Source organism: Mesoplodon mirus (genome assembly GCF_964341445.2).
Source record: "Mesoplodon mirus genome assembly, chromosome: 3".
Classification (NCBI taxonomy): Eukaryota; Metazoa; Chordata; class Mammalia; order Artiodactyla; family Ziphiidae; genus Mesoplodon; species Mesoplodon mirus.
Window position 1 is genome coordinate 88,632,669 of NC_138978.1, and position 288,358 is coordinate 88,921,026.

Below are 288,358 nucleotides of genomic sequence, written 5' to 3' on the forward strand. Positions count from 1 at the left end.
TTTAACCCATCACTAACTGTGTTAGGTACTGAAAAGAAAAAACTGTTGACAATATCTGAATGAATATCTAGGAGCTAGTTAAAAGTAATTTTTTTCTATTAAGCAGAGGTTCAAAGTTGGCTCACCAAAAACAATTGTTTTAAGAAATTAAGTTTTTCAAATGTTTTACTTTTGTTGGAGAAATACCACTTTTGAATTTTTAAATATTTACATTGCTGTTGTTATGTGTTTATAAAAATTGCACATGTAATTTTAGAATCAATTTATATAAGTAAATAAATTACATTGAAAGTTACTCAAAATGAAGTTATAATAGCAGCATCCAGTATTAATAATATTGTACATACTTAGTGAAGGATTAGAATTTCCTATACAGAATTAGTGGAATGTAAGGAAATTTTTCCTGTACAGAATTTGAGACAAAAACAAGATTTTGTGAGAATTTGGGTCCCCTTTGAAAATACGTAAAACTTGCTTAGATATCCCTGAAGTTAAACTCCTTGAGGAGACATGGAAGTTTAAGGAAATGAAGCTTTTTGGAGAGACTTTTGGGAGGGAAAGCCTATTGGTTCATTTAAGATGGAGGCACAGTTTTGGTTCCTGTTACCCCTATATTGCCAAATCTCTTCTAGAACCCAAGAGCATATCTGTAACAGTTCCATTGCTTTTTTTTCCCCCTTTGGTGTTACAGTTTTGCATAACCATACATCTTAGACTTTCTGTGCTTTTCTTACCTCTGGATATACATTTTCCAATGAAGAATTATGCCATTAGAAACCCATTCTTTTTTTTTTTTAACATCTTTATTGGAGTGTAATTGCTTTACAATGGTGTGTTAGTTTGTGTTTTATAACAGAGTGAATCGGCTGTATGTATACATATATATCCCCATATCTCCTCCCTCTTGCATCTCCCTTCCACCCTCCCTATCGCACCCTTCTAGGTGGACACAAAGCAGCGAGCTGATCTCCCTGTGCTGTGCAGCTGCTTCGCACTAGCTATCTGTTTTACATTGGGTAGTGTATATATGTCCATCCTCTCACTTCGTCCCAGCTTCTCCTTCCCCCTCCCCGTGTCAAGTCCATTCTCTACGTCTGCGTCTTTATTCATGTCCTGCCCCTAGGTTCTTCAGAACCTTTTTTTTTTTTAGATTCCATATACATATGTTAGCATACATTATTTGTTTTTCTGTCTCTGACTGACTTCACTCTGTATGACAGTCTCTAAGTCCATCCACCTCACTACAAATAACTCAGTTTCATTTCTTTTTATGGCTGATTAATATTCCATTGTATATATGTGCCACATCTTCTTTATCCATTCGTCTGTTGATGGACACTTAGGTTGCTTCCATGTCCTGGCTGTTGTGAATAGAGCTGCAATGAACATTGTGGTACATGACTCTTTTTGAATTATGGTTTTCTCAGGGTATATGCCCAGTAGTGGGATTGCTGGGCATATGGTGGTTCTATTTTTAGTTAGAAACCCATTCTTGATACCTCTTTATAAACCACAGTTTGCTCTTTAAGCAACTTTTAAACCATTAAAGACCAGAAACATTTAAAATGCAACTTTATTGAAGATTTTTCGAGTTATGAAGTACTTCACGTTTTTAAAAACACTATTCTTAGCATGCTAACCTTTTCCTAATTACTGAGAGATTGTGAACGTTCATTTATTGTATGTTGCTGTAATATGGTGCTACTCTCAGGGATCCAGATGTGGGTAAGGGAATCTAGTCCGTACTTTTTTGGGGGGGGGATTTATTTATTTATTTATTTATTTATTTATTTATTTATGTGGGTAAGGGAATCTAGTCCTTACTTTTTTGAACTTTATTTATTTATTTATTTATTTATTTATTTATTTATTTATGGCTGTGTTTGGGTCTTTGTTGCTGCACGTGGGCTTTCTCTAGTTGAGGCAAGCAGGGGCTACTCTTCGTTACAGTGCGCGGGCTTCTCATTGCAGTAGCTTCTCTTGTTGCGGAACATGGGCTCTAGGTGCGCAGGCTTCAGTAGTTGTAGCAAATGGGCACAGTAGTTGTGGCTTGTGGGCTCTAGAGCTCAGGCTCAGTAGTTGTGGTGCACGGGCTTACTTGCTCTGCAGCATGTGGGATCTTCCCGGACCAGGGCTCAAACCCGTGTCCCCTACATTGGCAGGCGGATTCCTTACCACTGTGCCACCAGGGAAGCCCTAGCCCTTACTCTTAATGATGTAGCCTAGGTGGTGCTTTTATATTTGGCTACTTTTCATATATCTTTTGTGTCAGTCCCCATGTTAATAATCCATATGTACTCACAGTGTGTTGAGCAGCTTTCTCCCTTTCCGTTCTCTGCCATGTAGCTTCTAAACGTTTTTAATTTACAGTAGACTGGGAAGAATATAAGCAAAGTTTTCTGGAACAAATAGATAACCACTTAAGTAAAAATTTAAACCTTTTCTTACCCACAGTTCTCATCTTTAGATTCTTGAGTAATGGCTCGAGTGATTTTCTTTCTTTTTTTTTTTTTCCGGTACGCGGGCCTCTCACTGTTGTGGCCTCTCCCGTGGCGGAGCACAGGCTCCGGACGCGCAGGCTCAGCGGCCATGGCTCACGGGCCTAGCCGCTCCGCAGCATGTGGGATCTTCCCGGACCGGGGCACGAATACGCGTCTCCTGCATCGGCAGGGGGACTCTCAACCACTGCGCCACCAGGGAAGCCCTCAAGAGTGATTTTCTAATGAGAACCTGCTGTATAGCACAGGGAGCTCTATTTCACTTCACTGTACAGTAGAAACTAACACAACATTGTAACACAACTATACCCCAATAAAAAATAATTAATTAATTAAAAGTGATTTCCTTTGAGAAAAAGTAAATGGCTTTTTTTATATTCATTACTCAAAACGAGGGTTTTTTTGTTTTTTTACTATTTAACATTTTATTGATTGAAACATTTATGATCATAAGTTGCATCAGGTTTTCTATTATCAAACACAATTAAGATAGTTTTTCAACTGTCATTGAATAATTGAACATAGAAAATAAAAATCTTTCATTTGCAGGTACTTAGAGTTGGAAAAATTCTTCATCATTCTGTATTCCATCTTGTGTGACATACAAGGCTTTGTTCATCTAGGAATTTAAAGCCCTGATTGAGAAGACTCTAATTGGTTGTAGAATCCATGGCAAAATAGGGTTGCAATAAAAGCCATATATTCCTATGTAGCTGAGGCAGAGCCAGCAACTACCATAATAAGGAAATTTCAAATTTTCCACTATTTTCTAGCTTTTTATTGCGGAAAGTGCATTTATTGGAGTAAGTTTGGCCATTGGTTGTAAGATTGGATCCATTTCTCTGGTGCAAAAATGTAATTGATCTGTGTATACATTACAGTATGGCATTTTGCACGTGTCTCCTGAAGATGCAAAAGCAGTTTCAGAATGAAGAGGAAATGCCAAGGCAATGATGAAAATAACTTTGATCTATGATGAGAAGAGAGGCATTTTATCAAGTCTTTTTTTTTTTTTTTTTTTTTTTTCTTTTTGCGGTATGCGGGCCTCTCACTGCTGTGGCCTCCCCTGTTGCGGAGCACAGGCTCCGGACGCGCAGGCCCAGCGGCCATGGCCCACGGGCCCAGCCGCTCCGCGGCATATGGGATCCTCCCAGACCGGGGCACGAACCCGTATCCCCTGCATCGGCAGGCGGACTCCCAACCACCGCGCCACCAGGGAGGCCCTATCAAGTCTTTTTAAGACTAAGGCAGTGTCATTGTTCTTGAGATGAAGTCTTCACCTGGCACCTTAATCCTATTCCATATCCTTGTTTTGGTCATCTGACTCTTCACAGTAGTTCCTTGGAGATAGCTGAGAGGCTGTATCCTGGACTTCAGTCCTCAGTAGGTCCACCGAATAAAACGTAATTCTCAACTTTTAGATTGTGCACTTTTTTTTCAATCAGCATCCTTGTTCTGAGTAATGAACAAGTTTTTGTTTTTCATGCTTCCTATTTTAGGAGATTTTTTGAAATCTTGACTCCTGGATAAGTGAGGTAAGACTGTAATATAGGCTAGAGTAGGTTGATTATTTTGTGGCTCTTTGTCTTAAGATAGTAAAAACTGCATACCCCCCCCAAAAAATCAATGGACTTGTTATTGATATGCTCTTGGGTTCTGGAGGAGATTCGGTGATAAAGGGCTGCAGGAATCAAAACTGTTCCTCCATAACATTAGATGAGCCAATAGGCTTTTCCTTTCCGACAAGGTGTTAAGAGTTGGCTCATGCCATCTGTGCATTATGGTAAAGAGAAAATAACGTTTTTTGTCTAGTTTGGACTTGTCATATAAGAACAGTATTATTTTAGAGAATAGCAAATTGATATGGTGTTATTACATACACATATTTAATAGTCACAAAAGTAGTCTAAAGGAATAGAGAGGAGATAGTATTTCAGTCAGAGCAATAATTCCATACTAATTCTCATGACTTTATAGGTTAAATGAACACAAGAATTGAATAGTAGTAATTTAACTTTTTACTACTTTAAATGCTGAAATTGTGTGATCGCAATTAAACTTTAAAATGTCAAGCTTCAGAGGATCGTAATTTCTAAGAAAATAGTTGTTTTACTAAATTTATGTAATTGTATGTCAGCTAAATTTGGTTTGTTTTATTTTCTTGGCTAAATAAGTCAGGAAAATGTGTAAAATTAAGTTACCTATGCTGTTTATTGCCTTTATGTGGAAGGTATAATTTAAAATGTCTCAGTAGGGTCAAACTCTTGATTTTTTTGAAATAATTTTTTTAAATTTGAAAATATTTAAAAAATAAGTTTGTACTTAAAAAGTAGTACTTAATGTAAGACTCAGTGTTTTAAAATATAATTTACATTTACTTGGGGGCCCTTTCTAGAGAAACTATGTGTGTTGTTAGCCTTGTTATAATAAAATTTTATCTGCTAATTGAAAATGCCAGTCATAGATAAGCAGATTAACAAAGTATGCAATTATATATATATATATATATATATTTTTTTTTTTTTTTTTTTTTTTTTTTTTGCGGTACGCGGGCCTCTCACTGTTGTGGCCTCTCCCGTTGCGGAGCACAGGTTCCAGACGCGCAGGCTCAGCGGCCATGGCTCACGGGCCCAGCGGCTCCGCGGCATGTGGCATCTTCCCAGACCGGGGCACAAACCCGTGTCCCCTGCATCGGCAGGCGGACTCTCAACCACTGCGCCACCAGGGAAGCCCCTGCAATTATATTTTGAATTTGATGGCTTTGTTATTGTTTTAGGATTATTGAAATCAGTTTTGTGTTACTTAAGCACACTGACTTAGAAAAGCAAAAGTTAGATAACTTAGAAACATGATATAAGGGTAGTGTTGGCTTAAATTTTTTTGTTAGAGAATAAACAAAATATTGACCCATACCTAATATTGTTACACTGAAATTTTGAACCTTCACCATTAAGAACATTAAGATTTATATTGTAATGAAAATAACCTCATAAAACAAAACTTCATCTATTCATCATGATTATTATATTGAGAATTGGCATGAATTTTTAATATAGTATATGTAGGTATAACTTTGGTTTTACATCTTTTAAAATTGTATACTTTTAGCATAAGACATTTCATATTGAGAGGTTGCTGTAAACTCAGTTTAAGGTAAGCCACTGCTTATCTACCATATCATAAGTTTAGGTAAAATACGGTTTTAGTTAAATAAAATTCAAAACCTGTTTATTTCTTAAGAACTTCATTATTGCGCTTATGTTTGAAGATAAAAAATTTATTTTTCTGGACGTTTAAAAAACTATATATATTGGTTTCCTAGAGCTGCCATAAAAAATTACCACAATCTTGGGCTTCCCTGGTGGCGCAGTGGTTGGGAGTCCGCCTGCCGGTGCAGGGGACGCGGGTTCGTGCCCCGGTCCGGGAAGATCCCACATGCCTTGGAGCTGCTGGGCCCATGAGCCATGGCCGCTGAGCCTTCGCGTCCGGAGCCTGTGCTCCACAATGGGAGAGGCCGCAACGGTGAGAGGCCCGCGTACCGCAAAAAAAAAAAAAAAATTACCACAAACTTGGCATAAAACAAAAGCAATTTATCTCTCATGGTTCTAGAGGTTAGAAGTCTGAACTCAAGGTGGTGACAAGGTTGGTTCTTTCTGGAACCTCTGATGGAGAATCTATTCTATGCCTCTCTCTTAGCTTCTGGTAGGCAGCAGTCCTTGACATTCCTTGGCTGTACACATATCATTCCAATTAATGCCTTCAATTTATACAACCTTAGTCTGTATCAAATCTCCCTCTCCTTTCTTTTATAAAGACACCAATAATTGGATTAAGGCCCCACACCAAATCCAAGATGCTCTTATCTCAAGATCCTTAACTTATATACATCTACAAAGAAAGCCCTGTTTCCAAATAAGTTCACATTCACAAGTACTTGAAGTTCAGACTTCTGTCTAATGGGGGACTCGATTCAACCTACTTCAGTAGTATTGCAGGATTTTTTTTATATGCCTCAGTTCCTGAAAATGATTTTTCAAACCATTTTGCATTATTGTTTATTTAAATGCAGCAATTATATTTTGAATACCTGTGAGTTGCTTGTAAGAGAAAAATGAAATATTAGGAGTCCTGCTCTGAATTCTTAAATTATGGAGGATGCAAACATAAAATAGAACTAAATTTGAGTTGAAATATATTAGGTAGTATGGAATATTGGTACAGAGTTCCATAGGAAGAGTAAATCTAAGAGAGGCATTAGGGAAGGACTTACTGAAGGGAATCTCATTTGAATTTGGCTCTGAAGGATGATAGGATTTTTTAAAAATTTATTTTGTTCAAGTATAGTTGGTTTACAGTGTTGTGTTAATTTCTGCTGTAAAGTGATTCAGTTATACATATATATTCTTTTTCATATTCTTTTCCATTAGGGTTTATTACAGGATACTGAATATAGTTCCCTGTGCTGTGCAGTTGGACCTTGTTGTTTATCCATTCTATCTATATATAGTAACTTGCATCTGCTAATCCCAGACTCCCAATCCATCCCTCCTCCAAGGATGATAGGATTTTGATGGGCAAAATAGGGTAGAATAAGAAACAGCATAAATAAATTCAAGGAGATGGAATTTTGGTGGTGGTGGGGTGGGAGTTCAATGAGCATACTTCAGAGAATGGTACAGTCTTGGGGAGTTTAGGATATAAACATGAGAATTCAGCAGCGTTTGGAAACAGCATATGACTACAGGTATCCAAATATGTGCTATATTGCTGGAGAAATGAGATTAATTTGGTGTAATATTTCTTAGGTTGTACCTTGAAAGATGGGTTAAATAGAGGCTAAGGGAAAGAAAAGCTAAGTTCAAAATGAGGGAACAGGGTAAGAATAGGCCTGGAGTTGAGAATGAACATCTCACTCAATATTTGAGGGCCTACTGTTTTCTAAGATACTACCAGGAGGAAAATGTGAGGTAGATACAATTATCTCTTCCTCTTTGCTGGGAAGCTTAGAATGTATATGTTTACCTATTTAAAGTGTCAAGAGTGGCAAGAGCATTTAAGGGAAGGGAGAGAGTACTTTTGCCTGGGGCCTGGCTGTGGAGGACGTTTGGGAAAAGGAATTATTAGGGAAGACTTCATAAAGGAATTTAAAATGGACCATGAATGATCAGGATTTGTAGAGAAGGGAACACACTAGGGCATTCCACAGTACAGGAATGGTAAGCAAAGGCATTAAGCCCCCACACAGAAAAAGACAGTAGAATTTGGGTAGTGTGTGACATAGTTGAGGCTGGAAATGATCTGGATTCTGATGGGACTGCTATGCTAAGGTGTGTTTTACAGTTAATTTGGCACTGGGATGTAGGATGAATTAGAGGGAAATGTGAGGTACAAAGCCAGCTAGGGCTAATCTAAATATAGGTAAATCTTTCTGTTGTTGTTTTTTTAACTGTGTCTTTAAAAAAAACAACAATGTATTTATTTGGTTATGCCGGGTCTTAGTTGCGACAGGCGGGCTCCTTAGTTTTGGCTGGCGGGTTCCTTCGTTGGGGCAGGCTGACTTCTTAGTTGTGGCATGCAGACTCTGAGCTGCAGCATGCATGTGGGGTCTAGTTCCCTGATCAGGGGTCAACCCAGGCCCCCTACATTGGGAGTGCAGAGTCTTAACCACAGTGCCCCCAAGGAAGTCCCTAAATCTACGTAAATCTGAGGTAGTAGAAGCAGTGGGGATGTTGGGAATACTTATGAGAGAGGTTAGAGAGATTAGTTGACAGTACTTGACTGAGCAGGTCATGGGTCTTTACGTTTTGAGGACCTGGGAGGCTAGTTATGTCATTAAATAGAGCAGCCCTGTTCAGAGAGCAGTAAGGAAGATAGGCTTGATTGGAAGAAAAGATTGATGCTTGGAAGTAGTGGAATAAGTAAAGAAGCGGAGTAGGATGGGATTATGGAACAAGACTATTTTTTAACAGTTGTTGCTTCTGCCAGGCATTTCCCAGAAGCTTCTGCTCTTTATTATTAAACATTTGCTCATCACCATTCTTCAAGCAAAGACCTAGAACATTCAAATTTCTTCATTATGGTACTGTGGCAGGTGTGCTGAACATTTTCAATAAAAATGTATCTTACCTGCTATCATAGAATAAAAATAATAATTAGAGCAGATTTAAGGTGTTAGTTGAACAAAGGAAGTATTTGGTATTTTGAAACAATACCTACATAATGGGAAACCATTGTGTTGTTTTATTTAAAAGCTTATTCTGAAGCAAAAGCACTTGGAAATGTTTTCAAGGGAATACTTTCTGGGGCTTTCCAGGTGGATACTCTATACTGGGGATTCAAAAGTCCATGCTTCTGAATGGTGTTGCACAAAAAACAGGTTGTAATAAAAATCAAAGAAATACTGAAAAAAAAACTAATGTTAATGTAGTTTGAGTTTTAAAAAGAATGAGGTAAAGTCTCTGTTCTGGGAAGGAAACAGAGTCAGTAATATTGATACTTAAAATATTTATAAGGTATTCAGAGTAGTGAGTAAAAATGTCAGATGGTTTTCTTGGCTAACTCTGCAAAGCAGCCTTAAAATATTTGAGGTAGTTACAGAAAGTGACCTCTTTAAGAAATTATATTTGTGTTTTGGTATTGAGAAATATAAATTTAGGTGTAGAAAATGACAAGCATTTGCTATAGTCTAGTAGTAGTAATAATTGAAAACTAGTTAAATATAACAATCAACAGGCAGTTCATTCCCTTCATAAGGAAGCTGCACTATTCTCCAATTATGGATTTTCTTGTAATAGAAATTACATCTGGGGTTTAAAGTACTCCTTTTCTTCATCTAAATCTGACTTGGAGGAAATAATGCTAATTTGTTTATCATGTATTGCTTTTCTGCTTACTTTCACGTGTATTAGCTGGCAACAAAAAGAATTAGTGAAGTGGTTCTAAGAAAATGAAGATGTGGTTTAGAAGAAAGGGGCAATGACTGGGAGGCAAGGAGGTAGTAGATGAGAAAAACAGAGGAGGAAATCTTTATCAACTCTCTTATTTTTTTCCCCAAGTGAAAAAGGTTTACTGTTTTCAACTATGTTACAAAAATATTTCAGTGAAAATTCAGATAACACAAAACTTACAGTTCTGAAACTCCTCGAAGTTCTACAATCCAGAGATAATGGTATATAAGCCTTAGCCTTCAAGACTTTTTATCTGTTTCTGTTTTTACTTAAAGAGGATTGTTCATGTTGTTTTGAAACTTCACTTTTTACTTAATAAAGAGTGTGCCTCATCTTTGCATCAGCAAATGCTGTGTTCTAGGCATTGTGCTGGGTGCAGTGGATAGAATAGACATGTTCTCTGCCTTTAGACATTAGAGTCTTGTATAGGGTTTTTATACGTTAATTCTGATACGGTGTGAAGAGTGATTTGAAAGGGAAGTGTAGAGGGTGCATATAAGAGGGATGCAACATAAATTTGAGGAATCTGGCAAAACTTGAAGCAATGAATGACAGCTGACTTGGAAAAATGAGTAGCTGATAATTCCTGAATACTAACTAGTCTTCCTCCCAAGGTAAACCATCAACTCTTTAAAGGCGTATTCTTTGCTTTTCTATTCTCCAAAATACTGGATATAGTAATGCTCAAATTTTTCATATTCTAAAGTATTAAACCTTGCCTTAGGTCTATTGTGATGAATGTAACTTGTCTTAGAGGCTATGGAGATATAAAAGTATTGCATCCTGATCTTCCCTTGGGTGCCAGAAAGTAAATATATTATCAAAGGAGAGTATGAGCCAAATGCATAATGTTTTCTAGCGTTTTCCCTGTTCCTCATTCTAAATAAAATGACCTTTTTCATTCTTTATTCCTTTTCTATTTGTCCAAGGGATAGTGAAGTAGTAACTGCCAGCACATTTGTTTTTAACTTTATGTCCCTTTGGCATTTAAGAGTTTACAGTGGTTTATATTATACTTAATAAGTTGCTTCTCAGCTGCATGTCCTGTATATGCCTCAATTCTAAGATCTTTTACAGCAAAAAGATGTTACCTTTATAGGTGAAGGAATCAATCATCCACTGTTTAAGATTTTCCTTATACCTACATGTCATGATTGTCCAGTGAAAAGTTAGCATTTGAAAAAGTCAAGGATAGCATCTCTGTTGAGATTCACATGATGATTTTGCAATATTTGAGAAGTAGGTGTAGGCTTCACATGGCAGTATTCTAATAACCACTTCATTGTAGTATAACCTCTGGATGATATTTTGGAAAATGGAATTGCTCTAAAAAGGAAAAAGGTTGACTTTTGACTCCTCTTTCGTATTTCATGTCAAAACGATCAGGCTCAATTCCTTAAGAGCCTTGAAGAATACAGTGTTTCACATTTCTACTGATAACTAAATTCTTAAGAATTGAACCAATACCTAAAATGACAATTCTTTTTTTCAATGAGAATATTTTGTTTTTATTTAACATGAAGTTAAATTATTTTACTTATTCCTGGGCTCATTTAGAAATATGTATTTTACAACACAGTAATGTCTGTTCCAGGTATAAAATTCACCTGCCCCGTTTTTGTTTTAGCTTTTTATTTTGAAATAATTATAGATTCACAAGAAATTGCAAAAAAAAAAAATGTTTAGGAAGTTCCTGTGTACTCTTCAGTTTCCCCCAATGGCGACATCTTGCATATAGTACAATATTAAATCCAGAAAATTGATGTCAGCACAAACCACAGAGTTTATTCAGATTTCACCAATTTTACAAGCACTCATTTGTATGTGTATATAGTTCTGTGAATCTTGTAACACATAGATTTGTGTAACCATCATGAGAGTGAATTGTTCCATCCCGAGGCTGCCTTTTTTAGCCACATTCCCTTTCTTTCCTCCATTCCTAACACCTGGCAACCACTAATCCGTTTTCCATCTCTATAATTTTGTTATTTCAAGAATGTTACATAAAAGAAATGGTATAGTGTGTGACCTTTTACGATTTTTTTCCCCCCACTAACCATAATTCCTTTGAGGTCTATCCAAATGGTTGCATGTATCAATTGTTTATTCTTTTTATTGCTGCTCAGTATTCCATAGTATGGATGTACCATGTTTAACCATTCACTCTTTAAAGCACATTTGGGTTATTTCCAGGTTTGGGCTATTGTAAATGAAGCTGCTTTGTATAATAATGTGTACAGGTTTTTATTTGAGCATGTTTTTATTTCTCAGGGATGTGTCCAAGAGTATAAATGCTGGGTTGCATGGTAAGTGTATGTGTAGTTTTATAAGAAACTGCCAAAATATTTTCCAGAGTGACTCTACCATTTTATATCCCACTAGCAATGTAAAAGTGTGATCCAAGTTCTCTTGCATCCTTGCCAGCATTAGGTGTTGTAACTACTTTTTTTTATTTTAGCCTTTCTGGTAGGTGTGTACTGATATCTTACGGTTTTAACTTGAATTATCCTAATGGCTAATGATGTTAAACTTATTTTCATGTGCTTATTTGCCATCCACAAATTTTCTTCAGTGAAATGTCTGTTCATGTCATTTGCTCATTTTCTAATTGAATTTTTTTAACTGTTGGGCTTTGAGAATTCTTTATATATTCTAGTCCTTTTTTGGATATGTGATTTGCATGTTTTCTCCCCATCAGTAGTTTAATTTTTCATCCCTTAATAGGGTTTTTCATGGAGCAAAAGTTTTACTTTTGAGGAGGTCCAATTTATCAGTTTTTCCTTTTATGGGTCCTGTATTTGGTGTCAAGTGTGGAACTTCTTTGTCTAGCCCTAAGCGCTGAAGATTTTCTCATATTTTTTTCAAAAAGCTTTATCATTTTAACATTTAAGTTCATGTTTTTAACCTGTGTTTGTCTCAGTTGCTCCAGCACCATTTGTTTAAAAGGCTGTCTTTTCCCTATTGAATTGCTTTTGCACCATTGTGAAAAATCAGTTGGACTTGTTTTGGTGTATTCTAGAATGTCCTGTTGATCTATGTGTCTGTCCCTCCACCAGTACCACACCATGTTGATTACTATAGCTATAAGGTAAGCCTTAATATAGGTAGACTTTATTCTTTTTCAAAATTGCCTTATTCTTTTGCCTTTCCATTCCATATAAATTTTAGAATAAGCTTGTCCTTGTCTACAAAATACCTTGCTGGATTTTGATAAGAATTAATGTTAAATTTATAGAACAATTTAGGGAAGAATTCATCTTTTTACTATGTTGAGCCTTCCAACCTTTGAACATGGTATGTTTCTCCATTTATTTAGGTCTTTCTTCTACCAGCCATTTGATAATTTTTATCATACTGATGCTGTACATGTTCTGTTAGATTTATACCTAAGTATGTCATTTTCTTTGGAGTAAACGGTATTGTGTTTTAAATTTTGTTTGCAATTTGTTTTTTAACACCAAGCAAGAATCCAACAAAATAGAACTCTACCATGTGTCTTTTGAAACCCTGGCCTTTTCTTTCAGCTTTCTCCTAATCCTTTAAGGATTAGACAGTATTACTTAGTGCTTTTAAAATTGAAATAGGAGTATAAAGTTTAGTTTTGTTAGTCTATCCTTCCATTTTACACCAGATGTAGAAGTAATCCCTTTTATGTCTGATCATTATTGCCACTTGAAAACTTCCAAGACTGGGGAGTAGTTGCTTTCTTTATATATAAGGGAGTTCATTTCACTGTTGGATAACTGATTCTCAATGTTCATTTTACTGTTGACTCATGGTCATTGAAGACCTCTAATTTTTTTCCCTGCCCTGCATTTCCTCACCTTTTCTTCTAGATGCAGGGATCTGGCATCCATGATATGCTCGTTCTCAGATGGTATCATCTTAGGTGTGGATTCTTTATTGTGTCATTCCCCTAGATACACATTAACTGTATATCCATTGTCTAATGACACAAGCCTTCCAGAAGCCCAGACACATGAAAGTGATGGGCGTGCAGAACCAGAAAGGTGCCTAAGGAATTCTACCAGCTTTGGGGGGAAGAGTGGCTTGTCTAAATGGTATGAAGGAAATCACCAATAATATACCAACCTTCACCAAGCACTAGACTCTCTTAATGCTCTTTTAACTGAGTTTTTTTTTTTCTTTTTTTCTTTTTTTTTTTTTTTTGCTGTATGCGGGCCTCTCACTGCTGCGGCCTCTCCCGTTGCGGAGCACAGGCTCCGGACGCGCAGGCCCAGCGGCCATGGCTCACGGGCCCAGCCGCTCCGCGGCACATGGGATCCTCCCAGACCGGGGCACGAACCCGTATCCCCTGCATCGGCAGGCGGACTCTCAACCACTGCGCCACCAGGGAGGCCCTTAACTGAGTTTTAAGATGTTACTTAAAATACCTATACAAATGAAGAAATAGGTTCAAAGGAGTTTTGATTTCCCAAGTTCACCCAGTTAGCAAATGGTCCAAGAATAATGTGGACACCAGAATCCCAAATTGCGTGGGTGAAAAATTAAGATTCTGGAGCCAAATTCCAGTCGTAAACAATCAATTTCTTCAGTGGGGTAGAAGACTGGAACAAGCTTATTTAGCTTATTTAGCATCCCAGACTTTCAGAACTGATGATCTTTGCCCCTGTATTTTGAGCACCTTTTAGTTACAATGCATTTTTGGGCAACAGAAGAATAAGTACATATATAAACAGAAGTCTAATGCAGGGTAGAATGATATACAATACAAAGTGCAGAGACGTATGGGTTTCAAATGGAAGGGAGAGCACACTTGGTTAAGATGAAATCAATGAAGGCTTTAAGGATTAGACAGCATTTACAATGACTGGTAGATAAATAAGACATTCTTTGATTGTAATTTTTATTATATATACTCAGCACAGTATTCAATGCTTATTTAATATGGCTGTGTCTGTTCATAATTATAAAGCAATTTGAGCAACACTGATTGTGCATTATTACACTTCAACTGAAAAACCATTACAAGCTGAATAAATATCTTTGAAAATTTCAGAGAAAGAATTTTCTTTGGGGAGGCACAGAATTATACGTACTCAATTTTTGTCAATTTTAGGACATAATAATGCTTAAGAAGGATAAACATACATAGCATAAAATTACATTTCAGTTTATCATTTATTTCAGTGCTATTTCAACCACTTATCCTCTATGTCTTGACATTCACATGAAAGAATAGCAATCAATGATCCAAATGCAAATCATAGTGAAGCTCTAGGCCTTAGTTAAATATTGTAGTATTTTAAAAGTTTATATGATTAAAAACTGAAGACAAAATAAGTTGTTAAGTGATAAATAGCTTACTCAGTTTTAGCATAATTTTAATGTCAAAACAATACTGACATTAAAAAAACCATATGAGGGGCTTCCCTGGTGGCGCAGTGGTTGAGAGTCCGCCTGCCGATGCAGGGGACACGGGTTCGTGCCCCGATCCCGGAAGATCCCACATGCCGCGGAGCGGCTGGGCCCGCGAGCCATGGCCGCGGAGCCTGTGTGTCCGGAGCCTGTGCTCCGCAACGGGAGAGGCCACAGCAGTGAGAGGCCCGCGTACAGCAAAAAAAAAAAAAAAAACCATATGAGGCAGATAAACAATATGCCTTTAGAAATATTAAAGAATTTACTACAAATGTGCTTACAGATTTTACTTTTTGGTTAATACAGGTAACATGCTTCTTAAATAATCTCTTCACTTTATCTATAAAAATAAAATTGTCCTCAATATTCTTAAATTCTTTGTTTTCCAAATAAGGCCATTATTCTATAGTAAGTTACTGAATCAATGGTTTAAAATCAGTGATACAAATCATATGTAGAAGGTGATGTAACAAATTTATTGTTAGGTAAAGAATCAGTACAGTACAGTAACCAGCTATACATAAGAGGTAGAATTCTTAATCACAGTTTAATAGAAAAGATGCAGTAGTTTATATCTGTACTGTTTTATTAGCTATAGTACTAAGTTTGCTTCTTATTATGAGTGTATCAGAAAGGGAAAAGGGAGGGCTCTTCATAGGCAAAAATCTTATTGGCCCTTGTTTTGCATGTGTTATAGAGGCTACTCCTGGACACTTAGGAGCATTTTCTTGACCAATTAAGGTAATCATACCTTATCTCATTTTTAAAAAGCTTCAGAGTTGGGAAATCTAAACTTCTTTTCTGAAGAAGAGAGGGAAATATATAAGAAGGAGGGAAATATCTCTCTTTTTGTACCACTCTTGAGTGTAAATTATAGATGAAAGCATTCTCTCTGGATATCATTGCTTATTAAGAATTCCAGCAGTATTAACCCACAGAGGTTGTTCTATACTCAAGTTTATAAGTTGATTGTTTCTAACTTGTGTATGTCATAAACAATATTACAAATGGGTATAACCTAAAAATTCTATTTAATTCATTAAATTATTAGTACTTGAGTAAGACAGGATGGCAGAGACTATAGGGTTATTCACATATTGAGTGTTTAAACTTCTGTGGGTTTCCAATCCTTAATTGAATGTCAAATAAAGTGATCAGAAAGGTCACTTTATGAAAGTTGTAATAAAAACTGTAATATTTATACCCACTAGGGCTTATGTTTTGTAAAATGTACCTGAATACTTATAAATGATTATTCAAAACAGAATAAAACAATTGTAAAAAAATAAAACCCAGTTTCTTCCAGTTAACTGGAAATTAATCTCATAATTTATATTAGGATTGAGTCATTATGAGCCAATCAGATTGTAAATACTTTATTTATAGTTTAAGTGAACTTTATTTTGATAGGATATTCTCTAAATTCTTTTATATTGAGTTTATTCTTTTCTTACTGATTTTGAGAACACAAAAGTGATATTTACTTACATTAGGTCCAGATCCTTTTAGCAATATTTCCTTCACAACTGCTGGTATTAATGTATTATCCAAGTCAGTAAACATGTTAAAACTAACATAACACTGTTGATAATATAAAAATAAAATGATTTTCCCTCACATTTAATTTTAAAATCTATATTTTGGTTAAGGATTAGACAGAATGTATTCTTATAGAGACTGGGAGCAATCTTTATTCTTCAAAGAGAAAATCTGTCCTAATTTTACTAAGTATGACTTAGCATTTTTAAGAATTATTCAAAATGTCAGCTTTTGGGAATGTGAGCTAGGTATATAAAACTATTTGCTATTAAAATGAAATATATTTGGTTATAAAAATCCCACATATCTGTTTTTCACAGCTATGCTTCTATTTACATTTAGGAGATACATATGTAAAAAGAGAAAAGTTGAGTCTTTGTCTTCTAAAGATATCCATGATTAGGTAATTCTCAGATGATTTATAACTTAATATATTGAAAAACTTCTACAGTTAATTTGTAATTGCCACATTTACAAAGAAACTTCTGGGTAACAATCTTTTAAAAACATAGTTCAGTGTTACATTTAGGCCCAAAGTTCATTTATTTAAATCACCTAGGAAACTGCCGTTATTAATATTGGCTTCATTCATTTATACCTGCAAAATACTTGTTATACACTTAAGTACAACTGGAACAATAAGATTACTTGCACAGATGAAAGTGAAGACTTTCCTTTCATGTTAAAATTAATATTTATTTCACACTTATGGTAATGCCTGAAAACATTTTGCAAACAACTATTAATGGTCTTGACTGTAACAGTTTATTGCATTTTTCTGTCCCTTTTTTTTTGAATGTTAAGTACTCTACTTTGGAGTTTTAAGTTCTACTTTTCCTCTTATCTTCAAATAGACTCTTCAGCATATATACTTGAATGGCTGACACTACCACCATTACCACTAAATTAACCATAGACCAGAAATTTACTCTATCAAAGTTGCTTTCTTGTATGTTTCGATCACGAGCTTCAAATGCTCTAAGCAGAGTTTGGATATGACCACTTTTGCTTAGTCTGGACTTGATACTGTTGATGGACTCCTGGAGGTAAAAAAAATAATTTTATTGTAAAAATGCTCAGTAATTTTAAGTTAATTTAAAAATGTGCTTCACAGTACTCTTACTAGTTTAATATCCAAACACAATTTTAATTAAGGGGTGGGTACTACTTAGATTACCTAAAGATCTTGATTATATAAAGTTTATGTAATAGTTCTCATGATGTTTTTAAATTATTGTTTATAATTATTTTAAAAATGAACAAAGCTACTGTGAATTGAAAATAAATAATGTGAAAATACATTTGAGTGCTATAGTGCCAGTAATTTTATATACATTATGTTCTTAGCCCTAACAACCATAAAAAATATAATGTTTTTAATACAAAAATGTTCCAAGATCACATTCATAAAACAAGCTTATCAAGATGCATTCTAAGTTGCACATCTTTTGAAAAAACTATTTTTATAGTAGGGTCCTGGTGAGAAGTGATTTAAAAACTATAAAAGGTTTACAGGAATATAAAGTAAAGTTGAGATTCGAAATTCAAAAAGCACTGATGGCAAAAATAAGAAAATACTAGAAACAGATTTTCCTGGATAGTCACCTTGCTTAAAATCCTCATTTAAATGCAAAAAAACATACTCAAAATTGAAGACTCCTCTGCTAAAGCTATAAAACTACAAAATATTTATCATATGGGCACATTTGTAAAGCAATGGTATATTTTCCAGAAAAATATGGGATTCAGATCCCCAGATAAAAAGACCATCCATAGTTCTTTTCAATATCATGACGATGATAGTCAAGTATAAAGTTATTTATTCAAGTTTGCTGTTGTGATAAAAATTTTGGGGGGGAGTAAATGAAAAATCTCCTGAAAGACATTTTATTATTTTTCAAAAAAGACCAAGTATTTTAAGTCATATTTAAATCTGAACTTTCTGGTCATTTTGTTTAATTGTGAATGAAGTCAATCTCTTGAGAATGCAGTGAAGTACTAACAAAATTTACAACTACTTCTGTTTTGCTCTTGTTGGCAATATAAATTTAAAATGGGAGAATATATTAATATGATTGAGATTTAAAAAATGAGTGGGAAGAAGACTGGACTAGTCGTGAAACTATGGATACATCATTTCCATTTTAAGCCAGTTCCTTATATATAAAATGGAATGAAAGGGGAAAGGGAGTTTAGAGCTGGACTAATGATAACTAAGTCTTCTTCTAGTTCTAAATTTCAACTTAGTATACATATGAAATGAGATCAAAAATTTTCATGGTAAAAATTCATGCCAATTAAGCTTAATACTTTGTTTGTATTCACAGTGACACCAATAGAGAAGGTAAGAAAACTAACATTTATTGTGTGTGCTTTAAAGCATTTATATACATGCCGTATCACATTTCACCCTCACAACAACTCGAGGTATTATCCCCGAGGATAATAGGAAACCAAGGCTCAGAGAGCTCAGTCACTAAGGAATTACACATATGATATGATCATTTAATTTTCTGACTTCTTAAGCTAACTGATCTACAGTATGTCTCTTATAATTTGATAGTTGCTTTCCTAAGAAACCTCAAAGTGATCAAAATATCATATTATAAAAAAAAAGTTCAGGTTCTAAGAGTTTTAGAGGTTATATAGTTTCAAACATGGAATAATCACATTATTTCTCCTGTAGAAAGTTCTATAACACAGGTATATATGCTATTTATAAATATCACTGAGAATTCTATCATTTTATTACATCTAGCTGTGGCCGAAGGGTAATGATCTTTCTCCCCATCACTGGCAGTACTATTATTAGCAAGTAGGTTCTTATACATGCACATTTCATTATGCATGTTTATGATAAATAGCGCATAAAGCAATTCAAGCCAAGAAGCCATAATCTAAAAGCTTTTACTCCTAAGTGTGGTGCTAGTTTCTGATAACTGCCAGGTTTGGCTAAGTAATGTTAACAGTGTTCCCAAAATTAAATAATATCAAATTTCATGTTATAAAAACTATGGTGTAGGGAAAAATGCCTGTATATCTTAAGTGTTTACAAGTTACTCAGTTTTATTATATGTGCAGATCATTATATGTGCAGATCATTATTACAGTCTTCTTTTTGTGAACATTCTAAGGGAGTTCTGCAGTTAAGAGTCTGTGTCCAAATTCTAGTTCTCTCTCTCTGGTTCCGTGACAGAGACAGTACAGAATATCCCTAATCCATAATTTTCCTCATTGGAAAGATGGAGATAATAATCCTCATAGAATTCAGTAAGGATTAGGTGAGATAATGCAGATAAAATGCCTAGCTCAGTGCTTATCACATACTAAGGTCTCTAGGTGTTAGTAATTTTTATTATTAAACCATACTGACCAGAATGTCTTCCAGTTTCATATCCAACATATCTGTGCCAGTAATATATTTCTTCCAGTCCTCTTGTTCTTGCTCCTGTTCTCCCATATTATCCAGGATTAATTCAAAGAAAATCACCTTCTCAGAAATGGTGCTGAATGTATTATCAAAGCAGAACATGTAGTCACCGCCTTCAGTCTCTATCCTGTATGAAAAAGAGGACATGTCTTCAGTTATCTGTACTTCCATCTGGGATCAAAGGAAAAACTGTAAAAGAGAAGGAATAACATGTTTTATAATAATTGGACAGGTTACTGATGGAAAGACTTCCTTAGCATTGAAAGACAATTTAAAATTTATTGGGAAACCAGCAATCTGGAAATACATATTCAAGTACTTGCAACTTAGATGTGCTTGGCATTTACTCAGTAAATTGGGCAAATGAGCTTGACCTAACTTTTGGAAGAAAACAGGATTAAAAACCTAGATACATGATACCTCACAATGAACCTTAATATTTATACATTATTAATCTATAATGAGTTCAATTCATATGGAAATATCACTACAAACCTCCCCTTTGAGATTAATCTGTAAAGTGAGTTTTTCTTTGTTTTCAAAAGCAGTGATGGACTGTCCTAAATGCTTTCTTCTAGGCCCCTTTGGATTAAGTAAATCTTTGTAATAGTTTACAAAAAATGGGAATGAGTTCAGTGTCCAAGAACCAGAGCTTTACTCGCAGTGGCATTACCTTTACTGAATAAATGCCACTCATAACAACTTATGATCTTGTCTTCACATTCAAGATAATTGACCTGGGCTGAGTTAATTTAGCAAAATAGCTTTCTAATAATATTTTTGTGGAGAGAAACTTTAACAAACAAAATATTGCACAGGCTGATGAAATTTACTACTGCTGGCCACAAAAAACAAAGTTCAACCTGTGTTTTAGTTTTTGTTTTAACTATTCACGAAGGTTGGTCTAAATGACTTTGAACTTTCCTTATCTCCAATATGCTAGATCACTTAAATTTTGGGGCAGCTTATATTATTTCCTACAACCTTCTGAACAACATGTGAGTCTCATCTTTTAAGCCAATCTCCATCCTTTTTTCCCCCTTATTTCTGACTTAACTGTTTTGTTTAAGCATAAGAGATAACTACTCAGCAATGTGATTTGATTTTAGCATATATACGATAAATAAAAATAGCCAATACTTGTATACCTCTTCATAATTTACATACTGCTTTGACACATTTTATCTCTTTTAATCCTTATCATATTTGATAGTAGGCATAATCGACCTTTTCAAGGCGAGTAAAAGGTTCACATAGATTAAGATCCTTCCCATGATCACATAGCCTGTTATAGGCATACATGAAGCTTGGATATCTGACTCTCAAGATAATTGATCTTTCTACAGTACTGCTCAGAACTTATCTGTATTCTTTGCAGTCTCCTCAACCATGACAAACGTTGTCTTTTGAGGATTCATTTAACTTTTGAAAGGAGCCTGAAGCAAACACTGGTATGGATACAGGGGGAACAATATTAAAAGCAACAAAACAAAATAAAATGTTGTGACCATTATGTAATATGACTTAGATGTGGGGCATTTCCTGAGGAAAAATTTCCAGTGTATTCTGATGAATGGCATCACTGATACAGTAAGCGTATAACCACCAAATATGACTATTCACTTAGACTATGCATTCTCGATGAGGGGATACTGCCCCCTAGGGGTGAAAACTGGTTCAAGATGGGCAAAAAAAAAAAGCTATAATAGTATCGTAGCCCTCCAAAGCTCAATCCTATGACAAAATCTTATTCCTTAGTATTTAATTTTCTCTCATGGGGTTGTCTTGGGCATATCACAAGCAGCATGAGCTCATGGAAGACACACACAATGTGTCCAGGAACACTGCTACAAAATGCTAGCAAATAGCTGTGATTGGAGGACGTTTGGTTGATTGCTTGATCTAGAAGTCATAGGGCAAAGTGGTGGCCTACACATGCCTAATGATGCCACTGGCTCCCTTGTGGATGTGTATGTTTGATCATCAATTTTTGAGGTGCCTTGCATTATTTTCTATAGCCTTGTGTGATCTTCATCTTCAAAGCCAATCATGTTTTTCTTCCCCCTATTTGTGACTGACTGTTTTTGTTTAAGCATAAGAGATAACTACTCAGCGATGTGATTGGATTTTAGCATATATACTATAAATAAAAATAGTCAACATTTGTATATTCCTTCATAATTTACGCACTGCTTTCATACACTTTATCTCTTTTAATCTTTGCATTTTGGGGGAAGATTTGAATAAAACTAGTTTATATTTTATTATTTAATTTTACAAAGGTTATTCAACCCATCATCAATTATGCCAAACACTGGGGAAAAAAGTCAATAATATCTGAATGACTATTGAGTAGCTAAAGTTATTTTCCCACATCAAGCAAAAGTTAAGGTCACTAAAAGTACTTTTTAAGTTAATGTAATTTTTTTAATCATTCTACTTTTCTTGAAAAATATTTGGAATGATTTTTAAAATTTTAATTACATTGCTATTATGTATATAAATTGCTAATTTGCATGTGTAATGGATACAATATATGATAAATTATATTAAAAGTTATTCAGAAAATATAAAGTTAATGTTAATAACTTTTTAATCTAACTTTTAATTTTGTTTAGTCTTAATTTTATTTAACCCAACTTTATTTAGTCATTCTTAACCCTGAATTGGATAAAAAGGGTAAGCTTTGTACCTATTCTTTTTATATATAAAGCACAGATATACATAGAGTTAAAAAAAAAGGGGGCATGTAGTATATCTTCAGTATTAAAATTTCATGGGGGATGATGAGGAAAAAAATGTCTAAAAAGGTTGTATGGGGACGGGTAAAAATGAAAAAAATTTGAGAAGCACTGACTCAGATGTATGAGCTTCAACATGTGTATACAAAAAAAAGATGTTTATTACTTTATAGTCATTCCTATATTAATTTCTTTCTAAATTTGTGTTGACTACCTTTAGTAAAAAGGAATATTATTACTACAAATGATATAAAATATTATCTAAATAAAAGCATATAGAGTAAATTTTCCTTTCAAGTAGAAAAAGAATTAGCATAAGTTGTCCAAAATTTGTAAGTTATGGTGTGAGTTAAGGTAATATTAATTCAGTGGTCTAGAAAAATGCTTTTATACATGACAGTACTGGACAAATAGGTATTAAGCAGTTTAAGGCTCTGGAGACATTTTTACTAACCTTGACTTCTGGAAGGATAGCATTTGTTTTAAAGATTTAATTTAAGAAAAAAACTGTTTCGGTGGTATAACTGAGATTTTAGTTGCCTTTAAAAAGTTAATATAGCTAAAGATAACTTTTTGTTTAAATCTAATTTTTAGAAAGTAGATTTGTAAATCTGGTGTAGTGATTAAGAGTGAATTGGACTGACTGGTCTTAAATCCTGGCTTTGCTGTTCATTAGCTGTGTAACCTTCAGCAACTTACTTAACTGCTCTATGCCTCAATTTCTTCATTGGTAAGATGATAATAATATCATGTACCTCATAGGACTGTGGGGAAGGAAGAATAAAAAAAAATTAATACATGTAAAGTGCGTATTTGAACCGTGACCTGGCACATCAAAAGAACTCGATAAATGTCAACTCTTATAAACTCTTTCTTTTCTCCCAATGGTTTAATGAGAGGTAATTCTATGCAAGAAAGCAATAAGATAACCTTTTTCCCCTAACAGTTAATTTTAATTTATCTCTAAATGAAAGCAGAAAATTGGAGAGAAATTAAAATTGACAGAAATTCTATACATTTCCTATATTCTGAAATTTAAAGGTGAACTACATTTTTAGTTCTTGTTCATACACCTATCAAAGAGAAAGCATAGTTAATTCTGGTATATCAATCTTAACTGACTTTTTAAATTACCACTTCTGATTTTATTTATCAATAGCTTATGCAAATTTTTTTAGAGCTCTGTATAGGTAAAACACCGTTTTCAAAAGCACTTAAAAAATTATGGTTGAGGGGCTTCCCTGATGGCGCAGTGGTTGGGAGTCCGCCTGCCGATGCAAGGGACACGGGTTCGCGCCCCGGTCCGGGAAGATCCCACATGCCACGGAGTGGCTGGGCCCGTGAGCCATGGCCGCTGAGCCTGCGCGTCCGGAGCCTGTGCTCTGCAACGGGAGAGGCCACAACAGTGAGAGGCCCGCGTACCGCAAAAAAAAAAAAAAAAAAAAATTATGGTTGAAACATTTTCCCCACCTTGTTCACTCATACATGTATTCAGTATTTACTGAGTATCAATTACGTGGCAGGTACTTTGGTTAACAAAGGCCAATGATTATAAATAGCTAGTACTTACATAGTGCTATGTGCCAGAGATGTTCTAAGCATTGTATGGTAGAAAGCAAGAATTTGGGTTCATCCTGCCTCCTCTTCTTAATAAATGTGTATCCCTGCAGACTTACTTAATTTCCCTGAGCCTCCTTGTCTATAAAATGGGAACTGGGGAATCAAAGAATCTATCTCTCACAGTGGGTTGGAATGATTAATTTAGAAGCATATAAAATGCAAAGTCTAGTTTATGGCAAATATTAGACACTCTATATTTGATCTTATTCCTATATACTCACAGTTTAAACACGATAATACTGAGTAAACAAAGTGCTGCAGTAAAATAATAGAATGAAATAAGGAAACACCAGTGAGATATGAAAAAAGAAATGAGATATAAGAGATAAAATATATGGGCTTTTATCAAACTCTAAACTCAGAGTTATAAAAAGTATTTTATTTCTATATGGTTTCTTAGTCATTCTTAATTTCTATATGGTTTCCTATGGTCAGATCTTTTACTTTCAGATCTTCTAATTATCTAAAAAGAATGAGGTTCGAGTAAAATAAAAATTTACACAAACACACACAAAGATGTATTACTGTACTGTTGTTTTAAGAAAACAATGGGCAAAAATGATATAGCCAGTAGTTCAAGAAACTTTAAGATATATACCTGGAACAGTAACTTATAGTTAAAATAGAAAAAGCCTGTGCTAGCCAGAAAGGCAGGTTTAAAATGCCACAACAGATTGAATGCAGTACCTATGGTATACTCATCTCATTAAGCAAAGCAAAAAAAAAAAAAAAAAAACCAAAAACTTAGTCAAGATCAAAAGAAAATGCCTAAACAAAAAGATAAGATTAATGGATGACATTTTAGTTTAAGATAGATCACTAACAAGGACTGTTTAAAATGTTCATATGGGGGCTTCTTCCCTGGTGGCGCAGTGGTTGAGAGTCCGTCTGCCGATGCAGGGGACGCGGGTTCGTGCCCCGGTCCGGGAAGATCCCACATGCCGCGGAGCGGCTGGGCCCGTGAGCCGTGGCCACTGGGCCTGCGTGTCCGGAGCCTGTGCTCCGCAACGGGAGAGGCCACAGCAGTGAGAGGCCCGCGTACCGCAAAAAAAAAAAAAAGATCAAAAGAAAATGCCTAAACAAAAAGATAAGATTAATGGATGACATTTTAGTTTAAGATAGATCACTAACAAGGACTGTTTAAAATGTTCATATGGGGGCTTCCCTGGTGGCGCAGTAGTTGAGAGTCCGCCTGCCGATGCAGGGGACACGGGTTCGTGCCCCGGTCCGGGAAGATCCCACATGCCGCGGAGCGGCTGGGCCCGTGAGCCGTGGCCACTGGGCCTGCGTGTCCGGAGCCTGTGCTCCGCAATGGGAGAGGCCACAGCAGTGAGAGGCCCGCGTACCGCAAAAAAAAAAAAAAAAAAGATCAAAAGAAAATGCCTAAACAAAAAGATAAGATTAATGGATGACATTTTAGTTTAAGATAGATCACTAACAAGGACTGTTTAAAATGTTCATATGGGGGCTTCCCTGGTGGCGCAGTAGTTGAGAGTCCGCCTGCTGATGCAGGGGACACGGGTTCGTGCCCCGGTCTGGGAGGATCCCACATGCCGCGGAGGGGCTGGGCCCGTGAGCCATGGCCGCTGGGCCTGTGCGTCTGGAGCCTGTGCTCCACAAAGGGAGAGGCCACAACAGTGAGAGGCCCGTGTACCACATTAAAAAAAAAAAAAAGTTCATATGGAATCATTTAATGCTAACATTTAGTATCAAATGTGCTAATTTTCCTGTGCCCACTGGTATTCAGATCATGGAACCCAACTAAGAGATTACTTACGTGTGAACTCCATCTGATTTTCTTTGTTCAAAAACTAGGGTTCTTCCCTTTGGAGAGGCAAGATGGAAATCAATATCTAATCCTGCTCCATCTAAAACCTGTAGGAAGGCAGAGAAGAGAAGAGCACATTTTATAAATTCTAAAAATAAAAAGCTATATTAAGTAGATCATATGATGAAAAGATTTCATTTCTAAACCTAGAGGGGTAAGAAAGTCAACAGACTCAAGTTAGGGCTAAAAAGGAGCAAGAAAGACCATTTGGTTCAATTCCATTCATTTTTGGAACTTGTCCCTTTCTTGCCAATTCCTGTTGCCATCACTTAAATTTAGGTCTTATGGGTATTACTGAAATAATCTTCTTAAAACAGATGACCTATAGAGTATAAACACAGAAGGTAGTTCAATTGGTAGACCCTTTTCCTTGGGCAATTTAGGGCTTGCCATGTAACTCTTCTGAGTTTGTTTCCTCCTCAATAAAATAATAACTAGCTACTTCTTAGCCTGGAACTCAAAGCCTCTATGATCTGATTCCAACTGACTTTTTCAAGCAATACCTATTATTTCCCAACATGAACTATATATTCCAAGCAGGCCATTTACTTATTGGCCAAAGAATAAGTACAGGAAACAGGAAGGTACCTGTTCCTTTACAATCTCAAAATGTCCCGATGATGATGATGATGATGATAACGATGACGGCAGCTAACAATTACAGTTTATGCCACACATTGTTTTAAGTGCTTTATGTGGATTTATTCCTCACAACAACTCTAAAAGGAAGGTTCTATTATTTTCATTTTAGCCTCAAAAAACAAAACAACCCCCCCCCAAAAAAATCCCACAAAAAACTGAGGCACAGAGAAGGTTGCCTAAGGTGATATGGTAAATAAGTGGCATGGTCAAAATTTGAACTCAGCAATCTGCCTTCAAAGGCTACTCTTTTTCTTATATAACTCTGTTTTATTTTTCTTGGTGGCTTTAATGGAATGATAGATTACCTATTCTTGTGCTGTACTTACTGATCAACAGAACTGGTTTCAAATGGCTACCTAAATATACATAATTCTTTTTTTTTTTTTTTTTTGCGGTACACGGGCCTCTCACTGTTGTGGCCTCTCCTGTTGCGGAGCAACAGGATCCGGACACGCAGGCTCAGCGGCCATGGCTCACAGGCCCAGCCGCTCCGTGGCATGTGGGATCTTCCTGGACCGGGGCACGAACCCGTGTCCCCTGCATCGGCAGGCGGACTCTCAACCACTGCACCACCAGGGGAGCCCCATAGTTCTTTTTCTTCTTTAAATCCCAATGAAATGAAGAAAACATAACGATATAAATAATCTATAACAACACTGGAAATCTAGGAAAGCTGTTAACAGATTTGAAGAGTAAGGAATTTCTGGAAGATATTCCACTGAGCAAAGAATACATCTAGCTACCAATATCTATCAATCTCAAAATTCTCAGAACAGACTAGAGAGACACCAAATATTTGTTGAAACTGATGCCCTCATTTTCATGTTATTGGTTTTTCTCAGAGGATCAAATTCTGAAAAAATAATGTAAACAGACTTAAATATATGTTTTCTCAGATAAATGTAATATACATCCTCAGAGAAATTCAAGAATGTAAAAATCTACAGAAAATGAAGATGCTGATATGAAAAAATTCTTAGAAAAACCAAAAATGTGATTGCCCAAATAAAGCCTTAGCGAATGTAATGACAGCAGAATGGGCATGGATGGAGACTAAAAATCAGAGAACTAAAAGGAGCCAAGGAATTCTCACAACAAGGTGAAAAAGTATAGATGAAAAGTATGAGGGAAATGGTAAGAACTTTATGAAGGACAGAGCTAAAGGTTTCAAATACCCACCTAATAAAGCATTTCAAAAAGAACCAAGAGAAATGGAGAGGAAGTTATCAAATAAGAGAATAAAAAGTTCTGCTCCAAAAGATAAAAATCTTTAGACTGCAAGAGTCTAATAGATGTGAAGCAGGATAAATGAAAAAAGATCCAAAAATCCTAATGACTTTTCCAAAGGATTTAAAAAGAACAACCTAGAAACTTCCAAAGAGTAGTAGTAGAGAACTACAAAATAACAAGGACTGGGATGGCATCAGCATTCTTGCATATAGACTAGATGTAAAAAAACACAAGGTAGCCATGTCTTCAATTTTTCCAAGTAAAAAAATTATATTTACTGAAGAGAAAGCAAAAGGTAAAGCCATTTTCAGATATCCAAGGACTCAAAGCGTTCTGAAAGAATTACTCAAGGTTCTCCTCTAAAAACCAAAAACCATATCATTAAATCAAAAAGTAAGTAATATAACAATACTAAGCAAAAACTTGAGGAAAAAGATATTATTGGTAGTGACTGTCAGGCTTAATGAAATCATTAAAAATGGTATTTAAAAATACAGAAGCTAATTTTAAAATATACAAAATATCTATCTAAAATATAAAATAAAACAATACCATAAATCTAAAACTAAACTTCCCAGTGACTTCAATGGATCATGATGGACGAGTCCCACTTTCACCTTTCTGTCATAGTCTTCCAGTCTCTCAAAGGTGTTCTTCAGTCTTCTTCCTCAAAGCCTTGGATTGCCACATGCTGTTCTTTTTATCCATCACCTTGCTCCACCCCCTTATCCCTAGTAAGCCTGATTCTTCTACAGATCTGAACTCCACCTCTTCTGGGATGTCTTCTCTCAATTCCCACTGTGAAATCAAGTCCTTCTGTTAAACACTCTCATAGCTTATGCACTTAGCTTCACTTCATAGCACTTATTAGAGTTCTAATATCACACTTATTTGTGTAATAATTTGATTAATGTCTATCCCCTTAACTAGACTGCATGAGTGCACGGACTATATTTTTACTTACCATTGTATCTGTAGTATCTAGCATAAAGCTTACACAAAGTAAGCACTCAATAATGATTTAAAAATTTAAATGAATGATCTATTCATAAGATATATATTGACACTTCAAAATTTCAATAACTTAATATATTGTGGGGCTGGTCAATTATCCTAAAAGTGTCCTCTTAAACCCGAAAAGTGTGAAACGGTTAAAATTTTTTGATATGTCACAGTAAGCCAAGGGCAATGTCTAGAAAGTCTGTTCCCTGACATTTTAAAAACTAAGACAAAACCCAGTAGCTTGTAGTTATTGGAAAATTAATTGCAGAGTTGGAAAATGCAGACAAAGGGTTGAAGATGATTTCTACCCTTTAAACCCTTCTAACATTGTCTAGGACTACAGACATTTAATGATTTTACTTCTTTCCTCAATCAAAACAAATTGTTTAGACAGAATGCTTTAGGGGAATAGTCCCTTTGAGTGATTAAAGATGCAAAGTATAAAGCTAAGCCATACCACCTGTATAACTCTAGAAGTGTGAATGTAAAAAAACTAACATATATTGAACATTTACTATGTGTCAGGGATGGTACATGAACACTTATTAACTAATTGTTTCAAATCAACTCTTACTATTATTATCTCTATTTTAAAAGTATGGGGTTAAGTAACTTGTTCAAGATCACACAGGTAGTAAGTGCCAGAGTCAGGATTTCAGCCCAGGCATTTTTTTCCTACAGTTGGAGCTCTCAATCATAAGAGGTCAGTAGTTTAAAATAGATTTCTTCCCTAATACCTCAGTAAATACTGATGAATTTTGAACAATAAAAATTGTTTTCTTATCTAGACTATTTCTCTAACCCCATTTGGTTTCCTTACCTCTAATTTTGCCCTCTTTAAATCCATCTTGCACACTGTAAAACATTTTTCACGGTTACCACACTGCTTAATCTTCAATGGCCCTTATACAGACAAAGGTCAAAGCTACTCAGCATGGCACACAAGCTAAGATTCATGATCCACGATCCAGCCACCTGACCTCTCCAACCTCTTTTTCTTCTACTCCCACCCTGGACTTTATAGTCTTAAAGGTCCACCGAAAACTCAGCACTTCTAGCGTCCACTACATATTGCCCACTGCTAGAACAGTAACACTATGCATTTTCAGAACTGTCTATTCATTCTGATCCTTTTCCTGAAATGCCCCTTCTTCCTGGTATTCCTGTTTCACCTAAGCATCTTTCTAGATTCCAATTTATTTTCTCCAGGAATTCTTTTCTGATACCCCGGAGAAGAAGCCCTCCTCCAACAGCATCAAACCATACTTTATTGAAATTAGTTGTTTATGAGCCAGTAACCTTTAAATATTAAGATCCTTGAAAAGGGTTCTTTCTGTTGTTTGTCCCTTCCCCCGTGTCCTCGTCTCCACTTCTCCATTACTGGCACATGGTAACTTCAGTAAATGAACTTTTGAACTGGACTGGAAATCAAGAAATGCTGAGCTCCTGCCTCAGTGTTGCTCATTAACTGTGTGACTTTAGATACTTTACTCTCTATGCTTACCTTATGCATCTATAAATAATCTAATTCTAAAGTTCCTTCAGAGGAAAATTCTAAATAACTTTATTTTGCTCTATATGTGACAGTACCTGTTATTGAAAAAGATTCTCTACATCAACTATAAAAAATTAACATCTGATTAAAAATTAGATAACTTGTAAAAAAATTGAGAGATGAACCACACTAAGGCATCTTTTTTTTTTTTTTTTTTTCAGTGCTACTTAGAAACATCAAAATTTGCTGTATTGGAGCTTACAAAACTTCTTCTAAGAAATTACCCTCTACCAGAATGACCGCATAAATTAAGGCAATTCCCTATAATATTACGCAGGTACTAAAAAGAAAACAATGATATGGGAGAAATGCTTAGAACGCTGAACGAAAGATTACAAAGTTTTAATATACAGTTAGATCTTACTTGGTTTTTAAATAACGGGTATATAACTGAGAAGGAAATGTACCATTAAACACATCAATAGCCCCTTTCAAAATATTCCGAAATAGGATTTAGTGATAATCACATGGTCACAGTTCAAAAATCCTTAACTGAAGCAATGACAGTATAGATTTACAATACCGGAATTGAGTGAGGGTGGTGGGGCTGATTAACGCCAAGTGTCATCATCTCGTCCAATGATTAAGGAGAACGTGTATTAGGCCTGTATTGTGAAATTCCCAGTATTGAAGCGTGTACTGGCTAGAAAAGACACAGGTGAATTATGAAACAAAGAGAAAAACCACCGACATCACCAGAGCTGGCCTCTTTCCGACCGGAGGAAAGGGGAGGGGTGGGGGTAGTCAATTCCAGGTCCCGCCTAACTTCTCGGTCCCCAACGCCGGGGAGAGCCTTGCCTCGCGTGCCGGCGCGGAGCTGGCCGCTTTCGGGCAGCCCTCGCCTCTTCAGCACCCCGGTCGTCCACAAGAAGTTTCTAAGCCGGTGAGAGGCGACGACGTGCAGCTAGGCTAAAGGAAGGAGGCTGGCTCAACCTCTGCACTTACTTGGTACTCGATCTCCAGCGAGGCCTTCAGGGGCATGGGCTGGTAGAAACACTCCTTCTGGCCGGCCGGAAGAGTGAACGTGAAGTCGCTGTCTAAGGAGGGCGTGAAGCCGGCCGCCCCAGGCAGCAGCAGAGAGGCCAAGAAGACCAACAGGAAGGGCAGCCAGATCTTGTCGCCCATCCCTGCCTGGGCGATCTCGGGCTGGAAAAGGCGTGGGAAGCGTGGGTTATAGGCGCCTACGCTCCACTTTTCCTCCCTGGACTCCTCGTGGTTGGCAGGGAAACCTGGAGCCTGAAGAAACTCCAGGTGAAGGCCGGGGCGGAGGGGCGTTTCTCAGAGGGGAAAACGCCGGCCTACAAACGGTAGGGACTGAGGGCGGAGCCAGCAGTCCTTTTCCACACCCTCCCGGGTCTTGGCTCCCTCAGGCCCCGCGTGAGCGCGGCCGCTCGACACCCAGACGGCCGCAGCTTCCCATGGCATCCCTCACACCAATGGGCGTCTTGGCGGTAATTGTGGGAAATGTAGTTCAGGGTGGGCAGGCTCGGGCGCGCTCGCAGACCACAATCCCCAAAAGGCCCCGCGCGTCCGGCGTCGCTTCACGTAGAGTCTTCGCGGGGGGGCGGGGCGTCCCCAACGGATCCCGCGGCGGTTCGAACTCGGAGCAGGTGGGGTTCGCTAGTTTCCCGCGTGGTGTGTCTGGGTTTCCACGCTTGAGGTCCGGGAGAGGGTCCGAAGTTTCCGAACGCAGCGGAGAGCGCGGCGTGCGCCGTCGTCGGTGGGTCTCTCTCACAACTATGACTTGGGTGGTGAGCGACTGCCCCTGGAGGGTGGAAACCCGCCTACCTGAAGGAGTTTTGTTCCTTTCCCTGTCGGTACGCTCGGATGCGTTTCGTCTGGTCCTCGCCCTCGCTGCGCACGCTGCTCTGCAGGGTTGTATTTTAGTTGACGAAAAATCGGAAAGGAAGCTGTCATGTTTTCCTCCACTTCTTCCAGATGAACGAAGGGCCAATTCTGTCAAATTGAGCGTTCTTGGTACAAGACAATACTATGTAAAGCCATGACCTCCTTCCAAAATGAGGAATACTTTTCGACTATAGCCCATCTTTTTACATACAGGGAGTATAATGAACACTTGTTTTTCGGTGTGATGGGTGTGCGTGTGTATACCTACAAAAGCATTGTTACTAGGGCCAAAAGAAGGCAGGGCCTGTCGGTAGCATGATGTGCTTTTCCACGTATGTACAGTCAATGAAACTAGACTTCATAACTACTGTCAGTTGAAGGGAGGAGGAATCTTTATTTATTTAATTTATTTATTTTTTAAAAAAATGGCCGCACCGCATGGCAGGCGGGTATCGCTGACAGGTATCCATCCTGCGCCCTCTGCAGTGGAAGCGCAGTCTTAATCGCTGGACTGCCGGGGAAGTCCCAGGAATCTTTTTTAAAGATAATAAATGGCCTACTAGGAAAATGAAAATATGTTTGCATAGCAAACGTTTTCATTGATACTTCAGAAGGGTTAGAGAATTCTTACATGAAAATATACAGAAGATGTTGGACATAAACCTGATTTAGTCGAAACGATGTCGAATGGCATTTTAGAATTTGCCTAAATTTTCCTAACCCTTTTTTCTTTCACCATCCTGTAGGGAACTAGAGATGTTGAAAAGAAAGCAGAATGGAGACCTGAACCATTGACTTGTGTTTGGGAGAGTCTTCTCATTTAAGCAGAAGCAAATTTGTGGAAACAAAAGAGGAAAGAGGATAGAAACATTTTCTCTACTAAGATTCCATAGCATCTCATTTAATTTCCTGCCAGTTTCTTCCAATAAGGTGAGAGTTTTCTTTTTAATCTTCCTCCCTACATCTGAGAAATTTTGAGTGTGGAATGAATTTGTCATATTATTTTAGCTAGATGAGGGGAAGGAAGGGCAGTTTAGTAATCATCATTTATTCACTGAAAATATTGAGTTTCACTAAGTGCTTTATAGTCCTGAATATAATACACAGAACTCCTAACCTTTTGGAGCTTGAAATGTGGTCAGAATTCTAGAAGGGTGATGAAAGAGATGCTACAATGACAAAGGTAAATAGGATCTGAAAGAGGAATGTAATTTTAAGATTATGCAAGAAGATATATAGGAGTAGTAGAGATTATAAAGCCTTCATCTTAATTGTATTATTATATTAATTCATGATAATTATGTATATTAACAGTAAAATGCGGTATTTTATCATGATTTTTTATGTGCAAAGCTACTTAGTAGAGAATTTCACAACCCTTGAGATACCCATCAGTTGAAGAAACAAAAGCTTTTCTTCATATATTTCTGTGAGTTAACCTGCTTAATGTCATTTTGATCTCTGTGGTTGTGATGTGAATGTGAGTGTGTGGTTTCAAATTTTATAACCATGGCGAATGGGAGAAGGGGATAAGCTTTCTGTGGTAATAAATTACCTTTAAGAAAATATGAGGCCTTCCCTGGTGGTGCAGTGGTTAAGAATCCACCTGCCAATGCAGGGGACACGGGTTCGAGCCCTGGTCCGGGAAGATCCCACATGCCACGGAGCAGCTAAGCCCGTGTGCCACAGCTACTGAGCCTGTGCTCCACAACTACTGAGCCCGTGAGCCACAACTACTGAGCCCATGTGCCACAACTACTAAAGCCCGCACGCCTAGAGCCCATGCTCTGCAACAAGAGAAGCCACTGCAATGAGAAGCCCGTGCACCACAATGAAGAGTAGCCCCCGCTTGCCGCAACTAGAGAAAGCCCATGCAGCAAGAAAGACCCAACGCAGGCAAAAAAAAAAAAAAAAGAAAAAAAAGAAAATATGCATGACTGTAATGATACCAGTTTTGTCAGATGTTCACAGCTGTAACATGATTATGTAAGTTTGAACACTTCATATTGAAAATCTGTAATAATTAAGAAAACTACAGTGTGACATAATTAAAAGATCTTTGGATCCCGATGACCTAGGTTCAAATATTGGTTCCACCATTTACAGTTTGTGTGACCTTGTGCAAGTTATTTGTCTCATTCTTAGTTTCTTCATCTTTAACATGGAATAAAAACACTTAGTTTACGCAACTGTTAGAAGATTAAAGATGCTTAGAAAAGGGGAACTTTAATAACTAGTCCCTGGCTATAATGAAAAATTGATTCACTGAAATTCTGTTGAACTTTCCATTATAGCTTAACATGCTGAGAAATTCATTGTTGCTAGGTGTTTTGTTTCATTTTGCTTTGTTTTAAATTAACCATGAAAGATTTCACAACATTTGAAATAGAAAAATAATGAGTTAAATTTTATTAGTGTGAGAGTAGTTTGACTGACACCACAGATTCTTTCAGGCAAGGTATAAGAAATTCATTTCTTTTTTTAGGAAATGGAGTCTCGTTCCTCAGACTACTATAATAAAGACAATGAAGAAGAAAGTTTGCTGGCAAATGTTGCTTCCTTAAGACATGAGCTGAAGATAACAGAATGGAGTTTGCATAGTTTAGGGGAAGAGTTATCTAGGTGAGTGAGTAAAATTACGTGTACAATTCTGAGTAGCACTTTAACTTATGAATGTAAAATGTGTGAATATCATTATTATATGATGTGTTTCTGATGTGTCCAGAGTAGAGAATAATGTTCTATAATTAAAAAAATAATAATTTGAGTATAACTTTCAGTTTAGGAAAAAGAACTATTAGAGAAGCATTTATGTATTAAGACCTTTAATATATTAGGACTCAGCCCCTGGTGGCACAGTGGTTAAGACTTCGCCTGCCAATGCAGGAGACACGGGTTCAGGCCCTGGTCCAGGAAGATCCCACATGCCGTGGAGTAACTAAGCCCATGTGCCACAAATGTTGAGCCTGCGCTCTAGAGCCAACGAGCCACAACTACTGAGCCTGCGTGCCACAACTACTGAAGCCCGCCCGCCTAGAGCCTGTGCTCCGCAACAAGAGAAGCCACCGCAATGAGAAGCCCGCGCACTGCAACAAAGAGTAGCCCCCGCTCACCACAACTAGAGAAAGCCCGTGCGCAGCAACGAAGACCCAACACAGCCCAAAATATAAATAAATAAATAAATAAATAAAATTTAAATAATATATTAGGACTCAGAGTATAAAATATATGTGTATGGGCTTCCCTGGTGGCGCAGTGGTTGAGAGTCCGCCTGCCGATGCAGGGGATGCGGGTTCGTGCCCCGATCCGGGAAGATCCCACATGCCGCGGAGCGGCTAGGCCCGTGAGCCATGGCCGCTGAGCCTGCGCATCCGGAACCTGTGCTCCGCCACGGGAGAGGCCACAACAGTGAGAGGCCCACGTACTGCAAAAAAATAAAAATAAAAATAAAATAAAATAAATGTGTAGGCTTAATTAATCTTTTATTATTATGACTGTTTTTTGAATCTTAAGTAATCCTAGCATAGAGGCTCCAGGAACATAGATTGCTAGTTTAAAACTAATTATGGTTTATTTAAAAATTTAGTTGAAATGCCTTAAGTTCATTTCTGGAATCTGATTTTCAGCAACATTTCAGGTGCTATTCTTTCTGTTTTCTTATTTAATGTATAGAAATTTAGAGTGAATACTTAAAGTACCTAAGAACTAAAATATATTTTTTCTTTTTTTTCTAGTGTTAGTCCACGTGAAAATTCTGATTATGCCTCTAATCTCTCAAGGTCTGAAAGGCTCGTTCTGGAAGATCTTTCTCAGCCTAGCCAGCTTGGACTTTTGAATTACTCACCTTATAAAAAAGTTTGTAAAATGCCCAATAGTGGTACTGATTTTCAAAAAAAGCCAAGAGATAAGGTTATTATTTTTAGACCTGCCTACTTAAAAGTAGTTTTAGTTTTAGAATTGTCTACTTAAAATACTTTTTCTTTGAGTTTTTTCTTCAAATACCTTATTCATGTTTTCCATAGTTTTTAGTACTTCAGACTCTTTAATTTTAAAATGGTTCTTGTTCTGTCCTAACCAGAGAGCAGTTATTTTGGTGTATTACTCTATTTTAAAACTTCTATATTTGTTACCTTTTTGCAATTAAATATCTTGTTTTCTCAAGTAAATTGTAACCCCCTTGATTTTAGTACTGTACCATGTATGTAATAGATAATCATGGCTTATTAAGTGGTTAAAGTGTACTTACTGTTTAGCCTGGATCAGGTGCTCCATTCATTATCTCTAAATTTTGTGGATGATTTTAGACATCTTTCCTGGTCTTGAACTCACTCTCTCTTCCTCTTTTTTATTTGGCCGTATTATCTATCTCCCTATGTATACTCCTCTTCCTTACTCAACCCTTTTATCTCTTTTTCCACCCTCTTCCTCCTATTTTTTATTACCCCATTGGCAGCATGCATATATACATATGGTTGCATATGTACATCATACTCTTTCTTGATAAAAATTTCCTCTTCCCACTTCAGAAAGCCAGCAGTTGAGAGATTTTCTTTTTGTAAGAAAGCTGCTTGATGAAGCTATCTGAGCCTACATTTTAGAAAATGAATTCAAATTCCATGTCTACAAAGATTATGTAATTTTGGGAAATTTGATCTCTACCCTAATTCAAATTGCTGATTGTTTTTATTATATATATGCCATCATTGAAATCATTGTGTTTTACCCTAAGCAGAATCACAAGTTACATGACAAACCAGAGGGGGAAAAATATTGGTAATGCCTATTAAAGATAAAGGACTAATCTCTTTGATATGTAAAAAGCTCCTAGAAATAAGGAAAAATTATCAACCCAATGGAAATATGGGCAAAAGACATGAATGGAAAAGGAAATTAAAACAAATAAAAAGATGTTCAATCTCAGTCATAATAAGAGAAATTCACTACCAGATTATTAAACATCCAGATATTTGACACTATTTTGTTGGTGATATTAGGGGAAAATAGGCATTCTCATACATTGCTGGTAGAAATGCAAAGCGATACAACCTCAGTGGAGAGGCATTTGGTAATATTTACCAAAACCACAAATGCGTTTACACTTAACTTGGAAATCCCATTTCTGGAAAAGTACCTGCATAAGTACAAAACAATTGTTTGTCATAACAGAAGACTAGAAGTATCTCATTTGTTTAGTTGGTTGAATAAGCATGCAATAGAAACTGCAGCTAAGGGGGTTAAAAAAAAAAAAGAATAGGAGTTTCTCACTGAATTGATTGTGGAGAGATTGCCAGGATATGTTGTTCAAGTGAAAAATGCAAGGTGCAGAAGAACATACATACTCCTCTGGTTTTGTATTAGGAGCTATTGGGGGCGGGGTGGGTAATTTGTATTGCTTGTATATGCGTATGGAAACACTAGAAGACTAGGTTTAAGATCCTAACTTAATTAATGACTCTCCTATATAAGGAGTTTCCTATTTTTTGCTGATTGATGTTATACAAAAATTTATAAACAAGAAACTTGTAAAAATGGTTACCTATCTACTAAAGATGGGAATGATACTTCTGTATGTACTTTTTAAAAATCTATAATGGGCTTCCCTGGTGGCGCAGTGGTTGAGAGTCCTCCTGCCGATGCAGGGGACGAGGGTTTTTGCCCCGGTCCGGGAGGATCCCACGTGCCGCGAAGCGGCTGGGCCCGTGAGCCATGGCCGCTGAGCCTGCGCGTCCGGAGCCTGTGCTCCGCAACGGGAGAGGCCACAACAGTGAGAGGCCCGCGTACGGAAAAAAATAAAAATAAAAAAATAAAAAAAAAATATATATATAATTCTGACTCTGAATTGCATAGATATATTATTCAAAAAAATAAAATTAAATCATGTTGTGAAAACCTCAACTCCCATGAAAATTAAAATAACTTATTGTAAAATATATATTCAAAAGAGTATAATAGAAATATACAAATGGTTAAATAATAATTTATCCATTTTGTTGTTTGTGGGCATTTCATTTCTTATCATTTTTATGTCTTTAATCTTCAGGTGCAAAAGTGTAAAAGTTTCTATCAGATTTATACCCAGGAGTAATATTGTTGAGTCTCAGCATGTTCAGCTTTACTGGATAATACCAAGAACTTTTCCAAAGTGTACCACTGTTTTCCAGGCTGAACTTATTTATGTACATGTTCACCAGCAGTGGAGGAGAGAGTGCTGATTGTCTCATATCCTCACCAACACTGACTGAGTATCTTAACCCATTTTTCTGAGCTACTTAGTCATTTTATTGATAATTGTTCATTTCCATTAATTACATGTAATGCTTAATGAAACAATTCAAAATAAATTGTTCTTTTTCATTTTTCAGATGTCTTTTTCATCTTCTACCCCTGTGGATCAGGAAATCAAAAGTCTTCGAGAGAAACTTAATAAACTTACGCAACAGAATGCTTGTTTGGTCTCACAGAATCATTCTTTAATGACTAAAATAGAATCTGTCCACTTTGAATTGACACAGTCAAGAGCAAAAGTATGTTTCTTGAAGTGGTGACTATGTCAACAGAAAATAATTGTAATCATTTTAAGATTAATAATTGGAAAAATATTCCTTGTATTGCCTTAATGTGTTATGTATAATAATTTTTATTATGATATAGTATCAACATGTTATAGAATCAAATTTATGTGAATTTAATATCTGAAAATTATTTAGGGGGACTTGTAGCCTATGCATTTAGATAATTCAGAACTTCTTAAAATCTTAAGATTATCAATTCGTGTGGTTTTACTTCATGTACAAAGGAAATATATAGCTTATCTTCCTTTTTAAAATAATACATTCTCATTGCTGAAAACTTCAAAAATAGAAAAAAGAAGAGGGAGAAAGATAACTCAGTTTCCACCATCTAGAAACTGCTTTTATTGGTTTATTACATAGTTAAATATTACATGTTTGCATAGTTTTTTTTTCCTGGAATTGTTTTATACTTCTTACATAGTTTAAGCAGTTTTGGATGCATTTACGTAGCTTTACCAACAATCATTTTTAATATGACTTCTTTTTTAAAATATTTTATTTATTTATTTATTTATTTTCCTTATTTTTTTTGGCTGCATCAGGTCTTAGTTGTGGCACACAGGACCTTTGTTGAGGCATGCAGGATCTTTTTGTTACGGTACACAGTCTGCTTGGGTTTCTGTTTAGTTGTGGCGCTCGGGCTTCTCTCTGGTTATGGCATGCAGGGCTCCAGGGTGCGTGGGCTCTGTAGTTTGTGGTACGTGGGCTCTCTTGTTGAAGCGCACGAGCTCAATAGTTGTGGCGCACGGGCTTAGTTGCCCTGCGGCATGTGGGATCTTAGTTCCCCAGCCAGGAATCGAACCCGTGTCCCCTGCATTGGAAGGCGGATTCTTTACCACTGGACCACCAGGGAAGTCCCCAACAATCATTTTTTATGGTAGTATTATGTTTCCTTATGTGAGTATACCATAATTTAATTAATAACTCCCCTGTTTAAGTGGTTTCCTATATTTTTCTGTATGATTGGTATACAAAAAATTAGAAGAAACCAAAATGTCCAATAACAGAGACATGGTAAAGTAAATTATGATATATCCATATAATGGATTGCTACCAAGCTTTTTTTTTTTTAAGGAAAATGCAAAGTTGTTTGACTTTTATAGAACTTTGTAAGGTTTAAATGATATATGTAGAGGCACTTAGAATGGTATCTGCACAGTCAACTCTCAAAAACTTACCTAAAATATTTAGTGGTAGAAAAACATTACAGAGCAAAACACATACACATACATGCACACACAATAATCTGTTTTGTTTTTTATAAAACGAGCACGTGTCTATGTGTGTGTATGTATATAGATATACATATGACATATATCAATATAAGGACAGTAGGACTGCTCCACAATATTGTTGATAACTTTGGAAACGATTGGAGGGTCATAGTGAAACTTTCACTATTTACTTTTTAGATGTATTGTTTTAAGTAGTAGAGTTATGGGAGGTCTTTATTTTGTACTTTTTGAACAAAACAAAGTACTGTTGAGCCTAAGGAGAAAAAATGCTGCAGTGAACATAAAACTTTTTTGGTGTTTGGGATTATTTCTAGGTTAGATTTCCAGAATGGTCAAATCACAGGGAAGTAATTTTTTCAGGCATTTATTGCACTCTGTCTACATTCAGTATTATTTTTTTAAACATATCTGTATTAAATATCTTTGAGGGAAAATTATTTTGTTTTTCTTGATTTCTTATGAAGTTTACCTTTTCAGTGTGTTTGTCATTTAGATTTCTTTTGATGTGTCTGTTTACCTTTTCTGTTTATTAATTGTATTTTAATTTTTTAATCAACTATAGGTTCTTTTTAAAGTCATAGAGGCTTAATTATTTAAAGTCTAAGAGATATTAAAAGAGTTTTGCTAATAATTACTGAACTATTAGCATTTTGTTCCTTTCTTTGAGCATGTAAATACACCAGTGTTTATTCTAGGCAGTAAGACAGATATTTGTGTTTTACTTCCCATCTCAGCATTTTCTAAATTGCCTGATAAAATATTTTTTAGGGAGGCTGCCTTTTCCAGGGCAGGTCTCAGCTTTGATTTTGCATATGTGCCACTGTTGGAAACCTTTTGTTGAAATTCCCCATTGTACCGATCAACATATTCATAATTTACCTTTTAGCAGTGTCTGTACAGTAGTTACACTTCTGGAGACTGGCATCTTGTTCTCTCTGAGCTTATTGCCCTTCAGACCTGCTGCCCAGCTACTCTCCTGGGACTTCTCTTTGATGTTCTTCTAGGTTGGGTCTATTGTTTCCTTGATCCCATGTCATTTTTCTTGGTTTACTCTTTCTTTAGTTGGAGCATGTTTCTAGTACCTTCCTTGTCTGTCTGAAATGTCTTAAGTTCTCCCCCACACTTGATTGAATTCTAGGTTGAAAATTATTTTACCTCAGAATGTTTAGGACATTGCTTTCTTGTCTTCTATCCTCCAGTTTGTCTCTGAAGCGTCTGATGCCATTGTGAATTACTTTTCCTAGTGGAAAATATAATATATTTTTTCATTTGTTTTTCCACTTATGTTTTTAGGAATAGACGTCTGTTATTTATTGTGGTGGGTACATGAAGACCCTTTTAGGCTGAAATCTTATGTCCTTTGGTCCCTGAATTTTTTCTTATGTAATCTTTGATAATTTTCTTCACTCTGTTTTCTTTCTTCTATCTTTCCTAACCTGGATTGGTACTCTAAATCTTTCAAGTTTTTTCCTGGTATTTTCCATCTCTTTGTCTTCCTGTGATACTTTTTCTGTGATTTCCTTAACATTGTCATCCTATTGAATCTTTTATTTTTAGCTTTCATAATTTTTCATTTTCTGGAGCTTTTTCATGTTCTCTGATTGTTTTGTATTTAATAACATCCTGATGCAGTATCTTCTCATAGCTCTCTGAAGATTTAATGATTCTGTGTGTTTGTGTGTGTGTATATGTTTGCCTGGCTACTGCCAGTTGCTTTTTTCTTTTGTTTTGACCTCTGACTTTTGTGATAGAAGCTTTCAGATATTGGTGTCTTGGCTATTTGTATTTAAGAGAAAGCACTTAAATGCTCTTTGGAAGCTCTCTGTGCAAAGGTGAAGTTTGTTGTCCATTGGGCTTCATTTGTTGGTGATGGTTGAGAAGATGGCTCTTTTGTAGGGAGATATCTCCCTTCCCCCATCCAACATCCATATGTGAGGTCTTTTTCTTTGGAGGTCTTGAGTTTCTCCAGCAAAGAATCCTTTGATTTCTTACCTGTGAGGTGGCCCCAAATGAGGTGGGGTAGGAAGCTAGAAGCTGACTGTTCCTTATTAATCTCTGTTTTTAACTCTTCCTCATCCCTGCTCATCATTCCATGTAATGTCTCAAGAGTCTCAAACCTTTCCTGTTCAATTCTCCAGATAATGATAATAACTTTCTATCTCTTCTTGGTAGGCCATCATGTGACTCTTGGTGTTCTGAGAGTAGGAAAAGGAGGGACTTATCAACAGAGTTAGAACTATATCCCAAGTTACCTATCTTCGACCTCATCCCTGCCCTGTACTATTATCTCATGCTTCCTTTTTTTGGGGGGATAATTAGTTCTCTTACTGGTATTCTTTTCCAGACACCATTTAGGTTGTGGATTTCTACAGTCCTACACTCTTCATATTCCAAGTTGTGGGATTACTACGCTTTTCTGTATTTTCTAGGTTTTCTCTAGTAAGTATGTATTCTAAAATTAGCTTTTAAATAATAACAAGGTTCAGTAAGTATTTTTATGTGATTTAAAATGATTTGGTCTTTGAAATTTCATTTTCTAATGTATGTGAAATTTATCTTTTTAGATAAATTTATCTTTAAATTAGTCTGTAGAGGTTCTCTTTTTTCCCCCAAATAACTAACCAGTTATCTTGGGATGTTAAGTTGAGGGTAATGGCAGGAGCTTACATGCTGAGACTGGCTTGTGATGATGACATGCCCATATAAATTGATAGATAAGATGAGCTTCATAAACAATGAACAATGACTGGGGAGTTCTACTGAACCTCTGTCAGATGGTAAAAGCAACTAAGGACAAAGTCGATTAATTTATTTTGTGAAGAAAGTACTCTAAAGGTTTTTTGTTTTAGGTTTCTATGCTTGAATCTGCTCAACAACAGGCAGCCATTGTACCAATCTTAGAAGAACAGATTATAAATTTGGAAGCAGAAGTTTCAGCCCAAGATAAAGTTTTGAGGTAAAACTTACAGCTTTAAAATATTTATTTTCTACTTTTACTTTTTGACGTATCTTGTTAAAATTTGTCTCCCACCCCAATAAATCCATATTGGTGTATAGACTGTCTTAGTTAGAACTTGTTGATTCTGTTTTCAGTCCATCATAACTCCTCTTGGCTGCAGGATACATGCAGTATATAGGGGCTAAAAAAGACTAAATCTAAGCTGAGATGTTTATTTATGTGTTTCCATTAATATGAACTTGTTCGCTTGTTGCCCTACATAGTAATATGTACTCAGTACTTGTACTTCGATGGGAGTTCAAGAAATAGAATACAAGGAATCAGACACTTTATAATTTATCTTCCTCTTCTGCTATGAGTAAAATGAGAAATATATGCATACTAAATAGCATATTGTTCCATTTTAGTGATTCTCAAAAGAGTAGTTCTGGGACCAGCAGTATGAGCATCATCTGGGAACTTGTAAGAAATGCAGATCTCAGTTCCTGTCTCAGACTTATGGAGTCACAAACTCTGGGAGGTGGGACCCAGCAATCTGTGTTTTAACAAGTCCTGCAGATGATTCTGATGCACACTAAAGTCATCTCTCATGACCATCAGAATTTCGTAATTTTCTTTGTAATACATACATTAGGTATTTTATATTTTTGGTTGTTGTGAATTTGTTCTTGTTCTGTTCATTGATAGTATATAGGAAGGCTACTGCTTTTTGTATAATACTATAATTATTTTGTAATTGGACTATTTGTCATACCTTTAATTAATTCTAATTTTTATTTTGATTCTCCTGGGATTTTCCAGGTAGCTAATGATATTATCAGCAAAAAAAAGAATTTTGTCTTTCTTTTCCAAAATTTATACTTACTACTTTTTCATTTTTAGCTTTTTGCAACTGTCAGAAAAATCACTGGATATAGTGGTGATAACAGTCATACTTATCTAGTCTCTGAAATATATCTAATACTTCTAGTATCTAATCATTAAATAGGATACAATCTTTTATTTCAGATATATTTATCATCTGATAGAAGTATCCTTTTATTCCTTATGAAAACTAATAGTTCACAAGTGATGAATATGCCTTTTCTCTTTCTGTTGTTAAATATTTGTTTCTCTTAACTCAGTGATTTAAACTAATAGAATTCCTGATGTTGAACTATTTCTTGCTTACCTGAAATAATCTCTTAAACAGCCTTTAAAAGTATCTTTATTTTATAGAGAGGCAGAAGATAAATTAGAGCAGAGTCAGAAAATGGTGACTGAAAAGGAACAGCGTTTGCAGAAGTCCCAAGAGGAATATATAAAGCTGAAGGTAGACTTACTTGAACAAAGTAAACAAGGAAAAAGGTATGTGTTTTTAAAGCAAATAATTGTTTTTGTAGGGGAGAAACAAAGAATATAGTACCTGTTTAAAATTCTACTTAGTGTGTGAAGTGAAAAAGTTCAGAAATTTGGCAGTAGAAAATTTAATATTCTTTTTTGTCCGTTAACTTTTTTAAATTTTTGATTAAAAATTTCACGTGTGGGGCTTCCCTCGTGGCGCAGTGGTTGAGAGTCCGCCTGCCGATGCAGGGGACACGGGTTCGTGCCCCGGTCCGGGAAGATCCCACATGACGCGGAGCGGTTGGGCCCATGAGCCATGGCCGCTGAGCCTGCGGGTCCAGAGCCTGTGCTCCGCAACGGGAGAGGCCACAACAGTGAGAGGCCTGTGTACCGCAAAAAAAAAAAAAAAAAAAAAAATTTCACGTGTGGACTTTATGGTATTGGCATTTTGAATTGGGATTAATTCCTTAAAGCCCGATAATGATTATCAATGAAATGATACTTATTTCTGAAATTAAATAAAATTCATGAGAAAGTGTGGTTGGGTCTCCCTTTAGGAATACATAAGTAATGCAAAAATATCTATTTTGTATAAACCATGTCTTAAGATAAAGTTTTCTAGTTAGCTTTGACCATATAACCGTTAACTTTGAATGTTAACTTTTAAACTAATAAAGATGAAAAAGTTTTTAGTTTAATGAGATTTTACAATATAATAATGTAATTATAGCAGCTTTTACACAGGGTAAAATCATAATTTGCATTTTTATCTTCTCTGGCAACAAAAATACATTTTAAAAATTTATTCTATGATATAAATAATGTTATGAAGAAAGTGTGTTTTGAAAAGTTGTCATACATAGATAAATATTTGTTTGTGTGTGCATTTAAACGTCTAAAAACTGCTCAAAACCCATCTATGTCATTTTTTCATTAAAATGAGTTTGGAAGAACATTTTCTCAGCAGTATTTGGTTAGTATAGTTTAGGTTACAGTATATATTTGGTAGGCAATATTACTTAGTGGAAATGTTTAGGTTTTGGAGTCAAACAGCCAGTTTTTACCTCTAAGTGACTTCGTTACCTTGGGGAAACTATTTAACCTTCTTGAACCTCAGTTTGTTCATCTATTAAGTCAAGATGATATTGTCTTGATGTGAGGAACAAATGAAAAAAGAAATGCAAGGTGCTTTGTAAATAATCAACACTAACAAATGTAGCTATTGTAAAGGTAAACTGTGTGATTAAATATTCTGAAATTCAGACTTTACTTACTCAGATGAGCTTTTTATACATGATAATTTAAAATAACAAGATAATAATACATGAAGACAAGCCTTACAATGTAGCTAAAAAAAAGTACAGAGAAAGAGTGACTAGTTCTCTCTGTAGAACTTATACAAGAGATGATTTTTAGGGTAGGGTATTGACTACGCTGTCATAAGGTGAATAAGTAGGGATGGACACGTTCTGGACAGCGTGTGCAAAGTCATAGAAGTATAAAAGAACATCATTTCTGAAGAACACTAGGAGTTTTGTATACTTATAAATGGACAGGTGTGGTAGGATTTGAGGAAAAAGACAGGCTTGGTCCAGACTAAATGGCTTTGTGTTTTATGCCAAAAGATTTGTGTTTTAACCTGGAGAGGATAAATAGGCAATTGAGATTTTTAGGTAGAGATGTGACATGAAGACTCCTGGAGCTTTTTGAAGAACTAGAATGAAGATAGGCATTCTGAAAATGAAAGATCAAAACCTTTGCAAAGACTTTTCTTTGGGTGATGATTAATCATAATGGATTAAAAAGCCAGTATAAAGGCGGAGGTTGTTGAGCTTTATGCTGTTTTTAAGAGACATACTTAAAACATAAGGAGACAGGATAAACAACAAAGTCCTAACGTGTAGGACAGGGAACTATATTCAATATTCTGTAATAAACCATAATGGTAAAGAATATGAAAAAATATATATATGTATAACTGAGTCACTTTGCTGTACAGCAGAAATTAAACACAATATTGTAAAAAAAAAAAACAAAAAAAAACACATAAGGACACAGAAAAGATGAACTCAAAGGGATGAAAAGAAATGTTTCAGGCAAATAGTCACCAAAACAAAGTAGGTATAGCTATATTAATATCACACAGAATAGTTCTAAGTGCAACAAGCATTACTAGAGTTAAAAAGAACTCATATATATAATGTTTAGGTAACACTTAAGCAGGAAGCTATAAAGATTCTAAACTTCTATTTATCTAATAATTTAGTCCCAAAATACTTAAAGAAAACAAAATTTCAATGAACAAATCTGTAATCATACAGGGAACACTTTTATACATTTACTAGAATTGTGAGATTAAGCAACAAAAAAGTAAGAAACTGAAGAGTTGAGTGATTAATAATCTTGATCTAATGGCTGTATGTATGGAAGCCTGTAGCCAACAATTTGAGAATTCACATCCTTTCAGGCACTTGTAGAACATTTATAATTTGTTACCTCACTCTGCCAGAAAGCATGAATTTTAAGAAAGATAAAAATATTTGTGTCATACATATCACCTTCTCAGACCACAGTATAATTAAGTTATATATAACAACCCCGCCCCCCCACCCCCAAATCATATATGTTTGAAAATTTAAAATCAACCTTCTTGCTACTCTTGGACCGTTGAAGAAATTATGAAAATTAGAAGACTTAGAACTGAGTGATATAAAAAATATTGCAGCTTGTGGGCTGCAGCCAAAGATATTCTCAGAAGAAAATTTTTAGTCTCCTGTGCATGTATTAAAATTAGTATGTGAGGGACTTCCCTGGTGACACAGTGGTTAAGAATCCGCCTGCCAATGCAGGGGACCTGGGTTCAAGCCCTGGTCCGGGAAAATCCCACATACCACGGAGCAGCTAAGCCTGTGTGCCACAACTACTGAGCCTGCACTCTAGAGCCCACAAGCCACAACTACCGAGCCCACGTGCCACAACTACTGAAGCCCGCACACCTAGAGCCTGTACTCTGCAGCAAGAGAAGCCACCACAATGAGAAGCCCACTTGCCGCAACTAGAGAAAACCTGCACACAGCAGCAGAGACCCAACGCAGCCAAAGATAAATAAATAAAAATAAATTTATTTTTAAAAATAATAAAATTAGTATGTGAATGAGCTAAAACATTCAATTTATGTAGTCAGGAAAAGGACATAAAAGAAAGAGCTTGATCAAAAGAAAAATAGGGGCTTCCCTGGTGGCGCAGTGGTTGAGAGTCCGCCTGCTGATGCAAGGGATGCGGATTCATGCCCCGGTCTGGGAAGATCCCTCATGCCGCAGAGCGGCTAGGCCCGTGAGCCATGGCCGCCGAGCCTGTGCATCCAGAGCCTGTGCTCCGCAACGGGAGAGGCCACAACAGTGAGAGGCCCGCGTACTGCAAAAAAAAAAAGAAAAGAAAAAAAGAAAAATAGAATTAATTAAATAATAAAGATAAGGGTGAAATAGAAGACAGAGAAACAATAGAGAATCCCCAAAACCTAAATCTGGTTCTTTTCACAGTGACCAAGGTAATGGGCATCAGACAAGATTAATCTAAGAGAAAAGGCATAAAAACCAATATTGGAATTGAAAAGGAACTCCTAAGTTACAGATTTAGCTATGATTTAAGAAATAAGACCAAGTACTATGAACCATTTTAGGATAATACATTTGAAAACTTAGACTAAATAAATGATTTCCCAACAAAGTTAAGTTTAACAAAACTAACTTAAGCATAAATTGAAAACCTTGGGGATTTCCCTGGTGGTCCAGTGGCTAAGACTCTGCGCTCCCTGGTAGTCCAGTGGCTAAGACTCTGCACTCCCAATGCAGGGGGCCCGGGTTTGATCCCTGGTCAGGGAACTAGATACCACATGCCGCAACTAAGAGTTCTCATGCCCCAACTAAAGATCCCACATGCCACAACTAAAGACCCCCGCGTGCTGCAACTAAAGATTCCACATGTGGCAATAAAGATCCCACGTGCCACAACTAAGACCCGGTGCCGCCAAATAAATAGTTAAATAAATGAATGTTTTAAATAAATAAATTGAAAACCTTAATAGTTGTTTAGCCGTTAAAGGTATTGAATCAATCATTAGAAATTTCCCCACAAAAAAATTAAATAATCAAAATGATGATGACGAAAGGAACAGTTCCATTATGGCACATGGTGGCTAAAATGAAAAAGACTCACAGTATCAAGTTTTGAATTTGTAGAGCAACTGGAATTCAAATATATTTATAGTAGGAGTATAAATTGGTAGAACCACTTTGGAAAACTATTTGTCAGTATCTACTAAATCTAAACATTAAGTCACCCTATGATCCAGCATCCACTCCAACAGAAATGAAGACCTGTATCTATCAAAAGACATGTGCAAGGATGCTCAAAGTAGCTTTATTAATAATTGCTAAGTGTTCATCAACAACAGAATTAATAAATATATTCATTCATATTCTGAAATATATGCATCAGTGAAAAAGAGCAACTATAGTTCTTTAACAACAGGGACAGATACTACAGATGTTAAGCAAAGGAAGCCAGATGCAAAAGAATACTGTGTATTTCCTTAAGAAATCAAGAATAAGCAAAATTAATATATGGTGTTAAAAGTCCAAATAGTGTTTACCTTTTTAGGTGAAGAGTATTGACTGGGAGGGTGCACAAGGGAGCCTTTTGGGTGCTAGAAATGTTCTATATTTGATCTGGATAGTAGTTATGTGGGTACATACATATGTACAAATTCATTCGCTTAAGATGTGAGCACTTCACTCAATAAAAAATCAAAATAACTATAAGTTAAATCTGAAAAAATCTACAGAAGATAGGTACAGTCTTAATGGAGGTTTAAAAATGTACTCAGGATTTGTTGTAATCAGGTATGGCAAGATAGACATGGAAGTGGCTGTCATAGATGAAGAAGTTTTTATACTCACAGATTACTAGAAATAGGAGACATGACATGTCATGTAGAGGGGAAGTATCAGCGTTGTTCAGAAGGCAGAGGGAGTTGGGAAGAAAATATGAACAAGAGGTTTTACTGTGGTTTCTGTAGGAAGAAACGGTTGAGGTAGGGTATTCAGCCTTCGGATTGGCTAGTATGAATATTCTCAGTGGACAGAAGTGTAAGACTGTCCTGAGTGGTCTAGTACCTGGTCCTGGGGTGATTAGGACAGGAGAATATTAGCCCGGTGTGTAAGAGCCAGATAGAGGAATGGGGAGTGGGCTCTGGATTGCTTAGTTTGTGTATGAAAGGTGCACTCCCATGTGCAAAGTTTATTAATCTCTGAGAATTGGCTAGCCCTGGGCGGGCCAGTCTTCCTAGGGTCAGTAATGCCCCAGATGTCAAAATATCAGACTAAAAAGACATACTTAATACAATGGAGAAAATAATAAAGCTTCTTTGAAAGCCTTAAGAGAAGATGTAACTAATGAGGTGTATACCATTTTTCTGGAAGGGAACCTAACGTAAAGGTGTCAGTTTTTCCCAAAATAGTTTATACATTCAGTACAATTCCAATCAATATCCCAACAAAATTTTTGGTAGAACTTAATGAACTGACCCTAAAAATCATGTGGAAGAACCAATGTCCAAGAACAAACAAGGTACTTTTGAAGCTGTAGACCAAGGTAGAGAACATGTCTATAGATAACAAGACTTCTAAAGTTATACTAATTAAGTCAATGTGATATTGGTATAGGAATAAACAAAAAGATCAGTGGTACAGAACTGAGACTCTTAAGCAAACATGCATACAGTGGAATCTTCATGATGTAACAGGTGGCATTACAAATCAGGGCAAAGGATGGAAGAATCAATAATTAAGGTGCTGGACAAACTGACATCATGTGTTTCATATGTGATATAGTGAGAAGGGTACAACACCATTTATGTGGTATGCCTCTTGAGAATGAATAGCCTGAAACTAATCATGAGGAAACATCAGACAAGCTCAGGTTGGTCTTCTGTAAAACAACTGTTTATTCTTCAAAAATGTCACTGTCATGAAAGACTGAGAAAAGCTGAGAAGATGTTCCAGATTAAGGAAACTAAAGAGACATGATAACTAAAAGCAGTAAGTGACCCTGGATCAGAAGAAGGAAAATTCCATAAAGAAATTATTGGAATAATCAATAAAATTTATATATGAATTGTATATTAGACAGTAATATTGTATCAATTTTAGATTTCTTAAATTTGATAGTTACTTGTGGTTATATTACTAACTTGTGGTTATATTACTAGTTACTCTAGGATATGTAGTTCAGTGCAAAAAAATCTCTCAAGTGAGAGACATAAAGCAATGGTGGCAAAATATCAAAAAGTGGTGAATCCACATTAAGGGTATACTGACTTAATTTTAAAAACAAAAACTTCAGGAGGACTTCCCTGGGGGTCCAGTGGGTAAGACTCTGCTCTCCCAGTGCAGGGGGCCCAGATTCGATCCCTGGTCGGGGAACTAGATCCTGCATGCATGCTGCAACTAAGGAGTTGCCATGCCACAACTAAGAGTGCATGCTGCAACTAAGAAGTCTGCATGCCGCAACTAAAAGGTCCCACATGCAGCAACGAAGATCCCACATGCTGCAACTAAGACCCGGCGCAGCCTAAATAAATAAATAAATATTAAAAAAAAAAAAAACTTCAAAAAGTGATTCTGGGAGAATTGATTATTGATTAAAAAATTAAATTAGATTCCTGCCTCATACTATACCTGAATTAAAAAAAAATTCCAGATGGATTAAAGACCCAATTGTGAAAAGTAAAACTTTTAGAGAAAATATATGAGAATAGTTTCTGTGTTGTCTCATGGTAGGGAAGAATGCTTTATATGAGAATAGTTTATGTGTTGTCTCATGGTAGGGAAGAATGTTTTAAAATGAGAGCAAAAAAGCATGAATATTACAGGAAAAGATTGCTAAATTTTAAGTCCATTAAAATAAAAACCTTCTGTTTATAAAACTCATCAATTAAGAAGTGAAAAAGACAAGACTAATGGTTGGGGAAATATTTGCAAGTAATATAATTCACAAAGATTAATATCCAGAATTTGTAAAGAACTCTCACAAATCAATAAGAAAAGGCAGGGTTGGGGGGAGATATCCAGTAATAAAAGACAAAGAATCTGTAGAGGTAAAGGACAGGAAACTCAAATATCCAATGAGACATGAAAGTTGCTTAACCTCACTGTCATCAAAAATGTAAATTAAAACTACAGTAAGGTTGTAAATCTACAAACATGTCACACTGTTAGATTGGCAAAAGTTTTAAATTTGATGATATTGTAGTAACTCACTGAGCATTTATTATGTGTAAACACTTTTCTAAGTGCTTTAGGTATATAACTTATCTACTCCTCACACAATCATAAGAGTTTGGTAATATCCTCATTTTATAGATGAAGAAACTGAATTAGAGAGAAGTTAAGGTCACCCATTTAGAAAGTGGTAGAGGTAGAATTTGAACCCAAACACTGTGGCTCTAGGGCCCAATGAATTGAATACCATGACAGAAGTAGTAGTGCAAAGTGGTTAGTTAGAAAGATTATGGAAACAGGTTGCATTCCCAGTAACCCATGAGATCTTGGGCAAGTTACTTAACCTCTCAGTTCCTTGTTTGTGGCACTTACTTTATCATGGGTCGTTGGGAGGCTTAGATAGGTTACTATTTTATTATTATTCTATACTACTTCTCTAAGTGTGGGTGAAGGTGTGGTATAATAAACTCATACACATTTCTGGTTGGGAGAGTAAATTGGTGCAGCTGCTGTACTACTTTTTTTTTTTTAAGGATTTAATAAATTGAAGGTGTACCATAGTACCTTCAACTTTGAAATACCTTTTGGAAAATATCTAGCAATTCAGTTCCTAATTATTTATCTTAAAGAAACTCTCACACATATTGCCAAGGAACTATGCACCAAGGTGTTCATTGCAACATTGTGTTAGCTGGAAGCAACTTCAATGTCTATCAACTAAAAAAATGGATGAATAAATTATACTATTTTTATACAGTAGAACAGTATATATTAGATTTTTAAAAGTGAACTATAGTCACATGGGTGAACATAGATATGTCTTGAATGATAATGAACAAAAGTAGTCTGTAGAAGGATGTATACATTGTGGTGCCCTTCATATAAAGTATATAGAAAAAGATTACGATATTTCATTGAATGTAAGATTCCACAGATTTTAAGGTGTACCGTTATTTTAGTAATCACTAAGAAAAAATATCATGAAACTATGGTATACCATCAATCGTAAAATACATAATAATTTTAGAGATGTTAAAAATGTGAAAAACAGTGTGCCTCTTACAATAGATGAACTATGATGTATTGTTTGTGGATTTTTTGGTCAACATGTGAATGTACAAAATGTATGATGATAATAAAACAAAGTCACACTAGGGTTACCTCTGTGGAAGAAGTCAGGGGAATGGGATTTGGAGGTGAACAGGGACCTCAACTCTGTAATGTCTATAATGTTTTGTTTGCTTAAAATAAAAAGGCTACACAAAACAAAAATAGCAAAGAGTTAAGATTCACAAAAGTTGGGTTGGGAGTACATGTATATATTTATCGGTTCTTTGCTGTGTGGCTGAAAATATTATGACCTTTTTATAAATATTGGTGGTGGGACTTCCCTGGTGGCGGGGTGGTTAAGATCCGCCTGCCAATGCAGGGGACACGGGTTTGAGCCCTGGTCCGGGAAGATCCCACATGCTGTGGAGCAACTAAGCCCATGAGCCACAACTACTGAGCCTGCACTCTAGAGCCTGTAAGCCACAACTACTGAGCCCACGTGCCACAACTACTGTGCGCCTAGAGCCCGTGCTCTGCAACAAGACAAGCCACTGCAATGAGAAGCCCGTGCACCGCAACGAGGAGTAGCCCCCGCTCGCTGCATCTAGAGAAAGCCTGTGCACAGCAACAAAGACCCAACGTAGCCAAAAAATATAAATAAATAAATAAATAAAGCTATTAAATCTGGTCAAAAGTATGGACCATTTAAGTGAAAAATACAGGTATCCTTTGCTCTCTGAATTCTAGCTATGCCAACTAAGGAATGGAGTATATTCTCGTAGATTTTCAAATAAATCCCTTATTGTTTAAACTCTTTTTTATTTGAAACTTGGAACCAGACAGACATCTCTGATATCCACAGTTGCTGTCCAAATTTAAGAACCCCATATATTCAGGAAGTAAGAGATACTTTCACTTGAATTTGTAAGCCAATAGAGAAGAGACTGAAAATACAGAAGAGTCCTGAAAGGGAAGAACTAAGATCCAGAGTATAGATAAAGGAACTTACCTTGGATAAGAGAAGTGTCACTAACTTCAAAATAATGTGATGAAAATAAGTTTAAATATACAAAAAATTTTAGATGTGGATTTGAAATTGACCAAGTTCCAGCCTAGTAGTCTCAATTCACTGTGAGAGGTATGAAGAAAGGTCAGGATGAACCAAGAGGTGAGACAGAATGATTGGGATTAGACAGTGCTTGGTAGTGGTTGGATTTTTTTGTTCAGATTTTATATCTTTTTTGAAAATTTACTTGGCCTTTTCAAGGATCACAGGATTTACTGAGTTCTTTTTTTTTTTTTTTTTTTTTTTTTTGCGGTACGCGGGCCTCTCACTGTTGTGGCCCCTCCCGTTGTGGAGCACAGGCTCCGGATGCGCAGGCTCAGTGGCCATGGCTCACGGGCCTAACCGCTCCACGGCATGTGGGATCTTCCCGGACCGGGGCACGAACCCGTGTCCCCTGCATCGGCAGGCGGACTCTCAACCACTGCGCCACCAGGGAAGCCCTACTGAGTATTTTTAATATATTAGACAGTAGATTGATTCTGTAATACCTGATCTTTGAAAATTTATCATATAGCCTCAGGCAACTTCCCTAATCTGTCTTTACCAGACAGAGAAAAAATTGCCAACACATAAGAATGTCTGTATGTTTCAAAGTTTATAAGTATTTCATGTTCTCTTTTATTTTTCATATAGATATCATAGTGAGGAAATTATTGTAGTCTAGTCTTCATTTTTCATTTTGCCATTTTAAGCCTTATACTCTTTTTTTTTTTTTTTCTTTTTGCGGTATGCGGGCCTCTCACTGTTGTGGCCTCTCCCGTTGCGGAGCACAGGCTCCGGATGCGCAGGCCCAGCGGCCATGGCTCACGGGCCCAGCCGCTCCGCGGCATATGGGATCCTCCCAGACCGGGGCACGAACCCGTATCCCCTGCATCGGCAGGCGGACTCTCAACCACTGCGCCACCAGGGAGGCCCAAGCCTTATACTCTTTTTTAACACCAAAAAATCTGCTTCTCTCTAGTTATTCCTTATAATTAAATATAGGTTATTTTGGAACTTAAATACACAAGTACAGAGCATTCTTTACTTTTATTAATTATCTCGTTAAATTTTAGAGCTGAACGACAAAGGAATGAAGCACTATATCATGCTGAAGAGCTAAGTAAAGCTTTCCAACATTATAAAGAAAAGGTGGCTGAAAAACTGGAAAAGGTAAGAGGCAGTTGTGCAAACTCAGTGTGTTATATTACCCTCCACATTCTGAAAATATAGACATAAATAGAATATCTTTATTTATGGTTAAAGTGGGGAGTAATTTTATGATCTCATTCATAATAAAATCATTGAAATAAAGAATTTATCATTATTAGTTAAGTATAATATTTACCATCTTCTTATAATGAGCGGAAACTTTCTTATCTAGAGAAGGAAAAGAGTGGAGACAAGGAACAAAATGTAGAGAAAGATGGGGTGAGTGAGCAGTTTGGAGCTATAGAAGTAAAAGCAGGAAATTTGTTCCCATCACCTCAGTGAAAATGAAGGCAGAGTAGATTATGTAGCCTTTAATTGGTCTCCTTAGACATAACACCCTGAGAGAGGCTCACTTCTGCCTCTCAGAGGGAAGGTTCCTTGAATAGGTTCTACATAGTAATATAATGGCTTAATTACATTCATTGAATATCTTCAAGTAATACCACATGATAATAAACCTGTTTGGAGGGAGGCCACATGTTGGACATTAAGATAAATTCTTTATATCCTTAATTAATATTTACAAATTCTGTTTGAAGAAAGGTAGAAGGATAGAAGAAATATTAAAAATAAGAAAAATTTAAGATCCCATTAGATACTGACATCTTAAGTGTGAATTAATAAGATCACTGTTTTGAAAGCCTTGGAAAAGGTCCCTGTGGGAAAGAAATATTGTAGAAGGGATTTTTAATAAGGTAATCTGGAGTGGGAGGTAGAATACTTAGTAGGGGGAATATCCTCCTAGAGAGGGAGGACTTTATAGAGGAAAGAGAGGAATATGTAAGAGATGATTTTTTCATACTTCTTAGGATTATCAATTTCAAATTGCTCAGCAGAGCCCTATATTTAGATAGATATAACAAAGGAAGTGGGGCAGATCTGTCCAGTCCTCCATTCCCACTGCTCAGACCTGGATGCTTGACTTTTATCTGTTTTAAATTTGGGGCTGTGATTTCCTCGGGAGTATTCTGTGGCTAAAATTTCAAAAATTACTCCTCTGGAACATTTACACTAAAGTTAGTCTTTAGTAACTTGATGCAGCATCTCTACATGAGTTGCTTGCCTTGTCTACATAAGAGCAGAACAATTCTGCCTTCAGGTAATCATGCTGTTGTTCCTTTCTTGTAGGCTCTTAACCATTTCTGGACAGGTGGTAGCATTCCCCCCTCCCTGTTCTTTGTTGCTGGAAGTTCACTTTGCTCCTTTCACTACAAGGCTGGGGACTTAAACTTGTGGAGTACTTACTCCACTCTCCTGCTTATTTCCAAAATCACTACATTTTAATTTGAAATACCTAAAACTTATGACCACATTAGTGCATCCACTTAAAACAAATTATTGTTTTAGGTTCAAGCTGAAGAAGCAATATTAGAGAAAAATCTAATTAACTGTGAAAAAGAAAAAAAAAGGCTACAGGAAAAGTGTGGTCTATATAAAAGTGAACTTGAAATTCTGAAAGAGAAATTAAGGTACAGTATCCTATTGTAAAAAAAGGATTTTTGTGTGGAAATAGAGAAAAAACTGAAACATTTAAAAATAGAATATTTTGAATTCTGTAATTATGGCCTTAAATAATGTAGAAAGGTAGGGATCCATGACTGAAGTTGTTTTCTACTTGTAAATTTAGGATTTTAAATGAATAAAACATGTGTTGATGTTAATATACTTGTAAATATAGAGTAATATGATCAGCATATTTGCTTTGAATATATTTAGAAAAATTAACACAGATGTAGTGTCCTTGTAGTGTGACCACATTAGCTAGTAAAATATGTATTCTTCAAATCATGAAGCATTACCTAGTCTAACCTCATTTCAGAGATGTTAAAAATGTGAAAAAGGGAACTGATGAAATACAATAACAGTTCTAAACAGTAGATTGTTCTAATGTTTGACGTGTTTTTATAGGTATATACATATATATTTAAAAGCGCTGCATAGTAATCTGTTAATGGTTAATTAGATTTTATCTTTTAGAGTTGTGGCTAATAAATAGTTTGTGATTTTTTTCCTTATACTATCTAAAACTTTCTTGATGCTGCAAAATATTGTGTCAGGATTTTGGAGCTAACTCTCCTGTCATACACTTTTTAAAAGGGAGCAGAAATACCTCCAAGATAGTGAGATTATTCTGCTCAACTACTTACTGTGAGACACTGGGCAAGTTTCATAACCTTTCCTTGCCTTGTTTTCCTCCATCCGTAAGCAGGGAGTAACACTAGTGGTAGCCACATAAAGTTGTGAGTGCCTAGCATGCAGAAGGTAGGCACTCAGTAAATGTGAGCAAGTATTATTATTTCAGAATTAAGCTTTAAAATATTTAAAAAGTGAGATTAACTAAATATGATTATTGAAAGTAAGTGTATGTTTTATTTTCATTTTTATGCTTTTTTCTTCATAGGCAGTTAAAAGAAGAAAAAAATAATGGAAAAGAAACATTAAGGATCATGGCAGTGAAAAATTCAGAAGTCATAGCACAACTAACTGAATCTAGACAAAGTATTCTTAAGCTAGAGAGTGAGTTAGAGGATAAAGACGAAATACTTAGAGAAAAATTTTCTCTGATGAATGAAAACCGAGAATTAAAAGTTCGTATTGCAGCACAGGATGAGAGACTGGATTTGTGTCAGCAAGAAATAGAAAGTTCAAGGGTGGAACTGAGAAGTTTGGAAAAAATTATGTCCCAGTTGCCAGTAAGTATGTGTGACAAGGAAAATTTTACTCAAGTGCTTTATAAGAGATCATAATTTTGTTGTTGCTTTATTACCTTCTATTTTATTCCTCACGTCTGCTTTCAGTCATCAGTTCTTTTCTATCTAATCCTTTTTTCTGAACTTACCTTTCTACTGTTCCATCCTTTCTCAGTCTCTCAGATGCCATGTATAAGAATGGCACAGAATTTTTTAAAACAGCAGTTTTAAAGGAACATTTATATACCACAGCGTTCACCCATTTTAAGTGTACTGTTCAATGATTTTTAGTAAATTTACAAGTTCTGGAACAATCACCACAATACAGTTTTCAAACACTTCTATCCCCCAAAGGTCCCTTGTGCCCATTTATAATCAGTCCCTGTACCCGTCCCCACTCCTAGGGAATCACTAATCTACTTTCTGCCTATGGAGATTTGTCTTTTCTGGACATTTCATATAAATGAATTGTACAATATGTGGTCTTACGTTTTCTTAATGTTTTTGAGGATCTTTCATTGTGATATATATCAGTATTTCATTTATTTCTATTGCTTAATATTATTCCTTTGTGTGGATATGCCACATTTTATTTATTCATTCACCAATAGATGGACATTTGGGTTGTTTCCACTTTTTTTTTTTTTTTTTTTTGCCGTATGTGGGCCTCTCACTGTTGGGGCCTCTCACTGTTGTGGCCTCTCCCGTTGCGGAGCACAGGCTCCGGACGCACATGCTCAGCGACCATGGCGCAGGCTCAGCGGCCATGGCTCATGGGCCCAGCCGCTCCGCGTCATGTGGGATCTTCCCGGATCGGGGCACAAACCCATGTCCCCTGCATCCGCAGGCGGACTCTCAACCACTGCGCCACCAGAACGATTATAAATGATGCTGTTATGAACATTTGCTTACAAGTCTCTGTCCACACATTTCTCTTGAGTAGATACCTAGAAATAGAATTGCTGAGTCATGTGGTAAATTTATGCCAAACTTTGGCAAAGTGGCTGTACCATTTTACATTCTCACCAGCAAAATATGAGGATTTCTGTTTCTCTACATCTTAGCCAACAATTGTTATTGTCTGTCTTTTTGATTGTATCCATCTTAATGAGTATTAACTGGTATCACATTGTGGTTTTAATTTCCATTTCCCTGTTGACCGTGTTGAGCAACTTTTCATATACTATTAGAATGGTACAGAATATTAAATTGTTTTTATGGTAGCATCTGGCCACCTTTTCTCTATGAGTTATATATATGACCATATTTATAAGTGAGATTAGGAAGAAAGTAAGTATACTTGTGTCAGAAATTTGTTATTCATAGGTGCAAAGTAAAGGTGAAATCAGGAGAAAGGTATAAGATAAATGTGTCATGATTGGTTTCACATAGGGATGGATGGTAGACTTCTACCAATTTTAAACTGTCATGGAATTATGAAGCTGAAAGGGACCCTAGTAATCATCTAATTCAGTATTATCATTTTATTGAATTGGTGAAGAAGTGTACCCAAGGAAGTAAATAATTTGTCCAGCTAGCTAGTGGCACAGTTAAAACCATAACATACCATTCTTGGTTCCCATCCCCCTGCAATATCTACTTTCCTGGGATGCTGATTATTTGCTTAGATTTTTTTTTTTTTTTTTTTTTTTTTGGCCACGTGGCATGTGGGATCTTTGTTCCCAGGCCAGGGATCAAACCCGTGCCCCCTGCAGTGGAAATGTGGAGTCTTAACCACTGGACCACCAGGGAAGTCCCTGTTTGCTTAGATTTTTAATGTACTGTTTGCTTTTGAAATTTGATAGTAATCAAATGCAGGTAGCATTCATTTAAAATTGATACTTCCTTTGACTCAGTATCAAGAATTACTTGATACGTGATTCTGAAAGTGGTGTGATAATATATGCTTGATCCCATATAACATGATTTGGAAATGTGAATTTGTCTATTTCTAAAAAGTGTGATTTTGTTATAGTTTGAAGGTAGTAGTCATTAAGTGCTTACCTTGCCCCTTTTCACAACTAATTTTTAAAATTATTATTCAGAACATACAGAATACATAAAGAGACCAATATAGCACATTTGCTAAATCTGGGAAATATATTGTGATATCTACTTCAGACGTTTTTAGAATAAAAATTTATAGGGAAATAAAGCCTCATTATGTACTTCATTAGATCCCCATTCTCTCCCTCTCTCCTCAGAGGTAGCCACGATTTTGAAATTCATATGTACCTTCTTGCCCATATTTTAAATATTGCCACATACAGATGTATCCGTAAAAATATATAGTTCAGTGCATTTTTGAAAGTACGATATGTTCCTCTGTTGTTTTTCACTCAGTGTCATGTGATGTCTCCATAATGATTTATATAATGCAGATTTATTTTAACTATTGTAGTTTTCCCATTATGTTAATATTTCATAATGAATTCATGCATTCTGTTGATGGCTGTTAGATTGTTTCTATTAAATTCACACAATTTTTCAAACTTACATAAAAAATAATTGTATCGGACTTCCCTGGTGGCACAGTGGTTAAGAATCTGCCTGCCAGTGCAGGGGACACAGGTTTGATCCCTGGCCCGGGAAGATCCCACATGCCGTGGAGCAACTAAGCCTGTGCACCACAACTACTGAGCCTGGGCTCTAGAGCCTGCGAGCCACAACTGCTGAGCCCGCACACCACAACTACTGAAGCCCATGTGCCTAGAGCCCATGCTCCGCAACAAGAGAAGCCACCACAAATGAGGAGCCCGCTCACCTCAACAAAGAGTATCCCCTGCTCAATACAGCTAGAGAAAGCCCTTGCGCAGCAATGAAGACCCAGCACAGCCATAAATAAATAAATAAATAAATAAATAAATAAATTGTATCATAGATATTGTAAGTTTATATATGTTTGTTTTTAAACTTGCAGTTAAAAAGAGAAATGTTTGGTTTTAAATCATCTCTGTCTAAGCACCAGATGAGTATTTTGTCAAACAAGGAAGACAGTTACATTGGCTGCTGTGAGACAAATAAAATGGTGATTTCGGAATTGAGGTACGGTTTTCAGATGTTGAAGTTTTAGCACATACGATGTGTTTTAAAAATTGGTAATTAAGATCTTTAGTTGAGAAGCTGAGAAATATACAGAAAAGTCTAAAGAGTATTATAACAAATATCTGTATTTCCACAATTAAGAGCTGTTTCTTCTTAACATTTTTTGATATTTTTTTCAAATCTGTTTCTTTAAATAAAAAATAAAACATTACAGGGTAGATAATGCCCTTTGATCCTTAACACTAGTCCCATTCTCCTCCTAAGTATCTACCATCATGAGATGGATATCTATCCTTCAATTCATTTGTGTTTGTTTATACTCACACATATAAATATACTGTTTTTATATGTTTTGTAATTTTGCTTTTTCACTCAGCATCATTTTTAAAACTCATCGTGTCAAGGTAGGTAGGTAGAATGGTTGATCAATGGATGGATTAGTGTGGTTAGTTTAGTTTTAATAGCTGTATAAGAGTCTCTCCTACAACTACATCACAATTTATCTGTTCCTTTATCGACAGTTGCCTTATTTCTAGTTTTCCTCTATTACAAATAGTGCTGCAAAGTCCATACTTACACGTTTCCTGTACAATATGCGAGAATTTCTCTAGCAGATATTTCTAAAAGTAAAATTGCTGGGTCATAGGGTGTATACTATCAAGTTTCTAAAGTAGCTGAACCAGTTTACAATGTAATCAGTTGTATATAAGACTTTCTGTATCTTGGCCAATAGTTGACTAATATCAGAGTTTAAAACTTTTTAAATTAAAATTATTTTAATTTGAAAGGGGAAAATGGTTTGTGGTATTTTTATAGAATCTTTCTAATAATTTTTGGTTTATTTTCTTTTGTGCCAGGATTAAGCTTGCAATGAAAGAGGCAGAAATTCAAAAGCTTCAGGCAAACCTGACCGCTAATCAATTATCTCACAATCTTATTGCTTCTAATGACAACCAAGAAAGTGGCAAATTAAATAGTTTAGAAACAGAACCTGTAAAACTAGGAGGTAATCAAGTAGGTAAGTATATCATATTCAATTCTTATTATAAATATAATCAGAGTTCTTTATGATAGTTTTTTAAAGAAACAGATTATCAACTGGTTACTATTATCAAACATACTTGATAATCTGTTATTACTACTTATGTGTTCATAAGACAGTAAAAATTATTTCAAAATTCTTGAACTTTGCATCATTCTTTAAAAATATATTTTTGAAGTAAAATTTACTTAAGATGCATCCATTTAAAATAAAAGCTCAATGCTTTTTGTCAGATTTTTTTAAAAATAAATTTATTTATTTATTTTTGGCTGCCTTGGGTCTTCGTTACTGCGCACGGGCTTTCTCTAGCTGCGGTGAGTGGGGACTACTCTTCGTTGTGGTGCATGGTCTTCTCATTGTGGTGGCTTATCTTGTTGTGGAGCATGGGCTCTAGGCTCACGGGCTTCAGTAGTTGTGGCATGCAGCCTCAGTAGTTTTGGCTCACGGGCTCTAGAGTGCAGGCTCAGTAGTTGTGGCACATGGGCTTAGTTGCTCCGCGGCATGTGGGATCTTCCCGGACCAGGGCTCGAACCCGTGTCCCCTGCATTGAAAGGCGGATTCTTAACCACTGCACCACCAGGGAAGTCCAGATGTTTGGTTTTTTCATATGGTTATACCCTTGTTACCATCACCACAATCAAGACATACAGTAGTCCCTGCCTATCCTCCCAGGATACATTCCAAGACCCCTGGTGGATGCCTGAAGCTGCAGATAGTACGAAACCCTATGTACTACTATGTTTTTTCCTATACATACATGCCTGTGATGAAGTTTAATTTGTAACTTAGGCACAGTAAGAGATTAACAACAATAATAATAAAGTAGAACAATTATAACAGTATACTATAATAAAAGTTATGTGAGTGTGGCCTCTCTCTCCCTCAAAGTATCTTATTGTACAAATTTAATACCTTTTCCATCTTCACACATTGTGGCTATAACTTTTGCAGTTTGACGTGTGATAGCAAAACTAGCACAAATTTCTTTTTTCTTTACAATTTCATGGATTAAGGGTCTTACTGTAGATTTTAGCAACCTCAGCATACAACTTTTTTTCTTATTAAGTCTAGTACTTTCACCTTTTCACTTAAAGGGAGCATGTTACGGCTTCTTTTATATTTGAATTGCTAGCATCACTACCCTTGCACTTTGGGACCATTATTAAGTAAAATAAGGATTACTTGAACACATGCACTGCGATACTGCAACAGTTGATTTGATAACCTAGTTGGCCACTAAGTGACCAACGGGTGGGATACATGGACAAAGGGACTATTATTGACATCCTAGGCAGGACGGAGCTGGACGGCAAGGGAGAGTGTGAGACTTCATCACACTACTCAGAACGGCACACAGTTTATAACTTATGAATTGTTTATTTCTGGAATTTTCCATTTATTATTTTCGAGCCTCAGTTGACAGCAGGTAACTGAAACCATGGAATGCAAAAACTAGGATAAGGGAGGACTACTGTATAACATTTCCCTCAGGATCCATATACTCCTTCCCAGTTATTTTGGGTTTAATTTTCTCTTCTTTTTAAATTTTTCTTAAAGTGAAAGCTTAGATTATTGACTTTAAACCTTTCTTCTTTTCAGATGTAAGTATTTAAAGGTATAAAATTCCCTTTAGGCAATGCTTTAGCTGCATCCCATTAATTTTAAATGTTATGCTTTCATTTTATTCAGTTCAAAATATAATATCTCTTGTGTGTGTTTATTTCCAAATATTTAGTCATTTTCCAGATATCTCTGTGTTATTAGTGGTGGACATTAGGTTGGTTTCATTAAACAAATGAATTCATGAATGTACCTGATTTCAATTTTTTAAATATTTTGAGACTCAGTTTATTGGCCAGCATATGGTCTATCTTGGTGAATATTCCAGATTCACTTGAAAAAATTCTGTATTCTGTAATTATTGGGTGAAAATTTTTTTTGCACTTCTTTTGAGATATAGTTGACATACAGCATTATGTAAGTTTGTGTATAGTGTAATGAGTTGACTTACATACGTTATGATTTCCACAGTAAATTTGGTTAACATTGTCATCTCATTTACATACCAAAAAAAAGGAAAAAAGTTTTAAGATCTACTCTCTTAAATTTCAAATATACTATACAACAGTGTAACTTATTATCATCATGTCATACATTATGGATCCACTTTTACTTTTAATATACTTAGTTCTTAGCCAATAATTAACATGAAGAAACCACCGTGTAGAAGAAAACTTGCAGTATTTGTAATAATAGCAAATCACTTGAATACCTTATATATAATTATCTAGGTTATTAGGTAGTCTTTTTAAGACTCTTTAGGTTTTGTTTATTTGCTTGTTTGTTGCTTTTAAAAATTTGAATATTGCCCTTTCTTTCTTCCTTTCTTTTTCTTTCTTTCTTTATCATTAAAGTATAATTGACCTACAACACTGTTAGTTCCAGGTGCACAACATAAAGATTCTACATTACAAAATCACCACAATAAGTCTAGTTACCATCTGTCACCATACAATGTTATTACAATATTATTGACTGTATTCCCCATACTGTACCTTTCATCCCCATGACTCATTTATTTTGTAACTGAGAGTTTGTGCCTCTTTATCTCTCTCACCTATTTTATTTATCTCCTCCTCCTTCCCCTTCCCCAACTGCAACCACCAGTTTGTTCTCTGTATCTATGAGTCTGTTTCTGTTTTGTTATGTTTCTTCATTTGTTTTGTTTTTTTAGATTCCATATATAAATGAAATCATACAGTATTTGTCTTTGTCTAGCTTATTTCACTTAGCATAGTACCATCTAGATCAATCAATGTTGTTGCAAATGGCAGGATTTTGTTCTGTTTCATGGCTGACTAATATTCTATTATATAAATACATTTTACATATTCATCTTCTTTATCCATTTATCAATTGATGGGCACTTTGGTTGCTACCATATTTTGGCTATTGTAAATAATGCTGCAGTGAACATGGGAGTGCAGATATCTTTTCTAATTAGTATTTTGTTTTCTTCAGAAAAATACCCAGAAGTGGACGCTGGGTCATATGGTAGTTCTGTTTTTAATTTTTGAGAAACCCTCATACTGTTTTCCACAGTAGCTGTACCAGTTTACATTCCTGCTAGCAGGGCACCAGGGTTCCGTTTTCTCCACATTCTTGTCAACCCTTGTTATTTCCTGTCTTTTTGATAATAGCCTTTCTAACATCTATGAGGTGATATCTCATTGTTGTTTTGATTAGATTTCCATGACTAGTGTTGTTAAGCACCTTTTCATGTACCTTGTTGGCCATTGGTGTCTTGTCTGGCAACATGTCTATTCAGATCCTTTTCCCTTTTTTTTTTTTTTTTTTTGCTGTTGAGTTATATGAATTTTAAAATATATTTTGATTATTAACCTCTTATCAGATACATGATTTACAAATATTTTCTCCCATTCCATAGGTTGACTTTTCATTTTATTGGTGGTTTCTTTTGCTGTACAGGAGATTTTTAGTTTGATATAGTCCCACACATTTGGTTTTGCTTTTGGTATAAAATCCAAAAAAAAATCATTGCTGAGACTGATGTCTAATAGCTTACAGTCTGTTTTTGGTTTTTTTTCCCCCTAGGAGTTTTATGGCTTTAGGTGTTATGTTCATGTCTTTAATCCATTTTAAGTTAACTTTTGTGTATGGTGTAAGATAATGGTCCAGTTTCATTTTTTTGGTATATTGCTGTCCAGTTTTCCTGACACCATTTATTGATGGGACTATCCTTTCCCCATGGAATACTCTTCACTCCTTTGTTGTAAATTAATTGACCATATATACATATATTTATTTATAGTCTTTCTATTTTGTTCCATTGATCTATGTGTCTGTTTTTATGCCAGTACCATACTTTTTCTGATTACTATAACTTTGTAATATAGTTTGAAACCAGGAAGTGTAATGCCTCCAGTTTTGTTCTTCTTTCTCTTTTGTGGTTCCATATAAATATTTAGGATTGTTTGTTAATTTCTGTGAAAAACGCCATTGGAATTTTGATAGGGGTTGAATTGAATCAGTAGGTCACTTTGGGTAGGATGGACAGTTTTACAATGTTAATTCTTCTAATCCATGAGAATGAGATGTCTTTCCATTTATTTTTGTCTTCAGTTTCTTTCGTCAACGTCTTGTAGTTTTCAGTATACAGATCTTTTACCTACTTGGTTATATTTATTCCTAAGTATTTTATTCTTTTTGACTCAATTGTAAATGGGGTTGTTCTCTAAATTTCTGTTTTTTTTATTTGTTAATTATTTATCAAGAGAAACTATTCCTTAGCCCAGATATTCATAGTTCATAGTTTCATAGTTCAGGAACACAGGTAAGTGACAAACTTCCATGGAACTCAACCCAAAGAAATTCTTTATATCCCAAAATCACTTTGCACTCTGAAAGTTATCAACCTTCCTCATCTCTTCAAAATGTTTTATGGAATCATAATTTCTGTAGAAATCTGCATATGCCTTCTTTCTTGGTTCAGCTACAGCAAACTTACAGAAAGTTGCAACTCCTAGGGAGACAAATGAGAGCTCCAACAATATGAAAGCACAGGCACTTGGCCAGAAGGCCACACATCTGAGGTTTTGTCAAAGAACTGGAAGGCAGGGTAGTTTTTCTTGATAGCTCAACAACGACGTCCTTCCAGACTGATAGAGTAAATTTCTTTCTGATAGTTTATAGTTTACTCAGAATTAAGATTTTTTCCACTTGAAGTGAAATGTAGAAACTTTACAAGATTATAGGTCTCTTTACCATCCATCTTTTATATTGTAATTGTCCAGTGTATTACACCAGCATACATTGAAAACCTCAGTAGACAATGCTATTTTTTTCTTTTAACTGTCATAACTGTCTGATAACTGTCTGATAGTTAATCACTGCAGCTTTTTGTTGATCAGTGTTTGCCTGGTAAAACTTTTTCCATCCTTTTAAACCTGTATCTTTATATATAGGTGAGTTTCTAATAGAAAGCATATAATTGATTCTTGCTTTAATAACCAGTGATTTTTACTCTTTTATTGGAATGTTTAGGTTACTTACATTTAATGTAATTATCGATCTTTTGGGGTTTAAATCTACCATCTTGGTATTTGTTTGCTTTCTATTCTATTGGCCTTTGTTCATCTTTCTTGCCTTCTTTTGAATGAATTATAGTATTCCATTTTTTTAATGTTCTCAATTGAATAATTAATTATACCTCTCTTTTTTTTAGTGGTTGCCCTAATGGTTAACATATGCATCTTTAACTTACCATGCTCTATCTTCAAGGACAATGGGTTGCCAGTAGCAGAAATGACAGCAGAGGGCCTCCCTGGTGGCGCAGTGGTTGAGAGTCCGCCTGCCGATGCAGGGGATACGGGTTCGTGCCCTGGTCCGGGAGGATCCCATATGCCGCGGAGCGGCTGGGCCCGTGAGCCATGGCCGCTGAGCCTGTGCATCCGGAGCCTGTGCTCCGCAACGGGAGAGGCCACAACAGTGAGAGGCCCGCATACCGCAAAAAAAAAAAAAAAAAAAAAAAAAAAGAAATGACAGCAGAGAAAATTAGATACCTAAGTAATTAGAGGGACTACAGAAGAGAATGATGGGATCAGCAGAGGGAATTCTAGTTATTAGAGGTGGTGATAGTATATATCATATATTCTCTAACGTCACAGAAGAACAGAGACAATGATAGATTACTTAGAAATTGAATTGTTAGGGATATGGAGAATTGATGGGAAATGGCTACTTATGCAGTCCTTGAAGGGATAGTACATCTGTACTTGTTTCCACATCTGTGTATTCTCAGGCAGTCATCTACATTATGCATCTACTTTATTTATTTATTTTTTAAAATTAATTTATTTATGGCTGTGTTGGATCTTCGTTGCTGTGCGTGAGCTTTCTCTAGTTGTGTTGAGCGGGTCTACTCTTCGTTGTGGTGCGCGGGCTTCTCATTGCAGTGGCTTCTCTTGTTGCAGAGCACGGGCTCTAGGCGCGTGGGCTTCAGTAGTTGCAGCATGTGGGCTCAGTAGTTGTGGCTCGTGGGCTCTAGAGCACAGGCTCAGTAGTTGTGGCGCATGGGCTTAGTTGCTCCACGGCATATGGGATCTTCCCGGACCAGGGATTGAACCTCTGTCCCCTGCATTAGCAGCTGGATTCTTATCCACTGTGCCACCAGGGAAGTCCCTATGCATCTACTTTAAAGCACTCCTGAAAGCTTGTTTACCTTTGAGTGGGCATAGGTGTGTACATTTATAATGGAGAAAAGATATATTCAAACAACTACCTCTGATAACCTTCAGTGTTTTTAAAAAGCATTACTGAGTTCTCATCAGCTTGTTTGGAATAAGAGGGATTCTCTGTTTTTGACTTTTGAACCTATATCTGTATACAGTAGCAAATATTATTAATGATCTCAAGTTATCCAAATAAATTTATGATAAACTTTGGTTTAAGGAGACAGGACAATGTTTGTGTGTTCTGGGTTTTTTTTTTCAAACAATGATTTATGTCCAAATAATGGGATTTTTAAAGATGGAGACGGGCTCTTTGTGGAAAAAAGAAAAGTGAGTGAGTCAGAAGACCTTATTCCTACTTTGTTATGTATTTAATAATAGGAAGTACCTTGCTTACCATGTTCCTTCATTATATTTTCCTTAATGTATGTTTTATTCTCCATCCACTTTAGTATTCTTTAGATCAGAAACTAAACTTATGATTAAATCTTTCAACATTGAAATGGGTTTTTATTCTTTAAGTTTTATACAGAACAATTTTCCTTTTATGTTTATTAACAGAAAGTATAAAAGATCAAAATCAACATACTGTGAACAAGCAATATGAAAGAGAAAGGCAAAGACTTGCTTCTGGAATAGAAGAATTACGTGATAAGTTGATGCAGATAGAAGCTGAGAATTCTGATTTGAAGGTTAACATGGCCCACAGAACTAGTCAGTTTCAACTGATTCAAGAGGAGCTGCTAGAGAAAGCTTCAAACGCTAGCAAACTTGAAAGTGAAGTAAGCTTGAATTAGCTATTTATATGTACTGGATTTTGAGAGAAGAAAAAAGTGTTGTAAGGTTTTTGTAAAACTTGTATGTTAAAGTCCAGATTTATACACTAAAAAAAAAATTAATGGTACCTCATGAGTTATAACTTCTTTTAAAATTATATTTGGAAACTTCTGGGTTTTAACATATGTTAAAAGTAGGAAAATACTGTAGTGGCTAAATTTGGTGAAACACTGTACTGCATTCTATTATTTCTTCCAAGTATAAGTTAATATGGCTAATACATATTTACAAGTAAAAAATTTGGATTATGTAATTGGAAAAAAAGGGGTAGTAATAGAGGATTTCAAATTTTAGCAAACAGTAGAACCACCTGGAAAGCCTGTTAAACATGCACGTTTTGGGTCCTATTCCAGTGATTCTGATTTAGTACGTATGGAGTAATGCAAAGGAATCTGCATTTTTAAACAATTACATGTGAATCTGATGCAGATATCTTATGGATTACATTCTGAAAAGGGGATAAAGTATGTTTTATGAATATCTGATCGTCATTTCCACTGAGGACAGAACAGGATGCCTTATTAGGTAATTGTGGACCAGGTCCACGTGTGTATATGCTCTACTCACCCTTCAAACCAGAGGCTGCAGCTATCTGAGGGTACTTTTCTATTTTTATTTTTTTTATTTTTTATTTTTTTTATTTATTTATTTTTGCTGTGTTGGGTCTTCGTTTCTGTGCGAGGGCTTTCTCTAGTTGTGGCAAGTGGGGGCCACTCTTCATCACGATGTGCAGGCCTGTCACTATCGCGGCCTCTCTTGTGGAGCACAGACTCCAGATGCGGAGGCTCAGTAGCTGTGGCGCACGGGCCCAGCCGCTCCGAGGCATGTGGGATCTTCCCAAACCAGGGCTCGAACCCGTGTCCCCTGCACTGGCAGGCAGATTCTCAACCACTGCGCCACCAGGGAAGCCCCTGAGGGTACTTTTTTAAATGTCTGATTTTTCATCTTAAAGTCTGTAACCAAGACTAGGGAAAAGACCTGTGGGATAGGAACTTAAGTAATGGAAAGGAGATTTAGTCAGTCTATAACTATAGCCATCAGCTTACTTAGAAAATTGCCAAGTACTGAGATGAATAGCTTTTTTAAAATTAAAATATTAGCACAGTCTCGTTGAAAATACAAAAAGGGACAAAGAAGAAAATAAAACATTGATAGTTCTACCACAAGAAATTACTACTGTTAACATTTTATTGTACTAATTTCAGTCTTTAATAGCTACTTTTATGAAATGGGTTCGGGGCAATCCTATTTGATCATAGGGATCTGAAATAAATACTTACGTATTACACAGATGGAATAAGCTATGTCATGTTTCTGGTCTTCCCTTCACTGTTCTTCTTCTGAATTGTCACTTATTTTTAAAAAATAATTTTTTATTTATTTCAATGTGTTTTCAGATGACAAAGAAATGTTCTCAAGTTTTAACTCTAGAGAAACAGCTAGAAGAAAAAATAGTTGCTTATTCCTCTATTGCTGCAAAAAATGCGGAACTAGAACAGGAACTTATGGTAAAAATTACCTTTTTTTTTGCTACAGATTTACTGTGGCTTTAAGGAACTTAATTTGTAACAGCATGTTTGTTTTAGTATTGTTATTCTAAAATGTACCATATAGGAAATTATAAATTCTACCAAACTCTTCAGATTATTCAATTTTTATTTCTATATTTTTAAGTTCTATATTTTTAAGTTAATATGGCAAGTTGTTATCTAAAGTTCTTCATTTTTATTTTAGTAGAATTGAAGGAAATGGTAGTAGTTCTTTGATATGCTTTGCAGCATTTTTAAACAATCTTATCATTTTGATACAATTTTAAAAAACCCTTTCTCTTTTTTATAAATATTTAAATATTTTTGAAGTTGACATATTAACTACTATGATTCTTTGAAGCCTAGAGTATGATAAATTTTATACTTTACTAATGTACTTTTATGTAAAACTCGTTCTTAATTATGTTCTTTTAAAGTGTTTCTGTATTTCTAGGAAAAGAATGAAAAGGTTAGAAGTCTAGAAACCAATATCAATACAGAGCATGAGAAAATTTGTTTAGCTTTTGAAAAGGCAAAGAAAATTCATCTTGACCAGCATAAAGAAATGGAAAAGCAGATTGAAAGAGTAAGATATTAATTATGTTTTTATAAGTAAATGTAATATATATTTAGAATATGAATGCTGAAAAGAACCTTAAACATTACTAGCTCAGCTTTCTTTATTTTAATAGATGAGGAAACAAAGACATAGAAAAGTTAGTGGCAAATACTATAATTAGAATTGTATTACTTCTGGATCATTTTACAATGCTCTCTCCTTTAGTACTATTGCCATTTCAGTTTTGATCATTATTTTTTGACATTATCAAGCTAAGAGTGATTCTGTAGACTCTTTTCCACTAGAGATATCATTTGCTTGAAGATTGGTTAAGAGGAGACGCTGTCTTGATCTTGGGTTAAAAGTGAAGAGTAAAAAAAAACAAAAAACAAAAGTGAAGGAGAAACTGTGAGACCAGAAGCAGAAGATCAAATAAAAAATAGTTTGGATGGGTTTAATAGCAGAATGTAGCTAACACACAAATATAAGCTTCAAATATAGAGCAATAGAAATTATTCAGTCTGAGTAATAGAGAGAAAAAAAGATTTGGAAAAAAAGTGAACAGAGTCTCAGAGACCTGTTGAACAATATCAGAAGGTCTAGCATTTATGTCATCAGAGTACCAGAGAAGAGGAAAATGAGACTGGTACAAAAAATATTTGAAGGAATTATGACTGAAAACTTTGCAAATTTGTGAAGGAAACAAATTTACATATTCAACAAGCTTAAAGAGGATAAAATCTTGAAAGCAGCCAGAGATAAATAACACATTGTATATAGAGGAACAAAGATTAAAATTTACTGCAGATTTCTCATCAGAAAATCAAAAACTGTAAAGGTTAGAAGACCAAAGAACTGTTTTTTTTTTTAAGTGCTGAAAGAGAAAAACTGTCAACCTAGAATTTTATGTCCAGCAGTAATATTCTTTAGGATATATAAAGACATTCTTAGATTAAGGGCAATTTAGAGAACTTGTCATGAGCAGACTTGTTCTAAAATAAATGATAAAGAAAGTTCTTCAGGCAAAAGAGAAATAAGAGGGAAAATTTAAGCCTCAGGGATGAAGAGCAACAAAAACAGTAAATATTTGGTTACATACCATGGACTATATTTATTCTTTTAAGATTTTTGTAATATTTATGACCATTGAAAGAAAGAATAGAATTGTCTAGTGAGGTTTTCATTGTATGTTGATGTAATACCTTGGATGATTACAATATAAAATAAGAATGGTATAATCTTGTAAAGGTTGTACATTTCACTTCAGGTGGAAAAATTTAATTCTGAGTAAACTATGAAAATTTAAAAACACTTGGTCCCCTTTATCCACGGATTATATGTTCCAAGATCCCAACTGGATTCCTGAAACTGTGGATAGTTCCAAATCCAATAAATACTGTGTTTTTTTCTATACATACATACATACCTATGATGAAGTTTAATTTATAAGTTAGGCACAGTAAGAGAATATCCAAATGGCCAGCATCACTACTCTTGTACTCTGGGGCCATTATTTAGTAAATTAAGAGTTACTTGTACACAAGCACTGCTGTACCATGACAGTCAATCTGATAACTGAGATGGCTGCTAAGTGACTAATGGCAGGTAGCATATACAGTGTGGATATGCTGGGCAAAGGGATGATTCACATCCTGGGCAGAAAAGAGTTTTCCTCAAGGTTTAATCATGCTACTCAGAATGGCATGATATTTAAAACTTATGAATTGTTTATTTGTGGAGTTTAATATTTTCATATTACAGTTGAGTGTGGGTAACTGAAACTGTGGAAAGCGAAACTACAGATAAGGGGGGACTACTGTATGTATATTATAATTCCTAGAACAACCACTAAAAAAACTATACAGATACAGTAATATGCTAACAAATAAAATATTATAGAATTCTGAAAATATTCATATATTTAAAAGAAGGCTGGAAAGGGGAAACAGAAATGAAAAATAGAGGAGACAAAGAGAAAACTAATAAAGGGGTGTGTGCTTAAATTCAGGCATCTCAGATATTAATTTAGATATAACTGTTCTAAACACACCAAATACAAATTGAAATTGTGAGATTGAATTTAAAAAAACAAGACGCAGATATACTCTCTTTAAGAAGTCCATGTTAAATATAAAGATGTAGATAGGTCAAGTATAAAAGCATGGAAAAAGATGTACCAGGCAAACAATAACCAAAAGAAAGCTGGAGTGGCAATATAAATATCAAACAAAGTAGACTTTAGAACAAAGAAAATTACTGGGGATAAAATAGAAAATTATGTAGTGATAAAAGGCTCAATTCACCAAGAAGACATAACAGTCCTAAATGTGATATGTACCTAACAAAGTAATTTCAAAATATTTGAAGCAAAAGTGAAGAGGTCTGAAAGGAGAAAGAAATTAATACAAAATTATAGTTGGAGATGTCAACACTACTCTTTTCTATAATTGATAGAATAAGTAGATTAAAAAATCAGCAAGGATATAGAACTCACCTGAACAACACTGTCAACGAACTTTTTTTTTTTCTCTTCTTTTAAAATTTTTGGCCGTGCTACGCGGCATGTGGGATCTTAGTTCCCCAACCAGGGATGGAACCCATGCCCCCTGCAGTGGAATTGCAGAGTCTTGACTACTGGACCAACAACAGAATATACATTCTTCTTCAGTACACCTGAAATATTCACCAAGATATACCATACCCTAGGTCATAAAATCAGCTTTATCAAATTTCAAAGAATTAAAACCATGTATACAGTTGTTCCTTGGTATCCATGGATGATTGGTTCCAGGACCCACTGTAGAAGATCTGCAGATGGTCAAGTCCCATAGTGGGCCCTCTATATCTGCAGTTCCACATCAGTGGATTTAACCAACCACGTATCGTTTAGTACTGTATGTATTTATTGAAAAAATCCTGCATATAAATGTACCTGCACCATTCAAACCCATGTTGTTCAAGGGTCAACTGTAGTATGTTTTCTGACCATAATGGAATTAAACTAGAAACCGTTAACGGAAAGATATCTGGAAATTCCCCAAATATTTGGAAGTTAAACAACACACTTTTTTTAAAATATCTTTATTGGAGTATAATTGCTTTACAATGTTGTGTAAACAACACACTTTTAAATAATCCATGGATCAATGAGTAAGTCTCAAGGGAAATTTAAAATATTTTAAACAATGAAAATGAAAACACAATATATCTGAATTTGTGGAATGCAGCTAGAGCAGTTCATAGAGCTTTATAGCATTAAATGCATACACTAGAAGAAAATGAAGAAAAATCAGTAATCTAAACTTCCACATTAAGAAACTAGGAAAAGAAGAGCAAAATTAACCCATAAGAAACAGAAAGATGGAGATAATAAAAAGCATAATTGAAAGAAATTGGAATTTGAAAAGAGAATATTAGTAGAGAAAATCAGTGAAATCTAAAGCTGGTTCTTTGAAAAGATCAGTAAAATTTATAAACCTCTAGCCAGTTTGATGAAGTAAAAAAAAAAGAGAGAGAGAGAGAGAGAAAACACAGATAACCTGTATCAAGAGTGAGTAAGGGTGTATCATTAGAGACCTCACAGATATTAAAGGTTAATAAAGGAAAGGAGAGGTTTATCCTGAGAATGGAAGGCTGGTTCAACATTCAGAAAAAAAAAAATCATTGTAATCTACCATATTAGCATACCAAAAACCAGGAAAACCTACATGATCATATCAATAGATGCAGAAAAATCTTTTGATAAAATTCAACATTTTCTCATGATAAAAACTCTTAGCCAACTAGAAGTAGAAGGGAACTTCATGAACCTGTTGAAGGGCATCTTCCAAAAAAATCCTATGGATAATATATCTTAATGGTGAAACACTTAATTCTTCCCTGTAAGATTGGGAACAGAGCAAGAATATCTGCTGTCATCACTCCTATTTAACATCATACTAAAAAGCCCATTTCAATCAGGAGGAAACAAAGCTATCCCTGTTTCCTGTCTGTGTAGGAAATCCCAAAGAATCTACAAAAATACCTTAAAACTAATGAGCAAGCAAGGTCACAGGATGCAAGGTTAACATCCAGATCAGTTGTATTTCTATATATAGTTGACTCTTGAACAACACTGGTTTGAACTGTGTGGGTCCACTTATCCTCGCATTTTTTTCAGTTTGTGTAATACTACACAGTCTGCGGTTGGTTGAATTGGTGGATACAGAACTGCAAATATGGAGGGCAGACTGCAAAGTTATTCACAGATTTTTTGACTTCAAGGAGGGGTTGGTGTCACTAACCCTCACGTTGTTCAAGGGTCAACTGTACTAGCAATGAACAATTAGAAGCTAAAATTTTAAAAATACTGCTATTTACAAAGCTCCAAAGAGATGACATAGATGTAAATAAGACAAAATATGTGGAATATCTGTATGCCAAAAACTACAAAATGTTAAAGAAAGACCTAAATAAATGGAAAGAAATACCATTTCTGTGGATTGGAAGTCTCAATATGTTTAGGATGTCAGTTCACCTTAAACAGATCTCTCGATTTAATGCATTTCCAATCAAAATCCCAGTAAAAAATTTTTTGTACACATAGATAGCTGATTTTGAATTTTGTAATGGAAAGGCAAAGAAACTAGATTAGCCAAAACAAGTTTGAAAAAGAACAAAGTTAGTGGATTTATGCTACCATATCTTAAGACTTACTATAAACCTATAGTAATCAAGACAGTGAGGTATTAACAAAATAATAGACACATGGATGAAAATAACAAAATATAGGGTCTAGAAATAGACCTGGCAAATATGGTCAATTGATTTTTAACAAAGGTATAAAACCAATTCAGAATGGAGAAAGAATAGTTTTTGAATGAGTAGTGCTGGAACAGTTGGACATCCATATGCAAAAAGATGGAGCTGCAGTATATACCTATATAAAAATTAATTCAAAGTGAATCATATATTTAAATATAAAATAAAAAGATATTAAAACTCAGAAGAAAACATGGGAGAAAATCTTCATGACCTTAGGTTAGGCAAGAGTTCTTAGATATAAAACCAAAACAATATAAGGGAAAAATTGATAAATTGGAATTCATCAAAATTAAAAATGTATGCTCTGTGAAAGACATTAAGATAATGAAAAGACAAGCTATAAACTGGGAGAAAATATTTGTAAATCACATATCCAGCAAAGAACTTTTACCCAGCATATATAAAGAATTCTCAAAATTCATCAATAAGAAAGTAACCCAATTTTTTTAATGGACAAAGACTTGAATAGATACCTCATCAGAAAAGATATACAGATGGCAAATAAGCATATGAAAATATGTTGAACTTGATTCATTATTAGGAAAATGCAAATTAAATGTACAGTGAAATACTACTGCATTCTTGTTAGAATACTGAGCGAGAGAGGTAGAAAGGAAGGGAGGAAGGAAGATCTGACAATAGCAAATGCTACCCAGGATGTGAAACAACTGGTTTTCTCATATATTGCTAGGGATAATGCAAAGTAGTAAAACTACTAAAACAACTTAGCATCTTCTTATACACTTAACATATGACCCAGCAGTCTTAGATATTTATTCTAGACAAATGAAAACTTATCTTTACACTAAAACCTACTACAAATGTTTATAGTAGGTTTATTCATAATTGCCCAAAACTGGAAACTACCCAGTGTCTTTCAATGAGTAAATGGGTAAACTATGGTACCTCAATACAATGGAATACTACTCAGTAATAGCAAGGAATAATCTATTGATTCAGGCGAAAACATGGGTGACTCTAGAGGCTTTATGCTAATGGAAAGAAGCCAATTGCAAAATGTTGTATACAATTCTATTTCTTTGACATTCTCAATAAAGTCAAAAGCTATAGGATGAAGATCATTTTATTGGTTGCCAGGTATTGGGGAGGGTGGAGAGTTGACTATAAAACAGGTGTCCCCAACCCCCAGGCCATGGAATGGTACCTGTTAGGAACTGGGCCGCACAGCAGGAGGTGAGCGGCGGGATAGCGAGCAAAGCTTCATCTGTATTTACAGCCACTCCCCATTGCTTGCATTACCGCCTGAGCTCCACCTCCTGTCAGCGTTATGGTGAGTTGTATAATTATTGCATTATATATTACAATGTAATAATAATAGAAATAAAGTGCACAATAAATGTAATGCTCTTGAATCATCGCGAAACCATCCCTCCCACCCCCATCCGTGGAAAAAGTGTCTTCCACGAAACTGGTCCCTGGTGCCAAAAAGGTTGGGGACTGCTGCTGTAAAGGATTAACATGAGGGATCTTGAGAGTGAAGGAATCATTCTGTATCCTGATTGTGATGGGAGTTTTATGAATCTATGCATGTATTCATACACCCAAAAAATGAATGTAAATGAAGTTTTAAAAAGTCTCCCACCCTAGAATCATTGTTACAATCTTAGTTTATGTCTTTCAGACCAGTTTCTCTGCATCTTTGCATACTTACATGTTTATAGTACACATATACACAAACACGTAAACAATTTTTAATAGCTTCATTTTACAGAATGATTGCTATTTGACTTCTCTGTTTTTTAGGATTATAATTAATTTTCAGTAAACTTTATTGTAAGCTATTTTTTTCTTATTTTAGAATATTATTTTATAATAGAGTCTCAAAAGTGGAACTACTGACTCAGAAGATAAAAAATATTTTTCAGATGAGTTTATCCCTGATAAATCCTTCAAAGTTTAATTTGAAAATGGCAGAAAATCTAGGAAGATATTATATTTGATATCTCAAATACTGAACTGCTGCAGAGAATTGGCACGATAGGTCTGTCCAAGGGCCTCCCTGATAATTGATGGGTCAGCTTCTATGAAAATCTATGGTTATAATATCATTTAGTCTTGTTTATTCATGAAATTAATTTTAATATATTCATGTTTTAAGAAAAAATTCTAAAGTTATTTAATATTTTTCAAACTTTTTATTGTGGTTAGTATTATCAGTATTAGTGTTATTGATGTTATAATTTATGTTATCTTAACCATTTTTAAGTGTACAGTGGTATTAAATACATTAACATTGTTGTGCAACCATCAAACCATTTATCCTCATAATTCTTCTCATCTTGTAGAACTGAATCTCTATACTCATTAGAGTACACAATAACTCCCTATTCTCCTCTCCCCCCAACTCTTGGCAATCACTATTCTACTTTCTGTCTCTATGATTTTGCCTTCTCTAAGTACCTCATGTAAGTGAAATCATATAGTATTTGTCTTTTTATGACTGGTTTGTTTCACTTAGCATAATGTCCTCAAGGTTCATCCATGTTGCAGCATATTTCAGAATCTCCTTCCTTTGTAAGGCTGAATAATATTCCATTGTATGTATATAGCACATTTTGCTTATCTGTTCATCTGTTGATGGCCACTTAGTTTGTTTCCACATTTTAGCTGTTGTGAATGATGCTGCTATGATCATGCGGGTGTACAAATACCTCTTTGAGACCCTGTTTTAAATTATTTTGAGTATACATGCACAAGTGGAATTGCTGATAATATGGTAATTCTGTTTTTAATTTTTTGAGGACCAACCATACTGATTTCTACAGCAGCTATACCATTTTACATTCCCACCAACAGCTCTCAAGTGTTCCAATTTCTCCACATCCTTGTAAACACTTGTTTTCTGGTTTTTAACAGTAGCCATCCTAATGAGTGTGAGGTGGTATCTCGTTGTAGTTTTGATTTGCATTTCCCTAATGATCAGTGATGCTGAGAATCTTTTCATGTGCTTGTTGTCTAGTTATATATCTTCTTTGGAGAAATGTCTATTTATTTCCTTTACCCATTTTTTAATAGGGTTGTTTTTATGTAGTTATTGAGTCTTAGGACTTTTCCATATATTCTGGATATTGATCCCTTATGAAGGTATGTGATTTGCAAATATTCTCTCCCATTCTGTGGGTTTCCTTTTTACTCTGTTGAGAGTGTCTTTGCATGCACAGAATATTAGAATTTTCATAAAGTCCAGTTAGTCTATTTTTTCTTTTGTTGCCTATACCTTTGGTGTCATATTTAAGAAATTATTACCAAATCCAACGTCATGAAGCTTTGGTTCTATGTTGTGAAGCTTTTGTTCTATGTTTCCTTCTAAGAGTTTTATTTTTTTAGGTCTTACATTTAGGTCTTTGATCCATTTTGAGTTAATTTTTTATATATGGTGCTAGCTGTAGGTCCAACTTCATTCTTTTGCATGTGGATATCCAGTTTTCTCAGCACCATTTGTTGAAAGGACTGTCCTTTCCCCCCACTGAATGATCTTGGCACCCTTGTCAAAATCATTTGACCATATATGTGAGGATTTATTTCTGGGCTCTTGATTCTATTCCATTGGTCTATATGTCTGTCTTAAGCGAAATCACAGTTTTTATTATTGTAGCTTTGTAATAGATTTGAAATCAGGAAGTGAGGGTCCTCCAGTTTTGTTCATTTTCAAGATTGTTTTGGCTGTTCAGGGTCCCTTGAGATTTCATATGAATTTTAGGGTGGGTTTTTTTGTTTCAGCAAAAAATGTCATTGGGATTTTGCTAGGGATTGTATTGCATTGGGTAATATTGACATTTTAACAATATTAAGTCTTCTAATCCATGAACGTGGAATATGTTTCTATTTATTTACGTTTTCTTCAATTCTTTTCATCAGTGTTTTGTAATTTTAATTGTACAAGTCTTTCACCTCCTTGTTTAATTCCTAAGTATTTTATTCTTTTTGACACTATTGTAAATGAAATTGTTTTTGTAATTTTCTTTTCAGATTGTTCATTGTTCACATATAGGAATGCAACTGACTTCTGTGTGTTGAATTTCATTCTCTACTTTTCTGATTTCATTTATCAGTTCTAATAGTTTTATTGTGTGAAATCTTTAAGGTGTTCTATGTATAAGATCATATCATCTACCAATAGATAATTTTACTTCTTCCTTTCCAACTTGGATGTCTTTTATTTCTTTTTCTTGCCTAATTGCTCTGGCTGGAATTTCCAGTATTATGTTGAATAGAAGTGGTGAGAGGTGCATCCTTTTCTGGTTCTGAGCATAGAGGAAAAGCTTTCAGTCTTTCACCATTGAGTATGTTAGCTATAGGTTTTTCATATAAGGCTTTTATTATGTGAAGGTAGTTTCCTTATGTTCCTAATTTGTTGAGAGTGTTTATCATGATAGGGTGTTGAATTATGTCATGTTTTTTCTGCATCAATTGAGATGCTCATGTGGTTTTTTTTTCTTTCATTCTGTTGATACTGCACATAACACTGATCAATTTTCATTGCATTCCAGAAATAAATTCCCCTTGGTCACTGTGTTTAATTCTTTTACTATGCTGCTGAATTTGGATTGTTAGTATTTTGTTGAGGATTTTTGCATCAGTGCTCGTAACAGATATTTGTCTGTAGTTTTCTTTTCTTGTAATGTCTGGGTTTCGTATCAGGTTAATGCTGGTCTTACAGTATTAGGGAGTATTCTCTGTTTAATTTTTTGGAAACATTTGAGTAGGATTGGTATTAGTTCTTTTTTATGTGTTTGGTAGAATTCATCAATAAAGCAAGCAGGTTCAAGGCTTTTCTTAGTTGGGAGATTTTTGATTTCCCATTCAATCTCCTTACTATTTATAGGTCTGTTCAGATTATCTATTTCTTCATGATAGAGTCTTTGTAGGTTTTGTGTTTCTAGGAATTTGTTCATTTCATCTAGATTATCCAACTTGTTGGTATACAATTATTCATTGTACTTTCTTATGATCTTTTTTTATTTCTGTAGAATTGGTAGTAATATTCCTACTTGTATTTCTGATTTTGGTAATATTCAGTCCTCTTTTTTTGACCACCTAGCTAAAGATTTGTCAATTTTGTTTATTTTTTTGAAGAACCAATTATTCATTTCATTGATATTCTTCACTGTTTTTCTGTTCTCTATTTTGTTGATCTTTACTGTAACCTTTATTATTCCTTCCTTCTGCTAGCTTTGGGTTTATTCTGTTCTTCTTTTTCTTGTTTCGTATGTTTTAAATTTAGGTTATTGACTTGAGATCTTCCTTGTTTTTTAATGTAAGCACTTATAGCTATAAATTACCCCCTAAACATTGTTTTTGCTGAGTCCTGTAAGTTTTCGTAAGTTGTGTTTTTGTTTTCATTCGTTTCTAAGTAGTTTCTAATTTCCCTTGTGAATTCTTCTTTGATTCATTGGTTATTTTTAAATGTATTGTTTAATAAATATCACAATTTTGTGAATTTTCCAGTTTTCCTTTTGTTGTTGATTTCTAACTTCATCTCATTGTGGTTGGAGAATGTACTTTATATGATATCTGTCTTGTAAAATTTATTGAGACTTAACTTTGTAGCCTAACATATTGTCTGTCCTGGAAAATATCCAATGTGCACTTGAGAAGAATGTATATTCTATTGTTTTGGGGTTGAGTGAGCTGTGTGTGTCTATTAAATATGATTTGTTTATTGTGTTGAGTCCTCTCCTTACTTATATTCTCTTTGGTTGTACTACATATTATTGAGAATAGGCTATTGAAGTCTCCAAGTACTATTGTAGAACTGTCTATTTTTCACTTCAATGCTGTGTGTTTTTGCTTCATATATTTTGAAAGTCTGTCTTTGGGTGTATAAGTGTTTGTAATTGTTATATCTTATTGCCATATTGTAATAACCTTATATTAATACATATTATCTGTCTTTGTCTCATAATCTTTTTAAATTTGAAGTACGATTTGCCTGATATTACTATAACTATCCCTGCTCCCTTTTGGTTACTATTTGCGTGGACTATCTTCCCATCCTTTCATCTTTTATCATTAGTATCTTTGGATCTAAAATGAGTCTCATCATAAATGGGTGTTGAATTTTGTCAAAAACTTTTTCTGCATCTATTGAGATGATCATATCGTTTTTATTCTTCAATTTGTTAATATAGTGTATCACATTGATTGATTTGCGTATATTGAAGAATCTTTGCATCCCTGGGATAAATCCCACTTGATCATGGTATATGATCCTTTTAATGTGTTGTTGGATTCTGTTTGCTAGTATTTTGTTGAGGATTTTTGCATCTAAATTCATCAGTGATATTGGTCTTTAATTTGCTTTTTTTGTAGTATCTTTGTCTCTGGTTTTGGTATCAGGGTGATGGTGACCTCATAGAATGAGTTTGGGAGTGTTTCTTCCTCTGAAATTTTTGGAAGAGTTTGAGAAGGATGGGTGTTAGCTCTTCTCTAAATGTTTGATAGAATTCACCTGTGAAGCCATCTGGTCCTGGACTTTTATTTGTTGGAAGATTTTTAATCACAGTTTCAATTTCATTACTTGTGATTTGTCTGTTCTTATTTTCTATTTCTTCCTGGTTCAGTCTTGGAAGGTTATACCTTTCTAAGAATTGGTCCATTTCTTCCAGGTTGTCCATTTTATTGGCATACAGTTGCTTGTAGTAGTCTCTTGGGATGCTTTGTATTTCTCCGCTGTCTGTTGTAACTTCTCCTTTTTTATTTCTAATTTTCTTGATTTGAGTTCTGTCCCTCTTTTTCTTGATGAGTCTGGCTAATGGTTTATCAATTTTGTTTACCTCCTCAAAGAACCAGCTTTTAGTTTTATTGATCTTTGCTATTGTATTCTTTGTTTCTATTCCATTTATTTCTCTTCTGATCTTCATGATTTCTTTCCTTCTGCTAACTTTGGGTTTGTTTGTTCTTCTTTCTCTAGTTCCTTTAGGTGTAAGGTTAGATTGTTTATTTGAGATTTTTCTTGTTTCCTGAGGTAGGCTTGTATAGCTATAAACTTCCCTCTTAGAACTGCTTTTGCTGCATCCCATAGGTTTTGGATCGTCATTTTTTTTTAAATTTATTTATTTAGTTTTGGCTGCATTGGGTGTTCATTGCTTTGCATGGGCTTTCTCTAGTTGTGGCGAGCAGGGGCTACTCTTTGTTGCAGTGCATGGGCTTCTCATTGCGGTGGTTTCTCTTGTTGCGGAGCACGGGCTCTAGGCACACGGGCTTCAGTAGTTGTGGCGATGGGCTTAGTTGCTCCGCAGCACATGGGATCTTCCCAGACCAGGGCTCGAACCCGTGTCCCGTGCATTGGCAGGTGGATTCTTAACCACTGTGCCACCAGGGAAGTTCCGGATCGTTGTGTTTTCATTGTCATTTGTCTCTACGTATTTTTTTATTTCCTCTTGAATTTCTTCAGTGATCTCTTGGTTATTTAGTAATGTAGTGTTTAGCCTCCATGTGTTTGTGTTTTTTACGTTTTTTTCCCTGTAATTCATTTCTAATCTCATAGCGTTGTGGTCAGAAAAGATGCTTGATATGATTTCAGTTTTCATAAATTTACTGAGGCTTGATTTGTGACCCAAGATGTGATCTATCCTGGAGAATGTTCTGTGCGCACTTGAGAAGAAAGTGTAATCTGTTTTTGGATGGAATGTCCTATAATAACAATTAAATCTATCTGGTCTATTGTGTCATTTAAAGCTTCTGTTTCCTTATTTTCATTTTGGATGATCTGTCCATTGGTGTAAGTTAGGTGTTAAAGTCCCCCACTATTATTGTGTTACTGTCAATTTCATCTTTTATAGCTGTTAGCAGTTGCCTTATGTATTGAGGTGCTCCTATGTTTGGTGCATATATATTTATAATTGCTATATCTTCTTCTTGGATTGATCCCTTGATCGTTATGTAGTGTCATTCCTTGTCTCTTGTAACATTCTTTATTTTAAAGTCTATTTTATCTCCCGAAAGTGGACATAGAGGGAACCTACCTCAACATAATAAAGGCCATATATGACAAACCCACAGCAAACATCATTCTCAATGGTGAAAAACTGAAAGCATTTCCTGTAAGATCAGGAACAAGACAAGGATGTCCACTCTCACCACTGTTATTCAACATAGTTTTGGAAGTCCTAGCCACAGCAATCAGAGAAGAAAAAGAAATAAAAGGTATACAAATTGGAAAAAGAAGAAGTAAAAGTGTCACTGTTTGCAGATGACATGATACTATACATAGAGAATCCTAAAGATGACACCAGAAAACTACTAGAGCTAATCAATGAATTTGGTAAAGTTGCAGGATACAAAATTAATGCACAGAAATCTCTTGCATTCCTATACACTAACACATGAAAAATCTGAAAGAGAAATTAAGGGAACACTCCCATTTACCACTGCAACAAAAAGAATAAAATACCTAGGAATAAACCTACCTAGGGAGACAAAAGACCTGTATGCAGAAAACTATAAGACACTGATGAAAGAAAGATGATACCAACAGATGGAGAGATTTACCATGTTCTTGGATTGGAAGAATCAATATTGTGAAAATGACTATACTACCCAAAGCAATCTACAGGTTCAGTTGAATCCCTATCAAATTACCAATGGCATCTTTTACAGATCTAGAACAAAAAATCTTAAAATTTGTATGGAGACACAAAAGACCCCGAATAGCCAAAGCAGTCTTGAGGGAAAAGAACGGAGCTGGAGGAATCAGACTCCCTGACTTCAGACTATACTACAAAGCTACAGTAATCAAGGCAATATGGTACTGGCACAAAAACAGAAACAGAGATCAGTGGAACAAGATAGAAATCCCAGAGATAAACCCACGCACCTGTGGTCAACTAATCTATGACAAAGGAGGCAAGCATACACAATGGAGAAAAGACAGTCTCTTCAATAAGTGCTGCTGGGAAATCTGGACAGCTACATGTAAAAGAATGAAATTAGAACACTCTCTAACACCATACACAAAAATAAACTCAAAATAGATTCGAGACCTAAATTTAAGACTGGACACTATAAAACTCTTAGAGGAAAACATAGGAAGAACACTCTTTGACATAAATCACAGCAAGATCCTTTTTGATCCACCTCCTAGAGTAATGGAAATAAAAACAAAAATAAACAAATGGGACCTAATGAAACTTAAAAGCTTTTTCACAGCAAAGGAAACCATAATCAAGATGAAAAGACAACCCTCAGAATGAGAGAAAATATTTGCAAATGAATCAACAGACAATGGATTAATCTCCAAAATATATAAATAGCTCATGCAGCTCAATATTAAAGAAACCAACAACCCAATCCAAAAATGCACAGAAGACCTAAATAGACATTTCTCCAAAGAAGGCATACAGATGGCCAAGAAGAACATGAAAAGCTGCTCAACATCACTAATTATTAGAGAAATGCAAATCAAAACTACAATGACGTATTACCTCACACCAGTTAGAATGGGCATCATCAGAAAATCTGCACACAACAAATGCTGGAGAGGGTGTGGAGAAAAGGGAACCCTCTTGCACTGATGGTGGCAATGTAAATTGATACAGCCACTATGGAGAACAGTATGGAGGGTCCTTAAAAAACTAAAAATAGAATTACCATGCGACCCCGCAATCCCACTACTGGGCATATACCCAGAGAAAACCATAATTCAAAAAGACACATGCACCCCAATGTTCATTGCAGCACTATTTACAATAGCCAGGTCATGGAAGCAACCTAAGTGCCCATGGACAGATGAATGGATAAAGAAGTTGTGGTACATATATACAATGGAATATTACTCGGCCATAAAAAGGAACGAAATTGGGTCATTTGTTGATACGTGGATGGATCTAGGGACTGTCATACAGAGTGAAGTAAGTCAGAAAGAGAAAAACAAATATCGTATATTAGCATATGTATGTGGAACCTAGAAAAATGGTACAGATGAACTGGTTTTCAGGACAGAAGTTGAGACACAAATGTAGAGAACAAACATATGGACACCAAGGGGGGAAAACCGCAGGGTGGTGGTGAGGGTGGTGTGATGAATTAGGCGATTGGGATTGACATGTATACACTGATGTGTATAAAATTGATGACTAATAAGAACCTGCTGTATAAAGAAATAAAGAAAATTCAAAAAAAATAAAATGAGTCTCTTGTAGACAACATATAGGTGGATGTGTGCTTTTCTCCATTCTACCAATCTATGTCTCTTGGAGAGTTTAATCCATTTACATTTAAAGTAATTACTGATAAGGAGGGACTTCTGTCATCTTGCTTTTTGTTTTCTATATGGCTTCTAGCTTTTTTATCCCTCTTTTCCTACATTACTGTCTTCTTTTGAATTCAGTTGATTTTTTATACTGAATTTTTAAAATTCCTTTCTCATTTCCATTTGTCTATATTTTATGGCTATTTTCTTTTGGTTACCATGGGGATTACATTTAACATCCTAAAGTTATAACACTCTAATTTGAATTTATAGCACTCTAATTTCAATAACATACAAAAACTCTGTTCCTTTATAGCTTTATCTCCACACCTTTTGTCACAAACTTACGTCTTTGTACACAAACTTGTAATTCCTTCAAAAGGATTAGTCTCTTTTGTAGAAAACAAGATTTGGAGTCACAAACTAAAGTTACAGTAATACTAACTTTTGCACTAATAACTTTTTTTCCTTTATATGTATTAGTCTCTTAAATCATTTAGAAAACAAAAAGTGGAGTTACAATCCATTGTTAATGATAATGCTAGGTTTTACAATTGCCCATGTATTTATCTTTGTGAAGATTTTTATTTCTCCATATGGCTTCAGGTTACTATCTAGTGTTCTTTCATTTCACCTTACAGAATTCCCTTGAGTATTTCTAGCGGGGCATGTCTAATGGTCACAGCCTCCCTCAACTTTTACCTCAGAATGTCTTAATTCCTCCCTCACTTTTGAAGAACAGTTTTGCCAGATAGAGGATTCTTCATAGACAGTTTTTTTTTTCTTGTGAATATCAGCCCACTGTCTCCTGACCCTCAAAGTTTCTGTTGAGAAATCTGCATGTAATCTTATTGAGGATCCCTTATATGTGATGATTTGCTTATCTCTTGCTGCTTCAAGATTCTCTCTTTGTCATTGTCTTTTTCTTTTTTTTTTTGTCTGTGCCATGTGGCATGTGGGATCTTAGTTCCCCGACCGGGGGCCAGGGATCGAACCCATGCCCCCTGTGTTGGGAGCTCGGAGTCTTAACCACTAGACCACCAGGGAAGTTCTTGTCATTGTCTTTTGAAAGTTTGATTATAATGTGTCTTATTGTGCGTCTTTTCGAGTTCAACTTCCTTGGATTTTGTTGAGATTCTTGGATGTTTATATCATGTATTTCATCGAATTTGGGCCATTTTCAGTCATTATTTGTTCAAATATTCTCTCTCTCTTTCTCTCTCCCTTCCTTCTGGGACTTGCATTATGTGCATACTGGTGTGCTTGATGGTGTCCAACAGGTCCCTTATGTTCTGTTCACTTTCTTCAATCTTTTTTCTTTCTGTTCCTCTAATTTCTGATGTGTAATTTATTTTCATTTGAGTGTTTTCATTTCACAGTTCTTTGGTTTTAGTATTTTCTTGTTAACCTGTTGCTGCTATTATCACATATGTATAATTTTTATACACTTGTGTATATAATATGCACAAATATACATATAAACATATCAGTTTACTCATGTTTTGTCTTCACAAAAGTTTTTTGGACATTTGATAACACCAGTCAATTAGTGGTGAAGTTGTAAGGAGTGAGACTTACACATTTCTAGTGAAAGTATAAATGTTGATGCACTTCGAAGAGAAATACCTAATGAAGTTAGAAATGTGCATATCCTACAACCAGGAAGTCCACTTCTAGATGGTATGTTCTAAAGAAACTCTAATACATGTGTATAAAGAGACATGTACAAAGGATGTTATTGTAACATCATAATAGTGAAAAAGCAGTATCTGTTTCTGAGTAGAAGAGTGAACAAACTAGTTTGTTGTTACAATGGAATACTGTATTATCATAAAAATATGAACTAGATCCACATATGGATACATGGATAAATATTTAAAACAATATTAAGTGAAAAAAATAAGTTGCTGAAACTTGCAGAAGTGTTGATATTGTCTATGTGAATTTTCAAAACAAAATTATGTTACATATTGTTCATGGATCTACATATATAGTTAAAAGCACAAAAAACATGTTTGAGAATGAAACACACCAGAGAATGATATAGAACAATTTCAACATAGTATTGGTGAGGGAGGGAACGGATAAGACATGGACTTGTGATTTCATTTCTTCTCTAAAAGGAGAGAAACTGAAGGAAATTTGGCAAAATGCAATAAGCTATGTAATTTCAGTAGTAATTTAAATTGTGAGTGTTATGTTTTTTCTGTGTACAGTTGACCCTTGAACACTTTGGGAGTTAGGGGTGCCACCCCTGTGCAGTTGAAAATCCACATATAACTTTACAGTCAACCCTTCCTTTCCATAGTTCCCATCTGTGGATTCAGCCAACCGCTGATGGTGTAGTGCTGTAGTACATATTTATTGAAAAGAATCCATGTATAAGTGGACTCAGTTTAAAACTGTCTTGTTCAAGTGTTGACTGTATTTAAAATGTTTCAAATTTTTAAAAATTAATATGAAAATTAATAAATCCTGTTTCTATGTTTAGCTTGAATCTCAACTAGAGAAAAAAGAACAACAATTTAAAGAACAAGAAAAGACTATATCCATGTTGCAGCAAGATATAATATGTAAACAACGTCACCTTGAATCACTAGACAGACTTTTGACGGAAAGCAAAGGGGTAAAATCATCTTTATAAAAGTGCTGTTTAAAAGCTGACCAATATTTTAAGTTTATGTTTCTTTAACATACCTTTAATTCTAGTCAAATCAGTTGTTTAACAACCTGTTGCTAATGCTAAAATATTTATACACGTATGTATATTTTCACTACCAATCTGTATGTTTTTAGGAAATGGAAAAGGAAAATATGAAGAAAGATGAAGCTTTGAAAACATTACAGAACCAAGTATCTGAAGAAACAATCAAGGCTAGTATGCTAATACTTTAAAATTTTTTCTTTTTCTTTTTATTTATTTTTTTCTTAATGGAGACATTCCTGTGGCTTTTTAGTTTTCTCTATAAATTGTAAAACAAACGTTTACATAAAAATAAAGTGGTAAAAATTTTACCTGAGTCAATGAACTTAGTTTCTTTAAGTAGTATATTTTTCATTGTGAATTGTGATCTTAATTATTTGATCGTTGATAATCTAGTCTGTAGGTCATCTAACTTCTTTTCTTTTTATAATACCTTTAGAAAGATTTGTTTTTTAACAAAAAATGTATTTTAAACTGTAGCTACTTACTAATATTACCAGTAAAAAATTAACAAAGGAAGTGAAGAGAGATGAAACTACAAACAATACAGTTTTTGCTTCTTTTTTCTGCTATATGATTAAATAGGGAATAAATCCAGAATTTCTGGGTAAAATACAGGTTTGTGGCTGGGATAACCTTATGGTTAAAAGCATGGGCTTTGAAGCTAAACTGACTTGGGTTTTAGTTCTGGCTTCAGTGGGCTTGTTAACTGACTGTAACCTTGACTAGGTTATTTAAACTCTGAACGTTAATTTCTTCATCAGTAAAATAGGGATCACAATGCCCTAGAAGAGGGTAGGTTTGAGGATTAAGTGAAATGAGGTACATAAAATACTTAGCACATACTAAGTTACTCAGAGTTTGCTAAGTAATTACTATATATTCAATGTTTTCTCCTTTGCATTTTTAGTGCTAAAAATAGTTTCAAATATGCTGTGACCTTCATTCTGTCATATATGGATTAAATATAAAGGATATTTTAAAAATCCAACGTTATTTACTTTTTGCCTAGTATTCTGTTTTTCATCCATTTTGTGACCTTGTATACCCTTATAAACCCAATTATATGTTTATCCATAACTTTCCTGTAGTATTCTCCAAAACTTTTAACATTTAATGCCATGTCAGTTCATTTCCTCATGTAAAAATAACCTCTAAGATCATTAATATTTAAAAAATCATTATTGTACAAAGGTTGTAGGCATGATATAATTTCATTTAAAAAAATCCATCTTGCCACTTAACTCCTGTTTTTCATTAAATTACCTAACACATCTAGCCAGTCATCTGGTAAGTTATTTTCATTTGTTAATAATCAGATATGAGACAGGAAGGAAATCAGCTAAAGAATGAATTATTATGTTAGGTTTTATTCCTTTGGTACCTTTAGTAGATTTGCTTTCATTGAAGCTATACTAAATGATTCTTTTCTTTCTTTCTTTTTTTCTTTTTTTTTCTTTTTCTTTGAGATGTACTGTGTGGTCTGTGGGATCTTAGTTTCCTGCCAGGGATGGAACCTGGGCCCTCAGCAGCGAAAGCACCAAGTCCTAACCACTGGACTGCCAGGGAATTCCCTAAATGATTCTAACATATCAAATAGAAGTTTGAAATGTATTCCTCTTTTCTTGATTATGTCATTACCACCTTCTTTCTTGACTTTTGGCCATGTCCCTCTGCATGCCTTAGTTTGTTTTTGCATAAAAAAATATGAAATTTTCTATCTGCAGGAGAGTTATAAGGATCAGTTTAAAGTTATATCACTTAATAGAAGTATGATAATGATAGCTGGAAGACTGATGGGAAGTTTATGAACTGGTAACAAAAAAACCAATAAATTAAAGCAATTATGTTAGCTGCTATTAAATAGAAAATTGAGAAGGTACTTATTAGCAACTTCATTTGTTTATTTTATTTGTTTTGCTTTGCTTTTATTTTCCACTCTAGATTTTTGTGTGTGTTTTATTTCCCCAAAGAAAGTTAAAGTTTTAAGTAGAAAAAAATAAAAAAGACTAGCTTAGGTGCTTCTGTTGAAAGTAGGTAGCATAGAGCCCCTATGTGGTTGCCTCCAGAATATGCCCCCGAGGAGGTTCTTTGGTTTAGCAGAGCAGTGTCTTTGTTTTGATTCTATTCATTCACGTACATATATATACATGTATATTTATGAGTGGTTTGTATACAGTGAATGATGTTTATTTGTATGAGATTTAGAGTCTCAAGCTCTTTGTTCAAATGAGAAATCCAACAGAGTAGTAGATGTTTTGGTTTTTATTATTTATTAGTTTTAATTAATTTATTTTTAATTAAATTTTATTTTGAAAAGTTTCAAACCTACAAAATGAAAGACTAGTACAGAGGACATCTGTGTACCTTTCATTTAGATTTACTGTCTTTTAAACTCTAACCATACTCGCTTCATCTCTCTCTGCACACACATGCACATGCCTTCTTGCACATGCACCCACACAGTCCCACCCCCACTCACACATTTCCTTTTTGCTAGTCCACCTGTGAGAAGGTTGCAGATGTTATGATACTTTACACCCTTAATACTTAAACTTGGGTCTCCTATATATAGAAACTTTCTCCTACCTGATTACACCATCTCTATACACCATAGAAAGTCCACACTAATTCAGTAACACCATTCAACACACTGTCCATACTGAAAATTTCCCAATTATTTAAAAATGTTCTTAATAATCTTGCTACTCAAAGCATGGTCTAGCAGCATCACTATCACCTGGGAACTTTTTTGACTTGCAGAATATCTGACCTACTGAACAGAGCTGGGACTAAAGTGAAGCAAGGGAGGTGCCTCTGGCATACAATTTAAGGAGACATTTATTCTCCGGGTTGTACAAGTGAAGGGTAGGCATTTGCATGATCCTGAGAGTGAGTACCTCCTTAAACTTTGAGCCCTAGAACCTCCTTTGTCTCACCCTAGACCTGGCTCTGGTACTGAATTAGGGTGTCCAGGTGATTTATGTGAACATTAAATTGTGAGAAACACTACTTTAGCTTGTTCCTTTTCTTTCCCCAATTTAGAATGCAGTCATAATTCATGTTTTGCTTTTGGCTTTTTAGATTCCCCTAAACTCACTGTCTCCTATTCTTCACAACACTGAATCTTTGGAAAAGTCTAGGTCAACCGTAATAGTACACACACCACAATTGTGGATTATACTGTGGGTTATACTGTGTCCTTCCCACTGCTTCACATCAGGAGGCACATAATGTCACACCACCCCATTATTGGCTTTGCCAATCTTGACACCTATTATTTAAGGTGGTTACTGCCAGATCTCACTATTTTAAGGGCATAATTTTTCCTTTATAATTAATAAGCAATACATAGGGTGATTCTTTGAGGCCATGTTCAACGTCTTGTCCCTCAACAAACTAATGACCCGTGGTTTTAACATCTAGTGGTGAATCTTGCCTGATTGAATTTTTACGTTGTTAATTTTTATCACATGTGATGTTCTGATGGTCATAGATTTTTTTGTGTGTGTGTGGAAGATAATACAAGTACCAATGCTTATTCTCATGCTTAATAGAGAAAACTTGTAAATATTTATACATCTCATAAAAGACTTTAAAAATTATTATTAGGGCAACAGTTTATTAACAAAGATAATTAATCAAAATTATAAGCTTTTTAACTGTTAATGGTTATATTCACAGGCTATAGGGACAGGCTTTGAAAACTGTGTCTTTCAGTTGTGTCTCTTTTTAGAAATAAGAGTTGCAAAGATAATTTCAGGAAGTAGAATAGTATCTGCAAGAGGGAACATTTTTCTTTTTCTCCTTATCTTGTTGAAATTTCTTTCACACTTTCATGACTACTTACTAGAATGCTATTAGCGTTGAGGAAAGAAAAAAAATACTCCCGAGAAGCTCAGAAATACAATAAGGAAAAGAAAGGAACAAGACAAGAATGAATCTTATTAACAGATGGGCTATGGAGCATGTGTGCAAATTCTGAAAAATTTTACTGAATTTGAGTTGCTCTTTGCTCATTCACTCTTTTCTTTGGGTGGAGGGGAGCTAGATTTTTTTTTTTTTACATCTTTATTGGAGTATAATTGCTTTACAGTGGTGTGTTAGTTTCTGCTTTATAACAAAGTGAATCAGTTATACATATACACATGTTCCCATATTTCTTCCCTCTTGTGTCTCCCTCCCTCCCACCCTCCCTATCCTACCCATCTAGGTGGTCACAAACCACCGAGCTGATCTCCCTGTGCTATGCAGCTTCTTCCCACTAGCTATCTATTTTACATTTGATAGTGTATATATGTCCATGCCACTCTCTCACTTTGTCACAGCTTACCCTTACCCCTCCCCATATCCTCAAGTCCATTCTCTAGTAGGTCTGTGTCTTTTTTTTTTCTTTTTTTTTTTTTTTTTTTTTTTTGCTGTACGCGGGCCTCTCACTGCTGTGGCCTCCCCCGTTGCGGAGCACAGGCTCCGGACACACAGGCTCCGCGGCCATGGCTCGCGGGCCTAGCCGCTCCGCGGCATGTGGGATCTTCCGGGATCAGGGCACGAACCCGTGTCCCCTGCATCGGCAGGCGGACTCTCAACCACTGCGCCACCAGGGAAGCCCAGGTCTGTGTCTTTATTCCTGTCTTACCCCTAGGTTCTTCATGACATTTATTTTTCTTAAATTCCATATATATGTGTTAGCATACAGTATTTGTCTTTCTCTTTCTGACTTACTTCACTCTGTATGACAGACACTAGGTCCAACCACCTCATTACAAATAGCTCAATTTCGTTTCTTTTTATGGCTGAGTAATATTCCATTGTATATATGTGCCACATCTTCTTTATCCATTCATCTGATGATGGACACTTAGGTTGTTTCCATCTCCGGGCTATTGTAAATAGAGCTGCAATGAACATTTTGGTACATGACTCTTTTTGAATTATGGTTTTCTCAGGGTATATGCCCAGTAGTGGGATTGCTGGGTCATATGGTAGTTCTATTTGTAGTTTTTTAAGGAACCTCCATACTATTCTCCATAGCAGCTGTACCAATTCACATTCCCACCAGCAGTGCAAGAGTGTTCCCTTTTCTCCACACCCTCTCCAGCATTTATTGTTTCTAGATTTTTTGATGATGGCCATTCTGACTGGTGTGAGATGATATCTCATTGTAGTTTTGATTTGCATTTTTCTAATGAGTAATGATGTTGAGCATTCTTCCATGTGTTTGTTGGCAGCCTGTATATCTTCTTTGGAGAAATGTCTATTTAGGTCTTCTGCCCATTTTTGGATTGGGTTGTTTGTTTTTTTTGTTATTGAGCTACATGAGCTGCTTATAAATTTTGGAGATTAATCCTTTGTCAGTTGCTTCATTTGCAAATATTTTCTCCCATTGTGAATGTTGTCTTTTTGTCTTGTTTATGGTTTCCTTTGCTGTGCAAAAGATTTGAAGTTTCATTAGGTCCCATTTGTTTATTTTTATTTTTATTTCCATTTCTCTAGGAGCTGGGTCAAAAAGGATCTTGCTGTGATTTATGTCATAGAGTGTTCTGCCTATGTTTTCCTCTAAGAGTTTGATAGTTTCTGGCCTTACATTTAGGTCTTTAATCCATTTTGAGCCTATTTTTGTGTATGGTGTTAGGGAGTGATCTAATCTCATACTTTTACATGTACCTGTCCAGTTTTCCCAGCAGCACTTATTGAAGAGGCTGTCCTTTCTCCACTGTACATTCCTGCCTCCTTTATCAAAGATAAGGTGACCATATGTGCATGGGTTTATCTCTGGGCTTTCTATCCTGTTCCATTGATCTATATTTCTTCTTTTGTGCCAGTACCATAGTGTCTTGATTACTGTAACTTTGTAGTGTAGTCTGAAGTCTGGGAGCCTGATTCCTCCAGCTCCATTTTTCATTCTCAAGATTGCTTTGGCTATTCGGGGTCTTTTGTGTTTCCATACAAATTGTGAAATTTTTTGTTCTAGTTCTGTGAAAAATGCCAGTGGTAGTTTGATAGGGATTGCATTGAATCTGTAGATTGCTTTGGGTAGTAGAGTCATTTTCACAATGTTGATTCTTCCAATCCAAGAACATGGTATATCTCTCCATCTATTTGTATCATCTTTAATTTCTTTCATCAGTGTCTTATAATTTTCTGCATACAGGTCTTTTGTCTCCTTAGGTAGGTTTATTCCTAGATATTTTATTCTTTTTATTGCAGTGGTAAATGGGAGTGTTTTCTTGATTTCACTTTCAGATTTTTCATCATTAGTGTATAGGAATGCCAGAGATTTCTGTGCCTTAATTTTGTATCCTGCTACTTAACCAAATTCATTGATTAGCTCTAGTAGTTTTCTGGTAGCATCTTTAGGATTCTCTATGTATAGTATCATGTCATCTGCAAACAGTGACAAATTTACTTCTTCTTTTCCGCTTTGCATTCCTTTTATTTCCTTTTCTTCTCTGATTGCTGTGGCTAAAACTTCCAAAACTATGTTGAATAAGAGTGGTGAAAAAAAAAAAAAGGGCTTCCCTGGTGGCGCAGTGGTTGAGAGTCCCCCTGCTGATGCAGGGGACACGGGTTCATGCCCCGGTCTGGGAGGACCCCACATGCAGCAGAGCGGCTGGGCCTGTGAGCCATGGCCACTGAGCCTGCACGTCTGGAGCCTGTGCTCCGCAACGGGAGAGGCCACAACAGTGAGAGGCCCACGCACCACAAAAAAAAAAAAAAAAAAAAAAGTGGTGAGAGTGGGCAACCTTGTCTTTTTCCTGATCTTAGTGGAAATGCTTTCAGTTTTTCACCGTTGAGGATGACGTTGGCTGTGGGTTTGTCATATATGGCCTTCTGACACTGCAGAAATACAAAAGATCATGAGAGATTACTACAAGCAACTCTATGCCAATAAAATGGACAACCTGGAAGAAATGGACAAATTCTTAGAAATGCACAACCTGCCAAGACTGAATCAGGAAGAAATAGAAAATGTGAACATACCAATCACAAGCATTGAAATTGAAACTGTGATTAAAAATCTTCCAACAAACAAAAGCCCAGGACCCGATGGCTTAAGAGGTGAATTCTATCAAACATTTAGAGAAGAGCTAACACCTATCCTTCTCAAACTCTTCCAAAATATAGCAGAGGGAGGAACACTCCCAAACTCATTCTACGAGGCCGCCATCACCCTGATACCAAAACCAGACGAGGATGTCAGAAAGAAAGAAAACTACAGGCCAGTATCACTGATGAACATAGATGCAAAAATCCTCAACAAAATACTAGCGAACAGAATCCAACAGCACATTAAAAGGATCATACACCATGATCAAGTGGGGTTTATTCCAGGAATGCAAGGATTCTTCAATATATGCAAATCAATCAACATGATACACCATATTAACAAATTGAAGGAGGAAAACCATATGATCATCTCAATAGATGCAGAGAAAGCTTTCGACAAAATTCAATACCCATTTATGATAAAAACCCTGCAGAAAGTAGGCATAGAGGGAACTTTGCTCATTTGCTCTTTTATGTTGAGGTAGCGTGAAACACTTGCAGCTTTATGAACACTTGAACCAAGTTACATTGCTGCCTTTCTGAAAATGTTTTCACTGATTCAGAGCAAAAGCAGCCTTCTCCATCTTACCTAAGTTTGTTTTTCATTAGCCGACAAAAACATTTCATTTTTTTAGTGACTTCAGCATATTCAGAATATTCACACTATAGCATTTTTAGCACAATACACCAGTTTGTACTCACTTTATTATTTTTGTTGATCAGGGGAACTTAAGGCATAGGTTTAAATACTGCTTACCTTTTTAGGTAAATGTTTCAGGGTGTCTGGCCTGCAGGTCCTTGACAGTTGGCCCCAGTCTATCTTGCTAATCCCATCCTTCCAGTACCCATCTCTTACAAATTCATCGTTTTGGTACCCTAAGCTCCTCCCAACTTCTTACCATTCCTTTTCACAGTGCCTTGTCTCTGAACTCCCCTCTTCCTAGAATGCCCTTCTTCACTTGTTCATGTCCATTTATTCTTCAGGACTCCAGGTGCTGGTTTCCTCTTTGGTTTCCTAGTTTGCAGTAATAATTAGTTTTCTAAATAAATCTCTTCTTTAATAGCATTTTATATCCTAAGTTGGACTGTGTATTTACTGGTTGAAACAGTGAGGTAACATTAGGAGATAACGCTGTAAAATATTGAGCATATAATAAGCACTCATTGGTATTCGTTGATTTTCCTTTTTTGCTTTTTTTCTGCTTAGGTCAGACAACTAGATTCAGCATTGGAAATTTGTAAGGAAGAACTTGCTTTGCATTTGAACCAATTGGAAGGAAATAAAGAAAAGTTTGAAAAACAGCTAAAGAAGAAATCTGAAGAAGTAAATTAACATTTCCTTTAAATATAGCATATTTTTCAAGTGATTTCTTTTTGAGATATTCTTTATTTTCAAGATACTTTAAAAGTACATTTTTATATAGCTGATATAAAAAAATTTTTCCAGTAAAGCGTAAACTCCAATTTTATATTCTTTTTTAAAAAAGTAAATTTATTTATTTATTTATTTATTTATTTATTTATTTATGGCTGTGTTGGGTCTTCGTTGCTGCTTATGGACTTTCTCTAGTTGAGGAGAGTGGGGGCTACTCTTCATTGCAGTGCACGGGCTTCTCTTTGCAGTGGCTTCTCTTGTTGCAGAGCATGGGCTCTAGGCGCACAGGCTTCAGCAGTTGTGGCATGCGGGCTCAGTAGTTGTGGTGCGCGGGCTCCAGAGTGCAGGCTCAGTAGTTGTGGCCCACGGGCTTAGCTGCTCCGCGGCATGTGGGATCTTCCCAGACCAGGGATCGAACCCGTGTCCCCTGCAGTCACAGGCAGATTCCCAACCATTGTGCCACTAGGGAAGTCCCCAATTTTATATTCTTTAAGAAAGAAACATTATATGGCATATAAAACACAAAATATGACACCTTAAAATTCTGATTCTATTACCTAGTTTTAGGGAATCAGGAGATTATTGTTGATCACAGAGTAATTCTAATATAAAATGATTAACACTTAGAATATTGTTTTAGATTTAGAGGTATAAAATTCTTCAAATTTTTTCCATTTTGTTTTTTCTTCCTCTATTTGTCTGAAGGATTGAGAATTAGGTTTATAAATTCACCTTTCTTTATTGAGAAGAATTTCTCAGATACTAGATAGAAGACTTTTCTTGCATTATCTTATTCATCTCTGTATACTAATTGTCAACCACTTTGCTTTCAACATAATAGGTAGTCACTAAATATTTGCTCAAAGGAATAATCTTAATGAAGAATTCCTTTATTTCTTTGTTAGAATTTATAATATATATATATATATGTTTAAACCTTAACTTCATGTTTAGAAATATTCAACAAATTGGACTTCCCTGGTGGCAGTGTGGTTAAGAATCTGCCTGCCAATGCAGGGGACACTGGTTTGAGCCCTGGTCCAGGAAGATCCCACATGCCACAGAGCATCTAAGCCCGTGCACCACAACTACTGAGCCTGCGCTCTACAGCCCGTGAACCACAACTGCTGAGCCCTTGTTCCACAACTACTGAAGCCCACACACCTAGAGCCTGTGCTCTGCAACAAGAGAAGCCACCGCAATGAGAAGCTTGTGTACCGCAACAAAGAGTAGCCCTCACTCACCAGAACTAGAGAAAGCCTGCACGCAGCAACAAAGACCCAATACAGCCAAAAATAAAATAAAGAAAGAAAAGAAAAGAAAAAAACACCTTTCTTAAAAAAAAAAAAAGTCAACAAATCTTCATCAAAGATGCATCACAGGGCTTCCCTGGTGGCGCAGTGGTTGAGAGTCCGCCTGCCGATGCAGGGGACATGGGTTCATGCCCCAGTCTGGGAAGATCCCACATGCCGCGGAGCAGCTAGGCCCGTGAGCCATGGCCATTGAGCCTGCACGTCCAGAGCCTGTGCTCCGCAACGGGAGAGGCCACAACAGTGAGAGGCTGCGTACCGCAAAAAAAAAAAAAAAAAAAAAGATGCATCACATAATTATATAACTTCAGAGGTTAAAATAAAAACTTTGTATTTTATATGGTCCTATCTTCTTCCTTCTACTTCCCTTCATGAAGGTTTTTATAGCATCTTTCACAGGTGGGCATATATTTCTGTATTCCAATATATGGAAATTAAACCACCTAAACTATAGATACTTATGAGAATAGGAGTGTGATTTTTTTTTCCAGCGGGATCTTCTTTAAACCATTATTTAGGCATTTATTTAATTTTATTTACTTATTTTTTGGCCACACCCTGCAGCATGCGGGATCTTAATTCCCTGACCAGGGATCAAACCGATGCCGCCTGCAGTGAGAGCTCAGAGTCTTAACCACTGGACTGCCAGGAAAGTCCCTATTTAGGCATTTAAATTCTATAGCCCTCACTGCACTCCAGCATAAATGGACTTGGCAGATATGGAATGTGGAGACAGGCAGTGTTTGTAATCAGAGAGTTTGTTGAGTTTTAGAATTTGTATTCTTAGAAATAGCATCAGAGACTTGGGTGGATAAGAGGCATTTACCCAAAATGAACTTAGAACTTTTTTCAGAATAGCAGGAAGTATAAACCTAGGCTGGAACTGAATTAGAAATCAGAAATGGTAGTCAGGTTTGTACAATCATACTAGAGAAAAAGTAAGTAAGTAAATTAGAAAGATTTGCAGCCCTTTTATTGCTGATGAATTATTAGCTCAACTGCATGTGCATTGGCTTACTTAGTTAAAAGATCATCTTTCACTTCTTGTGTGTTGATAAGAAATGTGGAGAAAAATCCAATTACTCTTTACCTTTTTTTTTTAGGTACCAATCCATACATTTATTTAGTTTTGGCTTATTTGTCTTTAGAGCAAATTATAATATCTTACAGAGAAAACTCTTTCTAATGCTGGTTAATAGAATCAATATCTTATAACAGCAGAGTTATGAGATTTTCATCATAAGCTATGATTTGATTCATAGTGCATCCATTCTGTTAGTAATAGGTGATGTTATAAAGATATTTTACCAAATCAGTAGGTAGTCCCGAATCACATACTAGCTGAATAATTAAATGGCCCCAGAGCATATAGATAGAAAGCCAGCTGAAAAAACTACATGTTGATAATCCACCACACAAAGCTAATAAATATGCCTCTGAGTTTTTGCCTCAGGCAAATATTCTTTTCCATATGTTGAAATAAATACATTTATGATAAAAAATAATAGTGACTTTGGGGTCCTGAATTATTTTGAAAATATTTTAATTTGTATTAAAATGCTTTAAAAAGTGATAATGTATATGTTCATGAAGAATTACATTGTCAACATGATAGAAGAAAATAAACACAAAATAGATGTGAATAAGCCAAAACATTTTCTGCGTAAAGCATTTATTCAGTAAGATCCGTCATTTTATTGATAAATGCCTTTATTCAAATTGATGGACTTAAATTTTGCAAAGTTGGCATTGTGTCAGTAACTTTTCTGGGTTATATTTTATTTTTTAGTAATAATCATGAGAGTGTTTTTGAATTCTTTAGGAAAAGTTTATTCTCTGAATATGATAATAACAGTAGAGAATATAATGTCAAAACTGTTTGTCTTATATTTACTTTTAAAGTTAAGTGGAAGTTAAAGGGTAGTAGAGTGAAATGCCAGTATAAATTTGATAGATGTAGGTTAATTTTTGTGAATTAATATTTGTGATACAACTAATATGTTAGATACTCAGTATTTTTAATGGAAATTATTTTGCTAGTGGCTAGATTACTAAAATAAATATTTTAATTGTTCTTATGTGGTATGACTTTCTTAGTGTTTTGGTTAGGCCTTATCTTTTTTCTAATATTTTGTCTTATTTTAATACTTTGTCCATTTTTTTAATTTGATTAAGAAAGTAAGTATAAAACAGCATGTTCCAGTAAACAAAGAATAGTATATAAACTTATAGGCAAGTCAGTTCTATATAAAATAAACTACAGCAGAGGTGTGATCTGTAGGAAAAACAAAACAGGTGTCACTAATACCTATTTACACTAAATAAATTATTTTCATACAGACGACATTAAGTAAAATAGATTAGGATTAAAAAGAATTATAATAATATTAGAAATTGGATAGTTGCCTGTTATATGTAAGGTTCTCTAAGTTTACAGTATCATCATATAATGAAGAAGTTTGAAGTTTAAGAGCTTCTTATCACAAGCAAAGGCTTTTTGGCCCCTAAGCCTTTCATGATGCTGCTGAATATTCCACTGCTGTATAATTAGAAAAAACCAAGTCAGGATTCTTCTTCACTGTTTCTTAGGAGTTTAAAATTACTTTCTTCTCAATTGATATTTATTAGAAAGATTGTTTGCTTTAAAGGGATGGGTTTATTTTCCTTCATTTTAAAAAGTTATTACATAAGCAACAATAAGAAATCTTTTGAAGAAGATTTACCTATAATCCATTCCCTAATACTAATATTCTCTAATACTTTTCACTTTTCTATTTGCCTGAGTGTTTTTCATATTAATGAAATGTGGGATTTTTTTTCACTTTATTTTGTAAAATTTATTTGCCACTGTCCTTTAAATTATTATTATTATTATTATTTTTTTTTTTGGCCATGCCATGTGGCTTGTGGGATCTCAGTTCCCCAACCAGGGATTGAACCTGGGCCACTAGGCCACCAGTGAACTCCCTAAACTGTGATTTTAAATGGTTGCATCTTTTTTTTTTTTTTTTTTTTTGTGGTACGTGGGCCTCTGACTGTTGTGGCCTCTCCCGTTGTGGAGCACAGGCTCCGGACGTGCAGGCTCAGTGGCCATGGCTCACGGGCCCAGCCGCTCCGTGGCATGTGGGATCCTCCCGAACCAGGGCACGAACCCGCGTCCCCCGCATTGGCAGGCGGACCCTCAATCACTGTGCCACCAGGGAAGCCCTAAATGGTTGCATCTTTTAAAATCAGATTTATATATCATCATTTAGTAAACCTTCCCCTTACTTTAAGAACAGGTAACAAATATTATGAAATATATATTAAATTATGCCATATTATTTATAGAATTTTAAAATGATTTCTTTTGGCACTCTTTAGGATTTGGATTTCTTGGACAAAGGGCATTTTTTCCCCTTCTTAATAGATTCTCCCAGATAACTCTAAAGGTTTCATTTAAAGCAATTTGGGGGATCAGCATATTCAAGTCCTAAATATTTGGAGTGAATAAGTGCAATTTCTTAGTTGGTATTGTTTTCCTTTATGTGTTTTGGAGCGTGAATATTTAAGAGTGCTTGCTGGGGTATTATTTTACAAACAATGGCAATGATAGCAACAATAATGTACTAAATAACACCTAACATTTATACAGTGTTTTCATGGTTATGGTTTATTATCAATACGAGAAAAAGGTACATCAAATGGAGTGTGAAGAAATCCATGGCTTCCTATGTTTTCTCCCTTGTTCTGGGAGAAGTCACACAGAATAAGCTCCTTTCTGTAGAAGTGAAATGCGGCAACATTTATGCAGTACTTCTGCCCAGGGAAGCCTGCTTATGACTCAAAGTTCAAGGTTTTTTATTGGGTGCTGGTCACATAAGAACAGCCATAAGTATCAGAATTCCAGACTCCTAGAAGGAAAGCATGATTTGGTGCCCTAGCCAGGGAAAACAGTCTCATTACTTAAGGAATGTTTCAAAAGCCACATTCCCAGACATCAGCCAAGAACCAACCCTATTTTTTTTTTTTTTTTTTTTTTTTTTTGCTGTACGCGGGCCTCTCACTGCTGTGGCCTCTCCCGTTGCGGAGCACAGGCTCCGGACACACAGGCTCCGCGGCCATGGCTCGCGGGCCCAGCCGCTCCGCGGCATGTGGGATCCTCCGGGATCGGGGCACGAACCCGTGTCCCCTGCATCGGCAGGCGGACTCCCAACCACTGCGCCACCAGGGAAGCCCAGAACCAACCCTATTAACAGGCCCTTCTAACATACCTCCCCATCAGAAAAATGAGCCCTGCCCTTCCACATAATAAATTATAGCTGTGAATACAATTGTCCCATATGACAACTGAGGGTAATTATCTAATAAGGTAGACAACATTGACATTTTATTGCTTTTTATTTGAAATATGTCATTATAATGAGAATTGTGTATATTTGTTAGGTATATTGTTTACAGAAAGAGCTGAAGATTAAAAATCACAGTCTTCAAGAGACTACTGAGCAAAATGTTATTCTGCAGCATACTCTTCAACAACAGCAGCAAATGTTACAACAAGAGACAATTAGAAATGGAGAGCTAGAAGACATTCAAACTAAACTTGAAAAACAGGTATATATTATTGGTCAAAGTGGTTTTATGAAATAGAAAGTTTTTTAAATTGATAATAGATTTTTTTGCTAGTTATATAAATTGCTGTTTAACCTCAAAGATACCATATTATAAGAAATATTCTAAATTAACATTGTAAAATGTATAAAGTTTTATTCCAATGTAATGTGATCGTGTAATACTGTGGGCACATTTTTGTCACTCCATCCAACTTAGTTATAATTTAGTCTGCTTTATTCACTTTTTCCTTTTTGGACCTGAATATAACACCTATCTGAATCATTATAGCTTGCATTTTCTTCATTTTGGATCAGGAGATGTGTGATAATCCCTAAAGAAATGGCAAGCAATGCACTAAAAGAAAAATTCCAAAGGAAACTACTGATTTTAAAAAATAAGTTATTACTCCAAAAAAGAATCCTAGGAAATTTTATTCTAGAATCGACTCTTTTTTCTTTCATTCATTACCAAATTCATCTGAATTATTCTGACAGATATTTCACATTTTTTGTTTTGTTTTCCTCTCATCACACTTTACAGAAAAGTATAAATTAGAAAATGATAGTTCCCAGTAACCTCACCACACCTCACTTTTTGTCATTTGTATGACTTTTTAATCTGTGTATTCTAACTTCATCCTCAGCCTCTCCAGTGGAACTAAAGAATCTCTTCTCTGCACATTCAAATATATCAGGCAGGTATTCTGTATTTTCTTTTTGAGAGACATCTGTCCTGTGGCTCTCCATCCCTTTTGTTCAAGTCTAGACCTACTGTTTGCTATGCCTGTTGTACGGCTTCATCCTGAGGCATTTCTTCATTTCATCTGTTATTTGATTCCCACTTTCTAAATCCCTTGTCACTGACTCCAGTTTTTGTAAGATTGATTATAATTCTTGTTCTTTCTGAAATTGTTTTCATTTCTATAATGGTCTTACGGTTTTCTTCTGAGTTTTTTTTTCCTTAAGTCTATCAATTCCTTTGTATTTTTCATTTGGTTATTTTATTTCTTCATGATCTTTGTTTTAAGAGATTTTTATGTCTTCTCTAATTTCTTTGAGGATCTAAAGAAGTTCTTATCTAAAAATTCCTTCAGTATTTGGAATAAATTTTCCAGCATATATTTTTTCTACTTTTTATTCATGTTCCACTATGCACAGGTTCCGTGTTGGATTTATTCAGATTGTTATCTTTAGATTCTTTCTGCTTATGAGTGTGCCATTTAATCAAACACAGAATGGGTAGATTTTCCATGGTTCCCTTCCCTTTTTACCTGGGTACTATTTTAATTTTATATTTGGAACTTAAGTTGGGGGTGTGGATATTAATGACTTATAATCTGTACTTAGTTCTTCAATGAGAGGTTTTAGAACAGTAGGGAGGATATCAAAGTCATTAGCCAGATATTAACTTTGAGATCACAGTCATGTAAATGTTCATTGAAAATAAGAAGTGGGACTTCGCTGGTGGCACAGTGGTTAAGAATCCACCTGCCAATGCAGGGGACATGGCTTCGATCCCTGTTATGGGAAGATCCCACATTCCACAGAGCAACTAAGTCCGTGCGCCACAACTACCGATCCTGTGCTCTAGAGCCCGCAAGCCACAACTGCTGATGCCTATGTGCCCTAGAGCCTGCGCACCGCAACTATGGATGCCACGTGCCGCAACTACTGAAGCCCGCGTGCTCTAGGGCCCACTGCTGCAACTACTGAGCCCACGTGCTGCAACTACTGAAACCCACACACCTAAAGCCCGTGCTCCACAACAAGAGAAGCCACTGTAATGAGAAGCCCGCGCACTGCAACGAAGAGTAGCCCCCGCTCGCTGCCATTAGAGAAAGGCTGCGTGCAGCAATGAAGACCCAACACAGCCAAAAAAAAAATTGAAAAAAAAAAAATGAAGTGGCTGAGGTTAACTAGGGAGAGAACATAGAATGAGGGGTGAGATGACTGACTTTGACAGAGCTCTGAAGGATACAGTACCTGGAAGCCAAAGTAAGTATTTCATGACTTAAGGGATTATAATTGGTGTCATGGGCTGCTGCAATCAGTGTCAAGTAAATTGAGGGTTGAGAAATGCCCATTGGAATTAGCTGCATGGAAGCCATTGGTGACACAGTGTAGTTTCTGTACAGTGCCTAGATTGCTATGGGTTGAGGAATGAATGAGAAAATGAGAAAAATGATACAACAAGCATAGAAAAAGATCTGAGAAGTTGGGCTATAAAGAGGAGGAAAGAAATGGTGGTAGTTGGAAGGAGGTAGAGGTGTGGAGGAAAGTTTTTTATGATAGGAAGGTCTTGAACATGTTTAAATGCTAATATAAAGAAACCAGAAGAAAGAGACTGAAGATACAGCAGAGAGTAGAGGTAGTAGTATGAGGTTCCTTAAAAAGTGGATAGGAGTTGAATCCAGAATGCTTATGAAGCAGTTTGACTTATATAGGAGGAAGAATACCTCCTGCAATGTAGTAAAACAGAAAGAGGAATGAATAGGAGCAAATGCAAGTTGTAAAGTTTGAGGGCAGATGGGAATTCTAGGAATTGGTATGAGCCAATTTGTGAAGAAGGAGAGAAACATAGTTTGACAAGAGAAGAAAGAACATTTCAGATGAGGATGATGAAAAGAGGAACATTTACCATTATTCTGTACAATTCTTTTAAGTCCTATTTTAGTGTTATGATGTGGTCACTTCTATAAATATGTATGTGAATGAAATATCTTTCTTATTAAAAATTGTTTTGCTTTCATATTTTCAAAAGGTTTCTTGGTCTATGCTTTAATTTTTATAATAACATCTTGAAACTGATAGGCTAGGCTACAAATTTATATAAATATTTTTCTTCTGAAAAATGTTGAACTGTGTTTGAATTTTAAATACTTAACTGAAAATTGCTTTACAAGGTATCAAAACTTGAACAAGAGCTTCAGAAACAAAGGGAAAGTTCAGCTGAAAAGTTGAGAAAAATGGAGGAAAAATGTGAAGCAGCCACATATGAAGCAGATTTAAAAAGGCAAAAAGTTATTGAACTTACTGGTACTGCCAGGTAAAATGAATATGTTAGTTTATATTTGTCTTCCTGCTTTAACATCAGTCATATTTGAGTTTCACTATCAGATAATGTTCAGTGAAGTGTTTGCTTGAGGAATTAATTTCTTTACGGTGTGTGTTCCTATAGCATTGTTTGCACCTCCCTCATATCCCTCATGCCTTTTAGTATCATAAGTTAATATCCTTGGCTCTCCTACTATATTGTAGTTCCTTAAGGCCAAGATAATATATGGTTTAATCTAAGGATCCTCCCACAACAATCAGCATAGTTCCTTGTACCTCATAGGCACTCAGCAGCTGTTTTATTAAATTGAATTGTGAAAGTGGCAGGCAAAGATGTACTCATATAGAGGAACTTTTCATGGATTCTAATTGTTTATGGGAGGGAGTAAATTAATAGAAGAAAACAGTGGTCTCAACATTGACTGAACATTAAAATCACCCAAGGAGCTTTAAAAAGTACTGATGCGGGCTTCCCTGGTGGCGCAGTGGTTGAGAGTCCGCCTGCTGATGCAGGGGACGCGGGCTCGTGCACCAGTCCTGGAAGATCCCACATGCCGCGGAGTGGCTGGGTCCGTGCGCCATGGCCGCTGAGCCTGCGCATCCGGAGCCTGTGCTCCGCAACGGGAGAGGCCACAGCAGTGAGAAGCCCGCGTACCACAAAAAAAAAAAAAAAAAAAAAAAAAAAAAAGTACTGATGCCTAGGTCCTACCTCTAAAGATCCTGATTTAATGTGGCTGGGCTGTGCTAAGAAATCAATAGTTAATTGGTCAAGAAAGGGAACTATTAGCTGAAAGTTATACCTAGCTTCCCCAGACCTCTTATACTTTGTCGACAAGAGTTGACATAATTAATAATAAACTCTTAATTAGCCCACCATTCTACCAACAGGAATTAGAGTTAACTTATGCATTTGAACTTAAACCACAACATCCTCAGACTCCCTCTCCCTCTCTGACAGGAATAAATGTAGGGCCTTTGTGCTTTGAGCAAGCAACTTGCTTCCCCAGATATCCTCAACTCTCTCATTGGGGTCAAGAAGATATCCTATGTTTAAGACTAAGACCACAGTTCTTCAGACCTTCTTTCTGCCATTGGTAGTTGTCTATCCAGTAGCACAGCCTCACCACCAGTGTGTACCTTAATTCCACAAAGACTAATCAACATTGTAACTTTATCTTTGCTTGTGCCAGATGCCACAGAAGCATCAGATTTCCAGGCGTTAGATTTACCCTCATCTCTCTTACTAAGTCCCAAAAACCTCCTCATGTATTTTCTTCCCTTTTCCCACCGCATCTGAACTTGTGAAAGATTTTCACTTTATCCTCTGGAATTCACAGTCCATCCTGAGAGACATTCCCTATATTCTCTATCTCTTCTTTTCTCTTGCTGTAACAGAAATGTGACTGTCCCCTGAGGACATTGCTTCTTCCCCTGCAGCTCTCTAAAGTAAAAACTTTTCCCCATAGTTCTTGTACCACAGGGTTGAGATGTGGAATAGTATGACATACACCATGAACCTCATGTCATCAGATCATATCATCCCTCGTTGTTGCTGACACCTACAGGCCACCTGACTTACATAGCTCTCTCCAACACTACTCCTGTCCTTATTCTTGGGGATTTCAATATACATCTATCTAGCTGATCCTCAGCCACTCACTCACATGATTTATCCTAGATCTTATCATTTCTGATATCTCCATTTTTTCAACATAATCTGAATACTATGCATCTACCTCTATATTATTACCTCATTCCCTTTAATACCCCCAATTCAACAATTCTTTGATGTAACTAGGACCTCTGATCTATCAGTTCTACCACTGTCTCATTCCCTAATGCCCTTTCTCCTCTCTTTACCTAGCTTAAATTCTAATTAATCATTAAAATCACTGATTTACATAAACCCACAACTCCTTTACCTCTCTCTTACTTTGTGGTACACAGAACTAAAAATCCAACTCAGACTAATTCATGCTTGCATCTTTACAGAGGCTGGAGAAAAATATAACCACACTGACCAGTCTTACTTTATACCCATAACTTCAAAACCTTAGGCATTTTCTTAATGCTGTCTGTCTGGCAATCACAGTGTTACTTACTCTTGTAGAGGACTCTTTTACACTTTTGCCTTTTCTTTCAAAACTCTAACAACCCCTCCCCAATCCTTGCTCTCACTGTTGATCTTGCTTTTGTTTCACTAGGAAAATTGAAATAACTGCTTCTTTCTTTTCTTACTTCCACCCTTTGACTTCTAGACAAAAACTCTTCTTAATTATAGCTAATAGGCACATTCAGTGGGTAAAATAAGTTCTAATTACTAGTAGGAAGCTTATGAACTAGATGAATAAACTTCATAAGAAAGATATCCTAGTTCCAAGATCTTCTCTTCATGAAGCAGGGTTTTTCTCTGTTCCAACTATTGCTTCTTTCACTTCTGAAACTATAATTTATAAAGCTGTTTTTCTCTCACAAAAGGGTTTAGAGTTGAAATATATCTGTTATATATCTCTTTGGATCTGTTTTAAAATTAAAATATCTCAGGGACTTCCCTGGTGGTCCAGTGGTTAAGACCTCGCCTTCCAATGCAGGGAGTGCGGGTTCATCCCTTGTCACGGAGCTAAGATCCCACATGCCTCGTGGCCAAAAAGCCAAAACATAAAACAGAAGCAATATTGTAACAAATTCAATAAAGACTGTAAAAATGGTCCACATCAAAAAAAATCTTAAAAAAAAATTAAAATATCTCCAAATAGAAAGAAAACAAATTCATTGAGCACCTTTTGTGTGCCAAGTAGTGTACTAGGTAAACACATCACATAGTTGTGTTTAGTGGCATGAAATTGGTACAGAATTACAATCTATTAGTTGGAGCATTTCTAACAATATAATAGGTGATTTAAGATTCTGACTAGACTTTTTTTTATACTGCAGGTTTTTATTAGTTATCCATTTTATACATATTAGTGTATATATGTCAATCCCAATCTCCCAATTCATCCCACGAGGACTAGACATTGTGCTGATATTTGTCTTTATATAACTTGCAGACTTTGTTCAGTCAGAGATAAGTTAGTTGATTTTTAAGTTTCCAAATTATTATTTATTTTATTTTTTTTGTTTTTAACTAGGCAAGTAAAACTTGAGATGGATCACTACAAAGAAGAACTGTATAAAATGGAAAAAGAAATAAAGCACCTAAAACAAGATGGAGAAAATAAAGCAATGCATCTCTCTCAGTTCGACATGATATTAGAACAGACAAAGACAGAACTAGATAAGAAAACAAATGCTGGTAAGCAACAGGTTAGCTCAGCTTAGCTGCCTGCATTTGTATATTTGAAGAAATGGAATAAAGTGAGAATTTGAGATGACGGGGAAGGGACAGTCAGTGGTATTTTGCCTGTTATAGATGAATAAAATTGGATATTCTTAATTATAATTGCTTACAAATTTCTGAATAACAAATAGTTTATATATATAATTCTAAAATTATTCTCTGCTTTTAACAGTGAAGGAGTTAGAAAAGTTACAGCACCACACTGCAACTGAACTAACAGAAGCCTTGCAGAAACGGGAAGTACTAGAGACTGAACTACAAAATTCTCATGGAGAATTAAAGAGTACTTTAAGACAGCTCCAGGAATTGAGAGATGTTCTACAGAAGGCTCAGTTATCATTAGAGGAAAAATACACTACTATAAAGGATCTCACAGCTGAACTTAGGTGAGTTAAATACTAAAAAATGATATCACAGTTACAGGTATTTCACTTTATTACCCTTAGTCCTTGGGTCATACCATAGAGTTTGTTGTTGAATTCTAGATGTCCAAACTTCTCAACTGCCTTTAGTTCACTCTGTCTCATCCTAGGCAGTTCATCCCATGCTCCATCTCACTAATATAGCTGTTGCTGTTGGCTAATACTTCCATCCTGTTCTTTGGACCATTTTTTTTTTTTTTTTTTTTTTTTTTTTTTTCCGTACGCGGGCCTCTCACTGTTGTGGCCTCTCCCGTTGCGGAGCACAGGCTCCGGATGCGCAGGCTCAGCGGCCATGGCTCACGGGCCCAGCCGCTCCGCGGCATATGGGATCCTCCCAGACCGGGGCACGAACCCGTATCCCCTGCATCGGCAGGCGGACTCTCAACCACTGCGCCACCAGGGAGGCCCTGGACCATTTTACATTGGCCCTCTCCTGTATCCCATAGTGGTAAAAAATGATTGGACCAGCATACAGCAGTGATTAATAGAAAAATAATATTAACAATAACAATGTTGTTCTTTGTGTTAAGCCCTAATTTTGTGCCAGGACTATGGCAGGGACTTCATATATGATCTCAGTCATTTCTTTGCAACAAACCTGTAAGTTGCTTATTATCACCTTTTTACGCTTGAGAAAACTGAGGCTTGAGAAAATTAAGTAAAATGCCCAAAGTCAGATAGTAGGGTCCAGAGATGGGAGTGAAGCACAAGTCTGTCCAACTGTAAAATCTGGGTTCTTAGATTAGCAGCAATAGCATAAAATGCTGTTCCAGTACACATCTGTGATGAGTAGGGGTGGAGAGCCAGACTGGAGCCAAAGTGTGGGAAATGGATTCTGAAAAGGAAAACAGACCAGGATGTGAAATGTGTAATGAAAGAACAGGATAGAGAGTAGCAAGGTGACCCAGAATCTTAGATATTGTAACCTGTGGTTCAGAGCAGGACCCCTTCTCTTTTCTACCCACAAACTCATTCTTGGTAAATTTCACATAGCTTTAAACACTATGTGTCAGAGACTTCCAAACCCATATCTCTAGAAAGACCTCTTCTCCAAACTCCAGACTTATATCTAATGACCTACTTGTTATCTATCTCCACTGACGTATTTTAAAGAGGCATCTTAAACGTGGCTAAAACAATTCATTTTTTTTACTCATAACCCTGCCCTTCCTCCATCTCATTATTATGCAGTTGCTTAAACCAAAAATCTATAAGATTATTTTTATCTCTTTCCCTCCCTTTTTTCATCCAGTCTATTAGCAAGTCATGTCAACTTTATTTCTAAAACATATTCTGAAATCTATTGATTTCTTATTTTTTCTACTACCACCTTAGCACAAGCCATCATCATCTCTCACCTGGTCTGTTGCTGTGGCTTCCCACCTGGTCTACCAGCTTAAATCCTTGACCTTCCCCACAATTCATTCTCCACAGAATTGATTTAAGTTTATGATTCAAAACATAAATCAGATCATATTGCTTCCCTACTTAATCTTCTAATGGCTTCCCAAAAGATTCAGAATAATAACCAAGCTCCTTGGGAAATGTAAATCAAAACCACAATGAGATACCACTTCAATCCCACTAAGATGGCCATAATAAAAACAAACACAGGCTTCCCTGGTGGTGCAGTGGTTGAGAGTCTGCCTGCCGATGCAGGGGACACGGGTTCGTGCCCCGGTCTGGGAGGACCCCACATGCCACGGAGCGGCTGGGCCCGTGAGCCATGGCCGCTGAGCCTGCGCGTCTGGAGCCTGTGCTCCCCAATGAGAGAGGCCACAACAGTGAGAGGCACGCGTACTGAAAAAAAAAAAAAAAAAATCCAAGCAGAAAATAACAAATGGTAAACTAAAATGGTTACAGCCTCTGTGGAAAACAGTGTGGCAGTTCCTCAATAACTTAAACATACATTAACCATATAACTCAGTAATTCCACTCCTAGGTAAGTACCCAAAAGAATTGAAAACAGGTGTTCAAACAAAACTTTTGCACAAATGTTCATAGTATGGCTATTCCCAATAGCCAATAAGTGGAAACGACCCAGCTGGACACTGATAGTTGTGAATGGATAAACACAGTGTGGTGTATCCATACAAGGAATAATAATAAGCCATGAAAAGGAATAGAGTACTGAAACATGCTACAACGTGGATGAACCTTGAAAATAATATGCTAAATGAAAGAACCCACATATATGTTGCATAATTCCATTTATATGAAATATCCAGAATTAGCAAATCCATAGAGATAGAAAGCAGATTAATTGTTGCCAGGGACTGGGAGAAGGGAGAATGGAAAAAAACTGCTAATGGATATGGGGTTTCCATTCAGAATGATGAAAAAGTACTGGAAATAGTGGTAATGGTTACACAACATTGTGAATGTACTTAGTGTAACTGCATTGTACACTTTAAAGTGGTTAAAATGGTAAATCTTATGTTATATGTATTTTACCACAATCGAAAAAAAAAAATACAAGCTCCTTTTCCTGTAATACAAAGCCCAAGGTTCCTGCCTACTTCTCTGGCCTCATTTCATATTGTTCTGCTTGCTCCTGGCTTTTTTATTGTACTTAAAGTTTACCAAGTTTTTTCCCACTTTAGGACTTTTGCCATAGCTGTTTCTTTGGCCTGAAATAATGGTTGTATGGCCAGCTTCTTCATACCGTTCACATTACCTCAAACGGCCCTTCCCTGACCACCTATTCTAACATAACCTCCCAGTCACGATCTCATCACTGTATTTAATGTTCTAACATAGCACTTTATATTATATTTTTCATGTTGAGTTGTTTATTATTTATAGTCCATCTCTTAACCTAGTAGAATGTAAGCTTTATGTGATGAACAACATCTATCCTGTTGACTATTAATTCCACAGTACATAGAACCTTGATATATAAGAAACATCCAATAAATATTTGCTAAATGATTAAGGGAATGAATGGATAAAAGAAGTAAAACAAAACTTAAAATTCTAGCTAGTAGCTGAATTTTGGAAGTGCAGATATTCATATAGACAGCAATTAGAGTTATCTTTAGAATTCATTTCATATTACTTTTAGAATATAGTTTAGCCTTGTATGAACTCTTCAGGCTTTTAGGAGAACAGTAAACAGCTCATTAAAGAAGTTCAGAATCTGCTTTTTAAAGTCAGTACCTTTATTATATTGTTTCATATTTAAGATTGGAAAATCATATGAAGATTCAAGACCAACAACATTTTCATCCTTTGTGATATCAGAACTTAGAGTTCGAAATTAAAATTCTCTGATCAGAGGCTTCAGAGTGATATAAATATTAAAATTGTGTCATTTTAAGCATTTTTATAATATAAAATTATTCAAAAGTTAGTGTTTTAAGAGGGCTAGAATTTATAAAAAATACATTTAAAATATTTCTATATTAGACTTCAATACTTCACTAAATGTAAGGTGTCATTTTGAGTAAAATTCCCGTAAGAAATACAGTGGTCGTTTACTGAGCTTTGGATATCAGGGACATCAATCATGAGATAAATGCCTCATTCAATTATAGTGAACTCACAGCTATTATATATAAAAGACTTTCAAACACTCCTTTGATCTATAGATGAAAAAATATAGATATATTTTTTAAATTCTTATACTGATTCGGTCTTATTCCCTGGTAGTGCTTTTAACATTTAGCTTAAATTGTCTCCAATAGTAGAATCTGAGAAAGCCAGAGATAAACCCACGCACATATGGTCACCTTATCTTTGATAAAGGAGGCAAGAATATACAGTGGAGAAAAGACAGCCTCTTCAGTAAGTGGTGCTGGGAAAACTGGACAGATACATGTAAAAGTATGAAATTAGAACACTCTCTAACACCATACACAAAAATAAACTCAAAATGGATTAAAGACCTAAATGGTAAGGCCAGACGCTATCAAACTCTTAGAAGAAAACATAGGCAGAACACTCTATGACATAAATCACAGCAAGATCCTTTTTGACCCACCTCCTAAAGAAATGGATATAAAAACAAAAATAAACAGATGGGACCTAATGAAACTTAAAAGCTTTTGCACAGCAAAGGAAACCATAAACAAGACAAAAAGACAATGTTCAGAATGGGAGAAAATATTTGCAAATGAAGCAACTGACAAAGGATTAATCTCCAAAATTTACAATCAGCTCATGCAGCTCAATATCAAAAAAAAAACAACCCAATCCAAAAATGGGCAGAAGACCTAAATAGACATTTCTCCAAAGAAGACACACAGATTGCCAGCAAACACATGAAAGAATGCTCAACATCATTAATCATTAGAGAAATGCAAATCAAAATTACAGTGAGATATCATCTCACACGGGTCAGAATGGCCATCGTCAAAAAATCTGTAAACAATAAATGCTGGAGTAGGTGTGGAGAAAAGGGAACCCTCTTGCACTGTTGGTGGGAATGTAGATTGATACAGCCACTATGGAGAACAGTATGGAGGTTCCCTAGAAAACTAAAAATAGAACTACCATACGACCCAGCAATCCCACTACTGGGCATATACCCTGAGAAAACCATAATTCAAAAAGAGTCATGTACCAAAATGTTCATTGCAGCTCTATTTACAATAGCCAGGACATGGAAGCAACCTAAGTGTCCATCAACACATGAATGGATAAAGAAGATGTGGCACATATATACAATGGAATATTACTCAGCCATAAAAAGAAACAAAATTGAGTTATTTGTATTGAGGTGGACGGACCTAGAGTCTGTCATACAGAGTGAAATAAGTGATAAAGAGAAAAACAAATGCCATACGCTAACACATATATATGGAATCTAAGGGGAAAAAAAAGGTCATGAAGAACCTAGGGGCAAGACGGGAATAAAGACAGACCTACTGGAAAATGGACTTGAGGATATGGGGAGGGGGAAGGGTAAGCTGTGACAAAGTGAGAGAGTGGCATGGACATATATACGCTACCAAATGTAAAATAGATAGCTAGTGGGAAGCAGCCGCATAGCACAGAGAGATCAGCTCGGTGGTTTGTGACCACCTAGAGGGGTGGGATAGGGAGGGTGGGAGGGAGGGAGACGCAAGAGGGAAGAGATATGGGAACATATGTATATGTATAACTGATTCACTTTGTTATAAAGCAGAAACTAACACACCATTGTAAAGCAATTATACTCCAATAAAGATGTTAAAAAAAATTCCCATAAGAAATACAGTGGTCGTTTACTGAGCTTTGGATATCAGGGACAGCAATCATGAGATAAATGCCTCGTTCAGTTATAGTGAACTCACAGCTATTATATATAAAAGACTTTCAAACACTCCTTTGATCTATAGATGAAAAAATATAGATATATTTTTAAAATTCTTATACTGATTCAATCTTATTCCTTGGTCGTGCTTTTAACATTTAGCTTAAATTGTCTCCAGTGGTAGAATCTGAGTTAACTTTTGCCTTTTTAGAATACTCTGTTAAAGTAGTTGCATTGATATCAGTCATTTTCTTTATACATTATTCCTTTAATGTGAGCTCTCAATCTGAAATAGTTGAATATATCCTATCACTTTTAACTTACAGGAAAGGTAACCCACTTGATTTAATTTTTTTGAAACTATAATATTCCTATTTATTTGCTTATATTTTTTTAACTTTGATAAATTGCAGGGAATGCAAGATGGAGATTGAAGACAAAAAGCAAGAACTCCTTGAAATGGATCAGGCACTTAAGGAGAGAAATTGGGAGCTGAAGCAAAGAGCAGCTCAAGTTGGTTTTCTTAACTATATATATATATATTTTTTTTTAAACTATATTTTAATGAAATTTTCTGTTAAAATACAATCACACAAGGTTTCAGAGGTCCCCTCTTTTTGGCAAAATAAACATTTTTATAGCTTTTTTAAAAATTCATTTATTTATTTTGGTGTGTTAGGTCTTTGTTGCTATGAGTGGGCTTTCTCTACTCTTCATTGCTGTGTGTGCGCTTCTTATTGAGGTGGCTTCTCTTGTTGCGGAACACGGGCTCTAGGCGTGCAGGCTTCAGTCGTGGTGCATGGGCTCAGTAGTTGTGGCTCGCGGGCTCTAGAGTGCAGGCTCAGTAGTTGTGGCTCGTGGGCTTAGTCGCTGCGCAGCATGTGGGATCTTCCCAGACCAGGGCTCGAACCCATGTCCCCTGCATTGGCAGGCAGATTCTTAACCACTGTGCCACCAGGGAAGTCCCTTTATAACTATTTCTTTTTTCTGTGCACATAAATATTTTTTAAATTAGAAATATGTCGTCTCTCTTTATCTTGCTATTTTTATAGCAGGTGGATTTTGGGGAATGAAGTTTAGCTTAGTATCTGAACCTTTTGATCTCTTATAATACTGTATATCAGAAGAAAATGGGATTAAAGGAGTTACTTGCTCAGCTAGTATTTATTGGAGGAACAAAAATATTCAGAAGGCATTATTTAGCAGCATCTTTTTTAAAAGACTTTATTATTTAGAGCAGTTTTAGGTTCACAGCCAAATTGAGCAGCAGGTAGAGAGATTTCCTGTAAACCCCCCACCCCCACAGATGCACAGCCTTCCCCATTATCAACATTCCCTGCCAGAATGGTACATTTGTTAAAGCTGATGAACCTATTGATACATTGACACTTCATAATCACCCAAAGTCCATAGTTTACATTACAGTTTACTTTTGTGTTATATGTTCTAGGAGTTTGGACAGCTATCCATCATTATGGTATCATTGAGAATATTTTCACTGCCCTAAAAATCCTCTGTGCCCCACCTATTCATCCCTCTCCCTCTTATCCCAACCCTGGCAACCACTGATCTTTTTTCTGTCTCTCTAGTTTTGCCTTTTCCAGAATGTCATACAGTTGGAATCATATTGTATTGTATGTAACCTTTTCAGATTGACTTCTTTCACTTAGTAATATGCATTTAAGTTTCCTCCGTGTCTTTTCAAAGCTTATTTCTTTTTAGCATGGAATAGTATTCCATTGCCTGGATATATTATGGTTTATTTATCCATTCACCTATTGAAGGACATCTTGTATTGCCTTTGCTCCTTTGTCAAAGATCAGTCGACTATATTTACATGGGTTTGTTTCTGGTCTCTTCTGTTCTATTGATTTATTCACCTATTATTTCATCAGTACCACACTGTCTTGATTACTGTACCTTTTTAGTAAGTCTTGAAGTTGGGTAATGTCAGTTTTCCAACTTTGTTCTCTTTCAAAATTGTGTTGGCCCTTCTGGGTTTTTTGCCTCTCCCTATAAACTTTAGAACCAGTTTGTTGATATCCACAAAATAACTTGCTGGGATTTTGATTGGCATTGCCTTGAATCTATACATCAAGTTGGGAAGAACTGACATCTTGACAATATTAAGTCTTCCTATCCATGAACATGAACTCTCTCTCCATTTATATAATTCTTTGATTTCTTTCATTGGAGTTTTATAGTTTTCCATATATAGATCTTGAATATGTTTTGTTAGATTTATAACTATTTCATTTTGGAGAATGCTAATATAAATGATAATTTTGTTTTTAACTTCAAATTTCTCTTGTTCATTGCTGGTACATGGGAAAGCAATTGATTTTTGTGTATTAATCTTGTATCCTGCAACCCTGCTATAATCACTTATTAGTTCCAGGAATTTTTTTGTCAAATCCTTTGGATTTTCTACCTAAATCATCATGTCATCTGCAAACAAAGACAGTTTTATGTCTTCCTTCCCAACCTGTATACCTTTTATTTCCTTTTCTTGTCTTACTTCATTAGCTAGGACATCCTGTACAATGTTGAAAAGAAGTGGTACGATGGAATATCTTTGCCTTGTATCTGATCTTAATGGGAAAACTTTGAGTTGCTCACTGTTAAGTGTGATGTTAGCTGTTGGTTTTTTTTAGATATTCTTTATCAAGTTGAGGCAGTTACTCTCTATTCCTAGTTTACCAAGAGTTTTTATCATGAATAGATGTTGGATTTTGTCAAATGTTTTTTCTGCATCTATTAATATGATCATGTGATTTTCTTCTTTAGCCTATTGATGTGATCAGTTACATTAATTAATTTTCAAATGTTGAAAAAGCCTTTCATACCTAGAAAAAATCCCGCTTGTTGTGGTGTATAGTTCTTTTTATACATCGTTGGGTATGATTCAATAATATTTTATTGAGAATTTTTATATCTATGTCCATGAAAGATACTGGTCTGTAGTTTTCTTTCTTTATAATGTCTCTGTCTGGTTTTGGTATCAGGGTAATGCTGGCCTCAGAGAATGAGTTAGTATTTCTTCAGCTTCTATCTACTAAGTGAGAGTATAGTGAATTAGTATAATTTCTTCCTTAAATGTTTGGTAGAATTCAGCAATGAATCCATCTGAGTCTGGTGTTTTCTGTTTTGGAAAGTTATTAATCATTGATTGAATTTCTTTAATAGATATAGGCTTATTCAAATTGTCTCTTTCTTCTTGTGTGAGTTTTGGCAGATTGTGCCTTTCGAGTAACTCATCTATTTCATCTAGTTTTATTAAATTCATGGGCAGAGAGTTGTTTGTAATATTTGTCTATTATCCTTTTAATGTCCTTGAGATTTGTAGTAATATCTCCTCTTTCGTTTCTCATATTAGCAATTTATATCCTCTCTCTTTTTTTTTCTTTTTTTAAGTTAGTCTGGCTGGAGACTTATTTATATTATTGATCTTTTCAAAGAACCAGCTTTTGGCTTTGTTGATTTTCTCTGTTGATTTCCCAATTTTAACTTCATTGATTTCTGCTCTTTTATTATTTTTTTCTTCTGCTTAGTTTGGATTTAATTTGCTCTTCCTTTTCTAGTTACCCAAGGTAGAAGCTTAGATGATTGATTTTAGGCCTTTCTTCTTTTCTAATATATGCATTCAATGCTTTAGATGTTCCTCCAAGCAGTGCTTTTGCTGCATCCCACAATTTTCATGTTGCATTGTTATTTAGCAGCTTTTTTTTTTTCTTAAATTTTATTGATTTTTTTGGGCTGCATTGGGTCTTTATTGCTGTGCGCGGGCTTTCTCTAGTTGTGGCGAGCAGGAGCTACTCTTGGTTGCAGTGTGCGGGCTTCTCATTGCGGTTGCTTCTCTTTGTTGTGGAGCATGGGCTCTAGGTGCGCGGGCTTCAGTAGTTGCAGCACGTGGATTCAGTAGTTTTGGCACGCGGGCTCTAGAGTGCAGGCTCAGTAGTTGTGGTGCACAGGCTTAGTTGCTCCGCGGCATGTGGGATCTTCCCGGACCTGGGATAGAACCCATGTCCCCTGTATTGGCAGGCAAATTCTTAACCACTGCACCACCAGGGAAGCCCTAGAAGCTTTCATCAAGCATAAAATGAAGTTTGAATCATTTTATTTGTCACTTATGTGAACATAATCATATATCGGGCTCTAGATCCAGTATTATTAAGCAATGATTATTTGTCTCATTCTTTTTTTTTTTTTTTTTTGTGCTACGTGGGCCTCTCACTGTCGTGGCCTCTCCTGTTGCGGAGCACAGGCTCCGGACACGCAGGCTCAGCAGCCATGGCCCACGGGCCCAGCTGCTCCGTGGCATGTGGGATCCTCCCAGACCGGGGCATGAACCCATGTCCCCTGCATCAGCAGGTGGACTCTCAACCACTGCGCCACCAGGGAAGCCCCTGTCTCATTCTTTTTAATAATTTATTTGAGATGCATTTATTCTTTAGTTATACCCACTATAAACAATTCTAAATCACATTCCAAGCACACAGTTTTCCATGTTAGAATAAAATTGAGTGACAGCTTAATGTTGATTTTGTACTTAGGTTACACATTTGGATATGACTGTTCATGAGTACAGGGGAGAAATGGAACAGAAAATAATTAAATTAGAGGGTACTCTGGAGAAATCAGAATTGGAACTTAAAGAAAGCAACAAACAGGTAAATTATTAAAAATTATGTGTTTTAAATTGTTAAAAAAATAACTCCTTAACTGTAAGTATCTGTTATTCACATAATACAGCTTTTTAATAGAATACAAACAATAAAAATACTGCATTATTTTACTTTATTATTTATTTATTTATTGTTTTTCACTGCGCTGTGTAGCTTGTGGGATCTTAGTTCCCCAACCAGGGATTGAACCTAGACCCTTGGCAGTGAGAGCACGGAGTCCTAACCACAGGACTGCCAGGGAATTCCCAATACTGCATAATTTTAATTATCTTGTACATCCTACGTTATATTCACTTTCTTCTCAATTTTTTTCCCCAGCTTTATTGAGGTATAATTGACAAAAAATGGTATATATTTAAGATGTACAACATGATGTTTAATGTACATATACATTATGAAATAATTACAGTAATCAAACTAATTAACATATCTACAACCTCATATAGTTACTTTTTTTTTTATGAGAACACTTATCAAGTATACAACATAGTATTACTAATTACAGTCATTCACTGTGCCATACATTGTATCTCCAGAATTTATTCATCCTGCCTAACGGAAACTTTGTACCCTTCTACCAACATTTCTCCTTTTCTCTGACTCCCCAGCTTCTGGTGCTTACCCTTTTAATGTTATTTGAATGTATTTTTTTTGTATGTCAATGTGTTCACATATTTATTATAATGTGTGCATATCTAAATATGTATAAAATATCTCTGGAAGGATTTGCAAGTAATTCTGTTAACTGTGGTTGCCTCTAAGGAAGGAACATAGTAAAGAAGGGGAGTTTGTTTTCACTAATTGTATTTTTTACCTCATGCAGATAATTACCTGTAAAATTATTTTGAAGGCCATGTAATGTGTGTTGTTTTAACGTACCTTTATTTTCCTTTCTTATACAAACGTGATTGAGACTTTCATCTCTTTTAGTATTATTTTAGGTATACATATAAGCATTTTATTAGGCACAAGAATTCTGATGCTTATGTCAAAGTTATGGTTGTCTTAAGAAAAACACATTTTTGGCTCTTTGTTCTAATAAACTCACTCTCTTCTAAAATTAAGAAAAAAGAAAAACACTTTAAAATTTTTGCCATTTTAGATATACATGTTTAAAACCTGACTTACTTGGATTGCAGTTATGACTGAAGAATTATTTTTCTTTAGTTACATTAACATTGCTCTGTTTAAAATTCAGATAGAAGGTTTGAATGAAAAATTGCAAAATGCCAAAGAACAGCTTCGAGAAAAAGAGTTTATAACACTACAAAATGAACAGGAGATAAGTCAACTGAAAAAAGAAACTGAACGGACACAAGAAAAGATGAGAGAAATGGAAAGTGTAAGCAAATTATTTTCCTCCTAAGGAACAAGATTGATATAAATCTTTATGTTTTAAACTGATTGGTTTTAGTATGTGATTGGTATTTAGTATGCACAGAAACTGTGACATAAGTATTTTTAGGCTAATTATTTGTGCCAGATACCTATTATTTTCCTTACCTTATTAATTACTTTATTCTCATGTTCTAATTATAGGTGAGGTTATCATCTTATTTGTCTTTATATTCCTTATAGGCATTCGCATGATATCTCTCACATAGTAAATCCATGATATATGCTCACTTGGTCAATAAATGTATGTATGTTTTAATTGAGAACCTACTATGTGATAGAACTGAAGATCAGCTATTAATAGGATGCACTCCTTTGTTCTTGAGGGACTCTATCCAGAGAATAAATTAACAGATAGTTGTATTTTATTGAGGCCAAGTAGATTGAGTTGCCAGATAAAGTTTGATGACTTCATATCATCAGTTTGCATGTGTGTTGACTACTGAACTCATTCCACCCACTTGCCTTTTTTAAAAAGTGAATTTGCTTCTAAGAGCTCTCATGGATGTAACTTTTATTTGTTTTTAAATACTATACTCAACTTTAAAACTTAATATATAGCTCTTTATTGTGTTTGTCTCTTCCAGTTGAATATAAACTCCACAAGGGTAGCCACTTTGTCTCCTCTGTTCACTCCTTTATCCTCAACACCTAGAATAGTACGTATCACATAGTAAGCATGAATAAATATTTGTTGGATTATATATCAATACATAAATTAAGCAGGGTCTCTGAGACCAAGTTTGGGCCCCAGTGAGAAAAAAAAAAAGGTTACTGGCTCAATCATTTCATGTTCCCTAACAAGGGCTGGCTAAAAATATTTACATGAGATTTATACTGATATACAACACAGTTGGACCTTAGACCCCCATTCTAGACATTAGGGTCCTAGTGATTTGTACTGCTTTCTTTCCTTCTTATCAACCCTAAAGTCAAGGGTCATTATCTACCATCTAATCTACCTCACTGAGCCAGTTTAGAACTAATTTACTTCTTACTGATTTTTTTTTTCTCTAAGAAATAATACTTTACTGGGGATTTAACTGAGGAATGTAAAAGTTTTTCAGAGGGAGTAGTAGTCCCAATAACAAATTTCATTTTTGCAGAGAATAAGATCATCCTTAACCAAGCTGTGTGGGTTAATGGTAGGTTTTGATTATTCATGCCAGTATATTCTCCATCTTTGACATGGATAATCAAATATTAATGTCTTTCTTCTCTTTATATTATTATATATTCTGTGATGTTGCATCATAATGTTAAAGGATTATGCAGCTTGCATATTAAAGTCATGTAAAATATACCAGTGAGTCCCAGATTTATTACAGTACTTTTGTCATTTTTTTATCATTAAAAAAGAAGAAAACATTTTCTGAATGTCAGTTTCACAGTGGATAATATTCATATGTTAAATTATATAGGGCTTCCCTGGTGGCGCAGTGGTTGAGAGTCCGCCTGCCGATGCAGGGGACACGGGTTCGTGCCCCGGTCTGGGAATATCCCACATGCTGCGGAGCGGCTGGGCCCGTGAGCCATGGCCGCTGAGCCTGCGTGTCCGGAGCCTGTGCTCCACAACGGGAGAGGCCACAACAGTGAGAGGCCCGCATACCGCAAAAAAAATAAATAAATAAATAAATTATATAGAGGTTTAGTTGAGAGGGGGTAAGTCATTTATTAAAAGAGAAATCAGAGTAAGAATAGGTTATCTGTATCATTTTATTTTGAAACCTACAAATATCTTGTGCATTTCAGGTTATGAAAGAGCAGGAACAGTACATTGCAACTCAGTACAAGGAGGCCATAGATTTGGAGCAAGAATTGAGGCTAACTCGGGAGCAGAGGCAGAACTCTCATACAGAATTGGTGGAGGCTCGTCGTCAACAAGTCCAAGCACAGAGAGAAGTAGAAAAGCTGTCAAGTGAACTGGAGGAAATAAAGCAACTCTCTAAAGAGAAAGTAATCCCTATTCTAATTTTACCTTACTGAAAATACTGAAAGTTCTAGCATTTACTTTTTCGACTATAGAATATAGTTCTTACAAAAGTTAATTGTGTTCCACAACAATATGAATGTATTTAATGCCACCAAATTTTACACTTAAAAATGGTTAAGGTGGTAAATTTTATGTTATGTGTATTTTACCCAAATTTTTAAAAAAACTGTTATATTTAGCACAGCATTGTGGTGTAACTTGGACGTCTCTCAGAACTGAGTATTAGTCAAACTAATTAGTTTTCAATAAAATGAGTTATAAAGCACTTTCAGACTTTCAAGTGAATTTGAGCTATCACTCAAACAAAAAAATAAATCTAATCTTTTTTTTTTAAGATTTATTTATTATTTATTTATTTTATTTAATTTATTTTTGGTTGCATTGTGTCTTAGTTGCAGCACGCAGGATCTTCACTGAGGCATGTGGGATCTTTCATTGCGGCACACAGGCTCTTCGTTGCGGCGCATGGGCTTCTCTCTAGTTGTGTGCAGGCTCCAGGGCACGTGGGCTCTGTAGTTGTGGTGCTTGGGCTCCAGGGCGCCTGGGTTCTGTAGCTTGTGGCACGCGGGCTCTAGTTGAGGCACGCGAGCTCAGTAATTGTGGCACACTGGCTTAGTTGCCCCGCGGCATGTGGGCTCTTAGTTCCCTGACCAGGAATCGAACCCGCGTCCCCTGCACTGTAAGGCAGATTCTTTACCACTGGACCACCAGGGAAGTCTCTAATAAGTCTTTTTTAGTAAAAACTTTTTACATTTGTAGCCATTCATATATGAAAACTGACTATGTAAATTTATAACTGTTAGAAACCTGCAGTCCAGAACCCTTGGGGAGGAAAAGGGCTTTTAAATAGCAAGAGCACTAATATAGATTGTATTTCCCTAGTATTAGATAGAAAGTTAACAACTTGGCTTAAAAATATTTAGATTGATATATGTGAGTTAATTACTTAGACTTCGAGAAAAATGTATTTATTGGTATTCTAGAAAAGTTCTTGTGATTTTTCTGCTTTCTATTATGGTTACTAATTCAGTATGGGAATTGAGTAAAAATGTTTTTACATTTAGCCTTGGTTAACCTAATGACATTTTTATTCACATTTCTGGGTGGTTAGACTAATAAAAAATATACAGGGAAGTTTTACTAGAATGTCGGGCACATGGGAGTCTACTAGGAAAAGGGAGGCTATCGACTTTTATCTCATTTCTGTCCTTATCAATAGTATCTAAATGTAGTATAATTGATTTTATCTGATAAACTAAGCTCATTTAATCAGATAAGTAAGTGAAAGTGCGGAATTATTAAAAATGACATTTTAGGCCTTCCCTGGTGGCGCAGTGGTTAAGAATCCGCCTGCCAATGCAGGGGACGTGGGTTCGAGCCCTGGTCCTGGAAGATCCCACATGCTGCGGAGCAACTAAGCACGTGCGTCACAACTACTGAGCCTGCTCTCTAGAGCCTGCAAGCCACAACTACTGAAGCCCATGTGCCACAACTACTGAAGCCCATGCACCTAGAGCCAGTGCTCCGCAACAAGAAAAGCCACCACAATGAGAAACATGTGCACCGCAACCAAGAGTAGCCCGCACTTGACACAGCTAAAGACAGCCCGTGTGCAAAAACGAAGACCCAATGCAGCCCCAACGCAGCCAAAGATAAATAAATAAATAAATAAATAAATAATTTTTAAATGACACTTTAGGGCTTCCCTGGTGGCACAGTGGTTAAGAATCCGCCTGCCAATGCAGGGAACATGGGTTCGAGCCCTGGTCCAGGAAGATCCCACATGCTGCAGAGCAACTAGGCCCGTGCACCACAACTACTGAGCCCCCGTGCCTCAACTCCTGAAGCCTGCGTGACTAGAGCCCGTGCTCTACAACAAGAGAAGCCACCACAGTGAGAAGCCCACGCACCACAACGAAGAGTAGCCCCCGCTCTCTGCAACTAGAGAAAGCCTGCGCAGCAACGAAGACCCAATCCAGCCAAAAATAATAAACAAAATACATTTATTAAAAAAAATGACACTTTAAGTATTATATTTTAACCCAAAAATCTAAGTTTACATTCATGCGTTAATCTTTTAATGTGGGACCAAATCTTGGTTTTTGGTGTATGGTAGGATCACTTGATTAAAATTCCACCTAGTCTTTCCTGCATAAACCATACTCATATTCCATCATCTATAGTTTCCAATTTTGGTTTCTTAAAATGGAAAAAGAATTGAAAGACATTTGTGAATCAATCAGAGGATAGCATCTCTTATATTTTTTATGGGATTTCACACAATATTTTACAACTATCCTGACTGGTTCTAATTGGGTAGCAAATGTTTGTGACTCACTCATTGAATTTTCTCAAAGCATATAACTTAGTTTATAAAAACATTCCTTTTGCATGCATATTTCATCAATGTTCATAATGTATAATAAAATTACATAATTGTAGTCACAAACACAACTAGCATAAATAGGTCTGGATAAATACACAACTGACTGTAGATAAGCAAACAGCACATCTGGTGAGCAAAAATGCATACCCATACCTAAGAGCAGACTATTATCTGCCAAAGTTCAGTGTTCTGTGGTTATTAGTTTATTTTACAAAACGCATTGGTTAGTGAACTTCTATTATATTATGATAACAAACAATATACTGATACTTTCCCATTAGTACTCTCTTAAACATCTAGATTAAAATCTAGATTAATACATTTTTTAAAGTGTACATTTAATATGGTAACTGTGTATGAGTATATAGTATTATAAAAGATTAAGATACTTCTATAAATGTGCTGAGTTGTTTAGCTATAATAACCAAATAAACAAGTAATTTAACCTTTACTTAATATGTCATTTTAAGGAAGCTCATGGAAAACATTTAGCTGAAGAACTGGGGACTTCTCAAGTACGTGAAGCTCAGTTAGAAGCAAGAATGCAAGCAGAAATCAAGAAATTGTCAGCAGAAGTAGAATCTGTCAAAGAAGCTTATCATCTAGAGGTAAATAAAAATTTAATTTGTTCTATTACCCCCTGCTAAAGTGTGTTGCTCTATCTGAACAAAGTATAAGTCTAGCTCTTAAATGTTCATTATAGAGTAATACATGTAGTCTTCCATTTCTGGTATCCTAAACATATAACTTTCGCTTCATATCCAGTGAACTAATATTCTGTGGGGTTAAGAGCTTGAATTCTTTAGCCAGGCATCCTGGTTCTAAATCTCAGCTCATTACTTGACACTTATGTAACCTTGGGCAACTAACTTAACATCTTTAACTAAAATGGATATAATAATGCTATCTATTTCATAAAACTGTGTTGAGGATTAAATGAATTAGTGTAGTTAAAGTTCTTACACCAGAGCCTGGCACATCATTATCATTGTATCATTGCTTATAAAATAGTACTTGCCAAAACTAACTGGAGGTATTTAATAACCAATATAAGCCGTTTCATGTGATGTAGATCTGTTAATGTGTTGTAATTTTCAACATTTGCTCTGATAGTAAGTTAGAGAGGCAGTACAATACTTTTTATCTATCCATGTGTCCTGAGCCTTTTTAGAAATGGGCAGTGTCACCCATTAGAATAGCATTTCTTGTCTTTTTAAAAACTATATTTGAAGATATCCAGAATTTATGTTTAAGATCTGAATAAATTACTTATGAAGTTCTAATAAAGCATTTTTCCATATGGCAATGATTGCAAATACATTTATATTAAACTCATTTCTAGGGAGTTTGGTAACATCTTTGTGAGGGATAAGTTGGGTTTGTGGTCACCATGTCTTGTTTAAATGCATTTAGAGTCAAATCTCTTTGAAAACATTGTCTGCCAAACAAAACACATTTGCTGAATCCAGTCCTCAGGCCAAGAGATTACAACCTTTGGTCTTTAGAGACAAATGTGAATGCTGATGAGTTCAGCATAATTATTTGATATTAGCTGGTCAACTTAGTGACCATCAGTAATAATTGGTCCATCTCAAGTATTTGCCAGGAACTACTCAGTATGCTGTTATTATGTGGTCTGAATTTCTACTTTTATTTTAATCATCCAACTTTTTACTTTTAGTTTTATAAGCATCCTGAAATTATTTATAAGCAGATAGTACATAAAATGAATTGTAAAAATTGGTTCTAGTATTGCTATTTAATATCTGGTATTAATATTTTATATGCATCATATAAAAACACCTAATATGGACACTCACACAGGGGCTGCAACTGGTGTCTTGGAGGCCTGTTGGGAATGAAGGCACCCAGCACAATGCTTTTCCAGTCAGGCCCCAGACATGCTGGTCCTTTTAAGCCTCGTGGTGAAACAGCTGTTTAACCCATTCAAACAGAAAAATGAAAGCTCTACATAGGAACACGATGTGAATGGAAGAGACCTTTCATTATGCAAACAGTATGGCACTCTAAACAGACACTAAAAACAGCTCTCATCTTAAGAACCCAGCACTTGTGTCACAGTAAAAGTTAGATGCTGGTGGAACAGCTTTTGATAAATGAAGCCTTCCAGCCAGACAGTGATACCTGTGGACCCATCTTGCATTCGTGATCAGATTGGATACCTCCCATCCTGAGGCTCCCCAAGACTTCTGAAAAGTTTTTCAGTGATCCTTACAGAAAGACACCCTCTCCAAAGAAATGCAGTATTTATATACAGTACATTGGATCTCTAGGAAACACCAGAGTTATCAGTGAAGAATATATTAAATGACTCAAGGGCTACTGTGAAGCATTTTTCTGTAGCTTGACAGTAAAGCTCCTAGAACCAGTTCCTGTCTCTGCAAGGTGTTTTTTTAGAGTCAGTGATAATATACAAAACCTACAAATCATGCAGGGCACACCCTGAAGTTCTAAAAAATTAGAAACCTAAAGATGCCTTCTGTGTTGTGGGAATAACATTGATTGAGCTTTACCCAAGAGATTCCCTGGAATTTTGCCTTTGGACAGGCCTCTTTAACAGATGGTATGGGGATATTCAGCCTTGTCAGGTATGGCGGGTTTTTTTATAGTTTATCTTATGAAGGCAAGGTAAAGAAGCTGCAGAGAACACCTTCAAACGACTATTCAATTTTTGATAACTATTACATTCCTGAAATGACTAGTGTTTTGCCACTTTGATCCTATAAGACTTTAACCCATGAGATTGGACATATATTTGGACTTTAACACTGCCAGTGGCTTGAACATCTAATACAAAGTTCCAAAGATTTGGAAAAAGCTGACCAGTGCCCCCTAAACCTTTACCCTATCTGTTTACACAAGTTACAGCATGCTATTGGTTGTAGCACTGTGGAAGGGTACAAAGCGCTGGTGAGGTGGATTGAAGATGAATCTGCTGACACACCTCCCTCCAAAACATAGTCATGAGAATAATGTGAACTTGCCAAAACCTGTAGAAGCCTTTAAGGAATGGAAAGAGTGGATAATAAAATGCCTTGCTATTTTCCAAAAATAAGGACCTTCAAATAGGAGTAATTAAAATAAATACTTACAGGTTAAAATATATATATATAGGTTTTTTTGTTGTTTTTCTTAACAAAGATATTTTTAAAGTGTGTATGTTGGTTGAATATAAAAATGAGAGAATATGTCATTAAAGTAATAGGAAAGGGGATCAATAATTTTTAACTGTAATTTTTAAAATACAGGTTTCAGAGTTGTCAGAAAAGTCATTTAATTGCAAAACTCCTGATTTTTTTTCAATGAAAATGAGATTTTTTTGAACTTTATTATGGAAAATTTTAAACATACTCAAAAGTAGAATGATATAAATCTTCCTATATATTGTTCAACTTCAGTAATTATCAACTCCCGGCCAATTTGATTTAATCTATAAGTATGTTGACCATCTCTTTTATCTAAAAGGAAATACTTTTGAGAATGAAAAAGGGTGCTATTAGTAACTACACCAGGATACCAGGCATAACTGTAGGCAAACTGGGAAGTATGGCCACCATATCTTTAACCTCACTCACTTCCCTTTCTTCCCTCCCCCACACTCCCCCATATATCACATATTGTTTTGAAGCAAATCCCAAACATGATTGTTTCATCAGTAAACATTTCTAAAAGATAAGGGCTATTTTAATAAATTTATTTATTTATTTTTATTTTTGGCTGCGTTGTGTCTTCATTGCGGTGCGCGGGCTTCTCATTGCGGTGGCTTCTCTTGTTGCAGAGCACAGGCTCTAGGCACGGGGGCTTCAGTAGTTGTGGCTCGCGGGCTCTAGAGCGCAGGCTCAGTAGTTGTGGCGCACGGGCTTAGTTGCTCTGAGGCATGTGGGATCTTCCTGGACCAGGGCTCGAACCCGTGTCCCTGCATTGGCAGGTGGATTCTTAACCACTGCGCCATTAGGGAAGTCGGATGAGGGCTATTTTAAAAAAGCATAACCACAATGCTATTATCACACCTAAAAATTGACTTTAATTCCTTAATATCATCAAACATCCAGTCATTGTTCAGATTTCCTCAGTTATCACAAAAATGTCTTTATAGCTGATTTGTTCAAATCAGGATCCAAAAGAAGTCCATGCTATTTAGTTAACTGTTCTTAAGTAAATTTAAAACTATGGGTTCCTTCTCCCCTTTTTCCCTCTAGTATGTTATTTGTTGAGAAATCATGTTTGTAACTACAAACAGAACTTACTTTCATTTAAGTGGAAATGGAAAGTATTAGAATGTTGTTGAAACCAACTTCACCCTGTTTTCTTTCTTCCTTTCCTTTTCAATTTTGGGGCTATGTAGATGATTTCACATCAGGAGAAGCATGCAAAGTGGAAGATTACTGCTGATTCTCAAAAGACTTCTGTTCAGCAACTAAATGAACAGTTAGAGAAAGCAAAACTAGAATTAGAAGAAGCTCAGGACACTGTAAGCAATTTGCATCAGCAAGTCCAAGACAGGAATGAAGTAATTGAAGCTACAAATGAAGCATTACTTATTAAAGTAAGTAAACATATAAAAGTACATAAAGCAGAACTATAATGAAGTAAATTTATGACTTATTTTCCCATCCTTGTAGTTTGTAGAGGACTAAATAACCAAAAATTGACCTGTTTGAATAAAATGCACTTTATTTAGAAGACACTGAATTTGGACATTATTAATTTGATATGTATCATATTACCACAGGAGAAATAGTTTACGTTCAACCATGAACTTTAAAAAAAATTTTTTGTGTGTGTGTGAGAACGTTCAAGTTCTACTCTTTAAGCAAATTTCAATTATACAACTAGTGTTACCAACCATAGTCATCATGTTATACATTAGATCCCTCAGACTTTAGTCATCTTATGCTTGAAAGGTTGTACCCTTTTAGCAACCTCTCCTATTTCCCCCACCACCCAGCCTCTGGCAACCACTTTCCTGCTCACTGTGTCTATGAGTTTGACTTTTTTAAGATTACACACATAAGTGATATCATGTAGTATTTGTCTTTCTCTGTTTTATTTCACTTAGCATAATGCCCTCAAGGTCCATTCATGTTGTTCCAAAGGGCACATTGTATATTCCATTGTATGTATATTTACCACATCTTTTTTTTTTTTAACATCTTTGTTAGAGTATAATTGCTTTACAATGGTGTGTTAGTTTCTGCTTTATAACAAAGTGAATCAGTTATACATATACATATGTCCCCATATCTCTTTCCTCTTGTTTCTCCCTCCCTCCCACCCTCCCTATCCCACCTCTCTAGGTGTCACAAAGCACCGAGCTGATCTCCCTGTGCAATGTGGCTGCTTCCCACTAGCTATCTATTTTACGTTTGGTAGTACCACATCTTCTTTATCCATTCATCCTTTGATGGGCACTTAGGTTTTTTCCTTATCTGAGCTATTGTGAATAATGCTGCAATGAACATAGGAGTACAGATATCTCTGATAACCTGTTTTCATTCCCTTTGAATATATACCCAGAAGTGGTATTGCTGGATCAAATGATAGTTCTATTTTTAATTTTTGGAGGAACCTCCATGCTGTTTTCCTTAATGGCTGTACCAGTTTACATGCCCACCAACAGTGCACAAGGGCTCCCTTTCTTCCACACCCTTGCCAACACTCATCTCTTGTCTTTTTGATGATAGCCATTCTAACAGTATAAGGTGATATCTCATTTGATTTTGATTTGCACTTCCCAGATGATTAGTGATATTGAGTACCTTTTCATGTACCTATTGGCTCTTTGTATATCTTTTTTGAAAAAAATGTATATTCAGTTCCTCTGCCCAGTTTTTAATTAGATTGTTTCTTTGCTTTTGAGTTGTATGAGTTCTTTATGTATTTTGGATATTAACTCCTTATCAGTAAATGATTTGCAAATATTTTTTCCCATTCTGTGGGTTGCCTTTTCATTTTATTGGTTTCCATTGCTGTGCAGAAGCTTTTTAGTTTATATAGTCCCTCTTTTTTATTTTTGCTTTTGTTGCCTTTGCTTTTAGTGTCAAATCCAAAAAATCATCACCACGCCTGATATCAAGGTGCTTACCCCATGTTTTTTCTTATAAGAGTTTTATGGTTTCAGGTCATAAATTTAAGTTTTTAATACAGTTTGAGTTGATTTTTATGTATAGTGTAGGATCGGGGTCCAGTTTCATTCTTTTGCATCTGGCTCTCCAGTTTTGCCAGCACCATTCATTGAAGATACTATTCTTTCCATTGTATTGTATATTCTTAGCTCCTTTGTCATAAATTAATTGGCTATACATGCATGGGTTTATTTCTGGGCCATCTATTCTGTTCCATTGATCTGTGTGTCCATTTCTATGCTAATATGTACTACACTATAGCTTTGTAACATGGTTTGCAATCAGGAATTGTGATGCTTCCAGCTTTGTTCTTCTTCAAGATTGCTTTGGCTATTTGGGGTCTTTTGTGGTTCCATACAAATTTTAGGATACCTTGTTCTATTTCTGTGAAAAATGCCATTGGAATTTTGATGGGGGTTGAATTGAATCTGTAGATCACTTAGGATAGTAAGGACATTTTCACAATATTAATTATTCCAGTTCATGAGCACAGACTATCTTTCCATTTATTTGTATCTTCTTCAGTTTCTTTCATCAGTGTCTTACAGTTTTCAGTGTACAGGTCTTTCACCTCCTTGGATAAATGTTTTTCTAGGCATTTTATTCTTTTCTATGAAATTATAAATGGGATTATTTTACTAATTTCTCTTTCTGATAATTCATTATTAATATATAGAAGTACAACAGATTTTTATATACTTATTTTGTATCCTGCTGTTTACTGAATTCATTTACTAGTTCTAACAGTTTTTTGATGGCGTCTTTAGGGTTTTCTATATATAATATCATGTCATTTACAAACAGTTACAGTTTTACTTCTTCCTTTCCAATTTGGATTCCTTTTATTCCTTTTTTCCCCCCCTAATTTCTCTGGCTAGGACTCCCAATTCTGTACTGAATAGAAGTGGTGAGAGTGGGCATCCTTGTCTTGTTCCTGATCTTAAAGGAAATGCTTTCAGTTTTTCACTGTTGAGTAATATGTTAACTGTGGGTTTGTCATATATGACCTTTATTATGTTGGGGTACATTCCCCCTATAAGCACGTGTTGTGCACTTTCATCATGAATGGATATTGAACTTTGTCAGGTGCTTTTTCTGCATCTTTTGAGATGATCATATGACTTTTATCCTTCATTTTGTTAATGTGGTATCTCATTGATTTGCAGATGTTGAACCATCCTTATCCCTGGACCTAATCCCACTTGATCATGGTATATGATTCTTTTAATGCATTGTTGAATTCAGTTTGCTAATATTTTTTAAAAATATTTATTTATTTTAAAGTACTTTTTTTTATTAAGTGATATTGGAGTATAGTTGCTTTACAATGTTGTGTTAGTTTCTGCTGTACAGCAAAGTGAATCAGTTATACATATACATACATCCACTCTTTTTTAGATTCCCTTCCCATCTAGGTCACCACAGAGCACTGAGTAGAGGTCCCTGTGCTAGACAGTTGTTATCTATTTTATTTATAGTGCTGTATATATGTCAGTCCCAATCTTCCAGTTCATCCCATCTGCCCAGCTTCCCCCCTTGGTAACCATAAGTTTGTTTTCTATATCTGTGACTCTATTTCTGCTTTTCAAATAAGTTCATCTGTACCATTTTTCTAGATTCCACATGTAAGTGATATTATATGATATTTGTCTTTCTCTTTCTGACTTACTTCACTCCGTATGACAGTCTCTAGGTCCATCCATGTCGCTGCAGATGGCATTATTTCGTTCCTTTTTGTAGCTGAGTAATATTCCATTGTATATACGTACCACATCTTCTTTATGCATTCCTCTGTTGATGGACATTTAGGTTGCTTCCATGTCCTGGCTGATGTAAATAGTGCTGCAATGAACATCAGGGTGGGTGCATCCTTTCAAATTATGGTTTCCTCCAGATATATGCCCAGGAGTGGGATTGCTGAATTGTATGGTAGCTCTATTTTTAGTTTTTTAAGGAACCTCCATCGTGGCTGTACCAATTTATATTCCCACCAACAGTGTAGGAGGGTTCCCTTTTCTCCACACTGTCTCCAGCATTTATTGTTTGTAGATTTTTTGATGATGGCCATTCATTTTGCTAATATTTTTTGAAGATTTTCATGTCTATGTTCATCAGTGATATTGGCCTGTAATTTTCTTTTCTTGTGGCATCCTTGTCTGGTTTTGGTATCAGGGTAATGCTGGCCTGGTAAAATGAGTTTGGAAATGTTCCCTCCTCTTTTCTTTAGACTAGTTTGAGGAGGATTGGTATTAATTCTTAAATGTTTGTTAGAATTCACCAATAAAGCCATTTGGTTCTAGACTTTTGTTGCTGGGAGATTTTTTTTTTATTATTATTATTACTGATTCAATCTCCTTACTAGTAATTGGTCTATTGAGATCTCATTTTATATTTTCTTCATGATTCAGTCTTGAGTTGTATGTTTCTAGGATTTTACCTATTTTTTTCTTTGCTGACCAATTATTTAGTGTATAATTGTTCATAGTAGTCCCTTTTGATCCTTAGTATTTTTTGGTGTCAAGTTGTAATGTTTCCTCTTTCATTTCTGATTTTATTTATTTAAGTTCTCTTTTTTTCTTGTTAAGCCTTGCTAAAGGTTTGTCTATTGTGTTTATCTTTTTAAAAACTCAGCTCTTAGTTTCATTGATATTTTCTATGTCTTTTTAGTCTCTGTTTATTTCCACTCTGATATTTATTTCCTTCCTTCTACTAACTTTGGGCTTAGTTTGGTCTTCCTTTTTTATTTCCTAAGGTAGAAATTTAGGTTGTTTTATTTGATATCTTTCTTGTTTCTTAATGTAGGCGTTTATTGCTATAAACTTCCCTCTTATATCTGCTTTTGCTGTGTCCCATAAGTTTTGATGTATTATATTTCCATTTTAATTTGTCTTAAGATAATTTTGATTTCTCTGTTGATTTATTCTTTGACACATTGGTTGTTATGTAGCATGTTGTTTAATCTCCAAGTAATTGTGAATTTTCCAGTTTTCTTCTTATAATCGATTTCTACTTTTATACCATTGTAGTTGGAAGATGCTTGATATGATTTTAATCTTCTTAAATTTATTAAGACTTGTTTTGTGACCTAACATATGATCTGTCCTGGAGAATGTTCCATATGCACATGAGAAGAATATGTATACTCCTGTCATGTGTTGGATGGAATGTTCTGTAAATGTTAAGTCCATTTGGTCTAACTTGTAGTTCAGGTCCAATGTTTTCTTATTGGTTTTCTGTCTGGATGATCTATCCATTGATGAAACTGGGATATTGAAGTCCCCTACATTAATATGTTGCTGTCTGTTAACACTTGCTTTATATATTTAGGTGCTCCTGTGTTTTTTAGGTGCAAAATATTTACAAATGTTATATTCTTTTGTTGGATTGACCCCTTTATCATTATATAATGACCCTCTTTGTCTCTTGTTACACTTTTGGCCTAAAGTCTGTTTTTTTAAAAAAATAAGTGTAGTTATCTCAACTTTCTTTTGGTTTCCATTTACATGGAATATATTTTTACATCCCTTCACTTTCAGTCTATGTGTGTCCTTAAAACTGAAGTGAGTCTTTCTAGGCAGTATACAGTTAGGTCTTATTTTTTAATTAAACCACTCTGTCATTTGATTAGAGAATTTAGTCCATCTATATTTAATTATTGATAGGTATGGACCTACTATTGCCATTTTGTTCATTGTTCTCTGGCTGTTTTTAATTCCTTCATTCCTTTCTTCTTCTGTTGCTCTCTGCCTTTATAATTTGATGATTTTCTATAGTGGAATGTTTAGTTTCCTTTATCTTTTGTGTATCTATGATAAGTTTTGCTTTGTAGTTTTCTTGAGGCTTACATAAAGCATCGTACATGTATAACAGTTTATTTTAAGTTGGTAAGAACTTAACTTTGAATGTATACTAAAGCTTTACATTTTTACTCTGTCCCCCCTTTATTTTGTTTTTGATGTCAAAATTTACTTCTTTTTATCAGTGTACCTATTAACAAATCATTGTAGTTTTAGTTACTTTTAATACTTTTGTCTTTTAAATTTCATACTATAGTTATAAGTAATTTACTTACCACCATTACAACATTAGAGTATTATGAATTTAACTGTATATTTACCTTTATCAGTGAGATTTAAATTTTCATGTTTTCCTGTTAATAATTAGTGTCCTTTTATTTCAGCTTGAAGAAGTCTCTGTAACATTTCTTGTAAGGTTAGTCAGTGGAGATGAGCTCTTTCAGCTTTTGCTTCTCTGGAAAATGCTTTATCTCTCTTTCATTTCTGAAGGACAACTGCCAGGAAGAGTATTCTTTTTTTTTTTTTTTAACTCAAAGAGTATTTTATTTTATTTATTTATTTATTTTGGCTGCGTTGGGCCTTTGTTGCTGCACGTGGGCTTTCTCCATCTGCAGTGAGCAGGGGCTTCTCATTGCAGTGGCTTCTCTTGTTGCGGATGGGCTCTAGGTGCACGGACTTCAGTAGTTGCAGCACACAGGCTCAGTAGTTGCGGCACGTGGGCTCTAGAGCACTGGCTCAGTGGTTGTGGTGCACAGGCTTAGTTGCTCCATGGCATGTGGGATCTTCCCGGACCAGGGATCAAACCTGTGTCCCCTGCATTGACAGGGCGGATTCTTAACCACTGCACCACCAGGGAAGTCCCAGGAAGAGTGTTCTTGGTTGGCAGTTTTTTTCTTTCAGCACTTTGAATATATCATTGCCACTACCTTCTGGCATGCAGTTTCTGCTGATAGTCTTACAGGGTTCCCTTGTACTGTTCCTTCTGTACTGAGTTCTAAGGGGATAGCCATGGTATATCCTTGGAAGCCTGTTAAGAACTGCTTCTTTGTTTGCTGTAATCTTGTGTGTCAGACTCAAGCTCTGTTGGCTTTCACAGCTAAGTGTTTTGAGGGCCCATCACTCAGGTGGAAGTCTTAAAAGTTGAAGCACTAGATGTGGGATCCAAACCCTTTGCTTCTAAGGAAGAAACTGGAAGTCAGGTGTTCCCTCCCATTATATGGCCCTGTGCTTGACGTGGGGTTTATGGCAAAAGTGAGTCTCAGCTTTCCTACTAGTTTTGGCGTGGGCATATTCTTATCCACCCAATGTGTAGATGTTTCTCAGCTTGTTTCTTCTGAAGGGAATTGTTCCTTATGTAGCTGTAGATTTGGTGTTTTGTGTGTGGGAGGAGATATGAGAGGAGCCTGTATCGCCATCTTGGCCTGGAACTTGTGCAAACACCAACTTAATCATAATGTTTACTTTAGAGAGTTTTATACTTGGTGTACTTTAGGAGGAGGAGCATTAGTGGGAAGCTGCTGCATAGCACAGGGAGATCAGCTCGATGCTTTGTGACGACCTAGAGGGGTGGGATAGGGAGGGTGGGAGGGAGGTTCAAGAAGGAGGGGATATATGTATGCATATAGCTGATTCACTTTGTTGTACAGCAGAAATGAACACAACATTGTAAAGCAATTATACTCCAATAAAGATATATATAAAAAAGAAAAAGTAGGAGCATTTTTCGAAATCAGGCAAGTTCCTCTAAAAATCATAAAGTAGAAAGTGCAAGATTATGTTAAAAAAGTTTTTTTACTGGTTTTTGAGTACATATGTCATTTTTCAAATAACCTTTTGCTACTTATTCACCCCTATTGATCATGACAGTTTACTCTGGAATTTGAATTAATCTCAGTATTGATGCATAGAGATAAAAAAATTTAATATTAGTTCAAACTGCCAATAAGTATGATTAACACTGTCAGCTAAGACCTTAAAAAAAGACCAACCTCACTGATAGTTTCGAAGGAATAAATGATTTTACAGCAGAATGGAAGTTATTGAAAACCAAAAAAACTCAGTCAATTAATACCTTAGAAATATTTGTAATTATTAACCTGAGCACTTAAATTCCTCTTATAAAATACTTTATATTCACAGTACTAGAGGAAAGCTGAATAGACAGAATCTAAAATTATGTTTCAGTTGAACACTCTATGCTTTTACTGAAATAGTAATATAGTTAGTGTTCTGGGGATTTACAACATTTACCCAAAATAATAAAACTTCATTGCAAAAAATTGACTCTAAGAATTTTTTAAATTCTACGTTGTATATCCCTTGTCACAGTAATTATGTCTGCTCACTTGTTAGATATTACCAATGAGATAAATACAATTGTATTGCACTTATCAATTATTCAGAAGCTTTTAATTTCAAATACTTAGGAAGTTGTGAAAATATTGTCAAAATAGCAGCAATTCTTAAATGAACCATACATACAGAGATCTTAGAACATGTACTATGATTAGCCAGTGTACCAGACAGAGGTAGAATTTCTTTGTTTTCTGACAGTAGAAAGTAAGTCAACCACAGCTGGCTCCAAAGTCTAGATTGGAGAGAAGTTAAGGAGGATAAGAGAGAAAGAAAGAAGAAGCTAATAGAAGAGCAGAAGCTGGCATAAATGTAACAATTAGAAGTAACTATAAATAATGGAAAGCAATTCATTGACAGCAGCAGTAAATGACAGAGAACAGAAACAGAAGTGAGGGAGAAGAGAAGAACACTGTTTGAGGCAACAGATCTTTCCAGTTCACTTCTTTTAGTACCCTAACAAGTACCCTTGTATTTGAGGAAGTAAGAGCAAAGCTAAGTTCATTTTCTGAAAGCCCTGAAGACATCACTGTATTGTTGCACACTACAATAATGATCACAACAGTGAACTTCTCTGAGTCTTAAGAAAAAGTTGAATTATGTTTAATATATTCAATATACTACATTTCTTTGTAAGTTAGGTGTTGAACTAAGTTAAATGGAATCCTGCTTATCTGAGATACCACATTTCTCAGTTTGGCTAGATAACACACAGAAGTTTTAAAAAAACTTGAACTGCACATGACCTTATATGTGTCAACTTTATAATTACTTCATTAATTGTGATTATAAAAATGTGACTTACTAAAAAAAATTGGCACTTCTGCCACTCATAAATCAAGTTTATCTAGATAAAGTACTGTAAAGACATCAAAGTACTGAAATATGAATGTTAAACTTTCATTTTGCAATGCACACTGTGGTTATGACAGTTTTAGTTATAAGCACAGTATTTTTAGAAAGAATAGAAACTATCCGTTTAAAAGTGACTGGTTTAGAAATATGCATCTTATGGATACCTGTAAGAACAGGAGAATGTATTTGAACAGGAAACTACTACGTATGTTTAACTTTTGAAATTAAAATGTCTTCCCCTTTTTTTTTTTTTTTTGGCTTTATCGCTTTTCAGTGTATGCAATCTATTCTTAGGATCCCAAAGTTGGGTCAGAGGACCCAAATGAAGGACATGGAAAAACAGAAATGAAAAGTTTATTTAATAAGGATTAATTTATTAAATATTATTAATCATTTAAAGGTTTTTCTTTGAAAATTTTCTAGTAAAGATTTCTTGTGATGATGACATATAAAGCAGAGTAGCTAATAGACATTTATTTCCTATTAGAAAAATCTGCAGGACATTGTTTTTTGTATGTATGTAAGATTAACAAATGATTGTATACCTTTTTATACTTTTGCAGAAAATTTTTTAGATGTAAGATTTCAGTCTTGAATAGAAATTTATATTGTCATCAATACTAAGAAAGAAAAAGTTCTATAAGGAAGATGTAATTTTCAATGGAATTCCCTAGTATAGTTTAAACATATTTCTAGTGAATATAGATAATCTTCCCAAAATGAAGGGTTTTAACAGAGCTTGGAAAACTCAAGAGTTGTTATAAAAAGAATTTCTGTACTAAGATGAAGTTTAACTTAGATGACTTCTAAGAGTCTGATTTTCTAAGTAATTCATTCATTTAAGAAATATGTAATCAGCACCTACTATGTACCAATTTTTCTACAGGAATCAGAATTAACCAGATTGCAAGCCAAAATTTCTGGACATGAAAGGGCAGAACACATCAAGTTTCTACCAGCCCCGTTTACATCTCCAGTAGAAATTGCGCCTGATATTCAAGATTCAAAATTTGCTAAGCATTCTCACACAGCTTTCTTCAAGTGTAGAAAACTACGTCACTCTATTAGTGCCAGTGACCTTAGTTTCAGAACTCGTAGTGATGAAGAACTTTCTGAAGAATTACTGCAGGACTTTAAAAAAATGCAATTGGAACAACCTTCAACATTAGAAGAAAGCCAGAAGGATCTGACTTATACCCTGTCAGACTCATTTAAACCTCTCCCACATGACCTAGAAGATGATAGTTCTGAGAATAATGACTTCAGTACTCTTAGTGGAATGCTAAGATATATAAACAAAGAAGTGAGACTATTAAAAAAGTCTTCTATGCAAACAGGTGCTGGTTCAACTCAGGTATGTATTTCATACATTAGAAGTTATAATAATTTGTCTCCAATTAGTATCATTTTATTTTCTGTAGGAAACCCATACGTTTAAATGAAGCACTCATGCCATTAGGTGATGTACACAAATATTGAAAGTATGAAAAACTTCATTGTGAGTTTAGAATGCTTTTACCCCAGATAAGTAGAGTTGAAAATTTATCTTTGAAAATTAACTTTTGTTAAAGTAGCCTATATATTTGATTAAATATAATCTCTATATTTGACTGAAGACTAATTCTACCTCATATTGGGAAAGTATTTTGAACTCCAGAGTATTAGAGAATGTTTTTTGGAGTTCCGAAATTAGTTGTGTTCCTAGACTTCCTGGAAACCATTCTAGTAAAGATTATTAAGGTAGCCTTTGTTTTGGTCATAGATTTCCATAGTGGCTCAGAATATCTCATTCACATGATTTTTCTGCTCCCATTATTCCTGAGCATATCATACTGAAGAGGCAACTTTGTACCTGCTACACATACCTTACAGACACTCGACATTGTTTATAAGCAGTTAATCTATAGTTTGCACAGAGAAATAAAGAATCTCTTCCAGGTAATTTCAGCTTTTTTCAAATGCCCATTTGCCTCATTTCAAACATATCAAAATAGGTTTGGTGGCCTAAAAAGTTCAAAAAGTGTTTTTAGAATGGATCCAAGACAAAGACTGTTGGAGCTTCTATTCATTTTTCCACATCCTTACATTAAAAATAGCTTAATCTGGGGAGTTCCCTGGTAGCCTAGTGGTTAGGATTCCGGGCTTTCACTGCCATGGCTCAGGTTCAGTCCCTGGTCGGGGAACTGAGATTCCACAAGTCACATGGCACAGCCAAAAAAAAAAAAAAAGCTTAATTTATTATTTATAAGCAGAAGGCTAGAAATATAATGGTATTGGTAAAAACAAAATTTACACATTATGAAATTTCAAGTGTATAGCAAACAAGTAAGATGGTAAAATAAACAAGGCAAACTTCTATAAAGCCTGATAAAATTAGTTTTCATCTAGCCTTTAGAACCACAGTTGTGTTTACTGTATATCATTTATTTAGCCATTTAATTCATTTAGGATTCATTGAGCATCTACTATATACCAGGCACTGGGATTATAGAAATAAACAAAACAAAAATGATCAAGACCCTGTCCAAACAGAGCTTACATTTTAGTGGGGAGATCATCAATAAACAAGTAAATAAACATATGCTCTAATGCCAGGTGGAAATAAGTGTCATGAAGAAAAGCTGGTAAGGGGATATGATGTGACTCAGGTATACTGTTTTAGATCTGGTGATCAGGGAAGGTCTCTTGAGAAGATGACGTTTGATCAGAGTCCTATAGGAAGTAAGGAATTAAACTACTTTAGTATCTGAAGGAAGAGCACTGGAGGAACGGGAACAGGTGCTATGTCCTGAGGTGGTAGCATGCCTGATATGTTCAAAAAACTGCTAGGAGGTGTATGGATGATTTGGTGTAAATAAGAGGGAGGAGATGAGATAAGAGATAATGCCAAGGGTGGGGTAGTGGAGGTGGGGGTGCCATAGTGATCTCATAGCTCCTTTTGAAGTGTGGAAGACATTGGAGGGTTATGCTTAAGAAAGTGACATGATCTGATTTATGTTTTTAAAGGATCACTCTGATTGCTTGATGAAGAATGGATGATAAAGGGACAAGAACAGAGACCATATAGGAGGCTACTTGTAAAAATCCAGGCAGGATATGATTGTGGATAGGCAGGAGGATAGATGTGAAGGTGTTGAGAATGGTTCAATTTCTGGATATATTTTGAAGGTAGAGCCAACAGTGTTTGATATAGGTTTTGAGTGACATAGAAGTCATGAAAGACTCCAAAGAGTTTAGCCAGAGTAACTGAGCATTTACTGGGATGAGGAATACTAGGAGATGAGCAGATTTGGAGGTATGGAGAGAATCAAGGGTTTGATTTTAGACGTAATAAATTTGAGAGTTCTATTAGATGTCCAGGTGAAGATGACAAATTGTTGCATTTATGAGACAAATTATAAATTTAGATATCATCTGCATATAGATGGTAGTTATAGCCATAATGATGGATTAAATCAAGGAAATTAGTGGAGGTTAAAAAAAGAAAAAAGTCCAAAAACTAAGCCTAATTTAGTAAGGCTAAATTACTTTTAGCATGTGAGTATTGATAATTTAAAGCTAACTGAGAAGTAAACAGTGAGATAGGAGAAAAATAGGAGAGTATAATAATATTCCATAAGCCAAGTAAAAATGTGCTTCAAGAAGGAGGGCGAGATCAACTGTGTCAAATGTTGCTAAATAAAGTGAGGATTGATAATTGATATCATCTTTGGTAATGTGGAAGCTGTTAATGACATTTTTAAGGATGGCTTCAGAGTAATAGTGAGGACAAAAGCCTGATTAGAGTGGAATCAGCAAAGAATGGGAGGAGAAGAAATGCAGACACCAAGAATAAACAACTCTTGATATACAGTAGAGCAGAGAAATGAGGGGAATATGATGTCAAGGGAGAGTTTTTTAGGATAAGAGATAAAACAGCATTTTGTATGTTGGTAGGAATGATCCAGTAGACAAGGAAACTGATAATGCAAGACAGTGGAAGGAGTAAAATCCTTAAGGTAGGCTGAAGGAGACAGGATCCAGAAGAGAAGTAGAATTGGCCTTGAATAAAAGAAGGGGCAGTTTATCCACTGTACTGGGAAGGAAGGCAGAATATAAGGGTACAGAAATACATGGAGTGGAAGAAACACATGGTGGGAGGGGAGGAATTCCATTATTAATTGCCTTTGTTTTCTTAGTGAAATAAGAAGCAGGGTTATCAGCTAAGGCAGGGTAAGGTATTAGAGATTTAAGAAGAGGGGAGGTGTTTGAAACAGTTATCTTGTAGAGTGGGAAAATATAAATGGACTAGGGAAGTCTAGTAGGATTGCCAAGGAGATAGTTTTGTTGTGTAGAACTGCCATGCAAACCATAAGACATTTGGTGTCTTTTGTCCCTGTCTATTCTGTGCCAGCGACAGGATGTCCCTTTTTCCCCATCATAGTGACAACCAACAAGTACTCTTACAGATTTCCAGAATGTTCCCTAGGGGAGAGTACTGCTCCCTTTAAGAACCTCTGCTATATTCCAATGGCCCTTACAGTCATGGATATACAAGAGTCTTATTTTTGGTAAAATAGAATTTATATAGGATAAATTTGTGATAGATTTACTATTTTAAATGCTTTACATAGATTAACTCATTTAATCTTTATTAACAACCTTGTGATAGGTACTATTATTATCCTAATAATACCAAATCTTCTATTTTAGTGGCTACTATTATTATTCTCACTATATAGATGAGGAAGCTGAGTCTCTGTTCTTAACCACTATTGATAATACTATTTACATAATTGTACTTATATTTTCTTCAGTACTGTCTAATTATATAGTTTGGTCTTGCAACTACTTAGTCAATTAGAGATTAAGGTTGTGGGACTTAAAATTACTGCACAACTGATAGAATATTTCTCACTCTAAGGTCATTGGGAAAGATAGATGGATTTGAATATTTCAAATCAATTTACCTATTCTATTATCATGGAAACTCAGTGCATAATACTTTAGTCAGTTCTTAAGAAAATCTAGCCGAAGTTAACTTCTGTACACCTATAGTTTTATTTATTGCTAGTGTTTAAAAAAAAAAAAAGGTGGAGCACAAAGTGGAGTCACTTGCCCCTAGGACAGCAAACCAAGACCTAATTGCAGCCTCTCCTAGGAGTGGAATTTTAAGTCAATCATTGGAATTTTCTCATCAGCATTAGCGGGGTAATCTGCCTGATAAGACCCCTGCCACCCTTCCCCCAAAGAAAGGTGACCTTGACTGAAACAATCCTTTCTTTTCTTTTGCTAATAACTATCTTATCCTGCCCAGATTCTGCCTATTAAAGCCTTCCATATTGTACAGCTCCTTTTGTTGCAGGAAGGGGAACCCCTTCCAGGGCCTGAGAGTGGACTCTTGTCTAACACTCAGAAATGAATTGTCCGAGGAGACACATGTGCTGACAAAGCAAGAGACTATTGGGAAGGGGCACCTGGGTGGAGAGCAGGAGGGTAAGGGAACCCAGGAGGACTGCTCTGCCACTGGCTTTCAGTCTCAGGTTTTAAGGTGATGGGATTAGTTTCCAGGTTGTCTCTGGCCAATCATTTTGACTCAGGGTCCTTCCTGGTGGCGCACACATCACTCAGCCAAGATGGATTCCTGTGAGGAGAATTCTGGGAGGGTGGTAGGACATATGGACTGGTGTCTCTCTCCTTTTGACCTTCCCTGAATTACTCCGGTTGGTGGTAACTTGTTAATTCTGCATTCCTTCCCAGGACCTCCTGTTTAAGGTAATTCATGCAAGTGGTTACTATGGTGCCTGGCTAGGGCAGCGGTTTCAGTCAGTGTTTCCCCTAACACTCTGAGCACCTCTCTGTTTACTAAATGAAATGCTATCTGATTCATGCACTATTCATAAAGCCAATTCGATCTTCAAGTATACTTGGTTATATTTTGTTTTTTAACACTAGTGATACTCTGCTGAGTTTTAAATGCATTAACCACTGTTAATGCCAAAAACTTGGCCTCTGTGCACTGATGCCGAACTGAATTTCAGAGACAGAGTTTTGGGTGAAGTAGAAAGGATAGCTTTATTGCTTTGCCAGGCAAAGGGGGATACAGCAGGCTCGTAGCCTCAAAACCCAGGGAGGGGCTTCCCTGGTGGCACAGTGGTTGGGAGTCCGCCGGCCGATGCAGGGGACACGGGTTCGTGCCCCAGTCCGGGAGGATCCCACATACCGTGGAGCGGCTGGGCCCGTGAGCTGTGGCTGCTGGGCCTGCGTGTCCGGAGCCTGTGCTCCGCAGCAGGAGAGGCCACAGCAGTGAGAGGCCCGCATACCGCAGAAAGAAAAAAAAAAAACAAAAAAACAGGGAGTTTGGTGAGGAATTTTATAGCAATAGTTCAAGGGCAGGGTTGCTGATAAGGATCAGGGTATGTGCAGGGCCTGTATTCCTTTAATCTACTCTCAGGTGGTTTCCTGATGAGCTTCTGTGGTTCTCGAGGTTATCAAACTGTGACTTTCTCTCTGGAATGAAGAATGCTTCAAGTAGTTAACATCTTCCATTTGTTGGGAGTTTTAGTTCTGCAGAAGAGCTCAAAGATATTGTTATGTGTATCCCTTGAGGCAGAACCAGGACCCTGCCCCAAGGCTGCGCTATTGTTTTTGGACTGTTCCTCCCTTGTCTGTCTCTGTCCCCTCCCTTCCCTGATTAGCAACAGTTTGAACCTGCCCTTTGGAATTCAGGGAAGGTCATGGAGGCTGAAGCCTATTTTCTACAAACAGTAAACAGGGAACACAGAAAGGCTTCTGTGCCCAGGAGCCCCACAGGGTCCTGCTCGGTTTCACTGTCAATACTCATCATGACTTGAAGCTCACTTGGGACTCATAACTCATGAGCCTCTGTGTTGGCTTAATTTTGTCTTGGACAGAAAGGACTGGCTCTTTTGGTTGCTGAGAACTATATTCGGTGTCCTTTGGAACCTGTGCTAGGACTGATGCTTGATAAATGCTCATCTGTGGGGTTTTTTTCAATTCTCTAATGGTCATTACTTACTGATTATACCTAATCTTGAGGAAAAGGTGTCTGAAGATGTCTTCTCAATGCTTTTTTCTGTAGGACCTCCATTTTTTTTCTTTTCTAATTTCACTGTTTTTTTCTAATGGAAAGTAAGAAGATTCAGAGCTAGGACAGCTACTATTGAAAGAAACTTTGACTTGCTATGGTTTTACTCTTTAACTACCTTCATGGTCATTTACATGTGCATTGCTAATAACTGTGTACCACTTTGTAAAATTTGACATGAAGTATTTTAAATTGGGGTGTAGAACCTTGATGTACAGGCTAGTTCTGGTTCTCAGCTTGTTTCACCCATCACTAAAGTAGACATTGGATTGGTCTCCGATTTAAAAGCAGACTTTTTAAGCTCTTTTAAAAAGCCAAGGAATGTTGTTTAAATGAAACGTTATAAAGAAACACAAATATGTCAATCAGATGCAAAGATAGTTTATCTGATTGAGGGTGAGTTGTGTCTGAGCTTTACCCAATTACTTGCTCACCTCTTTCATGGCTGCTCATGCAAAAACTACAGAGCAGCCTTGGATTAACTTATAAGGAAAATAAGTACAAGCTTAGAGCACCAAGGGAAGGGGAGCACCACAGAGTTTTTTGCCCTAGCTATCATGCCCTTAACGCTTTCACTGCCACACTTGACTATAGTAGACTTTTTTGTTATTGTCTTTATCCACCATATTCCAATTTAATCTACACTGTTAAAAAAATCTTTCTTTGGTATGGTGAATGACTAAAGTTTTAAAGTTTGGTTTGAAGGTGTTGTCAGATATTTACATTTGTTTCCAATTCATGGTGTGAGTTTCACTTCTGTAGAGAGTAAAAACCAGCCGGCTGGGTCCTGATAGCATTTAACTCATCAGTTAATATGTGTAAAGGTGTAAACTAAAGCTCTTTATTTTAAGCAATAGAAGGGCTGGGGGCATCACTATTGGACTGTGCTTAGGACATACATTAGCCCTGCTCCAAAGAGTGCAATCTCAAAGTCCACTGGTGCAGCAGAAAGAACATAGAAATTGGTATGTGAGAAATGTTAAATAAGTGTTAGCTTCCTTTCTTGGAACAAGAAGATCAGCCCCAATACTGATTTTCTTAATGGTTAACTATATTGGCAATTCCATTCACAATAAAGCCTCTACCACAGTAGTATTTTGCTTTCAGACTCCGACAAAAGCTTCAAAACTCACAAAAAGTTACACATGCACACAATTTTGAACACAATTTCAAGGAGTTCACAGACTTCAAGTTAAGAGCTCCTGTTTTAGATTAGAGCAGTAGAAGTGTTGTGAATTAATTAGCTAATTCACAGTTTATTAGGAAGTTGAAAGGAGTATTATTTATCCCTCTTATTTTCAAAAAGAAAGTAGTTTACAAAATATGGTCCTGTATACCGTGCAACGAGATGAAAAATGAGAATTAATAAAATCAGTGATTGGGTAACAATTTAAAGTGGAAAAAAAAACAAGATGAAGTAGGAGTACAGGTAAATACCTAGAGACATGATAATATTTTCAAATTCCTGGCCCAAGCAAAGACCAAGATATGACAAGAATATTTGACCTATAGTATTAGAATCTCCTGAGACTTTTCGCTCTATTTTTCTACTTCTGTATGTTGTGCTCCTTCTTTGTGCAACATTTCTCTCTTGTCTTTTTCCTTTCCTGCTGTTTTTTTCTCCTCTCTTTTTTGTTGACTTTTTTCATGTAGCCCTTCATCTATCTTTCTTACTGTGCCTTCAGTTGAACCATAAAGTGACACCAATGTCTAAATATCTTATTTTTATTGTCACCTGTTTTTGTTTTTAAAATCAATTTAATTTAATTTTGCTCTCCCTCCTAATCCCCCTATCAGATTTATTTCTTTTTCTATCGATGTGGTCCATTACTGACATTCTGATTCATGTTTTTCAACTGACCAAATATTTTCCACTCTTGCTTTAAATTATGCCCCTCATTATTATAGTGGACTTTTAATGCTAAATCAATATTTCAAATAATAATCTATTAATTTGCATTATTCCAGGGAGAAAATTTGTAATTAAAAGAAGACGTTGATGTCATGAAAAATGGAATTTTGGGTACTGTGCTCTGTTTACTTATTATATACAGTTCATACGTCATAGAAACTGTTATTTTATTGCTTTTGAATAAATTTTATATTTTGAATAAATTTTAAGGTTTTTAAAGAAAGTTCTTGCTCTAAAGCTTACTTATACTTTTTGTGAAAATTAATTCACTTTATTTATTGTTTTGGTTTAAACTTGCTACTTTCCTTTTCTTTATTTTTTATGTAGAAATCATTGTTAAAATGCATAATAAGCACATTCAGACTACCATATTATTTGCTTATTTTTCTAGTGATACTTTATTTTTAAAACAAGTAATATGAATTTAGAGCTCATTCTGCCACAGGTTCATAATTGTACTAATAATGGCTAGCTTTTGTTGAATGTTTACCATTTATCAAGCACTATTTTAGGCATTTTATATTTGTTAACTCATTTAATCCACATGACAGTATTGTACATGCCTTAATTTTTTGCAGTACGCAGGCCTCTCACTGTTGTGGCCTCTCCTGTTGCAGAGCACAGGCCCCGGACGTGCAGGCTCAGTGGCCATGGCTCACGGGCCCAGCTGCTCCGCGGCATGTGGGATCCTCCTGGACTGGGGCACGAACCCGTGTCCCCTGCATCGGCAGGCGGACTCTCAACCACTGCGCCACCAGGGAAGCCCGTACATGCCTTAATTTTAAAATGCTTTATTGCTAGTGCAGCTCCAGACCACTGCAATAAAGCGAATACACAGTAAACAAATCAAGCATAATCAAAGTTATGTTTATATAACTATGTATGTTAGTCTGTATAGCATTATGTCTAAGAAAAATCAATGTACATGCCTTAATTTTTAAAATGCTTTATTGGTAACAAATACTAAGCGTTATCTGAGCCTTCAGCATTCATAATCTTTCTTCTGGTGGAGGATCTTTCCTTTGTCTTGGTGGTGGCTGAGGCTGGGGTGTCTGTGGCAATTTCTTAACATAAGACAACAGTGAAGATTGCCACACAAATGGACCCTTCCTTTAACAAACAATTCCCTGTAGCATGCAGTGCTGTTTGACAGCATTTTACCCACAGTAGGACTTCTTTCAGAATTGGAGTCAATCCTCTCAAATCCTGCTTTATCACCTAAGTTGATATAATATTCTAAATCCTTTGTTGTCACTTCAACAGTCTTTACAGCATCTTCACGAGGAGTAGACTCCATCCCTAGGAACTACTCTCTTTGCTCATCCATAAAAAGTAACCCCTCATTCATTCAAGTATTATCATGAGATTGTGACAATTCAGTCAAAACTTCAGGCTCCACTTCTGATTCTAGTTCTCTTGCTGCTTCCTCCACTAAAGTCTTAAACCCCTCCAAGTCATCCAGGAGGTTTGGGATTAACTTCTTCCAAATTCCTATGAGTGTTAATATTTTGACCTCCCATGACTCACAGATGTTCTTAATGGTATTTAGCATGGTGAATCCTTTCCAGTAGGTTTTCAGTTTACTTTGCACAGATCAATCAGAGGAATCACTCACTGTGGCAGCTATAGCCTTACAAAATTTATTTCTCAAATAATAACACTTGAAAGTGTAAATTGCTCCTTGATCCAAGGGCTGCAGAATGGACATTGTGTTAAGCAGGCATGAAGACAACAAAATCTCATTGTACATCTCCATCCAAGCTCTTGGTGACCAGGTGTGTTGTAAATGAGCAGTAATATTTTGAAAGGAATCTTTTTTTCTGAGCAGTAGGTCTCAACAGTGGGATTCAAATATTCAGTAAACCATGTTGTAGACAGATGTACTGTCATCCAGGATTTATTGTTGCATTTACAGAGTGCAGGCAGAGTAGATTTAGCATAATTCTTAAGTGCCGTAGGATTTTCAGAATGGTAAATGAGCATTGGCTTCAACTTCAAGTCACCAGCTATGTTAGCCCCTGACAAGAAAGTCAACCTGTCTTTGAAGCTTTGAAACCAGGTATTGACTTCTCCTCTCTAGCTGTGAAAGTCCTGATGGCATCTTCTTCCAATAGAAGGCTGTTTAGTCTACGCTGAAAGTCTATTGTTTAGTGTAGCCACCTTCATTAATTATCTTAGCTAGATTTTCTGGATAACTTGCAGCTTCTACATCAGCGCTCACTGCTTCACCTTGTACTTTGATGTTGGGAGATGGTGTCTTTCCTTAAACCTCATGAACCAGCCTCTGCTAGCTTCATACTTTTCTTCTGCAGCTTCCTCACCTCTCAGCCTCCATCAAATTGAAGAGAATTAGGGCCTTGATTATGCTTTGGCTTAAGGGAATGTTGTGACTGTTTTGATCTTCTATTCAAATCACTAAAACCTTTTTCACATCAACAATAAGCAACATAAAGTACCTAGGAAAAAATTTAATGTAAGACATGAAGACCTGTATATTAAAAAGTTCAAAACACTGCCAAGACAAAGATTTAAAGAGATAGGGCTTCTCTGGTGGTGCAGTGGTTGGGAGTCCTCCTGCTGATGCAGGGGATGTGGGTTCGTGCCCCAGTCCGGGAGGATCCCGCGTACCGCGGGGCGGCTGGGCCCATGAGCCATGGCCGCTGGGCCTGTGCGTCTGAAGCCTGTACTCCACAGCGGGAGAGGCCACAGCAGTGAGAGGCCCGCGTATTGCAAAAAAAATAATTTAAAAAAAATAGATAGAGAATATATACCACATTCATGATGTTCAATATTGCTAAGATGTCAGTTCTGTCTCAAATTGATATATAGATTCAATGCAGACCCAAACAAAATTCCAACAGATTTTTTTAAAGACTTCGACAGGCTGATTCTAACAGTTAATTGGAAATGTCAAGGACCTAGAGTAGACAAATAATCTTGAAAAAGAACAAAATTGGAGGACTTACACTATACTACCTGATTTCAAGAATTATTATAAAGTTACCATTCAATAGAACTAAAAAGTTCATAAATATATCAGTGGAACATAACAGATTATGTATTTATATATTTATATGATTTAATGTATATTTATATATATATATATACAATATGTAAAGGTATATATTTAACTGATTTTCAGCAAGGCACCAAAGTAATTCAATGTTGAAAGGAAAGCCCTCAACAAATAATGATGGAACTGTTGGAGAAACTTAAGGGGGAAAAAAATAATGTCATTTCTACCTCATATTATATTTTAAAATTAAGTCAGGGTGGATTATAAACCTAAATGTAAAAGCTAAAACTTTAAAGATTCTAGAAGAAACATAGGAGAATAACTTCATGACTTTGGAGTATGTAGAGATTTCTTAGGACCCCAAAAGCACTAGTTATAAAAGTACATAAGTGACTTGATCAAAATGAAAAGCTTCTCTTAAATCTCTCAACATTAAGAAAATGAAAACGCATACTACAGAGAGAGAGCTATAAATATATGAGACAGAAAACTTGCATTCAAAATTTGTAAAAAAACTCACTATAAATTAAAATTCGTAATCCCAATTTAAAAATTGGTAAGGGGACTTCCCTGGCTGTCCAGTGGTTAAGACTCCATGCTCCCAATGCAGGGGGCCTGGGTTCAATCCCTGGTTGGGGAACTAAGATTCCACATGCTGCACAGCATGGCCAAAAAAACAAAAAAAAAAAAAGGCAAAAGACTTAAACAGATACTTCACAGAATAATATATGTGAGTGGTCATGTGCACATTTAAAAGTGTTCAACATCTGTAGTCATTAAGAAAATAAAGATAAAACCACAATAGGCTACCCATGAGAATAGCTAATATTAACAAATAAACAAACAAACAAAAAGAATAGCTAATATTAAAATAACTGGTAACACCAAATGATGTGGAACATCTGGAATCACTTTGGAAAATTCTTTGGTAGTTCCTTTTAATTTCTACATACAGCTATTATATGATCCAGCAATACCACTCCTAGGTATTTAGCCAAAAGAAATGAAAATATACGTCCACCAAAAGACTTGTACATTAATGTTCATAGTACCATTTCTCATTTATAGCCAAAAACTAGAAAAACTCAAATGTCCATGAGTATAAGAATGAATAGGCAACTTGATACATTCATACAGTTAAGTACTATAAAAAAGAATAAACTGTTATACAGAATAAATGGATACATATCAAAAATATACTGAATGAAAAAAGCTATACATAAAACTAAATACTGGGCTTCCCTGGTGGCACAGTGGTTGAGGGTCCGCCTGCCGATGCAGGGGACGTGGGTTCGTGTCCCAGTCCGGGAAGATCCCGCATGGCGTGGAGTGGCTGGGCCCGTGAGCCATGGCCGCTGGGCCTGTGCGTCCGGAGCCTGTGCTCCGCAACGGGAGAGGCCACAGCAGTGAGAGGCCCGCGTACCGCAAAAAACAACAACAACAAAAAAAACTAAATACTATATGACTCCATTTATATGAATTTTAAGAACAAACAAAACTGATATATAATAGAAATCAAAACAGTGCTTGTCTCTCAAGGGTGGGGAATTGAATAGAAAAGGGACAGGAGAGACCTCCCTGGTGGCACAGTGGTTAAGAATCTGCCTGCCAATGTAGGGGACCCTGGTTCGATCCCTGGTCTGGGAAGATCCCACATGCCGCGGAGCAACTAAGCCTGTGTGCCACAACTAACGAGCCTGCGCTCTAGAGCCCATGAGACACAACTACTGAGGCCGTATGCCACAACTACTGAAGCCCACACACCTAGAGCCCGTGCTCCGCAGCAAAGGAAACCACTGCAATGAGAAGCCTGTGCATCGCAACAAAGAGTAGCCCCCGCTTGCCGCAACTAGAGAAAGCCCACGTGCAGCAACGAAGACCCAAAGCAGCCAAACAAACAAAATAAATAAATAAATAAATAAAATTTAAATGCCAATCTTTAAAAAAAAAGTGCTTTAAAAAAAGAAGAAGAGGGACAGGAGGAAACTTTCTGAGATAATAGAAATGTTCTATCTTGATTAGGTTGTTTGCTACATAGGTATATATGTTTGACAAAACTCATTGACTTATGTGCTTACAAGAGCTGAATTTCACTGTTCATAAATTCTATATTAATAATAAAAATTTAGATATTTAGAAAGAAGATATGGGCTTTGAGATAATATGGATCTGGATTTGATCCTTGTTTCTTTACTTTTATAAGCACATGACGTGGAGCTAGTTATTGAATAACTGAACTTTAGTCTCCTTAAATGTAAAATAGAAGCAGTAGATACCTCAGCAGTTTATGGTGAAGATAAAATTAGATAATGCACATGAAATACTAGTATACTACCTGAATAGAGTAAATACTCAATAGATAATAACTGCTATCATTGAGGCAGTGTAATGATGAGGTCAAGAATGTGGGCTTTAGACCAGATTATTTCTGAACCAGTTCAGAGCCTGGCTTTGCCACCAATTTACTGTGTCACTTTGGACAAGTTATTTAATCTCTCTGTGCCTTTGTTTCCTTAATTATAAAGTAGAATAACGGCACATACCTTAAATGGTTGTTATGAGTATTAAACAAGTCAAATACACTTAGAGCACTTAGAATACTACCTGGCACATAGTAAGTGAACAGTGAATGCTAACTGTTACCTGCTGTTATTATTCATTTTCTTATTCAACCTAGATATTATGATGGTCTGTCTCTTCAAATCACTCCCTTGCCATTATCCTGAAATTGTTAGCTCTTTGGTTACATGGAAAAGCTTTACTGAATTTATTATCTGTCCTTTTTTTCCCTATATTTAAGTTGTTATATATTGAGAAAAGCATACAACCATGCTGTGGTGAAGACTACTAATTTTTCACCAAAATCAGTTCTTTTCCTTTTTCTATAATTACAGAGTTTTAGCTGGGCCAGTGGCCAGACACTGTATTTCCCATCCTCTCCAGTGACTAAGTTCTCATCAGAAGACTACAAGCAGAAATGTGTAAAACTTCAGGTGTGGGCATTAAAATATTACATATGTGCTCCTCCAAGGTCTTTTCCTTTCTCTAGAGCTGGAATTGCCTGCAACCCAACTTCAATCATATAGATGAGGAAAACACCATAGTAGATGGCAGAAAAACAATATAGAAAGAACCTGCATGCCTATGTGACCTGGAGCACTTTCCTTGGACTATTACATGAGAGAGAAATGAAATTCTGTCTTTTTAAGCAACTGAATTTTGAGGATCTCTTTGTAAAGTAGCTTAACCTTACCCTAATTTTACACCATTGCCTAAAAAGTCTTTGTATTAATCTTTATCTCCACTTGGATCAAATCTTAACTACTTCTCTTAAGTCTGTCATGACACCCACACACAGATACATATTTAGCAGGTGACTTTACCTCCTGCTTCAAAAATGAATGGCAGCCATCAGAAGAGAATTCCTACAATTTCCTGCTCCTACATTTACAAACTTAATCTGCAATCTTTGTTATCTGAGTGAAGTCTAGGTTTCCCTTTAGGCAATCCGTTTCCCTGTATTTTGGATCCCTTTCTGTATCCTCAGGGACTTTCCTTCATCAGTTATCTCGTCTCATCTCTACTGTCTTTTCCTGTGCACTAGCTTTTTCTCATCAACATTAAACATATCCAAGTCTTGCCTAACCTAAAAAAGAAAAATCTTTTCCTCAATCCCACATCCTCAGTCTAGCTACCCATCTTGTCATGCACTTACATGGCCCAGATTCTTGAAAGAGTTCATTAAACTAGCTGCTTCCGTTTCATTTCCCCTCCCTTCTCATGTGCCTGCAAGAAATCTAGCTTTTTGGGGCATTTCCCAGGCATATCCCAGAAGCCCCCCCATGAATGCTTTATGTCCATTTTTTTAAATACATCTTTATTGGAGTATAATTGCTTTACAATGTTGTGTTCGTTTCTGCTGTACAATAAAATGAATCAGCTATATTCGTACATACATCCCCATATCCCCTCCCTCTTGAGCCTCCCTCCCACCCTCCCTATCCCACCCCTCTAGGTCATCACAAAGCACTGAGCCGATCTCCCTGTGCTATGCAGCAGCTTCCCACTAGCTAGCTATTTTACATTTGGTACTGTATGTATGTCAGTGCTACTCTGTCACTACGTCCCGGCCTCCCCTTCCCCACCATGTCCTCAAGTCCATTCTCACCATCTGCATCTTTATTCCTGCCCTACCACTAGGTTCATCGGTACCATTTTTCTAGATTCCATATATATGCATTAGCATATGGTATTTGTTTTTCTCTTTCTGACTTACTTCACTCTGTATGACAGACTCTAGGTCCATCCACCTCACTACAAATAACTCAATTTCGTTCCTTTTTATGGCTGAGTAATATTCCATTGTATATATGTGCCACATCTTCTTTATCCATTCATCTGTTGATGGACATTTAGGTTGTTTCCATGCCCTGGCTATTGTAAATAGTGCTGCAATGAACATTGTGGTACATATATCTTTTTGAATTAATGGTTTTCTCAGGCTGTATGCCCAGTAGTGGGATTGTTGGGTCATATGGTAGTTCTATTTTTAGTGTTTTAGGGAATCTCCATAGTGGCTCTATCAATTTACATTCCCAGCAACAGTGCAGGAGGGTTCCCTTTTCTCCACACCCTCTCCAGGTGTTTCTAGAATTTCTCCACACCCTCTCCAGGTGTTTCTAGAATTTACTGTTTCTAGATTTTTTGATGATGGCCATTCTGACTGGTGTGAGGTGATACCTCATTGTGGTTTTGATTTGCATTTCTCTGATGATTAGTGATGTTGAGCATCTTTTCATGTGTTTGTTGGCCATCTGTATGTCTTTTTTGGAGAAATGTCTATTTATGTCCTTTAAATTCACCCTGGTTGTCAGTTGTCACCTTAGCCAGAGAGGCAAAACTAACAGTATAGATACCCTAACTGGCCATTCTAAACCTTTGATTTACTTTAAAACTATTTAAGAGATGCATGCATAATAGATGAGACCATATTTTGTTTTCAGTAGATGTCCAATTAATTCCACTTTGTTCTAATTTCATGGTTACCGTGTAACCTTGTAATTATACCTTTGCTTCCCACACAACTTTTTATTAGTAAAATGAGGATATAATAATGTGCCAGTATGACTGTCTAGTAAATTTCACTTATAAATTAGTATTTGTTTTAAATATCAGTCATTCATGAATGATTGCCATGAATCAGATTTTCTGAGTGACTAGATTCTGTTATCTATAAAGCTGAGGATCAAGCCATAGGCCACAGTAGCTTCATGAGGGAATACCATGACATGGCTCTCTTTTGAAGAGTCAGTTTGCTGTCTGAAGATAAAACCCTACAGCTTGCTATACACATATAGTTTAAAAAAAAAAAAGTATACACTAATAGGCAGAGTGAACACAGTGCATTCTTACTCAGGACAAATAAAACAACTTTTTGTTGGCAGAGAAGAGGGGTATTGTTCTTAAATCTGTGCCCCTCTCAAGGGAAGATTTTTTAAGACCTAGGAGGCGCCAAACTCGTTTTGTACTTAATGGATTGACAAAACAACTATAGAATAAAAGCAAGTTATAATTTAAATGTGAAGGAGTACTAGAAAATTTTAGAATTAATACATTGTAAATTAGGTCAAACTTTTGTTAGAGATAGGATCACTATTTCAAATGCTACTGTCAGTGGCTCTGTTTATTTAACCAAGTAATGAAAACCAACGTGACCTCATAAGCTCAAGTCTAAAAGAAACTAAGTCCAGCTTGAAAGAAAACAAATTTCAGCTATAAGGAAGATATTTAATCAAAATGAAAAAGTATAGATACAGTAATGAAAATATTAAATTTTCATTTTATTACTCTGTGTCATATAAAATACACCATTTCCTCTATCAAAGCTTGACGTTTACTTAGCAGATTAGTAAAAGTTTCTTAAACAAAATGGTGATGAGCTTACTGAAAGAATTGTGTAATTCAATAAATATCTGGTTTTGTTCTCTGTACCTACTGAGATATTGTAGGGATGTGGAGAACTAGGAAGATGAGAGAAGTTGGGTATAAGGCATTTTGACAGCCTAAGATTCTGGAGACCTATTTTTGTTACTCGTGATTAAAATTCTAAGGAAATTTTTGAGCTTTTTTTTAAGAGAACAGTCTGTACTAAGGAGTTTCACTGAGGCTTGGTGGAATAAGACTCATCTGTGAAATACACCAATGGGTGATTATTGAATCCCTCGTTCAGGAATAGATGTACAAAAATAAATGTAGCTTAAGAAGTTATGCTAAATGAAACCTGGGAGAAGAATCATGATGACACTCAACTGAGTGAGGATTAAAGAACAGATAAACAAGTGATTTAACTGTAGGAGATACTATGGGCCATACCAACTATTTGTGGACAAGTCTTTCTTAATACTGGTCAGGAAATTGGTACAAAGGCATGGTACAATAGTGATGGATGATTTCAACTCTCCAGTCAGCTACTATACATTCTATTCTGTTAAAAATAGAGCAGTTGATTAAAAAGGGGCCTGAGTACCAGGATAATGATGTAAGTAATGTAGAGAGCTGCTACTTTGGATTTTATTCTGATTGACAATTAATGGCTTTGAAAAATGACAGAAATGAGCATGTCAGCTTGGAATTAGTAAAATCTGGGCCTGCTGGGCATAGTCAGAAATGTACCTTCAGGGAATTCCCTGGTGGTCCAGTGGTTAGGTTGTGGGCTTTCACTGCCATGGGCCCAGGTTTGATCCCTGGTTGGGGAACTAAGATCCCACAAGCCATGCAGCACAGCCACACAAAAAAAAAAAGAAAAAAGAAATGCCTTCAATTTTAGGAAAAAATATTTCAAAGATTAGGAGAAAAACCTGGCAATCTAAATGTCCATCAACAGATGAATGAATAAAGAAGATGAGGTATATACAGAATGGACTACTATTCAGCCATAAAAAAACAAAACAAAGAATGAAATAATGCCATTTGCAGCAACATGGATGGACCTAGAGATTATCATACTAAGTGAAGTAAGTCAGAAAGAGAAAGACAAATACCATATGTTATCACTTATATGTGTAATCTAAAATATGACGTAAGTGAACTTATTTAGGAAACAGGAATAGACTCAAAGACTTAGAAAACAAACTTATAGTTACCATAGTGGGGTGGGGGGAGGATAAATTAGGAGTTTGGGATTAGCAGATACAAACTGCTATATATAAAGTAGATAAACAACAAGGTCCTACTGTATAGCACAGGGAACTATATTCAATATCCTGTAATAAACCATAATGGAAAAGAATATATATATATATATATATATAATCACTGAATCACTTTGCTGCACACCAGAAATGAATAGAACATTGTAAATCAACTATATTTCAATTTTTAAAAAATTACTAGGGCCAGCAGTACATACAAGCCATCTGGAGTCTATGTTAATGCTCCTGAATTTTGTCAAAATAATCTTCAGGGACCTCAATTGTCTTGACAGTCCATAAAACCATTTTGCATGTCATGATACCATATATATAGTATATTGATGCCATACTAGTCAGACTTGGCAAGCAGGAAATGACAAATACTCTTGATGCTCTAGTAAGATACATACTTGCCAGAGAATGGAAGAAAAGTCCTGTAAAGATTCAGACACTGCCACATCATTGACATCTTCAAGATTCCAGTGGTCTGGGGATTAATGAAACAACCCTGCTAAGTAAAGGGCAAGTTATTATTCCTTACTCCATACGACTGAGAAAGAGACACAACACTTGATGGGTCTATTTGGATTTTGGAAACAGTATATACTGCTCCAAACCATTTACTGGGGAATTTAGAAGGTTGTCAGATTTAAGTGAGGATGATTATGCTGTAGGTCCAGGCTGCAATGCAAATTGCCCTGCTGCTCAGATCATATGATTTGGCAGATCCCTTGCTGGTAGAGGATCCATGGTAGATAAAAACAGTAAGAGGAATCTCTCACAAGCCCTAATGAGAGAGCTGTAGCACAAACACCCTGGGGTTCTGAAGCAAAGTCATACTTTCTGCAGCAGAGAACTACATGCTTTTTGAAAAGCATCTCCTGCCATGCTATTGAGCACATGTACACGAGACATCAAGTGACTATGTGACAAGAGCTGTCCATTATTAGCTAATTTAGCAGTAATCTATTATAAAATGAAAACAATAGGTCAGAGACCAAGCTTGGGGAGATTTAAAAGGAACAAGTAAGCTACATAAAAAAGGGATCTAGACCCCCATGTCACCATCTCTTTTACAGTAACATGTCTCCTTTAGTTTACACCTACATGACTTTATTGGGGGGATGGTCTGTAGGATGGATGATGGAGGAGGAAAAAGCTTAGACTTGGTTTAAAGAGGAATTGACTCCATACAGGCCATGTGGGTCCTTGGCGGCATAGGAAGGAAGCCGAGGGGAGAACAGGAAAGACAGACATGAGGGGCCCTCGGCGAGGATTGGGAGAGGAGCGGAGGGTGATTGCCCCACCCACTCAGGCACCAGGAGCCTCCTGAGCTCCCAGGTGAGGTCCCCTGCCCTCTGAGACCAGGGGTGGGAGGCACGCCTGGGCCCCTTCTGTTCCTTGAGCCTAAGCCCCACAGCCTACAGCCCTCAGGGCCTTTTCCAGCCCTGTGGGTCCTAAGCATAGGCCCCACCCACTGCCTAAACCTAGCCCTTAGGCCCCGCCCTCCACAGCCAAGGTCTTTCCGCCCCCCCCTTTTTTTTGTTTTTCTTTTCCCTCCTCTTTTTTACTATTGTGGTATTCATGTACCTTCCAGTTGTTGATTCATCTATAGTTTTATTTTTATATTCTTTCTAACATATCTGTTAGTTACCTAGTCTAATTTTATTTTTTACTTTGTTATTTTTCTCTCCTTTTTTTTTTTTTTTTTTTGCCACCTCACGTGGCTTGCGAGATCTTCATTCATGAGCCCGGGGTCAGGGTGAAGCTCCTGCAGTGGGAGCTCTGAGTCCCAACCACTGGACTAACAGAGAACCTCAGACCCCAGGGAATATTCATCGGAGTGAGGTCTCACAGAGTTCCTCATCTCAACACCAAGACACAGCTTTACCCAAGAGCCTACCAACTCCAGTGTTGGAAACCTTAGGCCAAACAACCAGTAAGAAAGGAACACAATCCCACTCATTAAAAAAAAAAAAAATGAGATGGCAAAAAAATACATCACAGATGAAGGAGCAAGGTAAAAACCTACAAGACTAAATAAATGAAGAGGAAATAGGCAATCTACCTGAAAAAGAATTCAGAGTAATGATAAGATGATCCAGAATCTCAGAAATAGAATGGAGACCTGGATTGAGAAAATACAAGAAATGTTTAACAAAGATCTAGAAGAACTACAGAATGAACAAACAGAGATGAAGGACACAATAACTGAAGTGAAAAATACACTAGAAGGAATCAATAACAGAATAACTGAGGCAGAAGAATGAATAAGTTAGCTGGAAGACAAAATGGTGGAAATAACCTCTGAGGAACAGAATAAAGAAAAAAGAATGAAAAGAATTGAAGACAACCTCAGAGACCTCTGGGACAACACTAAACGCATCAACGTTCGAATTATAGGGGTCCCAGAAGAAGAAGACAAAAAGAAACGGTCTGAGAAAATACTTGAAGAGATTATAGTCAAAAACTTCCCTAACATGGGAAAGGAAATAGTCACCCAAGTCCAGGAAGCACAGAGAGTCCCATACAGGATAAACCATAGGAAAAACACACTAAGACACATCTTAATCAAACTAACAAAAATTAAATTCAAAGAAAAAATAATAAAAGCAGCAAGGGAAAAACAAAAAATAACATACAAAGGAATCCCCATAAGGTTATCAGCTGATTTTTCAGTGTAAACACTGCAGGCCAGAAGGGAGTGAGAGGATATACTTAAAGTGATGAAAGAGAAAAACCTACAACCAAGATACTCTACCCAGCAAGGATCTCATTCAGATTCAATGGAGAAGTCAAAAACTTTTCAGACAAGCAAAAGCTGAGAGAATTCAGCACCATCAAGCCAGCTTTACAACAAATGCTAAAGAAACTTCTTTAGATGGGAAACACAAGAGGAGAAAAAGACCCACAAAAACAAACCCAAAAGAAATAAGAAAATGTTAATAGGAACATACTTATCGATAATAACCTTGAATGTAAATGGATTAAATGCCCCAACCAAAAGACACAGACTGGCTGAATGGATACAAAAACAAGACCTGTGTATATGCTGTCTACAAGAGACCCACTTCAGACCCAGGGACACATACAGACTGAAAGTGAGGAGATGGAAAAAGATATTCCATGCAAATGGAAATGAAAAGAAAGCTGGAGTAGCAATACTTGTATCAAATAGAATAGACTTTAAAATAAAGACTGTTACAAGAGATAAGGAGGGACACTACATAATGATCAAAGGATCAACCCAAGAAGAAGATATAACAATTACCAATGTTTATGCGCCCAGCATAGGAGCACCTCAGTACATAAGGCAAATGCTAACAACCATGAAAGGAGAAATTGACAGTAACACAATAATAGTAGGGGACTTTAACACCCCACTTACACCAATGGAGATCATTATTATTATTATTATTATTATTATTATTATTAACATAATAAAGGCCATCATCCTAACAGAAAATAAATAAGGAAACACAAGCTTTAAATGACACAATAGGCCAGGTAGATTTAATTGATATTTATAGAACATTCCACACAAAACTGGCAGAATTCACTTTCTTCTCAAGTGCACACAGAACATTCTGCAGGATAGATAATATCTTGGGTCACAAATCAAGCCTCAGAAAATTTAAGAAATTTGAAATCATATCAAGCATCTTTTCTGACCACAGTGCTATGAGATTGGAACTCAATTACAGGAAAAAAACAGTAAAAAACACAAACACATGGAGGGTAAACAGTGCACTACTAAATAACAGATCACTGAAGAAATCAAAGAAGAAATTTAAAAAACATAGAAACAAAGGACAAAGAAAACACGATGACCCAAAACCTATGGGACACAGCAAAAGCAGTTCTAAGAGGGAAGTTTATAGCAATTCAATCTCACCTCAAGAAACAAGAAAAGGGGCTTCCCTGGTGGCGCAGTGGTTGAGAATCTGCCTGCTAATGCAGGGGACATGGGTTTGAGCCCTGGTCTGGGAAGATCCCACATGCCACGGATCAACTAGGCCCGTGAGCCACAACTACTGAGCCTGCGCGTCTGGAGCCTGTGCTCCGCCACAAGAGAGGCCCGTGCACCGTGATGAAGAGTGGCCCCCGCTTGCCACAACTAGAGAAAGCCCTCACACAGAAACAAAGACCCAACACAGCCAAAAAAAAAAAAAAAAGAAACAAGAAAAATCTCAAGTAAACAATCTAACCCTACCTTTAAAACAACTAGAGAAGAACAAATAAAACCCAAAACCAGTAAAAGGAAAGAAATCATAAAAATCAGAGCAGAAATAAATGAAATATAAATGAAGAAAACAATAGCAAAGATCAGTAAACCTAAAAGCTGGTTCTTTGAGAAGATAAACAAGATTGATTAACCCTTAGCCAGACTCATCAAGAAAAAAAGGGGTAGGATGCAAATCAATAAAATTAGACATGAAAAAGGAGAAATCACAACTGACTGCAGAAATACAAAGGATTATAAGAGATTGCTGCAAACAACTGTATGCCAATAAAATGGACAACCATGAAGAAATGGAAACATTCTTGGAAAAGTACAAATTTCCAAGACTGAACCAGGAAGAATTAGAAAATATAAAGAGACCTATCACAAGTAATGAAATTGAAACCATAATTTAAAATTTTCCAACAAACAAGAGTCCAGGACCACAAGGCTTCACAGGTGAATTCTATCAAACATTTAGAGAAAAGCTAACACCAATCCTTGTCAAACATTTCCAAAAAATTGCAGAGGGAGAAACACTCCCAAATTCATTCTACAAAGTCACCATCACCCTGATACCAAAACCAGAAAAAGATATCACAAAAAAAGAAAATTATAGGCCAATATCACTGACAAACATAGATGCAAAAATCCTGAACAAAATACTAGCAAACAGAATCCAACAGCACATTAAAAGGATCAGACACCATGATCAAGTGCAATTTATCCCATGGATGCAAGGATTCTTCAATATACACAAATCAATCAATGTGATACATCACAGTAACAAATTAAGGAATAAAAATGATATAATCATCTCAATAGATGCAGGAAAAGCTTTTGACCAAATTCAACAACCATTTATAATAATAAAAAAAAAAACTCTCCATAAAGTGGGCATAGAGGGAACCTACCTCAACATAATAAAGGCCATATATGACAAACCCACAGCAAGCATCATAGTCAATGGTGAAAAACTGAAAGCATTTCCTCTAAGGTCAGGAACAAGACAAGGATGTCCACTCTCGCCACTCTTATTCAGCATGGTTTTGGAAGTCCTAGCCACAGCAATCAGAGAAGAGAAAGAAATAACGGAATACAAATTGGAAAAGAAGAAGTAAAACTGTCACTGTTTGCTGATGACATGACACTATACATAGAAAATGCTAAAGATGCCACCAGAAAACTACTAGAACTAATCAATGAATTTAGTAAGGTTGCAGGATACAAAATGAATGCACAGAAATATCTTGCATTCCTCTACACCAACAATGAAAAAATCAGAAAGAGAAATTCAGGAAACACTCCCATTTACCATTGCAACAAAAAAGAATAAAATACCTAGGAATAAACATGCCTACAGAGGCAGAAAACTTGTACTCAGAAAACTATAAAACACTGATGAAAGAAATAAAAGATGACATAAACAGATGGAGAAATATACCATGTTCTTGGATTGGAAGAATCAATTTTGTGAAAATGACTGTACTACCCAAAGCAATCTACAGATTCAATGCAATCCCTATCAAACTACCAATGGCATTCTTCACAAAACAAAAAATTTTACAATTTGTATGGAAACACAAAAGACCCCGAATAGCCAAAGCAATCTTGAGAAAGAAAAACGGAGGTGGAGGAATCAGGCTCCCCGACTTCAAAGCATACCACAAAGCTACAGTAATCAAGACAATATGGTACTGGCACAAAAACAGAAATACAGATCAATGGTACAGGATAGAATACCCAGAGATAAACCCATGCACCTATGCTCACCTAATTTACAACAAAGGAGGTAAGAACATACAGTGGAGAAAAGACAGCCTATTCAATAAGTGGTGCTGGGAAAACTTTACAGCTACATGTAAAAGAATGAAATTAGAACACTACCTAACGTCATACACAGAAATAAACTCCAAATGGATTAAAGACTTAAGTGTAAGACCAGACACTATAAAACTCTTAGAGGAAAACATAGGAAAAACTCTCTTTGACATAAACCACAGCAAGATCTTTTTTGACCCACCTCCTAGAGTGACAGAAATAAAATCAAAAGTAAACAAATGGGACTTAATTAAACTTAAAAGCTTTTGCACAATAAAGGAAACCATAAACAAGACAAAAAGACAACCCTCAGAATGGGAGAAAATATTTGCAAATGAAACAACAGACAAAGGATTAATCTCCAAAATATACAAATAGCGTATGGAGCTCAAGATCAAAACAACAAACAATCCAGTTAAAAAATGGGGGGAAGACCTAAATAGACATTTCACTCAGAAAGACATACAGATGGCCAAGAGGCACATGAAAAGATGCTCAACATCACTAATTAGAGAAATGCAAATCAAAACTACAATGAGGTATCACCTCACTCACGCAGGTCAGAATGGCCATTATCAAAAAATCTAGAAGCAATAAATGCTGGAAATGGTGTGGTGAAAAGGGAACCCTCCTGCACTGTTGGTGGGAATGTAAATTGATACAACCACTATGGAAAACAGTGTGGAGGTTCCTTAAAAAACTAAAAATAGAACTATCATATGACCCAGCAATCCCACTACTGGACATATACCATGAGAAAACCATATCTCAAAAAGATACATTTACCACAATGTTCATTGCAGCACTATTTACAGTAACCAGGACATGGAATCAACCTAAATGTCCATTGACAGATGAATGGATAAAGAAGATGTGGCACATATATACAATGGAATATTACTCAGCCATAAAAAGAAACGAAATTGAGTTATTTGTAGTGAGGTGGATGGACCTAGAGTCTGTCATACAGAGTGAAGTAAGTCAGAAAGGGAAAAACAAATACCGTATGCTAACGCATATATATGGAATCTAGAAAAAAAGTGGTACTGATGAACCTAGTTGCAGGGCAGGAATAAAGAGGTAGACATAGGGAATGAACTTGAGGACATGGGGTGGGAGGGCAAAGGTGGGGCGAAGTGAGAGTAACATCGACATATATACACTACCAAATGTAAAATGATTGGCTGGTGGGAAGCAGCAGCATAGCACAGGGAGATTGGCTTGGTGATTTGTGATGACCTAGAAGGGTGGGATAGGGAGGATGGGAGGGAGGCTCAAGAGGGAGGGGATATGGGGACATGTGTATGCATATGGCTGATTGGCTTTGTTGTGCAACAGAAACTAACAAAATATTGTAAAGTAATTATAACCCAATAAAGATCTATTAAAAACAAACAAACAAAATATGGAATGATGCTAAACTTCCCCTCAGTGGTGAGGGGAAGTCTTCTAAGTGGACAGAACTGTGAGAAGAACCTAGACATCAACTTTTAAGGGAGAGGTAGCTTGAGGTAAGAATGTACATGGACTCCAAGACAGTGGCAGGTGACTTAGCTAGTTGGTAAGGGGCCTTGGAAGCATCAATAATAGAAAATTGGAGACAAGGACGTTTGGGAGAAAGCCATGTAGATGAATCTATGAGAATGAGTACAAAATGTGTACCTCTTTGTGTTCTCATGTCATTGCAGAACATCCAGCATGGAGGAGACACTCAACAACTCAACAAGATAAATCAGGTGGATATCACCCAATGTCTTGTGTCGTCTTCTCAGCCATCTTGATACTTGTGCCCCTGAATGGAGTAGCCATGGTAGAAAAATGGAGTTTATCCCTGGATTCCCTCTCACCAAGGCTGATCTAGCTACTGCCACAGCTGTATGTCCGGCTCATCAGCAGCAGATACCATTGCTGAGCCCTTGATGTGTTACCATCCCTCAAGGAGGCCTCCTAGCCTTTTGGTAGTAAGCTGATTACACTCATCCTTTCTGGAATTGATAACTATAAGTGGGTTTGCCTTCCCTGCTCACAATACCTTCACAGACCCCCTGTCTGAGGTCTTAGAGAGTGTCTGATTTATCAATATTGGATTCCACATAACAGCCCTTTGGAACAAGGGTCCTATTCTATCGCAAAGGAGGTGCATGCACCAATGTGCAAATGATCTCAGGATCCACTGTTTATACCACATACTGTATCACCCCAAAGCAACCAAACTAATAGGATATTAGAATGGCCTCAAACAGTCAGCTAAGGTACCAGCTTGAGGCCACAATTCAATAGAGCACTGCCCTCCAGAATGCAGTATATGCAATGGCTGATATATTTTCCTCTAGCCCCAGTAGCTAGAATATACAGGTCCAGGAGCTAAAGGGTAGAAGTAGGGTTTGCCCCTCCCTCTCACCATCATCAGTAAGCCATTGCAAAGTTTATACTTCCCATTCCCACAATTCTAGGCTTTGCTGGATTAAGAATTCTACATTCTTGGGTGGTGGGTGAGAGGAGTGATATTACGAGAGATATAGTAATCATTTCACTGAATCTAAAACTGCAAGTACTGCCTGGTTACTCTGGACTCCTTATGCCAGTGGACTAAACAACCAATCAAACAAAAATGGTTACTGGTGAGGGTAATCAATCCTGTTGTATCATAAATAACAAAGCTTATTTTTATATGATGAAGGCAAGGACTGTGTCTAAAATTGGGGGAATTCACTAAGGCATCTCTTGGTGCTTCCAAGCCACTGGAGACAGTGAATGGGTAATTACAGCATGCACAGTCTAGAATGGGCATGCTACCCAAGGGCTCAGACCCTTCAGGAATAAAAATATGGGTTATTCTAGATTGCTAGAAGAGTATGGAAAATCTAGATTAGACGGTAGAGGAGGAAGAGGATGAATATTAATTCATCTATTATAACATTAATTTATAAATTAAATTATATTATCAATTAAATTATAACATGTTCTACTAACTCCAGTTTAAGTATTCTTTTTATAAAAAAATATTTATTTATTTATTTGGTTGAACTTGGTCTTAGTTGTGGCATATGGGCTCCTTCGTTGTGGCAGATGGGCTCCTTAGTTGCAGCTTGCTGGCTCCTTAGTTACAGCAGGCAGGCTCCTTAGTTGTGGCATGCAAACTCTTAGTTGCAGCATGCATGTGGGATCTAGTTCTCTGACCAGGGATTGAACCTGGGACCCCTGCATTGGGAGCTTGGAGTCTTAACCACTGTGCCACCAGGGAAGTCTCAGTATTCTTTTAAAATAATACAATGAGTACTCAAGCAACTGATTTAGAACAGCAAAGTCCATTATGAAACTGCTAATTATAGGCCTTGATTCTTCCATATGATTCTTAAGTTCCACAAAAAAAGTGGATTAGTGAGGTGAAGTGTGGCCAAGATGGCAAAATAGGAAGACCTTGAGCTCACCTCTTCCCATGGGCTCTCCAAAATTACAGCTATTTACAAAGCAACTATCTATGAGAATGACCTGAAAGCTAGCAGAAAAGATTTTCCACAACTAAAGGTAAAGAGAAGGAACCAGAACAAGACAGGTAGGAGGGGTGGAGATGCAGTATAGTCAAGACCCACACTGCTGGGTGGGTAACACATAAACAGGAGGATAATCACAATTGCAGACTTTCTCCCCAAGAAACAAGGGGTCTGAACCCCACATAGGGCTCCCCAGTCCAGTGGTCCTACACTAGGAAGACAAGCCTCCAGAATGTCTGGCTTTGAAGCTCAACTGGGCTCGTGTATGGGAGAGCCAGGGGGCTATAGAAAACAGAGACTTCACTCTTAAAGGGCACACACAAAATCTCACATATTCTGATACTCAGTGCAGAGACAGTAAATTGAAAGGGTCAGACACACTTGCTGATCTTGGAGAGCCTCCCAGAGAGGTAGGAGACAACTAGGACTTTCCCTGGGGACATAGATGTTGGCAGCAGCCATTTTGGGGAGCTCATTCTACCACAAGGACACTTATGCTGGCAAGAGCTGTTTTGGAATCCTCCCTCTAGCCTGTTAGTGATTGGGGCTTACCCACCCACCAATGGGCCACTACGAGCCCCAGGTCTCACTAGACCCCAAAGCCAGCCACATGGGGACTCAGCCTTGCCTGGCCTAACAATGGTATGAGACTAGAAATCAACTACAAGAAAAAAACTGCAAAAAAATACAAATACATGGAGGCTAAACAATATACTACTAAACAACCAATGTGTCATTGAAGAAATCAAAGAGGAACTCAAAGAATTCCTGAGACAAATGAAAGTGGAATCACAAAATTCCAAAATCTGGGATGCAGCAAAAGCAATTCTAAGAGGGAAGTTTATAGCAATGCAAGCCTACCTCAGGAAACAAGAAAAACTCAAATTAACAATCTAACTTTACACCTCAAAGAACTAGAAAAAGAAGACCAAAGAAAATACAAAGTTAATAGAAGGAAAGAAATAATAAAAATCAGAGCAGAATAAGTGAATAGAGACTTTTTTAAAAAAAAAAAGAAAAACAATAGAGGGCTTCCCTGGTGGCACAGTGGTTGAGAGTCCGCCTGCCGATGCAGGGGACACGGGTTCGTGCCCCGGTCGGGGAAGATCCCACATGCCGTGGAGCAGCTGGGCCCGTGAGCTATGGCCGCTGAGCCTGCACGTCTGGAGCCTGTGCTCCACAACGGGAGAGGCCACAACAGTGAGAGGCCCATGTACCGCAAAAACAAAACAAAACAAAACAAAACCAATAGAAAAGATCAACGGAATTAAGAGCTGTGTTTTTGAAAACATAAACAGAATTGATAAACCTCTAGCCAGACTCATCAAGAAAAAGAGAGGCCCCAAATCAATAAAATCAGAAATGAAAGAGAAGATGTTACAACTGACATCACAGAAATAGAAAGGATCATAAGAGATTACTATGAACAATTATACACTAATAAAATGGACAACCTAGAAGAAATGGATAAATCCCTAGAAATGTACAATCGCCCAAGACTGAATCAGGAAGAAATAGAAAATATGAACAGATTATCAGGAATTAAACTGAATCTGAAAAAGTTTTAAAAAACTCCCAACAAACAATTTCAGGACCAGACAGCTTTACAGGTGGATTCTACCAAGCATTTAAAGAAGAGTTAACACCTGTCCTTCTCAAATTATTCCAAAAAATTGAAGAGGAACCCTGAACTCATTCTATGAAGCCAGCATCACCTTGATACCAAACCCAGACAATGACACCACAAAAAAAGAAAACTACAGGCCACTATCACTGATGAACACAGATGCAAGAATCCTTAGCTAACTATCAGCAAACTGAGATCAACAATACATGAAAAGGATCATACACCATGACAAAGTGAGGTTTATCCCAAGGATGCAAGAATGGTTCAATATCTGTGAATCAATCAATGTGATACACCACATTATCAAATTGAAGAATATAAATCATATGACTATCTCAATCAATGAAGAAAAGGCTTGGCAAAATTTAACATCCATTTCTGTTAAAAAAAAAAAAAAAACTCCCCAAAAATTGAGTATAGAAGGAACATACCTCAACATAATAAAGGCCATATGTGACAAACCCACAGCCAACATCATACTCAATGGTATTCCTCTAAGATCAGGAACAAGACAAGGATGCCCACTCCTGCCATTTTTATTTAACGTAGTATTGGAAGTCCTAGCCACAGCAATCAGACAAGAAAAAGAAATAAAAGGGGGCTTCCCTGGTGGCGCAGTGGTTGAGAGTCCGCCTGCCGGTGCAGGGGAACACGGGTTCGTGCCCCGGTCCAGGAAGATCCCACATGCCGCGGAGCGGTTGGGCCTGTGAGCCATGGCCGCTGAGCCTGCACGTCCAGAGCCTGTGCTCTGCAACGGGAGAGGCCACGACAGTGAGAGGCCCGCGTACCGCAAAAAAAAAAAAAAAAAAAAAGAAAAAAGAAATAAAAGGAATCCAAATTGCAAAGGAAGAAGTAAAACTGTCACTGTTGCAGATGACATGATACTATACATATAGAAAAATTTAAAGATGCCAGCAAAAAAACTATTTAGAACTATGAATGCAGTAAAGTTACAGGATTCATATTAATATACAGAAATCTATTGTGCTGTTATACACTAACAGCAGACTATCAGAAAGAGAAATTAAGAAATCAAGCCCATTTATATTTCTATCAAAAAGAATAAAATACTTGGGAATAAATCTAACCAAGGAGGTAAAAGTCCTGTACTTGGAAAGCCACAAGATATTGATGAAAGAAGTTGAAGATGACACAAACAAAAGGAAAGATATACGGTGCTCATGGATTGGAAGAATTAATACTGTTAAAATAACCATACTACACATAGCAATCTACAGATTCAATGCAATCCCTATCAAAATACCAATGGCATTTTTCATAGAAATAGAACAAATAACTCTAAAATGTGTATGGAAACACAGAAGATCCCAAATAGCCAAAACAATCTTGAGAAAGAAGAACAAAGTTGGAGGTATCACACTTCTTGATTTCAAGCTACACTACAAAGCTATGGTAATCAAAACAGTATGTTATGGCACAAAAACAGACACATAGGTTAATGGAACAGAATAGAGAGCCCAGAAATAAACCCACACTTATATGGTTAATTAATCTCTGACAAAAGAGACAAGAATGTACAATGGGGAAAAGACAGCTTCTTCAATAAATGGTGTTGGGAAAACTGGACAGCTATACACAAAAGACTCAGACTGGACTACTTTCCATCACCCCATACAAAAATAAACTCAAAATAGACTAAAGGCTTAAATGTAAGGCCTGAAACTATAGAATTCTTAGAAGGAAACATAGGCAGTACACACTTTGACATCATTCTTAGCATTATTTTTTTGGATATGTCTCCTCAGGCAAGGGAAACAAGGGCAAAAATAAACAACTGGGACTAAATACAACTAAAAATCTTTTACGCAGTGAAGGAAACTATTAACAAAATATAAAGGCAGCCCACTGATTAGAAGATATTTGCAAACAAATGTATCTGATAAGAGGTTTATATCCAAAATATACAAAGAACTCATACAACTCAACTTCTAAAAAACAAACTACCTGATTTAAAAAACTGGGCAGCATACTTGATAAGACATTTTCCCAAAGAAGACATAAAGGTGGCTGACAGATACATGAAAAAATGCTAAACATCACTAATCATTAGGGAAATGCAAATCAAAATCAAATAAGATACCACCTCACACCTGTCAGAATGGCAGTTATCTAAAAGACAATAGTAATAAGTGTTGGAGAGGATGTGGAGAAAGGAAACCTTCATGCACTGTTGGTGGCAATATAAATTGGTACAGCCACTGTGGAAAACAGTATGGAAGCTCCTCAAAAAATTAAAAATAGAACTATCGTAAGATCCAGCAAGTCTACCTCTGATTTTTTTTCTGAAGTAAACAAAAACACTAACTTGAAAAAATACATGCATCCCTATGTTCACTGCAGAACTATTTACATTAGCCATGATATGGAAGCAACCTAAGTGTCCATCCATAGACGAATGGATAAAGAAGATGTGTGTGTGTACGTATGTATGTGTATATATATACATACATACACATCAATGGAATATTACTCACCCATAAAAAGAAAGAAATCTTGCCACAGTATGGCAAGAAATCGTGACAGTATGGATTGACCTAGAGGGTATTATGCTAAATGAAGTAAGTCAGATAGGGAAAGACAAATACCATACAATTTCACTTACATGGGGAATCTTAAAAACAAAACAAAAACAGACTCACAGAAACAGAGAGCAAACATGTGGTTGCCAAAGCACGGATGGTGTGGGAGGGCATAGGGTGGGAAAATAGGTGGAAGAGATTAAGAGATACAAATTTCCAGTTATAAGTCACATGGATGTAATGTAAAGCATAGCAAATATAGTCAATAATAATGTAATATCTTTGTATGGTGACATTTAGTAACTAGACTTATTGTGGTGATAATTTTGTAATGTATAAAAATATCAAATCACTATACTGTACACCTGAAACTAATGTAACATTGTAAGTCAATTATTCTTCAATTAAAAATAAAAACAAATTTTTTAATTTAAAAAATGCAATGGTGGACTTCCCTTGTGACGCAGTGGTTAGGAATCCACCTGCCAATGCAGGGGACACAGGTTCAATCCCTGGTCTGGGAAGATCCCACATGCCACGGAGCAACTAACCTGTGTGCCACAACTACTGAAGCCTGTGCACCTAGAGCCCATGCTCCACAACAAGAGAAGCCACTGCAATGAGAAGGCCACACACAGCAACAAAGAGTAGCCCCCACTCACCACAACAAGAGAAAGCCCACGTGTGGCAGTGAAGACCCAAGGCAGCCAAAAAAAAAAAAAAAAAAAAGCAATGGTCCACCATCTTGAAGAATCAGTATCAGAGTGGACTTCATGTGTAATACAATGTGATGTCAACAACTGTGGAAGAGGTGGATGCAGCAGATGCTCTGAGGACCTAAACCACATCCTCTCAGCTTACCTGATTTCAGTGCAGTTGGAACAATGTGTGATCAGTGTCTTCCTAAATCAGTCCATATTGCCAGTGTTCATCTAAAGTGCCTGTTGTGGTGGCTCTGCTTTTCTTCCATAGAGCATTGCAGAAGATTGCTCAATTCATTCTCAGGTGAAGCTCAGAAGTATAGAGGAATTTAACCCACCCCTCTCCACCAAGGCAACCCTTTATAGGAAATATTTACAAGACTGCAAAAGAAAGCGAAATCTACTTTCCTTGTGAGAAATGATGGTAACACTTCTTTTAGTACTTGATAGATTAAACAATTAAAAAGCAGACAATATATAGAAAGTATTTAATGATCATTTAGCAAACTTGATCTAATGCATGTATGTAGACTACAACATCTACCAATGGAAGAAATCATGTTCTTTTCGAGCACACATAGAACATTTACAAAAAGTTACCATATAGTGGGCCATAAAGCAAATCTCAGCATATTTCCGAAGATTGGTATCATACAATCTATGTTCTTTGACCATAACACTTTTAAGTTAGAAGTAAATAATAAAGAGATACATAGAAAATCCCTATATGTTTGAGAGTAAGAAGTATATTTCTTCTTTTGTTTTTTGGCTGTGTGGGGTCTTAGCTGCAGCATGCAGGATCTTCCTTGAGGCATGTGGGATCTTTCGTTGCGGCGCACGGGCTCTTTGTTGTGGTGCGTAGGCTTCTCTCTAGTTGTGGTGTGTGGGTTTTCTCTTCTCTAGTTTTGGTGTGCTAGCTCCAGGGCACGTGGGCTCTGTAGTTTGTGGCACTTGGGCTCCAGAGCACATGGGCTCTATAGTTTGCAGCACATGGGCTCTCTCGTTGAGGCGCTCGAGCTCAATAGTTGTGCTACGTGTGCTTAGTTGCCCCGCAGCATGTGAGATCTTAGTTCCCTGACCAGGGATTGAACCTGCATTTCCTGCATTGGAATGCAGATTCTTTACCACTGGACCACCAGGGAAATCCCAGAAATATACATTTCTGATTAACTCATAAGTCAGAAAAGAAATAATGGAAAAGTTTTAAATGTTTTGAACTAAATTATAGCAATAGTACTATGTTTCAAAACTTGTGTGGGTACAGCTAAAGCAGTACTTAGAAAAGTCTATAGCCACCAGTGGATGTATTTAAAAGAAGAAAGACTAAAAATGAATGAGCTAAACGTCTGTTTTTAAAGTTAGAAAATGTACAGCAAAATTAATATAAAAAAGAAGAAAGATAAAAATGATAATGGTATGAACAGAAATGAATGAAATAGAAAACAAGTATAAAATAGAATTAACAAAGCCAAAAGCTGTTTTTTCAAAAGACTAGTATAATTGAGAAATGTCTGGTGAGGCTGATCAAGTGAAAAAGAATCCAGTAATTAGCAATAATTGTAATAAAACAGGGAATGTAACTATACATGCTGCAGACATTTAAATTTTAATAGCAGGATATAGAAAACTTTAAGTATAATTTTAAATTTAGCCTAAAAGAACAGATTCCTAGGAAAATAATATTTATCAAAACTTCCACGAGATACCAACACCTTACAAAGAAAGTATAAGAAAGAGATATTATAAGCTAGTCTTACTCATAAGCGTAGATGCTTAATCCTAAAAACATAAGCAAGCTACACTTCTGCTTTTGGTCAAAATAGAATAACAAGGACTAGATTTATCCTTCTGCCTGAAATAACTAAAAGACCAGACAAAATATATGAAACAACGGTCTTTTGGTTTTGTTTCTTTTTACTTTTATTTACACTTCTTTTATGCTGGATTTATTTCCAGTTCATAAGTTTTTGTTTCTTCGTTTATTCAGGATATCTTTTTCTTCTGCACAACCTCCTCTTGTGGTTTAGGAGCAATTTGTTCTTTTTCAGTAAGGATCATCTCTGCGGCAGGGGGAGTTCATGTATGGGTTAATCTAACTATGAGCTCTGTTAGCATGGCAGTGCAACTTGGGGCCTGTTTCTACCTGGGTGTATTCAGTGATCAGAAAATCTACATCTAAACCCGTAAGTTAAGCATTTCTCTTTGCATTTTTAAACATGTGTAGCAAAAATTCAGCATTCTTTTTGGGCCACTTACTCTGTGTACAGCCCTATCCACTATTTGGACATCTCCACCATTGTAACAGAATGACACACATTCCTTCTAAAGAGTAACATCTTTCAGAAACTTGGGGGCTTTTTGAATATTCATACTACTGATGGCCTGAACAGTTTTGTGAGTATTCTTAAAGTGAATGCAAAGACTCAAATCTCTTTATTTGCATGATTTTGTGGAGTTTTCTTGCTCAAGTAAATAGTGAACCTTTTTCAGAGATCACCTTAGGCTGCTTAAAGGAAGAGCATGAAATAACAATTTTCAAGACACTGGACATCAGGCAACAATGAACAATGATTCCTTATAGGGGAAAAAGACACAGTGAACCCTACATTTGCACCAGCTTATTACCTGGAGAGAGTTTCTAGGCGTTGCACAAGGAGGGGGAACCCAAGCAGAGTCTAGCAGTTACCCTGAGTTGAAGGGACAGTATAGGAATCTGGGGAGGCTTAGAAGCTAGAGTTCATAGGGCAGAGCACTAGAGAGGAGGGAGCTGCAGAGACAACACTTGAAATCCTCAAAGGATTCCCATCAAGTTTTCAGGTAAGTAATGATCAGTGAATATATGAGAGGAAACTACACAAATCCAAGGAAAGAACAACCGGCACTAATTGGACAGAGCTCAGACAACTCTGAGAATAGTTTCTGTTCCCACCAGTGAGGATGGAAAATCTCATCATCTTCAGGGCATCAGGTAGAATTCTCAAAAGTTTTGCCTCAATAGTGGAGAAATAAATCCGAGACTAAAAAGGAGAAAAAAATTGTTTCTGAATAACTTAACCATGTTCAAAAACAAATCTCAAGAATAAACAATATTAATAGGAATAAACAATATTCAGCATCCAATAAGGTTAAAAAGAAGTAAACAGAACTGGAGCTGAAAAATACAATGACAGAACTGAAAAATTCAATAGAGAGCTTCAAGAACAGATCAGAAAACTCTAAGACAGGTCCTTTGAAATTAGCTAGTTAGAGGAACAATGAGTGAAGTGAAAAAGGGTGAAGAAGGCCTACATGAATTATGTGATAATCTCAAGCAAATGAATATAAGCATCATTGGAATTCCAGAGGAAGACAGACAGACAGAAAGGGGCAGACGAAGAGTAGCCCCCACTCACTACAATTAGAGAAAGCCCACGTGCAGCAATGAAGACCCAACACAGCCAGAAAGAAAGAAAGAAAGAAAGAAAAAGAAAGGCAGAAAGCTTATTTAAAATCTAATAGGGGCTTCCTTGGTGGCGCAGTGGTTGAGAGTCCGCCTGCTGATGCAGGGGACACGGGTTCGTGCCCCGGTCCGGGAAGATCCCACATGCGGCGGGGTGGCTGGGCCCGTGAGCCATGGTCTCTGAGCCTGTGCATCCGGAGCCTGTGCTCCACAATGGGAGAGGCCACAACAGTGAGAGGCCCACGTACCACAAAAAATAATAATAAAAATAAAATAAAATAAAATCTAATGGCTGGGGACTTCCCTGGTGGTCCAGTGGTTAAGACTCCATTATTTCACTGCAGGGGGCACGGGTTAGATGCTTGCTTGGGGAACTAAGATCCTGCATGCTGTGCGGCATGGCCAAATAAATAAAAAATTTCAAAAAATCTAATGGCTGAAAACTTCCTAAATATTGAGAAAGATATGGACACACAGGTACATGAAGTTTGAAGGACCAAAAACAAGATCAACTCAAAGAAGATTACCCTGAAACACATTATAATCAAGTTGTTAAAAGTCAAAGACTAGAGAATTTTGAAAGCAGCACGAGAAAACCAACTCCTCATATACCAGGGAACCACCATAAGAATATCAGCAGATTTCTCAGCAGAAACCTAGCAGACCAGAAGGGAGTGGGATGATACATTCAGAGTACTGAAAGAAAAAAAAAAACCTGCCAACCAATACTATACTCAGCAAAACTGTCCTTCAGAAAGGAAGGAGACATAAAGATTTTCCCAAACAAACAAAAGCTGAGGGAGTTCATCACCACTAAACATGCCTTACAAGAAATGCTGAAGGAAGTTGAAACAAAAGGCTACTAATTAGTAACACGAAAACTTATGAAAAGGAAAGGTAAATATGTAGTCAAATTCAGAATACTCTAATACTATAATGATGGTGCTTTTTAACTCTAGTATAAAAGTTAAAAGGCTATAGTATTAAGGATCTGATGTGCCAGTTTCTAAGAGGCCTAGATTTCCTTCATGCCAACTGCATCATTCACGGAGATCTGAAGCCAGAGAACATTCTGGTGACAAGTGGTGGGACAGTCAAGCTGGCTGACCTTGGCCTGGCCAGAATCTACAGCTACCAGATGGCACTTACACCTGTGGTTGTTACACTCTGGTACCATGCTTCAGAAGTTCTTTTGCAGTCTATATATGTAACACCTGTGTACATGTGGAGCAATGGCTATATCTTCATAGAGATGTTTCGTCAAAAGCCTCTCTTCTGTGGAAACTCTGAAATTGACCATTTAGGCAAAATCTTTGACCTGATCAGAATGTCCCCAGAGGATGACTGGCCCTGAGATATGTCTCTACCCCGAGGAGACTTTTCCCCCAGAGGGCCCTTCCCAGTGCAGTCGGTGGGAGGGTGGGACGAATTGGGAGATCAGGACTGACATATATACACTACCATGTGTAAAATAGTTAGCTAGTGGGAACATGCTATAAAGTACAGGAAGCTCAGCTCAGTGCTCTGTGATGATCTAGATGGGTGGGAGGTAGGTCCAAGAGGGAGGGGATATATGTATACATATAGCTGATTCACTTCCTTGTACAGCAGAAACTAACACAACATTGTAAAGCAATTATACTCCAATAATAATAATTACAGCTACAATAACTTGTTAATGGATGTACTATATAAAAAAATCTAGGGGCTTCCCTGGTGGCGCAGTGGTTGAGAGTCCGCCTGCTGATGCAGGGGACACGGGTTCATGCCCCAGTCTGGGAAGATCCCACATGCCGCGGAGCGGCTGGGCCCGTGAGCCATGGCTGCTGAGCCTGCGCATCCGGAGCCTGTGCTCCGCAACGGGAGAGGCCACAACAGTGAGAGGCCCGCGTACAGAAAAAAAAAAAAAAAAAAAAAAATCTAAAGTGTGACATCAGTGGCATAAAGTATGAGAGGCAGAGAAGTAAAAGTGTAGAGTTTTTGTATGTGACTGAAAGTAAGTTGTCATTGCCTTACAATAAACTGTTATAACTATAGGATGTTTTATGAAACCCTGTGGTAACCACAAAGAAAAACCTCTAGTAGACACACAAAAGATAAAGAGAAAAAAGTTAAAACACACCACTGCAAAAACAAAAAAGCAAAGGAAGATGAAAGAGGAACAAAGGAACTACAGAACAGTCAGAAAGCAATTAATAAAATGGTAATATATTTGTTGCCTTTGCTTTTGTTGTCAAATCCAAATAATCATTGCCAAGACCAGTGTCAAGAAGCATTTCTCTATGTTGTCTTCCAGGAGTTTTATGATTTCAAGATTTTTGTTTCAGTCTTTAACCCATTTTGAGTTAATATCTGTGTAATATAAGGGTCTAGTTTCATTCTTTTTCATGTGGATATCCAGTTTCCCAAAACTATTTATCAAAGAGACTATTTTTTCCCCATTGTGTATGATTAGTGCCTTTGTTAAAAATTAATTGACCATATATGCAAGAGTTTATATCTGGGCTCATTATTCTGTTCCAGAATTGTCTATTTTTATGCCAGTCCTGTACTCTTTTGATTTCTATAGCTTTGTAATGTAGTTTGAAATCAGGAGGTGAAATGCCTTCAATTTTGCTCTCCTTGCTCAAGATTGCTTTGGCTATTTGGAGTCTTTTGTGGTTCCATATACATTTGGCAATTTTTTTTCTATTTCTGCAAAAAATGCAATTGGAATTTTGATAGGGATTGCATTGAAACTGTAGATCACTTTGAATAGTATGGACATTTTCACAATATTAATTCTTCCAGTCCATGAACACAGAATATCTTTCCTTTTATTTGTGTCTTCTTCAATTTCTTTCATCAATGATTTGGTAGTTTTCAGTGTATAGATCTTTCACTTCCTTGGTTAAATTTATCTTTAAGTATTTTATTCTTTTTGATGCTATTATAAATGAGTTTTCTTAATTTCTTTTTCAGAGAGTTTGTTCTTATTACCTGCCTCTTCAGCTCCTCAATGTAGGCTAATTGGAACCTGACCTTCAGACCGCAGCTGGGATAATCAGGACTTTATATACGCAGTCTAGCTTCTGTTAGGGCAAAATCAGGAGCTGGTTGTTTTTGCCTAACCAATCTGTGCTGAGTCAGAGGGAATATCCCCTACAAGTGCTTGTGCATCCATATGGAACCACCTCTTTTTTTCTCTGTGGTCTCAGAGAACTTGTGAATGCTAAGCCCCATCATGTCCCACAGGTAGGTGATTTAGGAGTTATTTCCTCTGGTGGCAGCCATAGAAGGTAGGCTGCTAGATATTTGTCCAAACTCTTTTAAGGAGAAGCTATAAATTTGGTTTCATCACCAGGTGTAACGGGTATGGGGTGGGGGAGATGCAGGAAGTTCCCACACACCCGTTCAGCTTCCCAGATGACTACTAAGTAGTGCCCCTTCGGCTCCCAGGTGCAAGCTAATTAGAGGCCCGACCCTTGGGAAGCATCTGGGAATGTACGCAGTCAAACTCCTTCCAGGGAGAAACTGGGAACCTTGTGTTTTTGCCTGTTCCCTCTGTGCTGAGCCTAGGGATTTAGCTATGGGAAGTGCTTGCATTTCTGTATAAAACTGCCTATTAGTTTAATGTAGTCCCATAGAACTTGTGAATGCTGAACCCTTTTGGCTCTCAGAGCTAGCTGATTTGGGAGCCAGTCCCTCAGGCGACAGACGTAAAAGGTGGGGTGTTGGATATGTGGACAAGCTCCTTCCAGGGAGTAGCTGGGGACTTGGTTTTACTCTTGAAGTAAGCTGTGGGGAGAAGGCAGTGTATATACCCAAAGGCTCTTTCAGGCTCCTGAGAAGATCCCATGCAGATGCAGTCTGATTAGAAGCCAGACCCTTGAACAGCAGCTGGGAACGTTTACAGTTTAACCCTTCTAGAAAAAGACAAGGTGCTGGGTGTATTGCCTGCTCCCTCTGAGCTGAGCCCAGGGGGATAGCTGTGGCAATGAGGATTATTCTTGAACTTTAAGATCTAAATGAATTTGCCTTACTAAGTTTTGGACTTTCTTGGGACCTGTGACTTTTTTCTTTTTTCCCATTTCTCCCCTTTGGAATGGGAGTGTCTATCCTATGCCTGTCCCACTATTGTATTTTGGAAGTACCTAACTTGTCTGGCTTCATAGGTTCACAGCTAGAGAGGAATTATGCTTCAGGATGTATCATAGCTCAAGATTCACATTTATCTGATTTAGATGTTAGTTAGATGAGACTTTGGAGGTGGAGTTAATAACGGAATGGACTGAGACTTTTGAGGCTGTAGAGATGGGGTGAATGTATTTTGCATTCGAGAAGGAAATGAATTTTGGGGGGCCAGAGAGCAGAATGTTATGAGTTGAATTGTATTCTCCCAAAATTCTAGGTTAATGCTCTAACTCCCAATATAACTATATTTGGAGATAGAACCTTTAAGGAGCATGAGACCCTAATCCAATAGGACTAGTGTTCTTGTAAGAAGAGGGAGACAGGACTTCCCTGGTGGCACAGTGGTTAAGAATCCGCCTGCCAATGCAGGGGACACGGGTTTGAGCCCTGGTCCGGGAAGATCCCACATGCTGCGGAGCAGCTAAGCCCGTGTGCCACAACCACTGAGCTTGCACTCTAGAGCCTGCGAGCCACAACTACTGAGCCCGCATGCCACAACTACTGAAGCCCGCACTCCTAGAGCCTGTGCTCCGCTACAAGAGAAGCCGCTGCAATGAGAAGCCCACGCATCACAACGAAGAGCAGCTCCCACTTGCTACAACTAGAGAAAGCCCCCATGCAGCAACGAAGACCCAACAAAGCCAAAAATAAATAAATAAATTTATAAAAAATAAAGAAGAGGAAGAGATACCAGGAGTACACACAAACAGAAAAAAGGCCATCTGAGGATACTGCACAAAGACAGCCATCTGGACTTCCAGCCTCCAGAATTAAATAAATTCTATTCTCCAGAATAGAAATAAATTTCTATTGTTTAAGCCACCAAGTCTGTGGTATTTTGTTTTGGCAGCCTTAATTAATATGACAGCTGAATAATACAGATGGAAATGGGAGTGACTGCTATTAGATACAGGGTTTCTTTTTGGAGTAATGAAATGTTCTAAAAGCGATTGTGGTGATCATATAATTCTGTGGATGCTATAAACCATTTAATTATATACTTTAAATGGGTGAATTTTATGGGCTATGAATTATGTCTCAATAAAGTGTTTTTTAAAAAGCAGAGAAATTCATCATATTAAGAAAGTAAAAATTTTGAAAACATCATCAATAGATGCTGAAAAAGCTTTTGACAAAACCCAACGTCCATTCTTTTTTGTTGTTGCTTTTTGGCTGTGTTGGGTCTTTGTTGCTGTGCGTGGACTTTCTCTAGTTGCGGCAAGTGGGGGCTACTCTTTGTTGCGATGGGGGGGCTTCTCATTGTGGTGGCTTCTCTTGTTGTGGATCACAGGCTCTAGGCACGCAGGCTTCAGTAGTTGTGGCTCATGGGCTCTAGAGCGCAGGCTCAGTAGTTGTGGTGGACAGGCTTCACTGCTCCACGGCATGTGGGATCTTCCCGGACCAGGGCTCGAACCCGTGTCCCCTGCATTGGCAGGTGGATTCTTCACCACTGCACCACCAGGGAAGTCCCCAACATCCATTCTTGATTAGAAAAAAACTCTAGGAGAGAATATTTTCAAATCATATATTTGACAAGAGATTAATATCCAGAATATAGAAAGAACTCTTAAAACTCAACAACAGCAACAACAATAGTAACAACACAATTTAAAAATGGGCAAAGGACTTGAATAGCTATTTCTCCAAAGAAGATATACAGGTGGCCAATAAGTACATGAAAAGATGCTAACTAATCATTAGAGAAATGCAAATCAAAACCACAATGAGATACCAATTCACATCCATTAGGATAGTTATTACTTGAAACAAACAACAGAAGATAAGTTTTAGTGAGGATGTGAAGAAGTTAGAACCCTTGTGCATTACTGAAGAGAATGTAAAATGGTTTAGCCATTATGGAAAACAGAATGGCAGTTCCTCGAAAAATTAAAACTAGAATTATTATATTACCCAGCAATTCCACTTCTGCGTATATATTGAAAAGAACTGAAAGCAGGGATTTGAACAGATATTTGTACACCAATGTTCCTAGCAGCATTATTCACAATAGCAAAAAAGATGGGAGCAACCCATGTGTCCACTGATGGATGAATGGATAAACAAAATGTGGTATATGCATACAATAATGGAATATTATTCAGCCTTAATAAAGAAGGAAATTCTGATTTGTGCTACAACTTGGGTGAACCTAGAAATCTTTATGGTAAGTGAAATAAGCCAGATATGAAAGGACAAATATTGTATGATTTCACTTATATGAGTTACTTAGAATAGGCAAATTCATAGAAATGATGGTTACCGTGAGCTGGAAGAAGGGAATGGAGATTTATTGTTTAATAGCTACAGAGTTTTAGTTTGGGATGATGAAAAAGTTCTGGAGATGGATAGTGGCTATGGCTGCACAACAATGTGAATGTACCTAATGCTACTGAGCTGTACACTTCAAAATGGCTAAAATGGGAAAAATGTTTTGTTATATATATCTTATTACAATAAAAAACAAACTCCCAGCAATCTAGGAATAGAAGATTAACTTCCTTAATCTGATAAAGAACATCTATGAAAAACCTATAACTGATACCATACTTGATGATGAAAGACTGAATGATATCATCCTAAGATTAGAAACAAGGTAAGGATATCCACTCTCACCATTTCTTTCCAACTTTTAATGGAGGTTTCAGCCAGTGCAATATGGGGGGAAAATAAAATAAGAGCTTCCAGATTAGAAGGGATGACAATCCCAATCAAAATCACAGCAGGATTTTTTTTTGGTAGAAATTCGCAAACTTTATGTTCAAAACAAGGAAAGCTAAACAATATGTTGTTTAGGTAAACATAGGCAATAACTATAAAGAAAAACAAGAGAATGCTTAACACAAAAATCAGGGTAGTTGTTATCTCTGGAAATAGTGAGGGAATTCAAATAAGGAGGAGCATACAGAGAACTTCTGGGATGTAGAATGACCTGGATGGTGGGTAGACAAAGTATTCAATTTATTATCCCTTAAACTGCACACGAAAGTTTCCATATAATTTTGCATTACACTATGTATCCCAGCCTATTTAAAAAAAAAGTCATGTTTCTCAAAAGTCTTCAAATTAAAGGAATATAAGGCATGTAAACAGAATTTAAGGAGGCTTAAGATAGGGACATATTCACATGATACAACTAGGTAATTCAGAGAAGAAAGAGAGATCAAGGATTTCCTGGAGGAAATAGCATTACAAATTGAAATGAGAAATTCCAAAACCAAAACCTCTGTCCAAATAATATGGCATCCTATTTGAAAAGACAATGAAAGGAACTGCGTGAATTGAAGCAATGCTCGGATTTGCACCAGGCTTGTAGATTTAAATTCTAGATTCTTTCCCCAAAGAGAATTGTTTGACTATAAAATAAGGGGCACCATTGTGAATTTGATTATATGTAGGACCCAATTTTAAGATCCTACATAGTAAAAATTTTTTACATAGCAAAAAATTTCATGTTTATTTGATTTTTGCATTACTTTTCTATTGCCACAAACTATCACAAATTTAGAGGTTTAAAACAATACCCATTTATTATCTCACATTTCTACATGTCAGAAGTCTGACATTCAGTGGTAAGGTTCTCTGCTCAGGATCTTATCAGGCCAAAATCCTGGTGTTGGTAGGGCTATGATCCTTTCTGGAGGCTTTGGGGAAGAATTTACTTCCCAGGCTTCTTCAGGTTGTCAGAATTTAGTTCCTTGTGGGTCTAGGACTGAACCTCTGTTTTCTTGACCTGTGTCTCCCTCCATCTTCAAGCCAGCAACTGGGAGTCAAATCCTGCTGGTGCTTCAAAGTGACTTCCTCTTCTGCCTACCTTTTTTTTCTGCAGCATCTGGAGAATATTCTCTGCCTTTAAGGGTTTGTATGATTAGGTTAGATCCACCTAGGTAATTTCCCTTTCATAAGATCAACTAATAACCTTAATTGCATCTGCAAAGTCCTGTTTCTGCAGTACTTAGAGTACTGTTTGACTGAATAACCAAGGGGCAGGAATCTTATGGAAGGGGGCATCTTTAGAATCCTGCCTATCACAGTTGTCATCCATGTCAAGAAAGATTTCAATAATTGAGCATTGTATTCTCATGGCACTGTGCCGGGACGTGAAGACTTTAAATGTACAGTCAACCAGCTTCAAGGAATATATAATCTAGTTGTGTGCTATTAATATAAAGTGTTTGTATAGAATGAGGTTTTGTGTAGAATTTGTCTTAAAATACTGTTTCAATTGTATCATCTGAGTTTAGCCAACTCTTCAAAATTATTCTGTTCACTTTCATTTTTAAAAATAAACCCAGCATATTGACTGGGTTTATTCACTTGTCAGTAATGACAGTTAAGTCATAGTTGAACAGTTAAAAAAAACTCTTTTCAGTGAGTAAAATAATTCTTCTCTGTCTTAAGGCATCAGTAAATTTGGGAGGAAGGTGATGAAAACCTACAAAACAAAACTTACCTAACTGAGATCTAAAACCTGAGCCAAATCTCTAGATGCCAACAGTATTATTGCAATGGAAGCATTTCAGGAGCTTCCTATATAACATGCTAATTCTCTCTTCTTTAAATGGACTAGATAGAAGTGGTACAACAGCAGAATCATTCTAGCCTAATAACCAAATTAGGGAAATGTTTAGTGCTTTAAATGCATTTCTCAATAATAATTTTGTAGTCTGGCCATACTTCCATTTACCTCATTAAATTTGGATATCTTCATATATTGTGATTCATTTGAGAAGTTAATAGCCTCAGCGTTTTACAACAGACACTGTCTAAAGTAGTTAGGAAGACAGAAAGCTTTTAGTTCAACTCATTTTCCCTTGAATAGAGAGCTCAATAAGCCATTTCCTCATGTTGAAATAAAAGATGTTTAATGAGAATACAGATCAAATTTTGTTACTAGAAAAGTGTGCATGTGTGTGTGTATAATGAGCCCATGCAAACAGTATTTGATATATCTAAATTCTAGTACAGTGGAAAAATTTGACACACTTTTAGGTTTCATTTTAACTATAATCTTATTACCCTGATCAATATTGTTTGCCTGTTTTTGAATGGTACTTGTTTTAACCTTTGAATTCATTGCACAATGGCTTGTTTTTATCACCAAAAGATCACTTTTAATATGTTGTTTTATATTCTTCTAATCTTCTTTTTTGAGCATAGAGATTTTTAAAAGTTATTGAAATATAGCTGATGTACAATATTATGTTAGTTTCAGGTATACTACATAGTGATTTGATGCTTGCATACATATGGAATGATCACCACAATAAATCTAGTAACCATCTGTTAGCAAAGTTATTGCAATGTTATTGACCATATTCTTTATGCTGTATATTACATTCCTGTGGCTTATTTATTTTATAACTGGAGGTTTGTAATTCACCAGTTTTCCCCCACCTGCCCACCCCTGGCCTACCACCCATTATTCTCTGTATCTATGAGTCTGTTTTCACTTTGTTTTGTTTGTTTGTCTGCTTTGTTTTTTAGATTCTCACATATAGATGTGAGGACATAGGGCATTTGTCTTCCTCTGACTTATTTCACTTAGCATAGTACCTTCTATATCCATACCTGTTATCGAAAATGGCAAGATTTCATTCTTTTTTTGGTTTGGCTGAGTTATATTTCATTGTATACAGGAGATATATGTATATAATATTATATATACCACATATTCTTTATGAATTCATCTATCAGTTGATACATAGGTTGTTTTCATATTTTGGCTATTGTAAAGAGTGCTGCAATGAATATTGGGGTGCATATATTTTTCTAATAAGTGTTTTTGTTTTCTTTGGGTAAAAATCCAGAAGTGAAATTCCTGGGTTATACAGCAATTCTATTTTTTACTTTTTGAGAAACTTCCATACGGTTTTCCATATTGATTGCACTAACTTACAATCCCGCTAACAGTACCCAGGGTTCCCTTTTCCCACATCATAGCTAACACTTCTTATTTATTGTCTTTTTGATGATAGCCATTCTGACAGGTGTGAGGTGATATCTCATTGTGTTTTGATTTGCATTTCTCTGACGATTTGTGATGTTGGCATCTTTTTATGTGTCTATTGGCCACCTTCTTTGGAAAAATGTCTATTCAGGTCCTCTGCCTACTTTTAAATCAGGTTGTTTGTTTTTTTGATGTTGAGTTGTATGAGTTCTTTGTATGTTTTCAATATATATTTTTTCAATATATATTTTCAATAGTCCCTTATCAGATACATCATTTGCAAATATCTTTTGGCTTTGTTGATAGTTTCCTTTTCTGTGCAAAAGATTTTTAGTTTTATTTAGTTCCATTTGTTTATTTTTGCTCTTGTTTCCCTCGCCCAGTTTTCAAAGCCAGGCATTCTGAGGGCTCATCTTCCTAGTACTTGACCCCCATGTTGGGGAGCCCAAAGTGGGGTTGGGACTTTTTCCTCCTTGGGGAGAACCTCTATGATTGTGAAATTCCTCCAGTTTGTGAATTACTGACCTGGGGGTGTGGGTCCTGACTATACTGTCTGTGCCCCTACTACCCATCTTGTTGTTCCTTATTAATATCTTTAGTTGTGTTAATCTCTTCTGGTAGTCTTCATGTCGTTCTCATAGATAGTTACTCTGTAAGTAGTTGTAATTTTGGTGTGCCCATGGGAGGAGGTGAGTTCAGGGTCATCCCACTGTGACATTTTGGCCACACCCCCCATATTGGCTGGTTTTTAATCAAGTCTGCTTTACTTTTCTGCCCCATTTGACACTGTCCACTACCATGGCTTGATGGTCTCTCCTCTCTGATCTTTTCAAATACCAGTGTCTAAGGTCCTCCTATTTCTTTGATAATTCTTATCTTGGGCTCCCTAACAGGTTTAGATGTTGTTGACTTCCTTGAATCTTTTCTTTTCTTTCTGAGGTGCTTATCTGAATGCCTCATCCATTCTCATGGCTTCATTTATAGATGTGTAGAAACCTTCCCTGGAAAGGACTAATTGCTATTGCTTTGTTCACGGGCATTTCATTTTGTCAAAGACTTAGCTTATTTTCAATAATTTATTTCTTTATTTTGTATTAATTTTTATTGGAGTATAGTTGCTTTACAACACTGTAAAGCAACAGTTTCTGCTGTACAGCAAAGTGAATCAGTTATATGTATACATATATCCCCTCTTTTTGATTTCCTTCCCATTTTGGTCACTGTAGATTATTTTCAATAATTTAATTGTTTTACAGACAAATATTGTATCTTCCCCAATTTTAGCTTTGTTGACAGAACACCCTGAAAAACTACTATGTCAGGACATTGAAACGAGGTGTTTTTGTTTTTTCCTAAAATTTTTAGTTATTTTTTTCCTAAAAGGTCTTTTCCTCAAAAGTGCATTTTAGGACCTGCATACAGGGAATTAAGAAGCCACTAGAGGGCGCCAGCCACTTACACAATGACTGAGTAACGGGTCCCCTCCTTCCCTGTTCTGAACTGTTTCTAAATCAGAAAAGTCAAGTCTTCTTGGTAAAAACCTCAGTTAGTATGTTTATATTCTCTGTCGTTTGTGATTTGTACTGCTATACAAACATGAAGGCAGAGATAGTTATAGCCACACATACTTCTCCCCAGCATAAAAATTGCTTCTATGCCCTTCACTACAGGGCAGAATGACCAGTTCAGAGTTAGATTTCTTTCTCAGCTTTTCTTTGCATGCCCCTCTGCCATGTTTTCCCCCCTCAGCTGTGAAGTTTATCATATTCTTTTATTGCTCAACTGAATGGCTGTAATTATGTTAACTGACTTTAAAGTGGTCAGATTTCTTTTTCCACCTTTCTCTGTTTCTATCTTCCCTCTCCTTCCATCATATATTCCCAAGTATATTTTCCTGATTATTTTTTAATTTTTCAAATATTTTACTCCTGAAAGCAATGTTACAAGAAATGGGAAGGTCATGGTATACAAAACTCTAGGAGTAAGAACAGCCTTAACGTAGGAATGAGGTGGAACCAGAATCTGCCTGCTTGGTATAAACCTCCTTTGGGGCTGGTCTTCCATAGCTGGCGTAGGTGAATGTGTACCTCATCATCCAGACAGAAAAGAAATCTCTCCGAGTCTTTCTAGAGGAGAAGAGTAAGCAAGATGGGTGGCTCTGAAGCATCTGGGAATGTGGTTCACAATAACGCACAGAGTTAGCTAAATAAGAAAATCCATGACCATTATGGAGGAAAGATCAAAGAGTCTGTAAACTCAAGCAAATATAAGAGCTGCCACATTGGTGAGACCCAAAATACATTTAGATCAGTTTTCGTTCTTGAAATAATGTCACAAAGAAAGTTTTGTGGGAATGTAGAAAAGTTTCATATTGTGACTCCCTCAAAATGTCCCTAAAGCATCTGTTTGTCTTTATAATCCACTACAATTGTTCATCCCTGAAGTGTTTAAATTCTTTTGGCTAGTCTTCCATTTCAGTTTATAAATCCTCTTGGGATTAGAAGCTCCTTATGTTACTAGTCATTTATTTACTTTAAAAAAGCATTACTGTGCACTTACTTCATGCCAGGCACTGTTTGTATATGTCTTGAGAATACAAAGATGGCAAGACAGAATCCCCTCATGCTTGAAAAGATTAACATAGTGAGAAAGATAGCCTAATAAATAAAGTGTAAAATAGTAATCTTGTCCTAAATCACCTTTTGCAAGGATGCTTTCTTCCTCTAATATTCTAGAATTTATAGAATAAATTCAAGCAGACTCTTTGTCAACAAAAGTACGCTACAAATACATCACTTTTATTTTTGAGATGTAAGTTTTTAATGCATGTAAGAGTTCTTCCTTTCTTTTCTGATTCTAAACCAGTCATTTTCCAATATGCCTACAATGTACCAGGCACTGTGCTAGGATACAAATATGAATATGACATTGCCTCTGACTCTTCAAGTTGTTTATTTTACATCTCCTCTCTCCTTAAACCTCCAGCACTTCATCTTCCCTCACTTTCAACTGGTGATCTCACTTTACACTTCACTGAAGGAACAGAAGCCATCAGGCAATAATTACTACATCTTCTCACCACCAAATACTTGTACTCCCTCCTTTCACGATGAAGAAGCATACCCTGTCCTCTCTAGGGCACTGGATTGCATGCCCTCCTAGTTGAAGATTCACTCCTGCCATTATCTGACCTCTGTTCTGCATCATGCTGTAGTGTTGTCGTCAGGTAAACTCTCCCTAGAGTCCACATTCTTGCCAAATTATGCCCTTCCTTTCACAGTGAATCTTATCAACAATTGCTTATATTGTACTTGCTCTCTCCACTTCCTCAATTCTCTTTCTCTGTTCAACCCACTCCAGTCATATGTTCATTGCATTTGTGGAAATGACTTGTCAAATCTGTCACCAGTGACTTCACCTTGCCAAATTCAGTATTAGTTCTCAATCCTCTCTAATTTGACCTCTCTGTGGGATTTGGCAGAGATGACCATTTCCTCCTATTTGAAACACATTCTACTGTTAGCTTCAACCACATGCTCTCAGTTTTCCTCCTATATCACTGGAGTTGCTTCTGGGTCACTTCTTCCTTTACTCCATCTCTAAATATTAAAGTGCCCTGGGTCTCAATTCTAGAGCCTCTTTTCTTCTGCACTTAAACTCACTCCATAAGTCATTATATCTAGTCTCATTGCTTTAAACACAATTTATATGCTGATGAATTACAGAATTATGTGTCCAACTCTGTTCTCTCCCTAGATCTCCACTCCTGAATATCCAGCTGCCTTCTTACATCTCCACTTATGTCTCTTAGTGTATCTGAACTATAACAAGACCAAAACAGAATTATTGGTCTCCCTTCGGAGTTTTTTCCTATCACAGTCTTTTCCATCTTGGATAAAGCATCCTCACTCACCCAGTGCTTCTTCTCACCACCCCATGTCCAATCCATCAGCAAGTCTTACTAACCTTGGAAGTTCCTCTCCAAGGCCTCTGAGACCTGCAGAGCTTTCTGGACTCATCTGTTACACTCTTACCTTGTTCACTGCATTCTGACCACATGGGCTTGCTTTATAGTCCTCATTAATGCCAAATGCATTTCTGTCACAAACTTTAGCTCTTATTGTTCCCTATGCCTAGAACACTCTTCCCACAGAGCTCTTCCCATGGCTGACTCCTCACCATTCACTTCCCAGAGTTATCCGTGCAAATGTTGTCTCCTCTCTATTCTATCCAAAGTACTCTACCCACCCACTGCCTACCCCCAAAATTATTGTATACCCCATCACCCTGTGTTATTTTTTCATAAGATTTACCATTACCTGAAAGTATTTATTTGTCCACATTTTTGGTTTCTCTTCTCACCAGAATGTAAGGCAAAAGGAATGGCTCTCATGTGTTTTACTCACTCCTGCATCCCCAGTGTCTGGCATATAGAGATGCTTAATAAACAATTAAGTGAACGAAAAATTGAATGAATGAATGGGAAGACATGGAAGCCAGCATATAACAACCTTCAGTGATATGAACTGTGACAGAGATGACCAACCAAGGAAATGATCCATGAAGATAAGTAGCTATCAAATTGCTGGATAGTTTTTATATACCTTGAAAATGTAAGCTTGTATTTTTATTATTCAGATCTTTTTTAAAACTTTTTTTATTGAATGAAAGATTCAAGTTCTATAGTACTTTACAATTTTCAAAAGTTTCACACACATGATTTTATATAATCCCATAATAACCCATTTTTTGAGTCCCCTACCCCTTTATTGCCCCTTCCCCCTTCCCTCTCCCCACTGGTAAACATTTAATACTGTTCTCTATATCTGTGAGTCTGCTTCTTTTTTGTTTTATTCATTAGTTTGTTGTATTTTTTAGATTCCACATATAAGTGATATATAGGATTTGTCTTTCTCTGTCTGACTTATTTCACTTAGTATAATGCCCTCCAAGTCCATCCATTTTGCTGCAAATGGCAAAATTTCATTCTTCTTTATGGCTGGGTAGTATTCCAGTGTGTGTGTGTGTGTGTGTGTGTGTGTGTGTGTGTGTGTGTATATCTCACATCTTCTTTATCCATTCACCTGTTGATGTACACTTAGGTTACATCCATACCTTGGCAATTGTAAATAACACTGCTATGAACCTTGGGGTGCATGTATCTTTTCAAATTAGTATTTCTGTTTTCTTTCAGATATATACCCAGGAGTGGAGTTGCTGGGTCATATGTTGTTCTATTTTTAGTTTTTTTGGGACGTCTCCATACTGTTTTCTACAGTGGCTGCCCCAGAACTACATTCCCACCAACAGTGTTCCCTTTCCTCCACATTCTCGCCAACATTTGTTATTTGTGTTCTTTTTGATGATAGCCATTCTGACAGGTGTGAGGTGATATTTCATTATGGTTTTAATTTTCATTTCCCTGATGATTAGTGATGCTGAGCATCTTTTCATGTGCCTGTTGGCCATCTGTGTTTCCTCTTTGGAAAAATGTCTATTCAATCCTTCTGCCCTTTTTTTTTTTTTTTTTTTTTTTTTTTTTTTGCGGTACGCGGGCCTCTCACTGTTGTGGCCTCTCCCGTTATGGAGCACAGGCTCCGGACGCGCAGGCTCAGCGGCCATGGCTCACGGGCCTAGCCGCTCTGCGGCATGTGGGATCTTCCCGGACCGGGGCACGAACCCTTGTCCCCTGCATCGGCAGGTGGACTCTCAACCACTGCGCCACCAGGGAAGCCCCCTGCCCATTTTTAAATAGGGTTGTTTGGTTTTTTTGATGTTGAGTTGTATGAACTGTTTATATATGTTGGATATTAACCCCCTATCAGTCATATCATTTGCAAATATCTTCTCCCATTCAGTAGGTTGCCTTTTTGTTTTATTGACGGTTTCCTTTGCTGTGCAAAAGCTTTTAAGTTTAATTAGGTCCCATTTTTATTTTTGCTTTTGTTTCCTTTGCTTTAGGAGATGGATCAAAAAAAATTGCTGCGATTATATTGAAAAGTGTTCTGCCTATGTTTTCCTCTAGGAGTTTTATAGTATCTGGTCTTACATATAGGTCTTTAATTCACTTTGAGTTTATTTTTGTATATGGTGTTAGAGAATGTTCTAATTTCACTTTTTTACAAGCAGCTGTCCAGTTTTCCCAGCACCACTTATTGAAGAGACTGTCTTTTCTTCATTGTATACTCAGATCTTGAATATTTAAAGATAGCTAAACTAACACTTTTCATACAGGAAAGCACCCCTTTCCACTTTTCAGCTCCATTCGATTCTTCCAAATTTAGGCTCATATCTCATTTCTCACCCCCTTTTCAGGCTTATACAACATATTCTTCACAAAAACAATAGCAAATGAATAGTTAGGATTATTTGTATCTTTGAGATGCTATAGTTAAATGTTGTTTTGGACGTTAATTGCAGGACAATTGTTTTCAAGATTTCTGTGAAATACTCTGATAGTCACCTCAAAATTAATAAATGTATTTTAAGTAAATTATCAAAGAGTGTCATATATTATGATCTTTAGGTCTTCCTTTATTTTTCAGTCAGGTTTACTGAGGAATAATTTATATATAGTAAAATCTCCCCCTTTTACATACACAGTTCTATGAATTTTGACAATGATATACAGTCATGTAACCACCTCCACAATCAAGATATAGAACACTTCCATCATCTCAAACTTTCCTCATGCATCTTTGTAATCAATCACCTTCCCCCATCCCTTGTCTACCACTGATTTGGTTTCTGTTCCTATAGTTTTGTCTTTTCCAAAATGGAATAATATAGTATATATTCCTTTGATTTTTTGATAATGCATCAGTAGTTTGTTCTTTTTTATTGCTGAGTAGTATTTCACTATATGACTGCACTATGTTTATTCATTTATATCTTTCTGTGCAAACTACATTTTGATGTATTAAAGCCTGAAATATGATTTTCTGGAAGGCATCTTGGGTTTACGAAATAAATGTTTATTGAGCCTCTCCTATGTGCCTGTGGATTCTAAGGTGAATAAGATACAGTTCTCTTTTGAAGGGGAAATAACAGAGCAGGTAAAAGAACAGGATGTGAGCTTCTTGTTGTTTTTAGAAAGGATCTAATAGAGGGCAAGTTTTGTTAGACTGAAAACTCTTTGAAACATAATCACATATAGTATTTAACTATGGAATGATTTCACAAATCTATTTTTTAGTTCTCTTTACACACTTTATTGTGTGTTCAATGTCCCAATTAAAATCTTAAGATAAGATAATACAGTAATTGAGGAAACAAACTTTAGACCCAGAGTAACATGGATTCAGTTATTGTGTTCACTGCTTCTTAGGTGCTATGGACATTTGTTGTTTTGTTTTTCCATAACGGCAACCCCTATTCTTGTGGGAAGTGCTCCCTCAAACTGTGATTCTCATGGAAGCTGCCAAACCTTAGGCACTGACTCCATATGTCCTGGACCCTCTTGATTTCCTAGCTCAGCTCTCCCTTCTCTTCCCACCACATTTGTACTTGGTTACCAGACCCTTCGGTGTCTGTTTTTTGACTGATTCAGAAACAACAGAACATAATAATACTATGGGCCAGGAACTTTGCTAAACCTTTTAATACGTTATCTTATTTAATTGTGACAGCCACAGTGTAGTCATAATGCAGTGACTGTTATTATCCACATTTTTCACACAAGGAAAAGAGTGAAAAGAGTTTAGAGTTGTTTATGAAAGTCACATGGCTGGTATGTGGTAGGGCCAGCTCCCTTCAAAGCCTTTGCTCATAACCATAGGATTGTGGCTCAGAAGCCAAAACCCCACTCCTAATCAGGACATGTCCAGCAGGGTCTCAGGTCTCCTGCTCCATGGGTGGGGTGGTGGTGTCAGTGGTGGTATTCAATATCCTGTTTTATCTCCACTATGTTTTCGTTTTACTGGCATCATGGATTCTGTAAGTCTTGTTAAATACTGGGTAGTTTTCACTATTATTTTTAGTTCATTCAGCATTTACCAGAGTGCCACAGCCTTGTTATCATAGCGTTTGAGAGCTTCAATATGATATTTATCTCTTTCAAAATTGACATGATCCATCTACTCTGTCTGTGGTTTGGGAGTGTCTTAATTTCCCCTGTTGTAGATATTTCCTCCAGGCTTTTATTGCTTTGTTACTTCTCTTTGGAGTTGCAAAATTTTTTCAATGACGTTGGGTTAATTTCTTTCATTTTGCTCAATCTTTTGGATGCTTCTCTTTTTGTAGCTTAAATTTTGGGGGGACAGATCTGCTGAACTAGTATCCTGCCTATTACACTACAATAGACGGAATGTTTATTTCCTCCTCCCAATTCATATGTTGAAATCCTAATCCCTAAGATGATGGTGTTAGGAGATGGGGTCTTTGGGAGGTCATGAGGGCAGAGCACTCATGAATGGGGTTAGTGCTCTTATAAGAATGACCCCTTTACCCTTCTGCCATGTATGGGTACAGTGAAAAGAGGACTGTCTCTAGAAGGTGGCCCCCTCACCAGACACTGAATCTGCCAGTGCCTTGATCTTGGACTTCCCAGCCACCAAAACTGTGAGAAACAAATTTTTATTGTTTATAAGCCACCCAGTGTATGCTATTTTGTTACAGCAGCCCAAACAGACTAAGACATATACTTAGAGCAGTGTTATTCAAACACAAGGACACGACTCATTAGTGAGTTGTGAAATCAATTTGGTATGTTGTGACCAGCATTCTAAAAACACAAAAAAGAATTTAAAAAATCAGGATGTATCATATATATTAAGGATTAATGTAGTTTTGTGAAACTTCTGTTTCAATTGTATCTGTTGCAATGTAAAATATATTTCTTACTGTAAGTAATGGTCGAAAAAGTTTGAAATGACCATCCTAATGGATCCTCCTCTTTGGAATGTCTCAAATTTTATCCCAAAGAAAGATTATTTTTTCATTCTTCCTTCTGTGGCTCAAGTAAACCACAAATAATTGCATTTACTATATTTCACAGTTGAGCTAATTATCTAAAGAATTGAAGAATAGCCTATAAGTATCCTAGATCTATGTCACTTTATGATATAAAAAAAGCATTTCATCTCAGATGGAAAATTATTGATAGCTTCCGTAAAGTGCTTAGAACATTTCTTATCAATAGAGTCACAGATGTAGAAAACAAACTTATAGTTACCAGGGGGGAAAGAGGGGGAGGGACAAATTGAAAGACTGGGACTGACATATACACACTACTATATATAAGATAGATAACTAATAAGGACCTACTGTATAGCACAGGGAACTCTACTCAATACCCTGTAATGACCTATATGGGAAAAGAATCTAAAAAAAAGTGGATATATGTATATGTATAACTTATTCACTTTGCTGTACAGCAGAAACTAACACAACATTGTAAATCTACTATACTCCAATTTAAAAAAATTGCTTATCCCCAAAGACAATGCACTCAACTTGTGCCCTGTCCTCAGAGATTTCCCTGCCACCAATTCCATATTCCAGGGAGAGTGACTCTGATGGGCCCAGCTTAGGGCAGGTGTTAACCTGGGTGCAATCAATAACGGCAGAGGTGACGTGAGAGTTAAGGGGTGGTGCAATCTAGTGCCTATAAGCAGGAGCTATGGATAGAGTGGCCATTTAAAACTATGCCTCCTATGAGGATGTGGAGAGAAGGGAACACTTGTACACTGCTGGTGGGAATGTAAGTTGGTGCAGCCACTGTGGGAAACAGTATGGAAATTTCTCAAAAAACTAAAAATAGAACTAACATATGACCCAGCAATTATGCTCCTGGGTGTATATTTAAAAAAAAACCAAAATACTAATTCAAAAAGATACATACACCCCAATGTTCATAGCAGCATTATTTACAATTGCCAAGACATGGAAGTAACCTAAGTGTCCATCAACAGATGAATGGATGAAGAAGATGTGGTATATACATAAAATGGAATACTACTTGACTATAAAAAGGAATGAAATTTTGTCATTTCCAGGAACATGGATGGACTTGGAGGGTATTATGCTTAGTGAAATAAGTCAGACAGACAAATACTCTATGTTATCACTTATATATGGAATATAAAAAATATAACAAACTAGTGAATGTAACAAAAAAAAGCAGACCTACAGATATAGAGAACAAACTAGTGGTTACCAGTGGGCAGAGGGAAAGGAGGAGGAGCAAAATAAGGGTAGGGGATTAAGAGTTAAAAACTGTTATGTATAAAATAAGCTACAACGATATGTTGTACAACATGGGGAATATAGCCAATATTTTATAACTATAAATAGAGTATAACCTTTAAAAATTGTGAATCACTAAATTGTATACCTATAACTTATATAATACTGTACATTGACTATACTTCAGTTTTGTTTTAATGGAAAAAATCTCCAAAACTATACCTCCTAAATTTGGCATCTGAGTAACATTTTTCTCAATGTTTGTTGAGGATACCCTGATGATATGTCAAGATTTGGTCATCACTCCAGTTATTAGGATCATTCCAATACAGAAACTTCTGAGGCTAAAAGGGATCATCCTATACTTGAGTTAACCCTCTATTAAGAGCATGAGTGATTGGGGCTTATACAAACTGGTCCCACTTAGTTCCACAGGGCAGGTCTGAGTGCCTCTAAATAAAAGGACTAGAGTCTGAGCAGCAACGCCCACTGGGAGCTAACTCTGGAGCTCTGAGGCCCAAATGCAGACCTCACCTAGGCTCTAACTTCTGCCCATAAGTTTAACAAACCAAGGCCCATCCCAACTTTCCATTGATTAGGTCTTAAATCTTTCTGAAAAGATGGTTCAGGGCTTCGCTGGTGGCGTACTGGTTAAGAATCTGCCTGCCAATGCAGGGGACACAGTGTTCGAGTCCTGGTCTCGGAAGATCCCACTTGCTGCGGGGCAACTAAGCCCGTGCGCTACAACTACTGAGCCAGTGCACTAGAGCCCGCAAGCCACAACTACTGAGCCCACATGCCACAGCTACTGAAGCCCACATGCCTAGAGCCCGTGCTCCACAACAAGAGAAGCCACCACAATGAGGAGTAGCCCCTGCTCGCTGCAACTAGAGAAAGCCCGCACGCAGCAACGAAGACCCAACACAGCCAAAAATATAAATAAATAAATAAGGTGGGTTCATGTTGTTTTTTTTTGGCTGCGCCACGCAACTTGTAGAGTCTGTTTCCCAACCAGGGATTGAGCCCGGGCCATGGTATTGAAAGTGCTGAGTCCTAACCACTGGACCGCCAGGGAACTTCCAATTCATGTTTTTCTGTAATCAAACCATTCAAAATAATATATTTTTGAACACCTCTTAAATATATGCCAGGCATTATGCTAGGCACTGAGCACACAGCATTAAACAGTCAGACAATTGAAAAGAGTTGTCTGTATTCACCATATCTAATTCTTCTCCTCGTTTTCTCTTTTCAACCTACTGTCATAAAGCTTTTCTCTACACTATCCCTCTGACCCTGGTTTTGTCCTGGTCACCAGTAACTGATGTCTCCATTGTCGAATCCAGTGGTCAATCCTCAGTCCTCCTTTACTTGACCTCCCAGCAGCATTTCACATAGTTGCTCACTCCCTGCTCCTTGAAATATTTTCTTCACTTGGCTTCAGAGACATTACCCCCTCTTGGTTTTCTTTTCTAGATGGGGGAGGGGTGGCATCCCTCTGTCCCCTCTATTTCCTTAAGGAAACTATGCCAGATCTAAAAGGTACATGCAAACCACAGATTGAAGTGTTGGACGACTTTAAAAGGGAGTTATGGAATCATTCCTTTTATGCTTTCAGTACTTTATTAAGGTATAATTTGTAAACAGGAAGATGCACAAACCTGACTTCTAACAGGCATATATACCAGTGTAACTAACACTCAGATCAAGATATATCACCTCAGAAAGTTCCTTTGCGCCTCTTTCCAGTCACCCCAACCCAAAGGCAACCATTTTTCTACTTTCTATCATCAAAAATGAGTTAGCCTATTCTTGAATTTCATATAAAGGGATTAATGCAGTGTATACTATTTTTGTCATGTGTTTCTTTCACCCACATGGTTTTTAGATCCGTCCATGTTGTTGCACGTACCAGTAGTGTGTTCTTTTTTATTGCCGAGTGGTATTCCACTGTATGAACATACTGCAGTTGTTTCCTCACTCTGTTGATGGACAAGTAGGTTGTTTCCTGATTTGGGCTACTATAAATAAAGCTACTGTTAACATTTGCCTTTTTGCTGACATATGCTTTTCTTTTGGGTGTCTGTCTGGAAGTGGAATTGCTGGGTCATAAGGTAGGTATATGTTTAACTTTATAAAAAACTGCCGAACAGTTTTCCAAAGCAGTTGAACCACTCTACACTCCCACCAGCATCATGCAGGAGTTCCAGCCGTTCCACATTCTGGCCACAGCATATTAATGGAGAGGGCCGGGCCTTCCTCTGCTCCACCAGCTTGTCCCCTCAGTCTCCCTGTGAACTACTGCACTGAAGGACTGGACAACTTTCAAAGGGAGTTGTGGAGCCAGTCATTCACATATTAGTCATTCTGGTGGGTGTATAGTGGTATCTCATTGTGGTTTTAATTTGAATTTTTCTGGTGACAAGTGATGTTGAGCAAGACCATTCGAATATCTTCTTTATGAAATAATGGTTTATTTTTTTGCCTATATTTATAGTTCTGTTTAACTTATTGTCGAGTTGTAGGGCTCTGAATATGACTCCTTTGTAAGATATATGTACTATGAATATTTTATCCTAGTTTATGGCTTCCTTTTTTACTTTCTTAATGACATATTTTAATGAGCTAAAATCTTAAATTTTGAGAAAGTAAAGCTTATCAGATTTTTCATTTATGGACAATTCCTTACGTGTCCTGTCTAAGAAAGCTTTGTGCCAAGGCACTGTCATTTTTCCCCTGTTTTCTCTTAGGACATTGGTTTTCATATTTAGCTTTACAATGCTGATTCAAAAGACCATCATCAGTCCCTTGGATTACTGCAGCTGCCGCTTAACTTGTCTCCTTGCTTCCATCCTTGTTCTCCCTATGGTCCCTTCTCAAGCCAGCAGCCACAGTGACCCTATAAAAACAGAATTCAGCTCAGTCATTCCTCTGTTTGAAAACGCTGGCGACTCCTCATTTCATTCACAGTAAAAGCTAAATTCTTCACAGTGGCCCACCAGGTCCTATGTGATCTGGCCCCTTCGTGACTTTTCTGATTATCTTTGCTGCTCCCCTGCTGGTTCACCCTGCTTCAGTCTCACTGGCCTCCTTGCTGTTCATAGAATGTGAACACCTCAGATGCACTGGCACTTGTTTCCTTGGCCTCAGATGCTCTTTTCAGTTATACATATGAAAAATTCCCTCACATCCTTTAAGTCTTTTTTCATTTGTCTCCTTCTCTATGATGCTGACCTTGGCCACCATGTTTAAAATTGTACTTGCTCCCCATCTTTGCACTCCCCATCTTCCTAATCCTGTTCTACTTTTCCATGGTACTTTGCTCCTCTTATTTATTTTCTTTATTATTTATTGTCTGTCTCCCTCTGCTATAGTGTAAGCTCCTTGAGGACAGTGATTTTGGTATATTCTGTTTGCTGATGTTCACAAGCCCATAAAACAGAACCTAGAATATAGAAGACAATTCATACATTTGAGGTTTATTTGTTTGTTTACTTTTTATTAGTATCTCAAGCATTAAAAAACAGAAAAGGCAGTATTATAAACCAACAATTATCAGTCTTTTGGATTTAACCATTATTAGTATTTTTCCATATTTGTTTGTTCTACATTTTTTCCTAAGCACTTCAAGTAAATTATAGATATCATGAGGGCAAATCCTTAATACTTCAGTATACATCTGTAAAAAAAATGACAGCTTTCTACCTAATTCCACTGCCATTCTATACTTAATAAAATTGATGATAATTCTCTCTCTTACTTTCCACATCTAATTAGAAGCCAAATCTATCTCTAATTTTTTTAGGCATCTTATTCACATCTGTATTATTCCTATTTCTATTATCACTTAGACTACTGCAATAATAATAACTATTATTTTGATTTATTATATTAATAGTAATTAATGTAATAATCATTCTTTATTAACTCATTTAATTCTAACTGGTCTTGGCTGCTGGGAAACTCAGAGCCCAATTTGTAGTTCACCTATGAAAAGTGGACATGCCTTGTGGTATGCATGTTATATCCTAACCTTACACATTCCTGCTCCCAACATCCCCAGCTTTATCTTATTGTTTCTTCCTTTATTTTCCCTGTTAATCTGTTACATTATGGCCCCTACTGAATGGCATCTTTCAGTGTTCACACACCTGTATAGTCCCTGTCCCTTAAATGTGGACTAAGCCTGTGACTTGCTTCAACTGATAGTATGTAGCAAAAGTGACACCATGCCAGTTACAGGCCTCAGCTTTAAGGAGGCCTAGGAGCTTCCATTTTGTGTTACTGGGAGTCTTGAATCACCTTGTTAAGAAGTCTGGCTACTCTGCTGCAGAGGCCACATGGAAAGAAGCCATATAAAGAGGCCATGTAGATATATTTAAAATAGATAACCAACAAGGACCTACTGTATAGCACAGGCAACTGGGCTCAATATTCTGTAATAACCTAAATGGGAAAAGAATTTGAAAGAGAATGGATACTTGTATGGGTATAACTGAATCACTTTGCTGTACATCTGAAACTAATAAAATATAATCAACTATACTCCAATATAAAATAAAAATCAAAAATAAATTAATTAATTAAAAGGCCATGTAGAGAGGATGAGGCCCTGAAACTGGAGAAAGAAAGAAACCCCACTCAGGGGTCCCAGTGTCCCAGCTGAACCAAGCATTGATTACGCAATCATGAGAAATTAATGAATTAACTATATAAAAAGAAATAACCATATGGCCTCATCCTGGAACACCATAGCCAAGACCTTCCTCTTGTTTTAGTAGTATTTCTCAAAGTCTGGCCTGAAGACCACCTGTATCAGAATGGCTTGGGGGTGTTTATTTGAAAGGGAAAATTTTGATCCAAACCCAGAACCTCTTGGGCAAGGGAGGGGAATCTGCATCTTAAATGAGACTTCCCCAGCTGAATGATAAGCGCTTTAAAGTTTAAGAATCTGCTTAAGGGCTTTCTCTTGCTTATTCTCCACACTCTTATAAGCCTACCCTGCTTTCTAAAAATCTACTGCTCTACTCTCAGGAGTTTGACCCTGCTCATTGTCCAAATGCTGAACCAAAATTCTAGATGGAATAATTTCTCATTGTTGGTATTTTCCTTTCACCTACCCAACTCTGTTCTACCTGGTTCATTCATTCTGGATCCACCTTGTCTCCAGGAGATTTCCTGGTTTTGAGGTTCTTCTCATATTTCAGCGGAAGAAACTCATGCCTTTGACATCCTGAAGTCCTTGGCTGTGCAGACTAGTTCTGATTCTCACCTTATTTCTCAGGCCATCCACAACCTTAAAAAATCATAATGAGAGATTTTAAAACTAGATATAGTTCAATTTGAGGACAGAAAAATATATGATGGTTTTGCCAATTAGGAGTTGACATTGTTGAATTCAATGAGATCAGTTTCAGGGGTGGGCTGAAGGGAAAAGCCAGATTTTGCAGTATGTTGACAAATGGGAGCTGAAGGTTAAAGAAGATTTTTATCAAGATGGGAAATACTGAGTATACTTACAGGTGGAGGAAAAAAAAACAGTAAGGAAGGAAAAGTTTTAACAAAATAACTTGTGTGAGAGAAGGTAGGATGATCCAGAAGGGATGAGAATGATTACAAAATAAGGTCCCAGAGGAAGAGGGAAGGTGTTACAGTTCTCTGTTGCTGTATAACAAATTATCCCAAACTTAGTAACTCTTTTATTATATCTCATGATTTTAGCATTAGCAATTTGGGCAGAGTTAAGGTGGGCAATTCTTCTGCCCCATGTGATGTCATATGAGGTCACTTGCCAGATAGGCTGCTGGATGGGTTAGTCTGGAAGGTACAAGATTGCTGCATCCATATGTCTGATGCCTTGGAAAGGGTGACTAGAAGGTTGGGCTGAGCTGAAAATGTCAACCAGAGCACCTACAGGTGGCCTTTCCCAGGGCAGTCTCAGGGTGATTGTCCTTCTTACATGATGGCTCAGGCTTCCAAAGAGAATATTCCAAATGTCCTGGACAGAAGCTGCAAGACCTAGCCTCTTAGGTCCAAAATGTCACTTCCGATGACTTCTATTGGTCAAATAAATCACTGGCTTTAGTGACAGCCCAGATTCAAGGGGAAGGTAATTAGACTCCACCTCTTGGTGAGAGAAGTACCAGAGAATTTACAGCCATTTAAAGTCTTCAGCTACAGAAGGGATGGGTTGGATAAAATCAGAGAACATATAAAAGACTTGCCTTGGACATGAAGGGAGACCACCTCTACAGGACTTCTAAATGTTGGAGTATCCAGAGCTCTGTCCTTAGCTCTCTGTATACTGTCTCCTTAGGTGATCTCCTCTAGTCCTGTTTCTTCAAAGACCTTTATATACTGATGACTTTCAAGTTTACATCTCTAGCCTCCAAATTCTCTCCTGCTTTCCAGACTTTTATATCCAACCCCTTCTCAACATATCCACTAAAATTTTTAATAAGAATCTCAAATTTAACATGGACAAAACAAAGTCATTGATTTCTATCCTACCTCAAGTCTGCTTCCTCCAGCCTCCCCATCCTAGTAAATAATACATATAACACTAAATTGCTCACGACACATACCTAAGAACTCTACTTGGCTCTTTTCTTTTCCTCACATAGCACTTTCAGCCCGTCAATAAGTTTCTACTTCAAATTCATCAATATTGGCTCCAACTTCCAAAATATATCCTGAACCCAACCACTTCTCTCCACCTCTACTCTTCTCATCTAAGTCAATGCCATCAACACCTCTTATTGGTCTCCCTGCTGCACTCTTGATCCCTCATTGCTCTTCCTCTATCCATATAGCAACCAGAGTAATCTCTACAAAGTACAAATCAAATAATATAATTTTCCTGCTTGAAACCCTCTAAAGACTTCCTACTGCAATCAGAAAACCTACAAACTTCTCATCAGGGTCTGTGAGGCCCTCCAAATCTTGCTCTCATCTCCCTCCACTCTTCCCCTTGTTCACTGAGTTCCAATCACTGTAATCTTCCTTCTGTCCTCTGAGGCTAGGAAGCTTCTTCCTGCCTCAGGCCATCCCACCTATCACTCATTCTGCTTGGAGAGCTCCTCCAGATCTTCATGTGGTTCCTCCTTTTTATCACTTAGATGGTAAAAAATGACTCAGATGTCACTTTCTCAGAGAGGCCATCCTTGACCACTGTAGCTAAAGTAGTACTACAACTCCCTAGTCACCTTCATCCCAGTATCCTATTATATAGCTCCTTCATAACATTTATCAGTACCTGAAGTTCTCATTCATTTTTTTAATGTTTATTGCTTGTCCTCCCTCACTCGAACATAAACTCCTTGGGGGCACTATTACTGTCTTATTCACAGCTGATTTTTCAGTACTTAGAACAATATAGTCTGCAAAATAAATACACAATAAATGTTCATTTAAATTAGCTATTTCTTTATTCTGCAAGTAGGTTGAGAGAAAGTGGGGAGAGGAAGGGAAATCCTCTTTTCTCTGTGATATGGGACATAAAGTGTTTGGCTGATAGAAACAGGTGGGGCAGGAATTTCAGAAGGGAAATGAATCATTCTAGATTCTTCTCTCACTGTTCAAATGGTGTGCTTCGGTGTGCTTTTTTTCTTAAAAAAATCAGTTGTTGAGTTTTGTTGCTTTGATTCTGATTAATGTTTCCTAAAATGTAATTTTATGGAAGAAAGAATTTGATTTTTTACCTTTTTAGATAGCAGTGGCTTTCAAAAACACTAATCTCTCATCTTTTACAATTCTGGCCTAGAATTGATTTCCCTTAATTCATTGGTTTTGTTTTGCTCCCTCTGTCTCTCTTTTTTTTTTTTTTTTTTTTTTTTTGCGGTACGCGGGCCTCTCACTGTTGTGGCCTCTCACATTGCGGAGCACAGGCTCCGGAGGCGCAGGCCCAGCGGCCATGGCTCACGGGCCCAGCTGCTCCGTGGCATGTGGGATCTTCCCGGACCGGGGCACGAACCCGTGTCCCCTGCATCGGCAGGCGGACTCTCAACCACTGCGCCACCAGGGAAGCCCTGTCTCTCTTTTTTTAAAAAATATTTATTTATTTGGCTGCACCGGGTCTTAGTTGCGGCCCACGGGATCTTTGTTGCTGTGTGCAGGATCTTCCTTGTGGCATGCAGGATCTTTTAGTTGCGGCATGCGGGATCTAGTTCCCTGACCTGGGATCAAACCTGGGGTCCCTGCATTGGGAGCGCAGAGTCTTAGCCGCTGGACCACCAGGGAAATCCTTCCTCCCTCTTTTTAAAGGATCTGTTGTATCTGGCCCTGACAATATAGGACCAACTTCAGGAAAGTATAAGTGTCAATGCTTTCTTTCCTCATGGCCTTTCATAACCTTAAGTGAATCGTTGCATGTGCCCACATCCATGCGTCTATTTCTGTTTCCCATGAATAAAGTCTAGGTGTTTCATAAGAATTAAATTCAGGCTTTGATATCCATGCTTCTCTCTCTCTTTCCCATCAGTAGTCTATGTTTTTGCAAGAATTACATAGGCATGTTTTTCTTATACGTGTTTGTCACTTTCTACATTTGAACAAAAAGTTCTGTTCAGGGTATATCTGGACTGCAAAATTTATTTTCTTTTTTTTTTTTTTTTTTTTTTTCTTTTTGCGGTATGCGGGCCTCTCACTGCTGTGGCCTCCCCCGTTGCGGAGCACAGGCTCCGGATGCGCAGGCCCAGCGGCCATGGCTCACGGGCCCAGCCGCTCCGCGGCATATGGGATCCTCCCAGACCGGGGCACGAACCCGTATCCCCTGCATCGGCAGGCGGACTCTCAACCACTGCGCCACCAGGGAGGCCCCTCAAAATTTATTTTCTTACTCAATTTTTTAACGATGTTTTCTTAAAATGACTCAACATTTTTTCATTAGTTCATTTTTATTGGCTCACATATATCACTCCTCCAGGATGATGCTGTGAACTGAATGTGAATTTATGAAGGTGATAAAAAGAGTAATTAAACAAAGAACAACTTCTGACAGATGAAAGCACTGTTAATTATTTTTCCTTAGAGAAATGCACATATATACATAGCAACACAGATTTTGGAAGCCAGAGCAACCTGCTGGACATGCTGAACCAGTTCTAGCCTTTTCCGAAAGTAGAAAGCAACATGTGTGATTCATTTCCGAGGCACTTCAGAAAGCCAAATGTGTTTCCGTGTGATATCACATGTTAAGAACTTCATGCGAGCTTTTGACGTGCCCTTTTGCAAAAATCTGTATGCTGTTTACAAGTGTGACTAAAGAACCAGAATGGACATGGACACACAACCATAAGTGATCAACAGCCAGCTAAACTCCTGTAGGGTCCTTGCACCTGGCCCAAACATGGGCTTTTAAGAGCAAGCCTCTATCACATGTGTGTCTACAGAGCAAAGGGCTCTAAGAAATTAGACGTTGCTCAAACTTCTTTTAGCCTGCACCTGATCTGGAATCTTGATTAGGGAGCTTACTTTTAGAGTCGTTCACACTGGGTCAAACACATGTGCAGGAGGAAAGGACACAATATCACTTTGAGTGTGGGTCTGTGATTGTTCTCTTTTTTTGAACAGTTGTTGTGGGGCTGGGAGCTTCCCTGACCCGTTTTCCCACCTCTAAGCAGATCTGGATATAAACTATTCCTAGACTATATATTGGTTTAATTAATTCTTGTGAATTTCCAAATAAGATTCCACAGCTTGCTTTAGGATGCAGCAAGGCTTACTCCAGCCCACCAGTTGTAAGCTTCGTCTTCCCAGGCCATTGTGGGTTTTTTAATAAGTGGATGACAGCATCAGTGGTATCTGGCTCTAAGTTCCCACTCTGGTTTCCTTATAAGGCCATTCAACTTCTTAAGTTTTTCTCATTTTCATAGGCCCCAAGTGATCTCACAGCCTCTGGGAGCTTTTTTTCTTCCTGCTCAGGATCAGCCTCCTGCCAGAGGTCCAGGTGGGACACTGCACAGTCTTCCCCTACTCCTGCAGGGGTTCTGCCCAAAATTGATGGAGGAGGGGGTAGGAATTCCCAAGCCCTTCCTTCTGGTGAATAATACAGAGCTTTTAGATGTAAACCAGCCCTTGGGCTAATGGGCTAATGCAGTTTAAGCCTCCAAGAGTCAGCTTTTTTTGTTTTTTGTTTTCAGCTTCACTGTTCTTTTTATTAAGAATTTAAAACAAATTTCCTCAGAGACTGGGACAGAGAAGCATTAATCTGTGTCATCCGTATATACACTTCCAAATGTAAAATGGATGGCTAGTGGGAAGCTGTTGCATAGCACAGGGAGATCAGCTCCGTGCTTTGTGACCAGCTAGAGGGGTGGGATAGGGAGGATGGAAAGGAGATGCAAGAGGGAGGGGATATGGGGATATATGTATATGTATAGCTGATTCACTTTGTTATAAAGCAGAAACTAACACACCATTGTGAAGCAATTATACTCCAATAAAGATGCTAAAAAAAATCTGTGTCATAATAAGCAATTCCTCACAAGCAGACAGTCGCATCTCTAGGTTCTCTGCTAGCTTAACTTTCCTGCCCTCCCAGGCAGCCCCAGCCCTTCCCCCCCAGTACTGTTAGAAAAAGTCTCCTATTGTTTGGCTTAGGAAATATCATCATGGTATCCTAGGGGACTGACCGTCAGTGTCAAATTCTTACACCCTTTCCTCCAGGAGGTTTTGAGGCTTTGAGACCCTCATGGAAATGATATTCTCTTACTCTGCTATCTTAGATTTTCCCAAGTGAATTTGAAGATTATACACCTTTCTTTTCCCCTATTTGACCGAGGTGGGCCTTGTACATACAACATCTTTAACACTTTCCCAAGCTTGATGGAATTCCCGGGGAGCTACAGTGAGTCTCAACTCACTCCAGTCTTTCCACCCTCCAACCAGCTGCTACACATCCATGATTATAAAGCAGCTCTGGGATATTAAAAACAGCCACCACCACCCCCACCCCAACCCATGTGCACACATACACACAAGTTTAGGGTCCTTGGATTTAAATTATTTGGCAAAGATGGAAAAATGTTTGCTTTGGAGGCAAAATAAGCAACATTTCCAAATAAGCAGAATTACTTTCTTATTGTCTATTAGTTGCAAACGAAACAGGATTTTAGAGTTTGCCACCAGCGTAATCCGGCCCCATCATCTCTTGCCTGGACTCCTAGAACAACTTCCCTACTTCCAACACATTCTCCACACAATATCCAGTGTTCTTTGAAAATCATATCATGTCACTTCCTTGTTTAAGTCCTTTTGATGGCTGCGCATTGACACAGAATAGAATCTGAAATTCATATGCTGACCTCCAAGGCCCTCATCGTCCTACCTCTCCAAACTCATCTCAAGCACTCTCCCCCTGCTCACTCAGCTCAGTCATGCCAGTCCTATGTCTGCTAGGACCTGACAAGCTCTTTCCTGAATTAGGGCATTTGTACTTGCTGTTCCACTGCCTGAAAAGGCTGTTCTCTTGGCTCAGTCCATAGCTGGCTCCTCTTCGTTCTTGAGGTTTGAGATTCAATGTCGCCTTCTCAGATCGGCCTTCCTTGACAATGATAATGATAATTATTATATTGCTACTACCTCTACAGTAATATAGCAGTAGTATAATTAATGATAATAGATAGGAAGAATAGTAGGTCACCCCTATTATTCTCTATCATTGATCTTTGTTATTTCCTTCATAACTAAGTTAGATCCTATCAATCTGTTTATTTGTTTATTATCTGTCTCCTCAGCTTGAATGTTAGTTTCTCCACAGCATGAGCATTGCATGTCTTGTTCACTGCTGGGTCCCTGTCTCCTGGTATCATGACTGTCATACACACCAGGCAATTAGTAAATACTTGTTGAAGGAATAAGATCGTAGGATTAGAAAATAATATAGAAGTCACCTAATCCATCTAGTCCCTTACCCCAATCCATGGCTTCACTTTTCAGCCCTCTGTAATGCAGGGGCTACTTGAATAGTGGTGTTTATGCTGGTGGAGAACAAAAAAGAACAATAGGAAGGAGCTGTTTCCCTTTCCCTAATTGATTTTACCTTACTTATTCCGATATCATCTTTGCTTTTTTATTTGTTTATTTTTTTGGCTGTTTTGGTTCTTCGTTGCTGCATGCGGGCTTTCTCTAGTTGCAGCGAGCGGGGGCTACTCTTCGTTGTGGTGCACGGGCTTCTCATTGAGGTGGCTTCTCTTGTTGCAGAGCACAGGCTCTAGGTGTGCAGGCTTCAGTAGTTGCGGCTCGCGGGCTCAGTAGTTGTGGCGCATGGGCTTAGTTGCTCCGTGACATGTGGGACCTTCCCGGATCAGGGCTCGAACTCGTGTCCCCTGCATTGGCAGGCAGATTCTTATCCACTGTGCCACCAGGGAAGTCCAGTTTTGCTTTTTACAACATAGATAAATCGTCATTTATTCTTAGTTAAGCAGCTAATAATGTGGCCACTCCCTTGGAGGTGGTGATAGTTGAGTGTGTTCTAAATTAATATTCATGTATTTGTTCATGAAATCTTAAAAATTTTGACTATTAACATTTTTAATTATCCCTTAGTGAATTATTTTCCAGACCATGGGCTTTGACTCATTAGTGAGTAATGAAATCTATTTATTACATCACAACCAGCATTTGAAAAATAGATTAGAAAATATGAGTGCATTTCATTTTTTAAAGATAAGTACTGTCCAGTGAAACTTTGGTCTCAGTCATATATGTGAATGTGTGTATGTGTGTGTACTATATCTTGATGTAAAATATATTTCTTATTGTAGGAAATAAACAACAACAAAAAGTCTGAAAGCCACTGCCTAAATGAACAAAATTCAGTGTCTTACAGTAGAAAGCAGACTATGTGGTAGTCTTAGGATGACATTTGAGTTTACCTCCTGGGCCCTGTTAGCCAGAGCTCCAAAGCTGTTCAGGATTGTGGTGGATGAGAATAATAATTCTGCCATACTTCAAATGAAAGCACTGTCTGCCTTGAGGCCTGCAAACACCGTTAGAAAAATCTCCTAGAAGCATGGGGACCACGCCAGCTATTTGAATATTTGAAGTAAACTGCAAATACAACAAATATAACATTATTTTCTTTTTATTTCTTCATTACTTTTCTTCTCTATTCCTATATCACAATAAGTTTGGCCCAACAGATTAGGGCCAAACTGACCAGGAGTCTGGTAAGAGTTGAGGTGGAAGGGAAATGAGTGGAGAGTTTCAGGAATCAGGCCCAAAAAGAACATCGTGGGTTCTCCTTTTTGTGCCAGTTCTCTTCTGATGGCTTCTCCTTTTACAGTGAAGTAGGAAGCAAGATCATCTGCTGAGAATGATGATGGGGAGGAGGTGTTGGAGGTTTGAGGAGAGGAGAAGGCATGCAGTAGTAGAGGAGTGAAAGGATTAAGGAAATGTAGTATGACTGTGGGCAGCACTAAGGGAGTATTAACGTGGGTTCAGTGAGTGTGCTACATGTTCAGCTGGGGATGCAAGCATGCAGTAGTCAGAGAGTTGAATTTAACCACAGATGAAAGGGAAGTTCTGTTTAGGGAGAGGGAACAGTATAAACAGAGTTTGAGTGCTTGGAATTACATGATGTGTAAATACACTAAAGAAATATTTTAGTAATCAGAAGCAATTCATTTGGCTCCAATGTCCACCCAGAAAGCTGAGAAACAGGCTGGCACTGGCCTCTTGCAAGTGAAATGCATAGCCCACCACACTGAAATAAAGAGGCTTGTTGTCAGCTTCTCCCCAAGTCTTCCGACTCTGAGCTGTGGGAATCCCAACAACAGGAGGCGTTTAGGTGTGTCTGATTCAGCCACATCTGTTCGTGTATCACAATACCAGGAGGGCCTTTTTATAACAATGACCAGAAACAGGGTGAGTGTCTACTATGGAATGAGAATTATAAACCGTTCACTAGACAATTAATTTCAGCACAATTCCAGAATATATCAATAAATCATAATTACTATTCGGCGAGGGGTTTGTATTTCTCCTCAGTGAGAAGCCAGTACACCTAGGGACTTATTTCTAGTCTAGTCTAATATAATGCCTTCTTTTCTTGCCTTAATCAACCCCAGATTCAATTAATCCTCTTCTGTGTAGTCCATTCTGCATAATCCACCCTTTTTATCTTAAAGATGTAAAATGTGTCCCTTGTTGAATCTGAGTTTTTATAAACTTCTACCAAAAAAGGCTCACTCTCTATTGTGTATTCATTTGCAATAACTTTTTCTTTCATTCAATATATCTTTATCTAATACCTTTATTTGACCAGCACCATGCCTGGCCCTAGAGATGCAAAGTAAACCAGATAAAAATAGTCCCTGCCCTTATTCTCTTAAATGAGTAGTCACAGTGGAATGTGGTAGGTGCTCAAAAAAGAAAAGATGAAATACAGGTAAAGTTGTCAGATAAAATACAGGATGCCCAGTTAAATTTGAATTTCAGATAAATTATAATGTATAAGTATGTCCATGTAATCTGCAACTCTGTGGAAGTTCAGAGCAGGAGATTTTGACCTAGTTTAAAGGGATGAGAAAAGGCTCCCTAAAAGAAGGGATATTTAAACTGAAACTTTATGTACCAAGTCCTTATCAAGGGTATTGCTAAGTAGGATTCAATTCTCTCTGTAAAATGCCTTCTGCCAATTCTTGGAATATGGCCATTGTCTCTTTCTCCAAAGTGTTTTTCTCATAGGATGAAGAGTGGAAGATCTTTTAAACTCTTCTCTTTTTATGTAAAAGAGTAACTTTCTAATTAGAGTCTAAGTTGGAAATTCTTTTTTCCCATTTGACAGAAAATGGCTGCCATGTAACTTCCTATGTAATACTGTATAGTATCCTTCTGGGTTCTAGCAGCTCAAGATTTTAAGGTTTTACCACTCATAGCCATACCCATTTAGGCCACACAATCTATTTATTGTTGGTATAATTTTCAGAATGAATTATTTATGTATCTCCTCTAAGTAGAGTACTTTTTGATTTTAAAAAAAGGACTTTAAAAAATATATATACTAGAAATGTTATCCCGCCTTCTTCCCTGTGTGAGTCTCTTCTGTCCTTCTCTGTCTTTCTTCCAATGCTATTTCTGACTAATGTGCATTGTAAGGATGCCAGCTGTTTCTGGGGAAAACAATAAAGAAACCAACCATTACTTCTTCTCAATAAGGAGTACTAAAAATACCAGAATATACTTCTATATTTTTTTAGTAAATAGATTACTTCAATCAGCCCATTTGTAAGCAGTTTAAACTTGTTACCACCAAATCAGTTGGGCAAGATATTAGGGTGGTAAAATCAGTTCTTTTGAACAGACTCGATCATTGTCATTTGTAGAGAAAGATAACTGCTTTCTAGGGAACGTTGTCACAGATAAAAAAAAATACCAATACCCCTCTTAACTCTCATTTAGTCTGACCTTCAAGGTCAAGAGATGCATCATGAAGGTATGTCTGTATAGCTGCAGACAGTCACATCCCTGGCTGCCCCTCAGCTCATTTGCTTTCCCCAAGGGAGAAAGATCATTCCTGCCAGGATCCACAGGATCTATAGCACTGTCCTTGCATAGTGGATGTATTTTGGAATGTATTGGTGGCTCACAATGAACCTTTAACTGGTCCCTCACCTATGGCAGAATTGTGTACATTACCCAGGCCCTGGTGGCACAGACTGTCCTGGGGATAGTTGCTCACTCAAGCTAAGCAGTGTTCTTTCCCAGAGAATTTGTAAGTGGGGATGGGAGGAGAGAGAGAATGAGTTTTTCCATGTGGCTGGAACTGTGAAAGTAAGTTTGGGGGCTGTGGCTGCCATCTGCTAGCTGCCATATGGCTGGAATAACTGAGGAAGCCAGATGCTGAGAAAACAATCAAGGGAGAAACAGTCAGTTCTCTGAGTTCTGCTGAAGTTCCTGTTCCAATTTCAGGCCTTTGGATGCCTGGCTGCTTACATTCCTGCCCTTGGCTCAGTGAGACACCCTTAGCTTCTGGTAACTTCCCATTTTCTACCTAAAATAGTTCAAGTTGGTTTCCATTACTTGTAAACATAAACATCCTGATGAATCCTGAGGGCTGGGCGTTCCGTCCCCACAAACACCTCTGATGAGAGTTTTCCTGCGGCCATCCTGTGGTGCTCAAGCTGCTCTTTCCTTAGCTTCACTCATCAATCCTGCTGGGCAAGTTGTTGAGAACATACACGTGAAGCAGAGTGGGAAGAACTGGGCAGCACTGAAATCAAATCTAACCATATAATTTACTCTCTGTTTTATTTTTATCCAGTTTTATGGTTATTTATTGTGGAAAGGTAAATCCATTAAGTTGACCCTTGAACAACATAGGTTTCAACCTATGTGTGGGTCCACTTACATGGGAATTTTTTCAACAAATCTATTGGAAAATTTTTTGGAGATTTGTGACAACTTGAAAAGTTCACAGATGAACTGTGTAGCTTTGAAACAGCCAAAAAATTAAGAAAAATGTAGGTATGTCAAGAAGGCATAAAATATCTGCAGATATTACTCTTTCCTTACATAGGCTTATGGTGAGTGATATTTACTATAAAATTAATAATATGTTAGTTTTCTTACTCTTTTATATCTTTGCTTTTTAAAAAAATTATTTATTTTATTTATTTATTTTTGGCTGCATTGGGTCTTCGTTGCTGTGCGCGGGCTTTCTCTAGTTGTGGTGAGCGGGGGACACTCTTCATTGTGGTGGGTGGGCTTCTCATTGCGGTGGCTTCTCTTGTTGCAGAGCACGGGCTCTAGGCATGCGGGCTTCAGTAGTTGTGGCACACGGGCTCAGTAGTTGTGGCTTGAGGGCTTTAGAGTGCAGGCTCAGTAGTTGTGGCGCACAGGCTTAGTTGCTTCGTGGCATGTGGGATCTTCGCAGGGCAGGGATCAAGCCCATGTTCCCTGCATTGGCAGGCAGATTCCTAACCACTGCATCACCAGAGAAGCCCCTCTTTGCTTTTTTAAAAGAATATATTCCCATACAGTTTGTCTCTCTCATAATTGGAGAAACTGCATATCAGCTTATCATCACAGGTAAGTGTTTTTTTAAAAAAATGTACCAATGTTTCCAATACTGTATTATGAATATGACTGTAATACTGTATGCTATAAAAATTTTATAAAGATTCCTTCATTGGTGTATAGGCTAGGCTGCTGTGAAGCAATCGTGTCGATTACACTAGGCTACCATAAAGCAATGTTGTTGCTTCTTCGTTATCAATGCATGTATTATTATACCTGTAAATAAATACAGATTTATTTTTCACATTACCTTTTCATTTTTGATGTCTAGTGTTAGTAATACATATAACATCTACAGTGTTTTGTATCATATAGGACAATATTGATGTAGGTACTGACAGACGATTCATTTTGTAAACACATGACATAAACTTACCATATTGATAAATATAGTACAATACTATAAATGTATCTTCTCTTCCTTATGAATTTCTTAATACATTTTCTTTTCTCTAGCTTACTTTATTGTAGGAATACAGTATATGGTACATATAACGTACAAAATATACGTTAATTGATGGTGTTATTGGTAAGGCTTCAGGTCAACAATAGGCTATTAGATTCTCTAAGAATCCTTTCAGCTTCATCTTCATTTCTACTACCAATTTACTAAATAGCCCTCTGTATCTCTTGTTGGAAGTCTTAAAGAGACAATCTGACTGCTACCCTGTATCTCTCTGGCTGAATTTTTGGGCCAAAGCTTTTTTCCTCGCTATGGCAGGGAAAGCAGCTGAAAAGGGGATGTGGGTTGGTCACTCGATGCAGAACATGGCTACGCAGGGCTGCTCATTCACCAGGTGGCATGGTCAGAGTTCTGCTGGAAGGAGCGCTGGGTACGGTAGTCACTGAGATTGACCTATAGTGGTGATTTATTTATAAATCTATCTCTCCTTCTAAGTGTGAGCTTTTGAGGGTAGGAGGCATGTTTTAGGTATTCTTTAATGCTTAAAGCTCTGCACGTTGCCTGGCATATACTAGGTTCTCGATCTATTTTATTGAATAAATAAATGAGTTGATAAATGGCTATCTTGGCTCCTCAGCTAGATTGTTGGCTCCCTTGATTGGCCCCAAAGTTTAACACAGATCTTTAAAATTAACAAATTACAAGACTACATTGGGGATTGTTTTAAGAAATGCTGTTTTTTTTTTTTAAAAAAAAGTGGAAGTACTAATAGAAGTGTTTTGTAATTTTGCTTTAATGACTTTAATTAGTATCCATATCAATTTTTAATTTGTTATGTAACAGTTCTGGAGTGACCTGGGATAAAAATTTGTCTTCTCATGCATAGTAAATACTCCCCAAGTAGAATCTTTAAAATACTAACTTGGATTGTTTTTCATTATTTGTTTGAATAGTATTTTACAGCACTTCTCTGGGTAATGAAAATCACTCTGTGCATTAGTAGGTATGCACTTAAGTATTTAGCGACTTCCCTGTGAGCTAGTGAGTCACTGACCCAGAAGCTGGGGTGGGTTGGTTTGTACCATGGAGAACTTAATTGTCCCCATGGTAACACTGAGCCTTCTTGCCTACTACTTCTTCCCACATCTTTATTATATTTAAAGGAGGAAATTATTATTTACTTCAGATTTTATATTTCAATATGTTGTTCAGGGCACAAAGTCCTAACCTCAGCCATTCTTGTGTATAAAACACTGCCATAGGAACAATAAAAACTAGTGATTATAAGTGATACCTTATGAAATGAAAAACGATCTACCAATTCTATAACATTTTAAGATTCAAAAAATTTTCTCAATTTTGCATCATGATTATCAAGATGTTGAGATTTAAAACATTGTAACCAAATGGGTAACTGATGATTCTACTTATTTTGAAAAGGCAAGCACTAAGTAACATTACATATTTCATTTAAAAATATTTTTATCTACCAAAAAATAACTCTTGTTCATTGTAGCAAAATTTAAAAATAATGACAGGCAAAAGGAAGAACATTTAACAGTCCAGTAATCCCTCTTCCCCACAGTTTATTATATTTTTCCAAAACCTTTCCAGTAGTTGTGTATGTGGGTGTGGTGGTGGCAGCTAGGGAGAGAGAGAGAGAGAGAGAGAGAGAGAGGGAGAAAGAGAGAGAGGGAGAGGGAGAGGGAGAGAGAGACAGGGGGAGAGAGAGAGAGAGAGGAAGAGACAGAGAGAGAGACAGAGGGAGAGAGGGAGAGAGAGGGAGGGAGAGGGAGAGAGGGAGAGACAGAGAGAGAGAGGGAGGGACAGAGAGAGAGGGAGAGAGAGGGAGAGGGGAGAGAGAGGGAGAGGGGGAGAGAGAGGGAGAGGGGGAGAGAGAGGGAGAGAGAGAGAGAGAGAGAGAGGGATTGAGAGAGACAGGGAGAGAGAGACAGGGAGAGAGAGATGGGGGGAGAGAGAGAGACAGGAGATGCTTTCCCAGTACATTTTGCTCTTTACCCCATTTTTTTAAACCTAATATATTGTGAATATTTTTCTAATATTTTACTGTGCTGTCACTTTTATTGGTTGAATAACAGATGTTTTATTGAATAAACTTACCATATTTTACTTAACCAGCCCCTTTTTGTTGGACATTTTAATTTTTTCAACTTTTCACCAATACCAAACATGAAACAAAAAAGAAAAAGGAGATAGAAAGAAAGAGAAAGAGAAGGGGATGGGGCGGAAGGAGGGAGTAAGGAAGGAAACTGCAACAAACATCTTGTGACATACATCATTAATAATTTCCTTAGCATATATTTTCTTATTATATGGATGTGGAATTTCTAGTTAAAAGGTATGTGCTTTTCAGACACTTTGCCAAAGAGCTATTGAGAAGAGCTGTAGTACCTTCTCTAACACTGGATAGTCTTTTAAAGTAATCCTTATCAATTCTATAGGCAAAGAAGGCATTTTAATATTGTTTTAATTTGTATTTTTTATTACTGACAAAAATTTTAAAAATTCATCTTTATTGACCCTTTCTATTCCTTCTTTTCTGACTTACCTGCAGAAGTCCTTTGCCCATTTTTCTATTTGGCTATTTATCTTTTTCTTACTGATTTGTAAGACTTCTTAACCCTTTGTCCCTTTTTCTCCCTTCCAGTTTTGGTGTCTGCCTTCTAATTTTTTGGTGGTTTTTTTCCCTTCCAGTTTGGTATTTGCCCTTTAATTTTTTGGTGATCTCCAAAACACTTTTTAGTTTTCTATGTATTTTAAAAATCAATCTTTGCTTTACATATCATGTGCTATAATTCCCATTTCCAAGACTATATAAGTATTTTTCTATATTTTCTTTTAGTAATTTTATGGTTTGATTTTTACATTAAAATCTTTAATCCACCAGGAATTTAATTTAGCACATGGTGTATTATTTTTCCTCTAAACAATTGGCCAGTGGCTCCTTCACTTATTGTATAATTTATACTTTTCTTGCTGATTAGGAATGCCACTGTTATTATTTCTCTCCTTGGGTCTCAATAACTTTGAAATTTAATGTGAAATTATAAAGCTGCTTGACAGATCTAACCATTTTCCTTCTCAGTCAGCAACTGTGTGCAAGATGAAGAGACGTTGGTTCAAATGCCAGAAAGATACTGAATGAATCTCTGGGTTTTTAAAAATAAATCAAGAATGCTACAAGTATTTTATAACAATGTTATTGCTAATACAGACTTGTGGTGTCAGATATTTTAAATTTTTTATTGCTCTGTATCTGGGCTGTAATGACATATATTTTATGATCATATTTTTCTCAACAAGCCAATAATCAATGTATTATATGTGATATGTGCATAAATGTATATACTATCATTATTCAGAAGGTAAATATTATTTATGAACTTATGAAATGCTCAACAAATTTCATATACATGGATAACTTTCTGTAACCAGTTCGTAAAGTTAAATGTATTGGTTCATGTTTTTCCAATATAATCAACATAATTACAGCACAGAAATTGAAATCAACTTTGCTATCCTTTAAATTGAAGCTGCAAACACATAGAAAAGCATCTGTGTAAAAGACAGGTTTATCTTTGTGCTTTAGATGTCCTTGTCACCTAAACAAACAAACAAACAAATCACAAAAAATACATATTTCCAGTCCAAACAATAACCCTACTTTTAATTTTACTGAAGATGAAAGATGTTCACAGATGGTGAACACTGTAAACTGGGGTTTACTTGGGAACTATGACTTTCTCAACCACTTTGCCTATAATTTATCCACAAATTAAGCTACTTACTGTTAGGTGCTCCTGAAAATACTATACATAATCAGTGAATCCATTTCCTATCTCACTGTGATGAATGCTGGCCTGAACCCTGACAATGATTTAGGTCAAATTATATAACCATGATCATAAGGGTAAATCTGCATAATTTTATATGAGGTCACCCCAAGGATGTATATATAATTCACTTTTCTTCCCCCACATACTTCCTAAGACACTTTTAGAGCTATTTTGGTACATTTGATAAATGTTAAAGATACTTTCCATCAAAAACCAAGATTAAATCCTGCCTGTGAGCCTGACTGAGAAAAGAGCTACATAGTTATTACCAAGAAAACAGTCTATGAATTGCTTGGGCAGAATCTCTAAAGCCTGTTCTTTTCCCAGTGATCATTTACAGTTAAGAAAACAAACTAGGTAGCAAGGGAATTTAGCCTGAAAAAAGGCTTATTATTTTCCCCCCCTTGAGAGACAAAGTTGACTTTATCTCTTGGCTCATATTACAAAGTATGGCTGTTCTCCAAATCAGGAGGATAATTTTTTTTTAATGTTTCTCATTTTCTTCTCTTTAATCATGCTTTCTACAGTGTGTAGTGAATATATACCACTCCATCTCCACAGGTCTCTCACTTACCATTTCAGCTACTCTAACTTCCTGTTCTATGACAAGAACTTCTTGATCCATTCCCTCCACTTTTCTTGTAAAATCCTGATTTACAAACTAGAAAACCAGGCGGGTACTCTTTCTCTTGGGAGTTTTCCTGATTTCATGCCTGATCCTTGTCGTGCTCGCTTTACTCTTTTTTTTTTTTTTTTTTTTTTTGCTGTACGCGGGCCTCTCACTGTTGTGGCCTCTCCCGTTGCGGAGCACAGGCTCCGGACGCGCAGGCTCCGGATGCGCAGGCTCAGCGGCCTTGGCCCACGGGCCCAGCGGCTCTGTGGCATGTGGGATCTTCCCGGACCGGGGCACGAACCCGTGTCCCCTGCATCGGCAGGCGGACTCTCAACCACCGCGCCACCAGGGAAGCCCTCCCTTTACTCTTGATTGTTCCAGGCTTGTTTTCTTTCCTGATCTGTCCTCTTCAGCTCCCAATCACCGTTATGTTCCCATATGTCAATCTTGGTGTTCATAATGCAAGGCGAGGGAGGCAATTGTGTGGACCATACATTCCTGTTCTCATTTTATGGCTTGGTTCAGATCCTTTTAATTGGAAGATCCATGAGCACAGGAATTATGTCCATCCTGTGTTCCACTGTACATGCAGTGCCTACCACAGAATGCTCAATATATTTTTATTAAATTAATAATAGCCACCATTTAATAAATCTACTTATCAAATGACAGGTATGGTGCAATGCACAAAGGATATGCCCATTTTATAGATGAAAAGACTGAAACTTAGAAAAATTAAATAACTTGTTTTGGTCACAAGGCTAGTTAAAGCTGAAGAACCACAGCATGACTGAATCCCAGGTATGGAAGGCTCACCCCCAACACGCAATCTCCACAATAACAGTGCAGAAGCAGTATAACATAAATATGAGGAACGGTTGCTCTGGAACAAGTTCCTTGATAGTAGGGGTAACTTTCTATTTTACTTTATTTCTCCAGTTCCTTGTTACATTGTCGGGCACATAGGAGACTCATTGAGTAAATGTATAAATGAGTAGACAGGTTCTGCTCATGAGAACATGCTCAGGCTTACCTGCTGGAAGAATGTGAAAGACAATGGAACCTTTCTAGATCTGACGACAGCTGGTCCCCAAACACATGAGAGTCCAGCCAAAATTGGTAGAGCCATTTACCTCACTCACAGCTGACCCAGAAAATGAGTAAACCCAGCCAATTCCAGAAGAGCTGCCCAACTAACATAGAGATTCCTAAGAAATAATAACTGGTTAGTGTTTTAATCTACTGACCTTTGCGGTAGCTTGTTAGGCAGCATTTTTTGTGGGAATAAATAATTGGTACAATATTTGTGGGTTAGATTTCACCTGGGGATCACCAACTTAAGAGCTTTGCTAGCTAAACAAAAGAGTTAAAATCCAAGGACTGCTTTTTCAAGTCACATTGTGAATGTGAAGAACGGATACATTTATAAATCAATAGAAAAATAAATTTCTCACTACTTGCTAATATGACATTAAAAAAACTAGATTAGATTTTGTTCAAACTTTAAAGGAAAAATCAAAAGTAAAATCACCAATAATTTCTCTATTCCAACACAACTGTTAATTGTTGAATGTTTCTCTGCAGCTTTTATCCATTTACATATGTATTTTTATATAGTTCTAATAACAATAGTCATATTTTGCTTTAATATTCAAGGGAAAGTGCTAATTCATACATAATACTTTTAATAGCTACATAATAACTCTTCAAACATATATACTATATTACTTCTGTATTACTTTAGACTACTTTTTCCCCCTTATTATCAAGAAGATATCAGAAGAGTAAAAAAAGAAGGGAAAGTGTCATCTATAATTTCACTTCCCAGAATCAAAGGAAAAGACTTTCTGATATTTGTCTTCATTTTTTTCTGTACATTAAAAAAAGTGGAGTCATAAACTTTTTTTGCCTACCGAACAATATCATAAGCATTTTCCCATTAAAAAAAAAAAGAAAAGAAAAGAAGATGGCAAAATACAGCTTTTTTCTTTATTTGGTATTATTGCTTTAGGTATGAAGGCCGGGATAGTGTCTTTCTTATTTACTGTCAATGCAGTTATATCCCAAGTACCTAGCAAAGTGTATGGTAGACACCCAATAAACATTCATTGAATGAACGAAACGCATGAATGAATAATGGAATTTACATAAGTAGGCTTCCTAGTTTCATGTGCTTCAAATGCTTTTTAAATTAGCACAATTGAATTGTATTCAAAAGTCATATCATTTGAAAGAAAAACTTATTTGCATCACATCTTAAATTTATCACCTATAGACAAAGGAATTTGTTATTCACCTTAAAAATTCTGAGTTAGTCACAGAGTTGACCCATAGAGTAGACAAAAGAAGGAATTCCAAGGTTTTTATTCATGAATTGCTTGTACAAATATCACTAGATGAACACCATCTATTCTCATTTCTTTTTTTGGGGGGGGGGGATGCGGGCCTCTCACCGCTGTGGCCCCTCCCGTTGCGGAGCACAGGCTCTGGACGCCCAGGCTCAGCAGCCATGGCCCACGGGCCCAGCCGCTCCACGGCATGTGGGATCTTCCCGGACCGGGGCACGAACCCGCGTCCCCTGCATTGGCAGGCGGACTCTCAACCACCACCCCACCAGGGAAGCCCTATTCTCATTTCTTATTCCCCTCTCTGCAACTCTTGACACTTTTGGCTACTTCTTTCTTAAACTGTCATGTATCAGTTATGTGACAGTGAATTTATACAACATTCTTGCTATTTCTCTGACCCCTCTTTTGCCCTTACCAGTGGTCATTCTCTAAAGATATCCTTTCTCCTTTGGTCATCTCCTTTTGCGATCACTGTCTATAATCACTCACTTATAATTTTGCCTTCAGCCTCTCCTCTCTGTGAAACATGCCCAGATCTGTATATCTAATCCTGATCACTCTATTTCTGCCTTTTCAATCTCATCCACCTCCATTTCCTGAAGACCTTATTTTGCTTGTATTTTTAATCTACACCTCTTTTCCTTTGAATTACACGTGTCTCCTAGCCTTTGCAAGTTTTCCTTGACCCAGCTTTTCCCCCAAGCTGTCATCCCATTGCCCTTTTCCCTTTACCACCCAATTTTTGGAAAGTGTACTCTGTCCTCCTTGCCTCCAGTTCTTTCCCTCATTCCTCTCCGTAACTGTTTGCATGTTGACTTCTGCTTTCGCCTATTGACCTTTTACTTCAGTGATTGTTTGATCCCCTTCCAACAATGCCTCTCTGTGGCATCTCACACCTTTCCACCTCGGAGCCTCATGGTTTCCTTCGCACTATGCTTTCTTGGTTTCTATCAAGTCTTCCCTGACATACTTGCTTCTTTTTGTCTTTGGACTTCTCTTTTACTCTACTCTCCTTAAAGGTCCTCATTCACTTCCAGAGTTAACAAATATTTACTGAGTGCCTATCATGTGCCAGGAACTGTGCAGCCCCAGGGATGCAGGGATGAACAAACCAGATGCTCGCTGGCTCTGTAGTACTTACTTTTCCTTCCTCACTTGCAGATGCAATTAGAAGCAAAATCCTATAATTTGTTTCCAAACGACTCTGATTTGTTCCCTCTATCTTATTATCACTAAACTCTCTTTGTTCAGGTCTACATCATTATTAACTTGTTTTTGCAGCAGCCTAATAATTGGTGTCCTCGTCTCTATTCTAGTCCATCCCACATATTATCCCAGACTAATCTTTTTATTTTGTTTTTTTTTTATTTTTTTGTGGTACGCGGGCCTCTCACTGTTGTGGCCTCTCCCATTGCGGAGCACAGGCTCCGGACGCGCAGACCCAGCGGCCATGGCTCACGGGCCCAGCCGCTCCGCGGCATGTGGGATCCTCCCAGACCGGGGCACGAACCCGTGTCCCCTGCATCGGCAGGCAGACTCTCAACCACTGCGCCACCAGGGAAGCCCCAGACTAATCTTTTTAAACATTTATGTCATCCCCCTTAAAAAATGTTCACTCGCTCTTTCCACTGCCTGCAGAAGAAACACTAGACTCCTTAAAATGATGTTGGAAAGACCTGAGGCTTTGGAGTCAGAAAGCTTGGGTTGTATTCCCAATCTGCCATTTATTCACTCTGTGACCTTAAATAACCTTGCTGCACTTTGATTTTCCCACCTATAAGATGGGATTAATGACTAGTAATAAGGGCCAAATACACATGAAAGTGCTTTATATTTTTAAAGTGCTAAAATTAATATAACTCTTTTTTCTTAGTTTGTTTAGAGATAGTTACCATATTGATACTAGCCTAAGCTTCAGAGTTAAACAACAACCTGGTTTCAATTCAGCTTTATTATTCATTATCTATAAGACTTTGAACAAATTAGTACACCTCTCTAAAACTCTTCCCACCTGTCAAAACACTCATTTTGTACGGCTGTCTGAAAATTAAATGAAATAGTGAATATGAAAACTTCTAGCACAGTGTGTAATTTATAATAGGCACTGATTGATTCTCTTTTGGGCCTAATTTACTTTTCCTGCAGCATATCCCACTATACCTCTTCACAAACCCTACCACTTCAGGCTACTTGATTTTCTCAATTCATATGATGTACTTTTGTGTTTCTTCTTCAGCTGCATACTCTTTCCTTCTCTACTAAAATTCTACTCAAGTCTTCAAGGCTCAGTTAAAATGTTGTCTTCCCTAAAGCCCTGTGTATCTCACAACTGGTGTGTTAATCTCTCCTTCCTCTGTACACTCTTAGCTTGTATGTTGATTAGAGCACTGTGTTTTCAATCTGGTTTATATTCTGATTCTCCCAACAGACTGCAGGGGCCTCGGAAACAAGGAGGATGTTGTATGTTGTATGTTTATTTCTCTCACATTATACTTACGACAGCAGACACTCAGTTATTGAATGAATGTAGAATCGGATGCTGTCTTTCTCTTTCTACTGCCTACAGGACATCACTTGCTTAAAGGCCTACTGTTGCCTCAAACCCAAACATGTGCAAAAGCAAGCACATCTTCCCTAAACTGCTCCCTTTCAATTTTGCTGTTTTTGATACTACCCTAATCCCTAGTCTCAGTTTCTGAGGCTAAAAATCTTAGAATTGTATTTGACTGATCTGTTTCCTTGACCACCTAGGAGCCAAACTACCAAGTTCTTCCAACTCTTTCTGTGAAATAGTTCTTGGATTCATCTTTCTTTATTCCATTCCTAGGATTATCAATCATTATTTTAAACAACTATCACCATTTATTGAGCATTTAAGTTCTGGGCTACTTTGGATACATTATGTCATTAGATCTTTAACACCTCTGTGAAGCAGGTACTCTTACTCTTATTTTACAGGTGAGAAAAATCAAGACACAGCTTACATACTTTGCCCAAGGTTACAGTTAATTAAGTGGCAGAGTGGGGATCAAACCCAGATGTGAAGCCAAAGCCTAGAGCTGGACCCTTTCAAGTTGTGTAGAACAAAAATAGGATTTTTAGAAGAGTATTATGAAGATATACAGGAAGTAAACAAGCACAGGAAACTGCTTCATGGATGCGTACTGTCTTTTTCGAAAGCAGAATACACCCACACTCTAGAGATCTAGTTATTTTGGGGAGCTCCCTGACATCAGCATTTGAGGCCCTAAGGCTTCTCTCCTGCCTTCTGTTGCCCTTGTTACAACTGACTGACTTGTCTCCTCCCCCTCTACCTCTTGGCTTCTATTACATCGTGACTTCTGCTGCCTCGTATGTTTGGCTATCTTACTTTTCTCTCACTATTGTGCAACACAAACACTTTACTCCAATTAAGGCAATCTCCTCACTGTTTCCAGAACAATTTCTGTCTCCACAACTTTACGTTGTTACTTTGAACTCAAATACTTTGTTCTTTTCTACCTCAAAATACAGTCAAAAGCCTGTACTTCAAAGCTCCTTCATTACTTATTCTCAACAGTTCCAGTGGGTTTTTGAGTGGTTACTATGCGTTAAGTCTTCTTGCTGACCCATGATGAACCAGTAACATGAGCAAGAAATAAACCTTTTGAGATTTGGGGGTTATTTGTTCTTGCAACATAATCTAGCCTATCGTGACTGATCTACTGACTTCAGGGAAGTAATTTAGCTCTACCAAGTTTCACTTTCCTTATATGTAAAATAGAGATTAAAACAGTATCTATCAAATAAGGTTGCTCTGTGGATTAAATGAGGTAATACAGGTAAAAGTACGTGGGTAAAATACAGGTAGAGGTACTTAGCACCGTGCTAAGCACAAAAGAAGTATACAAATATTATTTAAAATTTTTGAATTATCACCAGCTAGCAATTGGTGTGTTAGTAATAACAAATGAGCATAATGGAGAGTATTGTTTGCTTTTTCAAATGTTAACTTCAAATTACATATGGCATAATATTCTTGTCAGTAATTTTAGTTGAAAACCTAGGCATCTACAAATTAACATTTTAAGATAACTACTATAGAGTTAGCCTAACTCATCATAAGAAACAGCTTTTCTTCTTTTCATATTATGAATTTTTGGATACCATGAAAAAAATGTTTCATATATATGCATTCTCTCTAAAACCTTTAAAGCTTATTAAAGAGATGTTACCCTTGTTTTCAAAAGCCCAGTTATAATAGGGATATATTGTTCTATAAATACTATTTAAATTTGGGATCCAGATGAGCATATTTCATGATATATTGAAACAGAGCAGGACCCTATGGTCTATGCCCCGCCATGTCCTCAGCCTGCCTTTAGTCTGTGGAAAAACTTTAGCCAAATAATAACTTTAGTCAGAGAAGTGAGAAAATGCAGAAACAAAGGAAAACAGTCAAAGGAGACCAAATAATAATAGTTTAGTCATTGAGCATAGTCAAGGGCCTTTAGTTCCTTCTCAAGGGCTATAGATAATATTGAGCCGTATCCTGTGAGCTGTCTCCTAGAGACTGAAACCCCCACCAGGTGGAAGAAGTTAACTACATGATGACCAGACTGTAGCCATGACATAAGCTGCTACAATTCCAAGAACTGGCCTCAAGGAAATGGGAACGAACCGACCATGGAACTGAAGATTCATTGTACCTAAAAAAACCAAGATGATGCTGGTCAGACCACCACGTGGCCAATTTCAAGATAACTGTCAGAGCTGACTGTACTGTTTCTGCATGTAGCCCTCTCCCTCAACCTATAAAAGCTCTTGCTCACTGGTTGCAGGAGGTGGGGAGTCGGTCTTTGGACAGGAGTCCGCCCTCCAACCTCCCCGCCCCGCCGTTTGCCGGCATCCAAAATAAAGCAAACTTTCCTGTCCACCAACCTTGCCTCTTTATTGGCTTTTGAGCGGCAAGCAGCCGGACACCACTTTCGGTTACAATATCACCCTACTATTTATAATTAATTAGATTTTCTCTCAGCCATGTTATGTATGGTTTATTATTAGTTGAAGACTGCCCAGACCTGGTAAAGATGACAATCATAAACACATCTGTATAATAATTCATAATGTTAAAAGTGCTTTTGCATAGTCTCATTTGACTTTGAATCTTCTGAGTTATATACTATTTCCATTTCTAGTTGAAGAAAAGGAGACTTGGACAGTGGCCTGTCTAAAGTAATGAAAAACTGGGACTGGAACCTAGGTTCCTTTACTACACATTTCTTGTTTATGCTACCACAGAACCCTGTAGTGATAAACCATTACTGGAATAACAACTTTACACATATGCTCTACTGATTTATGTATCATAACTCTATAAGCCTAAGTAGCATAAATGTTACATGAACAAGCATAACTATCATTACTACATTTTTTCGGGAATGATAATATCTGGGTCAGTGATAATAATGTGATAATTTGGGGGACATGTTTTGCTAGCTAGCTTTTTCAGTCTGACAAACTTGGTAAGGCTGAGATAAATTTAGACACTATAACTCTTTAAATTAACAGTAAACTGACTTACAAAAACACTTAATAGAGAGCCAGCATCTGTGCCAACACATTCCTTCACATTTCTATTTTGAAGAAAATTTTAAAAATATTGTTTTATCAAAGAAATTTTGTTTTGACTAAACTTAGGAACACTGAAAAACAAGTGTCTACACTTAAGAAATTAAAGAACCTGCGAGTGTACTGGAGAAAAAGCTAAATGAAAAAAAAAAGTGCAAGTAAGGTCTCCTCAAGGTGCCACATCTAGGGTCTTACACCGAAATAAAAAACTTTAAAACATTTCACACAAGCCAGCTGCTGCCAATGTATGGAGAACAAAGTATCCCATTAACTAAAGTGCCTAAACTGATTTAAATGCTATCTTGGTTACTTTTTAGAAATTGCAACACGCTGCTATTTATAACACAGCCTCTTACTCAAAATGACAGTATGGCAAACTTAGTTTTTAAAAATAATGCAATTTTTGTTAAGAACTTGACACACGTTTGCTTCCCTGGAGAGAAGCAAAAACAGAGTTAAGATACTTTAACACACTTTTTTTCCGCCTCATCAGAAGCCAACGTGCAATACAACATGAAAAATGTCTACGCTGGAACCTTGTAATTTGGTTCATTGTACAACGCCTTTCCACTACGTTGGATCTTATTTCTAGTTTCCAGCTTAGCTATTAGTAGTGGCTGGGAGGGCAAGTCACTTCTCTGAATGTTTCATTTCCCATAAAACCAGAAAATGGGTGGAGGACCATAGAGAGCTTTGAGCCGATAACGTCTATTAGATATCATCAAAAGCTTTTTCCTCCGGATGATGCAAACCCAGTCACACGGGGTTCTGCTTTGCCCGCATCCCACTCCCGAGCCTAGGATTCGTTCCTCTTCCTTTCAACCTCAATTCGGGCTCCTGAAGGTTAGCAAAGAGTTCTTTTTAACGAAATCCAGCGCTCCTTTGTCTCCAAACTTGGCTAGGAAAGGATTCCGAGGCCTCAGCCGGCTGAGAGAAGGTAGTGGCGGCGATCCACCCTCGCCGGGCCACCCACCCACCCCAACCCGAGTCTGGCGCTGAAACCCCGGCGCGTGCTTGGGGCTCCCCGGTACCGCGAGGCGCGCGCTCGCCCGGCCACTGTCCCTGGTAAAGGGCGGGATGCCAGGACGCGTGCCGGGACAGCGGCAGGCGGAAGCCACTGGCGGAGAGGACGGGCGGTTCCCGCCAGCGCGGGTGGGGGAAGGGCGGCAGCCACACCCGGAAGTCGGTCTGGAAGGGAGGGGGGAACATGTGGGGGCGAGGCTTCCGGTAGCGCAAAGGGTATCGGGAGAGGCTTCCAGCAAACCTTCTCTGGCTTCTGGAGGGACAGACCACCGTTGCCGCGGCTTTGGCTTCTACGATCTGCGTTCGGGCTAAACGGCCACAGCGGCGCCACTGCCGCTCCCCTTGTGCCTGGTTCTGACCGTATTTGTTCCCCGGAGGCCGCCCCGGTTACAGCAGCGGCCGCGGCCGACATGTTGTGAGGCGGCGGCGCGGGTGTCTCAAGGATGGTTTGGCTGAGGCGGCAGCAGCGGCTGCTGGCGGCGGCGGCGGCATTGGCAGCGGGGGCTCCGGCTCTGTAGAGCCCAGCCCGCTGGGTGTCCGCCCTGTACCGCGGCCAGACCAGTGCCCCTGGACCTTGCCTCTGCTCCGGCGCCGTTGGGGAACGGTTAGGCGACAGCGCACGCCCCTCAGAGGAGACACGAAGGGGGTTCTCCAGTGCTTAGATTTCCGGACCATCTAGCCTTCCCCTCTCCGACCTGGGCAGTGCTGTCCCCAGAATCCTCAGCCCACCCCCCCAAATTTGCTCCCAGCCTCGCCCTGAATCTTTCACACACGCGGGTGTTCCACGCCCTCTCGAGCCAACCCCTCGCCCCTTAATTTTCTGCACCCTCTACTCAGAGCGACCCCCGGATTGCTCTCCGAGGGCAGCCTTTTGAAAAATCTTCGTGGAGCAGTGGACCAGAACTGGGGGAGTTTTCAAAGTCGGGGCGCGAGAGATAGGAAGGTACGATGGCTTCCTCATCTGGAAACGATGATGATCTCACTATACCCAGAGCTGCTATCAATAAGATGATCAAAGAGACTCTCCCCAATGTCCGGGTGGCCAACGATGCCCGGGAGCTGGTGGTGAACTGCTGCACTGAATTCATTCACCTTATATCTTCTGAAGCCAATGAAATTTGCAATAAATCGGAAAAGAAGACCATCTCGCCAGAGCACGTCATACAAGGTAAGTGGTGTGTGTGGGATTTTGTTTCAAAGAGGGGCCGGGGACAGAGTGCTAATCGCGTGACCCGTTCATGTCAAAGCCTTCAGTCCTGTCCCCTGGTTAGTACTGATAACTGAAAAAGCTGCGCGGGCATAGAGGCAGCCGGTGCCTTAAAATCCCTGTGTAATATTCTCGTGGTCCTTTTCAAACAGCGAATGCAGGTAAGGGTTGCAAACGATTAGGTCAGCTAACATCCCCCCAAATAAGGTAGCAGCAGCGATCTCAATTTACAGCCAGGTAAGCCCAAGCAACAAGAATTTTGCCTACCTGAAGTGGAAGCTAGACGTGACAACTGAGAAAGTGCCTGCCTAAAGTGGAACCTAGATCATGACAACTGAGAGAGGAACCCAGAAGTTCTGCCTTGGAGAATTAGAATTCAGACCGGAAGTTCAAGCATGAGTGGAAAGGGTACCCCTTCCCCACCCGAGCTTTTCACCAGTGTAGAGGAAAAGATGAATTTTCAGAACACGAGTAAAAATATTCTTAACGTGCATGTTCAACGTTGTAAAGTTTATTAGTGTTGGATAGAGAGAGTATATTTTCTGCTTTAAAAATGGTTTCATGGTCCTAACGTTCATCAACAAGTTGCCAAAGCACTCCAGTTCAATTCTGTAAGAAAAGGGGCAGTGTTCTTTCATCTTTCTTCCCCTCCTTTCTTACTTTCTTCCTTTTTTCTGTAGCTTGCTTTGTTCCATGGAGATAGATTTTTAAAGCTTGGGTTGAAAGATTGTGAGAGATGTTTTTCATGGAATATTTCCCACTTGTTTCCTTCTGTCATCCCCATTTAGATGTAAACGCTTCAGCTTTTATTGAACAGCAGTTCTGAAAGTTTAACAGTTTCTTCTCTCATCTTGGAAACGATTTAGTTCAATTAATAGGGATTTGGGGGACCATATTCTGACGGTTTGTTTCAGGGATGGGGAGACATTTACTAGTCATGTTTTGGGAAGCACGTTCTGTGACTTGTACATATACTCTTATGAAAAGGTTGCATTCTATTTGAGGTGCTAACTTGCTTTTTATAATAACCCAATTAAAATTCTAACAATTTCTTGATTGCTTTTGAAGTCAGAAAAAAATCATGGTTAATTTAATTTTGGTAGGCAGGCGGTTGTCTACCATTTTATTTTTTAAATTTAACTTTTTAAAAGGTGACTTCCCTGTTATTCTGAAGTAGAGGACACATCTCATATTCACCATATGCAATATTTTATGGTCAATATTGACAAAAGGATTAATGATTCATTTTTGATCCTTAATGATGTGTAGGAGGTAGATTTAAAACATACTCTGCCATTTCCATTTCAGTACATAAGGAGAAAAAAAATCCCTAGGAAGAAGTATATTTGATTTTAAAGCTAGTGTTTTCTTCTACTTGTTTGGTGTACTCTGAAGTAAAATGAAAGCCAAGTTGTCTATGTTTCCTCTTGTGTTTTTATTTTTACATTGTATATGCAGTTGTCACAAGTCTTTCACAAGATTATCCAACACAAATAGCTGTAATTACCTTTTACAACTCATAAAAGAGAAAAATGATCTTTTATCAACATTGTCTTTTTAATGAAAATTGCAAAAGATTTCAAAAGGATCTGCCTAAACATTTGTTTACACCACAGAAGTGGGGATCATTCCAAAAATCTAAAAACACATTACAATCTGTCTTCTTGGGTAGAGTTTATTCTTTTCTAGGATATATTTAGGTTTCTGATTGACATGATGGAAGAAAAGTGCAGCTGTAGTGAACAGTATGCTAAACAGCTCAACTTTGGAATATGCTAAATTCAGTTTAACATATGAGTCAAAAAGTTCAAGTGAAAGCATTTTCCTTGTGTACTGAGGATGATTTATTAATTTAAAAAAATCACGCATTAACCTGCCACAGCCATATAAATTTACCTTTTTTTTTTCTTTTAACATTGCCTTTGTTAAGTGGATAAGGACCTACATTTTAGCCCCAAATCCTCCCCAGTTAGGGGAATAGATTTTATACATTTATAATCTCATATTGATATCATATTGCTTAATCATTTAAAGAAACTTTTGTCTTGAGTGATTAAAATTTTTTAAAAGAAATCCTTAAGGTGTGTATTTTTTTAGGTGTTTAAAGTGTGTGTTTATAGACTAACTCTAGAAAGCTGGGTATGACATTTTTTATGCTGTTCTGTCAATGTTGATTATTTAAGAATGTAAGATATAGCCAAGTGGAATAATGTACGTTTTAAAGTGGTTTGATTTTCACATGTTGAAGTTTGGATTTTTTTAGTAATAAGTTTAATGAATTAAACTTTGCTTCAGAACATTTCACTTGTTCACTTGCCACTTTGCTTTACCTTGTCAGGGCAAATTAAGCATTTGAGGCAGTTCTGTAAAATGCATGCAGGAGTTAAAATCATTTTATTGCCAGTAAATCTGAAATTATATAACCTAGTTAAAATTTTAAAAAATTATCTTAATATTTTGCTTATTTTTAGTTTAAGAACATGGACTTTGAAGATCACATACACACAACAGAGGGAGTTCTAAGCTTATAAGGTGTTCCTTTTATTTCGTTGCTGGGTTTCTGTGAACACATATCTTTAAATGAGTACTAACATGTTCTGTTGCATTATGGAAAGAATTGACATTGAGAGTTAGGAGCTGCAGGTTCTGTACTGGAAAGTCTGGCCTTAGGCAAATCTGTTAACTAAGGTTTCCCCATTTATGTATAAATAATACTTAATGGTTTCAGGTATAATTAGCAATTACTGAGAATCTGTCAGGATTGAGAAATGTACATGAAATATGCTACAATAAATAATAATTTAAAAACTTTATAGTGATACTGATTGAAATATAAAGCTGAAAGTCTGTTATGTTTAACTTTACATCATGATGCCATTTGTAAAGCCAAAGTGTAAATAAGAATATTTTAAGTGATATTATTTTATTTCTGCATTTTAAATCTCTTGCTACATTTTTTTTTCCTCATGTTTTTGAGACTAGTAACTGAAAGTAGTGAAAGTTTGAAAAAGTCTCCGAGGATTCACTTCTTCAGCAGTTGTGTTGCTCCAAGCTCTATGTTGAAGAACTTTAAAAAAAAAAAAATTATAATCCCTCTCACACTGGTACTTTGGTAAAATACAAAAAAAAATGGATCACTAGAAAAACAAAATGAAATTTTTTGATATGCATTCAATTGAAATAAAATTACTTTGTCAAATTGCTATGAAGTTTTTTTTTTCCCCAGCTTTTTGAAGTATAATTGACATGTAGCATTGTGTAAGTTTAAGGTTTACAATGTAATGATTTGATGTGTGTATATATTATGAAATAATTACCACAATAAAATTAGTTAACACAGCCATCACTTCACATAGTTACAGTTTTGCTGTGAAAGTTCTTAAAATGCTTACTTTGAATTTCTGTACTTAACTCATTGCAGACCATTACAGGCATTTCTGGCACAAGTCCATGGACCACACTTTGAGAATCTTGCTCTAAAGCCTAAACCACAGTCTGTTTTGGAAAGTGGATGTGGAGTAGTTTTGAAATCAGAGGATCTGAGTGATTGCAGAGAAGTTGTAATAATAATAAGAATGATATTGTATTGCCTAAATAATCATCCATACTGAAATTTTTTTCTGAAGGGACATGTAATTTACATTGCACAATTTTATCACATAATCAGGTGCTTTTCAAGTTAGGATTTTACTGTTTTCTTTAAAACTGATGTCTTTTGTTTTTGTTTTCCTTCTGCCACCCAGCAGTTACTTTTGAATACTACTGTGTACTTGGCACTGTACTAGATACTGCTAAGGATATAAAGATGAATGATATTTGATTCTTGCTCTGCCATCCGTCTCTCATTGTTGTCCCAGATTCCCACGAGTGGTGATACCATAGAGGGCATGATTCTTAAGGGTCTTTGTCAGGCCAGTAAGCCAAGAAGTCACTTTGGCCTACATCCTCTTAATGTATTTTAAGTTAACTACATCACCTCCATACCTCCATCACCTAACATACAAACAAAAGAAAATAGAGAAATTAGAGAATGCTATTTTTTATAGTTTAGTTTTTTCAAATGAAAAGCATGCATTATGCATTTGAAGTATAAAGTAATTCACACAAATTCATATTATAACAAAACTTTTGAGGAGTACATCATTTTTGGTAAAAATATAAGATACGACTGTATTAAAATTGTTGGGTGGACATTTTTACCTTTTTTTTTAAGTAGTTGTCTTAATATCTGTCTTTCAAATTGAAAAAAGCATGCTAAATGTTTTTTTTTTTTTTCCTTAATATGCCATGCACTTTTCTGGGTACAGTTTTAAGATAGATGGCAGAGGGTAGCAGACAGACCTCTGAGAAACAAGTGATAGGTGTTTTATCCACAAATTTTAAAATATATATATTATTATTTATTTAATTTATTTTTTTGGCTTTTACTCTGAGATCCTTAGCACAAGGGCCATCAATAGTCCATAAAATCCCTTTGTACAAATTAGAAAAAGGCACTCCTTCCATGTATTAATTTTGTATCCTGCAACTTTACTGAATTCATTGATTTGCTCTAGTAGTTTTCTGGTGGCATCTTTAGGATTTTCTATGTATAGTATCATGTCATCTGCAAACAGTGACAGTTTTACTTCTTCACTTCCAATTTGGATTCCTTTTATTTCTTTTTCTTCTCTGATTGCCATGGCTAGGGCTTCCAAAACTATGTTGAATAATAGTGACGAGAGTGGACACCCTTGTCTTGTTCCTGATCTTACAGGAAATGCTTTCAGTTTTTCACCATTGAGAATGACGTTTGCTGTGGGTTTGTCATATATGGCCTTTATTATGTTGAGGTAGGTTTCCTCTATGCCCACTTTCTGGAGAGTTTTTATCATGAATGGCTGTTGAGACACTCTTTCCTTAAAAACATTTACTACCTTCTGCCAGAAAAAGTGCTATGATAAGCATACAAATCTATGATGTTTACAATATGAATGGCTCTCCTCAGATATGCTGCTGTTGTGCGCTGAACCACTTGCACAACTGTTAACTGATGGCCCTGCTTAGGAGCCATTTTCCTTATCCTTTAAGATTCTCCTTTGTGTAAAATGGGGATATTATTACTACATGATAACAGATGATGTAAAATATCCCCGTTTAGAAAATGCTGTATCCAGTTACTCATATCTGTTAGCCAAAATGTGTTTAAAAGTAGGATTAAAGTCAATGCAGTTTTGAAATTAAATTTATGGCTTCTCCTGTTGAACCATTTTATTGATAGTACAGTGTTTGTACTCAGCATTGAGAGTATAGCTCTTTCAATAATATTAAATATTAACCTTGGACTGACTTGCAGTTTTTTTTTTTTTTGAAAACTGTTCTCAACCTTACATGTTTTTAAAAGTGAGTTTTTTGTTTCTGTTTTTAAATTTTTAACCCAAGCCCTCCATGGTTTAAGGTAGATTGGATTGAAGTTTTTAATGTCTAGTCTAGTGATTCATGACATTTTGAAGAGTTCTCTCAAGTGTATTGATTTGTTAATTTTGTAAATTTAATATACTTGTTCAGCTTGAATTTAATGGTGTGAAAATGCATAGCTATACATTTATTTAGGCCCTGTATACTTACTAGCATACTCTTAAGTGTAAGAGAAAAGATGAATAAAAAAAGTCCCCGCGCCTGCCAGCCTGTGACCTGGTGGCGCCGCCTCCGCAGGTCTACTGCGATGCCCATCGCGGGGGAGGACATCATGAGGCTCCTGTGCTCCGTCTCAGAGGAGAGGAAAATGCGGGCGGCCGTCAAGCACTCCGGGAGGGGCGGCCTGGTCACAGGGGCCGTGGCCTTCATTGGTGGTTTGGTGGGCGAGCCACCAGGACTAGCCGTTGGGGGGGCCGTCGGGGGTTTGTTAGGCGCTTGGATGACAAGTGGACAGTTTAAGCCAGTTCCTCAGATCATAATGGAGCTGCCACCTCCCGAGCAGCAGAAGCTCTTTAACGAAGCCACTGCCTCGTCAGGCGCCTGGAATGGACAGACGCCGTGCAGCTGACCATGCTGGTCATGGGCAGTGAGGCCCTGCAGCAGCAGCTGCTGGCGATGCTGGCCAACTACGACACCAAGGAGCTCCGGGCGGAAGTGCAGTGCGACGACTAGGCCTCTGCTCCGGGAAGCGGGGTCCATTTAGATGATTCCCCCCGACTCATGGAAGGTGACTGGGGAGCTGCAGGAAGCCCCGCATCATCAGAATATTACCCTAAACTGTAGCGAAGTCTCCTGCTGGAGAGGCTGGGGCTGTGCTATATCATGTTCTAGAAATTATTTGAGAAGATGCCGTGTTTTGTGGCCGTGTGCACCTGTGTGCCCTGACAGCCCTTCAGCTGGGAAGCTGGTGAACAGTAAAACCGTGACTGCTGCCACGTAGCGGCAGTTTTCTGAATCTACTCTCGCTCACACAGGAGCTGGAAGAAGGTCTTCACGTTGAGCCTTCTCATGTCATCATGTGAAGATGATGCCTGTCCAGGCAGCCGTTGCCCGACCAGCCCTCCCTTGGGACCTTGGGGCTGTCCTCTGCTGGAATCATGTTTACCTCTTGAACGCCCCTTCCCCACCCAGTGACTTCTGAGTGGCCTCAGGGAGGGGGCAGTTGGCCTGCTGAGTGAAGCCACAAATATCAGTGGCACCCAGCCCCTCTCCCAGTAGCTGCCCGACTGGGCTCTCGCCCTCCCAGGGGCTTGCTTTCCCCATCTGAAAAGTCATAGTAGTTCTTGGGTGATGTTTTTTAAATTAAATATTTTCAGTAAAATTATTGCTCTTTCCGAAATGGTAGAATTATAAACTATCTCTAAGAAATGTGTCCACCCTAAATTTCCCCTAATACTGTTTTTGCTTTGCGTTCAGAACCACAACTTGACTAAGTGTCATCAAACTAGAATAAATGTTTTCTGAGCAACAACAACAAAAAGATGAATTAAAAAAAAAGATGAATAATATGTCCAAGTTAAGGGACTCTTACATGTTAGACACTGTGTTGTTAAATGCCTTAGGTTAATCACTTGTTGATTCCCACAATCCTTAAAGTATTAAAAATATAATAGTGAATACTTAATTTTGCTCCTTCTATGGGCCAGCCTCTGTTCTTAGCTCTTTGTTTATATTCATTTTTTCTTCACAGCAACCTGATCTGATAAGATGTAGGTACTGTTATTCTTGTTTTAGAGGAACAGAGGTGAAGGAACTTACCCTGACTCACACAGCTAATATGAGGCAGAGTTGGGAGTCAGTCCCTGTGGGGCTGCAAGCTTAACCACTATAGTGCTTCTGGGTGTAGGAAGATAGTATGAAATAGATGCTGTTTTCATTTTAGAGATGGAAAATTGAAGCTTAGAGATATTAAGCAACATATCCAAGGTTATACAAATACCGTGACAACCAAGTTCCAAATTCTAGTCTATCTTATTTCAAAAGGGGGAGATTACGTCTGTCTAGGAGGATCAGGCAAGCTTAATTTGAAGATATAGTTTGATCCAGGCCTTGAATGAATTACTGTCAGCACGAATGTGGGAAACCGGTGCCTGTTGGGAAACATTGAGCGGTCAGCTTTAACAAAGTATGCAGGGATTTAATGGCAGAAATAAAGCTGGGAAGGTAAGTGGGGCTAGATCCTGGAGAACTTTGTTGTAGGGCTAAGGAAATAAGACTTTTCTTTTTTAAATTTATTTATTTAATTTTTAAAAATTTTTGGCTGCATATGGTATTTGTTTTTCTCTTTTTGGCTGCGTTTGGTCTTCGTTGCTGTGCTCGGGCTTTCTTTTAGTTGCAGCGAGTGGGGGCTACTCTTCTTCGCAGTGCATGGGCTTCTCATTGTGGTGGCTTCTCTTGTTGCGGAGCACGGGCTCTAGGCATGCAGGCTCAGTAGTTGTGGCGTGGGAAGCCACCAGGGAAGCCCAAGACTTTTCTTTAGAATAAGAAAATAAGACTTTTCTTTAGAATGTGGTGGGACACCTTAAATCATTTACTGATTTCTTTTGGTACTGTCTCCAGCCAGTATTATTGAAAATGCACTACTATGCTTGTGCCTTTAAAAAAGAGAAAAGAGGGATTTCCCTGGTGGCACAGTGGTTAAGAATCCGCCTGCCAATGCAGGGAACACGGGTTCGAGCCCTGGTCCAGGAAGGTCCCACGTGCCGTGGAGCAACTAAGCCCGTGCGCCACAACTACTGAGCCTGAGTGCCACAACTACTGAAGCTTGCGTGCCTAGAGCTGGTGCTCTGAAACAAGAGAAGCCGCCCAATGAGAAGCCCACGCACCGCAACGAAGAGTAACCCCCGCTCGCCGCAACTAGAGAAAAGCCCACGCGCAGCAACAAAGACCCAATGCAGCCAAAAAAAAAAGAGTAGCTCCTGCTCACTGCAACTAGAGAAAGCCCGCGCGCAGCAATGAAGACCCAATGCAGCCCCAAATAAATAAATTTATTTTTAAAAAAAGAGAGAGAGAGAGAGAAAAGATAAAACTTTGGCTTCTAGCATTGACACTTAAAAAATAATGTCTGTCAATTCAAGTAAAAAATTCAGGCTGCCTAATTTCCTACTATACTCCAAACTCCTTGAGGCCAGGGATTAGGTGGTGGCTAATTTGGTAAACAGAACTCAGAATAAGAATAATGTCTTATTGAAATTTTGGGAGGCAAGGGGAGGGTCTGTAAGTTAATTAAAATTCAAGTAATAGCAGTCTGCTTTTTGGCATCACATTATTTCTAAAGACGGTTGATGAAAACAGCTTAATATATGAAGTAATTAAAGTTGTAAGTCATTCAAAATGCCTTAAAAACCACAGCTTATATGGGAATGTAAATTTTAAAGGTATATTTGGTATTCTCCTTGAAGAGCAAATTCCTAAAGTTGGAACTTAGGGCATCTTTACTGAGGGAGTCTGGCTCATCATAGTTGTTGAAAGACTGTAAGAACTGCTGAACTAACTTAAGTTCATTTACTGTGTTTTTCACCACCTATATTTCATCAGTGGCTTAGAAAGCAAAATATGATTTTGGGGCCTTAACATTTAGAAAACTATATAATCTTAAATACCGTGAGCCAAAAGGAAATTTTATGCTTTGTCTTTCTGGATTACAGAAGGCCTTTTTTTCTTACAAATTTTTCTTCCTAAATGTGAAAAAATAAAGGGAGAGAATATTTTGTTAATGTTTCTTCTATCCTTATAGTCTTCCTTTATCCCAGTTTTTCTGCCATGTCACTTTAAATATTTTTATAGTGTTTCCTGTTACGTTTTATTTTCAAGGGAAACTTTGGTTGAATATAAATGCTGAATTTCATAAGCTCTTTCCACCAGTATTTCTTAAACTTGGCAGTTTGAGTGTCTTTGCTAAAAATACTAGTTTCCTGCTGGTATATTAGACAAAAGAACTTATCTATTCTTTCATCTTATCCTGCTGAAAAAGCATGTGTTACCAGCCTACTTTTTCTAAGCCAAATGGTACAAAATATGTTTTATTAACAAATATATTCCAAATATTTGCTTTTTTTGTATTCTTTGAGAAAGTGATGTCTTAATGGTTGATTTACTATGAGTGGTATAGGAAAAATGTTTTCTTACTAAAACCACATGTTCTTACATTGGACTTTTTTTTTCCTCCAGGAAATGCTTTGGATTTTAAAAAATTAGAAAGAAAAGGAAAAGTGAAGGCCAGTGCCTTGAAATGTTCCTTAAGTTTTAACTAATTTGCCATCTAATATTAATAAAGTTTGATAAAATATTTTGTCTTAGCCATACCAATGATTGTTGTGCAGCTATAAAATAGGTAAAATTATTAGAAAGCAACAACCTTCCCCTCCAACCCCCAGCCCAAAACCCTCACCAAACTTAATGTTCCATAGGTGAGAGAAAAAGTTGTGTTTTACCACTTTTTCATGTTTTCATATTTTCATTTCCCCAGCACTAGAAAGTTTAGGCTTTGGCTCTTACATCAGTGAAGTAAAAGAAGTCTTACAAGAATGCAAGACAGTAGCATTAAAAAGAAGAAAGGCCAGTTCTCGTTTGGAAAACCTTGGCATTCCTGAAGAAGAGTTATTGAGACAGCAACAGGAATTATTTGCAAAAGTAAGTAACGCGTTTTAAATTATTTTCATCTGAATCTGACCCTTTTTGCTAACCAAAATCATACTGGTTTCTAAAACTATTTCCTTAGTCAACATACGTACCCCCAAAATTTTCTTTCTGTGGCTGATTGTTTGATCATAGAGTCTGATGTTAGGTCTGGCTAGTTTTTTACTTTATATAAAAGCAAATATTTGCAACAGCCTGTTTTCTGAGGAGAACAACTCCAAATAACTACTGAGATTTTATTTTGATGTTTTTTCAGGCAGAATGGCCATTTAAAAGCATGAAAAGTATACCTAAACATTCTTAAGATTTAAAATGATAGACTGGTGAGAAAATATTGTATCAAATTTTTAGATGAATGACATATAAGAAAAATCTGATTAACATCTACTTTGTAGTTAAATTAGGTCTTTTTTTTTTTTTTTTTTCTTATGGTACGCGGGCCTCTCACGTTGCAGAGCACAGGCTCCAGACGCGCAGGCTCAGCGGCCATGGCTCACGGGCCCAGCTGCTCTGCGGCATGTGGGATCTTCCCGGACCGGGGCACAAACCCGCATCCCCTACATCGGCAGGCAGACTCTCAACCACTGCGCCACCAGGGAAGCCCTAAATTAGGTCTTTAATACACCTTTAAAACATTCTAATCTTAAAAACTTTGAAGGGCCAGTGGAGCAGAGAAAGGGAGAAAACTTTTCTCCTTTCTTGCTTGTCACAGTTCTAATGTCCAGTCTGTGAAGGATTAGCAACAAGTACTAATATCCCTTTATTTTTTAAGAAAGGAGGGGACCACAGGGAGCTGGGACTGAATGGAATTTGTGGCTAGCCTCTTAGAATTTCACCAATGTTATTTCTGTACCATCTTCTGGGCCTGCTTTGGCCCATCCTTAGAATCCTGGGTACCTTCTTCATTCCCTTCCATGTCCCCTTGGTGGCAAAATAGAAGCAAGCTCTGTAACACATTTCGGAGCCATCCTCTGTGGAAGATCATATTTTCCAAAGATGACTGCTATAGTATATCTCACCCCTCGTGTTCTCCCCATGGTTCACTGTTCCTTGGTGTTATAGCAGAGGCAACAAAGGCTGGCAGCATTTATTACCTAATAAAAATACCTAGGGATGAGGATAAGGGGATGCAGAAGCCCACACAGCACAGCTTTCACATGGAGTGGATAGACACTACAACCAGTATGCACACATACCCCATGCTGATGGCAAAGACCAACACCAAAAAGCTTTCCATCATTCCTTTCCACACAGGCATGGGATGCAACGCCTAGAATACTTACAGGTATGTAGGGCAAGAACAAGAGGAAGAAATTGAGAGAGAAAAATTGGCGTTTCCTTCTTCTCTACCAGGTTCCTTGAAGCTGGGGAGAAGACAGTTACAGAGTACAGTGATTCTTGAATGTGACTGAATATTTACTCCACATAAGACTGAGAGCTTAATAACCTGATTATTAAGAATGCAAATCACTGTTCAAGGCAAAATTTATCGGCTGGGGCTGAGGTACCTTAACGGTGTTTTTACTTTCTCTTCTCTGTACCTCCTCCCCACCTACCCTGCAAAGGCAGGGGCAAGGAATTATGAACTTGAAAATGTATGATAACAGCTTAAAAAATAATCCATTCCATTTTTGGGTACTACTAAAATGCTCAGATTGCTCAAGCAAACTGTCTATATGTAAATACTTTTTTGAAATAAAGCATTTGACTGACTTTCCAGTGGGAAGATCTTGAAAGTTAGACCTAAATCATTGGGCCAGAGGTGGTTCTATGGCAAAAAAGATGTAAAATATGGAGTGTTTCAGTTCCATAAAGATACTTATTTCATCATGGGAATAGAGCTGTATGGTCATTTATAAATGTCTGTCCCTACCATTAGTCTGTAAGCTCTCTGAGGGCAGGACCCATTATTAGTTGTATCTCTAGCATCCACCTAACATGGTAACTAGCACAGGGGAAGTATTCAGTAACTATTTGTTGAATGGATAACTGAGCTGGGTTGGTAAGTCCAGGAAGCACAGAACTCTAGGGGTGGAAGAGACTTTAGAAAATCATTTACTTCAAGCTTGATCTTCCAGATTACAATTCTGAGGTTCGAGGAGGTTAAAGAACCTATTCATTATTTTAAAAAAAGAGGGGAGAAGGTGATGTTGTTTTTTCCCTACAAAGTTCTGGCTTCTCATTTGAAATTGAAAGACAGGTTTGGTTTGAATAGAATAAGAATTGCTACCAGTTACTGTAATTACCATTAGAACTGGGAAATACCATTTTAGGTCATCTCTTCCAGATTAGTACCATAACTGATCTCTTTGCAGTCATAACAACCAGTTTTGGTTTATATTTAAAAGCATTTGAATTTTAAGTGTTATCAAGCACTAGACAGCAGATACCATTTAAACTAATAAGGAAGATAAAAGCTTACCAGCATTTGAGTTCTAAACATGTGTTAATCATGTTGCCAAGTAATTTACCAGTATTATTTCATTTAATCCTCACAACAACCTATGAAATAGGTGCTAAAGTGGAAAAGCCTTTGAGGCAGGCATGAGCACATGCAAACAGTGTTATAATCCATATGAATATGAGGTACCAAATGAGGAGTGATAATTTTTTTTTAAAGCTAATGGCAGACTTCCCTGGTGGTTCAGTGGTTAAGAATCTGCCTGCCAAAGCAGGGGACATGGGTTCGAGCCCTGGTCCAGGAAGATCCCACATGCTGCGGAGCAACTAAGCCTGTGCACCACAACTACTGAGCCTGCGCTCTAGAGTCTGCGAGCCACAACTACTGAGCCCGTGTGCCACAGCTACTGAGGCCCGTGCGCGTAGAGCCTGTGCCCTGCAACAAGAGAAGCCACTGTAGTGAGAAGCCCATGCCTTGCAATGAAAAGTAGCCCCCACTCACTGCAACTAGAGAAAGCCCGCATGCAGCTAGACTAGAGAAAGCCCGCGTACAGCCACGAAGACCCAACACAGCCATAAATAAATAAATTTATTTATTTAAAAAAAAAAAGGCATGAAATAGCAAGACGTCTTTAAAAAAAAAAAGCTAATGGCTATTATTTATTGAGTCTCTACTATTGCAGATCACCTACAGGGTGCCAAAGGAAATATTTGATAAAAGGAAAATGATGCTCTGCTAAATACTTTATATACTTTGCAGAGTTCTTAATGAGTAATACAAATTTTGCTATACCCATTTACGCCTTAAGAAACGGACTCAGAGATAGACAAGCTTGCGTGAGATCAGATCATTTGTTCTACAAATATTTATTAAAGTCTTCACTATTTACCAGATATAGTGCTAGGTGCTAGGCTTCTAACAGTATAAAAAAGAGACATGGTTCCTATCATTATGAAGCTTAGTACTGGGAAGGATTGACTTAAACAAATGAAAGAGTAAGTACCTTTTGACTCCAAAACCTGTGCTCTTTCTACTATCCTGTGCTAATGCTCTAGCCACCATTTTGTTTGCTTAAATTTATTTTGGAACTTTTAAGTGAAATGAACATGCTTTATCATTTCTAGGGCAAAAAGATGAATGAAAAATAACTGACTGACTGCCATATCTGTCTTCAGCTCTCTACCCTTGTCATCTATTTTGTTTTGTTTTTTTCCCCCTTATCTCCCTTCTTTCTTGCCCTGACCTGTGGGTGAAAATACCCTAGTATTTCTTTGCTATTGTGAGAAAAATCAGAAGAGAAGTAAAATTATAGCAGCCACTTAGTACTTTTTTTCCTAGAGCATAAAGTACTTTAGTCTTAAATATAAAAGGAGCTGATAAATTATTATAACATATTTTCATAACTTTCATTTCACTTAATCATTTAGACTTTATTTTATATGCCAACACAATAGCAGCCTCATTTGAAGCTATCTTTCACTGTTAGCAGCAAATATTTGAAAAGGAGGTAATCTCTAATATGTTGGGATTAAAGTTAGCTGTAAATTATAAATGAGTTATTTTAGTGTGTGGAAGTGGGAAACTTAAAACACAATGAAAATCTCCAGAAGAAGTGAATTAGGAAGTATATGCCTACTTACTTCTCTTTCACTCTTCCATTTTAGAAGGAAAATACTTGGGATGGATTGGGTGAGAAGCAAAAGGGAAAAAAAGAAAGCAGAATAAATACACTGAAATTTTTAATTTGTGGAAATGAATACAAATAATATTTACCAATCAACATTGATTTTAAAGACACTGGAATGCTTTAATGTTCAGAGAGAAAAGTATGGGTGCTGATATGGGGTGATGATACCTAAAAGTCAGTTAAATTTTTAGTGTAACCAGTACATGTCTTTGTAGATCATTGAGCAAACTACAAGATAAAACAACTTTGCAATAAGACCTGTGTAGAGACTTGAAATTATTTGAATTATCTTTTCTGTGCCACAGTTGTATCTATTTATAGTTGATTAGGCCACAAAGTAGGTATTATTAAGTTGATTAAATTGATATATTTGGTTTGCCCTACCATTTTCAAGTATTTTCTGTGAAGCGTTCTTAGTCTATTTTGAACTCTGGGTATTCCTGCCATAAAAGTAAACATGCCTGTGTGTTATGGAAATATTTTCTATATTTCTTTATAAAAATGGGTAGAAGTAGTTACTAGAATACCTGGTCTTTAATTTCCTAAACAAATACAAAAAACGTTTTTGTCTTGTAGGGAAGGTATAATATAGGTATATTAACAGCTGTATTATGAGGTTGACTAGTCTCATAAGGAAGATGTAAAGAGATCCCAAAGTACAGAGATATCACATTAGATTTTAATGATATAGGAGTGTGCCAGTTACTAAGCAATTATCTCATCATGAAACCCTCCTTTCTATGTTCTGCTTTGAGACTGGGCCCAGTACTCTGCAAACCATGTTTCTGTTTTCTAGCTGACTTCCTTTAGACTGTGCTGCCAGTAGGGGGCTCTAAAGGGAGATTACAGGGCTGGGTAGAAGAAGGCACATGTTCCTTTCTTTTACTTTCAGTTGGCTTCAAGTTCCTTTGAGCAACCCAGCAATGCTTCACCCTGGCTGCATCATTTTTTTCCTGTAGTGGGAACTGAATCTGGTTTGTAGTTTCTCTAATACAGAAGCAGCCTGAACATGCATCCCCTTCCTCAAGGATTTGGGTCTCAAACCTTGTGGCCTTCCTCTAAGCTCAGAGATGGTAGTAGTACCAGCCAATTTATGCCCCTTCTTCAGAAGTCTGAGTTTCATTTCCATGGGTTGCACCTCTAAGCTTCCAAGTTTTAAAAATCCCAGCCTCTTCCCTTGTTTCCCCCAGTTTTAGGGTTGGTGGCTGCTTCCTGTAGTTTCCACCCACATATCTTAGTGTTCATTTGTTGCCTTTTCAGTTACCTAGTTACCACCTTTATACTTGGTTAATAATCTTTTATATGAAATTCTTTCTATTTCCCTGACTAGTGTAACTTCTATCTCCTAATTAGACCCTGAATGATACTGGAAGGAATCAGGAACAAACTTAATGGAGAAACTGGTATTTCAGTTTGACTTGAAGGAAGAGTGGAATTTCAGTAGGTGAAAATCAGATTTCAAATAGAATGACTATCAGCATGAGTAAAGGTAGCAGAAGTGGGAGGGTATGATGTGTATTTAGGAAACACTTTATGTTTATCTAGGGTTTTTTTTTTTTTGGAGCACAAGACAAATGTTTTGAAAGAATATTAGAGAAATACATTGGGGCAGACAGTAATCTGGAGGGTCTTGAACTCTAGGCTGAGAAATTTAGACTTAATTGGTAACAATTAAATGATTTTTTAAAAAAATTACAGATTAAACAAATTTATTTTATTTTATTTATTTATTTTTATTTATTTATTTTTGGCTGTGTTGGGTCTTCGTTGCTGAGCGCAGCTTTCTCTAGTTGCGGCGAGCGGGGGTTCCTCTTCATTGCAGTACACAGGCTTCTCATTGTGATGGCTTCTCTTGTTGCATAGCATGGGCTCTAGGCACCCATACTTCAGTAGTTGTGGCACGTGGGCTCAGTAGTTGTGGCTCGCAGGCTCTAGAGCGCAGGCAGACTTAGTTGCTCCGAGGCATGTGGGATCTTTCAGGACCAGGTCTCGAACCCATGTCCCCTGCATTGGCAGGTGGATTCTTAACCACTGCACCACCAGGGAAGTCCCTAAATGATTTTTTTTTAAGTGTAGTAATTCTCCCCTAGGAATGTTTGGATAATACATTCATGACAGATTATTAAGAAAAGTTAGGAATTTACACGGTAAAATCTTAAGGTTATGCTGAGCCTCATTGTTTTCCCACAAAACATTCATCCAGTCAGAAACTACTGGGGGCCTGTATGTTGGGAATGCAACAATGAATATGGAAACATTTTCTATTCTCCACTCTAGTGGAGAAAAAAGATGTATGCTCACGTAATTAGAGAACAAAATGGATAGGTATGGGAATGCATAGAGAATTACAGAATATGAAATAGAGCAGAAAATGTGACCTAGAAGGACCAAGAAAAACTGAAAACTGATGTGTGTTTTATGTTTTTTTTATTTTTTATTAGTTTCTGCTTTATAACAAAGTGAATCAGTCATACATATACATCTGTTCCCCCATCCTTTCCCTCTTGCGTCTCCCTCCCTCCCACCCTCCTTATCCCACCCCTCCAGGTGGTCACAAAGCACCGAGCTGATCTCCCTGTGCTATGCGGCTGCTTCCCACTATCTATCTACCTTACGTTTGATACTGTATATATGTCCATGCCTCTCTTTCGCTTTGTCACAGCTTACCCTTCCCCCTGATGTGTGTTTTAAATGATGACTAGCAATTGGCCATTCATAAAGGAGGGTATGAGCCAGGCTTAAAGAATAATTCTGAGAAAAGACAGAAACAACATTGTTTTGGTAAACTCTAATGGGAAATTATATGATCTTTTCAACAACAGATTCATTTTTCCCTTCTTGGTGTGGTTTTTCTGCTAATGGATGAAATTAAATTGGGAAGGAGCCTTAGCTCATGCAATAGGGCACGTAATGCATATGTATGCATATTGGTTTCTGAAATCCTGTGGTGGTTTTTATAGAGGATATTTCAAATGAATGGATTTTAATTATCCCACTTAAATTCAGTACTGGATAAATAATTTTCACTAGTGTGTGTGTGAGAAGGGTATGTTCTTTGTGTCTATATATGTGTGTATTTACAGAGAGAGGGGAGAGGGACAGAGGAAGAAAGAGATGTATCTATAGAGTAGGGAACTGTAATAGAAACTTAAAAGAAATATCAAGGTAGCTAGTGCATTTATGTACAGTACTTTTCCCTAACAAAGGTATTGTACTAGCGAACTTTTAAGCCACAGAAATAATTTTTAGATTGCAAGTGTTTACGTCAAAATTATGAGTTGAGAGGACAGAAGAATCTAGTGAAACAAAAGAGAGAGAAACACAGGGAAAAGGAACCAAAGAGTGAATGTTGTGATTTTTCTTTAAATTTTTTTAGGTTCTTCAATTGAACCATTACGTAGCATAAAAGGAAACTTTTATCGAAAATTTTTATGGAAACTTTTGGAAACTCTCCTTAAGAGAATTGAGAAGAAGCAATCTCTAATTATATTTTCTTATAGAGTTCATGTTGTCCTGTTGTACAACAACTATATCATGGTTGGAAAATATCCAAATTTGATGACTGAGTTTATGAAAGTGTGCATGTTGTAGGTTTTTTTAAAAATTACTATTTTTTTTAATGTTTTTTGTGTTTAGGCTAGACAGCAACAAGCAGAATTAGCCCAGCAGGAATGGCTTCAAATGCAGCAAGCTGCCCAACAAGCACAGCTTGCTGCTGCTTCAGCAAGTGCATCCAACCAGGCAGGATCTTCTCAGGATGAAGAAGATGATGATGATATCTGAAATTCACCAGCTGAGTTTCTATTTCCTCTATAAATGTTTTTCCCTGCACAAGAAAACAGTGAAAGAAATGCTTATCTGTAATTTTGTACGCATCTTGGTGGACTTGCCATTGGTATTCTAGGGATGTCTGCCGTAAAGTTTCATCTATTGTGTGCTATTCATGTAAAAACTGTCTCTTCTAACTATTGAAAATTTAAGGCTCAGTATAATATCAATTTTGAATTTTTAATGGTGTTTATGAAATTTTAGATAGCAGTGAGTCCTTTATTTGATCAATAAACAGTGTTACAGAAAACTTCAAGTTTATAAAAATACAGTGAAATTTATACAGAAGCTCTAAATCTTCATTTGCATTTCCTCTGCCCTTTTAACTAAACTAAAAATTGGGAATTTTAAATTATTGGGGGGGAGGTGCTATGTGATGCAGTAGATATTAGATCAGGCTGGTGAAAAAACAAAGAGTTCAGTTCTGTAGTATTTGGATTTTTTGTCTTTTAAAATTAGTATATATACAGGCACTAAATATATATGCTCAGATGAATATACTTGTTTTAAAAAATCTCAAACAAGACATTCAAAAACTAGGATGAGTATGTTCAGTAGTAGTTGTAAAATTTGGTAGGTTATGTTTTGATTTGTTTTTGTTTTATGTAGAGGTAAAAACTAAAGTTTTATTATAGCATAATTCATCTTGAGCTACACTATTACATTTCAAAGACTGCCCCGTTTTGAGGACTGTCATGATTCTTAGTATTTCACTCCAATAATTGTTAATAGTGTTACTTGCTTAGTCCATCCATGTTTATTGGAACTTGTGAAACAATTGCTTAGGTTCCGTTGGTTTAACTAAGGTTCATGAATATTCAAACCTTTGCTCGGGGAAAGAAATGAAAGTTAATGAGCATGCTTGCTATAAGACGGATTTTTTTGTAATTTAACTTGTAGTCATAGTTTACTTATTGTTTGTTTTTAGCATTACTTTTACAATTTCTTGACTAGATGGCCTAGAGCGTCCAATGCTTCCTTTTGAAATGGCATCATTGTCTCCATCGTAACTGAGCTTTAAAAAATGATTGTTTTGTTTTGTTTAAGAAAGTGTATCATGATTGATCAGCCCTATATGAAACATAGTTTCAACCTGCTCATTACAAGGGAAAAGCTTTAACTTGGTTCCAATAAATAAACTATGGTAGTGATTTTTATAGGAATCCAGTGTGTTGAAGAACTGGCCTATTGTTTGTATTTTGAAAACAGAATGGAAAGCCACTTAAGATAGTATAAATTAATCTAAATTCCTATGTCAGTTGCCAAATCATTTAAATTTGTATATTCACCAGGTCTAAAGACAGATTGCGGATGCCAGGATTCCAATTTTAATTGAAGAGCTAAATAAGTAAAGTTTACAAGTATTAGATTTCTTAATGATTATATTTTGCAGTTTTAGAAAAAGTGAAATATTGTCATACATTTATTAAATACACTTCTTCCATGCCACAACTAAGTGAATCTTGCTTAATGTATTGAGTTAAAGTTGGTATTGAATCCATGAAGTGCATTTGGACAAAATAGAAGGGATTGTTTTTTTAAAAGTTTAAGTACCAAAGGTAGTCTAGTCTAAGAAATAATAAGTTAATAAGTGTTGGCTTTTCTAACTTGTACTGTAACATCCTTATACTTTCTATTTTAAGTATATCTGTTTCTTATGTAAACAACTTAGATATTTTTCCATACTTTTTTTTGATGCAGAGTTCAGGTTAATTAATATTTTACTGCATCTGATAATGTATTATATGTTTGAATCCTAGTGACTTTTCATTTTGACATTCTTGTGATTTTCATATGCTATATTCTTCAAGCAATAAAATCTGATGTGTTTTATAAATTGTTTTTATATTTAATGATCTATATAGATTAAGGGAATGAGATTTCTGTTATTACCATTTTTACTAGTTTCAAGAATCCTAGACCCAAAAGACATTTTGATCATTTGGTATATAGTACTTGACTTTCTCCTCTGTTTGCTGTTATTTCAGAAAATGTGGTTTTACTTGTATTTTTGTAATTTACAGTCCTAGGGTGCAGGCATAACAGAGCTAATTAAGCAGTATTTTACTCTTAGCTTATTTTTTAGCAGTTAACTATTACATTCTGTCTGTTGAGATTTTTAAAATCCTTTGGAGAGAGAAACAAAATCTTTATGGTTGTTGAGAAATAAAGTTATTGTTAAGTAAGTATGTCCCCCACCTCCTTGAGTATATGTCTTTTTCAGCAGATTATCAGGTAAGTGTTGAAAAGGCATCAATTTTTAAACTTACATATACCATACATATAAGTACATAAATAAGGGTTTTCACAAATTAAACATACTCATTTTGCCAGCCCTCAGATCAAGAAACAGAGTGTTATGAACATCCCAGAATCCCTCCTTTTGCCCCTGTCTCAGCACTATCTTCTTCTTCCTCCCCAGAAGTAACTACTATTCTGACTTCTAAAATCAGTTTTGCCTGTCTTTTATTTTATGTAAATGCAGTCATACATAATACACTCTTTTTATGCTCATCATTATATTTGTGAGTGATTGGTTTCCTGATGCCACTGTAACAAAATATCACAAACTGAGTGATTTAAAACAACACAAACGTATTCTCTTGCAGTCCTGAAGATCAGAAGTCCAAAATCAGTTTCATTAGGCCAAAGCTGAGGTTGGTTCCTGAATCTGGAAGTTAATTGTGAGTGGAAAATCTGTTTCCTTGTCCTTTTTTCATTTTCCAGTGTCTGCCTATAATCCTTCGCTTGTGGGCTCTTCCTCCATGTTCAAAGCTTCTGCTTTTATCATCACATCATCTTATCTTGTTCTATAGTCAAATATTCCTCTACATCTACATTTAGGGCCCACCTGGATAATCCAGGATAATCCCCCATCTCAAGATCCTTAATTTAATCATATCCACAAGGTCTCTTTTGTCATATACGGTAACATTTACATGTTCCAGGGCTTCAGTCCTGGATATCTTAGGAGGCTATTACTCAACCTACTAGAGTGAGATTCATTCATATTGTTGCATGTATTTGTAGTTCATTCATTCTCATTGCTGAATAGTATTTCATTATCTATTTTTATTATATACAAAATTTATCCATTCTACCATTGATGGGCATTTGAGTGGTTTCTGGTTCTGGGCTATTATGAATAATGCTGTGGAGAACATTCTTATATATGTCTTTTGGTGAGTGTATATATGCATTTCTGTTGAATATATACTTGGGAGTGGAGTTGTTAGGTCATGGGGTGTGCATGTATTTGGTGTTTAGTGTGTACTGTCAGTTTTCCAAAGTGTTGTAAGAAGACACCATTTTAATGTGTACTATAATAATGAATTACTATAATGGTCTAGTGGCCTGAGAATGTTAATGAATTTCTTGAAATTCTTAAATTATACCAAATGAGTTATACTTGCTACAGCAGGTCTGTTGTTTAGTATGATAGCAAGAGGAAAATAAAGCAAAAGTATTTGTTCTTGTTATTGACACAGTAGTAGTATGCATTCATTAGATTATTGCTCCTCAGAAGAAATGCAAGATTTAGGTAATCATAAGCAGTATGTTGAGTTTAAAAATAGTATGTTGTTGGGCTTCCCTGGTGGTCCAGTTGTTAAGACTCCACGCTTCCAGTGCAGGGGACAGGGGTTCAATCCCTGGTCAGGGAACTAAGATCCTACATGCTGTGAGGTGCGGCCAAAAAATAAATAGATAAAACAACATAAAAATAGCATGTTATAGAAAATCCATGATTTAAATTTTTAATTGAATTAAAAATTTTTTTGGTTACAACTTTATTTGGTGACATAGATATTTCCTCTTATCCAAACGGCCACTGGGAAGAATTATCCAATCCAGATAGGATAGGCTCCTGCCTTCCACTGGCTTCATGTGGATTTTTTTTTTCCTTCTTCTCTGTCCCTAACACCTTGTCCCCATCTATTTTTCACCTTGCCCCATGGCACAGAGTTTCATGGGTAGGATTGGCCAGGGTGAAGAGAATGGCAGCGTAAATGTAAATAGCCTCCTCTCACCTACCCCCACTTGTCACAAAAGCATCACCACTGATCCTTGTCCTGTTTCCACAAAATAAAAGACCTACCCTTAGCATAAGTGCTTAGTTTTGCTTTTTCCTGTAAAAGATGTAAATGAAAAGAGAAAGTAGGGAATCAGAGGAGGTAACTTTTAATTTATGATCAATTTCTACCAGAAATCAAGCAACTTAGTAAAACCTTAGAACAGGATCTTAGAACAAGATTCTCAACCCAGCATTATCGGCATTTTTGGCCAGTTACTTCCTTGTTGTGAGAGGCTGTCCTGTGTCTTGTGCAAAGTTTACCAGCATCCTTGGCTTATACGTACTGGATGCCAGTAGCAACCACTGCTCTCCACCCCATTGTAACCACTTAAAAATGTCTCCAGGGCTTCCCTGGTGGCGCAGTGGTTGAGAGTCCGCCTGCCGATGCAGGGGACACGGGTTCGTGCCCCGGTCCGGGAAGATCCCACATGCCGCAGAGCCGCTGGGCCCGTGGGCCAAGGCCGCTGAGCCTGCGCATCTGGAGCCTGTGCTCCGCAACAGGAGAGGCCACAACAGTGAGAGGCCCGCATACCGCAAAAAAAAAAAAAAAAATGTCTCCAGACATTGCCAAATGTCATCTTGGGTTGTGAAATCACCCCCTGTTGAGAACCACTTTCTCAGAACATCCAGGTTTTTACTTTTAGGATAGGGTACTAGGGGAAAGACTGAAACTGAACCTCTGTTGGAAGCAAAACATGAATGATGTCGGTTGAAAAAGACAAAAAGAAACAAGGTGATTTGGAGAGAATAGGCCCAGGATTAAAATGTATTTCCAAAAAGGTCAAATCTTAAAGGTGGCTCTTAACTTCACATCTGCTGATTCCTGCACCCCCTAGGACCCTAAGTCCAGTTCTTAGAAATTTACCTCCTTGATGTTTTTCACTCAGAGATCCCAGCCACATCCAGTTTAAGGTAGATCAGGTATACTGTTTCATTACTATATATATCTTTTAACAATCATGATTTTTTAAAATGTTTTTATTGTTGTTAACTATACATACAAGATTTACCATTTTAACCATTTTTAAGTGTTCAGTTCAGTGGCATTAAGTGCACTGTTACTGTACAACCATCACCGCTATTTTCAGAACTTTTTCATTATCCCAAACTGAAACACTGCACCCACTAAACAATAACTACCCATTCTTCTCTCCACTCAGCCCCTGGTAAGTATTCTGTTTTCTCTAGGTACCTCATATAAGTGGAGTCATACAGCGTTTGTCTTTTTGAGTCTGGCTTATTTCACTTAGCATAATGCTTTCAAAGTTCATCCATGTTGTAGCACGTATCAAAACTTCATTCCTTATTAAGGGTGAATAATATTCCATTGCATGTATATACCATATTTTGTTTATCTATTGATCTGTCTATGATTGGTTTGCTTCCACCTTTTGGCTACTATGACTAATGCTGCTGTGAACATGGTTACGAATACCTGTTTGGTCCCTAACAAGCATGATTTTTGAGTGTACTGTATTGAGAACTGAAAGGAAAGCAGTATAATATGAATGCACATATATATAAAGACAATTTATAACATGGTAGGGACTTCCCTGGCGGTCCAGTGGTTAAGACTTTGCCTTCCAATGCAGGGGGGTGCAGGTTCGATCCCTGGTTGGGGAGCTAAGATCCCACATGCCTTGTAGCCAAAAAACCAAAACATAAAACAGAAGCAATATTGTAACACATTCAATAAAGACTAAAAATGGTCCACATGAAAAACATCTTTTTTTTTTTTTTTTTTTTTTTGCGGTACGTGGGCCTCTCACTGTTGTGGCCTCTCCCGTTGCGGAGCACAGGCTCCGGATGCACAGGCTCAGCGGCCATGGCTCATGGGCCCAGCTGCTCCACGGCATGTGGGATCTTCCCGGACTGGGGCACGAACCCGTGTCCCCTGCATTGGCAGGTGGACTCTCAACCACTGCACCACCAGGGAAGCCCATGAAAAACATCTTTAAAAAAAAAATTTACAACATGGAAAATGTGACATGAACAAAGGGAACCAACACTTTTGTACTAGATCTTTACGTATGTTATTTCATTTTCTCATCACCTCTGAAAGGGTAGGTAACGATAGTCCAGAGTGGCAAACTGGTAACATAGCTATACTGTTAAATATAGTAGATGTACAAGCTGCAATATTTTTTTTCATTTATGAAACTTAATGTCTTATGCATAATGTTGTGAGTGTGGAAAATAATATAGTCCATGGTTATTTCTTTTCAATTTCATCTTGTATGTTTCTTTTGTTATACTTTTATATGAATAGCACTTGTTTGTCACCAACAGGGAATCAGTAGTGGAGCTAGAAGAATTGTCAGAGAAAATTTTAGTGTGATTGAGAGGTTTTTATTGGGGATTGAGGGTGGAGGGAGAGAATCAGAAAGGATATATCTCATGATGGAAGAAGAAACTGTTCAGGCAGCTAAGGCTCGGCTCCTCTGACTACTAGGGGAAAATATGGCAAACTCAAAATGGTCTGGTTATGCAAGTATCTTCTAATGAGTTTCTTGCTCTTATTGAACCTATAAAAAATACCATTAACTTCATATTTATGTCATTAATAAACTTCTAGGGTGTGTAGTAGGGTGTAGTAGTATATAGGTATAGTTGAGATAAAAGGAGACAACAATGGTATTTTTTTGAGAAGCATCTGTTTAATGTATTACATAGGATAGGGTATGTCTTATAAGCCTAATAGTGTTAGGTTTATATGTGCAGTTGAATCTTACAGGTAATTGTAGCCCCTACGTAATTTGATCTGTTTTTATTATAAACATTTTATAAATAAGGAAACTAAGGTTAAAAGAAACTAAGTAATGTAATAACATCTAGCAAGTGAAGGCATCAGAATTTGAACCCCAGTCTAAGTAGTTCTGAGGATTATGTTTCTTCCACTAGATCATTCTGCTTTCCCCACAGAAGTGTTCTGGGAATACTGGGATGAATCTTTATACCTTTATTTGAAGGTCATTTTAAAAATTGTAAGTCTGACTGAAGATAGCAAAATTGTGTGCTATTGCAAAATAATTGTAGAGCTCACTCTAAGGAAGCCGAGGTAATGTCTGGTAATATTTTTAACATCATTTTTCTGCTCACTGTTGTCCAAATGATTCACTCAATGTTATGCAGAATATGAAATATTGTTACAGAAGCTATTTTATAAAGTTCATTTATGGTATAGGCTTTATATAGGACGTTTCTTTTGATCAAAATACTTGGAAGCCTATAGAAAAATGTGACCTGGCATCATGTTTTTACAATTTCATCTTATCCAAATGAAGAATTTTGAACTTTTTTGCAGTAAGCTCTCAAAAACCAAGTCCAAATTAAAAATTTTAATTGCAAGTCCCCTATTCTTATCCTAGTAACAAGCTTACTATTGTACAAATAGGAAACAAGATCTGGTAGCTGTGGCCTATTAGTTAGAATTTTGAAACTAAGGATTGTGTTCTTAATGGTACTGATAAGTCAGCAGCTGTTAATATATGAGGAAGTGCTTGGGGAAAGTGCTGCCTCCACCTTCAAAGTAGTATTTATTTTTACAGTAGTCTAGTCATGGTGCCTTGGAGGTTGAACAACTATAAATCCTCATTTCACACCCTATCGATATTCTCACCTGAATCTTGCTGTAGCCTCCTAACTGGCCTTGCTGCCAGTCCCTCCTTGTTCTGATCCATCCTTCACATTGCTACCTATGTTATTTTTCTAAAACACAAATGTGAATATGAGACTCCTCTGCTTCTTGGTGATCATAGTATAAAGTCCAAACTGCTACATAAAGTATCTTTCACAATTTGATTCAACTTTTTCTATACTTTCTCAATTATACTGAAACCTGAGCTGAATAATGCCATCTCTTTTCCACTTCCCTATATTTGATGTGCTTCTTCCCCCTCTGGAATGACATTTTCTCTTCCTCACCTGGCAAATGTCTAACCATACAGCATGATCCAGCTTAAATTTTAGCTTCTAACAGTTTTCCCTGAAGCCTCTATTCGTAGTCACCCTTTCTCTGTCTTTGCCTGTGGTACACATTTCTATTTTTGAATCCATAATACCATATTATAATTTATTTGTTTACAAATCCATTACAGTGGCAGCTCCTGGAGGACAGACCATATCATCGTTATTTCAGTATCCCTAGCAACGACCTAGGATAGATTTCTCCGGTTGAAATTATAAATATCTGTTTGGTCGGTCCTCATTTCACCTGATGTTTCATACCATCTGCTCTTAGAGCTATTATACAATACACAACAGGTACTCAGTAAATATTTGATGGTGACGATAATGGAAAAGGAGAAAAATTATATTTCATGTGCTTTGTTTAAGAAGCAATGTTCATGTATAAATCATTTAGGAAAAATTTCATATTTCAATACTATAACGGTGGAAATTACCAGGAAACTCCACCCCCTCACCCCACCCCTGCCCCGGGCCGTAGCACACTTCTTTGGTTCTAGGAATGTAAGATAACAAAATGTCATACCACATGATTAACCAGAAAAACAGAAGCCACTCAAGGCATTTCAAGCAAAGAGTGATTTAATACAAGGAATTAGGTAATACAATTATTGGAAGAGCAAAAAAGGGGCAATATTACTCAATGATGAAGAACATCCGGTCATCTGCTGACTTTCGCTCCTGCAGGAGCCCTGTTACTGCAGGAGAAATCACTTAAAACTCAGCAGCTTAAAACGACAGTCATATTATTTGTCACAGTTCTGTGAATTGTCTGGGCTCAGCTGAGTAATTCTGCTTCACATGATGTCGTCTGAGGCTATAGTCATCTGGGGGCTGAACTAGAAAGAAATGTCCAGATGTCTCACGCACATGGCTGGTGGCTGGCACTGACTGTCAGGTGGAATCTCAGCCTGAGTGGTCAATTGCAGCTCCTTGATTCTACTCCATGTGGTTTGGACTTCTTAGAGCATAGTGGGATTCTAAGGAATATCTCAAGAGTGTACCCAAGGGAAGGAAGTGGAAACTGCTGGTCCTCTTAAGCCCTGGGCTCAGAAGACCCAGAACATCACTTCCACCACATTCTGTTGGTCAGAGCAATTTCAGGGCCAGCCCAGATTCAGAAGGAGAGGATATAGCATACAGGAAAGGGATGAATTGTTGGGAGCTGTCACTGGAGACTAGCTACCACATTTGTCTTTGCACATGCTGCTTCTCTGCTCTGGAATGCATTTTTTTCCTTTTCCTGACAAACCTATTCATACTGCAAGATCCAGCTTATATTTCAGCCCACATCTAGGGCCTCCCCTGATGCCGCCAATACATAACCAGTAACCTCTTCCTTTGTACAGTCTGTGCCTGTGGTGCGTATTTCTATTTTTGTATCTGTCATTCCTTATACTTAATTTTCTTACATATTTTTCTTTGAGAATGTCTTGAGTACAGGAATCATATCATCATCATCATCATCTGTCTCTAGTAACTGTCATAGTAAAGGTTTTTGCAATTGAACTTAAGTATCTGCTTTTAGTCAGAACTAATTAGCCTGGTATTGCATACCATCTATTCCTGGAGCTTTAATCTAGGGCCTAAAACAAGGGAGATAGTAAATATTCAATGGTGATAATAATAGAAAAGGAGAAAATACTGCATTTCAAGTATTCCATTTGGAAGAAAGGACCACGTATGAATCACTTAATCAAAATTTTCAGGAAAATTGGTGCTTTAGTCCTGAAACTTTTAACTTATCTGGAAAAATAATTTTCCCAGAATAGCACGTTCTCTGGTTCTAGGAATACCAGATAAAATGTTATACCACATAATTAATCAGGAAAATGGAAGCTACTTGAGGTATTGCAAGTAAGGAGGGATTTAATACAGGAAATTAGATAGCAAAATCGTTGCAAAGGCTGGAGGAGCAAAAGGAGGTGATGAGTAACTATAGGAAGCTGCTTCTTCCCCCAGAGCCTACAATTGTTTGTAGGATGCAACTCATCCAAGAACCCATCCTACCCATGACTTCATGGAATTGTGCTCCTCTGCTTCCATGATGCTAAGGCAGCCACTACAGGGAACGCATGTCTAGCTTCTACCCAGATGCCACAGGAGCCTACTGTTATGAGAAAGGGTACAACAATCTGCCAGTGCCACCACTGCCTGAACTAGAAGATTGTTTCTGTCTTCCTTTAGCTTTCCCATCTCTTGCATATGGCCACAGTTGACAGAACTCTAAATAAAAACCCTGCTGCCAAGAGGGTCTGAAGAAACTTCTAGGTTTCCCAGCCCCTGCGATAAAAATGTGGGTGTGATGCTGAACACATCACAGTATCTGGAACATGGCATTATAAACATAGCTTATAAAAGGAATATAGTGATTAAAGCTCTTGCCATAGGTCTGTCCAGACTGGAATTTTAGGGTGGAGGCGTTTCTGTCTTATGCTTTAAATATTTGATACAATAAAAAAAGAGCTCTTTTGAACCAGTATCTAGAACTAGTTATGCTTTTGGAGAACTAAGTGATCTTAGGCAACTTTCAGCTTTAGTTTTCTTACTAGTAAATTAGAAAAGCTGTGTGACTTGGGAGTCTTTCAAAGATACAGAGGTGGAAGGATCTTTAAGGCTTATTAGGGAAAAAAATTATTTATGTGTACTTATAAATGTGTTTGTGTGTATAAATATATTGATACACACATGCATAGTATATTGTGTGACAGAAAGAATACTGTATTTTGTGAAAATAAAAAAAAATTTTGGGGGGGGCTTCCCTGGTGGCACAGTGGTTGAGAGTCCGCCTGCTGATGCAGGGGACACGGGTTCATGCCCCGGTCTGGGAAGATCCCACATGCCGCGGATCGGCTAGGCCCGTGAGCCATGGCCAGTAAGCCTGCGCATCCGGAGCCTGTGCTCCGCAACGGGAGAGGCCACAACAGTGAGAGGCCCGTGTACTGCAAAAAACAAAACAAAACAAATTTTTTTGCCACATAGTGACTGTATGATTTTGGTAGAATACTGGTCAAAAGTTGAAATACAGCTCCGCTAACGTTTATTAGGCATAGGAACTGTGCCGGGAACTAGGAACACAAAGATGCATATTATACACCCCAATTCAGTAAATATTTATTAAATATCCATCCACTAAGTATTAGGTCTACCAAGATGAATAAGGCCAGATTTTTTTTCCTGTGAGGGCCTCATAATCCATAGGGAAAGACTGGTAAGCAAGTGATCATAAAATTTTGATTTGTGTTGATAAGAAATTGGAAGTAGGACCAAAAAATTGAATGGTGAAATTTTAAATTTTAATTGACAATGAGAAACTTGAACTTTACTTAAAATTATTCAAGAATATGCCATTTCTAGGGGGAAAAATATTGGTTCTTGAATGAAAAACATCTCAGGCAGTTAGAATTGAGGGTTTTTTGGTTTTTAAATGTATGGAAAATACTCACTTTGGGAAATACTGAAAAGTATTTTGAAAAAGATATATAATCTCACCACAAAGACAGTCACTGATAACATTTTTATGTATTCCTTTCTAATCCAAGGACATACATATAAATAAAATATATAAAAATATTTAAATGGAAATAAAACCCCCAAAGGGAGGCCTTTGAAGTCACAACGCATGACAGATTGCATGTAAGTTAGAAGGAATAAAAAAAGGAAAGAAGGATCCATTTGGGTGAGGTATTTCAAACTTCAAAATACACACCTGAACTCAGTATCATTTTCCTAATTCTCATTCCTCCACTTTTACTTGCCCTCTTTAGGAATGGCACCACCATCTTCCCATTCTCCCAATCAAAAACATCCAGCCATTGTCAGGAGTAATCCTAACAATCTAATTTGATCATTCCTTTGATCAAAATCCTTCAATTGCTTCCGATAGACTTTGAGATCAAGTGTCACTTCCCTATTTCAGTATATATGGGCCCTTCACTATCTAGCTCCCACCCACCTCACTAGCTTGACCTGCCCTCCTTGTACCCACACAACTCTCCATTCTAGCTTCATTAAAATGTTTGTAGTTCCACTTAGGTGTGGTGGTAGTCTCCAGTCATCAGTGTTTTTCTACATGCTCTTTATCTAAAACACCATTACCCACCTCCACATTTTCTCTGTTTAATTGCTTCTCAAAAATTCAACTCAAGGGTTGCCTTTCAAGATGCTGCAATCTATTCTATTCCCCCACTGCCCCATGCATGTATCTCTAACATAGCATTTGCCATGCTGTCCTGGAATTATAAGTGTATTTTTATTCAACTCATCCAAGAGCTCCTTGAGGATGTGGACTGTGTCTTGATGACCTTGAGGCTCCCACTTCTGTCACAGTACCCAACATATAGTAGATATTATAAATATTGATTGATGGAAGCGGTATAAATTGGTAGATAAAAGGGCTGGTGAGTTTTTTTATTAGTGATCTTCAGGAAACACATTTAGGAATTGTAGCAAATATTGGTTAGTTGCTACTCAATAGCCATCCCCTCTTCTTTTTTGTTATCAAAACTCAAGTTTCCATGTGGCAGTGCACCCCAGGGCATGTAACTTGATAGATGGAAAGCAGTCATGGCATCCCATATTCCCCTCTGCCAATAATACAACTGGGTTGGACATGATGGGGCATAGAGGGAAGCTGTGGAAGTTTCAGGGAGAGGTCTTTTTCCTTAAAAGGAGAAACAGCCACTTTTTTTTTCTTTCTCTCTTCTCCCTTCCTGTTATGTTTACTGTCTGTAAGGGATGTGAAGCCTGGAGCTGGGGCAGCTGTCCTGTAACGATAAGGCAGCAAGCTTGAAAACAAAAATAACATGCTGAGAATTGTGGAGGGAGAATGATGGAGAGTCTAGGTCTTTGATGAGGTCATTGAGCCACATCATTTCTAAACTGCCTGTTGCATACAGACTTCTTTTTATATAAGATAATTAAAACGGCTTCATTGTTTAAGCCACTATGTGGTTGATTGGTGGCCCTAATAAAAGGATATATCTATGTCCGAACCCCCAGAAACTGTGCATATGACCTTCTTTGGAAAAAAGATCTTTGCAGATGTAATTAGTTAAGGATCTTAAGATGAGATCATCCTGGATTATCTGGGTGGGCCCTAAGTCTGATGACAAGTGTCCTGTAAGAGATACACAGAGGAGAGGAGAAAATGGACACAAAGAAGACAATGTGAAGACAGAAGCAGAGATTAAAATTATCCAATGACCAGCCAAGGAACATCTGGAGCCACCAGAAGTTGGACGAGGCAAGGAGGGACTCTTTACAGCCTCCAGAGGGAGAACGGCCCTGCTGACAACCTGCTTTTGAACATTTGACCACCAGAACTGTGAGAAAATTAATTTCTGTTGTTGTAAGCCACCCAGTTTGTGCTAATTCGTTATAGCAGCCTCAGGAAGTAATACAAACCGTAAGTCAATTCTTCTGTTGGTTGCAGGCAAAGATATCTTAATGTAAGGATTTTTAAAAAATTTCAAACTAACCATATGAAATAATTGGTAATAATTGATACTGGTAATAATTCAGGAAAAGATCCTAGAGTCCCTGAAAATTCTTTCCGTAGGACTTAACACTAAGATTGTTACAAATGTTCAGGTATCCCAGGGGTCAGGGGGTAAGAAGACACTGTTGCACCTTTATATAAAACCGTGGGGCATACCTATTAAAACCAAATAAAACATAGTAATTCCTCTGGGATTCCATTCCAAAGAAATAACCAAGTGCACAGGATAGATAATAAATAGATGTAGATATAGTTATTGCAGTAAACATCTGTATAACAAAAATTTGGTGGCTGCACTAACTAATCATTTTTAACAGATATTCTCTTTAATGTTGGTTTGGCCAAAAAGTTCATTCGGTTTTAAGTAAAAATAAAAGATATTTTTCACTGTCACCCAGAATTTTATTGAACAATGTATTCATTAACCGAATGAACTTTTTGGCCAATCCAATAATTAACTATTAGGAGAGTGGATAAACAAACAGTGATACTCTGTGCCACAAAGTACTATGTGATCTTTTATTTATTTTTTCCCAGGTTTATTGAGATATGATTGACATATAACATAGGTAAGTTTAAGGTGTACAACGTGATTTGATCATGTATATATTACAAAATGATTACCACAATAAGGTTAGTTAACACCTTCATCCTCTCACATAATTACCTTTTGTGTGTGTGTGTGGTGATAACTTCTAAGATCTACTTTCTTAACAACTTCCAAGTATATGATACAGTATTGTTAATTATAATCACCATGCTATACATTAGATCTCCAGAACATACTCATCTTGTAGCTGGAAGTTTATACCCATTGACCAACATCTCCCCATTTCTCCCACCTCTAGCCTCTGACAACCATCGTTCTACACTCTATTTCTTTGAGTTCAGCTTTTTTAGATTCCACATATAAGTGAGAACATACAGTACCTGTCTTTCTCTGTCTGACTTATTTCACTAGCATAACTCCCTCAAAATCCATCCATGTTGTAGCAAAAGGCAGGATTTCCTTCTCTTTTATGGCTGAATAATATTCTTGTATGTGTGTGTGTGTGTGTGTGTGTGTGTGTGTGTGTATCTCATATTTTTCTTTATCCATTCATTCATCAATGGACGCTTAGCTTGTTTCCATGTTTTGTACTATGTGATCTTTTAAAAGTGGAAAATCAGTGTGGAAGTTATCTATAATTTATTTTTGAGAGAGAAAAAGGAAGATGCAGAATAGAATGTATACCGTAACCTCCTATGTGTAAAAATAGACCTAAAATTCATATATGCACAGGATGAAAGGTCAGGAAGGCCTAAAATTGTTAACATTTCTAGGAAGTGGGAGTGCAAAGGAAGACACACACTTTTGTACTTGCATTTTGCTTTTTTAAAATAAATGTGCATTGCTTTTATGATTAAGTAAAACCATTGAGTATCAACACCTAGAACATTGTGGGTGATCTCCAATTTAGGAAGGACACTGGGGAAAAGCTGTAGAATTAAAGCCTGGAGAAAAGCAATTAGGAGAACAATAGAGCAAGAAAAACAGCTTTACAATGAATGGTCTAAGGGCCTTCTTCAGCCAGGACGGGTGTGAACCCAATCTCAAAGTTATGAACATTATGACAGTAAATATAAAATTTACTAAAGCACAAAATATTGGAATAAGAGGAATACTTTTTGAAGGAAAAACACAGTATGGGTTCTGTTTGGGAAGTACTACTTGGCACAATGAAAAATTAACATATAATTAATTTAGATCTTGTTGCCAACAAATAGACTTAACAAAGCTTTCAGCAAATTGACAGATGACAGATCCTTCAATAGCAACCAAGAAAGAATGCCATATGCCTAACGTGATGATGATTGTAAGAGGTAACTATGTGCTGGACATTTATTTATTTGGTCATTTTATATATGTTATTTACGTAGTCTTCATAATTCCCTGTAAAGTAGATGTTATCGACACTTAAGGTAGTAGGAAACTGGTTAAGCTCACACTAAGTAACTTGTCCCAGGTGATATTGGTAGGAAGTGGCAGATCCGGGATTTAAGGATATCTCTAACTGACTTCACTTCACTTTCCCTTACACCACTCTCCCTCAGGGAGTAATGACTGATAGCAGGAAAGAAAATTATGCCTTTCTTAAGACCATTTTTGATAACAATATCCAAGGTTAGATTTATTCCTTGTCAAGCTCAATATGGGAATTTTTTGTTCCTGTTTTTAAGTATAGTCAAAAGAGATTGGGATTTGAGGTAGCTTCAAAAATACATATACTTTGGGCCTCCCTGGTGGCGCAGTGGTTGAGAGTCCGCCTGCCGATGCAGGGGATACGGGTTCGTGCCCCGGTCTGGGAGGATCCCATATGCCGCGGAGCGGCTGGGCCCGTGAGCCATGGCCGCTGGGCCTGCGCGTCCGGAGCCTGTGCTCCGCAACGGGAGAGGCCACAACAGTGAGAGGCCCGCATACCGCAAAAAGAAAAAAAAAAAAAAATATATATATATATATATATATATATACTTTGAAACAGAAAAAAAAAATAAACGTTTAAACATCAGGAAAAGAATAAAAAAATCAAGACCAGGAAGAATTTCAGAATGAAGATATGCAAACTATCAGATCTTACATAATTAAAGTTGCAAAATTGAAATTAGGGCTTCCCTGGTGGCGCAGTGGTTGAGAATCTGCCTGCCAATGCAGGGGACACGGGTTCGAGCCCTGGTCTGGGAAGATCCCACATGACGCGGAGCGGCTAGGCCCGTGTGCCATAACTACTGAGCCTGCGCATACGGAGCTTGTGCTCCGCAGCAAGAGAGGCCACAACAGTGAGGGGCCCGCGCACCGCGATGAAGAGTGGCCCCTGCTCGCCGCAACTAGAGAAAGCCCATGCACAGAGACGAAGACCCAACACAGCCAAAAAATTAAAAAAAAAAAAAAAAAAGTGAAATTACTAGGGGCCAAAGCAAAAAGAGTTAACAATTATGTGATTCATGTTGTCCTTAAGAAGAAACACGTTAGTCTCAAGAATAAGGAAAGCTTTGCTTTTCCTGGCACTTATTCTCTAAGAAATTAACCATGTATGTTTCAATTTAGAGGATCACTTCCTCTAAGAAGTCTTCCCTGATGACCTCCTCCCTCCAAATTTGGTACCACTACTATGGCTTGCCATTGTATCACTGGTAAGATCCCTACAAGACTGTAAGCTCTTTGAGGGCAAAGACTGCGATTAGCTAACCCTTGTATCCTTGGTACATATTCTATTGCTTGGCACGTGGCAGTATTCAGTATTTGTTGAATAACTGGATTCATGAGGCCTTGTGTTGTGGAGTAGGAGAGCCTAGTTCCCATTCTAACAATGCCTTGAGTTATGATCCAAGCTGCAAGTGGTACCAGAGTTCTTTTTTTAATTATTAAAAAGAAATACAATATTATATTAGTTTCAGGTGTACAACATAGAGATTCAATATTTTTATACATTATGAAATGATCACCACAATAAGTCTAGTTACTATCTGTCACCATACAGAGTTATTATAATATTATTGACTACATTCCCTATGCTGTACATTATATCCCTATGACTTATTTATTTTAAAGCTGGAAGTTTGTACCTCTTAAATCCTTTCACCTATTTCTCTCCATCCCACCCCACCCCCAGCAATGACTGGTATGTTCTCCGTACCTGTGAGTCTTTCTATTTTGTTTTGTTTGTTCATTTGTTTTGCTTTTTAGATTACCCCTGTAAGTGAAATCATGGTATTTCTCTTTCTCTGTCTGACTTATTTCACTGAGCATAATACTCTCTAGGTGGGACAGAGTTTTCCTTAGAAAATAGTTTGGGATTTGTTTTAGGACATGAAATTTCATATCTTCATGACGTCAACAGTTAGAGCCTGTTTAAAATTATTTTCCCCTACAAAATGTTCAAAATGAACTCAGTAGCTGCTCTCTGAAGTCATAGAAAATTCTCAATCATGCACACATGGAACATGGCAGCATGTGGAATCATAGTTCCCCGACTGAACCCGCATCTCCTGCATTGGGAGCGTGGAGTCTTAACCACTGGACCACCAGGCAAGTCCCAGAACATGGCTTCCTGTTGAACCCAGCTGAACCTGCTTATCAATCTTAGTATTATGTAAAGCAGGACAACCAGGCAATCACATGCCTTCTAATGTGATCCATATGAAAGTGACAGTACTACTAATGAGGTGTTCTTGCTCCACAAAAAGTTGAGTCTGAAAGTTTCTAAAGCTAATTTCCATTGTAGGAAATAGAGGAGATAATGGAACACAACGAGGAAGCGACAAATCCAGAATGTGGGAAATTCTACAGAACAACTGAGCTGGTCTCTGCAATCAAGTCAATGGCATGAAAAAAGAGAGGTGAGGGAGAAGAGACTGCTCTAGATTAAAAGAGGCTTAAGAACAACCAAATGCAATTTAAATTTAAAAATATGATTTCAACAAACCAACTGTAAAAATATAACTTTGATACAATTAGGAAAATCTCGATAAGATCTGGGTATTAGATGACACCAGAGAATTATTATAAGATTCTCAGTTTGGGTTCTTCCTGACGCTGAGAAAAGATTCAAAGGCAAGTAGCATATACAAGGGGGGAACTCAGGAAACACTGGAAGAGGAGAAGGAAGTGAGATGGGGAAGACATGGAAGCCAATAAAAGCTGCGCTGTTAAGCAAATTAACCCCTGTGGGCAAGTGGAACTTAATCTCACTGATGTGCTTTGGGAAATAAGAATATACCTCACAGCTAATCTCCACCTCCCAGGCCAAGGGAGCTGAGGCAAATTATACACTGATTCCTATCAGACCTTGGTTGAGTGCTGCTCCCACAGTGGAGGGAAAAAGGGCCCTGGACCTTCTGGCCTGCTCTGTGCAGGCAGAGTGGGCTCCAGGGGCGAGAGAAAGCCCTCAGCCGAGCACGTACACTGAAGTGGTAAGGACCAAGATGATATGGGAGAAAGCTCCAACACCATGTACTGCAATGCGATGAGAGCACAGTGGTCGCGTGAAAGCATGTCCTTTCTTTAAAAATAGACTGAAGTATGTGAGAGTGAAATGATGTCTGAGATTTCCCTTAAAATACTTTAGCAATGGGCTTCCCTGGTGGCGCAGTGGTTGGGAGTCCCCCTGCCGATGCAGGGGACATGGGTTCGTGCCCCGGTCTGGGAAGATCCCACATGCCGCGGAGTGGCTAGGTCCGTGAGCCATGGCCGCTGAGCCTGCGCGTCCGGAGCCTGTGCTCCGCAAGGGGAGAGGCCACAACAGTGAGAGGCCCGCATACCTCAAAACAAAAACAAAAACAAAAACAAAAAACTTTAACAATGAAGAAAATAAAAGGGACAGATGAAACAAATATGGTAAAATTTGATAATTATTTAAATCAGTGATGGGTATATGGGAGTTAATACTAACTTCTGTGTTAATTCTACTTCTGTGTATGCGAGAATTTTTTGGAATAAAAACATTTTTTTAAATAACTTCATTTATTTTTATTTTTGGCAGCTTTGGGTCTTCATTGCTGCGTGCAGACTCTCTCCAGTTGCGGCGAGCGGGGGCCACTCTTCGTTGTGGTGTGCAGGCTTCTCATTGTGGAGCACGGGCTCTAGGTTCGTGGGCTCAGTAGTTGTGGCTCACGGGGTCTAGAGTGCATGCTCAGTAGTTGTAGCACACGGGCTTCGTTGCTCCGCGGCATGTGGGATCTTCCCAGACTAGAACTCGAACCCGTGTCCCCTGCATTGGCAGGCAGATTCTTAACAACTGCACCACCAGGGAAGCCCGGAATAAAAACATTTTTAATGTGCATCTAAGTAATTAAAATATGTCAGTTGGGCTGCTTGGAGTAAATGGATATAAATCATTTTATTTTAGAGAATAGCTGTCAAGAATAATATTTTTAGTTTTAAAATAGTTCACCTTAATCTGTTCTTCCTAGTCATAGGTTTGGCCTAAAGTGTTTTCACAGTAGTACAAGCTGACTGGGATCTGGAAGCTACCCTTGTATTGATCTTTTGGGGTAAAACCCATCAATCAGTGAACCAAGCAGATGGTTGAGCAGCCCAGGACTGCTCTGGCCTCATCAGCCTAGTGTGTAAGGAGTCCCCCACCCTGTGTAATTAGGCCTCTCAGCATCTGTGGGGTGCTTCCTTTTCTTAGCTGCAAACACAAACCTGCAAAATGTCTTACGCACAATATGAAACACAATAGCAGCCCAATGGCTGAACCCATTGGTCCTCCTTACCTTCACTAACACTCCTGGGTTTGGATTCTTCTTGCCTTCCTGGACTTCTGACACTCATGTGCATGGATCTGGTGATAGAATATTGAGACACTTCTCCCTAAGTCAACAAGTCACTGAACCTCAAAGTTTGGCTTGCCTAGATCAGGAATACCTACTATACCCAGCTACTTCATTAGACTTTTAGGCTTGGCCCTTTTATGTGCTCCACAATACCACTTGGAAGTTTTATAATTATTTGTTCATATCTGTTATGTTCATTTCTTGAGAAAGGGCTGTAATAGACCACTTTTGCTTACAGATGAAAAAACCCTATTGTCTCATGAAACTAAATTACAAAGAGGAGTAGTTAGCAATATGAACAGAGGACACTTAGGATTTTTTATTTGTTATTCCTGGAACAAAGATCTGCGGATTGACAACCTAGCTTGCTTTTACCACAATATCAGAATCATCTTCCCCAATACCTCTACGCCACCCTCACTGGCAGCCCCGATTAGGTACAGCCCAGCTCCATGTGCTGGTCTCGGAGACTAGATTTTCAAGTGAGCAACTAGGTTCAGCTGAATTTTACACTTCAAATATTTTCTACGTGCCTATTTTATGTCAGGCACTATTAGGTTCTGGGGTGAGAAAGTGCAAAGGACGTGGTCCCCCAGTGGGAATCTCAACACTACTATCACCTCAGCTGCCACTCTAAGGAGTCATTTAATTTAATCTGTTCTCAACAACTCACTCCACCTTGGCTCTTGTAAACTGGGGATCATAGTTATTTTTAATGTGTTTTACAATAGAGTGTAATCTAGCCAGGCTGTAAGTATTGGAATTATGAAGTTTCTTTAAACATTCATTGTAAACTGTAAGGTCTAAAATGAACAGAAGGTTTTTAAATTTTCTACCAGGCATCGATTGTATTTCCAGACACTCAGCCAAATTTTGAAAAAAATCTAATTTTAAAGATTGTTATTTTTTAGATTTTCTTATTTTAAAATAATTGCTTTTCTTCTTTTTTTAGTTGAAGACAAGCGGTTTCCTATTTATCTTTTTTGTTTGTTTCTGTGTTAATCAGAACAGACTAGATTTTGCTGCAGTAACATCCCCCAAATCTTAGTGGCCTAAAACAAGAGTGTATTTCCCTCTCATGCTATATGTCCATCTTCAGGGGCCCTGCTCCACGTTGTTCTCACTAAAAGATGCAGGTTGACAGAGGCTTCACTATCTGAAGCATCACGGAACCATGACCAGAGAAGGGGTGAGGACGAATTATGCCACGGCTCTTTAAGACTTCCTCCTGGAAGTGACACTCCTCAATTCTATTGTTTTATTGGCCAAAGCAAATCACACGGCCACTTCTAGCTTCAAGGGGGCAAGGAAGTGTAGTCCCACCGTGGGCCTGGAAGGAAGGAGATCAGTAATACTGGGGAATAGCTAGCAATATGTGCTACTGCCTTCTGGTCACCAAATACTCATTTAAGTCTCCTTTTTGCTTGCAAAATATACTTATCTCCTTCCCAAGGTAGACAAACCAAAAGCACCATCTTGTCAGGACATCTAGTTCAAAACCCAGAATCCCTGATGTAGAGATTACTACACATCAGGTACAGATGTGCCTCCTTTTGATCTAAAGACCTATGCCTGAGAAGACAAGTTATCTGTCCCCATGGACAGGATAGCCACAGCAAAGATTCCCTTTTGGAAGAAGACACATAGCAGAAGCAGACACTCATCTGTGGTAGTTCTGAAATCCTGTTGGGTAGCTATTTTGAGGACCCTTTATCACCCTGGGGAGCAGGGAATGTTCTTTCATTAAGCCCTGACTCTGCTCCCTGGAAGTGACTCCCTTGTTCATTGTTTGTTATTCCTGATTCTGTGGCTGATTTTTCCTTTCCCATTATCCTTCTTGGCTACTTCTGGAATGGGTGTTGGGGGGGAATATGCCCTCCTTAGGGGTTGAGCAGCCTTCTTAGTCTGCTTTCTGCACATAGACAGAGTTCTAAAGGTGAAAAGTCATGATCTCCTTTAGTCTAGGCTAGTGGTTATTTTGGAAGTACAGCTCTCTCAGAAACTTAATCAGGAGGGGAAAAAAGCCCGAACTAGTCATTTTTATCAGCTCCATACTTCCTTTCAAGACATAATTCTCATTTAGTACATAATTCTTTGTTTTCTAGCCCTCATTCATCCACCTCTCTTTACCTCTCCCTTCTTCTCCCCTCCCCCCGACCCACCACAGTGATTACATAGGTTTATCAGGTTTTGATGGGAGAGTCACTTTACCTTAGTCTCTTTTCCCTAAGCCATTGTGTCCAAACAGCCCTAGTTGGTTGGATCTTTGATCTGGGACCTATTAATCCATTCATTAAAAGTTTTTAAAAAATTGGTAAGAATTTTGCTGCATTGCCTCCAGGATGAGTTTTAGTTATCCTTTGTCACACCAAGCATTTCTCAATTCTATCTTGAACTATTTGGGATTGAGAAGTAGTTGCCTATTTCAACTCTACAAGTCCTCAAATTGGTGTAATCTTTATTCCTTTCGTTCTTGCTTGCAAGCTGGTCAATTCTTTTTTCCACTTCATCTCTCTTTTTTTAATACCTTGTCAAATGCAGCCAACAGCAATGAACACACAACATTCTGTTTTCCAATCTTCCCCTTAAGCTACAAATTTATTACATGACCTGTCTTCCAAGTTAACTGTAGGCAACAGTTTTGTGAAATGTTTCACCACTACATACCATGGATTGCTATCTTTCCATCCTCTGAAAATAGCTTCCTTGCTGCCTGCCATCTGTCTCTTAAATATTTTAGGTTCTCGTTATGGCAGCACCTCACTTTAGATAACAATTTCTACCTAAAATGAGGATGATCTAGATTTTGCTGCAGTAACAACCCTAAATTCTCAGTAGCTCAAAACAATAAAGACTTATTTATCACTCAGGCTGCTTGTCTTCACAGTATGGAGCAGAGCCCCTCAACTACCAAAAGTAGACACGGAGCTTATCTCTCAGTGTTCCCAAATACATGAACGCTTACCCTGGGGGACACCTAAAGACTCTCAGGGTCCACAGGAAGGATCTTTAAGGAGTCAATTTCTGGGTCCTCAATACTTTAAAAAATTGATCTGCCTTATTTTTTTTTTAAGCCAAACCAGCCAAATTTATTTATTTATTTATTTAAAAAAATTTTTTTATTATTAGTTTCTGCTTTATAACAAAGTGAATCAGTCATACGTATACATCTGTTCCCACCACCCTTCCCTCTTGCGTCTCCCTCCCTCCCACCCTCCCTATCCCACCCCTCCAGGCGGTCACAAAGCACCGAGCTGATCTCCCTGTGCTATGCGGCTGCTTCCCACTAGCTATCTACCTTACGTTTGGTACTGTATATATGTCCATGCCTCTCTCTCACTTTGTCACAGCTTACCCTTCCCCCTCCCCATATCCTCAAGTCCATTCTCAAGTAGGTCTGTGTCTTTATTGCTGTTTTACCCCTGGGTTCTTCATGACATTTTTTCCCCTTAAATTCCATATATATGTGTTAGCATACGGTATTTGTCTTTCTCTTTCTGACTTACTTCACTCTGTATGATAGACTCTAGGTCTATCCACCTCATTACAAATAGCTCAGTTTCGTTTCTTTTTATGGCTGAGTAATATTCCATTGTATATATGTGCCACATCTTCTTTATCCATTCATCCGATGATGGACACTTAGGTTGTTTCCATCTCCGGGCTATTGTGAATAGAGCTGCAATGAACATTTTGGTACATGTCTCTTTTTGAATTATGGTTTTCTCAGGGTATATGCCTAGTAGTGGGATTGCTGGGTCATATGGTAGTTCTATTTGTAGTTTTTTAAGGAACCTCCATACTGTTCTCCATAGCAGCTGTACCAATTCACATTCCCACCAGCAGTGCAAGAGTGTTCCCTTTTCTCCACACCCTCTCCCGCATTTATTGTTTCTAGATTTTTTGATGATGGCCATTCTGACTGGTGTGAGATGATATCTCATTGTAGTTTTGATTTGCATTTCTCTAATGATTAATGATGTTGAGCATTCTTTCATGTGTTTGTTGGCAGTCTGTATATCTTCTTTGGAGAAATGCCTATTTAAGTCTTCTGCCCATTTTTGGATTGGGTTGTTTGTTTTTTTGATATTGAGCTGCATGAGCTGCTTATAAATTCTGGAGATTAATCCTTTGTCAGTTGCTTCATTTGCAAATATTTTCTCCCATTCTGAGGGTTGTCTTTTGGTCTTGTTTATGGTTTCCTTTGCTATGCAAAAGCTTTTAAGTTTCATTAGGTCCCATTTGTTTATCTTTGTTTTTATTTCCATTTCTCTAGGAGGTGGGTCCTAAAGGATCTTGCTGTGATTTATGTCATAGAGTGTTCTGCCTATGTTTTCCTCTAAGAGTTTGATAGTTTCTGGCCTTACATTTAGATCTTTAATCCATTTTGAGCTTATTTTTGTGTATGGTGTTAGGGAGTGTTCTAACCTCATACTTTTACATGTCCCTGTCCAGTTTTCCCAGCACCACTTATTGAAGAGGCTGTCCTTTCTCCACTGTACATTCCTGCCTCCTTCATCAAAGAGAAGTTGGCCATATGTGCGTGGGTTTATCTCTGGGCTTTCTATCCTGTTCCATTGATTTATATTTCTGTTTTTGTGCCGGTACCACACTGTCTTGATTACTGTAGCTTTATAGTATAGTCTGAAGTCAGGGAGCCTGATTCCTCCAGCTCCATTTTTCGTTCTCAAGATTGCTTTGGCTATTCGGGGTCTTTTGTTTTTCCAAACAAATTTTGAAATTTTTTGTTCTAGTTCTGTGAAAAATGCCAGTGGTAGTTTGAAAGGGATTGCATTGAATCTGTAGATTGCTTTGGGTAGTACAGTCATTTTCACAATATTGATTCTTCCAATCCAGGAACATGGTATATCTCTCCATCTATTTGTATCATCTTTAATTTCTTTCATCAGTGTCTTATAATTTTCTGCATACAGGTCTTTTGTCTCCTTAGGTAGGTTTATTCCTAGATATTTTATTCTTTTTGTTGCAATGGTAAATGGGAGTGTTTCCTTGATTTCACTTTCAGATTTTTCATCATTAGTGTACAGGAATGCCAGAGATTTCTGTGCATTAATTTTGTATCCAGCTACTTTACCAAATTCATTGATTAGCTCTAGTAGTTTTCTGGTAGCATCTTTAGGATTCTCTATGTATAGTATCATGTCATCTGCAAACAGTGGCAGCTTTACTTCTTCTTTTCCAATTTGGATTCCTTTTATTTCCTTTTCTTCTCTGATTGCTGTGGCTAAAACTTCCAAAACTAAGTTGAATAAGAGTGGTGAGAGTGGGCAACCTTGTCTTGTTCCTGATCTTAGTGGAAATGGTTTCAGTTTTTCACCATTGAGGATGATGTTGGCTGTGGGTTTGTCATATATGGCCTTTATTATGTTGAGGAAAGTTCCCTCTATGCTTTCTGGAGGGTTTTTATCATAAATGGTTGTTGAATTTTGTCGAAAGCTTTCTCTGCATCTATTGAGATTATCATATGGTTTTTCTCCTTCAATTTGTTAATATGGTGTATCACATTGATTGATTTATGTATATTGAAGAAACCTTGCATTCCTGGAATAAACCCCACTTGATCATGGTGTATGATCCTTTTAATGTGCTGTTGGATTCTGTTTGCTAGTATTTTGTTGAGGATTTTTGCATCTATGTTCATCAGTGATATTGGCCTGTAGTTTTCTTTCTTTGTGACATCCTTGCCTGGTTTTGGTATCAAGGTGATGGTGGCCTCGTAGAATGAGTTTGGGAGTGTTCCTCCCTCTGCTATATTTTGGAAGAGTTTGAGAAGGATAGGTGTTAGCTCTTCTCTAAATGTTTGATAGAATTCACCTGTGAAGCCATCTGGTCCTGGGCTTTTGTGTGTTGGAAGATTTTTAATCACAGTTTCAATTTCAGTGCTTGTGATTGGTCTATTCATATTTTCTATTTCTTCCTGATTCAGTCTTGGCAGTTTGTGCATTTCTAAGAATTTGTCCATTTCTTCCAGGTTGTCCATTTTATTGGCGTACAGTTGCTTGTAGTAATCTCTCATGATCTTTTGTATTTCTGCAGTGTCAGTTGTTACTTCTCCTTTTTCATTTCTAATTCTATTGATTTGAGTCTTCTCCCTTTTTTTCTTGATGAGTCTGGCTAATGGTTTATCAATTTTGTTTATCTTCTCAAAGAACCAGCATTTAGTTTTATTGATCTTTGCTATTGTTTCCTTCATTTCTTTTTCATTTATTTCTGATCTGATCTTTATGATTTCTTTCCTTCTACTCACTTTGGGGTGTTTTTGTTCTTCTTTCTCTAATTGCTTTAGGTGCAGGGTCAGGTTGTTTACTCGAAATGTTTCCTGTTTCTTAAGGTGGGATTGTATTGCTATAAACTTCCCCTTTGGAACTGCTTTTGCTGCGTCCCATAGGTTTTGGGTCATCGTGTCTCCATTGTCATTTGTTTTTAGATATTTTTTTATTTCCTCTTTGATTTCTTCAGTGATCACTTCATTATTAAGTAATGTATCGTTTAGCCTCCATGTGTTTGTATTTTTTACAGATCTTTTCCTGTAATTGATGTCTAGTCTCATAGCATTGTGGCCAGAAAAGATACTTGATACAATTTCAATTTTCTTAAATTTACCAAGGCTTGATTTGTGACCCAAGATATGATCTATCCTGGAGAATGTTCCATGAGCACTTGAGAAAAATGTGTATTCTGTTGTTTTTAGATGGAATGTCCTATAAATATCCATTAAGTCCATCTTGTTTAATGTATCATTTAAAGCTTGTGTTTCCTTATTTATTTTCATTTTGGATGATCTGTCCATTGGTGAAAGTGGGGTGTTGAAGTCCCCTACTATGAGTGTATTACTGTCGATTTCCCCTTTTATGGCTGTTAGTATTTCCCTTATGTATTGAGGTGCTCCTATGTTGGGTGCATAAATATTTACAATTGTTATATCTTCTTCTTCGATCGATCCCTTGATCATTATGTAGTGTCCTTCTTTGCCTCTTCTAATAGTCTTTATTTTAAAGTCTATTTTGTCTGATATAAGAATTGCTGCTCCAGCTTTCTTTTGATTCCCATTTGCATGGAATATCTTTTTCCAACCCCTTACTTTCAATCTGTATGTGTCTCTAGGTCTGAAGTGGGTCTCTTGTAGACAGCATATATATGGGTCTTGTTTTTGTATCCATTCAGCCAATCTGTGTCTTTTGGTGGGAGCATTTAATCCACTTACATTTAAGGTAGTTATTGATATGTATGTTCCTATTCCCATTTCCTTAATTGTTTTGGGTTCATTATTGTAGGTCTTTTCCTTCTGTTGTGTTTCTTGCCTAGAGAAGTTCCTTTAGCATTTGTTGTAAAGCTGGTTTGGTGGTGCTGAACTCTCTCAGCTTTTGCTTGTCTGTAAATGTTTTAATTTCTCCATCAAATCTGAATGAGATCCTTGCTGGGTAGAGTAGTCTTGGTTGCAGGTTTTTCTCCTTCATCACTTTAATTATGTCCTGCCACTCCCTTCTGGCTTGTAGAGTTTCTGCTGAGAGATCAGCTGTTAACCTGATGGGGATTCCCTTGTGTGTTATTTGTTGTTTTTGCCTTGCTGCTTTTAATATGTTTTCTTTGTGTTTAATTTTTGACAGTTTGATTACTATGTGTCTTGGCATATTTCTCCTTGGATTTATTCTGTATGGGACTCTCTGTGCCTCTTGGACTTGATTAACTATATTTCCTTTCCTATATTAGGGAAGTTTTCAACTATAATCTCTTCAAATATTTTCTCAGTCCCTTTCTTTTTCTCTTCTTCTTCTGGAACCCCTATAATTCGAATGTTGGTGCATTTAATGTTGTCCCAGAGGTCTCTGAGACTGTCCTCAGCTCTTTTCATTCTTTTTTCTTTATTCTGCTCTGCAGCAGTTATTTCCACTATTTTATCTTCCACCTCACTTATCCGTTCTTCTGCCTCAGTTATTCTGTTATTGATCCCATCTAGAGTATTTTTCATTTCATCTATTGTGTTTATAATCGATGCTTGATTCACCTTTAGTTCTTCTAGGTCCTTGTTAACTGTTTCTTGCATTTTGTCTATTCTATTTCCAAGATTTTGGATCATCTTTACTATCATTATTCTGAATTCTTTTTCAGGTAGACTGCCTATTACCTCTTCATTTGTTAGGTCTGGCGGGTTTTTATCTTGTTCCTTCACCTGCTGTGTGCTTTTCTGTCTTCTCATTTTGCTTATGTTACTGTGTTTGGGGTCTCCTTTTTGCAGGCTGCAGATTCATAGTTCCCATTGGTTTTGGTGTCTGTCCCCAGTGGCTAAGGTTGTTTCAGTGGGTTGTGTAGGCTTCCTGGTGGACGGGACTACTGCCTGTGTTCTGGTGGATGAGGATTGATCTTGTCTTTCTGGTGGACAGGTCCACGTCTGGTGGTGTGTTTTGGGGTGCCTGTGGCCTTATTATGTTTTTAGGCAGCCTCTCTGCTAATGGGTGGGGCCGTGTTCCCGTCTTGCTAGTTGCCTGGCACAGGGTGGCCAGCACTGCAGCTTGCTGGTCGTTGAGTGAAGCTGGGTGCTGGTGTTGAGATGGAGATCTCCGGGAGACCTTCGCCGCTTGATATTATGTGGAGCTGGGAGGTCTCTTGTGGACCCGTGTCCTGAAGTTGGCTCTCCCACTTCAGAGGCACAGCACTGACTCCTGGCTGAAGCACCAAGAGCCTTTCATCTACCCAGCTCAGAATAAAAGGGAGAAAAAGTAGAAAGAAAGAATTAGTAGAAGAAAGAAAGAGAGAAAGAAAGAAAGAAAGAAAGAAGGAAAGAAAGGAAGGAAGGAAGAAAGAAGGGAGGGAGGGAGGGAGGAAGGAAAGAAAGAAAGAAAGAAAGGAGGGAGGGAGAAGGAAAGAAAGAAAGAAAGCGAAAAGAAGAAAGAAGGGAGGGAGGGAGGAAAGAAAGAAAGAAAGAAAGGAGGGAGTGAGGGAGGGAGGGAGGAAAGAAAAAAAGAAAGAAAGACAGGAGGGAGGGAGGGAGGGAGGAAAGAAAGAAAGAAAGACAGGAGGGCTCCACCATGTGAAGACCCAGGGAGAAGGCCTTCACCAGAATTTGGTCATGTTGGCACTCTGATCTTAGACTTCCCAGCCTCTAAGACTGTGAGAAATATCGATTGTTTCAGACACCCAGTCTGTGGTGTTTTGTTATTGTAGCCCATACTAAGTAAGACATGGATAAATGTCCAAAAGTACTGAGGGGACTAATTTACATTAGCAAGAAGAAACAGGAAACACGGAAGAAAAACGGGCAAGTTATATAAATAGGTAGTACATAGATAGAAAATGGCTAACAAATGTATGAAGATGGGTGAATTGCAAGCTCCTCAGTAATGAAAGAATTGCAAATTAAAGTAACTCTGTTATATATATGCATATATATAGGGAATAGATTCTTAAATATTAGAATCGAATTATTAGACTATTTAGGAAAGAGGGGACCTACAAGTTCTTATGTACTTCTGACTGATATATTAACTAACATAGGCTCCCTGGAAGATAATTTGACAGCATTTTGTGAAATTAAGTATGCCAAAATCCCATAACCCAGCAGTTGTATCCTTAGTGTTTAGAGGGCAGAGAACTTCTCAATAGACCCACGAGGGAGCTTGTATAAATATATTTACAACACTGTTTGTGCTATCAGGAATAGTTAGAAAAAATAGGTATCCATCACTAAGAGAATAGGTAAGAAGTGATAGAAGTAACTGTGCAGAAGGCAATTGTAAAGGACTAGATGCATCCTGGTTTTACGAATTTATTTTTAAAACTCAGTCTTGAATGGAGGGGGGAAAAACACCACTTGTAGCACCATCCCATTTTTTATAAATTAAAAAATGCTAACATGCACCAAATAACATTATATATATTTTTAAAGATAAATACTTGTCAAAATACACATAATAAATGGTAAAGTGACTGCTTATGTAAATGGTGAGTTGGAAATGAGAACTAGAATTGGAAATTTAAGGGAATAAATATGAAGGGCCTCATACCAACTAATGACATGATATAAAGAGTATGAGCCATTCAGTTATCTGTTTCTGAAATTCAAAACAACAATCAAAACATCTCAAAGAAATGGATAAGCTGAGGCATGTGTGAAAATAAATGGGAAAAGGCTATAATTTAATTAGTAATGTTGATGATCAATAATGTTAAGAATGAAGAGTCCTTCCAGAATGAAAAGTAAAATAACCCATGGAAAACAGTGAGAAATCTAAGAATAGGTGTGCAGGACATAGAGTTCCTGAAGAGGGAAACAGAATAGAAGCAATAACATATGACATTGGAGGGGGGAATTTGAATGTTAATTATTTAGCTCAACAGAGTCTACCACATTCCAGTAAGTTAGTAAAGAGATAAAATCAATAAAAAGAGATACATACCTGGATATATAGTGTCAAATTATCGTTTTTAAGTTACAAGAATGTGTGAGGGGAGATTTGTAGTTTGGGGGGGAAATTTATGTTTATAAAGAATATATAAATACCTAGCAAGATGCTTAGTATTATGTACAGTGCCAAAAGTATGTTACAATCTGCTTCTGTTGGAAAGGGGAGTAGAAGTTGGACCTGGAGATTAAAACAGGAAATTTGATATTTATTTCAACTACATTTAAGAATGTGTACTAAAATGTAGACAGTCATTATGTCTGAGAGGTTAAATTATTTGATTTATTTTTTATATGGATATTTTTTGTTTTCCACATTTCCCACAATATGTACATATTTTCTTTTAAAACCAGAAAAAAATCTAATTTATAATAATAAATACTTATCATAACTTAAAAAACAGTTAAAGAGATTTTCTTGCTCAAATAGGTTAAGCTAGCACAGGTAGAAAAAGACAGAAAAAACATGCAAATGAACCCAAGTATGGAACTGATACTGAGAACAAGATCCTGGTAATTACATTGCCCATGAATTTACAGGTATCAATAGACCAAGTGAGAAGAACTTAGGACAAAAAAAAAAAAAAAAGAAAAAAAAGAGAAAGACAGGAGGGAGGGAGGAAGGGAGGGAGGAAAGAAAGAAGGAAAGAAAGGAGGGGGAGGGAGGGAGGGAGGAAGGGAAGGTAGGAAAAAGAGAAAGAGAATATAAAGTAAAATAGAATAAAGTATGATAAAATATAGTAGCGTTATTAAAATAAAAAAGTAATTATTAAAAAAAACAAAAACAAAAAAATGGACGGATAGAACCCTGGGACAAATGGTGGAAGCAAAGCTATACAGAGAAAATCTCACACGGAAGCATACACATACACATTCACAAAAGGAGAACAAGGGGGAAAAAATCGTAAACCTTGCTTTCAAAGTCCACCTCCTCAATTTGGGATGATTTGCTGTCCACTCATGTATTCCACAGATGCAGGGTACATCAAGTTGATTGTGGAGCTTCAATCCGCTGCTTCCGAGGCTGCACAGAGAGATTTCCCTTTCTCTTCTTTGTTCTCACAGCTCCTGGGTCTCAGCTTTGGACTCGGCCCCGCCTCTCCATGTCGTCGCCAGAGGGCGTCTGTTCTTGACTCAGACAGGACGGGTTTAAAGGAGCTGCTGATTCGGGGGCTCTGGCTCACTCAGGCCGGGGGGAGGGAGGGGCACAGAGTGCGGGTCGAGCCTGCAGCGGCAGAGGCCGGCATGACGTTGCACCAGCCCGAGGCGCTCCGTGCGCTTTCCCGGGGATGCTGTCCCTGGATCCCGGGACCCCAGCAGTGGTGGGCTGCACAGGCTCCCCGGAAAGGGGGCGTGGACAGTGACCTGCGCTGGCACACAGGCCTCTTGGCGGCGGCCACAGCAGCCCCAGCGTCCCACGCCCGTCTCCGGGGTCCGCACCTTTAGCCGCGGCTCGCGCCCGTCTCTGGAGCTCCTTTAAGCAGCCCTCTTAATCCCCTCTCCTTGCGCACCAGGAAACAAAGAGGGAAGAAAAAGTCTCTTGCCTCTTCGGCAGCTCCAAACTTTTTCCCGGACTCCCTCCGGGCTAGCCGTGGTGCACTAACCCCTTCAGGCTCTCTTCCCGCCGCCAGCCCCAGTCCTCTCCCTGCGCTCCGACTGAAACCCGATACCCGAGCCTCAGCTCCCAACCCCCGCCCGCACCGGCGGCCAAGCAGACAAGCCTCTCGGGCTGGTGAGTGCCTGTCGGCACTGATCCTCTGTGCGGGAATCTCTCCGCTTTGCCCACCCCCCCTGTTGCTGCGCTCTCCTCCAGTACTCCGAAGCTTTCCCCCTCCGCCACCCACAGTCTCCGCCCACGAAGGGGCTTCCTTATGTGGAAACCATTCCTTCTTCACGGCTCCCTCCCACTGGTGCAGGTCCCGTCCCTATCCTATTGTCTCTGTTTATTCTTTTTTTCTTTTGCCCTACCCAGGTACGTGGGGAGTTTCTTGCCTTTTGGGAGGTCTGAGGTCTGCCAGCATTCAGTAGGTGTTCTGTAGGAGTTGTTCCATGTGTAGATGAATTTCTGATGTATCTGTGGTGAGGAAGGTGATCTCCGCGTCTTACTCTTCTGCCATCTTCCCCCAAATCCTGCCTTATTTTTTTAAATCAATTTTTGAATCTCAATGGCTTAAATAAAAATTTCTGACCCATATAAAAGTCTAGTAGATGGTGGCAAGACAGGTGGTAATGGGAGGGCAGTTGTAAGAAGAAAGGGATCTTTGCTCCAAGTAGTTACTCAGCATCTAGCTGAGGAAGATGGAGGAGGAAGAGAGAGTGCAGCTTGCAGATCATGCATTGGTAGTTTTTATTGACCAGACTGGGAAGCAACATAAATCACTTCCATTCACATTCTGTTGTCCAGAATTCAGTCTACATGGCCACATCTAACTTCAAGGGATGCTTTGTGCCTATGAAGTGAGGAGGTAGGTTGGGTAAACAGCTAATCAGTCTATGATGTAATGGTGGATATCAAATTGTTAAGATCTGTAGATTCATTTTTTTTTGTACAAGTAAAAGAGCAAAGTCACAGTCTATTTTTAAAGGCAGTATTTAAAATGCCATGGAAAATATCTTTTACAATTATTTAAACTTATGATGAAAAATTTTATATCATCTTCAGAATGAGCAAGGACCAGTAGCAATGAGCATTGCCAACACCCAGATCTTTGTTTCTAAATGCCATTCTCTACTAAAAGGAATCTGGGCTCCTGAGAGAAATGGCTAACTCTGGGGTGGGGACAGGGAAACACGAGATGAGCCTGGAGCATCTTGAGTACCAGAAAGTCTGGGAGTGCTAAAAAAAATTAATAATTGGGCATGTTAAAGTGACACAAGAGTCAAACTGAAGGAACTCCCAATGACCGAAGCTGGAACAATTTGAGCAACAAAATAATGTGACATTAGGTTATAACTCAATGTATAAAACACATGTCCAGGAGTCCATAGTGGCATAGATAAAATTGAAATAAATAAATGGGGAAGAAGAGACAAATGTTCTTTAAAGAAGAATTCCAAATAATTTATGCAGATACTGCCCCCTCCTAAGGTGGACCTTAGTCACCACCTCCCTTGCTTTGGAAGTGAGCTGGACTTAGTAACTCATTTCCAAAGAATAGAGTGTAGAATGGGAAACATAGTAACTTCACAGTGGAGAAACCTGGCAGGTACCACCTTAACCAAGTGACTAAGGTTAACATTACCAGTGTTGTCATGTGGAGATCATGTACACTCTGATATGATATAATGAGAAAGGTGTTTCACTTCTGTGGCATTCTTTCCAAAAACCCATAACCTTAGTTTAATCATGAGAAAAACGTGAGACAAATACAAATTGAGAGACATTCTACAGAAGTATCTGACCTCAAAATTGCCAAGGTCATCAAAAACAAGGAACATCTGAAAAACTGTCACAAACAAACTACAGAAGACTAAGAGGAACTGACAGCTAAATGCAATGCAGTATCCTGGATTGGATCTTGGAACAGAAAATGGTTATTAAAAAAAAAAAACTAGTGAAATCCAAATAAAGCATATAGTATAGTTAATAGTAATGTACCAATGCTGGTTTCTTAGTTTTCACAAATGTACCACAATGATATAACATTAAGTGAAACTGGGTATAAGAGAACTCTCTATTGTCTTTGAACTTTTCTTTAAATCTAAAATAACATCAAACAACTGTCTACTCTTTAAGATTTATCTGGAAACCCTCTCCTCATTCTGTCCACCAATCCTAACCTATTATGTCATGAACTTGCCCACTCTGAATTAAGCTCCCACTCCCACATCAAGTGACCAACCTTAAAACATAACTTCCCCAAACTTCATAAATAACCTGTCTTTACCCTCTCTCATCGGAGACGCACTTAAAACTTGGTCTTGGAAGTGGTGATTTTCCCTTACTACAGTAAGTAATAAATTCTGCTTTGCTTTCTTCATAGATTCTTTTGGTAGCTCTTTGGTAGGAGCCATTGTTTTATTTTTTATTTTTATTTATTTATTTTTTATTTTTTAATTTTTTTTTTCTTTTTGCGGTACGTGGGCCTCTCACTGCTGTGGCCTCTCCCGTTGCAGAGCACAGGCTCTGGACGCACACGCCCAGCGGCCATGGCTCATGGGCCCAGCCGCTCCGTGGCACGCGGGATCTCCCCAGACCGGGGCACGAACCCGTGTCCCCTGCATCAGCAGGCGGACTCTCAACCACTGCGCCACCAGGGAAGCCCCCGGAGCCATGTTTTAAAGGAGCAAACATTAAAGACATTTCTTGAGGAAATCATGAATGTGAATCAGATATTAGATGATATCATAAAATTATTAATAATTTTCTTTTGTGTGGTAGTGAGATTATACATAAAAATATCCTGGACTTCCCTGGTGACACAGTGGTTAAGAATCCGCCTGCCAGTGCAGGGGACACGGGTTCGAGCCCTGGTCCGGGAAGATCCCACATGCCGCGGAGCAACTAAGCCCATGTGCCACAACTACCAAGCCTGTGTTCTAGAGCCCATGAGCCACAACTACTGAGCCCACGTGCCTCAACTACTGAAGCCTGTGTGCCTAGAACCCGTGCTCCTCAACAAGAGAAGCCACTGCAATGAAAAGCCCACGCACCACAACAAAGCGTAGCCCCCTCTCGCTGCAACTAAAGAAAGCCCACGCGCAACAACGAAGACCCAATGCAGCCAAAAAATAAATTAATTAATTTTAAAAAAGAAAAAAAAATTTTTTTAATTGCTAAAAAACAAACACGCACACACACACACACACAAATCCTTGCTCCTAGAACATGCTTGCTGAATTATTTAGGGGTAAAGTGTCTATTTAGAAGTAAATTATCTAGCGGTAAAGTGTCTTGACGCTTGCAACTTATTTTTAAATGGATCAGGAAAAAAAAATACACCCAAAGTATGACAAAATGTTGGCATATGTTAAGTCTATTCTAGGGAGATCCTAATGGAAGGTGTTCAATTATTTGTTCTTTTCACTTTTCTATGTATGTGGAATTTTTACTAGTAAAATGTTAATAATAAAAAGTAAGTACTTATAACTTTCAAATTAAAGGCCATAGAGATCTGTATGATAGTTTTATGCAGGTAAACAACACAATATTTATATAGAGATGTCACTGACTGTGGCAACTGCCTGCCGTTTGAATGGTAGGAAGTTCCACTATGCATATTAAAATACCTAGATAGCACATGTCTGGAATATAATAAACCCCAATCTATGTTTGTTGAGCTGGTACAATAATGGAAAGAAAGCTGGACTGAGGGTAAAGAGCTTAGGGCTTTCTAATCCTGGGCCTGTTCCTATTTAGCAATGAGACCTTGAAGAAATCACTTACCTTTTCTTTTTTTTGGAGTTATTTATTTTGCTTATTTTTTTAAAACATCTTTATTGGAGTATAATTGCTTTACAATGGTGTGTTAGTTTCTGCTTTATAGCAAAGTGAATCAGTTATACATATACACATGTTCCCATATCTCTTCCCTCTTGTGTCTCCCTCCCTCCCACCCTCCCTATCCCACCCCTCTAGGTGGTCACAAAGCACTGAGCTGATCTCCCTGTGCTATGCGGCTGCTTCCCACTAGCTAGCTATTTTACGTTTGGTAGTGTATATATGTCCATGCCACTCTCTCACTTTGTCACAGCTTACCCTTCCCCCGCCCCATATCCTCAAGTCCATTCTCTAGTAGGTCTGTGTCTTTATTCCCGTCTTACCCCTAGGTTCTTCATGACCTTTTTTTTCCCCTTAGATTCCATATATATGTGTTAGTATATGGTATTTGTTTTTCTCTTTCTGACTTACTTCACTCTGTATGACATACTCTAGGTCCATCCACCTCACTACAAATAACTCAATTTCGTTTCTTTTTATGGCTGAGTAATATTCCACTGTATATATGTGCCATATCTTCTTTATCCATTCATCCAATGATGGACACTTAGGTTGCTTCCATGTCCTGGCTATTGTAAATAGAGCTGCAATGAACATTTTGGTACATGACTCTTTTTGAATTATGGTTTTCTGAGGGTATATGCCTGGTAGTGGGATTGCTGGGTCGTCTGGTAGTTCTATTTGTAGTTTTTTAAGGAACCTCCATACTGTTTTCCATAGTGGCTGTACCAATTCACATTCCCACCAGCAGTGCAAGAGGGTTTGCATTTCTCCACACCCTCTCCAGCATTTGTTTCCAGATTTTTTTTGATGACCATTCTGACCTGTGTGAGATGATATCTCATTGTAGTTTTGATTTGCATTTCTCTAATGATTAATGATGTTGAGCATTCTTTCATGTGTTTATTGGCAATCTGTATATCTTCTTTGGAGAAATGTCTATTTAGATATTGTGCCCATTTTTGGATTGGGTTGTTTGTTTTTTTGTTATTGAGCTGCATGAGCTGCTTATAAATTTTGGAGATTAATCCTTTGTCAGTTGCTTCATTTGCAAATATTTTCTCCCATTCTGAGGGTTGTCTTTTGGTCTTGTTTATGGTTTCCTTTGCTGTGCAAAAGCTTTTAAGTTTCATTAGGTCCCATTTGTTTATCTTTGTTTTTATTTCCATTTCTCTAGGAGGTGGGTCCAAAAGGATCTTGCTGGGATTTATGTCATAGAGTGTTCTGCCTATGTTTTCCTCTAAGAGTTTGATAGTTTCTGGCCTTGCATTTAGATCTTTAATCCATTTTGAGCTTATTTTTGTGTATGGTGTTAGGGAGTGTTCTAACCTCATACTTTTACATGTACCTGTCCAGTTTTCCCAGCACCACTTATTGAAGAGGCTGACTTTTCTCCACAGTACATTCCTGCCTCCTTTATCAAAGATAAGGTGACCATATGTGCGTGGGTTTATCTCTGGGCTTTCTATCCTGTTCCATTGATCTATATTTCTGTTTTTGTGCCAGTACCATACTGTCTTGATTACTGTAGCTTTGTAGTATAGTCTGAAGTCAGGGAGCCTGATTCCTCCAGCTCCGTTTTTTGTTCTCAAGATTGCTTTGGCTATTCGGGGTCTTTTGTGTTTCCTTACAAATTGTGAAATTTTTTTGTTCTAGTTCTGTTAAAAATGCCAGTGGTAGTTTGATAGGGATTGCATTGAATCTGTAGATTGCTTTGGGTAGTAGAGTCATTTTCACAATGTTGATTCTTCCAATCCAAGAACATGGTATATCTCTCCATCTATTTGTATCATCTTTAATTTCTTTCATCAGTGTCTTATAATTTTCTTCATACAGGTGTTTTGTCTCCTTAGGTAGGTTTATTCCTAAATATTTTATTCTTTTTGTTGCTTGGTAAATGGGAGTGTTTTCTTAATTTCATTTTCAGAGTTTTCATCATTAGTATATAGGAATGCCAGAGATTTCTGTGCATTAATTTTGTATCCTGCTACTTTACCAAATTCATTGATTAGCTCTAGTAGTTTTCTGGTAGCATCTTTGGGATTCTCTATGTATAGTATCGTGTCATCTGCCAACAGTGACAGTTTTACTTCTTCTTTTCTAATTTGGATTCCATTTATTTCTTTTTCTTCCCTGATTGCTGTGGCTAAGACTTCCAAAACTATGTTGAATAATAGCAGTGAGAATGGGCAACCTTGTCTTCTTCCTGATCTAAGAGGAAATGCTTTCAATTTTTCACCATTGAGAATGATGTTGGCTGTGGTTTTGTCACATATGGCCTTTATTATGTTGAAGTATGCCTACTTTCTGCAGGGTTTTTATCATAAATGGGTGTTGAATTTTGTCGAACGCTTTCTCTGCATCTGTTGAGATGATCACATGGTTTTTCTCCTTCAGTTTGCTAATATGGTGTATCATGTTGATTGATTTGCATATATTGAAGAATCCTTGCATTCCTGGAATAAACCCCATTTGATCATGGTGTGTGATCTTTTTAATGTGCTGTTGGATTCTGTTTGCTAGTATTTTGTTGAAGATTTTTGCATCTATGTTCATCAGTGATATTGGCCTGTAGTTTTCTTTCTTTGTGACATCCTTGCCTGGTTTTGGTATCAAGGTGATGGTGGCCTCGTAGAATGAGTTTGGGAGTGTTCCTCCCTCTGCTATATTTTGGAAGAGTTTGAGAAGGATAGGTGTTAGCTCTTCCCTAAATGTTTGATAGAATTCGCCTGTGAAGCCATCAGGTCCTGGGCATTTGTGTGTTGGAAGATTTTTAATCACAGTTTCAATTTCAGTGCTTGTGATTGGTCTGTTCATATCTTCTATTTCTTCCTGGTTCAGTCTTGACAGGTTGTGCATTTCTAAAAATTTGTCCATTTCTTCCAGGTGTCCATTTTATTGGCATAGAGTTGCTTGTAGTATTCTCTTAGGATGCTTTGTATTTTTGCAGCTTCTGTTTTAACTTCTCCTTTTTCATTTCTAATTTTTTGATTTGAATCCTGTCCCTCTTTTTCTTGATGAGTCTGGCTAATGGTTTATCAATTTTGTTTATCTTCTCAAAGAACTAACTTTTAGTTTTATTGATATTTGCTGTTGTTTTCTTTGTTTCTATTTCATTTATTCCTGCTCTGATCTTTATGATTTCTTTCCGTCTGCTAACTTTGGGTTTTGTTTGTTCTTCTTTCTCTAGTTCCTTTAGGTGTAAGGTTAGATTGTTTATTGAGATTTTTCTTGTTTCTTGAGTTAGGCTTGTGTAGCTATAAACTTCCCTCTCAGAACTGCTTTTGCTGCGTCCCATAGGTTTTGGATCATCGTGTTTTCATTGTCATTTGTCCCTAGGTATTTTTTGATTTCCTCTTTGATTTCTTCAGTGATCTCTTGGTTATTTAGTTACATATTGTTTAGCCTCCATATGTTTGTGTGTTTTACGTTTTTTTCCCTGTAATTCATTTTTAATCTCATAGTGTTGTGGTCAGAAAAGATGCTTCATATGATTTCAGTTTTCTTAAATTTACTGAGGCTTGATGTGTGACCCAAGATGTGATCTATCCTGGAGAATGTTCCATGCACACTTGAGCAGAAAGTATAATCTGCTGTTTTTGGATGGAATGTCCTATAAATATCAATTAAATCTATCTGGTCTACTGTGTCATTTAAAGCTTCTCTTTCCTTATTTATTTTCATTTTGGATGATCTGCCCATTGGTGTAAGTGAGGTGTTAAAGTCCCCCACTATTATTGTGTTACTGTCGATTTCCTCTTTTATAGCTGTTAGCAGTTGCCTTATGTATTGAGGTGCTCCTATGTTGGGTGCATATATATTTATAATTGTTATATCTTCTTCTTGGATTCATCCCTTGATCATTATGTAGTGTCCTTCCTTGTCTCTTATAATATTCTTTATATCCAAGTCTATTTTATCTGATATGAGTATTGCTACTCCAGCTTTCTTTTGATTTCCATTTGCATGGAATATCTTTTTCCATCCCCTCACTTTCAGTCTGTATGTGTCCCTAGGTCTGAAATGGGTCTCTTGTAAACAGCATATATATGGGTCTTGTTTTTGTATCCATCCAGCAAGCCTGTGTCTTTTGGTTGGAGGATTTAATCCATTCATGTTTAAGGTAATTATAGATATGTATGTTCCTATGACCATTTTCTTAATTGTTTTGGATTTGTTTTTGTAGGTCTGTTTCTTCTCTTGTGTTTCCCACTTAGAGAAGTTCCTTTAGCGTTTGTTGTAGAGCTGGTTTGGTGGTGCTGAATTCTCTTAACTTTTGCTTGTCTGTAAAGCTTTTGATTTCTCCATCAAATCTGAATGAGATCCTTGCTGGGTAGAGTAATCTTGATTGTAGGTTCTTCCCTTTCGTCACATTAAGTATGTCATTCCACTCCCTTCTGGCTTGTAGAGTTTCTGCTGAGAAATCAGCTGTTAACGTTATAGGAGTTCCCTTGTATGTTATTTGTCATTTTTCCGTTGCTGCTTTCAATAATTTTTCTTTGTCTTTAATTTTTGCCAGTTTGATTACTATGTGTCTCAGCGTGTTTCTCCTTGGGTTTATCCTGTATGGGACTCTCTGAGCTTCCTGGACTTGGGCGGCTATTTCCTTTCCGATGTTAGGGAAGTTTTCGACTATAATCTCTTCAAATATTTTCTTGGGTGCTTTCTCTCTCTCTTCTCCTTCTGGGACCCCTATAATGTGAATGTTGTTGCTTTTAATGTTGTCCCAGAGGTCTCTTAGGCTGTCTTCATTTCTTTTCATTCTTTTTTCTTTATTCTGTTCCACAGCAGTGAATTCCACCATTCTGTCTTTCAGGTCACTTATCCGTTCTTCTGCCTCAGTTATTCTGCTAGTGATTCCTTCTAGTATAGTTTTCATTTCAGTTATTGTATTGTTCATCTCTGATTGTTCATTAATTCCTCTAGGTCTTTGTTAAACATTTCTTGCATCTTCTCAATCTTTGCCTCCATTCTTTTTCCAAGGTCCTGGATCATCTTCACTATCATTATTCTGAATTCTTTTTCTGGAAGGTTGCCTATCTCCACTTCATTTAGTTATTTTTCTGGGGTTTATCTTGTTGCTTCATCTGGTACATAGCCCTCTGCCTTTTCATGTTGTCTATCTTTCTGTGAATGTGGTTTTTGTTCCACAGGCTACAGGACTGTAGTTCTTCTTGCTTCTGCTGTCTGCCCTGTGGTGGATGAAGCTATCTAAGAAGCTTGTGTAAGTTTCCTGATGGGAGGGACTGGTGGTGGGCTGTTGTAAAGTTCTTATACTATACACAAAGTGGTATAATATTTCTTTAATTTATTGTAATAAAATAAAGATATATAGTTTCACATCAAGGAAATGAAAGTCAAAATCACAGTGAGACACTACCTTATACCCACTAGGATGGCTATAATCAGAAATACAATAATAAGTGTTGGTGAGGCTTTGGAGAAATGAGAACACTCATACATTGGTGATAGGAATGTAAAATGATGTGCCATCTTTGGAAAATGGTCTGGAAGTTTCTCAAATGGTTAAACTTAGAGTTAAGATATGACCTAGCGATTCCACTTCTTGATTTATAGCCAAGAGAAATGAACACATATGTCCACCCAAAAACTTATATATGAATATTCATAGCAGCGCTATTCATACTGGCCCCAAAGTGGAAGCAACTTATGATGAATAAATAAATAAAATGTGGTATACCCATATAATGGACTATTATTTGGCAATAAAAAGGATTTGCAGTACTGATATATGCTACAGCATGCATGAACCTTGTAAACATTATGTTAATTGAAAAAAATCCAGTCACAAATAAATATATATTGTATGATTTCATTTATGTAAAATGTTCAGAATAGTCAAATTTATAGAGACAGATATCAGTTTAGTGTTTGCCTTGGGCTGGGGGTGGAGGTGGGAGAATTGGAGGGCTAAGCGGTGTGGGATTTTTGGGGGGAGGTAATGAAAATGTTTTAAAGTTGATTATGGTTATGGCTGCAAAATTCTGTGACTATGCTAAAAGCCATTAAATTGTACACTTTAAATGGATGAATGTATGGTATGTAAATTATATCTCAATAGAATTGCTTAAAAAGAAAGTTAAAAAGGTGTACAAATCCTAAAGCAACCACTAAAATACAAAACAGAATTATATTTAATAGACAAAAGACTGGAGGTAAAATGGAATCATAAAAAATACTCAATCCAAAAAAGTTTAAAAAAAGAAAAAGAGGGAACAGAAAACAAATAGGACAGATAGAAAACAAAAAATAAGATGGTAGATTTAAACCTTACCATGTCATTAATTATATTAAATATAAATGTCTTAAAACACCCCAAGAGATTGTGGAGTTGGATTGAAAAAAGCTGCCTACAAGAAGTACGTTTAAAAATCAAAGATACAAATAACTTAAACTTAAGTAAAAGAATGGAAAGAAATATACCAGGCTAACACTAATCAAAAGAATGATAAAATGACAATATTAATTTTGGACTAGATAGATTTTTGGGCAAGGATATTTCTAGAATTAAAGAGGGTCACTTAATAATAAGAAAGGGCTCAACTGATCAAGAAGATAAAAATTCTAATGCTAATGCACCTAATAA

General features: G+C 37.2%; 3 protein-coding genes and 2 pseudogenes across 9 annotated transcripts; 4 read left to right on the top strand and 1 right to left on the bottom strand.

The window, feature by feature from the left end:
* Positions 1-14,221: 14,221 nt before the first annotated feature.
* On the bottom strand, positions 14,222-31,717 carry TMED5 (transmembrane p24 trafficking protein 5). Its single transcript, XM_082612788.1, has 4 exons — positions 31,357-31,717; positions 25,932-26,029; positions 19,737-19,920; positions 14,222-17,403 (listed from the first exon to the last, which is right to left on the bottom strand). The coding sequence occupies exons 1-4, from the start codon at positions 31,534-31,536 to the stop codon at positions 17,185-17,187; spliced, it is 681 nt and encodes a 226-aa protein (XP_082468914.1). The 5' UTR covers positions 31,537-31,717; the 3' UTR covers positions 14,222-17,184.
* CCDC18 (coiled-coil domain containing 18) lies at positions 31,061-165,545 on the top strand. Of its 5 annotated transcripts, XM_082612783.1 has the most exons (32): positions 31,877-32,131; positions 33,006-33,189; positions 34,745-34,881; positions 35,994-36,168; positions 38,622-38,783; positions 42,916-43,022; positions 44,244-44,372; positions 54,800-54,896; positions 56,283-56,404; positions 57,337-57,628; positions 60,546-60,670; positions 61,528-61,688; positions 68,525-68,745; positions 70,198-70,308; positions 70,784-70,915; positions 88,396-88,530; positions 88,701-88,778; positions 96,863-96,979; positions 102,766-102,933; positions 105,836-105,978; positions 109,118-109,281; positions 109,499-109,712; positions 115,398-115,497; positions 119,538-119,654; positions 120,868-121,011; positions 121,652-121,723; positions 122,817-123,020; positions 125,914-126,051; positions 129,810-130,010; positions 139,480-139,947; positions 147,649-147,703; positions 165,530-165,545. In XM_082612783.1, exons 3-31 carry the CDS (start codon positions 34,748-34,750, stop codon positions 147,661-147,663), a joined length of 4,446 nt encoding a protein of 1,481 aa, XP_082468909.1. In that variant the 5' UTR covers positions 31,877-32,131; positions 33,006-33,189; positions 34,745-34,747; the 3' UTR covers positions 147,664-147,703; positions 165,530-165,545. The 5 variants fall into 5 exon arrangements, with proteins under 5 accessions (XP_082468908.1, XP_082468907.1, XP_082468909.1 ...); XM_082612782.1 differs by lacking the exons at positions 31,877-32,131; positions 147,649-147,703; positions 165,530-165,545 and adding an exon at positions 31,061-31,294 and having other exon boundaries at positions 139,480-141,522; XM_082612781.1 differs by lacking the exons at positions 31,877-32,131; positions 147,649-147,703; positions 165,530-165,545 and adding an exon at positions 31,788-31,862 and having other exon boundaries at positions 139,480-141,522.
* Positions 127,376-128,519, top strand: LOC309799519 (archaemetzincin-2-like; annotated as a pseudogene). Its single transcript has one exon. The product of its transcript is annotated as an archaemetzincin-2-like (transcript).
* Positions 165,546-227,051: 61,506 nt separating the features above from the next.
* Positions 227,052-246,294, top strand: DR1 (down-regulator of transcription 1). Its single transcript, XM_082612677.1, has 3 exons — positions 227,052-227,988; positions 237,953-238,116; positions 245,847-246,294. Exons 1-3 carry the CDS (start codon positions 227,769-227,771, stop codon positions 245,991-245,993), a joined length of 531 nt encoding a protein of 176 aa, XP_082468803.1. The 5' UTR covers positions 227,052-227,768; the 3' UTR covers positions 245,994-246,294.
* LOC309799616 (protein C19orf12 homolog) lies at positions 233,209-234,983 on the top strand (annotated as a pseudogene). Its single transcript has one exon. The product of its transcript is annotated as a protein C19orf12 homolog (transcript).
* Positions 246,295-288,358: the final 42,064 nt, after the last annotated feature.

Excerpts from the sequence above, each read along its gene's own strand:
- CCDC18 (XM_082612782.1), top strand. The coding sequence starts at position 34,748 with ATGGAGTCTCGTTCCTCAGACTACTATAATAAAGACAATGAAGAAGAA. Across the intron at positions 88,779-96,862 it reads TATCTGAAGAAACAATCAAG|GTCAGACAACTAGATTCAGC; the intron begins GCTAGTATGCTA and ends TTTTCTGCTTAG. Across the intron at positions 126,052-129,809 it reads AAGAAGCTTATCATCTAGAG|ATGATTTCACATCAGGAGAA; the intron begins GTAAATAAAAAT and ends GGGGCTATGTAG.
- TMED5 (XM_082612788.1), bottom strand. The coding sequence starts at position 31,536 with ATGGGCGACAAGATCTGGCTGCCCTTCCTGTTGGTCTTCTTGGCCTCT. Across the intron at positions 26,030-31,356 it reads CGCTGGAGATCGAGTACCAA|GTTTTAGATGGAGCAGGATT; the intron begins GTAAGTGCAGAG and ends GCCTTCCTACAG. Across the intron at positions 19,921-25,931 it reads AAATCAGATGGAGTTCACAC|GATAGAGACTGAAGGCGGTG; the intron begins GTAAGTAATCTC and ends TTTTTCATACAG.
- DR1 (XM_082612677.1), top strand. The coding sequence starts at position 227,769 with ATGGCTTCCTCATCTGGAAACGATGATGATCTCACTATACCCAGAGCT. Across the intron at positions 227,989-237,952 it reads GCCAGAGCACGTCATACAAG|CACTAGAAAGTTTAGGCTTT; the intron begins GTAAGTGGTGTG and ends TCATTTCCCCAG. Across the intron at positions 238,117-245,846 it reads AACAGGAATTATTTGCAAAA|GCTAGACAGCAACAAGCAGA; the intron begins GTAAGTAACGCG and ends TTTTGTGTTTAG.